The sequence below is a fragment of the Marmota monax genome, unplaced genomic scaffold (assembly GCF_021218885.2).
Source record: "Marmota monax isolate L192 unplaced genomic scaffold, Marmota_monax_Labrador192_F-V1.1 WCK01_AAM20220418_F8-fsc00041, whole genome shotgun sequence".
Lineage (NCBI taxonomy): Eukaryota > Metazoa > Chordata > Mammalia > Rodentia > Sciuridae > Marmota > Marmota monax.
Window position 1 is genome coordinate 6,614,110 of NW_026695238.1, and position 288,358 is coordinate 6,902,467.

The following is a 288,358-nucleotide window of genomic DNA, read 5'->3' on the forward strand; positions in this document are numbered from 1 at the left end:
TAAAAACAGAAACTGAAAAGACAGGATGTAATTTTAGGGTTTTTCCGAGAGCATAAAGTGAAAAAAAACAAGTTTACCCCCTAGGTGACCCAGTGGCTGGATTCAGAGGAACCAATAGAAAGGCTGTTGCTGTGCTAAGCTAAGAACTAACCCGCTTGTTTCCTATAAAAAAAATCTGTACCCCAAAGCCCGGTGTGCCAGTTCACCGAAGCTCCGGCTGAGGTTTTTCTGTGCACCCGCAGGCACCTGTGTGAGAATAAACGCCTCCTGCTTTTTGCAGCCAGTGTCTCGTGTGGTTCATTCCGGGTTTGGGATCTGTGGATCTTTCAATATAATGTCTCTCTACTAAGTCACCTTAGATGAACTCTTCAGAATTATTTGGGGGTTTCTTTTAGGATTATGACTATGTCTAAGACTATTTCTAAGATCTATGTTTTTTCTTTAAACATTAAATTAAAGATGACAAAAATTGATTGCATTTATCTTATACAACCTGTGGTATTGAAATATGTGTACACTATGTGCTATGTTAGAGTCTGTAAACAAGTCTGGATGGCGCCTGGCATTTTGCCAGAGGGAGTGGTTTGTGAAGTAATGCCAGCAAGCCATTAAGTGTGGAGATTCCTTATTGGTTGACTGCTGTATCAAGTTTATGCTAATTAAGATAAGCTGTGTAAAATGTATAAATACCTCTGTTGTCCTACAATAAACGGCTCCCACTCCTGCTGTATCAATCTACACAAGTTGTTCGTCATCCCCCGGTTATTTTGCCCAGCCAGCCGGGCTGCGGCAGTGCTATGTATGGTTTGAAGGTTTGCTTTCCTTTAAATTCATATTGAAAATTCACAGTGCCATGGTATTAAGAAGTGGGGTCTTCAGGAGGTAATTGTGTCATGAGGGATCTGCTTCATAAATGGGATGAGTGCCTTTATAAAAGGACTCAAGGAAACTAGCAAGTCCTTTCTGTCCCTTCCATCTTAGAAGCAGAGAGCAAGCCCTCCTCAGACACTGACTCTGCCAGTGCCTTGATCCCAGACTTTGAAGCCCCCAGAAATGTGAGAAATTTCTATAATTTATACATCACTCATTCTGTAGTATTTTGTTATACAGCAAGAACGGACTAAGACATTGTGAAATGGTTAAACCAAGCTGGTAAACATATGTCTGCTGACTGAGTGAGATGAGGGCCATTTGGCTTGAAGGAGGACCCTCAAACGCATCTCAGAGTTCCCCACAGGGTTGGCTGAGTTTTACCTAGGCTCCAGCACATTTGACTTCTCCCTTTGCCTAATTCTGCATTCTCCCTGATCCTTTACAGACTCCTCAAACACTCCTAAAACCACAAACTCCATCTCAATATCTGCTTCTGGACTACGCAACCTATTAAGTTCCTTGAAAAAAATTTGCTAGAATTTTCATTGCAAATTTATGAACAGTAAGGAATAACTTAGAAGTGAAATGTTTTTATGAGTTTTTCTATTTATTAATACAACATTTGTTTAGGTCTTTAATGTCTTTAAGATTTAAAATTTCTCATTAAAAGTATTGCACATATTTTGTTAGTGGTTTTTTTTTTTTCTTGGAAGCTTATCTTTCACTGTATTTGCATATATATATACACACAAATATTTAAAAATATGTTTTCTAAATGTTTGTTGAAAGTGTGTATTTCTGCAACAAGTTTTGTGTATTGATGATACCTCCTTTCTTATTCACATATGGGGAGAAAGCAATTTTCATACACTGACCACCAAAGAAAAGAATGAAGCTTTACTCTAATTGGACCCACTTTGATCACATACTTAAGTGAATCACTGAAGCCAGGAAAATGCCACATGTTGACTGGCTGGATCTGAATTATATGATACATCACACCAAATCACATGACCAGGAAATCCAGGGTCTGATTAGGAAGGATGAGCGGAGGATTTATTCAGGAGAAGACCCACTGGGTCCACTATTCTGGAGAATGCTTCTGTTGCTGTCAGGGCCAGAGATACCAGATCTACTACAAAGCCTCGAGGATTAATTACAGCAACAGCAGCAGCAGCAATCTCAAAAGCATTTCAAAATATCACCAAGGTTACAATACCCAAGACATCTGATGGGTTGCAAAAAAAGATTTCTCTTAATCCCTATTTTATTTTGGAATAAGGAAAATAATGTAATGTGTCTGTCAGTTCAGTTTATTCTTAACTCAATTTAGATTCCAAAGAAAAAGATGTCCACAGTTTCTGACGCTCTGTTTCATATTAATCCACATTCACAGCATCCAGAGTCTTTATTAATTCCATTTTGTGGATGCAAAAGCTAGGTTCCAGAATAATGATGTGGTAATACACCATGCCCCAGGTAATATATCTACTAACATATTGTCATTGAAAATTGAGTGTCCAGTGATACTAAGTCACAGTCAGGTGAATCTGGTCTTCCTGTATCAAAATACATGGCCCCTGCTACAGTGAGCTATTTTGAGGACAGAAATACTCCACACAGTCATCTGCATTTCCTGATCCTCAGGTCTCACATTTTCATGAGCATTTTCTTCCATTGCCACATTGATGATTTTGTGTTTATTCTTCTGATGTTCCTGGTAAATGAAAAAGCCATACATGATATTTTAGCTTTGTCAAGCAGGGGTCTGACAGCCAAGAAACAGTGGTCTATTATTGACTGTGTCCCAGTGCATCTTGCTGCAGCTATTCTGCAAGGTATTCTTAGCCTCATGCATATGCTCCTGGGTCAGCCCATTTGCTAAGAGCCAAACACTGATGTATATTTTTAGCACCATCATTAGGCTTCTTCCTTCCTCTGCAGAAGCCAGTCTCTGCCAATTACAGGACCCATTAGTCCACCAGCTGCCATATGAGCTCTGCTCTTGTCATTAGACACATTTTTCTTCCTTAGGATCATTTTTGGAGCAAATATCCTCTCTCCAAGCTACACAAGTTCTGTGAACTAATATACCTGAGATAAAGATTTATTTAGCTAAGCTTTGATAATCTAATTGAAGTTGTTTGTTGAAGCTTATTTCTTTTATACTTTGATATAAACATATTTAGATTCAAACCACCTGAGAAGAAAATGGACCTTAATCCATTTTGAAAATGTCATACAAACCAAGCACATAATCATTTTGTTAAAAATTTCTTGTTTATGTGATCAGTAACCAGTGTTACTGGCCCTTGACTGGGGCCAATATAAGGCAATTTTAAAGATATTTCATTAGTACAGGGAACCTACTCTAGTTCTGAAGGGAATAACTGGTTTTAACTTTCATGTTTTTGAAAGCGATACATGTAGTTTAGTGTCTATGCTAGTGTTGAATAATGTTTTTTTTTATAAATTCATACTTAATAAAATGCTATCAGAGTCCTATTTCATAAATTTGCTAATTAGAAAAATATTTGGACCAGTGACTAGAATAAAATGATTCTATATTCAATTCTGTCCTCATACAACCTGAAGGTAGCCATCATTTACTGAGTGCCTGCTGTTTGCCAGGTACTATTTTAAGTTGGCCTTTTATAGACATTATCATCATAGCAACTGACAAGTTAGGAAAAGCTACTATTACCCAATTTGATAAATGAAAAAAACTGAGATTTTTTCAAGAGTTAAACCACCTACTAAAAATAGAATTTCAATCCATTATCAATAATTATCAACTAATTATCAATAGTTAGAGTGGTCTAACTATTGAGGAACAGTCATGTACTATAGAACAAAAATAGCTTTTCTTCCATTAAGTGAGGCCCACCTGACAAGCTGCTAGACTGCTTCACGCCCAGCTAACTGCTTGGACGCCCAGCCTCAGCCCCGCCTGCCTGATGGGTCACTTCACGGCCAGGCCCACCTGCCTCAGCCAGCGGCTTTGCCACCCAGTCCACAGCCTGGCCTGCCCTCACCAATCTCCTAAGAAGAAAAGTTGGGAAGTCCTAAACCCCAACCTTCAACTCAGTGAGCAACACAATAAAAAGAAAGAACTCGACAGCCCATGTCCCATACTCCCAAGCTTAAGAAGAAACAAAAAGAAAACCAGCTGGGCACAGACAGCCAACACACATGCTCACTGACTGTTTAGTCCACCATAGTGGAAACCACTCCTTATTTTTTAACTTTTCACCAAGATATTTTTTTCTTTCTTTCTTTTTTTTGCTTTTGCTAATGTTGTTTTGTTTTGCTTTGGTCTTTGGTTTTGGTTTTCTGTATTTAGTTTTTGTTTTATTTGAATGTGTATTGATTGATTCAAAGACTCCTACACATATATATATTTGCTTCTCTTGCCTCATTTCTAGCCTTTTTATAAGGCATTATTTTCCCATTCTCTGATTTTTGAGAGTTAGGGTGTTTATCTGCAAGTTTTGGGGTTTTTTACTATAGTCTTTGTCACTACTCTATCTCCCTTTCTGTTTTTCTATTGTTGACAGCCAAATTCCATTCTCTGTCTCTCTTCCCTTATATTGTTCTATTTTCCTCCCCTTTCTCATTAAGAACACATCCTAAGTTATCACTGTCTTTTCCATTTTCTACCCTCCTACCCTTCTTATCTCCTCTTCCTTCCTCATAATCAACTCCATCCTTAACACTTCTTAGTACTACAGATAGTAGTATAGCTGTAGTATATAATGTGTATAATGTCTGTCCCTACCACCAATGCCACAGCAATAATTTATATGGTGGAAATCATAGACAACAACTATTGTTTGGTTTTATTACAGACATAATTCAAGATTATTTACTGTTTTTACTGATGGAAATTGCTAATCCTAGTATTTCTGCACATTGTACCAATTCACACTGTAGATATCAAAAAGGAACTAAGTACCTAGTCTACTTCTATATATTGTTTGCCTAGATTATTGCTATCACTAGGTTCCCCCACAATCTCTAAGGTATTAGTAATAGAGAGGGACACTATAATTTTTTTTAAAGAGAGAGAGAGAGAGAATTTTTTTAATATTTATTTTTTTAGTTTTTGGTGGACACAACATCTTTATTTTATTTTTATGTGGTGCTGAGGATCAAACCCAGCGCCCTGTGCATGCCAGGCGAGCGCGCTACTGCTTGAGCCATATCCCCAGCCCGGGACACTATAATCTTGTAATGTAGAAACTCTACAGCTTCAGATCCATACAGATAGATGTATAGACACACAAACAATACGAAAGAGAAAGGGAAAAAAACATCCCAAACAACGCAGAATACCTCAAAAACAGACTCTTTTGATACTACAGGGGAGGAAATGTTAGAGATGGAATTCAGAAAGTTCATGGTTAAACTGATTTATAAGATAAACAATGACATAAGAAATGAAATTAAAGAGAAAATACAAGAAATTAAAGATCATTTTAATAAGAAGATAGAGATCCTAAAGAAGAATCATTAGGAAATCCTCAAAATGAAGGAAGGAATAAACAAAATTAAAAATTCATTGAAAAACCTCACCAGTAGACTAGACCAGAAGACAGAGTTTCAGGTGATGAAGACAAAATATATAATCTTGAAAATAAAGTTGACCACATAGAAAAGATGTCAAGAGACCATGAACAGAACTTCCAAGAAATATGGGATATTGTGAAAAGACCAAACTTAAGATTTATCAACATAAATAGTATAGATCTGTAAGTTTTGGGTTTTTTTCTATAGTCTTTATCACTACTCTATCTCCCTTGTTTCCCTCTCTCTTTTTCTATTGCTGACAGCCAAATTCCATTCTCTCTCTCTCCTCCCTTATGTTGTTCCTTCTATTTTTCTAGACTAAACCAGAAGACAGAGTTTCAGGTGATGAAGACAAAATATCTGAAATAAAATAATATCTGAAAATTTCCAAAGCTTTAAGAAGGAAACAGAGAAACAAATACAGGCTTACAGCATTCAAATATGCAAAATTACAATAGACCCATGTTATATAAAAATGCCTGACATATAGAATAAGGACAGAATTTTTAAAGGCTACCAGAGAAAAATGACCAGTCACATTTAGAGGGAAAAAAATCTGGATATCAGCTGATTTCTCAACTCAGACCCTCAAAACTAGGAGATCTTGGAATAATATATACCAAGTTCTGAAAAAAATGGATGCCAACCAAGAATACTATCCCCAGTAAAATTAAGCTTTTAATGAAATAAAAATCTTCCATGATAACCAAAAGTTAAAAGAATTCACAACTAAAAAGCTGACTCTACAAAACATACTCAATCAAATATTTCATGAAGAAGAAATGAAAAACAAAAGTGAAAACCAGCAAAGGGAGGAATTACCCTAGAAGAGTAGTCAATCAAAGGAGAAACTAATCAAATTAAAACCCAGAAATAACTCAAAATGACAGGGAATAAAAATCTTATCTCAATAACATTGAAAGTAAATGACCTAAACTCATCAATCAAAAGACATAGACTGGAAGATTGGATTTTAAAACAAGACCCATCAATATGCTGTCTCCAAGATATTCACCTTATAGGCAAAGACATCCACAGACTGAAGGTAAAAGATGGGGAAAAACATATCATTCACAAGGATCTCATATTCTTACATCAGATAAAGTGGACTTCAAGCCAAAGTTAATCAAAAGAGACAAATAAGGACATTTTATACTGCTTAAGAAAATTATACATCAGGGGCTGGGGATGTGGCTCAAGCAGTAACGCACTTGCCTGGCATGCGTGCGGCCCGGGTTCGATCCTCAGCACCACATACAAAGATGTTGTGTCGAGAGAGGATAAAAGATGGCGGCGAGGGGAGTGCATTGCCCCCGTGTGCCGCGTAACTGTGTGGGAGTATGATGAGTCAGGACGGCTAAAGGCTATCTCGTTAGGAATTTCCAGCAATAGTGGGGTGCTCCGGAACCTGGAGGAAGGATTTCCATCGCACGAGGATCGGCTACGGGGACTCAAAAGCGAGAGATTTGTCGCACAGAGGGTAACACTGCTTATTCAGCAAATCGCCCCGCGGCTAGAGTCTGCAGCGTGCGCTGGGAAACGAGGAGATAGCGACGCAGGGATACAGCGCTGCAATTTCTGCCAGCCGTGCAAGCACCGTACTCAGTGCTGAATTCTGGGTTCGAGATGGGGGAAGGCAGGGGTCCAATTTGGTTCTCCACACCGGTCAGACCACAGAGGAGGCCAGCGGCCACCATCTTGGAGAGATGATGTCACCATCCCTGTTTTCGACTGACCGCAGCTCATTCAGCCATAGAACAGGTAATTTCAGGCTGCCATTCGCCTGCGGCTTGCAGACAGATTACTCCGGCTCAGTGCTAAATAACCCGTGGAAACTGCTTCTTGGAGCCTGCTCTTATCAGAGCATATACCGAGCACGGAGTGGCTGAGTTCCGGCTCCCAGAACTGCTCTGGCCCAGGGCTAAGGAGCCCGCGGAAACTGCTTCTCAGTCCGGGTCCTGCTGAGTACTGTGGAGGTAAATACCAACCGAGCCTTCGTGGGCAGTGGCAACAGGACTGAGACGGGGCCTGTGAGGGCCGGTCAGGACTTACCCGTTGCTTTGGTTACCCGGCAAAGGGAACGAAATGCTGCCATTCGCATAGGATACCAACATGGCAGAGATCTGATGTCATCAGAAAGCGGCGGAGGAGAGAACTTCATCAATACCAGCGGCGACAGAAACAGTTGGTCTCCTGGTAGGGAGGGTGAGTCACAGACACCCGAGTCTCTCTCGCTTTGTCGTCGAGCCAGAGGGGAGGAGCCGGGCCGCCGCCCGCGCCCAGAGCAGGCCTCTCCGGAGTGGTGGTCACATGACCCCAATTGGAGTGGGGGCGGAGCGGAACTGCCACCCGTGCCCGCAGGGTGGGCAGACCTGCGACCAACCTGCAGATCAGGCCCAGTGGTCCGCGGGCATGGTAGGAAGGGAAGGGCAGAGCCGCCGTCCGCGCCTGCAAGGTAGGCAGACCTGCGACAGACCGGCGGATCAGGCCCAGGAGCCTGCCGGCGTGGTACACACGTCACCCCAATTGGAGTAGGGGCAGAGCAGAGTCGCCACCCGTGCCAGGAACAGGCCCAGTGACCTGCCGGCATGGTAGTCACGACACCACAATTGGAGTAGGGGCAGAGCAGAGCCACCACCCGTGCCCAAAAGGTGGGCAGACCTGCGACCAACCAGCGGGACAGGCCCAGTGGCCTGGCGGTGCGACAGACACGTCACCCCATTTGGAGTAGGGGCAGAGCAGAGCCGGCACCCGTGCCCGCAAGATAGGCAGACCTGCGACCGACCGGTGGAACAGGCCCAGCGGCCGGCCCGGGTGGTAGGCACGTCACCCCAATTGGAGTAGGAGCAGAACAGAGCCTTCGCCCGCGCCCGGAACAGGCACAGCGGTCCGCGGGTGTGGTAGACAAGTCACACCAATTGGAGGGGGGGCAGAGCAGAGCCGCCGCCCACGCCTGCAAGGTAGGCAGACCGCCGCCCAACCCTGCAAGGGAGAATTTTCAACTATACAAGAGCAATATAAATATATAGGGGAAAAAAACATTTCAAAAACACAACAGTTTCACCAAGCAGAAAGAAACACAAGCAGTATGAAAAGACAGGAAAGAAAGGACCACAAGCAATGCAGGTCAACTCAACTTTAGAAGAGGTAACAGCTGCAGCAGATGGAATGTCAGATAAAGAATTCAGGATATACATGCTTCAGATGATCTAGAGTATCAAGGAAGACATTAGACAGCAAAATCAGACAATGAAAGATCACTTCGACAATGAATTACACAAACAAATCCAGGAAGCAAAGGATCAAGTATACAGGGAGATAGAGGTTATAAAAAACAAACAAACAGAAATCCTAGAAATGCAGGAAGCAATAAACCAACTAAAAAACTCAATGGAGAATACTACCAGCAGAGTAGAACACTTAGAAGATAGAACATCAGACAATGAAGACAAAGTATTTCAACTGGAAAAGAACATAGACAGCTCAGCAAGACTGTTAAGAAATCATGAGCAGAACATCCAAGAAATATGGGATAACATTAAGAGACCAAACTTAAGAGTCATTGGGATACAGGAAGGTACAGAGCTCCAAATCAAAGGAATGAGCAGTCTATTCAATGAAATAATACGAGAAAACTTCCCAGACTTGAAGAATGAGACAGAATCCCAAATCCTAGAAGCCTACAGGACGCAGAATGTGCAAAATCATAAGAGATCCACACCTAGACACATTATAATGAAGATGCCCAACATACAGAATAAGGAGAGAATTTTAAAAGCTACAAGAGAAAGGAAGCAGATTACATTTAGGGGTAAGCCAATCAGGATAACAGCTGATCTTTCAACATAGACTCTGAAAGCTAGAAGATCCTGGAATAACATATTTCAAACGCTGAAAGAAAATGGGTTCCAACCAAGAATTGTGTATCCAGTGAAATTAAGCTTCAGGATGGAAGATGAAATTAAAACCTTCCACGATAAACAAAAGTTTAAAGAATTCGCAGCTAGAAAACCATCTCTTCAAAACATCCTCGCCAAAGCATTACAGGAAGAGGAAATGGAAAATAACAATGAAAACCAACAGTGGGAGGTAGGACAGTAAAGGGGGGGAAAATAATCAAAGAGGAAAACAAACCATGTTTAGTAACAGAAATAAACAAATATGGCTGGAAGAACAACCCATATCTCAATAATAACCCTAAATGTTAATGGCTTAAACTCACCAATTAAGAGACACAGGCTAGTAGAATGGATCACAAAACAAGACCCAACAATATGCTGCCTACAGGAGACGCATTTGATAGGAAAAGACATACATAGGCTGAAGGTGAAAGGTTGGGAAAAATCATATCACTCATATGGACTTCGGAAACAAGCAGGAGTGTCCATACTCATATCAAATAAAATAGATTTCAAGCCAAAGTTAATCAAAAGGGATAAAGAGGGACACTACATACTGCTCAAGGGAACCATACACCAACAAGACATAACAATCATAAATATATATGCCCCAAACAATGGTGCAGCTATGTTCGTCAAACAAACTCTTCTCAAGTTCAAGAGTCTAATAGACCACCATACCATAATCATGGGAGACTTCAACACACCTCTCTCGCCACTGGACAGATCTTCCAAACAAAAGTTGAATAAGGAAACTATAGAACTCAATAACACAATTAATAACCTAGACTTAATTGACTTATATAGAATATACCACCCAACATCAAGCAGTTACACTTTTTTCTCAGCAGCACATTGATCCTTCTCAAAAATAGCTCATATATTATGTCACAGGGCAACTCTTAGACAATATAAAGGAGTAGAGATAATACCATGCATCTTATCTGATCATAATGGAATGAAACTGAAAATCAATGATAAAAGAAGGAAGGAAAAAGCATACATCACTTGGAGAATGAACAATAGGTTACTGAATGATCAATGGGTTATAGAAGACATCAAGGAGGAAATTAAAAAATTCTTAGAGATAAATGAAAACACAGACACAACATATCGGAATCTATGGGACACATTGAAAGCAGTTCTAAGAGGAAAATTCATTGCTTGGAGTTCATTCCTTAAAAAAAGAAAAAAAAACAACAAATAAATGATCTCATACTTCATCTCAAAATCCTGGAAAAAGAAGAGCAAAACAACAGCAAAAGAAGTAGAAGGCAAGAAATAATTAAAATCAGAGCTGAAATTAAAGAAATCAAAACAAAAGAAACAATTGAAAAAATTGACAAAACTAAAAGTTGGTTCTTTGAAAAAATAAACAAAATCGACAGACCCTTAGCCATGCTAGCGAAGAGAAGAAGAGAGAGAACTCAAATTACTAGCATACGGGATGAAAAAGGCAATATCACAACAGACACTTCAGAAATACAGAAGATAATCAAAAACTATTTTGAATCCTTATACTCCAATAAATTAGAAGATAGTGAAGGCATAGATAAATTTCTTAAGTCATATGATCTGCCCAGATTGAGTCAGGAGGATATAGAAAACCTAAACAGACCAATATCAATTGAGGAAATAGAAGAAACCATAAAAAGACTACCAACTAAGAAAAGCCCAGGACCGGATGGGTATACAGCAGAGTTTTACAAAACCTTTAAAGAGGAACTAATACCAATATTTTCAAGCTACTTCAGGAAATAGAAAAAGAGGGAGAACTTCCAAATTCATTCTATGAGGCCAACATCACCCTGATACCTAAACCAGACAAAGACACTTCAAAGAAAGAAAACTACAGACCAATATCTCTAATGAACCTAGATGCAAAAATCCTCAATAAAATTCTGGCGAATCGGATACAAAAACATATCAAAAAAATTGTGCACCATGATCAAGTAGGATTCATCCCTGGGATGCAAGGCTGGTTCAATATATGGAAATCAATAAATGTTATTCACCACATCAATAGACTTAAAAATAAGAACCATATGATCATCTCGATAGATGCGGAAAAAGCATTCGACAAAGTACAGCATCCCTTTATGTTCAAAACTCTAGAAAAACTAGGGATAACAGGAACATACCTCAATATCGTAAAAGCAATCTATGCTAAGCCTCAGGCTAGCATCATTCTGAATGGAGAAAAATTGAAGGCATTCCCTCTAAAATCTGGAACAAGACAGGGATGCCCTCTCTCTCCACTTCTCTTCAACATAGTTCTCGAAACACTGGCCAGAGCAATTAGACAGACGAAAGAAATTAAAGGCATAAAAATAGGAAAAGAAGAACTTAAATTATCACTATTTGCAGATGATATGATTCTATACCTAGCAGACCCAAAAGGGTCTACAAAGAAACTATTAGAGCTAATAAATGAATTCAGCAAAGTGGCAGGATATAAAATCAACACGCATAAATCAAAGGCATTCCTGTATATCAGCAACAAATCCTCTGAAATGGAAATGAGGACAACCACTCCATTCAAAATATCTTCAAAAAAAATAAAATACTTAGGAATCAACCTAACAAAAGAGGTGAAAGACTTATACAATGAAAACTACAGAACCCTAAAGAGAGAAATAGAAGAAGATCTTAGAAGATGGAAAAATATACCCTGTTCATGGATAGGCAGAACTAACATCATCAAAATGGCGATATTACCAAAAGTTCTCTATAGGTTTAACGCAATGCCAATCAAAATCCCAACGGCATTTCTTGTAGAAATAGAGAAAGCAATCATGAAATTCATATGGAAAAATAAAAGACCCAGAATAGCAAAAACAATGCTAAGCAGGAAGTGTGAATCAGGCGGTATAGCGATACCAGACTTCAAACTATACTACAGAGCAATAGTAACAAAAACAGCATGGTACTGGTACCAAAACAGGCGGGTGGACCAACGGTACAGAATAGAGGACACAGAAACCAATCCACAAAACTACAACTATCTTATATTTGATAAAGGGGCTAAAAGCATGCAATGGAGGAAGGATAGCATCTTCAAGAAATGATGCTGGGAAAACTGGAAATCCATATGCAACAAAATGAAACTGAATCCCTTTCTCTCGCCATGCACAAAAGTTAATTCAAAATGGATCAAGGAGCTTGATATCAAATCAGAGACACGCCGTCTGATAGAAGAAAAAGTTGGTTACGATCTACATACGGTGGGGTCGGGCTTCAAATTCCTCAATAGGACACCCATAGCACAAAAGTTAATAACTAGAATCAACAAATGGGACTTACTCAAACTAAAAAGTTTTTTTTCTCAGCAAAAGAAACAATAAGAGAGGTAAATAGGGAGCCTACATCCTGGGAACAAATCTTTACTCCTCACACTTCAGATAGAGCCCTAATATCCAGAGTATACAAAGAACTCAAAAAATTAGACAATAAGATAACAAACAACCCAATCAACAAATGGGCCAAGGACCTGAACAGACACTTCTCAGAGGAGGACATACAGTCAATCAACAAGTACATGAAAAAATGCTCACCATCTCTAGCAGTCAGAGAAATGCAAATCAAAACCACCCTAAGATACCATCTCACTCCAGTAAGATTGGCAGCCATTAGGAAGTCAAACAACAATAAGTGCAGGCGAGGATGTGGGGAAAAGGGTACACTTGTACATTGCTGGTGGGACTGCAAATTGGTGCAGCCAATTTGGAAAGCAGTATGGAGATTTCTTGGAAAGCTGGGAATGGAGCCACCATTTGACCCAGCTATTCCCCTTCTAGGTCTATTCCCTAAAGACCTAAAAAGAGCATGCTACAGGGACACTGCTACATCGATGTTCATAGCAGCACAATTCACAATAGCAAGACTGTGGAACCAACCTAGATGCCCTTCAATAGACGAATGGATAAAAAAAATGTGGCATTTATACACAATGGAGTATTACAATGGGGCAAACAATGGGGCAAACTTTTGGTAATATCGCCATTTTGATGATGTTAGTTCTGCCTATCCATGACAAAATCATAGAATTTGCAGGGAAATGGATGGCATTAGAGCAGATTATGCTAAGTGAAGCTAGCCAATCCCTAAAAAACAAATGCCAAATGTCTTCTTTGATATAAGCAGAGTAACTAAGAACAGAGTAGGGATGAAGAGCAGGAGAAGAAGATTAACATTAAATAGGGATGAGAGGTGGGAGGGAAAGGGAGAGAGAAGGGAAATTGCATGGAAATGGAAGGAGACCCTCAGGGTTATACAAAAGTACATACAAGAGGAAGTGAGTGGAAAGGGAAAAATAATACAAGGGGGAGAAATGAATGACAGTAGAGGGGGTAGAGAGAGAAGAGGGGAGGGGAGGGGGAGGGGAGGGGGGATAGTAGAGGATAGGAAAGGCAGTAGAACACAACAGACACTAGTATGGCAATATGTAAATCAATGGATGTGTAACTGATGTGATTCTGCAATCTGTATATGGGGTAAAAATGGGAGTTCATAACCCACTTGAATCAAAGTGTGAAATATGATATATCAAGAAATTTGTAATGTTTTTTGAACAACCAACAATAAAAAAATTTTAAAAAAATGTTGTGTCCGCTGAAAACTAAAAAATAAATATTAAAAAATTCTCTCTCTCTCTCTCTTTTAAAAAAAGAAAATTATACATCAATAAGATATAACAATCATAAATATTTATGCCCCAAACAATGGAGCATGTACATAAATTAAATAAACCCTTCTCAATGTCAAGAATCAAATAGACCAATAAAAAACAATAATAGACCAAAAAACGATAATACTGGGTGACTTTATCACATCTCTCTCATCACTGAATAGGTCTTCCAAACAAAAATTAAATAAATAAGCTGTAGAACTAAAAAATACAACTAATAATTTAGACTTAACAGACATATATAGAATATTTCATCCATCAACAACTGAGTATATTTTCTTTTCAGCAGCACATGGATTCTTCTCTAAAATAGAGGATACCTTAGGCCACAAAGCAACTCTTAGCAAATACAAAAACATAGAGATGATACCTTGCATCCTATCAGATCATAATGGAATAAAATTAGAAATCAATGATAAAATAAAAAATAGAAGCTACTTTAACACTTGGAGACTAAATAATATGCTACTGAATGACCAGTGGATAGCAGAATAAATCAGGAAAGAAACAAAAAAAAATACTTACAGATAAACAACAATAGTGACACAATATATCAAAATTTCTGATAGGGAGTTCTAAGAGGAATGCTTATTGCATCGAGTTCATTCATTAAAAGAATAGAAAGTCACCAAATAAATAACCTAACATTATATTCAAAGTCCTAGAAAAATAAAAATGAATCAACACCAAAAACAGTAGAACACAGGAAATAATTAAAATCAGAGCCAAAATCAATGAAATTGAAAAAAAAATCATAAAATCAATGAAACAAAAAGTTGGTTCTGTGAAAAAATAAATAAAATTGGTAAACCCTTAGCCAAGATAACAAAAAAAGAGAAAAAACTCAAATTACTAAAATTCATAAGAAAGGAAATATCTCCAGTAACACTACAAATGTGGATGATAATTTTAAAATCTATACTAGAATAAAATAGGAAAATCAAGAAGACATCAACAAATTTCTAGAGATATATGACCTACCCAAATTTAATCAGGAGGACATAGAAAATTTAAAGAGATGAATTTTAAGCAATGAAATTGAAGCCTACCAACAAAAAAAGCCTAGGACCAGAAAGATTCTCAGCAGAGTTCTACCAGACCATAAAAGAATAACTAACACCAACCCTCCTCAAATTATTCCATGAAATAGAGAAGGAAAGAATTCTCCCAAACTCATTCTATGAAGCTAGTATCATCCTGATAATGAAACCAGACAAAGATACATCAAGGAAAGAAAAATTCAGACCATATCTCTGATGAAAATAGATGCAAACATTCTTAATAAAATACTGGCAAATCACATACAAAAAAAAAACATATTTAAAAGATAGTGCACCTTAATTAAATTGTTTCATCCCAAGGATGAATGGTTGGTTAAATATAAGGAAATTAGTAAACATAATTTATCACATCAATAGGCTTACTGACAAGAATGACATGATTATCTCAATAGATACAGAAAAAGTACTTGACAAAATTCAGCATACATTCATGCTCAAAACACTGGGAAAACTAGAGATAGTAGGAATAACATAAAAGCCATGTATGCTAAACCCAATGCCAACATCATTCTAAATGGAGAAAAATTGAAAGCATTCCCTCTAAAAACTGGAACAAGACAGTGATGCCCTCTTTTATCACTCCTATTCAACATAGTCCTTGAAACTCTAGCCAGAGAAACAAGATAAAAGAAAAAAATAAAACGATACAAATAGGAAGAGATCAAAGTATCCCTATTTGCCAACAACATGATGCTATATTTAGAAGACCCAGAAACTTCACCATAAATATTTGTGAACAGGGTATATTTGTACTTCCAATATGCTCCCCATTTGACCTTGATTAAATTTCAGCTATTAAAAAAAAAAAACTCCACCAGAAAGTTTCTTGAATTCATTAACAAATTCAACAAAGTATCAGGACATCAAATTAACACCCATCAATCAGTGTTTCTATATACCAATAATTAATCAGCATAAAAGAGAAATTTGGAAAACTATCCCATTCACAATAGCCTCTAAACAAATAAAATATTTGAGAATCAATCTAACAAAAGAAGTGAGAGACCTCTAAAATGAAAACTACAGAAAACTAAAGAAAGAAATTGAAGTAGACCTTAGAAGACAGAAAAATCTCCCCCATTCTTGGATAGGCAGAATTAATATTGTCTAAATGGCCATACTACCAAAAGCACTATACAGATTTTAATGCAACTTCTATTAAAATTCCAATGACATTCTTCTTAGAAATAGAAGTATTCATGAAATTCATTTGGAAAAATAAGAGGCCCAGAATAGCCAAAGCAAACCTTAGCAATAAAAGTGAAGCAAGAGGCATCACAATACCAGCCCTTAAATTATACTACAGAACTACAGTAACAAAAATGGCATGGTTTCGGCACAAAAACAGACAAGAAGACCAATGGATCAGAATAGAAGATAACGAGACAAACTCACATAAATACAGATATCTCCTACTAGACAAAGGTGCCATAAACATACATTGGAGAAAAGGTAGCCTCTTCAACAAATGGTGCTGAAAAAACTGGAAATCTATAGGCTGCAGGATGATATTTAACCCCTATCTTTGACCCTGCATAAAACTCAACTCAAAGTGGATCAAGGACTGAGGCATTAGACCAGAGACCTTGCACCTACTAGAAGAAAATGTTAGCTCAACTCTATGTCATGTCAGCTTAGGACTTCCTCAACAAGACTCCTAAAGCACAAGAAGTAAAGTTAAGAATCAATAAATGGGATGGTGTCAAACTAAAAAGCTTCTTTACAGCAAAGAAAAAAATCAAGAACATGAAGAGAGAGCCTACAGAATGGGAGAAAATCTTGCCACCTGCACCTCAGATTGAGCATAAATCTCTAGGATATACAAAGAACTAAAAAAAACTTAATATTAAAAAAAAACTACAAATACCCAATCAATAAATGGACAAAGGAACTGAACAGGCACTTCGCAGAAGAAGAAATACAATGGGTCAACAAATAAATGAAAAAATGTTCAACATCTCTAGCAACTAGAAAATTGTAAATTAAAACTACACTGAGATTCCATCTCACTCCCGTCAGAGTAGCCATTATCAAGAACACAAGTAACAATAAATGTTGGCAAGGATGAGGGGGGAAAGTTTCATTTGTATATTGCTGGTGGGACTGCAAATTGGTCAATCACTCTGGAAGGCAGTATGGAGATTTTATCCCACTCTTTGGTGTATACCCAAAGGACTTAAAATCAGCACACTACAGAGACGCAGCCACATCAATGTTTACAGCAGCTCAATTCACAAGAGCTATGCTATGGAGCCAACCTAGGAGCCCTTCAATAGATGAATGGATACAGAAAATGTGGTATATTGCCACAGTCCAGCTGCAGCAAAATAACCGGGGGGTGACGAACAACTTGTGTAGATTGATACAGCAGGAGTGGGAGCCGTTTATTGCAGGACAGGAGCAGTATTTATACATTCCACACAGCTTATCTAATTAGCATAAACTAGATACATCAATCAACCAATAAGGAATCTCTACACTTAATGGCTCTCTTTTGTTACTTCTCAAACCACTCCTTCTGGCATTTTGCCAGGCACCATCCAGACTTGTTTACGAACTCTAACATTCCCCTGGCAAAATGCCAGGTGTTATTTTGACTTGTTTACAGACTCTAACATTTCCCCCTTTTGTTTAATTTAAATAACGATCATAGTGGTTTTTACAGAAACACCATAAATAACCTGCTACAAACAGAAAGGGAGGATACAAAATGCCACAATACCAAGCCACTTGATGGCTCCATGCAAGAAGCCCTTGGAAAAATTATACCAGCAATGACACTGTTAGCAAAGATATAGATTACAGTTTGTTGTCTCAGTCCAGGTAAAGCAGTGTCTCAATAGATTAACTCACAGTCCAGGTAAATCACAGTCCAGGTAAGTTCTGCAGGCAGCTAGCTTAAATCACAGTCCAGGTAAGTTCTGCAGGCAGCTAGCTTGATTCGAAGTCTCCTCCATTTCTCAGCCGAAGTCTCATCTGGTTTTCAGCAACACTGGAAATTCTTTACCGGCACTGGGACGAAGGCAGGAACTCTGGATGGCTAAAGAAAATCCTGTAGCATTCTACTAAGAAAACAACCTTCTGAACAATTTAGTACATTATCTCAAGGTTTTTTTACATTTGAAATAGGCCTTAATAGTGCTCATTACTCATTAGCTTCCAGGTGTGGGAGAACCATTGTAGTTTAGTTATTGGCATTGAAAATGTCCAAACATCAGGGACACCAGTAGCGTCTTCTGCTGGCTGTAGTGCCTGGGCAGCCCCAGATGGCCCTGGGGAGTGTCCCGGTCTCAAACTGCTACTGGGCACAGGGAACAAGAGCCTGCGAGACTGTGCCTCCAGGTCAGGTCTAGATTTGGGCTTGCGGCAGTGGAAGAGCCAGCTCCCCGGCCAGGAGGCAGAGAAGGGCCAGTCGCCGCCGCCTCTTGGAAAATCCTTGCTGCGCTGTGACCGGCTTGCACACTCGGCAGCCGCCTCGCCGCTTCACGCACCCTCCGGTAACGAAAAGTATTTAGTAATAGCCTTTTGCTGCAACTTTTTTCCTGATAATCCTTCTTCTTCTGAACTTTCTTTTTCTTTCTGACCAGAGTTCCTGGGCTTCTATCAACACATGCCCTAACTATTCTTGGTTCCACTGGGGTGCCTCCTTCCCTTAGTAATTTAGTTCTCACCCCTTCCATATTTTCATCACAAAGACAATACAACATTTCAAGACAAAACAAGACACAAAATACTGTATCAATCTTCTCCATTTTCTAGAAATGGCCATTTTTCCTTTCGCCCTATCTGCCTAGGGACGAGCAGATTTGCTCCCGTCCTATCTATGGAGGGGCACCTTTTTTTGTTTTCCGTCACTTACCCCCGAGTGTCCCGGGGCTCCCCGTACGGGCCACCATCTGCCGCAGTCCAGCTGCAGCAAAATAACCGGGGGGTGACGAACAACTTGTGTAGATTGATACAGCAGGAGTGGGAGCCGTTTATTGCAGGACAGGAGCAGTATTTATACATTCCACACAGCTTATCTAATTAGCATAAACTAGATACATCAATCAACCAATAAGGAATCTCTACACTTAATGGCTCGCTTTTGGTACTTCTCAAACCACTCCCTCTGGCATTTTGCCAGGCACCATCCAGACTTGTTTACGAACTCTAACATTCCCCTGGCAAAATGCCAGGTGTTATTTTGACTTGTTTACAGACTCTAACAGTATATATACACAATGGAATATTACTCAGCCACAGAGAAGAAAAAAATTATGGCACTTGCCGGTAAATAGATGGAACTGGAGACTATCATGTTAAGTGAAATAAGCCAATCCCTAAACACCAAAGACTGAATCTTTTCCTGATATGTATATGCTAACACACAATAACAGGGGTGGAGGGAATAATAAAAGTTCATTGGATTAGATAACAAGGAATGAATGGAAGGGAAGGGGATAGGAATGGAAAAGACAGAACAAGTGGGACATACTTTCCTATGTTCATAGATGCATACCCAACCAGTGAAACTCCACATCACGTACAGCCACAGGAATGGGATCCTAATGAGAGTAAGTTATCCTGCATATAGAAATATGCCCAAATACACTCTACCATCATGTATAACTAAAAAAAAGTGATAATAGAAACACTACATTAAGTGATTATAGCCTATGGACAAGTGAAATAAATGACAGTAATATTACAAGGGAAGAATTGGGGCTACTCCGTTATAAGGTTCTGGCACTACACTGGCACAGTGCAGTGTCACTGGAGTGGAGAAACTATGATGCTATCTGGTGGACAATGCTGCTCCAACTTCTCAGACCCAGGCTCCCGCTGACCGTGGATGTGCCAGATGTCTCCTTGGGTTATGAGATCCGCTCTGTGCGCCACTGAGCAGGCATGCACCTCTGACTGAAGTTGAGAGGAACAGTGAGGAAAAGGAGATAAGTATGAGGAATGTTTTTTAACAAATTCATATGGTCCTTTAGGGGGAAAAGAGGAAAAAAGTTCTCTATTCACTAGAGTGTACCTTTTCTTCAGGGCATTCATTTCTCATCCCCTACGTGGGACCAACTGTAAAAGTTCATCAAGAATAAAATGTAGGTTAAAAAATAAAAAAAGATGGTTCTAGATAGGAGAAGCATTCATATGAATGTATCCATCACAGGTTGGCCAAAACCAAAATCTTTGTGTGATGGTTACTTTTATGTGCCAATCTGACTATGCCACAGAGTCCCCAGATATTTGGTCAAAAATTATTGTGGGTGTTTCTGCATGGGTATTTGTGGGATGAGGCTAGCACGTAAATTATAGACTGAATAAAGGGACTATACTTTATCACTGGATGCTATTAAAGATCTTTACAGAACAAAATGGCTGCTCCTCTCCCAAGTAAGAGAGAAAGCATTCTCTCCACCTGTCTGCCTTTAAACTGAGATATCAGCTTTTTCTTTTCTTCAAAATATCGACCCTCCCTGGATCTCAAGCCTGCCAGCCTTCTCACTGGAACTGCGACACTGACTGTCCTGATTTCCAGAGGGCACTACACCATTGGCTCTCCTGGATCTCTGACGAGCCAGCTCACCCTGCAGACCTTGGGACTGCCAGCCTCCATAACCACACAAGCCAATTTCTTATGATAAACATCTTTCTATAAACAGTCTGTTGGTTCTGTTTCTCTAGCACACTCGTCTAGATATTTGAAGTAGAAAGAGGCTTCACACAGGAACTCATTACCTGTTGGAATGACTAGGAGAACCTAAATTACAGAATCTAGTGCTGAAATTTAGGTAATCAGAAAATAAAGGAATCATAAGATACGGGTAACTCACAGCAAGATGCTGGAAGCCGCTGGCCAAGCCTCATGTCCACCGTCTGCTGAAGTCTCCACTCGAGGCTTCCGGGGCCACAGTGACAAAATGGCTTAGGCTTTCCTCTAACATCAGTGGTGAGTCTGGTGGGAAGAATCAGAACCGGAACTCTGCCAGGGAGGGTGAGTTTGGGAAGTGTAGTTTTTAGCCCACCAACCCCTGTGACGAAAGAGAACATTTAGAAGGATCATTAAAAATAAATAAATAAATAATAAATAAATAAATGGCATGAAATCCCTCGGGCCTGAATAACAAGAACAAGAAGGTGTGCTCCTCCCCATACACAGCAGAGACGCACAGTGACGACTCCAGCAGGTGGTAGGGGACCTGTTGACTCTGTGAAGGGTCATTGTGATCCAGGAGCCCAGAGCTTTGGTTTCGTGGCAACATGGCTTTCTTTGGAAAGTCTGTACCACGCCATCAGCTTTCCTGTTTCTCAGGCCCTTTACTGAGTCATGTTTACCATTGATAGTGACATTTGAATAGATTTTACTATGCTATTTCCCTAGCACTAACCACCAAAGGCAAGGGTGAACCCAGCAGGGAAAAAGATGGAAAAGTTAAGCCAGGTTAGCGAGATTTTGCAATCACTGAAAAGTGGGTCAATTTCCTGGTTCTTATGAATTCCTAGCTCATTTCTGGGAAAGCAGTAGAAAAAAAACAACTAGGACTCTCCAGCATTCAGTCTGACATGTAGCAAATCCAAATACTGATTACCACATGTAGGCAAATGGTATTTACCGTGGCTAATAAACTCAGTTCATGACGAGAATGTGAGTTTATAAGGCTCTGTAAGTATTTATTAACCAAGTATTTATTTATGGTCATATTTTAATGGAGCATAATGTCCACCATAAAACACATTGTAAAAGCTGTAAGCATTTAAGACTCTAGAACCTGGAGGTAATATATGTAGGTAAGAAATCAGAGCGTGTGTGATTGCTCTGTTCGTCTCCTGTTAACGCTTCAACTGGTCATCACGACAGTGCTCCTTGGTTCCACACGGACCACACATGTCAGTGATGAGCAGTTTTGTGGCATGCAAACAAAGCTTTTTATCTCACCCAACAAAGTGGCTTCAACTACAAATTAACCTAATGATGTGGGTTAAACTGTGTATGATGATGCAGAAAGAAAAGAAGTTGGGGGACCTGGGGAAAATTCTAGTACAGTTAAAGTAAGGAAGAGGGCTGGGGATGTAGCTCAGTGGGAGAGCACTTGCCCTGACCCCAGCACAGGAGGAGGAGGAGCAGGAGGGAAGGGGAGGGGAGGGGAGGAGCAGGAGGAGGGAAGGGGAGGGGAAGGGAGGAGCAGGAGGAGGGAAGGGGAGGGGAGGGGAGGAGCAGAAAGAAGGATCACATTAATCACCTTCAGGAATAGCAGGGTAGGGGATGATAGTCTCCCAGTCTTACAGATGGCTAAATAGGAGCACAGAGAAGAGGAGAGAGTTGCCCAAGGACTGAGGCCTGCCTTTGAACCTGGGTGTGCCTGACTGAAACCTACTCTTCCAGATCATGCTGCCTCTCAGCACTATTGGTAATAAGGCCTTGTTCCCAATAAAGAAGGCTGTGACAGGCAGCGAGAAAGAACCAAATGCAAGGTTATAAAGTAGCATTTAGTTAATTATTTGTCACACAACATCCCTTATTAAAATAGCCAGTAAACACACTGACTCCTTTTGACAGATCCACTGCAAACGACAGGATGTTACCAGTAAAATTCAAACCCACTTAAAACCCAGTAAATCACAAACTTTCAATGCTTCAAGTATTTCAATGAAATTGACACAGGGAATTAAAATAAGCTGCAAATCATACTCTAGACTGGAACCAGGCGTGGGAGAACATTCTCATGGGGGCTGCTTGCTCACCTTGTCTGATTGTCCTGAATGCCCACATTAATATTAACCAATATCACTATATTATAATTATTTTATATAGGTCTATGACACATTACATATTATTTTTAAGTTTTTGTAGGTATTCCAAATCTGGGATGATAGGACAAAATGTGTTTTATCAAGGAAATGAAAATGTAAGATTATTTACTAGCAGATATTAACTATGCTAAAGAGGACAGCAAGATTTGGGGGCCACACCTATGGCTAGACTGAATGAGGTAGATGCTACCCTGGGTTCTCCAGTGCTTCCTAGATTCCTTAAGGAGAGGGATATGATTTCTTTTTGGATCAAACATTTGAAGAGGGATTCCAAATGAATAGTCTTGTTAGTACTAGGCTTGGTGGTGGTAAATGCCAATGCTTCAGGGCCAAGAAGGCTAAGAGATGAGTGAGGGGGCAGCATGTACAATATAGAGAGGAGAGAACCAGGAAAATCCAGAGAAATGCCCCAGGAGAGGAGTAGTTGTTCCCTTGGGGGTTATTCACCATGAATGTTGGCCTGGTGATGTCAGAGCTCCAGCTTCTTAAGAGAAGGTAAAGATCTATATCTTAAGCAAACTCATCTGATTATTTTATAAGTTGACACAAATTTTACATAGTTACAGTATACAGCATGCTTTGAAATATCTAAATCAAGCAATTAACATGCACATTACCTTATTTTTTTAAGTAAGAGCTCTTAAAATCTACTCTCCTAGCAATTTTCAAGTATGTGATACATCATTGTTAACTACAGTGACCTTGAGCTTATTCCTTCTGTCTGTATGAAATTTTGAATGACATCTTCCAATCCTGTCCCAGGCCCCAGCCCCTGGTAGCCATTATTCTGTTCTCTGCTTTTAGGATCTGACTTTATCAATTTCCACATATAAGTAAAATCATGTATTTGTCTTTCTGCGTCCAGGTTATTTCACTTCATGTGAGTCCTACGGGTTCACTCATGCTGTTGTAAGTGCTATTTAAAAGGCCCCAGGCCTTAAAAGTGGTATTTAAAAGAAGGGTTTCTTTCTTTTTAAAAGCTGAATAGTATTCCACTTGTGTATATAGATCCCATATGTGAAGTGGCTGGATTTCCAGCAAGGCTTAGGAAGCAATCTGATGAATCATGAAGTGAAGCAGTACCATAGACTGAGCTCCAGAATCTCTGTGGATCCTGCAGCTACTACAATCCCACAAGGAGCTGCGGTGGGTAGCAGTTATCCATTTCCATGGCAACAAGAAGATGGCATACAGCAAGAAGTGAGTGGGACTTTGGTGAGCCAGTAACTATGACAAGAAGGTGGGAGGTGGCTGGGGTTTGTTTCATAGAGTCTCATTTTCCAGGTTCTGATGATTCCCTGGCTGTCTGAGTTAGGCTCTTTTGATCACAAAGAAAGGAAATAGGGAATTTTTTCTTTTCCTTTTCTTTCTCCAGGGGCCCTTTACCACTGAGCTATATTCCTAGCTCCCCCTCTTTTGTTTTTTGGACATGGTGTCCCTAAGATGCCAAGGCTCACCTCAAACTTGTGATCCTCCTACCTCAGTCTCCCAAACATCTGGGAATGCAAGTATGCTCCACCATGCCCAGCAAGAAATAGCGAAATTTTTTAAACAAGGACTCAGAAGTAGCTCAGGGAACCCAGGGGCAAGAAGAAGTTCCTGATGACTGGAACCAGGCGTGGGAGAACATTCTCATGGGAGCTGCTTGCTCACCTTGTCTGACTGTCCTGAATGCCCACTTTATTCCTACCTGGTAGCACATGGCAGAGTTGTATGCCTCACAATATATAAGATCCAGTGTTTAAGTTTTTCTTATTTTTATTTAGTTCAACAGATATTTGACTAGGATCTCTGAATCTAAGTCCCCAAAGAGAGAGCTTTTGATAAGCCCAAATTAAGTTAAGTGTCTGGTCCAGGACCAATAAGCTCTGGCCAGGAGACTGGGTCATATGGCACAACATGGTGGCCAGTCTTTCCTCACATTGCTGTCCCCTCCCATGGGTAAATGCTATCTCATGGGGCTGCTGGAGAGACAAAACATGACTGAATAAGTTTCAGCATTAAAATTCTGGGCATAGACCTATCTCAGAGTAAGCTTGTACCAGTTGGTTAATGTCCCTAAAATTTTATGTCCACCAAAAACCTATGAACATGACCTTATCTGGAAATAGAGTTTTTGCAAATGTAATCACATTAAAACCAGGTCACACCAGATTACAGCAGACACAAATCCACTGACAAGTCTCTCTATAAAAAGAGGGTCCTTTGGACAGAGTGTCACACAGGGAGAATGCTATGTGATGGCAGGGGAAGGCATTGATGTGATGCTGCCACAGCCATACAATGCCACTAGTTGCTGGCTGGCAATCACCAGAGGCTCAGAGAGGAGCGAGCAACAGCCCTGTCAACATCTGGACTTCGCCTCCCAAACTGTGAGAATTCTGTTAATAAATTGCTGTTGTAAACCACTCATCTTATGGTAATTTTTACTAAAATACTTGATCAGTCAAAGGAGGTTCTCATTATTGCTATTAATGATTTGACTCTTATTGCAATAACCTAATGTCCAGTGGGGAATGAGGGAAGTAGTGGCACACAGCTACCTGCACTGGGGGCTCTCTATGGCTTTAGCACCAGACCCACTCGGTCAACCCAGAGTTGGAGCAGGTGTTCCAGACCAGGTTTGGCCTCTATTCCAATCCCCATGGTGGTCTTGTGGCTTCCAAAAATGCTCCACGACCAGCACCAACTCTGGTACCTCAGTAAGCACTGGATATGAGCGTCCTGGCATGGTAGGGTTGACGTGACACTTGAGTCTGGAATGTTTTCCCTACCATTGACTAGGATAAGTCCGTGTTCTTATCCAGATCTATGATCCAGAGACAAGAACAGACCCGAATAGACATTTTTATCCAACTCCATGAAGGAAGATGGACAATCTCATTCAAGACAAGAGATGTACAAATTAAACCTTCCACACAAGATACCATGTTTGTTCTCGCACATTGGCAAAGATCGAGAAGTTAGGTAATACTGTGTAGCCAAGGGTGTAGAAGGTTACTTACTAGAATGAATTGGTACATCACTTCCTAGAGGCCAATTTAGCAATGTCTAACAATCACAAAACACACAGACACTTTTCCACCCAGCAATCCCATCTCTAGCAGTCCATTGTACTAGAAACATAGGCGTGGACAAAGCTTACTTATTGCAGTATTCTTTACTGTATTGTTGGACAACCTAAATGTTCATGGGCAAAAGACTGCTAAAATAAGTTACAGCACACAATGGAATACTGTCCAGCGGGAAAAAAATAATCTTAGACTGTTATGAAGCAGTCTATAAGTATATCATTAATGTGAAACGCAAAGCAGAAAATGTTGTGTGAAGAAGGCTACCGTGGTAATCTACATCTCCAGCTTATCCTGGCTTCCAGACACCATTCATCTAATAGCAAACTTCCCGGTTAATTTTCTTGGAGCATTCCTCTCCTTGTGTCCATTATTTGCTTTTCAATGACTTCTAATTGCTTCAAACATATAGTACACTACAAATTTTGTAGCCTGACATTCAGGGCCCTTTGCTTTGAAGACAAAAATTAATTTTTCCTCATTATCCAAATGGGAGCTAATGTGGGAAAGATATTGCCACTCTGCACTCCCAGCAAAAATGGTTGCCCATTGACCTCAGATACACCAAACCATTCCTATTTCACTAAGGAGTTTTGACATAAATTGAGTGCTAAAATTTGCCAAATGACTTTTACATCTCTCAAAAACATCACGTATTTGTTTCCTAAGACTGTTGTAAGGAAGTGCCATGAATTGGATGACTTAAAGAAAAAAAAAAATTATTGTCTCACGATTCTGGAACCTAGAAGGAGGCTGGGTATGATTCCTCTGCCCCGTTCAGAAGAAGCATGGCACTGGCTTCCGAGGTTTGCTGGCAATTCTTGGCACTGTCTCCCTGAAATCTTTGCCTCCGTCTCACAGCACTTCCCTGTGCATCTGTCTTCATCTGGCCACATAAGATACGAGTCATAATAGATTAGGAGGTTCGCCCTAATCCCTGTGACCTCATCTTAACTAATCACATCTGCAACGACCCTATTTCCAAACAAGGCGTCATTCCAAGATATTGGTCTTAGGATTTCAACATATCTTTCTTGGGGAACACAATTAAATCCATAACACAGCATATGATAGTCTCCTTAGCTCGGCTAGTCTGATTGACAATGTTGGTGGATTTTATAACAGGTAACCCTCTTGTATTACTAGAATGAATCTCACTTAGTCATGAAGTATTATTTGGTAAAGGAGCTGCTGGGATCTGACTGCTGATGTTTTAAGATTTTTGAACCATATTCACACGCAGGAATATTCTGTTTTCCTTTTGGAATTATTTCAAGTTTTGACATCAATGGCTTCATAAGTGAAAATTTGAATTTTTTTTTTATAATCTGGAATAGGTTAAGTAGCATTGAGATCATCCATACTTTATGGGTTAGGTAGAATGTTCCTGAGAAACCATTTCAGCCAGGTGCTTTTTAGAGAGGAGTGTTTTAACCCACTTTCTAACTCTTCTATGATAATTATTCTGGTTAGACTTTCTTCACTGAGGTTCATTTTGGTAAGCTGTCTTTTCCTTTTTAAAAAAGGTTATGTCAAGTACCTCCATGGTTAAAAAATTTCCTCTGCTTTTAATGATTATTTTCCCCACAGTATTTTTGGTTTGGGGCTATTGAGTTTTCCCCTTTTATTCTTCCTTCTCTTGATTAGCTAAGATTTGTCTATTTTGTTGATTTTTTTTTCACGGAACCATTTTTTGATTTATTGTTTTTCTTTATAATTCAACAGCTTATGCTTTTATTTATTTTAAAGTATCTGTAATTTAGGCAGATTTGTAAGGTGATTTTGATCCCAGATTTCTGAATTACAACTGTGGAACTTGTGGATTTTTATGGAAAATTTGTCATGTGGTGCACTATATTTTCCATTACACCATTGTATTTATATTATTATTATATTATTACCTATTTGTTTGGTATGTAAACATCTTATTTCTGCAACAGATGGTAGCTCTCTGAGGGCAAGTTCATGTATCATATTTCTTTGGGACAATAACTACTGATATTGTGGCTAAGTCAGAGAACTGATGTAAATGTATAATAGGTAGTTTCCGAAATGGCTCCCTACAGTCCCTCCCACCTAAGATATATGTTCTTGTCTCATCCCCTTTGCCTTTGATTGTGGGCTGGACCTGGAGATTTGCATCTAAGAAGTAGAAAATGACAAAAGTATTAGGATATTGCCTCCAAGGGTTTGTTATAAAAATCTGCTACTCTGTCTTGTTTATTTTCCTTCTGTATCTCCAGATTTTCTTGTTTGCTTGCTTCAATAGAAGAAAGGGTCATTTAATGAGCTGTTCTATGGTGGCACCCTCGTAGCAAAGCAGGGAGGGCAACTTCTGACCAATAACCCATAAGGAACTGAAATATAACAATACACATGAGTGATCTTCATGGCTAATCCATCTCCAGTTGAGCCTTGAGGTGACTGCAGCTTCAGACAACACCTTAATTGATATCTTGTGAGAAACCCAGAGTCATAGGACCCAGCTAAAATTCACCTGGATTCCTGACCTACAGAAACTGCAAGATAATATTTCTGCTTTAAGCCACTATTTGTGTAGTTCTTTGTTATGCAGCAGTAGATAACTATTACAAAGCCCAGATCCTGTGTATCTGCCTCACTAATGGTAATTTGGAAGGAACCTGTTTTGTTGAAAGACAACTCTAACTCAGAATTTAAAATGCAATAATTAATTAATTCCAAAAATGTTCACTTTGAGTGAATGCATTTTAACATCATTGTCTGTCAGCTCTCTCATTTTAATATCTTAATGGCGGGGCTGGGGCTGTAGCCCAGTGTTAGAGTGCTTGCCTAGCACATATATGTGAGGCACTCGGTTTGATCCTCAGCACCACAGAAAAATAAATAAATAAAGGTATTATGCCTATCTACAATGAAAAAAATTTTAAATATATTAAAAGCATGCCAGTTGTTCCTTGAAATAGGTTATTTTTAGTGCTTCCTTTACTGCACATGAGTAGAATGTGCCACATTAGAGACAGACCGCATAGATAAAATTAGGCAGATCAAAAGTGAAATTATAATTTGGATTTATATTTTTACAACATTTAACCAACAATGCTTTATTTTCATACCATGATGAAGACTGTTGGTAGTTAAAAAATGGAAATCAGTTCTTCCCTTCTTCCACAGTTATATAGATTAAGCTGAAAAGGGTCTGCCTTGCTAGAGGTGACATTTCCAAGCCTTTTTGAGACCAGGAGACTACCTTCTCACTGATAGGCTGTCCGCAGAAATGATATGTAAACTTCTGCTTCATGCTTAATATAAAATTGCTGTTCAGTACATTCACTCTTTTCTCCTTTTCAGGAGATACTTCATGAGTCACTGGAAGCTGAAGTCAGAGATAAAATGCTCTGTCTGAAAATGCAATTTGTTGGTATACTTATGCTGAATGTGCCATGTTTTGCTTTTTTTTTTTTTTTAATGAAACACTGAAGCACTGAATTTGGGAGATATATGATGCAGGAATCTTCATGGGAGAACAAATTTCTTTAACACATGAACAAAACAGGTTCTGAACAACTACAACTCCAGCTTTTAAAATTAAACCACAGGGTTTGGTCCTGGTGCCTATAAATGATAGCAAACAGCACAGGGGAGAGAGGCCACTGCTTCCTGAGCCAGACATGTCTAGGTGTGACACAGCTGGGTGTGACAGTAGCCTGGTGCTTTTGTAAGAGGAAAATGGTATCTCCCCAGAGTTCCATTGTCCTCTTAGCCACCTTGACTTTGCTTTCCAGATAAGACTGAGAAGCAAGGAAAGCGGAAACTAGGGCATGAGGAAGACTAAATTATCTTTGGACATTACATCCCAGAGGTTTCCAGGCCTAAAAGGACAAGTGGTTAAACAAGGTGGCTCAGGTATCCATTTCTGATCATTTGTGCTACCAAATACTTAGTAGGCTTTACATGGGCAGTCAGCAAATAGGTAGCCTTCTGTTGTAACCTGAAGACAAGTAAATTGTGCTTTTGTTGCAGGATGATCACCTGGGCCCTCACACTCCATGTGAGGAGGTGCAGCGGCTGGGATCTCAGACCCCAGAGGGAGATTTAGGAGGGGTGAGGGAAAACCACTCCAAACTGTAGGAGGGTTCCTCTTCTGCTCTCCAGCTGAGAGCCCTAACCCAGGCGCGGGTGCAGTGAGATGCCCAACTATCCTCCCAGCCCTTCAGCAACTGATTCTATGGGTCTGAAGTCCCGCAACGTCTGGTTGCGTCTTCCCAGCGTCGTTTCTTAACCAGAGGCACAGCAGAAGGGATAAGGGAGCTAGTAGGACTCTTTATGCTCAGCGCAGAAAATCAAGAGGGAAGCAGGTTTCCTCCCCACCCACCTTAAAGTGTTCCCCGATTGCCACATCACATCTTCACGCTGTGGATGACTCAGGGCCCACTTTGTGTTCCTGGATTCTTGAGCAAGGTCGAGGGTGTACGGGCTTCGGAGGAAACGTTGCATGAAGCAGAGTTTGGAAAGAACCTGGGAATTTCCCCCGGGGGCCCTCGCTGTACTTGCTGATTCTTGCAGGGTGCGACAAAGGTCCGAGTGGGGAGCTGGCGCGCCCGCCGGGAAATTGAATTTACCTTGAGCTTGGGAGTTAAAAGGAAGGTCACTACGGGATCAGCTGTCTTTTAATGTCAGGTCTGGGCTAGCCAGGAGGGAGTGGATACAAGTCGCCCTCAAATAAAAGCGAGAGTCCAAGCACCTGTGCTTCTCTGCCCAGTCGCTAGCTAGCCCTGGAGAAGGAAAGCTAGACTGTGCTGTCGCCCTAAATGCAGGGACTGTAAGGAAAAGAGGGGCGTGTCTTGCGCAAGGTGAAGGCGGACACCTGGGCTCAGGAGCGCCAAGGGCGGGCGCTAGGACCCGGGCGGCGCACCTGTTGGGTGGCGGGGGCCCCGCCCGCCCTGCGCCGGGGTCGGGGTGTGAGCGACCGGAGCGCGGAAGACGGTGACGGCCCGGCGAGGCTGCGGCGGCTGCCGGGCGGCGAGGGCGGCCCGGTGCACGATGGCAGAGCTGCTGTGGAGCCTGCAGGATTCCCAGATAGTCGCCCGCTTCCAGCGCCGCTGCGGGCTCTTTCCGGCGCTGGATGAAGGCCCCCAGGAGAACGGCGCGGGTGTCCCGCAGGATGCGACGCGCGGCTCCGAGATCGGGCATCGCCCGGCGGCCAACGTCAAGGGCGGCGCGGAGCCGCCCAATGGGCTGCGGAGAGCGGCGACGCCGCAGGTAACCGCGGGCAGGTGCTCGCCCGGGAGGGAGGAGGGGACAGCCGCTCCGCAGCCTGCGGACGTGCAGGTCCAGGCGACTCGGCGACGTGGGGGACAGGCGTGCCCCAAACCAGCCCGGTGGAGAGAGCGCCGTCCCGGAGGCTCCTGGGGGTCCGGCGGTCGTGTGTGGAGGGGGTGGCCTTGGGGGTCCAGCCTCCGGGATGCCATCCTCTAACCCTGCCAGGTGGCCACCAAGTCTTTTCAGACTTAAATCGCTCAGAGCCTTTAAAGGCGGTCTACTTAGAGGCTTTCCATTTTAATGAATACATTCACCTTCATGTATGTTCTACCGAATCTGTCGGAGTTACGTAACTGAAGGAGTGGGGATGTCCTTGGCACTTCCCCTCCCGGGAACTCTTAGTTGCCGCCCATCCCCCTCCCCTGTCCGCGCAAATGCGGGTGTTGTGGGGCTCAGTTGTCCTACGGTGCGCTCTGCCGACTCTCGGGATAGAGCTTGGGTTTCCATACTGCTCCTAACGAGATTTATGTCCTCTGACAACACCTCCCTCTCGCCCCCTTCTGCCTGGTGGGTCTTTTATTAACCGGCACCGATGGCTTTTCACAGATGCTTTGGAGAGAGACGCTCACCGCGCTCTCCTCTAGGCGTCCTGAGTGTGGTTATACAACCACTGCAGCTTTGGGGAAACCAGCCTGTGTCGTCGTCGCAGTGCACAGAGACTCCAGGCAGAGGGACAGACAGGCTGCAGACAGCTGCAGGGGGTGCCTGTCTACCCTGGCACCTGCAGAAGTCTGGCGGGGGGGTGCTGTCTACCCTGGTACCTGCAGCCACTGACCTTTTGCTAGGCAAAATAACAAGTGTGGCAAGTAAGAACAGTAATTCCTTTTTCGTTTTTCTTTTTAAAAAGTCACATTTTCTTTTCTTCCTAGAAGTTTCTGGTGACAAGAAAGCAGCGCATCTTCATGTATAGATGTCTAGATTTAGTAAGTGAGGAATTATGAAGAACCTTGATATGAACCTGAATATGAATAGGCTTTGAATTATAGAATTCATTTGGGAGGGTGGAGGTGGATTGTGTGTTCCATTACAGAAAAATCCACCTCTGTAATATTTTATCTCCTTTTATAGTCCTTTCTTTGTCCTATGTGAAGTTCCAGGAACTTTTAGTTGAGTTTGCTGACCCCTCCTTTCTTCTTGTGGTGTCTTAAAGGGGGAATAGCCAGAAGAAGTGTTTTTCATTGACATTTTCTGTGCACACACACATTCACACTCACACCCACAGGTGGATGTGTAGGCTGCTTTCTATTGCTCTCTTCTCACACTTCTACCCTGTTTCTTGAATTCAGGAAGCTGAAAAGAGTGCATTTTTTCACTAGTGTTTTTCAAACTGTTTTCCACATTACCCTTGGTAAGGTAACCTGAAATTCTGGAGATGCGCTGTCTTCCCCTTTAAAAGCAAGCCAAGTGGACTTCTTGCCTCTTTGCTGCTAGTGCCTTAGGTGGTTGGTAAGCCCAGGGGTAGGCTTGCCCTTCCGGGCCAACACAGCACCTCACTCACACAGCAGGTTGTGAAGAAGCAAGACAGAACCCAAAATCAAGATAAGAAATCCCTGTACTTGGTGATAGTGGGGAGGGGGAATTAACTCAAGAGCATTTGATAAGGGAGAGGTTAATAAATGTTCTTAAAGGTGGATCAGCTTCAAGTGACTTGAGAAGATTAATACTTTACTAGGGACACACAGGAAGTTCCCAAAAGGAAATGATTATGTGCCTGTTCCTGGATACATAATAGGATTTTTTAAAGGGCAGTTGAGAAAACTCTTTCCTATCAACCATGACTCCCCCTCTGCCTTGGGCCTTTGCCCACTTGCCTCAGTTACAGGTGCCTTCTCCAGATACCCTCCACCCACCCTTGAGCATCAAGGTCAGTTCCTCCCGAGGTACCTTCACCGACCTTGCAGGCTAGCTCCCCCTTTATGGACTCTCTTTGCCTCTTGTATATTTTTTCCCTGCAGTATAATCACATTGTGTAAATGTGCCTTTGTGTGGATATCTGATTATTCCAGTCTCCTCCTGTAGAGGATAGGCTCTAAGAATGCAGGAAATTCTTCTGTTCTCATTGTTTTCTTCCCCTGGTTATGCAGAGTGAATTTTATGAATATTTGAATACAGATTACAATAAGAAATCAATAGATTTTTAAAAATTAAATAATGATTACTGAAAAATCAAATGAAAAAAAAAAACAAACAAATGGTTGTCCCAGAATCTAGAAGGCAACCCAAAGACATCCATTTAATACCCTGCAAACAAAAGTAAACTTTCCTTCACTTCAATAATTTTAGACCTCCATGAATCTAATTTACCTTCCACATTTTCTGTTTTTATTTAAGTCCTTAACACTGCACAAATATGGAATGATTAAAGACTTCCTCTATAAATTCTTGTAACACCACACACTGCTAGTTTAAAAATTAACTATGTCTCTTACAAACTAGGGCTGGGCTGGGCTCGCACAGACCTGTTGTTGAATATTGAACTGGGATTTAGGGATTGCCCCAGTAAATATGAGTTCTGAAAGGTTAGGTGACTTGGGACTTCCCAGTTTTCAGCACAGTCAGGGAAAGCCAGATCTTTTGACTTCCAAGTCTGAGCTTCTTCCTACTGTGCAGCTTCTAACACAGCACCTCACTGTGACTGATGTACTGAGGAGGTATGAGCTCTGAGTCCTGGCTGGGGCAGGGTAGAGATCAGGTAGAATGAGAAGGTATTGTTTGCAGTTTGCAAAGGTAGCCAACTTGCAAGATTAACCATCTGAGGGCATTCTTGGTAGTCACCTTGAGAAGCAGGGTCCTGAGTAAGAGACACAGAACCTAGAACCTGCTGGGGAAGGCAAAGACCCTTAAGAGATTGTGTTGATTTGTTCTGGGGTCACGTCAACCTTGGATGCAATGTCATTTTGATTTCTAATGTCTTTGCTTACCCAAAGCAGTTGTATTTAGTGAGACTCTCCTGGGTTTCCCACCATCATTATATTAGATGAAATATGATCTTTCCAAGTCTCACTCTACTCAATAAATACTTGTTTGCTAACTGCTCAGCCATAGTTCTAAAATTGGGTTGGGGAGGGAATCAAGTGTAGGTTGCCTTTTCAAAGTCTTTGCCTTCTCATTTCTCTTCTGAAATATTTGGGCCCCTCCAAGTCTGTTGATCTACAAAAATCCCTCCCTTGAATTTACTGACTTGCTAAAGAGCAAAGAATACATTCTGCAAAGGAAGAGACTGTGATCTGCCTCTGCTTCTGCCTCTGTATCATTTGTATGTCTCTGGGCCTCAGTTGTAGCATCTGCAAAATGAACAGTGAAAGAGAATCATAGTAATATGGCTATATTGTCACGTAGAGGAGCTTTAAAAGCAAAACAAACAAGCACTGTGGAGTGTCCAGGTTAGAAGTGGTACCCAGAAAAGCCAGCAAACAGGTAAGAAGCTCTGAATTCTCTTATCCTGGGACCCACCCACTTCAGTATGAGGGGGAAGTGGCTGGAGGCAATTGTCACAGCAGCTGTGATGTTTTGGCTTCACTGTAACTAAACTTGCCAAAAGATCAAACTACAAATTGTGATTGCCTATGATCTGATGTTTGAAATGGTAAATGAGCCACTCTGAAAATGTGCATTTGATCTTTTTTTTTCTCTAGTCACAGATACCATCATTATTTAGAGGAGAAAACTTGGGGAAACACAAATAAAAAGCTTAATTTATGCCCATGTGCCACTGCCCAGAGACAGTCACCTGGGAAACATTCAACCTGATTTGTGATGGCTTAGTATTACTCCATTACCTGGACATCCTATATAATTTAATTGGCCTATTGCTGGGACTTTAGATTGTTTCCAATCTAAATAAATTGTTTCCAATTTTTTTCACTAAAAATAATAACATCTTTATAAAAGATGTTATTTTATAACATGTCTTTCCACCTCTCTTTGGTTATTTCCCAATTTAAATTTCCAGACAGGGAATTGCTGAATGAAGAATATGCATATGTTTTGTCTTCTAATAAACATTGCCACATTTTCCCAAAGGAAGAGTGTACCAGGATAAAAAGCTATAAGCAGATTGTTACAGGTTTTCCACAGTCTTCCCAGTCTTCAGTTATTAATACGTTCTCTAATCTTTGGAGAAATAGGCCACTTTTACTTGTATCTCATTTTTGCTTCCTTCATTTACAACCAACATTTATTGTTCCACTATTATGTTTCTGGCATAGTTGTTAGTCTCAGAGATACAAAGATAAAGAAAATGTAGTTCCTGCCTTAGAGCACCCCAAATAAAATGTTACAACACACAAAATACTAGAAGCTGAGTGTGGTGGTGTGGCCTGTAATCACATCTACTGGGAAGGCTAAGGCGGGAGGATCATAAGTTCAAAGTTAACCTCAGCCACTTAGTGAGACTATCTCAAAATCCAGACTGGGGTTTTAATTCAGTAGTAAAGTACCCCCAGGGTTCAATCCCCAGTTCCAAAATAAATACATAAGTAAATAAAATATAAAAAATAAATTAAAAAAGAAACATACATTGTATTCTACCTATGGGGAGGCCACACATGCCTCCCTATTTCTTAAATGTGGACTGAACATAGTGCCTTCCAAAGAATACAATATGAAAAGGGGAGGGGCAAATAATTTCATGATGTATACACTTGATAGATATCACCCTGGTGATCAAGGTTGACATCAATAGTGAAAGTCATGTTGATAGTATGTACTCTTGATGCAAATTGAAATGATATGCTCCTGATTCATACTGAGAGGCATTCTACAGAATTCTGCCAGTACTCCTCAAAGCTGACAAGGTCATCAGAAATAAGAAAAGTGAGAAATTGTCACAGCCAAGAGGAGCTTCAGGAGACGTGATGGCTGAATGTCATCTGGACAGACTGGGAACACAACAAAATGCTCATGAGGTCAAAACTAGGGATGTTTGTATAAAGTGTGGGCTTTAGTTAACAATAATGTATCAGTTTTGAAACAAATATACCATATTAATGTAAGATGCTAATAATAGGGGTAACTGCAGAATATATGGGAAGAATGTGGGTCGCGTGGAAATTTGACACCATCTTCTAAATTTTTCTGTAAATTTAAATCTGTTCTGAAAAGCACACTCTATTGAAAGTCATATAAAAGAGGAACTAATCAAAGGCAGTCCAAATAGTGGATCACTTACAAATATGCAAAAAGGGTGGGAGAAATCATCATGGGAGGAAGGTACATCCGGGAGAAAGCAACTTCAGCCTCCATGTTCAAGGAGAGGGAAGAGGGTCCTGGTAACCCCAGACCTCAAGAGAACTGAGGTCAGAGAGGTGCCCCTGACAGGAGCCAAGACCTAGAGTAGAAAAAGATGGACCTGGGATATCCCTTCAAGGTAGAGTGCTTGCCTAGCATGTGCACAACTCTGGGTTTAATCTCCATCACCACTGCCTCCCCCCACATAAAAGACGTGGAGAAAGGTAACCATCAAGAGCAATGGGGGACGTACATCTCAAACTCCTGCCATGTGCCCTCTTTCTCACCTCCTGCCAGTGCCCCCCTTTAGCCAAATTCTATCCGAAGACAGGGAGCTTGGGCATTGGGGTGATGCTGTTCATAAAGGTGAACCCTCCCCCGGGAAACGTACCGGTAGACCTGGGAAGGTAAATAGAGACACCCCAGCACAGGCTGCATAGAGAACCCCTGTGGTAAGCTGGCTGTCATGCTGGGCGAGAGCCAGAGTTTTAGGCTGAAGCCTTAAGGTGGATCTCTGCAGAGTTTGGACTTCATCCCATGGACAGGGTATGACAAGACAGTTTCATCCCTCCAGCCAATCAGAATTGGCAACTTAGACCTCTGTGTTAAGAAGGGATCTTGTGTGTCTCTGTGGGGAAGAGGGTGGGATTGGGGGGATGCCTGTGTGGGGGTTTACAGGGCTTTGAGTGAATCCTTTAAGACAGTGATGTTAGAAACAGCAGCAAAGACACAAAATCAAACTTTAGTGTCAGTTTTGGGTTCTTCATGATACTTTGAGTGTCTCTCTCATGCAGCGAGCCCTTAGGAGGAAAGATACCACAACTGTCAGTTGCCATCTTTTGAATCATGGAACTTCATTTTTATGGGTACAGGCTGATTTGATTAGGGGTCAGTCCTTGAGTCAAAGCATCCAGGTGGGAAAACATCCTGCACAATGGCCTGGCATGAGATCATCCATCTGGGATCTGCAGGTTGGATAGTGACTAAGACAATTGCATTGTTCCTACAGGGAGTCAGAAAGCAAGATCCAGACAAAGGGATATAAAAGGTAGATGCTGATGAACCTCAGAGAAAAAAAGTGGGAGGCCACTGAACAGAAGGCTTGAGCCAGAAAAAACAACAGGAACACGGAAACCAGGGGCAGAGAGGAAAGTAGAGAGTACACAGCATGGCACAGGCAGATGGGAAAATTCCCAGTGCAGAGAGGTGCTGAGACTTGAGTATGGTGGATTCCAGTTCTGAGCATGAGTTGCTAGAGGAACAGTTGAGTGCCACAGTCCGGCTGCAGCAAAATAACCGGCGGGGGGGGGGGGGGGGGGTGACGAAGAACTTGTGTACGTTGATACAGCAGGAGTGGAAGCCGTTTATTGCAGGACAGGAGCAGTATTTATACATTCCACACAGCTTATCTAATTAGCATAAACTAGATACATCAGTCAACCAATCAGGAATCTCTACACTTAATGGCTCGGTTTTGTTACTTCTCAAACCACTCCCTCTGACATTTTGCCAGGCACCATCCAGACTTGTTTACCAACTCTAACATTCCCCTGGCAAAATGCCAGGTGTTATTTTGACTTGTTTACAGACTCTAACAGTTGAGTTTTGAAATAGAATGGCTCAGGGGGAGCCTGGCATGGGCACAATAGCATGCCTCTGTAATCTCAGCTAGTTGGGAGGCTGAGAAAGGAGGACCACAAGTTGGAGGCTAGCCTGGGCAATGTAGTCAATCTCTGTCTCAAATCAACAACAACAAAAATATCAATGCTTAGGGGGACCTTGGGAAAGGTAACTGGCCATGTGGCATCTGGCACTGTGCCTTACTTTTTGAGGACTTACCTAACAACCACCCTCCCACCCCCACACTGAAAGTAACCTTTGAAGGTCTCCACCTGAAACCAGAATATGCTGATTTCTACTACTTTGAAGGATTTGCACATATTTTCAATTAGATCATTATTTCTATGACCTCTATTGAGCTGGGAAATGGTGGGAGGTTCAAAATGGTAGAATAATGTGGAGAGTGGGCGGGTCCCTCTGCTCACCTGTGTAGCTACAGGGCCTACTGTGTGCTTGGAACGGGGCAGGTACATAATACTACCTATTGAACGGAAGAGCAAGAGCTATGTGAAACTTTCCCTTTCCCTGCTTGGCATAAATGTCACCTGCTCCTCTGATGATGGGGTTCTGGGAGCTGATTTTTATCCCTGAACACTTTACCTGGCCGGGTCTTCTTTTAGCTTGATAACTGTTTTCAGTGTTGACTCCTTTTAATCCGGCAACAATAAAAGGTTTTGATTAATGAATAACTTTTTCATTGCTCTGCTTTCTTCTTTTGAACATTACGAAGGAAAGTACAGGCATTGTAAAAAGTCACTTGATGGTGAAACATCTGTTGAGTTAAAAATGTGGCTAAATCACCATGTTTTAGCTGGCTATTGACAGCAAGCCTAGGCTAACATTAACTCTCTTGACTTGGAATTAAGATGTCAAGCTGGGGAGTGATATTGGCCACATTATATGGTTATGTAGTGCGTATATATATGAATATGTAACAATAAATCCTATCAGCATGTACAACTATAATGCGCCAATTTAAAAAAATGGGGAAAAACACAAAGATGTTAAGACCTTCACTTTTTCAAATCTATAGCACTTCTGTTGCTATAGATTTTATTAATGATTAAATCCTGTGTTGCCCTGATAAGGAGGACATCCTGAGAAAGGCATCCCTGCATTTTATGTAGCACAAAGCTCACCATGTTTTTTTGCATCTTCTTGAACTCATGGAGTTAGATAGGATACGTAGCAGTAGTTGTTTGACAATTATGAAGTCTATATATTTTTTTCTTGGTGCCAGGGATTGAACCCAGAGGCACTTAACCCCTGAGCCACATCCACAGCCTTTTTTATTTTTTATTTTAAGAGAGGGTCTCACTAAGTTGGTTAGGGCCTCACTAAGTTGCTGAGGCTGGCTTTGAACTTATAATCCTCCTGCCTTAGCCTTCCAAGCCTCTGGGATTATAGGTGTATGCCACCATGCCTGGCGTAAGTATCCCTTTTGCTTCGAATAATATTTGTGTAATTATGAATAAAAAGCAACACCAAGTAGTATCACCTTTAAATTTTTGTAATTTTCACTTTCTTTTGAAATAACTTTAGGTTTTTTAAATTTTGCAAATATAGTCAAAAATTCCTGACCTAGTGTTAAAAATTCTTCTAATGTTCGCATCATATAAAACCATAGTATACCATGTGTGGTGGCCCACACTATAATCCCAGCTACTTGGGAGGCTAAGATAGAAAATCTTCAGTTCAAGGCCAACCTCAATAGCATAGTGAGATCCTGTAAGATAATAATAGTGAGATCCTGTAAGATAACTATCTCATTAAAAAATAAAACCATGTAGTACAATAATCAAAAAAGGCAATATTATCTAATCTAAGGACTTTATTCATACTTGTCCACTTGCCTCCCAGTATTATTTGGCTATTCTGAGTCCTAGGTTAGAATCATAAATTACATTTAGTTGACATGTTCCTCTAGTCCAGTGTGGATCAACTCTTTAGTTATTCTCTGCCTTCCCTGACTGACACTTGCAAAGTCCAGGCAAGTTATTTGCATAGAGTCCCTCAGCTTGGGTTTGCCTGTTGTTTCCTCTAAATTGTAGGCAGGTTCTGTATAGTTGGAGATTCACAGGAAGACACTGCATCCTTATTAGTGCATCCTATCAGGAGGCACATAGTGTTGATTTAGTCTATTGTCAGTGATTTAAAAAAAAATTTTTAGTTGTTGATGGACACAATACCTTTCTTTTTTTAATTCATTTTTTTGTTCATTTTTATGCGGTGCTGAGGATCTAACCCAGTGCTTCACATGTGCTAAGCAAGTGCTCTAACACTGAGCCACAACCCTATCCCTTACCAGTGATTTTTACATACCTTTGAAAGAGTGTTTTCCAGATTACTGTCTTTCTCTTTGTAATCAATACCTATCTTACATGCTCGCATTCTGAAACATTATAAATATCTTTTATTTTCTCTCCATATTTCTACCCAGTAATTTTAGCATCCATTAGTGAAGAGTTCTTTGAAAAAGTAATCTGCCACCTGGGCACGATGGTGCATGCCTGTAATCCCAGCTACTCAGGAGTCTGAGGCAGCAGGAGTGCAAGTTCAGGGACAGCCTCATCAACTTACAGGGACACTGTCCCAAAAGAAAATTAAAAGGCCGAGCATGTAGCATAGAGGTAGAATATTCCTGAGCTCAACCCCAAGTACAAAAAAAAAAAAAGCAAAAAGTAATCACCAATTTGATACCTACATGAAAGTATTCCATTATTTTAGTTTTGTGGGGTTTTTATCTCTAACAAGGTGATATGTCTTTCTTGTTTAGCAGACACTCATATTACTCTTTTTGTGAATGACCCAGGCATGTACTTTGCCCACGTTTTCCGCTGTGATTTTAGTAAAGTTTTTTGTTGTTTTTATTAGTTTCTATGTTTTTAATTTGTTCATTTACACATCAGAATCCTTCACTGCGTCTCACTTAGCAAAAGCTTACAACCTTCATATATTTCTTATCTTTCAAGTGGAAAATATTTGGATTCTGAGGGCAAGAAGGGAAAAACAGGCATGGGCACCTCCCTTGCAGCTATCTCTGGATTTAGATAAGCCACACCTGGTGCCCTGTCCTTTCCCCTGTACCTTCAGGTAAGGGTTCTCATTTGTGTCCTGTGATATGCGTAACCTTGGGCAGGGTTTGGGGCTTCTGATAGGGTTGGAGAAAGCATGCATTCCCTGTACCCCAAGCCAGAAAGGAGTATATGTCTAGAGGGTATGAATATATGTCACAGAGTATGATTGTATGATATTGAAACAAGAAAAGAATTAGTTTTGTGGTCCTGCAAAAGGTGGCCAGCAGCTCCTGAGTCCTCACTTGAGTTCTAAGCTTGTTCTAGTCCTCTGGCCTCCTCCATAGGCCCCAGGACTGCCATGTCATCTCTTCTTGTCATGCTTACATGCATGATGTCACACGCAACCTCAAATGGACAGAATGAGATGCCTGTCCTCAAAGGTTATTCAGAGTGAATTTCTCAATAACTCTTACTTCTGGAGAGGGGGTGGACTGAGATCCATTGGTCACTTAATCTTGCCTCCATCTAAGCCCATCTGACTCCACATGTCATATTTTATTGTTCCCAAATTTTGCCCCTTAAGGAATCGTGTGAATTTTTTCCAACATAAGGGGTTATAAATGATCCAGCCTTGATTTCTTTCTCTTACCCCTGAATACCACTGTGGGAAGAGAAGCAGGACTTCCCACTCTGATTCTGAGTACACCCTGGTTCAGGCAGGTACACCTGCATAGATTATAGTGCCTGTAAGAAGTTACAGTTAGGCCCATCAATACAGCACAGTCTCTTAGATTTAGAATTATTTGGTAATCAATGCTTTCTCTCCTCCACCCCAATTGATGCTGGGCTTAATTGACTCACCAGGTAAATCAATAATCAATCATGGAAAAATGTTACTTTTGAAAAGATAAATTTGTTTATTAAATACTCCGCAGTTACACTCCTGGACATTGACCTCAGAGATATGAAAATTTATTCACATAAAGATCTGTACCTGGTCATCCAGGCAGCTTTATTTGCAATAGCCAAACACTGGAAAGAACCAGAATATCCCTCACTATATGATTAAATAAACTGTGATGCATCCAAACCATGGGATACTACTCAGCTGTAAAACTGTAGTTATGATCCACCCAATAACCTGGGTGGATCTCAAGGGCATTATGCTGAGTAAAAAAAAGAAGAAGAAGAAGAAAAAGACTGATTTTAATCCATCCGAGTTATTGGTACCAAGAAGGTCCATGCGGTGATGGGGTAGTTTATATCTTATATGCAGTGCTGGTACAATGTCAGATTCCTTGTTTTGATATTGTGCTACAGTTTGTAAGATGTAGTCATTTGGAGAAAATGGATGGACAGAATACAGGACATTTAGTACTTGCAACAGCTTATAAATCTATCATTACTTCAAATGATTTTTTAAAATCAATACTGCCTTTCAAGAGTTGGTCCTGCTCTTTCCCATAGCGACTGCTGCAGGCTGTCTTTGCACACTGTGCAGGAAACACAGAAGAGCATCTGGGAGCTTTTCCTCTGATCTGCCTCTCCCAGGGTCATTCTGTCACAGGAGCCTTGGGGCCTAGTTTTGAACGTCCTGCTCACAGGCCTCTGTTATCTGCCCAGGTAGAACACAGAAGGGTTTGAATGTACAAGAATAAAACATGTACATTTGTCATTAGCTTTATTTTGACAATCTTGTTTCATAGCTGGAGGGGGTTTATTTATTTATTTTTAAAATTATTTGGCATTTCATTTTGTCAAACTGCTTTAATCTGGTATTGCAAATAGGTCAAAGTCTCACATTGCATCTTCGGTCTCCTTTCTGCTTATTTTCTTCCTTTGTAGAAAGATGTTCAACGTCATTAACCTTCTTCTTCACCAGCCACAGAATGTCTTTGTGCAGCCCAACCGTCCCTGGGAGCTAATGCACGCCCCTTCTTTAGCCACCAAATCTCTAAAAAATCATCCACAGTCTACACTGTCTTCTGCTCTTCCACCTGTGTTAGTTCCCGCTGCTTGGTTAGCTGGAGTGGGATGAACTGAGATGAAATAAAACTAGGAGAAAGTGTTTAGCATGAGATAAAAATTTTACAGCTTTCTTTACCCATGTGTAATTTCATTGAGAATAGCTCATTTTTTAAGTTAGAAATTGTGAAAGAATTCTCTTCTGTTAAACATAAAACTCAGATTGTTCTTTAAACTGTACTCCAAGTTGCAAGGGCAGGCAAGGGCAGGGGAACTGACTTGAGGTCAACAGTGTCCATTCCCCAAGTGGTGGAATTTGTTAGATTTATGTTCTCCCACACATAGTTCTTATTGCCATATATATTATCAATATATAATCAAAAAAGGTCTTTTCAGCTATATTATAAACAGGGAAAAAATTAATCACAAAATTCAAAAGATGTCAGGAAAGGAGTTAAAATTTCTTGAATTTCTGGACATGGAAACATATACAATGTATCTTGTTCAACCAAAAAAAAAAATGTTAAAAATGAAGTTTATAATGTGACCCAAATTTTAAAACTGTATTTAGTATATATTAAAATGTATATTTTTAAAAGAGCCCTAAGGAGTTGAACTAAATATTGCCAGTGGTTCTCACTGGGTTTAAAATCTGTTATTTTCCTATTCATGCATATCTGCATTTCCTGCATTTTCAAAAACAATAACAAAAATAACAAGATTGTTTTATGTTCAGAGAAAAACTAAAACATTTTTATTCTATAAAAATACTCCTGTGAGCTGGTCATGGTGGCACATGCCTATAATCCCAGCAACTCAGGAGGCTGAGGCAGGGTGATCACGAGTTCAAGAACAGCCTTAGCAGTTTACTGAGGACTTGTCTCAAAATGAAAAAATAAAATGACTGGAGATACGACTGAGTGGTTTAGTGCCCTGGGTTAAATCTCCAGTACAGGGAAAAAAAGGCTCCTATGAGGACATTTTTTATTTAATTTTGAAGACTATTAGGTAGTCACCAAGATTACTAACATATTAGAACTTAAAAAATTACCATTGATGTCTTTGTAACAAAGTCCCCCAACTGTACTGTTTGTGATCCTTACCTTGAGGGAATATTTACTAAGCCACATGAAGTATTCCAGTAGCTTCCTTAAATGAAACAAAATGGTACCCCAGGTCTTTGCACAAAGACCCCATGAGAAATTATAATACATCATTTCGTACTTTGTCCAAACCAACACAGAAAATGCCAAAAGCTTGAAATGCATAAAGTTCTTCTGTACTCATGGGAATTTCCTAATGCATTGAAAAATTTTGGCTTTGAAAAGATCTCTTATTTTCTTGGCCCAAAACGTATTCTTCGAGAGTTCAAAAACATCTTAAGAAAAGCAGATGTCGAGTATTTTACCATCCCTCCTCCTACTAGTAAATTTGGGGCATTTATTTTTACTTATTTCTTTAAAAGTTGCCTTAGAATATCTCTTTTTTAATTTTATATGTGATATTTTTATTTTATTTTTTATTAGTTTATTTTAGCTGTACATAACACCAGGGTTCATTTTGACACAATTATACAGACATGGAAGATAATTTGCTCCAGTTCAGTCCCCAGTACTGCCCTTTTCCCTCCTCTTCTCCCTTCCCTCTTTCCTCTCCTCTATTCTGCTGCTCTTTCTTCTATTTATTTAAATACCCGTTTTAATTAGTGCCTTGTAGATATACATAAATATGAGATTCACTGTGGTATGTTCATATATATACATAGGAGAGTTTGCTTAGATTCATTCCACCATTCTTCCCTTTTCCTGGCCCTTCTCCCTTCCCCTCAATCCCCTTCCTGTACTCCGGTAATCCCTTTTTTATTTTCTTGCAATCCCCACTCCACCTCCACCACTGTTTTTCCCTTATTTTGAACTAGCTTCCACCTGTCAGGTAAAACATGCAAACTTTAACTTTCTGGGTTTGGCTTATTTCACTTAGCATGATGGTCTCCAGTGCCATTCATTTATGGGCAAATGCCATAATTTCATTCTTCTTTATGCCTGAATAATATTCAATAACTAAATAGATGCTTCTGAAAAGAAGAAATGCAAATGTCCAATAAATATATGGAAAAACGGTTTAACATCTCTAGCAATCAAGGAAATGCAAACTGCAAATCAAAACTACAGTGAGATTTCACCTCATTCAAGTTAAAAATGGCAATTATAAAGAATACAAATCATAATGAATGTTGGTGAGAATGTGGAGGGAAAGGTACACTCATACATTATTGGTAGGACTGCAACCACTCTGGAAAGCAGTATGGAGGGAGATTCCTCAAAGAACTAGGAATGGAAACACCATATGACCCAGCTATCCCATCCTTTAGTTTATTTCCAAAAGATCTAAAATAAGCAGCACAATTCACAGTAACCAAGCTGTGGAACCAACCCAGGTGCCCATCAACAGATGAATATTTCTTTTGGGTTGTTATAGGTCATGGTTTTAGCTATTTGTTACCGGCAGGCCATGTCTTGGGCTTGTTTGAAATAGGATCTTGGTTCCCCTTCATCTGGTATCAGTGATTAAAGTCAAGTGAAATTCAGTTTGGGTACATCATAACTATCATTTTCACATACTCAATTGGCTCTCGAACGGATGGTATAGGAATTTATCAATATTATTGATTAATTAATTAATAAAACAATTACTGCAAGGTAAGATGGGACATGCCTATAATCCCAGCTACTTGGGAGGCTGAGGCAGGGGGTAATACATTGGAGGCCAGGCTAACACATTAGAGAGACCCTACCCCCAAAATAAAATTTAAAAGGGCTGGTAAAGTATCCCCAGGTTCAATCCCCAGTACTGAAAAAATAAAATCTGATTCAAAAACTAAAATAAAAGGATTCTCTCTCTCTCTCTCTCTCTCTCTCTCTCTCTCTCTCTCTCTCAACTGAAAATTCCCACACTATAATCTTTTTTTCATATTACTAAAGAAATTTTAAATAATTTGTAGATGATGATTTTTTATATAATTTTAATTGGAGCTGCATTAAAACTGTAGATTAATTTTGGTATAATTGATCTCTTTATGTTCTGGAGTCTTATCTCTGAACATGGTGTGTCTTTTCACTCACCTAAGTTGGAGTTTTGTTTGTTTGTTTATTTTCTCAGTGCCAGGAGCGTAATCAGGTCCTTACATATGATAGGCAAGTGCTCATAGAGCTGGACCCCAACACTCCATTTACCTTGTGTGTGTGCTTTATCATTATACATAAGAGTGGAATCCCCTATGCTATATTTGCGTCTGCACTTAGCATACTTTGTTCAATCTCATTCCCCAGCACCTTCCTCTTTCTTCTCTTCTCCCTGCTGTTGATCCACTTGTTCTACTCTACTGATCTCCCTTCTACTATTAATGTCATTATCATCATTATTACTTTATTTTAATTAGTGCATTATAATTATATATCAGTTTTACAATTTTCTCCATAAAATCTTGCTAGATTTATTCCTAAGATACTCTGTTTTCTGTTACTATTAAAATAATATTTTGAAATCACATTTTATGTTTTCTACTGTTGTGTAGGTATGCAACTGAATTTTGTGTATTGACTTGACAACCTTGTTAAACCTTTATTCTAACAAGTTGCCTCTTATTTCTTTTGGATTGCTATGAAAGCAATCAAAAAAACAAGTTTTGTTACTTCCTTTCCAATTCCTATATCTTTCTTATCTCCCATCTTACTCCACAGACAAGGACCTCTGTATAGTGTTGTGTAGAAGTGGTTTTGGTGAACATTCTTGTTTTTTATTTTAAGGAAATAATTTTCAAATTTCACCATAGAATATTGCATTTGACATAGATTGTTTCCTTTTACAGCTTGTTTACTGAGAGATATTTTTACAGATTATTATCAAATTTTACTGAATTGTTTTTTTGTTTTGTTTTGATACCTAGAATTGAACTCAGGGGCACTCAACCACATCCCCAGCTCTATTTTTTGTATTTCATTTAGAGACAGCATCTCACTGAGTAGCTAAGTACCTCACTGTTGTTGAGGCTGGCTTTGAACTCAAGATCCTTCTGACTTAGTCTCCCGAGCGGCTGGGATTACAGGTGAGCACCACTGTGCCTGGCCTGAATTCTTTTTTATCTGGTGAAAGAATCATACTTTTTTTTTCTCCTTTAATTTTATAAAAGGGTGAGTTAATAGAGGTTTTCTGTTATTGGGCCTACCTTCTACTTTGGGTTTACAGTTTTTGTCTTTATATAGTCAATAGCAATATTTAGTGCTTATAACAGAGGTAAAAATATTACCTAATAGGTTTTTTGGCCCTAGCACATTTTTAAAAGATCTATTTTCCCTCTTCTTACCCTATTTGGCTCTGTTGGTTGTGTTTTTCATAAGCACAGAAAAAAATCAGACAACTTAACCCTGTAATTCATTTTCATGTATTCATGAACATTGGCCACCAGTATTGTAAACTTTGCTTAATGATACAAATATCCTTGAACATATATAATACCCTGTTCCTAACTTAATAACTAAACGAGCTTCTTTTGCCTAAGAATCCAAAATGTTAAAAAAATAACGTGGTAAAAAAAATAAATAACGTGGTTTCTTTTTGCAGTGTGTTTCAGTACTGATATTTGAACTTCAGGTTATCTTGCAGTGTTTGGATTCACTCTAATGTAATGGAGTAACATTGGAGGATATGACTCAGAGTACTCCTAGCTACATCCCTCGTCAGCAGCCACTGTTTTATAGTGCTCAGTATTTAGAAGATTGGCACGACAGCACAGCAAGAGTCAATAGCTCATTCAGAGTGGAGCTTGGCCAAACAAAACCTGAAATTTGAACGATCACATATTGAATAATAGTATTACACTAAGGAACACCTCAAAAGTAATTGTCACAGTTGCATGTGGTGACCTTTATGAATCACACTTGAAGATGACATTTTTAGTTGTTCTCCCCTTAAAAATTGTCACAATTTTAAAATTGAAAAAATACTACCAATGGTAATTGTCTTGTGAAGTAGAAGTCCTGCACCATGCAGTGAAGGTATACTTGGCTTTGCCTTATGAGTTCTTTTTTTTCTTTTTTTTTTTAAATTTCAGCTTATTGTATTGCTGAAGGAAAGGATTTATGGGAGATCAGCATAGAGAGAAGGAATAACAGTGACTTTCTTTCCCACTTTTTTTCCTTGCTATTTTTTCTTTCTAATAGTTCCTTTGGAGATCTGTATTATGGCAGGAGCAAGTATTGCTATGGTTTGTTTTCCCTTTCTTCTGTTTGTAGACCCTCTGTTCTGGTGTTGTTGGCTGGCTTGTCTGCTGACAAGATGTTGGTGAGCCTTTCATGGCTGCTGTTGCCCCTGGCAGCGCACCGTGCCCTGAGCTGTGCTCTGAGCTGTGCTGTGCTCTTGGGGAGGCAGTGGCATGGGCCAAGAGGGTCTTGGCTTCTTAACACTTTGAGCCATGGCACATTCGACATATCACATGACCTCTACCACAGTGGTTTTCTTATCTGCAAAACTGGAGAAAACAATACACCTCCTAGAGTTCTGAGGTGGAAATAAGATCACCAGTGGGATGCCAGCACATAGTGCCAGGCATCAGGTAGGTCCTCAGAGGCTATTTCCATGGTCAACTCTTCCATCCTCCCTCCACCAATACTGTTGCTTCCATCACACATCCCTTACCCGAAATGCTTGGAACAAGAAGTGTTTCAGATTTGTTTGTTTTTTTTCCAAATTTTGTAATATTTGCATGTCTATAATGAGATACATTGGAGACCCAAGTATAAACACAAAATTCATTTATGTTTCATATACACCTTGTACATAGAGGCTGAAGTTCATTTTATGCAATATTTTTGGTGTGCAGGTGGTTGGACTGGGACCCATCACATGAGGCCAAATGTGGAATTTTCCACCTGTGGCATGATATCAGTGCTTAAAAATTTTCAAATTTTGGAGGATTTCAAATTTCAGATTTCAGTTAGGGATGCTTGACCTGAACTTACAACAACAACTGCTACTACTTATGCTGCTATTGTTACATTTATCCAATGGTCTTTTCTGGAATGAATTTCATCTCTTTTGTGGGGCGTGGGTGGTGGAAGTGAGAGGGCTTGGCTCAGATAGGCAGTGCAAATCTAGTTTCTTATGCCACTTCAAAATGCTAATCTCTAACATTTGGGTCAATCGTATGTTTTTAAAGGCAGCATACTGAAGCGTTTTGCCAAATTGCTTTCCAGGATTTCTATAGCAGGGACTTTGGAGGTCTTTCTTCCAATGGTCTGTGGCACCCAATCATTTGCCATAAAAATATCTTTCCAGTTTCTGCTTCCCCTCATCTGGACTTACTGTGTGCTGGACAGTGTCTTAGAATATTTCTTGTCCTAAGATAACAACGTTAATATTCAGCTAATATCCACTAAGTACCTATGATGTTCCAGACCCTGGATTAGAACTTGAGCCCCGCCGGGGGCATACATGCCTCTGTTCCCTGCTCATGAAGAGCCCTCAGTCCATCCAGGGAGGGAGGTGAACAGTTGAGCTTAGCATATGAACAAAAAGGACTATTTCTCTCAGTTCATCAAAACTCAGCTGAACAGGAGCCTCCTTTCTCCAATTCCATAATGCCCCAGAAGAAAACACTAAACCAACATTTTGAAAGAACTTGCTGCTAAGACTTCTGATGGAAATTAGAGGAATTGAAACTAAGCAAACAGAATTCGGTACAGCCGAAGGTTTCAGGGCTCAAAAAGGCCCAAGAAAATAATAAATGTGGACTTCATAAGAGGCAGAAATCCTCAGAGATTTTTTTATTACAATATATGACATATGGATTTCATGCTTAACATTAGAATATTATAAGTTAAGAGAATTTTAAAACGGGAAGAGAAACTCTGAGCGTGGGTAATAGGATCAAGTCTCAAGGATGTGGTCTCCCAGACTCCTGTTAGGCTCCGGCCAAGTTCCTCCCCCAGGAGAGGGTTAACTGTTCAGTAACCAGGAGCCTTTACTGGTCCTAGACTACGTGCAGAGTTAGGAGAACAGGGCCGCTCCCTGGAGCCCCACGTGGTCACTCTGTGAGGATGAAGATGCTAACTGACTACTGCTGCTGGGACCTGTCTCTCTGAAGTCACTGGCCCTCCGTGAAGCTCAGAGCAGGGGCCACAAACCAGGGCCTGGGGACTGAAGGTTGACCATGTCAACCTTTGCTTTTTTCATATCTGGTTTTAATAATGGGATCTTTCTAACTTTTTCTGGCTTCTGTTTTTTAAGAAAATAGAAGTAAGTCAGGCATGGTGGCGCACGCTTATAATCCTCGAGACTTAGGAGGCTGAGGCAGGAAGATTGCAAGTTCAAGGCCAGCCTTAGCAACTTAGTGAGGCCCTGTCTTTAAATAAATAAATAAAGGCTAGGGATGTGGCTCAGTGATAAAGCACCCCTGGATTCAATTCCTGGCACCTAAATAAATGAATAAATAAAAGCTGTTCTGGTTTGCATTCCTACAAAACCATAGAGGCTGGCTTAGAGTGGCAGGTGCTTTCTTCTGAGGTAGCAGGCTCACTGGGTCCTCACACACCCCCGTGTCTTATATCTGCAATTGCTTCCAGGATTTGCATCACTGGCTTGACGCATGGAGACATCTGAATTTGTTCTTTTTGGCCTAGAAAATTCCAGAGAGAGGGAGAATTTTCAGGGCTCCTAAGGTAGATGCCCTGTGTTACTTTGGAGTGAGGATGCCCCATCTGATGCTCCTGTGGTGGTCCCCAGAGGAGAGACTTGGAATCCCTTGGGGGGGATTAAGCCACAAAGCCACTGCTGCTGATGACATATTGTGGAAAAGGCTAACGCTTGCTGACTTGCTGTGAGATTTTTTGTTGTTGTTCTGTGCCTGCCCTGTAGGTACAGGAGGCTTCAACTTCGTCCTTTACTCAAATCTTAGATGGACCTACTGTCTGCCTGGTGCATGCACCAGCCAGAAGCTCCATTCTGGACGAGGCTCATGAGAAAAGATACAGTGGGTTTTGCAGAAGGTTAAAGGTTTGGATTATCAGACGAGACGGAGCAAATGCTCCAGAAGCAGACCGCCACAGAGTAAGGACCCGCGGTGGGACTAAGCATGCCACGTGGAAGAAGCCTTTAAGAAACCAGACTAAAGAGCAGGGGATGGAAAGGCGTCTGGTCAAAGCTGAGTGCCTTACACCCATCTGTATCAAAAATACTGCATCTAGCCAGATTTTCTAATTTAGGGTTTATCTTGCCATTTTCTGCTAATGTAGATACTATAATAAATATTTATGTGTGTATCTTTGTTGATTTGGTTGGGAGAATCCAGTAGATGGACAGGACTTGGAAATGGATTTCTTCTTTGTTCCTCATATCCAAACAAAGCTCAATATTTTGGGACTAAGAATTTGGGATGATGTTATTGGCATAGATGAGAAAATATGGGGAAAGGGAGAATCATGATGTGAAGGAAGACGATGAACTCACTCGGTAAAGAAATCTTGCTAGTAACAGTAAGCTTTGTGAAGGGTTGCTTGACTTTTTTTTTCTTTTTCTCATGTAACTGGAGTCTAGAAGTTGGCAAGTGTTGAAATCGGCTCCATAATGGCAAGTACTCACACTGTTTTGGCTTGTTGGCTTGTTGCTTCATGATGCTAAGAAAGCTGCTGTTGTGCCAGGTGCAGTGGTGCACGCCTGTAATCCCAGTGGCTCGGGAAGTGGAGGCAGGGAGGATTGCGAGTTCAAAGCCAGCCTCAGCAACTTAGTGAGGTCCTAAGCAATTCAGTGAGACCCTGTCTCCAGATAAAATACACAAAAGGGCTGGGGATGCAACTCAGTGGTTAAGCACCTCTGGGTTCAATCCCCAGTACAAAAAAAAAAAAAAACCTGCTGTTGCTTCTGTTATCAGAATCGTGTTCAAGTTAGGAAGAAGGTCGAAGTAGTGTGACAGTGGCTATATCCTTTCTAAATAAAGAAAACAAAAGCAGGACAAGAGGACACCACACACACACACACACACACACACACACACACACACCTCACTGACACAGCTAGGTAAGATAGCCTCCCTTGATTGCAAGGGAATGTGGGAAAGGAAGAGGATTGTCCAGACTGACTCCGCTAATTGCCTGAGGTTTTGTTTGAGTGTGTGTCTTGATAGCAAGTCAAAACGGGATGGGTGGTGTTCAGTAAGTGATTCAGAGAGTCTGTGCTGGACCCTGAGCAATCCAGCTGCAGGGGACATTCAAGAGGTATTGCTCTGTGCAGCTAGGAAACCTTACACCAGGACCAGGCTCCATGTAAGAGAGGTGGGAGTGACCCTTGCCCAGCCATGAAGGGAATCAAAGCTGATGAATCAGACAAGCAAGACAAAGGTAAGTAGGAGACCACCCAGTTTCCAGGAGAAAACGCCGTGAGAAGTGGGCACCACTGACCTTGACTACGCGTTACACGGTGCTTCCTATTTAATCCTCCTAATGATGCCGTTCCACAAATATCTTTCAAGTGCCCACCAAGTGTAGGGCACTGAGCTGGGGATACAGCGATGAGAGAGACAGGCAAGGCCCCTTCCTTGTAGAGCTTACAGATTAATGAAGGAGGTAAATAAATAACCAGGGATGTAAATAAAAAATAAGCCATGTGCTATAGAATTACATTTTGGGCAATGATGAATGGACAGATACAACAGTGGTCCCAGAAGATTAAAATGGAGTTGAAAGTTCCTATCATCAAGTGACATCAGAGCAGGATTGACCTCCTACTGTGACGTGTCACTGATGTTTGTAGCGATGCTGTGTGAACAAATCTACTGAGCTGACAGTCACACAAAAGTCTAGCATAAATGATTGTGTAAAATACATGAGGCTTGATAATAACAATAAATGATTATGTTACCCATAGTGTATTTACTGAACGGTATTTTTTTATCATTATTTTAGAGTGTGCTCCTTCTACTTGTAAGAGTTCACTGTGAAGCCCTGTGCTGTCTTTCATCAGCAGCAGCCCCAAGCATCCCAAGTTCCCCTGGCTCTTGGTTGCTCAAGGGATTGGCCTGTACCATCTCGGTTTGTGTAAATGCCCTCTGTGATGTTTGCACCTAACAGTGCATTGCTCAGACATATCCCCACTGACAAGTGATGCGTGATGGCGTAAGCTCAGGTAGGAGGAAGTTCAGGTGGTGAGGAGGTGTATAGCTGGACAGGGTCGAGGGAAGGGGATCGACTTCTGCGGACACTATTTTACTGCCAAGGACACTGAGGCAGTCCAGCCAGCATCTAAAGTGACCAGGGAAGTTCTTCAGAACCTGATGCAGGTTGGACTCGGAAGTGCATGCTTGGGAACAGGCATATAGCTGGGAATCAGGAGAACCATTAGTCTGCAGCTAACTGAGACCCAGGGTCTCTTGTGGGGATGTTGTAGGTAAAAAAATAAAATAAAATAAATCCTAGTGATGCCATTCTCTTTTAAATCTTATCTTTGCTCCATGTCAGGAGTACAATGTTTGATTTTTTGCCGTGACTTCTTGGTCTCTGCTGGCCAAGCGTGGTTGACGGAGCAGAAGGACCCTGTTCCACAGAGCTGCGTGGAGTTGACCAGCATCTGGTTTCTGTGCAGGATGCAGGGATGGTCCAGAGAGCATAGGTCTGGGGTCTGGTGCCTGGCTTAGGACGCTTACTCTTCCACTCACTGGCATATAAACATGGGCAAGTTAGCCTCCACGGGACTTTCTTCTCCCTGCAAAGTGGAACTCATCCTAATCCCTTTTGTGTGGTCATGAGCTGATGCAGCTGGAAGAAACACAGCGCTTCATACACACTGACTCCTTGCATTGTTTCTGTTGGTGGCATTTAAAGACGCTGCATTATCCGATGTTAGGTACACATTATGGAGGAGACCTCGGAAAAACATGTTGGTTTACGTTGCAGAAACCTCATGCTCACATTGAGCACAGGGGTGTGTGACTTCAATCCCAGTGATTCAGGAGGCTGAGACAGGAGGATTACAAGTTGGAGGCCAGCTTCAAGAACTTAGCAAGGTCCTGTCTCAAAAAAAAAAAAAAAAAATTAAAAGGGCTGAGGCTGTAGGTCAGTGGTTACAGCACCCCTGGGCTCAATCTCCAGTACCAAAAGAAAAAAAGAAACCTCACACTCACAAGTTTATAGACCGTGAACAGCCTGGTGACATGATGAGGGACCAGCCTCCTCTGACGGCATGTTCTTGGAGCTCAGCATGCTCAAAATTTTATCTCCCCATTTTACATGCTTGTGCAGACAGCAGAACATGGAACCAGTCAGACTTCTCATTGCAACAGTGGTTCAGCGCCAGGATCCAATCATCCAGTTGACAAAGAGCTTGGTGCACAGCGTGGTAACCAGCTGTTCCCCATCTCCAGTGAGCAGAAAGCCGGAGGAAATGGGTTTAAGCTGCATGAAGGATTGGGGTTATTTACGGCAGAACTTCCTGTTGGTGAAGGTCGCTCCACATTAGGACTGGATTACAGAGAGAGACTGTAGAATTCCCATCTGGGGGGATTTTGAAAACATGTTCTTTTCTGTGAGATTATTACAGACACTGTTGTCCAACCGGGCTCTGCCTTCTCTCTCTCCCTTTCTACACAGATGGTCCTTGTAGCCATATGAACCTTCTCTAAAGGACGAGGGAGACGGGTGAGCGTCCCATTGAGCTTGTGTGCTTTCTGACTCTCAGATGGTAGGCTTTGGTATTTGGAAGGGGGAGCACACAAAACAAATCCAATTAGCTAACCCTGAAGATGGGAAGCCCAGCTTTTTTTTTTTTTTTTTTTTTTTTTTTACCTGGGTCAGGTGAAAAGCAACACTGGCCAAGTTTAGGTCTTCGATGAACATGGCTTTCACATGCCCCCTTTTTTGCTCTTGTCTTTTTGTCTACAGTGCTGGGGATCAACTCCAAAACTCCCTCATGCGAGGCACATACTCTGCCACTGAGTTACAACTTCAAGCCCACACGTTCCACATTCAGAAAGACATAGTCTTACATGCATCTGCACATTCTTTTCAAAAGTCCTATGGAAATGTGTGCTGCTACCGCCTGAATGTGATTTTCAAGGGAAAGTATAGTTTTAAATTTGGGCAACTGTTTTTTAAAAGCCACTTATAGCCAGACATGGTGGCATATGCCTATAATCCTACCTACTCAGGAGGCTGAGGTGGGGGGATTGCAAGTTCAAGGCCAGCTTGAGCGACTTAGCAAGATCCTATCTCAAAATACAATTTTTAAAAGGGCTGAGGAGGTAGCTCAGTGGTAGAGTGCTTGCCTAGCATGCTCAAGGCCCTAGGTTCAATCCTTAGTGCTGAGGGAAGAAAAAGTCAGTCATATGTGCACCAAAGTAAGCATAGATCTGTGGGTCCTGATTCTGTGTGCAGGGAAGAAAAAGTCAGTCGTATGTGCACCAAAGTAAGCATAGATCTGTGGGTCCTGATTCTGTGTGCGTAGTGCTCATCTGTTATCTCTGCCCTGTGAGGTCACCTTGGCACATTGGCCCTATTGACAAGCAGGGGCAGAGCATCTGCCCAAGTTCAACACAGATGTGAGCAGCAGAATTCCTCTTTTCAAAGGAGAACCTTTTCTATTTGTGGATTGAACCATAACAAATTTCCATTTGAAGATCAAAAATAACCAAATCTTATCGATTTTCATATGCTTCAACCTAAAAATAACCAGCGATTTAAGAAAATCAGAACATAAAATATAAACTGGGTTCTCTGGTGCATTACTGACACTATCTGAGTCCCTGAGATGAGAAAAGCTCTCCCTATCATTCAGGCACCCTTGGGTATTTCCCAGCAAGCCGTGCCTGGCAGATGGAGTTGACGTCAGCCACCGCCTGAATGGCATCCATCATCTCATTTGCACCAGGTGATGGGAGAGTCTTATCCGAGGCAGAGCCCTGAGCTTGCTGCACTTTTCCATCGTCGGCCTCTGCTAGCAGCACCGTGCCTCCACTTCCAGATTGATGGCATTACCAGGCAACAAACCAGAGGAAGCCAACACCCAGCCTGAAAGTGGATGCGAGGAAGAAGAGGGAGACCCTGGGGGCAAGTTTAAGGACACACGTTCAGGATTGAGGAGGCAGGGAGGCTGGGAAACCTCCTCATCCACGGCTTACATTTACTTGGCACATCCTGAGTCAGGCACTTCTAAATGTTCCTGGGCCTTGACACATTTAATTTTCACCACTCTATAAAGCTGATGAGATAGATAGATAGATAGACAGACAGAGTGGGGAGGCACCAGAGGCACACTACCACTGAGTTATACCCCCAACCACTTATTTTTCTATTGATTCATTTATTTATGTCACTGAGGATTGAGCTAAGGAGCACTAGCTTTATTTTGAGACAGAGTCTTGTCGAGTTGCTGAGGGTCCCGCTAAGTTGCACAGGTTGGCCTCAAACTTGCAGTCCTCTGGCCTCAGCCTTCTGAATCCCTGGGATTACAGGTGTGCACCACTGTGTCCAGCTCAGAATAGATTGTGCTTAGTGGGAACCACAGGGATTTCACAGGCAGGGTGTAACAGAGGCTAAGAGCTGAGCTTCTTAGGTTTGACAGCCAGGCTTCTGCGGGACTAGCTGAAGGCTCAGAAATCTGGGCTTCGTTGCTTCCTCTAAAAATGAGGCAATTGACTAAACAGTGGAGGATTTTTTTTTCCCAAATCTAGTAAATCAAATTCTAGCAATGGGGTTGAGGCATGTGTATCTTCCAGAGCTCCTGGGGTGGTCCTGAGGATCCCTCCATGACCATCTACCTGCCAGAGTGGGCTGCTGGTGGGCTCTCCCTCATCTCTGAATTCATTCAACAGCATTCATTGGCCAAGCTGCTGGATCCAAGGATCCTATAGGAATAAGGTGGTCAAGGTCCCGCCTTCAAGGATCTTGCCGTCCAATTCAGACAGACAAACGTAGAGACAGCAGCCTAAGAGGATTTCAGGTGGGGTGTAAGTGGTGAAAAGAAGGCAGGATCATGCTGCGGAGCCATGGAGGAGGTGACCAGAGGAGGCCTATGGGAGGAAGGAAGGAGCAGCCAGCCAGTGAGCATGCTCAGGACGGCCCCTGAGGCAGGGACAGGCTCATCAGAGTCAGGGTGACTGAGCACAAAGAGGGAGGTTGGAGCCAAGAGTGGAGGTCGGACCTCAGGCCTTGACTGTGGTTGTGCGATTGGACCTTGTTCTGGGTGCCACTGGATGCCACTGGTGAGTGGCCGTGTTTCGTTCTGTTGGCTTTTAGAAATGAATTGATTTACACTTCTGTAAGTTCATTTTGGCAGCTCTGTGTGATACTTATGAAATAACATCAAATGCAATTTGATATTTGACCAATTAGGCTTTATATTTTTAAATTCAGGTGTAATTCACATACCACAAAATTTACCCCCATTTTTTTAAGTATATTCAAACGGCAGTGCAACTCCTTTTAGGGCTTAAGAGTAAGTGGCTTTAAGTTGCAAAAAAATATAATGCTATAAGAAATTGTGGTGAAATATCAGAGTGAGTCAAGAAGGCTTGACTGGAACTGTAAAGAAAACTTTAAAAGTCTCACATGCAGCACATCTGGTGGGACTTTTCTGCGGTGATGGACGCATTCTTCATTCTGCTGTCCATATTGGTAGCCACTAGCCACATGTGACTGTTGAGCGCTTGAAGTGTAACTGAGGAACTGGATTGTTTTTGATGACATTTAAATTTAAATAGTCACACATGGCTACCACATTGGACAGCTCAGCTCTGTGGCAATTTACAAATCCTCACTCTTATCTGAAATCACTTTCCTCTATGTCCCCCTAAGTCCCCAGTTTCAAAAATGATTAAAATTTTGAAACATATGCTCTACAAATTGTTGTATTTAAATTTAATCCTCCCTACCAAGAAAAAAAAAAAAAAACTCGAGAGTTCCCACAAGGACTCCAGATGACAAGGGGCAGGAGACGAAGTGGCCTGTTCTATAAATATATGCGAGTGGGAGTCACCCTCATTAGCACTGGGCATGAGTGACATCTGGATGCTCACGAGAGGACAGAGGAAAATGGTGAGCGTGGCCACAGCTTCACAACTCACAAAGTGAAAATGGCTCGGAAAGCAGAATATTTTGAAAGGACGTAACAGTAAGGTCGTTTCTCTTGCTCAAGTTGTGGGTTGCATGTGACAAGAACAAAATTGCCCTTCTGGGTTCTGTCACCAAACTATTACCTAAGAAGAATCAAAGCGCCACAAAAGACTCTTTAGGTTCTCATGGGGAAACTTTCCCTCCTCCCCAAAGTTCCACTGAAGCTGCTTCTGTTATTAAAAAAACAGTCGCAAGAGATAGGCATTTTTTTCTAGAAGGTTTTTCTGTCATCCTTCAGAGGAATAAAAGTAACTTGGGAGGAACCTTAAACTTTATTAATGTTGTAAAAGGCTCATTGTTTTTTTTAGTCATTGTTCTTCACTTCCCGTTTTGTTTTTTCAACCACCACGTTTAGCATACATGAGGCAAACATGGAGGCAAGCACATTTTAAATCCTTCTTGTCCTAAAACTTCCTATACTGTTTTGGAGCAAAAATAAAGCCTTGGTATTTATTATGTATGAAGTTATGAAAAAAAGTGAGATGTCCTTTAATGAATAATTAATATTTGCCTATAAAATATGGCATGTGGAGGAGAAGGCAAAAATTACTCATTAGTCAAACTTAGAAGAAAAGGCAGCCAGGCTGCCTTTAAAATCGCGGGGTTTTAGGCTAATGCACAAGTGTAGACTAAGACTGCAGAGGTCAAGATATTTAGTTATTCAGTTGACTAACGATTGGATAGAATGTACTTGGACTTCTTGCCTTGACATCTATTTCTTCATGTGACCTGGAAAACTAGATTCAAATTTCTAAATTTGAATTCTCATTCTTAGACTACCCAGAGTTCCATGTAGGAATGTGGCCAAGTAAGGGAGCAGCCTGGTGTCCATCTAGGACGGTGCAAGGGATTCCCCAGCTATGTGTCCAGGCTGTGGGTGTCCCTAAGAGCAGCCATCCCTCAGCCAGTCCTCAGGTCTCGGGGACTATTCACTGGAGCCAGTACAGTCCCACCCTAGGGAGGACCAACTTAGGACAGACACCTGGGCAGGCCTGGGATGCAGGCTTGGACATCTGAGCAGGGAATGATGGGGTCCCAGATGTTTGGGGAAAGATCTTGAAGATGGGATCTTCCTGTGCTCTGTGGGAAGGTCACAGAAGGACTTGTTCTAGGAGCAGGTACAGAGTGGGACATCTAAGGCTAGTTGTGTAGCTCAGTGGCACAGCATTTGTGTAGCATGTGCAAGACCTTGGGTTCCACCACCAGCATTAAAAACAAACAAACAACAACAACAACAAAAATTGAGCAGGTTATCTAAACCATGGAGATCAGGACATGGACCCTGGTTGCTGGTTAAGATCAGGTCTACCCTGAATCTCTCCTGTTTTAGGCTCCAATACCCATACCATTGCTCTTTGTGGAAAGAAACTCTGCTCCTAACATTTTCTATAAATGTCCCCAGGCTGGGACAACAGAGAAGTCATTGGTCAGAGTTACCCTCTAAAATCTGATGCTAGAGGTGGTCACTTTTGCAATCAGAAGTTTTCAATTTGTTGAGACAGTGTTCTTTTATCATGGAATTTGCAAAGTTGTGCAACCATCACCACAATCAATCTAGAGCATTTTCATCTCCGCTAAAAGAAACTGAACCCATTAGCAGTCACCCTCTTTCTCACTCCCAGCACTAGGCATCCACCATCTCCTTTGTCTCTAGAGGTTTGTCCCTTCTCCACTGAGTGCTTCTGTACTTTTAAAGTGCCCTGTGCACATCCGTAGATGGAATAGTCAAGTCTCACTATATTCAGATATTCTTGTTGTATTCTCAATGGATGTAGATGAGTGCTTCTCACACATTAATCTTCTCAGACTTTAATGTGCAGGAAAACCACCCGGGGAACCTAGCAAAAGTTCCCAGTGATTCTGCAGATCTGGGTTGGGCCTAAGAGTCTGAATATCTATGTGTGTGTGTGTGTGTGTGTGTGTGTGTGTTTATGTGTGTGCACATGTGTCCGTACTACTGGGGATTAGACCCAGGGGTGCTCTACCACTGAGCGGCATTCAGCCTTTTTAAATATTTTATTTGAGATAGGGTCTCATCACGTTATGTAGGGCCTTACTAAGTTGAGGAGGATGGCCTTGAACTTGTGAAGCTCCTGACTCAGCCTCCTGAGTTGTTGGGATTACAGATGTGCACCATCACACCCAGGGAGACTGTGAATTTTTAAGCGACACCGATGCTCCTGGTCTGGAGACCACACTTCAAAGGACAAGCACAGAAATGATGCTCAGTCGTTGTTTTAACTAGAGAAGCTTCATTTCAGAGAGATTGTCAAGGAGACTTAGAACTGGCTTAGTCTGGCAGCCCCACCCCCACCCCGCCCCATGGTCTGGCGAGCAGTGTCGTGAGCATGTGTGTGTGCATGTGGGTGGGGAGACTCGGGCAGTTCCAGGGCTCTGGTCCTTGGACCTCTATCTACCATTCTGAAATGAGGACCATGAGGACTTCTAAAGGTCTTTGCTCCCTCCTACTCTCTAAATCCATGACCTTCCTGGTACATTGTCACCTCGTATGAGCAGAGACACTGCAGATTGTTCTAACTTGACGTGGTTCCTTCCTGGTTCCAACAAGACTGCAAAATCATATATCTCTGAGCATCTCTGACACATCAGGGTCATCAGCTCTAGTCACTTAGTGCTCTCTGGAGATTGCCTTGTGAGAAGAAACGAGAACCCCATCTTCCACACTGGGATCCTGGTGACGAGTTCCACTTCCTTAGGTATAGGGATGGTGTCCCCAGTTATGCAGGAGGAGTAACTGGGTGCCGCAGTTAGCCACAGTCCAGAGCCTCAGGGTCCATGTGGGTGGGTCGCTGTGCAGCCGGTGACATTCTCTTAGCTTCCACACAAGAAAGATTTCCTTTCCCTGGGTTTCATCAAATTGCTTTTGTCCCTGTGGTTTTGCTCGATCATTGTGTCATCAGATCCCACGTGGCAAAGCCAGGGCCAGACACAGAAGCCAAGCTTGAGTCAGCTTCCAGATGGTCCCCGAGGCTCCCAGTCTTCCCTCTTCTATGTCAGATGTGAAGTGGGAGCACAGGGAGGCTCATGGCTCTGCTGGACCTGGACGGCACGGGCCAGGTTGTGTGGCATGCCCTCTGAGAACCGCCCAAGACGTGCAGGAGCTTCCTGGATGTGGAGCAGCATACTGCAACTTCTCCCTGTGACCCATTGGAATCTGAAAAAGGTGAAAAATCAACACGAGCAGACCAGAATTCGAGTAGAGTGTGGCCATTTGGAGCAGCACATCTCTGATTGTGCCACTTCCCGACTCAAGCACCTTCAGTGGCTCCCCGTTAGCCATTTGTTACATCCAACCTTTTTATCAGGGCCACCGAGACTTCTCTTCCTGGCTCTGTGTCCTCTTCCAGCCTTGCTGCCTGGACTCACCATGTGAGTACCCTCCAGCCACACCATACCGTAGCACGCACTGGGCCAGGAACACTGTGCCATGACGCCTTGTGCCTCTCCTTACGCGGTTCCCTTCAGTTGAACGTCCCTCTTCCGTTTCTATGTCAAAACTTGAGTCATCTTTCCAGGATGAATTGCCTGCCTCCTCCTCCTCCATGGTATTTTATCTTTATTATTAATTTTCTTACCTTCTTCCTCTCCTCTGCATTTTATTATAACTAAATGTTCTTCGCTATTCTCTTACTTTTATGCTGTTAATGAAAACAGTGCCAATACAGCTACCATTTATTGAGCACATCTTATGTGTCTGATATGATGTGGCTCACATAAGTGGCTTCATTTCATCTCCCAATGCCTTTGTAAGGAAGCTGGCATTGTAAATCCACTGCCCAGGTGAAGAAGTTCAAACTTCCTTAGGTTGCCCAGGAGGTCTGACATTGGGTCCAAATCTGGTGACAATGCCCAGATCTCGGAGGTCCCATTTATATCCATTTATTTCAGCTAGAGGCTGGAGCTGAGAAAGTCGGCCACTGGCTTATGTAGGAACCTGCAGGACGTCCAAGCCAGAGAGGACTTGGGTTTCCCTGCTGTGAAATGGATCAGGGGACTGTCCCTCTGCCCCAGCACAATGAATGTCACGGGCCATGCCCATCGCCTGGTTGTTCTTTATTCTTCAGCAACGCCTCTGAGCTGTGTTCTCAGGAAGCTTCAGAATGTAACCTTGGAGCTTTTGCCAAGTATAGAAGGGAGGCTTTAGGTACGTGGGAAAGCAAAACAAGCAAATGGCAAGAAGATGACCCCAGGGACCACTGTCAGTGTGGACGTGGAACTAGTGAGGAAGAGAGAGGTCTGCCCGAGTGGGGCCTCCACGTGCAGGCAGGGAGCGGTCGGAGAGAGCGAGGCTCTTGGGGGATAAGATAGCTGCTCTCATCAACACTGCTCATGCAGGGGACTTGTTCGCCGTCTCTGTCAGCAAAAAGGATGAGTGAGAAAGTGGAACACAGCAAAAACAGAGCCACAGAATTGAAAAGTCAAGTTTAACCAAAATCATGATCTAAGGTAATGTTTAAGGACTCAGGGAGGGGCTCACAGTGCAATAGATAATACTACAAAATTTAACATTCAGTGCAATCGCAATTTTGTTAAAATTTGTACCCCCACTCACACTCCTGTTTATGCAGAGGAAATACGAAAAGGGGTTGAGAATGAGGGGTGGGATTTTGTTTATATGTAGCTTTTGAACTTTCAGAGGGTCTCAAGTGAAATGTATTAATCAGAAAAAAAAAACAAGCGGGAATCAAATATTGGGGGAAAATATGATGTAAAAGAGCCCAAAACTTTAACTCAAAAAATAAAGTTAAAAAAATTCATAGGGCACAAATAAGCCACAGGGTCAGCTAGGGACTGGGTGGAGAGTGCATTGTTCTGACCCAGCACGTCCTTCGCCCTGATGTTCTTTCATGTATGAACACAGCATTTCAAAGCTTTTCCTGAGTTTATTTTTATGAAGAGTGACTTTAAACTTTCTTAGAGCCAGCCTTCCAGTGGGGGGCTATGGTTGGAAAATGCAACAGAAATTCATGGATATGGCCCAAGAATTCTTCATGTAGAAAACTTAGGAGGAGAGTGGAAAGAGTGAGGCCCCCCAGGCAAAATGTCCTCTCATGTGCATGATGTCGTTCTGGGACTGTCCCGTCCCCACCTGGTCACGGATGTCCATCCCAGGGAGTGGCAAGGATCAGGAGGGAAAACCGTTCCTGGGTTGGCCATCTTGGATTCCTCTGGAGCTCTGGAAAGTGGAGGACAGGGTTTTAAAAAGGAGGAGGTCACAGCCGGGGGCCTTTCGCTCTGTCCTTCTCTCCATGCATACATGGATGATAGTCTGGCTAGAGAATTCCAAGCTAAGAAGTCTGTCTGCATTTAGCCCAAATAAACAGGAAAGAAGGCCACAGGACCACCCCACCCCATAATAGCTTCCTTTGATTTCAATAGCAAATTAGTTGGACTTCAGGTGTGTTTTTATTGGTTTAAATGTTTGCTTTTTTTTTTTTTTTTGTACTGGGGATTGAACTCCAGGGGCACTTAACCACTGAGTCACATCTCTGCCCACCTCCCGTCTTTTTTTCTGCTAAGTTGCTCAGGTTGGCTTTGAATTTGTGATCCTCTTGCCTCAGCCTCCCAAGCCACAGGGAATACCAGCATGTGCTACTGCGCCCAGCTTGCTTTCAGAATCTTTGTATGTGAAAGATTATCAAGGAGGAAACCTTATCCATGCCCAAATAACTTTCTTACATTCTGATGGTGTCTTTTAAAGTTTTAGAAAATGTTTTTTTAGGCTACAAATGAAGCTCAGTGGGATAGCACTTGTCTAATATGTGCAAGGCCCTGGGTTCAATCCCCTGGACTGCAAAAAACAAATACAAATTTTTTTCTGATACTAGGGATCAACCCAGGGGTACTTTACCACTGAGTTACATTTTCCAATTTATTTTTTTATTTTGAGACAGGGTCTCACTAAATTATTTAGGGCCCAAATTGCTAAGGCTGACCTTAAACTTGCCATCCTCCTGCCCCAGTCTCCTGAGTCACTGGGAATACAGGCATGTACCACCCCACCAGACAAAAAACTGAAAAGTTTTACAAAAGGAATCAGGGATGGGTGGGGACATGCTGCCAGGTTAGAAGAGACTGAACCAAACCTTCCCAGTTCTGCATTCTGTCTTGTGTGTTGAGGCTGGGTTGGGGGGGGGGGGGTGAGGTGGAATTCCTGGGTTAGAGCTAATGAACTCCAATTTATAAGACTCCTTCTTGAACATCATATAGCTCTTCCAAATGTCATTTTGATAAGTTAATATAAACAAATCTGAAACATCTGCAGCACAAATCCCTCTGAACACACAAGGGCTTCACAATTAAATGGAAGAATGTTTAGCACAATGTGTTTCGGGTTTTAGCGGATCCACAATGTTTTGAAAAACAGTTCAGTTCTTAAGACATCTTGAGTATTTGAAAGGCAGCTGGCTCTCCCTCTCCCTTTAAAAATGGCAATGTTATTTCTGTTCTCCTGTTGCTCCTCTCGTCTGAGGAGGGAATTCTCTAGCAGAGGGAGACCCACAGTTCTGTCGCCTGCAGTGAAGCTAGAGATGGCTCTTCTCCAACAACAGGCTCCCTTCAAACTCTCTCCCAGTCCGATTCCCAGATTCGCTTCCTAAGCAAATATTGGGTGTTTCAGGCAGAGCTCTGAAGTGCTGATTCTGCAGTAGTGTTTCCAACGGTTGCAAGACTCGTTTCTAGGTTCAGGTGGAACACTGGGGCTGTGGCCCACCATGCCACCAGGTTGAGAATTTCCCCATCGGTAGAACCGGTTTACCCTTCTGAATGATGCCCTACATAATCGCAGCCCAGAGGAAAAGGAGAGTCATCAGCTGTTCAGAGGACTAGCTGAACTGGGATAAGTCAGCAAGAGGAAGCTACAACTGCCACCCCACTGTCCACAGAAGCCACGTGGGGCTTGATCCCCGCAGCCTCCCTCTTGTTTTGGACGTAGACTAAGGAATCCTGCAAATGCCAGCAAAGCAGATGAAAGTGATTAACAGGCAGTTTCCTCTCTAGCTCGTATTTGTCTTTCCATTTTATCGACTTTCGGTCTCACCATCCTGAAATTTTAATCGCCTGAGCTCAGAGCAGACATCAGTTAGATCACCCAACGTGTAATTCTATCTGAACTTGAAGATGAAAGAAGAAACCCTCACGCTTTCTTGCTCTTTGTTTTTCCCTTCAAGGGACATTGTCAGTCTTTCTTAGGCTCCTTAAGGAATCCGCATTCAATTTTTTCCATTCGACAGAAAGGCTTGATTCCTTAATCTTAAAAAAAATTAATAATAAGAGTAATTAAAAGTGTTGGGAACATATTAGTCCATAGATTTGTGAATTTGGGGTGTCACTTCATGGTGGAATTGAAATTCTTCACCCCCCCCTGGCTTTGGAATTTGGCACTACCAGTGATATTTATCCATGACATTTATTTTTCTTTATTTATCTACTTTTTTAGTCCTTGGGGTTAAACTCAGAGCCTCATGCATGTTAAGCATGCTCTCTACCTTTGAACTGTATATCCAACCTGCTCCATTAGTCAGGGCTTCATTCCACTTTTTCTGAGCCAAAATTTGTTTTAGTCTAATCACAATAGGTTGAGTCACACTCCTATTTAAAACCTTCTAGTGACATATTATTTCTCCAAGCCTCAGTCTTAAACCTTGGCTCTACCTAGCCTCTGCTTTAGACTCGTCTCCTGCCTCTCTTCCACATGCCCTGTGTCCCAGCACAGTGTTCTCTCTCTGACCCAGAGACCCCAATAGAACCAGCTTCTCTCCTCATCCGGGGCTCAGCTCACCCGGCTCCTTGGGCAGCCTCCCTTGAACACCTGCATTGCTCTGTAGCACCTTACCCAGCTTTAATGTCATCATAGCATTTATAGCTAAATGATGTCACCTGCTCATTGTCAACCTTCCACAACTAAAGTGTAATGAATGGTCTATATGCATATGGCCTGTTGGGAAGACTCACTGTTTTCATTTATTTTTAAAATGTTGAGTATTGCTGGGTTTGTACCTGGTGTATTAATGTGCTAGTTGGAGTTTCTAATAGCTTGGAGAGACTGTTTGTTTTACAAATATTCCATCTCTGCAGTGTATAAGGATATGTGTCTCCATAAGTGTCTGTCAATCCGATCCCCTCTCCTTCCACAACCCCAAGCACCTGAAGAGTTACAGCCCAAAGAATGATCTTGGGAGAGCAACCCTCAGGAGCTGATGAGAATGAGTGTGTCGATCTGGGTAGGTTGGATTGTATGATTGCAGATGTGGCTAGAAATGGCAAAGAGTCTTCCAGCCTGGCTGGGTTAAAATGGAGCCCAGGGGTGGGGGATGAGGGAGGGTTGACTTCTGAAAACTATTGATGTTAATGTGATACTATTCTCTTAGCTTTTATTTTTCCTTTTAAAAATATCTTTTAAAAAAAAGTTAATGTAAGAGTTAATGCTTCCTCCTTGCTAGTAGACCCCGCAACAGATGTCTCTCCCTACAAAGATCTAAGAACTCTGTTTCTAAGCCAGGATTCTGATCATGATACAAAAGCCCCTTTTAAGGAAAGAGGCTTATTTCTCTGTATCAATGGTGGTGTGAGAGGTTGGAAGTACTTTTCAAGCTTCATGACTTCTTTTTAACTCATGTTGGACTTGTCATCCATGAATTTATGTAGACCTGTCCTCAATCAAGGCCGGGAGCCCCAGCTTGGCTTATGCTGTTCTGCCGACCAGTAGTCCTGGGTCCACCTGCGGGTCCAGGGGGTGGGCCTTGCTGTGCTCCTCCCTTTCCACCTTCTGTGGTCCAGCGCTTGTCTGCACTCAGTCCTGCACTCTGGCTCCTGCAGGATCCTTCATGGGTGACACCAACTGTCCCTCCCTGGTTTGTCACCAGCATTTTACCTGTCACTTTGATCACCCTATTTTACTCTCTCAATTCCAGTTGTGGCTTCCTCTAACACTGCACCTTAAATCTGAGAGCATTACTTGTGTATTTGAAAACCCTGCACTGGGGCATTCTTGATTCTTACCCCTCAAAGTGTGGCTCATGGGCTGCCAACATGGCAACCTGGGCCTCACTTGGGAGCTCCTTAGAATTCTCAGCCCCAGGTCAAGGGCATTAAAATCTGCACTTTAGCGAGATCCCAGTTGATTTGTATGCACATTAGAACTGAGAAATCCTCCCCAAAATTCCTCACTGCCTCCAGGGGCTGCCACTGCCACCACCATCACCATCAACACCACTGTCATCTTTACTATTATCATATCATCGTCATCACAACCAACAGCTAGGTCTTATCGAGAATTCCTGTGCAGAGTTTGGTCCGAGTGCCTCACTCATATCATCAACACTGTCTCACTTGGTGCTCCCAGTGTCCTTATGTGGCATGTTCTAGTACTATTTCCATTTGCAGATGGGGAAACTGAGGCTTGGGGAGATCATGTAGTTGATGTGAAATGACTCTCCCCGGGCTCTTTGCTGTTCCCCAAGTCAATCCATTCTGTATTCATTTGATTCCTTCTTGTTAGTTTGTCATACTAGACTAAAGCAAGGCCTGTTAAATGAAAATTACAAGAGCCCATTGTTTTAAACAAAGCTCCTGCACTGAACTCCAACAGACCAGGCTAAAACTGACAATGGAGTCATTCACACTGAGACTAAGCTATTTACCTGACATTCTGAGAAATCGATATTAGAAAGGTAACTGCAAAATTCCCCAAACAGCCCAGTGTCCATTGGCATGACAATGACGTCCCCTTTACCTAATCCTTACACACACACACAAAAAAAAAATAGTAACCAAAAGCAAATCCATGTTAACTAATCATTTGTCTTCCTAGTGTTCTGCCTCCCAGCCTTCCAAGAAAAGAAATTTTCAATGACCAGTCTGCTCCCATTTTTGTTTCTGCTTTTCTTTAATCCATTTTCTTTCTATAAAATCAACTTTGTCAGGTATGGTGGCTCATGCCTATAATGCCAGCTACTTAGAATCAGGAGGACCACAAGTTCAAGGCTAGCCTGGGCAATTTAGCAGACCCTGTCTCAAAATAAGATATAAAAAAAAGGGCTGGGGCCAGAGGTGGTAGTCATGCCTGTAATCCTAGTGACTCGGGAGGTTGAGGCAGGAGGCTTGGCAACTTACAAATCCTGCCTCAAAAAATAAAAGCGCTGGGGATGTAGCTCAGAGGTAGAGCATTTGCCTAGCATGCATGAGGCTCTGGGCCCAACAGACTCTCAACCTATCTTATGGAATGAAGTGATGCCCAATTCTAGAATAAAATTTAAAGCCAATTAAGATCTTTAAACTAAATTGTCATATTGTATCCTTTGACAAGCTATTGTGAAACCCAGGCTGTTGGTATGTTCTGTGAAAGAGCTTTAGGTTTTGAAGTCATTTTAAAGTAATACTGAGTCTATGCCGGGTATAGATTAGATCTCTCTCAGCCCCAGAGAATGAGCTCTTTCTGCTGCTTCTAATTAAAGTGGACTGCTTAGAGTTGCAGTTTACCCTCCTCCAGGACATGAACTCCTTCCGGCTCAGTTGAGATAGTGGAGTATCTTGGCCTTGACCTTTAGAAGAAAACTTACACTTGTAACTATAATGTGAAAAAAAAGTGGGGAAGAGTAATATGACCTTGCAATGACATTGATCCAGAATTTATCAAACCCCTTAAAGACCTCAAGGTTGAAATAACTGTGGCCCACGTCCTCAAGGCCAAAGTTAATTACAGGAAGGTGATATCCATATCGGGGGTCTGGAAGAGATTAAGGTCAGTGGTTGTGAAGCTCTTGAGTGAACTGCTCTTAGAGATGCTGCAGAGAACACTGTTGCAAGGATGGGGGGCCCAGCCCGAGTGCTCCTCCTGCCTACTCACTTTCAACCCGTTAGGACAGACTTGCAATCTTATTATATCACAGACACTGGGGCAACATGTTCTTTGATAAGATTTCTCCTGTTACATTTTTCCCCCCTTAAATCATACAGTAAAAATCAATTGAGGGAGCCGGACACAGTGGCACATGCCTATAATCCCGGCAATTTGGGAGGCTGAGGTCGGTGGTTCACAAGTTCAAGGTCAGCCTCTGCAACTTGGAGATATCTTGGCTCAAAACAAAACAAAAAATTAAAAGGGCTGTGGATATAGCTCAGTGGTAAAAGTGGTAAAAGTGCCCCTGGGTTCAATCCCCAGTGCCTCAAGAAAAAACAGGTGACTGAGAGTTGGGGGCATTAATGGTAGAGCCCCCCCCCCCCCAAAAAAAAGAAAGCAACTGAACAAAAGTGAGGTAATCCCACTGTATCCTTTGTGTTCTTTGCAGTTGAGTCCCTTGAGGTTCAGAAAGGCGAATTGACTTCCCCAAGGTCACACATTGTTTTGACTAAAAGCTGTTTCTTGTATTCACCCTTTGAAAGCTCAAAAGCTGGGCCAGCAGCCAAGTCTACCCAGCTTTGCTCCTCTGCTGCCTGCCCCTGTTATGTCCAGGTTGCTGCCCTGGGTGTGTGTCCTCCCCTTTGCATTCCGGACACCTTGGTGTGTTTAGAAAACAAAGCACTTTCAGGTGTTCCTGGCAGGGCTGGTCAAGACCTCATAGCTCCTCTGTGGTCACCTCTTACACCACTCAGGCAACTTTCCTTGTCATTTATACATCGAAGGCAGCCTTGAAGAGAACACCCAGCACCCTGCTAGCTGCAAACTACAACCCGGGAAAAGCCATGCAGGCCTGTCACCCCAGAGACTCAGGAGGGAGGAGATGGAGTTCAGTGCCCCTGGTTTTGATCCCAGTAACTAACACACACACACACACACACACACACACACACACACCAGCAGCAGCTTTCTTCCTTCTGAATAAATTACAGAAAACCCCAACTTAGAAGAATGTGCATTTGAAGAATCTATGACCAAAATGGAAAGATGGATTCCAGGGATTTCTGAGGGCACAAAAAACTCTGTGAAAACACTTTTATTTATTTAGGAAAAGAAACTAATAAATCAGATCCACTAAAGACATTATCAGTGACATTTTGTAGTCAGTAATGATGGATGGGTGGGTAATTTTCATTTTATTATCCCTTGATTACCAGACACTTCTTCATCTGGCTGTGTGACAGATGATATGCATACTAAGATGCATTTCTTGTAACAGCAGGAAAAGGCGTTATAAATTTATTAAAGTGTGGGAGGGGAAATCACAGCACAGAAGTCATACACAAAGGATGAGCCTCTGAATCGTGTGCACGTGTGTGTGTGCGTGTTCCTTAGTATTAATCTGGGGGTGCTCTACAAATGAGCTACATACCCAACACTTTTTTTGTGGAGGGGGTAGGACAAGGTAGCCAAGTTACCCAGGCTGGCCTCAAACTTGTGAACCTCCTGCCTCAGCCTCCTGGGTAGCTGGGACTACAAGTGTGTCCCACTGCACCCAGCTCAAAGCATTTTCTTTCTAAGAGGGGATTCTCTCTTCCCCCGCCCACTAAATGATGTTGTTTTTCTATTTTGCTGTCTAAAAGATTAGCTGCTAGTCCTTATCTCCTGAGCCTCTGTTTTAGAAACATACCTCAGAACCTCAGCCATCAACCTCTTGTGCGTGGCCAGCTGGGATTCCTTTCTCTCCACCGTTACCCTTCTCCTCTCCACCACTCCATTTCACCCATCATTTCCACTTCTGACCCCTGTGGGTTGGTCAGTTTCAATCACTGTGACAAAATACCTGAAGAAATCAACTTAAACGAGGAAAGATTTATTTTGGCTCATGGTTTCAGAGGCTTCAATCCATGGTCAGCTGGTTCCTGTGATGAAGCACAACATCATGACAATAGTGGATAGCTGATCAAAGCTGCTTACCCCATGCAGCCAGAAAAGACAGAGAGAGAAACAGAGACAGAGGAAGGGACCAGGGACAAGATACACCCTTCCAGAATACACCCCCAGTAACCTGCTCCTTCTAACTAGCTTCCATCTTCTGAAGTTTCCACCACCTTCCAAAGACCATTAAATTATGAACCTTTCGATAGAAAATCCATTGATGGGGTCACATCCCTCATGACCCATCACCTCCTGAAGGCCCCACCTCTGGACAGCAATGGGGAGCAAACCTTCACATATGAGCCTTGGGGAACATTCCAGGTCCAAATCATAACACCAAACAACATTCTTCTTTCTCTAATTATTTTCAACAAGACCAACACATACTCCATAAATGAAATTCCTATTATTTCCGAAGCTACACTGAAGTTCTATAAAATGAGATTTCCTACAAAGAAAACTCAGCATTCTTTGTCTGAAAAGGCAAGTACTTGCTTTACTCAGGTACATAACCCCTAAGAATTTGGTGGTAAATTTTGGCTCTCAAGCTATTTAATAACTTATAGAGAGAAATTATTAAGAAATCTTTTGAGTGCCCTGTATACAAGCTCATATTGTTTAATTTTTTTTTTATTTTTTCAGTACCAGGGACTAATCCAATTCAGCCACATCCTTTGGTTTTTTGTTTTGAGATAGGACCTCACTAAGTTGCTGAGGCTGATCTTGAACTTGGGATCCTACTGTCTCATTCTCCTGAGTCGCTGGGATTACAGGCATGCACTACCACATTGGGCACATGCCCTATTTTAAATTTCACCTTGGCTCCTCTGTCCCTAAGAAGATTTAGAGAATATTTAAGTCTTAAAAATACTAATTCCCTGTGAAGACAGAACCCATGGAATAGAAGAAAGTCTACGCTAGCTACTCATGTAACAGAGGATTAATATTCAGAATACAAAAAGAACACAAAACGTTTAACATCAAATGACCCAATTAATAAATGAATAAATGAACTAAACACACAATTCTCAAAAGAAGAGATACAAATGGCCAGCAAATACATGAAAAAAATGTTCATTATGTTTAGCAATTAAGGAAATACAAATCAAAAGTCCACAGAGATTTCATCTCTCTCTGGTTAGAATGGAGCCAACAAAAATACAAACAATAATAAATTTGGGAGGATGTAGAGAAAAAGGAAGACTTTCACATTGTTGGTGGGATTGTAAATTAGTACAACCACTGTGGAAATCAGTATGTAGGTTCCTAAAAGACTAGGAATGGAACCACCAGATGACCCAGCTATACCACTCCCTCAGTGTTTACCCTAAAGAGTTGGTCATCATACTCCAGTGATGCATGCATCATGATTATAGCAGCACAATTCACCATAGCCAAACTATAAAATCAGTGTAGGTGTCTGTCAATGGATGAATGGATACAGAAAAGGGTGTGTGTGTACAATAGAGTTTTATTCAGCCATAAAGAAGAATAAAATTATGTCATTTGCAGGAAAATAGTTGGAAGTTGAGAAACTTACATTAAGTGAAATAAGCCAAACTCAGAAAATCAGGAGTCATATGTTTTCTGTCATATAAGGAAGACAGAGAAGAAAAGGGAAAAGAAAGGTGTGGGGTACAGGGGTCTCATGAAAATTGAAGAGAGATCAGTAGAGGAGAGGAAAGTAACCAGTGGGAGGGTCGGGGTTGGGAAAGGTAAATACTGGGAAACATTATTGACTAAATTATATGGTTGTATTATGTACATGCACAAATACAGAACAGTGAGTTCCTCCACTGTGTGCAATTATAATGCCTCAATAAAATATGAGAATCAATAAATTTGAACCAACCCCTGGACTAGAATATAAGTATGTACATTCTCTCTCTCTATAGATACACATATACATATATATGTATGTGTATACACACACACGCACACACACACATATATATATATATATATATATATATATATATATATACCAACGGCCAACAAATACATGAAAAAAGTTCAACATCTTTAGCAATTAAGGAAATACAAATTAAATATATATATATATATATATATATATATATATATATATATATATATATAAACACACACACACACACATATATTTAAATCTCTGAAAGAGAATCCCTGAGAGATTATAAAAAAAATCATGTCTAAAGATACTAATTAGTAATATGAGAGAGTAAAGCAGCTGCTGAACTTGGTCTCAATCATTTCTAGAGGAGGGAAATGATTGTCATTGAGTTTTTATGATGTCATATAACACTCAGATACCATGAAATGACACTGAGGAAGGATTTGACTCTTGTTAGAATTTGGCAAAATTTTTCCTTGTAAATCTTCAAAGCAGTTCAGATTACCAGGTGTATTTGGTAGCTGGGGGATAAAATATGTAACCTCTATGTAAAAGGGGCTCTTGGCAGGGTTTTGTCAAGGTCAGGCCAGTTGGGTGTATGTTTATAAAACAGAACCCTCTAGAGGGAGGGAGGCATTTGTCACTATGTATTTGTTACAATCCCTGGTTCTTGTTTTGCAATTCCAGCCGTATCTTAGCACTCCTTTGTTGGATTCAATTTGTGCATTACTGTCCCTACTTAGGGTTGATCTATTGCTATTATCTCTAATCTGAACTCATTTCAAAGTACATTTTGTTCCCAATGAGAGACACACACCCCTGCCCCCTTATAACTTGTGCTCACCCTGACCGGTAACTGTTGGGGGGCGTCGGGGGAGCATGCTGCTTGGCTTGAGGCTGAAATTCTCAAAGGCACCATGACAGGTTTAGAGGAATCCAGATCCATTTCTGGAGCACAGGGCAGTGTCGACCTTCCCCTGCACCACAGGGCTCTCTGTAGGGGAGACAGAGAAGCTGGAATACAGTCAGGAACCTCTTAGGGAGAAAAAGGAGAGGAATGCAGACTTGGTAGGCAGCCAGTAGGATTGAGAACAGTCATCTCCAGGCAATTTCCAGGGGCATTTTTTTTTTTTTCCCAGCACTGGGATTGAACTTGGATTCTCTCTACCACTCAACTACTTCCCCAGCCTCTTTTTATTTAAGGCAGGGTTACTAAGTTTCCCAGGCTGACCTGGAATTTGTAATCCTCCTGCCTCAGCCTCCAGAGTACCTGGGATTCCAGGTGTGTACCACCATGCCTAGCCAAGGTCATCTTTTTTCATCTCTCAAATATAAAAGTACTGTTGGCATTTTTCAAGGGCTCAAACACAATATTGGTCTCCTCAATTTTTATTGCCTCATAGTATAGATGCCCCACACCAGATAAGAACTTGGATTGCCCCTGTCCGTTATGAATATTCTTAGCACCCAGCACAGGTGCTAAAAATCCAGACCCACAAGGTCTTTCCCAAGTCGCCTGCCGCAGCGCTATTTCTTTCCCTCTCCCCACTTCCAGTGTTGGATTTCACTTTGATTTGGTTTTTATGAAGTACCTGGCTATGTATGTTGGCTCTCAGTAGCACTAAAATTCTACTCTTCGGATTCGTTCAACAGGGTCGCGATGTTTTTGTTTTTAACTTATTTAACATAACTTTCTTATAAAAGTCTTCACCAGTTTTAAATAGATTGCTTATTCCTGTTTTAACTCCAAGTCTTCTCATCCACCCCAACCCCTTAACAGGGCAAGAGGGAAGGAAGATAAATAGAAATGAGTGTGTGTCAACAGACCCCGTGTGTTGCTGTGTTTCTCACAACATTGCTGGGCTGGGTTGTCTCTTTTAGTCCCATTTAAAAGGTGAACTAAAGTTCAGAAGCAAGTGATTTTTCTCCAGTCTGTATATTAGATATGTATTACTGCTGTGACAAGTTGCCACCAATGTAGTGAATAAAACAACATGAATTTATTCTCTTTAAAGTTCTGGAAGTCAGAAGCATAAAAAGGATTTATTTGGCTAAAATCGAGGTGAAATCAGGGCTGCTTTCCTTGGTAAGACCCAAGGGGAAAGGCTGTTTCTTTGCTTTTTGAAGCTTTGAGGGACCACTTGCACTCCTTGACCCAGGATCCCTTCCTCCATCGTTAACACCAGCAGTGTTGTATCTTCAAATGGCTCTTGACTCTGTCATTTCTGCCTCCTTCTTCCACCTTATTAAGGATCTTTGTGATTTCATTGAGCCCCAAGATATTCATGATCTCTGAATCTCAAAGTTAGCAATTTAATGATATTTGCAAAGTCCCTTTTCCTGGGTCAGGGGTGGTACATTCGCAGGTTCTCAGGGTTAGGGTATGCACGTGTTTGCATTCTGCCCACCACAGTCAGGAACCCATCTGGTACCCAAACACAGATGACTACCCCCAAGCTTCAGGCCGTCTGTATACACACAAAAAAGGCCAGGCTTTTCTGAGTCTTCTCCTAGTATTTCTGTCTTTGATGTCACTCATGTAGGTTGATGAAGAACTAATGTCTTGAATGTTTGTGTGGACAAACTGGGATCCACAGGTGTTTAATGGCAATGCAGACACCAAGGACACCACAATGACATGACCAGAGAGGAGCAGCACCTTGGAGATCAAGGCCTGCTGTTGGTGACATGAACTCACACTCTTCCAACTTTTCTCTTCTAGGCTTATGTACAGAAGTACATCGTGAAGAACTACTTCTACTATTACCTCTTCCGATTTTCAGCTGCTTTGGGTCAAGAAGTGTTCTACATCACGTTTCTTCCATTCACACACTGGAATATTGATCCTTACTTATCCAGAAGACTGGTCATGATATGGGTTGTAAGTACTATTCGTGGTAGTATTCTGGGGATGGAACCCAGGGTCTCATGCTTGCTGGGCAACCACTCTACTACTGAGCTATATCCCTCACCCATAAGTAGTATTATTACTTACTAATCACTGTTACTTCTAAGATAACCGTCTGCTTTCGTATTCAAGTACTTTGCGTATATGACCTTTATCCCCTCCCCCCAGTACTGAAGACCAAACCCAGAGACACTCACCACTGAACTACATCTCGAGCCCCTTTTATTTTTTGAGACAGCATCTTTCTAAGTTGTTCCAGCTGGCCTTGAACGTGCGCTCCTCCTACCCCAGCCTCCCGAACAGCTGGTATTACAGGTGTGCACCACTGCACCTAGCTTGCCCATATGTTCTTTTTTTTTTTTTTTTTTAATATTTATTTATTTTTTTTTTTAGTTTTCGGCGGACACAACATCTTTGTTTGTATGTGGTGCTGAGGATCGAACCTGGGCCGCACGCATGCCAGGCGAGCGTGCTACCGCTTGAGCCACATCCCCAGCCCCCATATGTTCTTTATATTTTTTTATTTCTTCCTGACCCCTTAGAGTAGAATTTTGTTGTCTAATTTGGAGAAAGCAAATCTAAGAGCAACTTGTTTTGTTTGTAGAAACAAAACCAACCAAGTGATTTCATGCACTTTGATGTCTACCTCCCCACAGTTAAATAAAACTAGAAGGGAAAAGTGATGAGTCCAGAATAAAGGACCTTTCTAAGAACTCACAGTGGGTACGGAATGCACCCTCCTAAGAGGCATTTTAAAAAATAAAAATGAACACACATTGCAAGAACTAAAAAACAAACAACAAAAAAAGAGGCACTTTAGTAAAATTTGATCAAACTCTAGAATCAGAAGCTGTTGACTGACAACTCCAGGCAGTAGTCCACTGCTAGCCTCCAATGCAGAGGCCAAACAGACAAGGCAGGTGTCTTCCTAGAGGGAACTCCTAGTGCAATGGGGCTGCTGCCATGCACAAACCCCACGGCACGTCCAGGAAAGGGGTGGACCTGTCATTTAAGTTTGTTCAGAACCCATTGAGTTCTGATGTTTTTGTAGGAGGATGGAACCCAGGGTCTCTTGTATGTAGGTAGGTACTCTGTCACTGAGCCACATCCCCAATTCCTTTTATTTTCCTTTTGAGACTGGGTCTTACTAGGTTGCCCAGGCTGGCCTCAAACTTGCCATGCTTCTGCTCAGCCTCCTGAGTGGCTGGGATTGCAGGTGATGCCACCCGCCTGTCTGAGTTCTGGTTGCTGTTTAACTGGGGGATTGTGGGTAGTGATGAGACAACAAGGCACACTACAGACACACAGGCTTTGGAGTCCGGCAGGTCTGCCATCAGATGCAGTTAGGTCATATCTGTGTCCCCTTGTCCTGAGCCTTACCATCCTGCTCTGTCAAAGGGAGTTAGTAATGTGCCTTGTGAAGGTGCCGGAGAGCACTGAGCTCAGGCCTGCCATGCGGGAGTAGTTACAGCTGCTATTTGTGCAGGAAAACACAGTGACTAGTCCCAGAAGGCAAAGGAGTAACCATCAACTAATTCTAGGGTCCAAGTTTGCTCAGCTGGCAGGGGAAGCTTTAGTGGGTTCCCTGACTCAAGATTATGCCCCCAGAAGAAGAGTGGAAGTGCTTAACTGGGTGTAAAGGAGATGCTGTGTGAACTACAAATGACTTCCCACCCTGGGCTTTTTCTCCTTTGTAGAGCAAGTAGAGTGGACTTGATCAAGGACATAAATTAAAGTGCTCTGGGGACAAGAGAAGAAAAACTGTCCTCCTGGGGGCAGGGGTGAGGGTTGTGGAGGGTGGTCCTCTGTGTGAGTCATTCACCCCATGGCCACCTGGGGGCACTAGGGAGCAGTAGCTCCTGGGCTCCACCTGTGGCTGCCAGGAGACATGAGCCCAGGGTTGCTGGGTCCTTCTGTTTTTCCTCAACTGTCTCCCATTCTCAGTGCAGGCTTACATCTTTAAAGCATATGCCAACTAAACAAAGAATTCTCAAAGACCAAATGCAGAAACCCTGTTGTGAAGCCTCTCCATCTACGGGACCACTCAGTTGGACACTTCTGATCATTTGTGCCCACATTCTTCCTCTTTTATCCTTTTCTCTCTAAAACTACAGGCCACTCCTTCCATCCCTCATCCCTGCTTCTTGCCTGGCCACGAGCTATAGCTTTTGAATTCTAAAAGTATGACCAAAGAATCTGTGACAGCCATGCATCTTACCTGGTCATGGGGGGGACATTGGTCCAAAGCTCCTCACCCCTTCTGAAGCCCCCTTCTGGGTCTACACACACACACACACTTTTTTTTTTCTCCAAAATTTCATAGTGTTGAAGTGGGGCAAATGCTATAGAGTACCTTTAATAACCCAGCAACATCTTGTCAAGTGTGTGGTCAGTTCACTGGCGTCTATTTCTCCCACTGAGGGTGGAAACACTTCCCCAAAGGGGCTGGGAGGCCTTCAGACTTGATGGGAGGCTGTGGATGGGGCTCGTCATTGCTAGTGGATATTTTACGCTTTGGACTCCTCATGTCAAAGTGGTCAGTGTGTCTTTTGAGACAGAATGACTCAGTTATCTGTCAGAAAGGAGGAATCAAAATCTTTGTCAGAGAAAGGTAGGTGCAACCTTTGAGTCAGCACATTGTCCTGAGGCCGACCACCTGTTACCTGATGTTTTAAGTGGGTGTGTGACCTAGACCACGGACATCCGTGGTGAAAGTTCTATCATGACTCTGTGTGGTCAGCTAGATGTCACAGCAAAGTGGAGAAAGGAAGGGGAATCTCTGTTATTGGGGGTTGGGGGAGTGGGGTGGAGCCAGGTCAGCTTCCTGCTGTAGCATCCTTTTTCATGTAAGGGACTTTCATTCCTAAATTAGTGACAGCCTCTTCAAGGAGTGGAGGGATGTCAATTCCTTAGGGGAGAACTTCATGTTTTGTAACATCTCATCCAAAATTCACTGGAAGGCAGCTGCTCATTCAGGAGCGCCAAACCTCTTGTCAAACTGTATGTTAATTCAGTAGCTGTCTCCTGCTTTTAAAAATCATTTGTTCCATTAGAGGTGACTCATACTGTCTGAAGTAGCTTAGCATAATTTATGGTTGTGTTAACTGCTGTCTTCACAGTCATAATTGTTCTGGCCTTCTATTATGCATTCTTTATTTTCAGCATCATTTGTCTTATTTGAATTTCATTCAATAAGTAAGTATCATTTTATAGATTGGGACACTAATACTTCAAATAACAGAAAATCATATATAAATATATAATATATGTAAGAATATGAAGATGATATATATATTTGAATTTATATATGTAAGTATATATAAAGGTGATATTTTATATATATATGTACATATTTATATATATGTGTGTATATATATTATAGCTCTCTCACTGTAATAGTGCTTTACATATTTTACCTCACTTAATCCTACCAGCAATCCTGAGAAATCGTTCTTAACAGCCCATTTTATAGGTCATGAAATTGAAATAGAATAAGGATAAGTTACTTGCCCAGGATTGAACTGGTTTAAATGGCAAAGTGGGTTTGATCCTGCCCTGGGCCTCCTCAGCCTCGTAGGGACCCCATTTTTCCCCCCTAACACAAGTAAGTGTTCAAAGTGAAGAACATTCACTATCTTTTCTTTTTTAAGATGTTAACGCTGTGGGGCTTGATGTGTTAAACGACTCCTCTCTCCCTTGCTTTGGTTGTGTTTATGGCACAACCCTGGGTTCCACTCAGGTGTCTTTTATGTGCCTTTCTTGATAAGCCAGATGCATTTCAGCCCAGGACATTTGGACAAGCTTTTGTTCAATTAGCTGAAAGACATCAATCAAGTCATTCTGAGTCCTGTCTGGACTCAAAAGAATCTTAGACATCAGGACAGGAAAAGCCCTTGAGTGAGTCACCTGGTGAGAATTCCCAGAAGGAGAAGTAGATGGGGCTTCAGAAGATGAGTCTTGACTGAGCTCTTGACTTCTATTTTGGCTAGGCAACAGTCCCATCACAAAAGGAAAAGGAAAAAGAAAGGGCTTACAGCTAAACTGATGCACCCTAAAAAGGTCAGAGGTGATTCCCTTGAAACTGGATGGTTCCCAACTTTGTAACACGAAGCAGTATTACTCGCCGTTTGCCAAATACAGTTATTCTCTATTTTGTAAAATATTGATGCCACAATTGATCTTTGAGGTTTGGGAGTCTTCTTTTCTCTGTTCTTATCTATTTTACTTATATTTATATTTTTTATTAATATTCTTTATTTATATTCTGCCTCTTTTCACAGACATTTCATAGCATTTGTGATGAGATATAAGGAAAAAAATGGGATAAGTAGATTAAAATCAAAATACAGTTATTTAATAAAAGATTAAACCCCAGACTCACATTAAATAGAGCATGCTGAGGGTGATGCATGCCTGTAATCCTAGAGACTTGGGAGGCTGCAGCAGGAGGATCACAAGTTTAAGGCCAGCCTGGGCAACTTCAGTGACTTAGTGAGACCCCTTCTCAAAATTTAAAAAAAAAAAGACTGGGGATACAGCTCAGTAGTAAAACACCTCTGGGCTCAATCCCTAGTACTAAAAAGAAAAAAAAAACTGGATGCTGGTACAAGGGTGAGCCACATATTAGTCTTTGAACTTTGTCTTGACCAGACCAAAGTGAAGTTACATTATCTATTAGGAAATGATAAGCCAATTCCTAAGAGATTGACCACGGATAGGATTGATATAATTGTTAAGGCTGGTGATACATATTGCTTGGTTATTTTCTTAGGAAAATTATTTAGCATCAGTACCCCCTGGTCATCTGTGTGAGAGTACGCATTTTGACTCCTTCTTCTGAGCTTTCTATATTCTCATTTTATTTTTGGTACTAGAGATTGAACCCAGGGGTGCTCTGTCACTGAGCTATGCCCCCAGCTCTTTTTTATTTTGCTTTAAGACAGGTCTTGCTAAGTTGCCCAGGCTGGCCTCAAACTTGTGATCCTCCTGCCTCAGCCTCATGAGTTGCTGCATATTTTTTTCTGATTATGTTGAAGGTTCTGGTTGTTTCTGAGAGTTTCTAGGCAGTGCAAATCTCTTTTCTAATAATTCATGGCCTTGGATTATCTCCCTGATGGGAAGCAAGGAGTGTCTGTGATGGAGTGGTGTTTTAGTCAGCTTTTTTGCTGCTGTGACTAAAACCCCTGACAAGAACAATTTTAGGAGAGGAAAAGTTTATTTAGGGGCTCATGGTTTCAGAGGTCTCAGTCCATAGACAGCCAGCTCCTAGGGACTTGAGGTGAGGCGGAACATCGTGGCGGAGGAGTGTGGCAGAGGGAAGTGGCTCACATGATGATCACAAAGCAGAGAGACTCTCCACTGATCAGATACAAAAATATACCCGAAAGCCACACACCTCCGATGCCCACCTCCTCCAGCCACACCCTACCTGCCTTCAGTCACCACTCAGTTAATTCCTGACAGGGGATTAATTCACTGATTGGCTGAAAGGTCCCATGGCCCAATCATTTCTCCTCTGAAACTTCTTGCATTAACTAACACCTGGGCTTATGGTGGAAACCTCACATCCAAACTATAACAGATAGACATGGGGTTGCTCCCACCTCCATCAGGAACTTTGAGGTTGTGGTCCAAAAAGATGCCCTGTGCTGATGTAGTGTGATGTAGTTTCCAGAAATATAAGCCACCCAAACTTATTCAAGATTGGGAGAGGGGGAACGATTCATCCTAAGTTTATGGGGGATCCAAGAAGCAGAACCTCACAGGAACAGATACCAGTGAATGATTTGGATGGTTCGATGTTCCAACAACAACTCCTCAGGTCTTTTTGTCTCCTGTGATCAGCTGGTAACTTCTGCCTTTTAATTCGGACTTTCCAGACAGTCTGACACAGTGTGTTATGTAGCAAGGTCTCACAATCCTTCCATCTCTGCCCAGTCGTAACTTGGCTCTACTCGGTGCAAACAGGGGTGCTGGGGATGGGGATAGGTGACAAACCAGGGCCATATCACCGTGGTCCAGGTTCTGGAACATCAGGAGACCTGAGTGATGATCCTAGCAGTGGAACCTCGTTCAAGGCACTTCATGATTCTTTCCAGCAGTTTCCTCAGCTTTAAGATGAAAGGACCCGGCTAGAGATCCCAGGAGACTGGTAACACGGTCATGAGTGTTCACCATAAGTGCTACACGACACTTCAAAGAGTGTGGAGGAAGAATGAAAAGAGCCAAAATTGGGAAGGATGACATTTTAAAAGAAAAAAAAAAGAGAGAGAGAGATTTCATCTCTTATGTAGACCAAGTACTAATGTGGCCTGTCTTATTGTCTCTTGCGTTGTGAATCTCCTCAATATCAGACGGTGTGTTTGAATATCAAACAATAGCATATCAAACCTATTGCTAAATAATTGTTAGATCAGTTGCTATTTATATTCAACACAAATGAAAAAAATAATTTTATTTATTTATTTATTTTGGGTCCTAGTGATTAAACCCAGGAGCACTTTACTGCAGAACTACATACCCAGCCCTTTTTATTTATTATTTTGAGACAGGGTCTCACTAAGTCATTTAAGACCTCACAAAGTTGCTGAGGCTGACCTCAAACTTGTAATCCTTCTGCCTCAGTCTCCGGAGTCACTGGGATTCAGTGGGATTCAGGCATGACCTCACCATGTCTGGTTCTCGAAAAAGTACTTTTAAAAGAAAACGCTTCATTGTTTGGTAAATATAAATTCAATTTCTTTTTTCTTTCTTTTTCTTTTTTTTTTTTTTTTTTGTAGCTGAAAGGTCCTGGTGATAAAGAGGCCCTTCCGGTCCTGTTCATCCAAGATGAATTAATTTAGATTGGAGAACTCCAGTTTAAATGATGGGTTCCCCCACCCTTTATTTATTTATTTTTGTACCTGTAGTACAAAGCAGACCTAAAATTGTCATTCATTGGATCATTCAATCATTCATTAATTCATTTGGTTGAACCCAGGGTCACTCTATCACTTAGCTACATCCTCAGCCCTTTTATTTTCTATTTTGAGATAAAGTCTCTCTAAGTTGCCCAGGCTGGCCTCGGGCTTGCCATCTCTTGCCTCAGCCTCTGGAGCCTCTGGGGTTACAAGCACCATCCTGCTTGGCTAAAATTCACGTTTAAATTTGTGCCTATGAGCTAGATAGTGTCTAACTGCTGTAGTTTGGGGTATCATTTTATAGAAAGTCCCATAAATTGGTTAAGAAGTAAACTTTGTGGTTACATGTCTAGATGGAGCATGCCCTTTGGATGTGGGCAGGCTGCCACCAGGTTGTCTCACAGGGGAGTTTGTCACTTGGTTAGGGAGGAGAGGGGGAAAGTCTGCCCTGTGCCTGTAGTCCACACCCCGTAGACGGGGGTCAATTTCAGTGCCAAAAGATAGCTTTAAATATGATTAGCTCTTAATTCTCTGTTTAAACCATTACCACCAGTCACTTCAAAAGATTGCCCTGCTCGTTAAGTTGGTTCTTGCTTGAGATTAATGAGTCTTTAAGCATAGGGACAATGGCCAGATTGTAACCCTCTCTAGCATGCAGTGAATGGAATGGAATTAGGTGTCAGAGACTCTGCCTAGTCCCTCTGAAGTAGAATCTGTAATTTAGCCTTAGTTAAAGATTAAGCAAATGTCTCCATAGGGCTGTCACGCTAGCTGTACTGGGTTGGTTTTGAAACACAATAAGCAAAAATGTATTGGTTTTAGTGTAGATTTTTAAAAGCCTAAAAACTGGACACATAAACGAATACATTTGGACCTCTCATCATCGTCATTATCTGAAAAATGATTCCTATGTTTCTCTTTTAATGATGGTGGCCGGGAAATGTGCCACCTCTTCCCTCCTGCTCCCCCTCCTCACGCTGTCCCTTCCCAGCACTTCTAAGACTGGGACGCTGTGATCAAGCAGAGCTGCCGTCACCCAGAAAGGGGCCATTGCCCAACACAATCTTAATCTTCAGGTCTTGGAGGCATTTCTTTCAGGTGACATTTTCAAATAACATCTTAACAACTCTCTCTCTTTAAAGAAACAACCAATTCCATTGTGATGCCGCACTCCTGGGGGGCAGGGGGCGCTGTGGTTCTCACAGCAGCTGTTTTACGGAGCTACATGCCAAGCACCCCATTTCACAGATGAGAAAACCGACACCCAAAGAGATTAAATGACTTTCCCAAGTAGGCACAACCAGTGAGGATGGCAGGTAGGGTCAGGCCTGACTCAGTTCCTTTCCACCACACTGTGATGCCTCCAATGGCTGAACTTGACTTTTTCCATCACAAGTATCATAGTCTCGTGGCAAGGGCCCTTAGGTATGGCCGCCACATGTCACAGACTTCCTCCTCCCAGCTCTCTGTTCTGAGTTCCCTGTGAGTCTTGTTGGACAGCGCGTCCCAAGTTTCTGGTGCTTAGTGGGAAAACCAGAGCACCCCAGGGACCTAGTAGGACGGCCAAGGGCTGAAGAGGCCAAGGGCTGCCTGCTGACCCCAGGGTTTCTCCTTCCTGGCCCCAAGCTCCACTTCTTGTCCTAATTTGCAAAGCAGCCAAGTGAAAGAGGAGGAGAGAGGAAAAGAGTGGGCCTTTTGTCCCTAGAGGGGTCCTAGAGGGAGGACAGGGCATTCTTGTCAGCGTACCTCTGACCTCTGGGCTTCTGGCCTCCGGGTGCCCTCGGCTTCCCTGCCTGCACCCTGTCCAGTCTCAGTGTGAGTAACGAGGGCCCTCAGGTTCTGGGAAGGGAGGGACAGGCTTCCTGGTTAAGGGCTCTGAGAGGTCACAATGTACTGTGGCCTCTGGAAGTTTCTGAGAACTACAAGGCGAACCTGGCCTCACCTACCTGAGGGCGGTCACCTTGCCTCTTCCTCCCCTCTCACCCACCCAGGCAGGACTTCCCAGGGGAACCTCTTGTAGGAGAGCTGGGAGACAGCGGGGATGCCCTCTTTAGCCAGTGGGCAGAAACCTTGATTCCTGTCCTTAGAGCCCAGCGCCACCACTCGCCAGCCAGGCCCTTCCGTCTATGGGTATACACAGTGGTAGGGAGGTGCTGTGATGCACCAGCTGAGGGCGAATCCGGGAAACTGAGGCTTCCTGACTCTGGCTCAGGGGCACTGGCCCTCCCTTCCCAGACTTCCTCCTGCTGTCTGAGGCTCGATCTCCCAGCTCTTTCTTCTCTAGGCTGAGGCTAGCTCAGGTTCATTCTTCCTTCTTCTTCTCCTTTCTTTGCAGTGCTGGGGAATGAACCAGGGCCCCACTCATCTAGGCAAGCACTCTACCACTGAGCTACACTCCCATCCCCTCCCACACACTCCCCTCCCCACCCAGTCTTGTTTAAATGTTGCTTTTTGAGACAGTGTCTCACTCAGGTTAGCCTCAGTCTTGCAGTCCTCCTGCCTCAGCCTCCCGAGTAGCTGGGATTACAGGCATTTGGCCAGTTTGCATGCTCCATGAGGCAGAGTAAAGGGTCTTGAATAAATAGTTTGCAAGGAGTCACTGCATCGCTGCTTGTGAATAAACAGCCTTCTAAAATCCGTACTTGTAGGCCACATGCTGCTGTGCTGCTCTGTTTGATTACTTGCTGACATGAGCTTGGACCATAGGCCAGATTTCAAGACAGTAAACCTCTGAGCGCCACAGATTCTGACCGTGTGCTGGCCACAAGGCTGTGGCCTCTATAAGCGTCATGGAGTATAAGGCACTATTATTCTTCTCAAAAGGTAATAGCATGAGACTAGCCACGTTAGGCAGAAGGTTAGGGTCAGATTCAATCCCATAACTACCTAGTTCCAGAATCCTCCTACCTTTGTTCTCTGCAGAGCCTCTGCCCTTAAATGTGTTAAATATATTCTGGCTTCTTCATGTGTGTATGGAACATGTTCAATTAATTTTATTTTTCATTTCTCAAGGAGTAAACCATGTTCACATAAACTGAAAAAATAAGCAAGTTCCCTAAATCCTAAATCAAATCACTTGTTGATTTGAGGGTCATTTCCTTTTCTCTCTAGCCGTATCTGTCTTCACATTGTTTGATCACAGTATCCTGCTTTGTGAAGAATGGTTTGATATTAAGTAAGACATGACTTATTGTTCATGATATGCAAGAAACAGGAATGGAATTAGGAAGACACAAGAATCTTTTAACCTAAAAAGTAATAATTGAATCAAAACTTGATATATTTCCCCTTAAGAGTTGGGGACTAGAGATGTCCTCGTCTGGACACAAATGGAGCACACAAGCCTTGCTCTTAGCTTCACAGAGAGAGAGAGAGAATGTGTGTACACACGCATGCATATGAATTCATTGTTTGCATTGCATGTGCTCAGATTTAACTAGAAAAATATGTTATGTTTTTTGTTCCTTTAAAATTAAATTTCTTCTGGCATTCGCAGGCACTACAAAATCAGAAGGGAAAAAATGTTTTGTTCAATTTGAAAATGTTTTTCGAACACACAGTGATTTGACTCTGGGGGTTGGGGAATGATGTTCTGAAGGTTTTCCAAAACACTCTCACTTGGAATTAGCACGCTGTGAGCAGCAGAAGGCTTGCTTCCTTTTAAACTCACACTGGTAAACAAAGACTAAATGAGTAAAAGAAGAGAGACGAATTCTTTTATTAGTCCATAATAGAAGATCCAGGCAAAAGAGAACATGAGACTCTGCTCTTAATACTAACTCTGCAATTGACTGTACACCTGTGATGTGGCTGCCAGCTGTCAGGGCTGCTTAGACAGGTGCTGTGTGAAAGAAAGACAGATTGAGCAATTTTCAGTGTTTGTCTACATGACTGGGGAAAATATTCAGCTACAAAAGATAGACACAATGACATGGACTGAAAGTCTTCATTTTTCTGTAACCAACAAGAACCGTATCTTGGGTGTTTAGTTAGAATTTATTTAAAAAAAAAAAAAAAGAAAGAAATCAAGGGTAGGAACTCATTCACTTGGATAAGTTTTCCAAATAAGGCAAATCTTTTTTTGAGGGCTTTTCCATTTTGGAAGCTGGATTCAGAAATTTAAACCTAGATTTATACTGTGGAAAGCTCCTAGAATATGTGTTAAAGACTGGGTTTTATGTTTTCTTTAAAAGTCTTCTAATCTACAAAGAACGTTTGACTACTCATCCTGCAAAGATATTTTATGTGAGAGATATGAAACCACTTAGAGCTTTTTTTTCTTTTTTTTTTTTTTTTTTTTGGTACCAGGGATTGAACCCAGGGGCACTCAACCACTGAGCCACATCCCCAGCCCTGTTTTTATTTAGAGACAGGGTCTCACTGAGTGGCTTAGCACCTTGTTTTTTGCTGAGGCTGGCTTTGAACTGGCAATCCTCCTGCCCCTGCCTCCTGAGGCGCTGGGATTACAGGCGTGTGCCACCACGCCCAGCACTTAGATATTTTTTAGAGCATCTCCTTTAAGATTAAAATATAAATATCATGCATGGGATGGATCTTGGTTCAGAAAATGTTATTCAGTGGAAGAGAGGAATTGCAATCAAAACTATTCTAAAAGCTGAGGTGAACAGACCCCCCAAATAAAAAATGTGAGTGACATTAAAGACTCTTTTGGGGGGGGTCACTTGAACATTTATAATCTGAAATTGATTTTGTTTTTTGGTGCTGTCTATTGAACCCAGGGCCTAGTGTGTGCTGAATACATTATGGACCCTCAACCCTGAAATGGACATCAATGACATTTGAACAGTAGGACTGGATACAAGTAAGAATAGTAAATAGTGATATTTGAAAGCACTTCATAAAACATCTTTTGAATCTTGTATTCTCACAGATCCATGAAGCTTAGGTCTCTACTTATAGGTTTTGGATTGCGGCGGCAGGGGTGAGGGGGTTTAAACCATGAGCAGAATGTGTTAGTTATATATAGTAACACTTTGTTCCTAAACTAGGTCTGGGTGCATCTCCACTAAGTCTGAAAAAAAATATAAAGGATGATTAAAATGTCCTTGCCCCTTAAGAGGATGTGATAGTGGTGTAATTGTCTCATCCTGGTGCCTCACCTCTACCTTAAAACCGGCTGCCATAAGCAAATTAGAAATAGGACTAATAGGTGTTTCTTTCTTTTTATTTTTATTTGTTTTTTTCAATTTCTGCAATATAATTATACATAATAGCTGGATTCATTATTAGGTATTCGTTCATGCTCACAATAGAACAATATAATTTGGTCAATTTCATACCCCAGTAGGTACTGTAGCACTTCCATATCCAAAAATAGGACTTCAGGAGCATGTAAATAAGAAAGAAGAATACAGGAGCCATGAGTCAGCCATGGTTTCTAAAAATAATGTTTTAGAAAAGCATACAACTCCGCAGAGGCGTAGCACTTCCAGATGTATCCTTACCTGAATCGAACATTAATGTGTAAGTTTTAATACTTGAATTACATATGATGAGACTGAAAACAGGACATTGGAAACCTGCTCTCTGTTTATGTCATCCTACTGCATCAGGACTGAAAGACAGGGTCCTTGGGGAGGAGATGAAGAGTTTGGGAAAGGGTCCAGTAAGGCTGGACTGTAGGATGGCTGTAAAGAGAATATGATGCACAGGGAATCAACCGCTTGTGAAAGTTTAGAAAAGGAGGGGATGAGATGAGGCCGACTCAGAAGAGGAAAGCTGCCAGGCAACAGCAGGGGCTCCAAGGTCGTCCACCAGCAGGAGCCTGCTGTCCTGGTTTGCATATGTGCCTTCCCTCCATAAATGGTTGCTCTTACATAAACCAAAGCAATTGTACAACTAGTCATTATGAGATTATGGGCATATCTGAGCAGGATTGAAAGACATTGAGATGCTTGCTTAAGATTGGACCTCTCTTTCTCTCTCTTTCTCTCTCCTTTGGTGCTGATGTTGAAACTCCGGGCTTTGCATATCCTAGGCAAGTGCTCTGGGACTAACCAAGCTGCATCCCAAGCCAGCCCCTTTTATTTTAAGGGAGAGTTTGCCCCTTTTCCCGGTGCCAGGAGCTCTGGCTTTGCCAGTGTCAGTCTTCCAGGAAGCTCAGCACAGTTCTCTCGCTCTCCCTCAACCTCGGGGCTGCTGATGGTTCGAGAGCCTGAAGGAGTTTGCTAAGAGCTTATCTTGAATCACCAAAACTGCTTTCAGGTCTACCCTTTCTCCTGCAAATGAAGAACTGATCAGACAATTCATTCAAGACCTCTTGGCTTAAAAAAAAAAGAGAGAGGAAGAAAAGTGACCTCTGTGGCCTGGCCTGTGCCCCATGCTTCTAGAAAACAGAAGGCATGAAGATGCTCCTCCCCAAATTCTGTGTGTTCTGGGGAAGGATTTACTGCAGGCAACCATCTTTTTCCCATGCAGCTGGCTTAGATGAGACTTACAGATGCCCTTGTTGTTTACCCAGGACAGATCCAGACACACCCACTCCAAATTCCCATTCTTTGTCTCCTACGCAATTACCTGCATTCTGCCCCTACTGGCCAACTGTGGCAAAACACCTGTTACCTGGCCTCCTCCAAACTTAGTGAAGTCTGGCCCATCCTCACCGGCCTGCAACCCTTCCTTGGGACCCCTGCTGAGAATAGAGGAGCCTTTATCCCAACCCACACCTTCCCAAGTAACAGCAAAGCCCTTCTGCTTCATCTTTGAGGCCTCTGAAGGCCTCAGGGTCTCTTCTGTGCAGTAGATCTCCTTCCCTTCTTCAATTGTTTGTCCACATAGGGTGTCTCAGTTCCTAAATCCTGACTTGCTTTCTGTCTCACAGAGATCATGGGTCAAGCAGCACAGAGTGCTGGGCCCTGGGGGACCTCTGCATGGCTGTGCTATGGTTTACATCATCATGAACCATTCTGTGGCCAAATTCGCTTGTGTTCAATCTCCTTAGGTAACGTGCCAAGGTTTTGCATCGTAGAACACCTTTGCGCAAGGCATTGAACTCTTTCTCTAATAAAGCAGCACATAAATAACAAAGAGAATTAGGAGGAGCCACTCCTTTGGGCTGGGAGTTAGCATACCGCATGGAGAAACTCTTGCAAGCAGAGTGGCACCCTCACTATACCTCTGAATTCACCAGCCAGCGAGCTTTGGCTGTAACTCTCTTCAAAGGGAACTACAAAAGCACATTCCACAGCCAAATATTCTGTCATGTCTTGCATGTTCTCTGGGAGTTGGCTTTTCCAGCATTCAGGGGAGCACTGAGGATCAGCTCCATGGCATCTCCTGCTCGTGGGTCCACTGCCCCCCCCCACTTCATTTTATTGTTTCTAATGAATAGATCACCGGCAGCAATAGTTTTGAGGAGTGTTTCATCATTTAAAATAAGTAGAAAATCACTTTGAATTCTATTAGACACTCAGGCTATTGATTAATTGCATCAAACATGTGTTGTCCTATGCAGGTGGTTTCTTTTCGGTCGTTATTGTAGTGCTGGGGATCAAACCCAGGGCTTCCCTGAGCCACACTCTCAGCCACATTCACATTCATCTTTTCTCTTTTTTTTTGGGGGGGGGCATTTACCGGGGATTGAACTCAGGGGCACTTGACCACTGAGTCATATTCCCAGCCCTATTTTGTATTTTATTTAGAGACAGGGTCTCACTGAGTTGCTTAGTGCCTTGCCATTGCTGAGGCTGGCTTTGAACTTGCGATCCTCCTGCCTCAGTCTCCCAAGCCACTGGGATTACAGGTGTGCCCCACTGAACCCAGCTCACATTCATCTTCTAATTATGCTCCCTCCAGCCCCCCACCCCACCTCCTGCAGATGAAACCCAGGATGTCCTGTGCTAGTCTAGCACTTCACCACTGAGCAATGAGCTACATCCCAAGCTCAGCACTTTTTTCTCTCTGTCTCCGTTTCTTTTCATACTGGGGATTGAATACAGGGCTCTCACCACTAAGCTACATTGCCAGTTCTTTTATTTATTTATTTAGATACAGGTTCTTGCTAAGTTGTGGCATCTGGCCTCAAACTTGCCATCCTGCCTCAGCCTCCTGAGCAGTCCAGATTACAGGCAAGCGCCGCCACACTTGGCTGGCTCCTTTAGCTATTTGTGCACCCTTCAAATCCATGCTCCTCACAGTATTTACAGTGCTCTACCTCAAATGCAAATAGGAATGTTTAAACGCATTTGAATGTCCAAGCACCTTAAAATCACCTCTAAGGCCTTTTGCAGTCAAACTCCTGCCCCAATCTCCCCCTCCAGCCCCTTCCCATAAGAATGGTGTCTCTGGAACCACGGAGCTGCTGCTGAGCCACCCCCAAGCCCCACCGCAGTCCCTAATCTTGGACATGTACAGATTTAACCTTGTGCGTCTCTCCAAAGGGTCCCTGCCCTGCAGACCCTCACCTCTCCTGCCTGGCTCAGTCTCCACTGAGGTGGCATTTCCTGAAAAGCCACCTGGACACCTGCATCTGCATTCCCTTCCTTATTGTCCCATTAACCTGGTACTTGGCAGTACCAAAAAAAGGGGGGGGGGGATAATGAAAAGTAAATACACATTCTCTAAATGCAGACAGGTAAAGTTCTGTGAAGAATCCAAGAAGGGCCTGGGGAGACAAAGTGGCCAGAGGCACGCTGTTGTAAAGTGTCCAGGGAACTCCCTTCCCAGCAGGTGGCATCTGGGTACAGGGCTGGCTTGTCCTTATCATTTACTTGTAACTCATGTTTAAATTGCTTATGGCAAGTCTAGAATGTTTGAAATTTATCAGCAACCTTTCTGATTGATTTCTCTATTTATTCATTTGAAAACCCGTGTCCCAAGAAGTCTAAATAGCCCAGCAAGCAAGCCTTCTGAGAAGATAGCTAAATTTTACAAAGTAGAAGCCATCTTTAGTTCATCTTCCCCGTCTCTAAAATAAAACATGTGAGCCAGGCGCAGTGTCACACACCTGTAATCCCAGCGGCTCAGGAGGCTGAGGCAGGAGGATTGCCAGTTCAAAGCCAGCCTCAGCAAAACTGAGGCACTAAGCAACTCAGTGAGACCCTGTCTCTAAAGAAAATACAAAATTGGGCTGGGGATGTGGTTCAGTGGTCAAGTGCCTCTGAGTTCAATCCTCAGTACCAAAAAATAAAAAAGTAAAATAAAATAAAAGGTGAGCTGGGTGTGATGCACAGCCCTGTAATCTCAGCCACTCTGGAGGCTGAGGTAGAAGATTGGAAGTTCGGGGCCAGCCTCAGAATCTTAAAAAGACCCAGACGAACTTAATGAGACCCTGTCTCAAAATTTAAAAAATAAGGACTGGTATGTGGCTCAGTGGTAAAGCATCCCTAGATTCAATCTCAGTACCAAAACTAAAAGTTTAAAAATAACAATAAAATATGTGCTGTAACTCAAATCTGGTGAGAGACAGCATCAAACAGTAGTTCTGCAAAAATACTTTCCTGGTCACTGTCACACAAACCTGGAATGTGGGAAATTGCAGAGGGAAGGGTAGGGCCTGAAGGCAGATTCTGGCAGGCTCAGGTCAAACCTTTCTCATTAAAAAGGGTCATGGGGAGGTTATGGCCCTGGTTATAGTCCTGTTTGGGAGGTGCTGCCGGTGTGATCCCCAGTCCCTCCTAATAACATGGAGTTAATCACTCACTGGTCAACTGGAAATCAATGGCGCCCTGCCCTCTCCCCTCCTTTGGCCTCAGCTCCTGCAGCCTCCTTCCTTTGACCCCTGCAGTGAGCAGGCGTCAGGCAGGACTCTCTGGGACTTCTGTCCCTTCCTGCTCTTCAGGAGGGGAGTCTGGCAAGCCCAGGGAAGGGAGCCCTTTCTTCTCTCCCTGGTGGAAACCCTACAACACCAAAGAGCAGAAGGAAACAGAAAGAAGGGAGAGAAGGAAAAAAAAAAAAAAAGAGGGTCTTTCTGCGGAAAGACATTGCAACCAAAGTGAAAAGGAAGGGCTAGAGAACATGTTCATGTTTACGATGCCTTTGGAATTCACTACAATCTTAGTTTTTAGAATCTTTTCATTCAGGGAGATGGTGAGTTAGATTCCCCCCCCCACCCCGCCCCTTGGTTAAGCTCTACAAGTTGATGACTTTTTATTTACTCCAAATAAGCTCTTTCACAGGACTTACTAGACCAGAGTTCCCTGAGCAGAGATTCTAGAGAATCAGTCAGCACATCAGTGCTCAGATTCTAGAACTTCAAGGTGAAGTTCTTTTCTCGGGTCTCACTAGAAGGACATCTGAACCCTTTGATTGGTGGAAGGGTGTGGCCAGCAGGCAGAATTAAATTCAGGGTCATGGATTAAATCCCAGGTCATAGTCTCCCCATTTCAGCTGAGAGGCATTCAGCGCTGAGGTAGGAGCCTCCACTTGACCTTCGGGGCTAGGTCCTCTCTAGTGTGGGGAAGACACTATCAGGAGGTTTAGAGTCTTCCTAGGGAGACTGAATTTAGACCAGGAGCCAGCTCACTTCCACAAGCACCAGGTGAAGCCGTGATTCCTGGCGTTGTGGTGGCGGTGGAGGACAGGGACCGGCTTGGAAGCTTGGAGACCAGCAGGGAAGTGATGACAGATCTTGGATTGTCTCCTGGCGGGTCCTGAATTGTCTCCATTTGCAGTTTAGAAAGAAGAGAAGAGAGCCAGACAAGGGGAGGACGGCGGTGAGGAGCAAATGAGGACGTTGATAAATAAGTGGCTGACTTGAGGGTGTCTGAGAAGATCATGGGCTCATTTCCACTGACTTCAGGAGATTTTGCCAACACAGTTGGTAGCACTCCTGACCATGGTCGTCATCTTGACAGTTATTTGAATCAAGTATGAAATTGACTTCTCCCAGTACCGATCGCGTAGCCCATGACATCAAACTGAGGATGGGAATATATGGTGTGTATGGAAGAGGAAGAGTCCACTTGGCTGCGTCCCCAGATTGGCTGTGGAGATATGTGCTCAGGGTGCCCTCACTGAACTGCAGCATCATCTGCTTTAAGTGAATTTTCTTCCCTGCCTCCTGCGATTATGGCCCTCCTAACTTTGTTAGACTGCATATTGAGTTTTTAATCTTATGCATTTCCTTAGCTTTCCATTTCCTCTAACGTCTTAACTGGTAATTCAGTTTGTTCATGGGCTGCTGCCAGCAAATCACCTCCTCGTGCCACAGTCCTTCCCCCACGCATGTGCAGTTGTCCTAGCATGAGGCCGCAGAGCTGGCAGAATCCACCTCTGCAGAAAAAGATCATGCACACCTGAGACTTTGGGGACAATCATCTACTGTTCTTATCACCAAAAGGTTCGTCGTTAAATTACTTGTCTCTTACATGAGGGAAGACTCTGGCATTGGTGAAGGGAACCAAACCCAGACAAACAGCAAGCATTGTGATTTCTCAAACAGGACCCCTAGGACCAGTGCTCCTTTAACACTGTGCTCACTCTTGGAAGTGGGTGATCCCTTGGGGTTACAGCAGGCGTCACCTGAGTCACAATCCATCCAGATTTCTTTCTGTGTAATACAGTTTGATGATATGGGAAAGACCAGCCACGGGGACTCCGCTGACTTTAACTCAGAACCTGAAGGGTGAGGTTGGCTTTGCTTGACTCCTCATTATCTACTGCCTCCAGAAATAAACCTTTTGAAAAACTTCTTTTGAGTGACCATTTCTCAAATCTTTTCTGAATCCTGGTAGGATTCTGGACCTGTGACAGACACACCGAGGTGACCTCCAGTTCAAATAGCTCACAACAGGGAGAGAGCCTGAAACATCAAAGCCATCTCTTTACAGGAGGCCAATATAAATGAACCAACTCCAACCACATGTGTAAGGAGAGCTGATGATCAGTGTTAGTGACCTTGAGCCTAAAATCAGGTTATTGATTAGTGAGGTCAGCAATAGCTGACCCAGCGCCCCCCCCCCCCACACACACACACATTGGGGGACTTCCTGATAAGCAGATGCTGTCTCAGTGGACTTCAATACTAGATACCCTCCAAGGCTAGATCTATTCCAAAATATACTGAGCCTGGATCCCATTTAATGATATCTGTGCTTTTTCTTTTGAGGTGGGGTCTCCTCTGTTGCTCTGGTTGGCCTCAAACTCACAGTCCTCCTGTCTCTGCTTCTGAAGAGCTAGGACTACAGGTGTGCACCAGTGTGCCTGGTGCGTTCTGTCTTTTGACACTTCTTTGATAGAGAGTTGTATTGCCTTTTAAAAAATATTGAACGAAGCCAGACTTGATGGCACTTGGCCGAGTTGGGAGGTTGGATTAGGAGAATTTCAAGATTGAGACCAACCTGGGCAATTTAGACCCTGTCTCAAAATGAAATTTTTTAAAAGGCCAGGAATGTAGCTTGGTGGTAGAGTACTTGCCTAGCATACCCAGGGACCTGGGTTGAATCTCCATCTCTACCTCCAGAGGAAAGAAGGAAGAAGAGAAGATTAAAATATTCTATGCCTTACTTTTTAAATTTTTAGTACTGGAACTGAACCCAGGGACACTCTAACACTGAACCACATCCCCAGTCGTATTTATTTTTTATTGTGAAGTAGGGTCTTGCTAAATTGCCTAGGCTGTCCTCAAACGTGCAATCCCCCTACTGAGTTGCTGGGATTACAGGTGTGTACCATCCCACCTGCAGCTTACTTTTAAGCTTTGTCATTAACTGAGATATAGCTAGTTTTTTTTTCTAGGTGAAGGAAAGCTATTTATTCTAAGGGTATCCCTAGAACACCCCTATGCTCTAAACCCCTGCTATGGAGTGTTCTGCTTTGCGAGACCTAGGGAAATATTGAAACTGTATGGTCCTGGTAAACAGAATCTCTGTTCAGATTATGTTACCCATTCAGCAAAAATGACCAAGAAATAGACCATCAAAGGAGGAGAACATCATTGCTACGTAAGTACAGTGAGAGGTGGACAGAGTCCAGTGAGAGTAAAAGCTATTTACTGAAATGAGGATGATTCAGAAATTCAATTAGATATATTATGAAATATTTCAAACCCATTAGGGTTGAAATAATATAAAAAGAGGGGAAAGAACATGGCGAATTTTTGCTGTTTTATTTTAAATGTTAAGAGCATACATTTATTCATATCAGTTCACTTACCTTCAGTATTCAAGTCTACATTCAAGGGAAGGTGTGAGGTCCAGCTGTTGTAGGGCTGTCCCTCTTAGAGATGACAAAGGTCCTAAGTCCTTGGCATAATTGCTTTAGATCAGTGTATAAATCACCAACCGTCAGGGTCTTTTTCAGTGTAACATGGCTGATTATAATGTCAGTGAGGGTAGTGCCTATTCGATGCGTCTCCAGGGGTTTTATTTCCTTGCCTGCACAATGTACATGACAAGAAGTTTCTAAGCCCTTCCTTCCTGTGCATCCTGAGTGGATCCCCTACAAAGAGGATGAAAGATGCCCCGTGCTTGGAGCAAGGATTCCCTAGTAGCTCAGGGTCGCTCTCTTCCTCTCATACTTTTGCTTGGGGAGGGGTCCAGGACTCATTCCAGGAGATTCTCTTTGAAGATGTGATAGCCAGATTCATGATCTAGAAATAAGTGGGATGATGTAGTCATTAAGAGCAATACCCAACCCAGATCAAGAGGGGGATAGTGGTTGTCACAAAGGTAACCAGTTGGTCTTATGTATATCCCAGGGCCCTCAACATTTGCTTCATTATTTTTTTCTCTCTCTCTCTCTAGGGATTGAATGCAAGGACAGTTTAACACTGAGCTACATCCCCAGTCCTTTTCATTTTTTATTTTGATACAGGAACTCACTAAATTGCTGAGACTGGCCTCGATCCTCCTGCCTCAGCAGGAGATTATGTCACCAAGTCACTGGGATTACAGGCATGTGCCACTGGGCCCGGCTCACTTCATTATCTTCTTGATATCATTATATTAGACACCATTCTACAGATGACAAATTAAACCTGTGATAAACCAAATCCACAACTTTTCCACCCTTGGGGTGGGGACTCGATAGACCAAAGCCGTGAACTCTAAATTTATTCAGCTCAAGGACACCCTGTACACAGCCTTGGCAGGGTCAAGGATTCAGAATGATGACCATCGCTGGCATTGCCCTGTAGCTTGCAGGAGGAGTCATCCTTCATAATTTCTGGGAGGCAGTGAGGCAGTCTTAGATTCCCCCGCATTTTCTGGTTGTCATGGATGACTTCAACCAGGAGGCCAACCACTTGGTGTGTAGGTGACGTTGCTGGCGATCCTGAAGGAGTTGTCATCCTCCCAGTTCTCTGCCAATCCAAACATATTGGCGTGGACCCAGGCGGTAGGAATGACAGTCTTTTGACTCCATCTTCCAGCGGGCTCTATGACATGTTCAGCACCAAATCCTGCCTTTCATGATGGAGGGCTTTTGCTCCTGGAAAGTGGCGTTTGGATTCCTACTGACCATATTGTCTCTTGTCAGCCATGATGGTCCCATTGAACTTGCCATGTGCCGAATCATTTTTGAACACATGGTCTATTATTGAAGTCAAGGAAGGCGTCATTAAATGCTATAGTACCCACTTTGGAAGCAGCTTAGTAACTAGGTACTCTATCCATTCTGCACCTTTAGTGTTTGTCTTAACATTTTCAGAAGCAGATCTGAACTTGATAAAATTAAGCCTTGGAAAGAAAAGGAAAATATTGTGACTTAATTATTTTATTTTACTCACCAGCCATTTCTGCTCTAGTTATTTTGCCTATTTTTATAGAATGTGCATATATAAAGGTTAGTCTTCTGATAGTCTTCAGTGATGTAAAGGGTTTGCTGTATAATTTCTTAACTTTGGTGCCTCGGGCAAGAGTAAAGGTGTATTAGTTTGAAATGACAATCAAGTTGGGCGCCGTGGCGCACTCCTGTAATCCCAGCAACTCAGGAAGGTGAGGCAGAAGGATCACAACTTAATGAGATCCTGTCTCAAATTAAAAAATAAAATGACTGGGGACATAATTTGGTGTTCAAGCACTCCTGGGCTCAATCCCCAGTACCAAAAAACAAAACAAAACAAAAATAACGACGACTACAAAAAAATGACTCCCTTCTCCCAGGGATTCACAAATACACAAACCCACACCCATCCATACAAACCCACATCACACACACACACACACACACACAGCAAAGGGGCTTTGAATTTGAAAAAGTAAAAGTAAAATAATGCCAGAGGTATGACTGGACATTCACCTTTAGAGGATAATAACTTTCCACAGTAGGTGGCAACCTGTACTCTCAAGAATGATCCCAAATAACCATCACAAAGAACTGCTTTACATTCATTCCCTAAGGCCAAATAGGAGAGCACAGAGCAGTGTAAATTCCTGGGAGTATAAAGGACTGGACACTGAGTAACTAGAAGCAGCAGCAAGTCCAGCAGGTCTGCAAAGTCTCTGTGGCGACAAGTCCTCTTCAAATGACGCCACACTCCATCATGGTTCTGGTAGGCGGATCTCCAGCACTCCCTGTGCCCTGCAAGCTCTCCTCCTCCATGTCCTGCAGGCCTGGGGTACACGGGAAGAGTCAGACAGCACTGCAAAGAAATGAACACTGATACTCCCACCAATTTGCTTCCATTGGAGTCCGTATTTTCAGGCATTGCCAATAACATTTCAGAACACCCTTTAAGAATATGGAAGAGGTACATCAGGACCCACCTTTTTAAAAAACAAATTTAATAGTGCATGATAATTACGCAGAGTCGTGGGCTTTGTGGCATATTTGCACAAGCACATGATTTAACCAGTTTCATTGCTCAGCACCCCCCCCTCCTCCTCTTCCTTCACCTGCTGGTCCACCTTCCCTGTTCATGAGACCCTCCAGCTTCCACATATGAGAGAGGACGCTTGGCTTTCTCAATCTGGCTTAATTTGCTTAACATGATGTTCTCCAGTTCCATCCATTTTTCCCACAAATGGCATCATTTCATTCTTTTTTATGACTGAATAAAACCCCTTTGTTTATAGATACCATATTTCCTGTATCCATCCATCTGTTGACAGACACCTAGGCTGATTCCCAAATCGGGCTCTAGTGAATTGTGCTGCTGTAAACACAGGTATGCATGTGTTACTGTAGTATGCTGACCTCAGTTCTTTAGGACAAATACCAAAGAGTGGTCCAGCTGGTCATAGGGTGGCTCCATTCCTAGTTTTTTTAAGAGTCTCCATACTGGCCGTACTAATTTATATTTCTACCAATAGTGTACAGAGTTCCTTTTTTCAAGCGTCCCTGACAGCATTTATTGTTATTTGTATTCCTAATGATGGCCATTTTTACTGGAATGGGATGAAATCTCAGTGTAGTTCTGATTTGCATTTCCCTGATGGCTAAAGATGGTGAACGTCTTTTCATATATTTGTTGACCATCTGCACTTCTTTTGAGTAGTGTGGGACCCATCTTAGTGTCTGTTTTCTCTTCTTCTCATTGAGATATCATTCACCTACAATGACTGCCACCCTTTTAAAGTATGTGATTGAGTCTATTTTTGAAGCTGGACTTTTTAACTCTAGACCATTTTCTTCACCCTCACAAGAAACTCCCGTATACATTAGTACTCGTTTCTCCTCCCCCCCATGTTAAGCACCCACCCATTCACTTTCTGTTCCTCTGGATTTGCCTATTCTGCACACATCTTGTTGATGGAATTATATTATATGGGTCCTTTGGTATCTAACTTCTTTCACTTAGGATATTATCTTCAAGGTTTATCTGTGTTATAACATGCACAAGTACATCATTGCTCTTTATGGTCAAATAATATTCTGTTGTAAGTATAGACCACATTTTGTTGATCCAGTCATTGGTTGATGGCTATTGGGGTTGTTGTTTTTTTTTTTTTTTTTTTTTTTTTTGCTACAGAGAAGAATGATTCTAAGAACTTCTGTGTACAATTTCTGTAAGAACATGTTTTCTGTTCTCTTGAGTGTATTATTCCCAGCAATGGAAGGGTTGCTGATCTGGTGTCTCCTTAACCAAATCACTGTATTAGCATCCTGGGAAGGAGACTGAGCTTAATTTGGGTAGATTAAGAAACAGGACAGGGAAAACTAACACAGAAGCTGTGGTCTTCAGGTTAAATGTCATTGTCTTCTAGTCTCCAATGGGTAAAGAATGATATAACTAGTTTCTGATTTTTTAAAAATAAACACAAGGAAGACTACAAATTCCAGTGGTTCACATTTCTCCACCAATAAGGGATGAGGGATTTCATACACCCCTGTTAGTTAACAGTGTGGATCTCAGACTCTGATTCCTCCATGATGGAGAGGCGGTGGGTGTACTCAGAAGAAGGAAGGGTGATTTCAGAGTTTGTCAACATTGGTTAGGGAATGGATGTAATTTGAAAGGAGTCTCTTGGTGCTTTCTCCAATCCTGCAGAGGTTTTAGTGTCACTCCGTGGGGGAGGGGAACTCTGTGGGGGAGGGAAGACAGACAGACATCCAGCAATCTTCAGCATACACAAAAATGAATGTGCGGCTTTACTTTTTTAAAAAATCCTGCGGTGGCTTTACTAGCAATAATGTTTTTTCAAGGATCTTCTGTTTTCTAAACTTTGTAGATTTTATTTATACCAGTGTGAAAAGCAAAGTCCTGCTACTTGGAGATGTGTTAGACGTGGTACAGTTGTCACTGTAGATCGTAATAACTAGAAAAAGGCCACCACGCTGAGAGATGTGCTATTTCTCTGCCAGCTCCTTGGGAGCCCCACCATCCAGGACAGCCCTCAGCTGGAAACTCCTCTATGACATGAAGATGTGTTTCCTAGTGACAGAGCTGGTTCCCTGGGGAGCCTTTTGTCTGCTTGGGACCAGCGCAGACTATGAAGAGGACCAGATTTTTGTCCACCTATGCATTTCATTTATCCTGCAATCAGGGTAGAAGTAAGAAAGCAGGTGACCGCCTTTTCACAGTGACCTACCAGGCCCCTGTGCCATCCCTCGGCACCACGCAGGGGGACCCAGTCAGTTGGCCGAAGGCATTAATGATCTATAATTACTTCCTGTGTTGCCCCTCGTGGGTTTCTGCTTTTATGGCCAGGCCTTTGGGACCTGAGCCCACAGGAGCATGATGGATGATGGAACTTAATTGGATCCCTCTAGGTAGGAGGGCCCGTCCACAATGTGGGGCGAAGTCCTCCGCCTAGGGCACGCCACCCTGAGTTAATCATTATACTCTTGAACTGAGAACTAAATGGAGAAATAGTTCTCTTCTGTCACAGCAATTTTTTTAAATAGACTTTTTTTTTTATAGAACAGTTTTAGGTTCCTTCCCATATCCCCCTGCCCCCCACCCCCCCCCTCCATCCACATCCCACACCACAGGGCTACATTTGTTATGATCGACGACCCTACATGACACCTGGTCACCCAAGTCCATGGTTTTCACTGTGGTTCACACTCGCTGTTATATATCCCGTGGGTTTTGTCAAATGTGTGATGACACTTGTCCATCATCCCAGCCCCATACAAAATAGCTTCGTATTCACCCCCCACCGGACCCCTGCCAACTACTGATGCTCCTACGGCCTCCATAGTTTTGCCTGTCCCAGAAGGTCGCTGGAGTAGGACTCATACAGCATGTAGCCTTCAGACTGGCTTCTTTCACTTAGTTATAGGCATTTAAGTTTCATGCCTGTTCTTGGCTTTCCCACTCATTTCATTTTAGCCCAAATAACGGTTCCATTGCTTAAATGTGCCACAGTGTCCGCTCCTTCCCCTGGATGAAGAACTTGGTTGCTTCCATGAATAGAACCGCTATAGACATTCACATGCAGTCTGTTCTCTCTCTCTCCTTCTCCCTCTCTCTTTTCATTTCTTTCTTTCTCACATAAATTTTCAACTCATTTGGATAAATACCGAGAAGCGTAATTGCTGGGATATGTGGCGAGCATATGTTTGGTTTTGTAAAACGCTGCCAAATCTTCTTCCAAAGTGTCTTTACCGTTTTGCTTCCAACCAAAGTGAGGCTTCCTTTGCTTTGCATCCTCACCAGCAGTTGGTGGTGCCCGTGTTACGAATTTTGAACTTTCTAATAAGTATGTGGCAGTATCTAACTATCATTTTAATTTGCAATTTCCTAATGACATATGGGGTTGAACAACTATAGTAAGGTTTTTAATCTCTTAGGCCAAACTTTTCAATTCTATCAGAACCAGCATCTCCTTTTTTTTTTTTTTTAGTATGATGATGCTCTTTTCTTGAATCAACAAAATTTGAAGAAACCAACTTACCTTTAGCTCATGTTTTAATTCATAGACTCTGTGAGAACAAAATTCTAATGTATCTTGTCCTTCATGGTGTGGTCGAGTGGAGTGAGTAGAGACCTTCAAAAGGATCTGTCCTCATTCTAATTTTTTGAAATGGTCCTTGAAGATATAATGAAAGATCTTGAGATACGGAAATCATCCCGGATGATCTAGATGGGTCAAAACCAAAGACAGGCATCCTTATAGAGAAAGGCAGAGGGAAGTTGAGACAGGAGAGGCAGAGACAGATGTGAGGTAGCCACATGCCCCCAGAACCTGGAAGAGGCCACGAACGAGGTCTCCGGAACGAGTGTGGCCCTGCTGACCCCTTGATTCAGACTTCTGGCCTCCAGCCCTGGGCAAGCACTCACCTACCTTTCTTCTCCATGGAGTCACCTGCTCTGGGCATTTATATAAACGCAGTCATACAATGTGTGATCATTTGCGTCTGGATTTCTAAACTGAGAACAAGGAAGAGGAGTATTTATTACGAAGGAATTCCCCGTACATTCTAAATATATTGCAAAGTTCTTTTTCCTTTCTTGAAATCAACATCATAGGTAACGTGGTCTCACTACATATATAATTTTTAGAAAACAATGTGTCTTATAATAAAAGTCACTTTTAAAGTAAGTAATTTGGGGACTTGTCTACACTGGGACATTTCCCAGCTTGAGAACCCTTGAGCCTTCCTGCCAGTCTGTATCACCATGAGCATGCCACCTGCAAGAGCAGGGGCACACAGCAGCAGTGTTTGCACTGATGATCTGATTATCTCTAATGGTGAACAACTCCTGATAAAGTCCCAAATAAGCCAAAGTTGAATCTTCCCTCAGTTTGCACAAGCGGCGACAGTCTCGGAAATTCCAGCGTGTGTTCAAACCGTGTTCAAAGCACGGCACTCTGTTTCAATCATCAACAGAATTAGGCTCTCACCTCAGGTGGCTTTTCACCTCTGTGAGTGTCTGGCCACTCAAAAGTCACACAAAAACCAGTTTTCATAGAGCAGCACTGTCCTGTCATCAAAAGGCAGGTAGCACCGCCGTCGCCTCCCCTCTCCATGCCAGTGCAGCTTGTGGTTCCTGTGCCCAGGAGGAACCAAAATCTCTCTGGGTGTATGCATACTGTGTTATCTTTGTGTTATTATAACCAAAAAAAAACTAAGATAGTCAACTTAACAATACAAAAGGTTTATTTTGGCTTATGCCTGTCCTTATGCAGGACCAGTGGCTCAGCTCTTCTCAATCTAAAAGGCACTTTTACACCCCTGACCACCTCAGTTTCTTTTTTTCTCTTATTTGTGTAATTTCTTCCTGATTAACATTCTCCCTATACTTATAACGCTGTTCAACGTTCTTCCTTCTTTTTTATTTTTGGGTACTGGGAATTGAACCCAGAACTCCGGGCATTCTACTACTGAGGTACATCCCCAAACCTTTTTAAATTTTTAATTTTGAGAGTGGGTCTTGCTAAGTGGCAGAGGCTGGCCTCAGACTTACAATCCTCTTGCCTCAGCCTCCCAAGTGGCTGAGATTACAGGTGTGAACCACTGTAGTCGGCTTCAACCTTCTTCCATCTTCAAACAAAAAGGAAAATGCGTTTCAAATCTCTTTTCAGCTGACCTGGGTTGCACTTGGATTTTGCAATATTTTCTTATCTGACTCCCTCCCAACTCTCCCATGGGCATCGAGGGGATCTATTAGACACCCAGGGCACGGCAGGCCAGGCCAGGCCTCTGCCAGAGTCCCCTTTCCACAACATGGTGCCTTATCACCAGGCCCTGTCCAGAAATGTGTTCCTCTCATTTCAGGAAATCTTTGAGCCACTTCTTGAGATGTGATTGGGACATAATGAATTGCACATACTTCCCAGCTTTAGTGAGGTGTGATTCACACACTGTATAATTCAACATTTAAAGCATATGATTCCGTCATTCTCAATGTATTCACAAGGTTTGCTCATATTTAAAATGTCCAATTGGGCCCATTTTGGTTTGTGGGTCTACCCTGAGATCCTTTTCATAATCAAGCTATGTCACCCCCCACAGTCTCCTCAGGCTGGTTTGTACTTTCTTCTCCTCTCCATAGTAACAATTATTCCTATTTCTGTGACTAGAAAGTAGTTTGCATTTTCTAGATTTTTATAGAAATGGAATTAGTTAGTCTGTACTGTTTGTTGTTTTGTTTTAGTCTGGCTTCTTCCTTCAGTATAATTATTTTGAAAATGCATTTATGTTGTAAACACATGTCAATCGCCCATTATTTTCTTGTTGCCAAGTAGCATTCAATTGTATGATTACACCATAATTTATCTACTCCCCCATCAATGGAAGTTGGGTTGTTTCCAGTTTGGGACTTTTACAGAAAAGCTGCCAGGAAGATTCACGTGCAAGTCTTTATGGGACGTGTGTTTTCATTGCTCGTGGGTAAATGTCTAGCAACAGCTCACCTAGATCACATGATGAGTGTGTGCTTGACTTTTTAAGAAACTGCCCAGCTCTTCTCCAGCATGGGTGTACCAGTCTGCATTTCCTCCAATGGCGTAAGAGAGGTGGTGCTCCACATCCTCAGCACCTTCTGATATGGCCAGTCTTGCTCAGTTCAGTCATCCCAGGAGATGTGTGGTGATATGCCCCCCATTCCACTTTCAGTACTTCTAACCTCCTGATAGTTCCCACTACATGGCCCTCACCATTACATCTCTCGTGCTGTTCTTGCAATCCAGATACCTTGCTATTTGTCCTTCATCTTAACACTCAACCCCAGAGCCCCTGGCCCTCCTGGCTGAACCAAAATCTCTCTCAGTATATGCATACTGTATTATCTTTGTGTTGCTATAACAAAAAAAAACTAAGATAGTCACCTGAAAAAGACAAAAGGTTTTTTTTTGGCTTGTGCTTCTGGAGGTTTCAATCTGTGGTCAATTGGCTCCATTACTTCTGGGCCAGTGGTGAGGTAGTACATCATAGGGAGTGTACATGGTAGAGGAAGCTGCTCACCTCCTGGTGACCAAGAAAGAAGAAGGGGCCCAGGGTCCCAATATCCCTTTCTAGGGCGTGCCCCCAGGGACCTACTTTGCTCTCACCAGGCCCTACCTCACAAAGGTTCCCTCACCCCCCAGTAGTGCCACAGGTTGAGGACCAAGCCTTCAACACATGGCCTTTGGGGGACATTCCAGATCCAAGTATAGCTTGTACCCAGAAAATTCTGCGGATAATTTTTTTCACAGCTGTTTTGCATTTTGATGAAATGCTCTGTGCAGCTGTTTTCCCCACCCAAGGGTAACACAGGGTTCGACACCTGACAGGTTCACTGTCATCAGCGGCAATGGCAGAGACTGACTGAGCATCTCAGGAGTGGAGCTATTTCCCCGAAACTTAAAAAATGTCACTCCGTTTTTTTCTTATTCAAAGAGAGCTAGCCATGCCTGGTGGTACATGCCTGTAATCCCAGCCACTCGAGAGGCTGAGGCAGGAGGATTGCATGTTTGAGGCCAGCCTGGGCAATTTAGTGAGACCCTGTCTCAAAAAAAAAAAAAAAGATTTTTAGAAAGGGGCTGAAGATTTAGTCAGAGGTAGAACACCCCTGGATTCCATCCCCAATAGTGCTAAATAAATACATAAATAAACAAAATGAAGAGAGCTGTTGTTACAGTCATTGTTATTTGAAATTTACCAATCAGAAACAGTATGAAAGTCCTAGCAATGTTTTGAAATGAACTATTATCCTATTTTTTTAAAAACAACCTTCAAACATAGAAGGCAAACTATAAATGACATCAAAGGAACTCATGAACCTTAAAGAAATTAAAGTGGGTCTGAATAAGGGTTACCCAATCATTCTTCCCTTTTGGTTTTAAGTTTCCCTGCGTCTAAAGGTTTTATTTTCTATATTTAACTAGACTTAGGCTCTACGCCTACAATGCTCTTCTAAATTGGTGGTAAGGAAGGGAAAGAGTTGAGACACACATTTCAGGCAGCTTTTGAGAATTTCTTGGACGTCAGAAATACGTGCACGATTTTCCACTCCGCAGAAGACAGGCCGTTGGAGGTGGCTGTACAGGCTCCCAGGAGGGAGGTGGAAACACAGAGTGAGCTGGTCTCCAGGACAGTCCTGCCTGGTAATGAGGGGTAGCAAAAAGGGTAAGTTTCCAAGTCCGGCTGGAAACCAGAGCTGTGGAATGCAGAGTAATGGTCCCTGTGGCTGGAAAGCCGCCCACCTGGCCTGCGGCGCACAGCAGTGGCTGGGGTTTGGTCACCAGGGACCCAGAGGCAGGAGCACGGACACACAGCAGCGCCCCCTAGCGGGATCCTGCACCGCTAGGGTAATGCTCGGAATGAACAGACCATCTGAGATCAGCAGAGAGCAGCAGTGTGGGACTCCTTCCTAGAGCAATCTGGGCGAGCAGTCCCAGCTATTGTGAAATGGTCCTTCCTAGTGGTTTTGATAGCAAGGTAACTCCATCCATCACGTCTTCGTGGGATCAATGCAGTCACGGTCAGATGAGAAGGGTTATGATGTGGCCTGAGCCAGAGCACCAGGCAGAGCGCTGGAGCTCACCCTCGCTGGTGCACCCAAATCCCCTGGGGGCCCTGAGAGTCTGCATTTAAGACAGACCCCCCCCCCCCAGGTATCGGTGCCCTCAGGCCACGCACGGAATTCCTTAACCGAGTTGCTCTTCTCTCTCCAAGGGGAAATTGTGCTGAAAATGCTTACATCAAGTAAGCGAGACTGTTGTTATAATAATCTTATGCATTTTTGGAAGGGTGAACATGAAATCTAGATTTTTATCTTCTGCTCACTTTATGTATTTATTATTTTTCCAGGACGGGTGATGGAATCCAGGGACACTCTACCATTGAGCTACATGACCAGGAAAAAAAAAAAAAATATATATATATATATATATATATATATATATATATATATATATATACACACACACACACACACACACATATATATATATATATATATATATATATATATATATTTTTTTTTTTTTTTTAAATTTCAAGATAGGGTCTCCCTAAGTTGCCCAGGCTGGCCTCAAACTTGCAGTCCTTCTGTCTTGGCCTCCCATATGTATCACAGTGCCTAGCTCTCTTCCACTTAAAAAAAAAAAAAAAAAGTTCAGGAAGGCAGAGTTCTTCCTTAATGGCCTCATGTAAAAATCATTTGAACAAACTCCAGATTGACTTGTCTTTACTCTAGGTTTGAAAATTCCCATGCCACTTATTTTACTGGTATTTCTGATTTCTGAATGAAGTTAAGTTCAATCCAGTATGTCAGCTACATTCACTAGGATGAACAGTGGCAATCAAAAAAATGTTTAACTAGATGTTCCATAAGATCTATCACTTTTGTTGCTAAAGCTTGAAAACATGGTGCCTGATTTAAGCATTAGACTGTCTTTAACCAAGGACCACCCTCAAGTTGGAGGTACCATCTTGTGGTAATTTAAAGCATACTCTGAAGCCCAACTTCTGGATTGAGATTCCAGTTCCTGCAGAGTTCATTTGTGCCTGTGAACAGTCATGCAATAGTTTATTCATCTGTAATATGGAGCTACATTCTACAGGTATTATTGGAATAAGTTAGCTAACACGGTTAAAATTCTTAAAACAGTGCTAGACATATATCCAAGCTATGAAAGTATTTTTTTGATATGTGGTTAAAATAAATAATCTTTGCATTAATGTCCTATTTGGGTTGCTCAGTGGTCCTATGGAATCTAGAAGGCCTATCTCTTTTTAGCAGCTAAAATGTTATTCTACAAGACTTTCCCAATAAGGCTGATCAGAGAGAAGGGAGACTTCAGCCAACCAACTGGGAACCTCCAATAAAACTATGCCATTAAGAAATTAATTTATTTTCTATATTTGATTGGACTCACCTCAGTCCTTTGGTTTTACAGTTGGTGATGTATGTTGGTCAAGTGACCAAGGATATATTGAAGTGGCCCCGTCCCTCCTCCCCTCCCGTTGTGAAACTGGAGAAGAGAGTGATTGCCGAATTTGGAATGCCATCTACCCATGCCATGGCGGCCACTGCTATCTCCTTCACGCTCCTTATCTCTACCATGGACAGATACCAGGTAAGGTGGCCTGATTCTCCTTCCCACCCCCTACCCAGGCCAGTGACACTGTACAATGAGGCAGCTAACAGAGGTACACTTCAGAATTTTCTCTTAAGTTTGCTTTGAAGAACTTTAAAGTTTGTGGGGTAAAGACTAATGGGAACTGAAACCTATTGGATGACAGCTTCCTCATAAATAAAGTGACCATATAATTTAGCATCCATTTTGTGCCCAAGAGTGCAAGTGGGCACCATTAATAACCACACCAGGACAACTGGCAAAACACAGCCATCCAGGCAGCGAGCATGCTTTGTCTTCTCCCAGGAACCATTTTCCGCGACTTGCCTGCCTGGGCAGACTTGAATCAGTGCTCTCATTCTCTGTTCACCAGACACAAAGAGTTTATGATCCTGTAAATGATCCTCCAGGGCAGAAATGATTCCACCAAATCCCTCTGCCAGACTCCCCAGGGCCTGGGGCTGAAAAGAGTCTGTGCTCAAATTACCCTCTGAGGATGCTTCTGCCTCTGCTTAGGGCGCAGCCATTAGAAGGAATGACTCCGATTATTTTAGAACTGTCTAAATGACAGGAGATTGATTAATCATGAAAACAGGAGAATGTCCCTTAATGTCTGTTTAGATCCCAATTAGAGTAAGACCTTTTAACAGTTATATTAAAACTCTAATGAAGGTTTATTTTTTTTGTCTTCTCCTACGTGAGATATATTGCTTTAATTTGTGTTTCATAAATGTTACCTTTTATCTATTGGAAATTTTATATTTCATGAAATCTAGCTGCCTTATAGATAAACGGCAGTATTGTTTCACCTTGCCCCCTTTACCTCTGAGAATCAGGGATCTTCCATACTGGGGGTTATGCAGAAATGGGAGTAACAGGATCCCCACTGACCCTGCAGCCTTCTCCACCAGGCCACCTGGGTTTAGAACTCTGTTCCTGAAGGGGAAAGGGACAATTGCATGTCTATTTAACTAGATATAATCATTTGTCATAACTTCCTCCAAGTGGGCAAGTGGGCATGACCTCCTCCAAGGTCATGCCAGGATCAAAAGATGTCTGAATTAACTGAGTACAGACTTCTGATCTATGTTGTACCCAATGCCAGCTGCCCCAGGAGGATGTGGTGGGCACCAGCCTCCCTGGGGCTGCTCGGAATCCAGAGAAGTCTGTGAGCACACTAATGTTACTTAGGGAAAAAAGAAGCCAGGAGAGGCTGGCTGCAGGGATGGAACAAGGACAAAACAGTAAGAATTGGCCGCTTATACACTCATTTTTAAAGCCACTTAGTCCTTCTGAAAAGTTCTTTTCAGCTCACGTGATATACTGGTTTTCATAAGGCCTGAAAACCCATGTATTGTGAATTTCCTTTCTATTTCTGGGGCGGGGGATGGGGGGTATACTGGGGGATTGAACTCAGGGGCACTCAATCACTGAGTCACATCCCCAGCCCTATTTTGTATTTTATTTAGAGACAGGGTCTCACCAAGAGCCACTGGGATTACAGGTGTGTACCACTGTGCCTGGCTTCTATTTAATTTTTAAAGATTAATATGCTATGAGAGTCTGTGTATCCCCCATATGACCCGGTGTTAGCCAGATTCCTCTGGCTGTTCTGACTGAGGTTTAGCAAGGTCTGGACTACTGCCTGCCTGAATATCTGGACGCCTGTTGCTGGTTGGGCCTTTCAGACTATTTGCCTTGCTTCATGGTAAAATTGTGTAGTGCTCAAACTTTCACTTCAGAGTAGTTAAAAAATAAAAGTTATTCACTCCAGCCTGGCATGGTGGCTCACGCCTCTAATCCCAGTGACTCAGGAGACTAAGGCAGGAAGATCAGGCCAGCCTCAGCAAATTAGCAAGGCTCTAAGCAACTTAGTGAGATATTGCCTCAAAATAAAAAATAAAAAGGGCTGGGGATGTGGTTCAGAAAACACATAGATAGATAGATAGATCGATAGATAAATTTATTCTCTCCAGTTAAAATGCCAGCACAGTAGTTGTGACCATGAGTCTTAAAACCAAGTTCTACTCTGCATTATCCGAATGTTTATATGTAGAGAAACTTCCTAACCCTCTCTCCCTTCTGTTTCCCTGTGTTTAAAATGTCTTCAGATGGTTGGTTGCTGGTCTAGGCAATATGTGATTCACACCAGCAGTTGTGGCGTAATGAATCCTGTTGCCACCTACAACATCAAATCACACATGTCCGAGCGTGATCTAATTTCCTTGTTTTCTGCTCCATTCCCCACAGTACCCTTTTGCTTTGGGAATGACGATGGCCGTGGTGTTCTCCGGCTTGGTGTGCCTCAGCAGGCTCTACACTGGGATGCACACGGTCCTGGTAAGGCGGCGTGGTCAGGTCTTGCCCTGATGGTTTCAGTGTGTTAGGGTGTTCCAGACACTGTTTAGGTATACAAGCATTTGCTACGTAATGATGTTTTTCATCAGATCAATGACTTGATAATTATGTTAAGGTGCAAGTCTAGTAATATTAATGACATATGAAGATGACATCATTGAGGCAGAGGTGGATTGGATCCTCAAGACTTTGAAGACCAGCTAGGATGGCTAGGATGGCTAGGAAGGCAAGGGGGACCCTGGTCATTTTTCCACATTGGTTTACTCCTGATGCAGCCAACAACACAGAACAAACATCCAGAGTCAAGGATGCAGTCAAGGAGCAGTACAGTTCCCACTTAGGTCCTCATGAGATGGGCCTGAAATCCAGGAGCCTCCACAGCTCTTTGCAGGGTGAGCCCCCACTAGGTAGGACCTCTCTTCTTTCCATACTGTCCTAGGCTGGAAGTGGGGGGTGGGAACAGGGAGACACATCTGCACTGGGAAGATGGCCCATCCTTTCACTCTATTAGGAATTTTTCCAGGGCTGCTCCCATCAGCACAGTTAAATTAACTTGAGAATTCAAATGTCTAGTGCAGCAGCCAGTCGCCTGGAAGTTCCAGAGCACAATGCTGGTCATGGTTTATCTCGGGGGCACTGTTTTGTCAACATCCTCAGTACAGGAAAACCTAAAAGAAATGGGCCCTTGCTTGTCATGTGTATCTCAATGAAAAGCTTCAAGATGACATTAGCAAAAGATCTGGGAGGGGAAGGCCACCCCTGCCCAACTTCCCTGCGTCTCTCCCCCGGCCCAGGTGTGGGTTACCACAGGAAACACGGAAGAGGGGGTGAGCATGGGCAGCTGCAGGGGGAGGCAGTGGCAGCAGCTAGAGTCAGGGCCAGGCTGGGAGAGAGTGGGGAAGGAAGGTTAATGGGTGCCAACAACTCGGTAATCAACACAAATGACTTTAATGTAGTATTTTTTAAAAATCAAGTGGAATACCAAATATATGCATGAGCAAAGTATTTAAACCAGGAGTAAAGACAAGATCTGCAAGATCTGACCTGTATTCTCACACTCCAGCCTCCCTAGCCTCCCCGATGAGGGGAGGGCCCCTGCTAGTTTGCCACTTGGGTGAAAGGGGAGCTCGGCTCCTGGAAACTCAGGAAGCAACCAAGGACGAGTCTTATGGTTCTTCTCACCAAGGCCTGCCCTTGCTGTCCCCATCCCATTGCATATGGTGGCTTCTGAGGCAAGGGGAGGAGGGGGCAGATCATTCTTAATCTGCTACACTCCTGCTCTGCATGACATAGAGGTTCTCTCCAAACACGTTGGTGGACTTGCATATGGAATTAAGTAGAACTCTCCAGGTGGTTGGCGTTTAGCTGGGTCTGCTTTTGAATTTCCATAGGTTTCCATAAAATATGATCTCGGGCACTCGGTTTAAAATGAAAACCAAGGTCAACACAAGCATGTGGAGCCACAAAAGGGAATAAAAAGCACACAAATCCACCGCCATAGAAATGCTGCTCCTTTGTTTTTCTTTTTAAAGCGGGTTGTGGAGATGGAGAAGCAGATATTTGTGGGGTGACAGATGCGCAGGAATGGGTACAGCCACTCTCTTTGGGGGAGGAGACTGAAACAGGGGCCGTGGCACTCCACCCCTGTCCTGTCCCTCTGTCGGGGCCCATGGCTTCTTTTACACTCATAATTTTGTTTCATAAAGATTTGGATCCTGACTGAACCTTGGGCCAGGATTCAGGCTACAGGACAAGAGTGTGGCTTGGGGACCAGTGGGACATGATGCCCAGCAGAGGAAGGGAATATTTGGTTGTAATAGTGGGATAGAGGTGGATTATAGGCTGCTTTATTCAGTAGCAACTTAATAACCTCCTGTGGGCCACAGGAGGCATTGGGCTATATCCAAGAGATGCTGAGGTCAACAAAGGCACCCCACCCTCCTGGGTCTCCAAGTCTATTTTGGGTGAAGGCAGATGTGTGAAGTGCTGCTAGCTTGATGTGAGGAGGTCTGTCCTAAGCACAGAGCAACCGGATTGAGTCAGCTAAGGTAACGCGCCTCTTCCCTGGACTCCTTAATTTCCAGGTATTGCCATATATAATGCCCTCCACCCTTGCTGCCTGTTCAAGATCCCATGGAAAGCTCTCCAAAATACCTCTGGTGACACCTGATTGTCTTTTTCCTGGCTTCCTGACTCATTGTCTCTGGTGCTATTTGTAAAACCCACATTCACAGCAATATTATTTACAATAGCCCCAAAGTGGAAGAAACCCAAGAAACAAAATGTGACTCCTAAGTCCAGTGGGATATTATTCGGTCTTAACAAAGGAAGGAAATTCTGACATGAGCTACGATACGGATAAACCTTGGAGCGATCTTCTAAGTGAGGTCAACCAATCACAAAGGAGAGATGTGGTCTGGTTCACTGATAGGAAGAACCTAGAGCAGTCACGTCAGGAAGGAGAAGGGGGGGTGGCGGGCTCCAGGGACTGAGGAAAGAGGGAATGGGAGTAACTATTTAGTGCACACAAGGTGTCCGATCTGCCAAAGGAGAAGCTCTCTGGAGATGGACAGTGAGGTTTGCTCAGCAATGTGATGCCATTAACGCCATCCACTGTATACTTTGAAACTAATAAAATGTGTACTTTTATTTAGAGTAAAGTGTGTCTTCTTCACTTGAAACTTAGGCTCAGGAGGTAGGTCCTGAAGTGTGGTGTTTTTTCACATCTTGATGCACAGTTGGAATTGACAGCCATCCATCAGACTCATGATGAGAATCCTGCAGCACTGAGCCTGGGTGCACACCTGAGCAAAACTGAGTTGGAAGGTGGAAACAGCTGTGTGGCACCTACGTCAGGAACCCCACTGACCTCTGATCACACCCGCTCTGATGCTCGGCCTCTGAAGCTCAGCACTGAAGTGTCATAAAGTGGCTGCCTGCGTTTTCTACATGGTCCTCTGTGCGTAAGCACAAACTGCCATTCGTTGAGAGAAACAATTGGCTTATCTCACCTGGTACGATTACTCCTTGTCGGACACGAACACTTTGCTGTCAACCTCAAGGCTTCGCCGAAGGCTCCAACTGGACTCCTGGGCAGACCTAGGTGAAGCACATGGAGGCGTCAAATCTGCAGAGCGGTGTCACTGTCCTTCTCAGACCAGCTCAGCCTAAGGAAAGGGCATCTCTGTCAACATAGGTGCCCATGCCAGAAAGATGGGCAAGCTGGGTGCAGTGACACATGCCTGTAATCCCAGGGACTAGGGAGCCTGAGGCAGGACCATCACAAGTTCAAGTAGCCTTAAGTTCAGCAACTCAGCAAGACCCTGCCTCAAAATTAAAAAAAAAAAAAAAAAAAAAAAAAAGATAAAAAGGCTAGGGATGTGGCTCAGTGGCAAAGCATCCCTGGGTTCAATTCCCAGTACCAAAACAAAACAAGAAAACAAAAGAATGTGAGAAAAAAGAAGGAAGGCAGGCAGGCAAGACAAGACCCCCTCCCTCCCCACACCTCTGCAGCCCTGTAGCCACCAAGCTGCCAATTCTGACTCCCAAATACACCTCAAAACTGTTCTCACACAGCTGCCAGGATATTGCTTCCAAATCTGACTGAGGAGCAGAAGCGTCTCTATCTCCTGCTGGCCGTGTGTGATGACACAGCTCACTATGACTGGCAGCCATTTAGGGCCCCAGGGAAATAGGCCTTTGAAAGCAGTCAGCCTTAAAATATGGAGCATAAGGCACACGGCCTGACCACAGGTGACCACATCCCCCAGGTGCTGACTGGGTCACACCTGGGCCACCCCACCTCTGGGCTCACCGTGCAAGGTGGAAACAACAGTATCCTGATTACTCAGGTCCGTTTATAGCGAGGCCTCACATTCCCCACAGGGGAACGCATTGAAGTGACGGTCTAGTTTGCAGGGTCACTTTTTGGGTGTACAGGTTCCTGTTCTCTTGGAGAGCTCACGGAATTCAAGAAAGCTAGATCAAATCACTCCGCCTCAGGAAGGAGAAGAAGCAGGGTGGCTCTGAGGACTGTCCTTGTCTTCCCTTTGGAGTGCCACCAGTCACACGTCCTGGCTCCCATCTCCTCTCTCTAAGGTACGGAGGTGAAACTTTGGATGTGCCTGTCACTACCCTTTGGACCAGGTAGCCTTGTCAGACCCACAGGGTCACAGAGCAGAAAAGGGACCCTGGGAACCACCTTGGGGGTGCAAAGACAGTGAGTGTCCTGAGAACAGGAATGGCAGAGAGCCCCATCAATGCAGGAACATCAGGTGATCACATCTGCATGAATCAGGGCCGTTTGAATGCAAATAGCAGACACCAACTCAAACCATTTTAAGCTGAAAAGAAAATTTATTGTCTTTGTAACCACAATGTAAGAAGGTCAAAGGTTCAGGTGGTCATTGGGAGAGTGGTCCCTGGGTCCCACTGGACCCACCACTCCCTCTTTGACAAAGCTTGTCTCTGCATCTCCACAGGTGGTTTATGCTCTGGTGCTCCTCTTCTCCCTGAGGCTAGACCCAGGGAGCCCCAGGCTTAAATCCTTTCTGTTTCACTTCTGAAAAGATTCCAGGGAAGGGAGCTTTGGGAAAGATCTCTAATTGCATAAGGACTCTATTGCTGCACAATGGCTGACCCGGGGCTGCCAGGACTAATTAGGCCACTGGGTCAGGAGCCAGCATGTTGGGTCAGGGACTGTGATTGGCAGCAAAGGTTAGGGTTGGGGCTGGCATACAGTATGGGCAGTTCTGAAAAATGAAGTGCCTCCAGTTATCAGAAGAAGAGGGCGGACAAAGCCCCAGAGATATTCTTTCTGCATCTGTGTCAGGGCATTTTTCTTACTCTGAAAAGGCTCAGAAACTGGGCATGATATTGTTTTTGTGTTTCTGGGAGAAGAAGGATGACAGGAACTCAAGAAGGTTGTTTACACTATAACTGCAATGCCCTGAACTATTCAACCACACAGAACAACTTCAAATCCTGCAACTGATAAAGCAATCTTTCCAAATATCTTTTTTTGCATTATTCTTTTTTTTAATTGCTTTTATTTTTTAAATATATGACAGCAGAATGCATCAGAATTCTTATTTCACATATAGAACAGTTTTTCATATCTCTGTTTGTATAGGAAGTATGTTGACACCCAATTCCTGTCTTCATACCTGTACTTTGGATAATAATGTCCATCACGTTCCACCATCATTGCTAACCCCCTGCCCCCTCTCTTCCCCTCCCACCCCTCTGCCCTATCTAGAGTTTATTCCTCCCATGCTCCTCCTTCCTACCCCACTATGAGTCAGTCACCTTATATCAGAGAAAACATTCGCCATTTGTTTTTTTGGGGATTAGCTAACTTCACTTAGCATTATCTTCTCCAACGGTATCCATTTACCTGCAAATTGCTGAGTAATATTCTCTTTTATTGCTGAGTAATATTCCATTGTGTATAAATGCCACATTTTCTTTATTCATTCATCTACTGAAGGGCATCTAGGTTGACTTCACAGTTTAGCTATTGTGAATTGTGCTGCTATAAACATTGATGTGGCTGTGTCCCTGTAGTATGCTGTTTTTAAGTCCTTTGGTATAGACCGAGGAGAGAGAAAGCTGGGTCAAATGGTGATTCCATTCCTAGTTTTCCAAGGAACCAAATATCTTAATAGGAAGATTAAACAGAGTTTCTATTGTTAGGTCAGTGGATCTGAGAAATATGAACAAATGGTATTTGTTTTGACTTGAATCAGCAGCAATGCTGCTGTTTCATCGTCCCTATGTTGTTTGATCTGTGGATAATTATGTAGATATTAGGTTTTATTTGCTTACTCATTTGTATTTTCCCCTAAGTATTCCTTTAGTTTTGGTTGGAGTTGGAGGATGTTGAAAAAGCTTCTTAAATATTAAATTATCTGCAGACCATACAAAACTCCCTTCTGGCTTTGGACAACCGTGTTTTTCAAGTTGTTTGAAAACCACTTTAAAACACACACACAAGAATTTACTTTCAAGTGCCTTCCTTAATACGAGGAAAGAGGCTTTGTCAAATAAATCACACCCTATGAAGTTGGACTTTCTGCTATATCCTGTTGGACGAGTTCCTCACCGAGATTAAAAAGGGACTTGGGAACATCAGTCACCATGTTATTATGATGCCCATTGTCTTCTCTTTACCCTGGAGAGTCATATTTTTACCCTTTTGTAAAAATAGAGAATTATTTCTGGTTTCAAAAATAATAAGTACTAGTTCGTGGTAAAGCATTCAACCTCTCTTGTTTTTAAAGTTTTTTTTTTTAAAGACAAAATATCATTATTAGTCAGCCATCACAGGAGAAGTAGAGATGGCCATTGTCAGGGATGATGTGAAGGGAAGTTGAAGGCATTTTATGCTTCCATACTAATTGAATAAAAATTAGGGCTCAGTACAATTTCCCACAAAAACTGCCAGTGGTATGTATTCCCAGCCTCAAACAAATTATTTTATTTATTTATTTTTTAGAGTACTGGGGATTGAACTCAGGGGCACTCCACCACTGAGCCGCATCCCCAGCCCTGTTATGAATTTCATTTAGAGACAGGGTCTCACTGAGTTGCTTAGTGCCTCTTTCTGCCCAGCGACCAGCGCTGGCTTCATTAAAGAAGGTTGGAACCATGAGCAAAACGCTAGGGAGTTTTAAATTAAAGAGACAAGACTCTAATTAGTTTTATTTTTATTTTTTTTTAATTTTTATTGTTGGTTGTTCAAAACATTACATAGTTCTTGATATATCATATTTCACACTTTGATTCAGGTGGGTTATGAACTCCCATTTTTACCCCGTATACAGATTGCAGAATCACGTCAGTTACACATCCATTGATTTACATATTGCCATACTAGTGTCTGTTGTATTCTGCTGCCTTTCCTATCCTCTACTATCCCCCCTCCCCTCCCCTCCCCTCCCCTCTTCTTTCTCTACCCAATCTACTGTAATTCATTTCTCCCCCTTGTATTATTTTTCCCTTTCCCCTCACTTCCTCTTGTATGTAATTTTGTATAACCCTGAGGGTCTCCTTCCATTTCCATGCAATTTCCCTTCTCTCTCCCTTTCCTTCCCACCTCTCATCCCTGTTTAATGTTAATCTTCTTCTTAGCCAAAATGTAATATTTACATCATTTCTAAAAAGATTCACTTCTTTGGCTCCTTGCAAAACTATATACACACATTTCTGCCCTAGTGCTCAATTCAGGAAAATATTGGTGTGTACTGTGGTTATTTGGGTTTTTTTTTGTTTTGTTTTTGGTGCTGGGGATGGAACTGAAGACCTTGCACATGCCAGGTCAGTATTCTCCTACTGAGCCACATCCCCAGCCTTTTAACGGTTTTTGTTTGTTTGTTTGCTTGCTTGCTTTGCTTTGTTTTGTTGTTTAAGGTTTGTTTTGCTTTGTTTTGTGTTTGAGACAGGGCATTGCTAAGTTGCTGAGACTGGCCTTGAACTTGTGATCCTCCTGCCTCGGCCTCCAGAGTTGCTGGGATTGCAGGTGTGCACTACTTTGCCTAGCTGGTCTTTGTTTCTTTTAATGTTAAACACAAATATTTCTATTTCAGTCAGTACATTAAGAAGCACTTAAGAGATTTACAAAGTCCCTTAAGTCATATTGCATTTTAGTGTATCCATCTCACTTATTAGGAATAAGCACAAGCTATGACATAGGTATATGACTGGTTATATTTATGTCTGTTTGTCCCAGGAGACTGTGTGTCATTTGAAAGCAAGCATCTTATTTTATTTTTTTTAACCTCTCTATACCCACCTGGCCTCCGTGGTTCCCAGCAGGTTGCCCGGCTGTAAGAGCACAATAAATGTTGAGTGGATTGCAATCAATATTATCTGCCATCTGTTGATAAATCTATTTTTCCCTCTCATTTCTCTGCACTTTATTGAGTGAGTTTTGACAACATTTAGCCACTAGTCTGAATATCACATTCGCCATGGGATACCAAGGAAGATCATATGTCTAATATTTTTTTCAACACTATTTTGTTTCTCCTGTGAGAAGAAATTTTAACTTGTGAAACATGGAATGGGAAGTGTCATCTAACAGCAGAGAATGTGCAAGAATGAAACTCAATCGTGCTGATAAGACCCCCAGAATAGAGTGTGGCAGCTACTGTTAGATAAGAAGTGATCTTGGAACTGGGGGTCAGCCGCAGGGGACTTTGGAGTTCCTAGGAGAGAGGGGACTCCTGGTGAGAGTTTCCCAAGACACACTGCTCCATGCTTTCCCTTTAAAAAATAGGATCCTGATGTGGCCAGGGATGGAGAAGGAAGTTCCACAGTCCCCTGTGGACTTAAAAATGTCACAAACACAGGCCCTGCCACCTGGTTCTTGGATCTGGGTGTGTAAGAGAATATATTTTACTAGAGGATGCTGTATTTTTTTTATTAGAGGACAAGAAATGTGGGGTTCAATCCTAGGGTCCCTGACTTTTGGTTCAAAATAAGAAATCTTCTAAAACTTTAGAAAATTTATGTTGATGTATAGCACATGTTGAAAAAGCATACAAATTATAAATGTGCTGTTCCATTAATTTTCAAGAAAGTGAATGCACACAGTCAGCAGAACCCACGTTAGGAAACAGAGCATCTTCACACCTTGGCAGCCCTCTCGTGCCCTCTACCCTGCATCTCCTTGAAGGTACCCACTCCCCAGATCTCTGGCCCCAGTGATAAGTTGGATTTCAGGTAAATAGAATCCTATAGTGGGCTTTCTTCTGCACTGGGCTTCTTTGAGTTCCTGTTATGTTTATGAAATTCACCCTGATTGGTAGATGCAACATATTTAACCTTTATTGTATAATATGCAATTATGTGACTACCCCAGCCTTTGTTCCTTCTGTGCATAGTTTGGGTCATTTCCAGTTTGAGGATATGATAAGCAGCAATGCTCTGCACTCTGTTTTTTATGCTTTTTAGAGCAAAGGTGTATGTTGTACTCTTGAGTGTGAACGTAGAATGCGTCATAGGCTTATAGATGTTCAGCTTTTGTGTCTCCCACTGCGTTTTTCCAAGAACGGTGCCACTTTACACTCTCACCCATAAGGTGAGGGATTGCCAGGTCTCCACATTCCTGTCTTCACTTCTTAACAACGCTCATCTTAGTCATTCCAGTGGGTGTCTCAGTATTGCATTCGGTTTTGATCTCTGAAAAATGACATTCAGTCCCTTTTTATGTGTTTATTGGCCATTTAGATGTCCTCTTTTTGGAGTCCTTATTTGTCTTTTATGAATTTTTTTTACTGAGTCCTTGGTGAGTCGTATTGTGAGTTTCTTTTCCCACTCTGTGGCTTTCCTCTTCATTCCTTTGGTAGTATCTTTTTTTTTTTTCTTTTTGGTGGTACTATTCGACTAAGGGGTGCTCAGTAACTGAGCTACCTCCCCAGATCTTTTTATTTTTTAATTTTGAGACAGGTTCTCACTAAGTTGCTAAGGCTGACCTCAAACTTGTGATCCTCCTTGCCTCGGCCTCCCGAGTGTCACTGGGTTTCAGACATGGACCACCAAACCTGGCTTTTGGTAGTGTATTTCGGTGAACACGTATTTTTTACTTTAATGTAATCTAATTTATCAATCTTCACCTTATGGTTACAACTTTTTGTGTCCTATTTAAGATATTTTTTCTTACTACAAGTTCATGAAGATTCTTTTGTTTTATATTTGAGAATTTTTAATACTTTTCTTACTTATATCTATAATCTCCGTGGAATTGATTTTGTGATTTATTTTTGTTCGGTATGAATACACAATTTACAAGGCACCATCATTGAAAGGATCATCCTTTATCCACTTAGTGAAGCATCAACATGGTCACGAGTCAAATGTCTGTTTATTCTCTCTCTAGACCTTCTGTACCTATTCATGCTATTAGTACTGTCCTCCTTACTGGAATCTCATAATAAATATTGATGTCAGGCAGAGAAGATATCTTCAACTTTGCTCTTCAAAATTACCTTTGCTATTCTTGGCTCTTTGTACTTCCACATAAATTTTGGACTCATCTTGTCATTTTCCCTAATGTCAGATTGTTATGGATTAAATTGAATCTGCAGACCAGGATGGGAGAATTGGCAGCTTTTGCAATACTGAGTATTCTAGCACATGGGTGTAGGACATTCCTTTATGGATATCTTTGGATTTTCTCAGTCTGCTGAGTAGAGGTCTTGCATTCCATGTGCCATTGAACTTATTTGGTCTACTAGGTTCCTTTCTAAGTTAACAACAACACCATGAGGAAGGTCCTATTTTTACTCCATCTGTAAAAGGCATAGAAAGGTGAAGCAGACTGCCCAAGGTTATGTCTTTGATGAGAGTGTTTCAACTCAGACTCGAAACAAAGCCTCTGACTTCAGAATCCAGGCCTGGTTTTGTTTTGTTTGAAATGGGGTCTCAGTACATTGCCAGCTGGTCTTGAACTCCTGGGCTCAAGTGATCCTCCTGCCTCAGCCTCCCAAGTAACTGGACTGCAGGGACCTACCACTATGCCTCACTTTCTCCCTGCCTCTCCTGACCATTCACACTATGCCTCCATCATGTTCAGACGCTTTCAGTAGCAAACAGTGAACACACACTCAATGTCCATCAATCAGATCTAGTTAAAGGAAGTTTTGTATTTCCATACAGTAGCATAATATTATAAAACCCTTACAAAATTCTCTGCAGCTGGGGATGCAGCTCAGTTGAAAGAACACTTGCCTGGCATGTGTGAGGGCCTTAATTCAATCCCTAGAACTGTGGGACAAATCAACATAGATGAAAATGTATATGTATACACATAGATACATACATGTGTACATATATGTATATATCATGAAAAGACGTCTATGATATGTCGTTAATGAAAAGAAGCCAGTTCCAGAAGACCTAGTACAGTGTGGTACCACTGGTGCACAGGGTGGGAGCCTAGCTACAGACAAAGGGCTTGGAGGTACATTTTTTTCTAATATGATATTTATTTTCCTCATTGACATAGTGGGTGTTTTCTTAATTTAAATTAAATTTATTTCTAAATTGATACTGAAATGCATTTTAAAAGTGAACCTGACATTAAAATAAGGAAGCTATTTTTGTTCAATAGACTATGTTTTATTCTTCCTCTACCCAAGTATATTCTTGATAAGTAACAGGCAACTGAAGATAAAAGCATGAGAGCTATTGAGTGTGTGGATCCTTATTTGAACTCTATTATTATTTCCAGGTATGTGGATTCTTATTTGAACTCTATTATTATTATTTATCATGGTTTCCTAGAAGAAAAGGAAGAGTTTAGACTTTGATGAAAAATAACTCTTCTCGCATTTCTTAGATTATTTCCTTGTTCTGTGTCTCTCTCCTTCCTTCCTTCCTTTCTTTCACATCACATAATACTTTTTGTCAATCAAACAAATACATAAGTTCCAAAGAGCTTATCTCTTTGTCCTTTTATGGTTTTAGATCAATTTTAAAACTTGCAAACCCTTGATTTAAAAATTCCCCTAGTTATTGTAACTCTCTGTGTCAAATTCAATTGAAAAAGGCAACCAAGTTTTCAACAGAATTAATATCCAACCCACCCTTCTCTGTGGTGCTGTTTCAAGATGAACAATTTATCTTAAATGTGTGGAGAAGCTGATCTGGGTCAAGTCACCTGTGGAGAAAAATCACAGTATTCAGCCAGTCACCAAAGGGCAAATGTGTGGTTTACCCATCACACCATCAAATGCCTGAGAAATGGCCTCGTTACCAAAATACGTCCTGTTGTTGATCTGAGGAATGCAAATTGGGGTAGAGTAGACACGTCGAGAAGGAAGGAGCTGGCTTGTATCTATGCTCTGGAAATCAGCTCAAGGTCTAGAACTTCATTTTAATAGCAAAACACTACCGAGATCTAGATCTACATCTCTGTGGGAATGCTCCTTAAACCTGCTCACTTGGGCAAGGAATAAACGCTTCACATACCACATGTTTAAATGCATATTGGATTTCCTGTGAGTGCAGTGACTTGATGTTTTTAAAACCTTAACACCTGCATAAAATCATTTCACGTGCACAGGCCTGTGGCGTTGTTTGGTTTCCACACCACACACCTGAGCTCTCTCCACATTTGTGAAAACACCCAAGCACCTGCTGCATGGTGGATTTGCTTCTCCACTATCACAAAGCTCAATGCCTTCACCTTCTTGGCCCTTGATGCATGCTTCATGACAGGGCAGTGACAATCTCTGTAACTGAGATGGCCCGGCCTCATCAGAAAACTTCCATGTTTGACTTCTCAGAATAGCCTTCAAAGCAAGACCAGTATCTTAAAAATCTCCAGTTCCTAGGATGGAGAAAGGCTGTGCATGTTCCTCAGGGAAGTCTGTTTCACCCAGGGAGCCAGGCTGCCAAGGTGCCAGCCAGCATTTCCCAGGAGCAGCCACAAAGGACAGATAGATTTGCTTCTCCTCTAAATGTGAGCACCCGAGTCATGGGTCTACAAAGCCTCTCCAGATATTCCTTTTGCACCTCTCTGTGCACAGATATTTTTATGTAAGGATATCAGTCTAGGCCTTTCAAAGACTTCAATATCACTGTCAAGTGCAGCATTAATATAACTTATGGGCTTGCATTCATTTATATGTATCACAAAAAGCACACTGGCAGCTCAGATATATCACTTAGCATGAAGACCCCATGCTAGCCTCTATGATTTAGCTGCTCACAAATGTGTGTGACCATGACAGGCGACCTCAGAGTCACTTGAGAACTTGTTAGAAATTCAGACTCTCAGGCCCCACCCAGACCTACCAAATCAGAGCTCTCATTCTCAAATGCTTCCTGGTGGATTTGAATGCAAGATAGCAGTTTGAAAAGCACTGAAATAGTCTATGCCCATCTCCCAGCAAATACAGCAATGCTGCCAATTAAATTTCAACCTGCATGGGCCTGTTTAAAATTATATTACATTGAACATGACTGTCTTCTGTTCTCTGGTTGCTCTGAGGCCCCTCTGCCCACCCAGACTTGAGAAAAATCACTTGGATGTTTGACAGGGTCTTTTGTGTCTGCTAGCCATCGCCCCTTCCCCATCCTGATCGTTCTGCTTAGCACTTGTCAAAAACGATGTTATAACTTGCCTGCGAGCTTGTTTGATCTAACCTCATAATCCTGCTGACCTGCCAAACCCTGTGACTCACCCTCACTACCGCTGTTCGTTTTAATGTGAATTATGGGTGGGGAAATTTTATTTGTTTCATAAAGATCTGCTGTTTGGACTTGTTAGATTCTGGGAAGGCAAGACAAACAAGCGATCATTTCCTAAATCATGCTGTATATGGGGGAAAGTCTAGAAATACACAATATACCCAAATATCTTTCTAGTTAATATTGATATTATGAAAAGCATACAGTAATACCTTATAATATTGTTATGCTCAAATTTGGGACCCCCAAAATACCACCAGAGACCCAAGATCGATGTAAGCAGCAAAGAGGTGTTTATTGTGAGCTAGCTCGGTCCTCCGCATGCACACAGCAACTGGTGACGCTGAGAGGCCCTGATCCCAGGGCTTGCAGCAGTTTTGTACATTCTTTGGAGAAGGCAGGGACCCCCACATACATCATAGCATCTCTTAGCAAATCATCACACACCGCAGGAAAATCAAATAACAACTCTAAAACATGATTAGCACATTCACTGCCGGGAACAAGTTGGGTAGGGGTGATTGGTTACTACAAGAGGGGGATTCATTAGAACTGATTGGTTTAAGCCAAGAGGGGTGTTCCTGCTGAACTACAGGGTTTCCCAACACCATAAACTACTGGGAGGGTCATCTGGCATCCCAGGTATTTCCCTGTCTCATGCTGATTGGTGGCTGCTAGGGTATGGATCCCCACCTAGCCTGACTGAGTCAGGGACACCTAGTGCAGCAGATCTCTCCTGTTATTTGTAGATAAACCACTTGGCAGAGTGGGAATGTGCCTAGGAGTGCTCTGTGGGTCTTTCCAAGGACAAAGGTCATGTCCCTTCCTTGGACAGGCTTTGCTCTGAGGTAGAGGTTGGTTTTTCAATATCATCACCTTAAACATAATATCTGTTGCCTGCCCTACACTTTTTTAGCACACCAATGTCTTACAAAAAAAAAAAAAAAAGATTAAAATTGAAATTGTTTTTACATGGGATATGCACATTTAATCATCCAAGAGAATTTTCTTTCCTTTACAAACATTTAGTCATCTGAATAAACATTAAATGGTTATGTACTTCCAGAAGTATTATTATTATTATTTTAATGTTTTTGCAGTTCTAGGGATCAACTGAACTCAGGATCTCACACATGCCAGGCAAGTACTTTACTGCTGAGCTCCATTCCCACCCCTTTTTATTTTGTCTTGAAAACAGGAGTCACTAAGTTGCCTACTGTGGCCTTCAACTAGCCATCCTCCTGCCTCAGCCTCCTGAGTAGCCATGATTCTAGGCTGGAGCCACCAGACCTAGCTTAGTGTGTAATTTTTGAATGGTCAAATTACAAGTCTCTTCCAAATGTAAAATAAATATGTGTCCAAAGTTTCATTTAACCTGGGTGTGGTGGTGCAAGCCTGTAATCCTGGCTACTCGGGAGGCTGAGGCAGGAGCATCACAAGTTCAAGCTCCACCTGGGCAACTTAGCAAGACCTTGCCTCAAAACAAAAAGTAAAAAGTTCTGTGGATATAGTTCAATAGCAGAGAGCTTGTCTGGCGTGTGCAAGGCTCTGGGTTTCATCCCTAATGCTGCAAAAACAAAACAAACAAAACCGTTTATTTGGCTCATTAATTATTGAAGATGCCAATGAGATTTAATGAAGGAACAAGTAAATCTTTATAAACAAAATATATATGTTTTTTTTAGTAGTGAGGATTGAACCCAGAACCCAGAGATGCTTTACTACTGAGCTACATCCCCAGTCCTTTTTTTTTTTTTTTTTTGAGATAGGGTCTTGCTAAGTTGCTGTAGCTGGCCTTGAACTTCTGATCTTCTGGCCTCTGCCTCCAGACATGTGTGTGCCAGGGCCTGGCTTGTATGGACACTTTAATAAAGAAATATTACATTAAGTTTGCTGGCTTATATACTAAATGAGCTCTATGCCCAAGGGTTACTATTCTATAGAACACAAAATGTACTTTGGAAGCATCATTATGACAATGGCAAGTACTAGCCTCTCAATCGGACAAAACCCAACTGGTGAACCTATCACTTCACCAAGTCTGAGAACTTGAAACAATAGTAAACAGTGAGTGGAGTCAAGTTCTCTCCCTTCTATAATCCTTAGGGGGCCTTTGCTCCCATATGACATTGAAATGACTTTTTTTCCCTTATGTCCTTGTTTTATATAATTTTTTCTTAACACACTTTTAAAAATCTTTTTTTTTTTTGCCCAAAATATCAACATAATTTCTCCTAAAGCTTTACATACACTCACTTTCCAGGTGGGCATTTATTCTATAACTGCAGAAAGTAAAAGCTGGTTTACTTTTTATACCTTGTATAGTTACTCCAATTTTTAAAAGTTTTTTTTTTCCAAAGTCCTCTGTCTTAGCACCATAAATTTGCATGCCTAGTGATCCTTAGTCTTTTGAGTTTGCAACAATCTTGGGACATCATAGGTGCCTTTGAGGACAGTCATGACATTCAAAGCAAGAGCTTCAGTGACAGTGTCCACTCAAAGACCCATTAACATCATCAGAATCTGTTGCTTGCCCTCATACCATGTGTCCTGGACTTGGCTACCTGCTTTTGACTGATTTCTATGGACATCAATGCGCTTCAATAGGAAATTAATATTTCTGAACTTATGCATTCACTTTTTATTCCCTATACAAATGCTAATTGCATAACTTGTAGGTTTCTCCCTGTAATCATTCATATTCATGTTCATGAACAACGTTGCCCTTCGCCTGCTATTTGGCTTCTGTTGAATATCATCAGCACTATTCTCAGAAATCAACATAGAAAAGAATAAATATTCTGAGTCTGTTAACTAGGAAACATTGATGGATCTATAACTGAAATGATTTTTTTGAATAACAGCAGGGTTTGGGTTTGGGTTTGCATTAGCTTCTTTCAATGTCAGCGTCTGCCTGCATTCAAAGCGTTCACGGTATCTGCAAAGAAGTGGGTCTTGGCTTTTACTGGGCTCCTGGCTTCAGCTTGCTCTGTGAGCAGCCAAGGGCAGAGAAGGCCCTTCACATTCGCAGCAGGGGACCGGGCCAAGGGGAAGATGCCAGAATCATAGAGTTCTCAGCATAAATAGTTCTAAGATCTGAATGCATTCTTTCCTAACAATTGAATGAAAGGGTTTGTTCTGTCCCCTTCTTTCTCGCCCGCTAACCTTGCCTGTGTTGGCCTGCTCAATAGCATTCTTCAGTGAAGATGTTTGGAGATAGAATGTAAATTTGTCGCAGTAAACTGCATATGGGAATGTGACATTGGATCAGAATTCGCAAATGTAGAGAGTTCTCAGGGCCGGGGCTTCCATTTGAAATTTCTAGAGACATTTACCAAAAGGAGGAATGTTTTATTTGGCTAGGGATAAAAACATTCTATTTGATATGTTTTTATAAGCATTCACTAAGATGTGTTCTGCCACTGGTTTCGCTCTCAGCCTTCTCTTCTGAACACTTTAGATTGCCTCTCCCTATTATTATCATCTATAGTGAAATATGATAAAGCTCAAGTTTTCATCTAAATGCCAAGTTTTATAACTGAAAGTGAGAATAGGTACAACAATCAAATGGATTTAAATTCGTTCACATTTTAATTTTGGGAAATGTTGGTTACATGTAATGATTTTTTTTTTGTCTCAAAGATTTTAATAGGCTGCTTTTAAACTTTGGATGGTAGATTGAATCAGAAGTTGATTGTATTTCAAACCACGAGATCTGCCTTTATTTTTAATGTTACTTAGATCAGGAGTATGTTGATTTTCATTTAGATTCTCGGACACATTTCTTTTTCTTTTTTGGCATGATGTGAAAGTTGTAAGCATGAGTTAACTATTTCTACTTTAGTCTATTTTGAAATATTCTAATTTCAACATCCTGATTTTTTTCTCCTTGACTATATTTTTTACTGTAATAAAAATAGCAGGCATTGACTATAGGAAATATGAAGAATGTTGCACATAGAGCCTAGAGAAGATGATGGTCACCTGTGACATTCCCATGGAGCAAAAACTATTAACATTTTTTTTCATTTCCTTCTGACATTTTATCTATGCATGCAGGTATTTATTTATATGAAATTGGGATCAGTCTTTGTGTTCTGCTTGATACATCTCACCTAGGATTACTTTGAAGCCATTAAAAAATGAGGTTGCAGAAATATATATTTTCATATGGAAAATGTTCCTGCTACATTATTCAATAGGAAAGCAGTATGCATTTTTATCTTGCTTTTAGTGTAAGCAGCATAATGTGTTTGATTTATTTCTTTTCACATTTGTCTTATTATTACATATGCTCCATTCTTTCCCCTGTTTTTGCTTGCTTTATGTTTTCTGATTTTTCTGTAATGGAGCACGTGTTACTTTTTGGATTTAATTGTCATGAGTTAAAATAATCCAGCAAGAATCATCCCTATACATAGAACTTTGTGAGTAGTTTTATTATCTTCTTGAATTATTTTCATAGAATAAATTCCTGAGACCGAAACTACTGGATCTAATGTTTGAATACTTTGTATACTTTGTAGTTTAATTATCTTCCTCCATGGAAAGGAATTTAAAGTTTTTTTATTTTTTTTAAGTAAAGAATATTTATTTTGCCTCTCTTGCCTGCATGTCTTCTTGTTATCAAGCTTTTTGCATCATTATCTTTTTTTCTCACTTAAATTTTTTTTGTTCTTTTTAGTTCTATATGACAGTAGAGTATATTTTGACATATCATACACACACGGGGTATAATGTCCCATTTTTGTGGTTGTACATGACGTAAAGTTACGCTGGTTGCACATTCATATGTGAACATAGGAAAGTAACGTCCAATTCATTCTACTGTCTTTCCCATTCGCACCATTATCTTTTACCTTTTTGCTTTTTATATTTTCTTCTGGATATTTTATTTCTCCCTCTAAATGATGTGCACTGGCCTTTCTCTTGATCCACCCCTGGATCCACCTGTTGGTACACGCTGGCTGGCTTCCCCCCATTTGTCCTTTGTTCTCTGTCCCCTGTCATCTGCCCTCCCGCTTGCCTTTGCTGGTCTTCAGAACTATAAGCTGCTTTTCCCTGTGGCTCCACATACTGTGCCAAATATGGTGCAGTTCCAGAGAAATCACCTCCTGATTTTTGAGTTTGTAAAAATCAAAATAGCAGACCCAATTTAGAGATGGACATCTTGGGAGTTTTTTTAGTTTCTGTGAATTTAGTAAAACAACAACAATAAAAAAAAAAAAACTAATGTGAAAAGTTGTTTTTAATTTTTTGACCCATTTGCAGTCTATATTTAGAAGTGGTTTAGAATAATTTTATTTAATAAATTTAGAACCTCCTAGTTAGAAATCTCATTCATATGGTTCAAGTATTTTCCTTACAAAAATACCTAAATATCTTTATTACAAATCACCTTTTATGGCTGAAAACCCGAGCATATAGTTAGAAGAAAGACTTTAGAAATCTACTCTAGCAGCCATGTTCACTAAAATTATTTTTGCCTCCAGTGCTGGGCTGTAGACCAAAATAGTCCAGCCTCCTGATGGATTGAAGATGAACAGAATTAGTTCACAAAGAATATTCCAACCAGATGTCAGGGAATTTGGTAACCACAATTACAAAGGCAGACCAAGGAAAGAAGGGCAAAATTATTTTTATATGTTAAAAAAATGGGTACCAAATATCATAGATATTCAGTATAAGAGAAGGGAATTACATTCTCCCAGTCACTACAACCGAATGTCTGCTATACATTTGAGGAATGACGTGGAGATGTAAGGGACCCTGGCCTGCATACTGGACTGGATTTATCATCAACTCGGAGGAGAGTGTGGGAACCCATAACTGCTGCAAGGGGCAAGATGAAGGCACCTTGGCAAGTGATATTAAGCAGGTCTGTCCAGGTGCAGTTCAGGGAAAGGGAGGGAGAGGGGGGATCCCAACAGTGAGGATTCTGAAGATATCTTAGAAAGAACTAGCTTTTGAGCTGAGCCTTAGAGGAACCGATGAGGTAGAGACAGAGGAAGAGTGTTATACCTGAAAAGAATGTGAAGCTCTGATGGTAACTATGTACCAGGCACGTTCCAGAAAAGCAAGTAGACCTATCTGGATGGAGCAGAAAGTTCAAATGGAAAAGCAATGAGAGAAAATCCCGTGATGACAGGTTAACTAAACCCTTATCCTCAGGATTCTATCAACCTCTGGACTCTAATTTTGTTTTGTTTTTTGGTTTGTTTGTTTTTGTTTTTTTATACTTAGACTCACTGTATCTGAATTACCTTGTACCTTGGCGTGTTAAATCGCAGAGGCTGGGTCACACATTGGGTCAGAATTGGCAGCAGTATACTGACTGCATTTCAGTGATTCAGGACAGCTGAGAACATCGGCTATGGAGACAGGCATGAGGGCTCTGACCAGGGAATTGGCAGACAGAGCAGAGATGAAGGGCCCAGACTCTGGGGAGCAAAAGTGGGCACTCAGGGGTGAGGGCAGATTGGGGGAGCTTCAGCACAAAGGAGGGACCTGTGGAACACAGTGACCAGTGGTTGAGGGCTAAGAGGCAGGAGTGACCTGATAGCACGCTGAGGTCTGAGCCTCTGCCATCAGTCAGACTGGGGACATCATCAGATGAGGGGGTGGAGCTGTGGCCCAGTGGGAGAGAGCTTGGCTAAAATGCCCAAGGCCCCAGGTGCCATCTCTAACTCCCCCACTCCCTCCAAAAAAGGTACAATGAATTCTCTGAGCAACCACAGAATCACCCTGAGCTCTGGAGATCTTCAGAAATTCTACACACAATATTTCTGGAGTTTTCCATGCAAGTCTCACATGTGTTCATGACTTAGCTGGTCCCACCTGCCCTCTGATGTCATGGCATTGGGGTGGTTTGCTGGATCCCTTGCTCTCTGGTGAGGTTGTGACCTCCAGCACCTTGATGTTGCCCACTGTCCTCTAGGTGCCTTTGAAACAACTTGATATGAGCAAAACGGACCCACCAGAGGCTGTAGGGGATCCTGCCGCTGCTCTGCATCTGGGCCCCTACCAGGCACCTGAGCCTGAGCCCTTCCCTGCTGGTCCCCATGATACCATCATGGCTTCAGCTGCCCATCAAGCGAAGCAGTTGTGTCCCATGACTGACTCAGCTTCAAGGGCATCTCGAGGGATACAGATGTTCTGGCTTTCCACTGCCAGGAGGTTCCATAATGTCTGGCGTTGTCACTGTGCACACATGGGGCACGGTGGCCTAGAGGTACGAGGAAGGATGGATTCTTCCATTTGGAGGTCCCTCTACCAGAGGAGTCTCGAAACAGCATTCTTCAGTTCTGTGTTTTATAGATCAATCAAAATAACTCTTTCACCCTCTCTGAATTCCTCGGGTCTCAGACCTGAGTTGAGTGCATGGAGACATCTGAGTAGCAGAATCTTCTCTCCCCTGCGGGAGGAGAGAGGCTTGTTTGCTGTGTTGAGTTCATTATGGCTGGCTCTGCCTCCTTTGAAATCAGTGCCCCCTTCAAACATACGCAAAGTGCTCTCAGTCCCCAGCTGGTGACATTTTATCAGGCCCTGCTATGCAGAGGATGCACCTAGGCTCCCGAGATCCCTTCTCCTGCAGGGTTTAAAAGGAAAGTCCTGTTTGGAGAAGGAGAGGTAGAATTTTATTTCACTTATGTTTTATTTTCTTCAGTCTTTTTGGTACTAGGGATTGAAACCAGGGCCTTTGAAACAACATGATATGAGCAAAATTGACCCGCCAGAGGCTGTAGGGGATTCTGCCACTGCTCAGCATCCGGGCCCCTGGATTTTGACTGATCTATAAAACACAGAACTGAGGGGTACCGAGCTGTACCCATCACCCCTTTTTATTGTGAGACAGGGTCTCAATAAGTTACCAAGATTGGCCTTGAACTTGCAATCCTCCTGCATTAGCTTCCTGAGAAGCTGGGATTACTAGTGTATACCACCTCACCCACTGATTTTATTTTTATAAAGTTTATGACTGCTACTTCAGTAGCATTAAAATTCTGTTCTTTAGATTCATTTCACAGGGTGACAAGGCTTTTGTTTTTTAATTTATTACTAATATCATAATGTTAAAGTGTTTACATAGCTTTTTTTTTTTCTTTTGGTACTGGGAATTGAACCCAGGGGTGCGCTACCACTGACCTTCATCCCCAGCCTGTTTTTATTTATTTGGAGACAGCTTATGTTTCCAGGCTGTTCTTGAACTTGCCTCAGCCTCCTGAGTCTCTGGGAGGTCAGATGTGCACCTCTGCACCTGGCTTCACCTATGTTTTTAAAGAAGGTAACACAACCACTTGATAAAAAATTCAAAAAGGTTAGCCCAGTATCTTGTGAAAAGCCTCCTTCCCAGCCATCCAAGGATACCCCTTTGTGTATTCAAGTGCAAATGCGTCTATAACTTCCCTCAGCTTTTTTCAATGAAAATGATAATGTACTATCCACACTTCCTGCATCTTGCCTTTTAAAAAGCATCTGAGTCGGTAGCGCGCTCACCTGGCATGCGTGCGGCCCGGGTTCGATCCTCAGCACCACATACAAACAAAGATGTTGTGTCCGCCGAAAACTAAAAAATAAACACTAAAAATAAAAAAAAATAAAAAAAAAAACCTGAACATTTTTAAAAAAAAAAAAAAAAAAAAAAAAGCATCTGAGTGTCCTTTTTCTTTTTATAGCATAGTATTCCATGCTGTGAATACACCACCATTAAATTTAACCGTCCTTCTATAGATGGAACGTGTTACTACAAACAGTATTGCTATGATACTTGTTATATACACACAGTATCTTCTTATTACAAACAGTATTTAGTATTACAATGGATAACTGGAAAATGTCCCATTTCAGCCATGGGCAGTTGTATCACTAAGATCGAGACCCAGAATAAGGTTGAGGGTCAGAGGATAAACGGATGAGTAATTTTTAAAGCTATCAACAAGTTCATCCTCATAAAGCACGCACCATTTTATAGACAAGTGATTAATGAACATACAGTTTCATTAACAGAATGCTAGCCTCCTGGATTCTGTTCAGCAGGGATAGGTGTTCCCAGCATAGTTTGTGTGGAAGAGGGAAATGGGACACGGGCATGCTGGGAGCTCCAGGTGTCCAGAGCTGCTTGACCAAACACAGCAGTGGGGACTCCATTGTGTCATTCAGTGCAACAGAAGAGCCCACCTGCTTTGTAATTTTCATTTATTTGTTTGAAATGGGATTTTAAATTTTAGAATAAAATTTTTAACATGTGTATTTTAAAATTGACTTTTGGCATAGAGGTCTATGAATTTTAACACATGTATATTATTGCTATCACCACCACAGTACAGAACAGTTGCATCACCCCAAAGCTGCTGCATATCACCCCTTTGAAGCCACATCTAAGACCATCTAGACCCCCTGGGAAACCCCTGATCCATTCTCTATCATTATGGTTTTGTCTTTTAGAGATGATATATAAATAGAACTGCTCAGTATGTGACCCCTGGGTCTTGGCTTTTTCTGCTCATCATAACTTGCTTGAAGCTTCACCAGAGCTGTCACACACATTAGTAGTTTGATGTTTTTCATTGCTCAGAAGTATTCCACTGTATGCATATACCACAGCTTAGCTACCCACTCACCCATAGAATGGCATGGGTTGTTTCTATTTGGGAGTGATTATTAATAGAACTGCTATAAACATGCATTTACCAACTTTTGTGGGAACATAAACTTTAATTTACCCTCAGTGTAGTTCAATTTTCATGTGTTTTATGAGTAAGTGTGGGGATATTTTTAAATATTTGAGAGACATTTACATTTCCTTTTTCATAAACTGCTCCTTTCTGTCACCATTTTTTGCAGGAAGAGGACTTAGGTAATTTTTATATTCGACAAGTTGGTTTGGGGAGCTGACAGGTCATCCATGTGGACTTATTTAGCATTTAAGTTTAAAATGCAGGTCTAAACTGGGCACTGCAGTGGCCGCCAGTAATCCCAGCAACGAGAGGCTGAGGCAGGAGGATCTCAAATTCAAGCCAGCCTTAGCAATCGAGTGAGGTCCTAAGCAGTTTAGTGAGACCCTGTTTCAAAATAAAAAAATAAAAAAGAGCTGGGGATGTGGCTTAGTGGGTTCAATCCCTGGTACCAAAAAGAAGAAAAAAAAGAAAAAAACAAGGTAGGATTAGAATTAGAGACACCCAAAGATAGACTTGAGAGTCGCGGTGATAAAGAATGGAGAGGTGAGAGCATGGACCTGCATAAGCTCTTCAAGAGAGAAAACATACGAGGCTTGAAGATAGAATCTGGGGAAATGCCCACATTCAGGATGTGGAAAGAAGAAGAGCTGAAAGAGGAAGCCAATAGTGAGACTGCAGGGGTCAGAGAGAGCCAGGAGAGCAGAGTGAAATAAATGTCTAAGTCAAGGATCGTAATCCACAGGACACAGTGTTCAGAGGTTGAGAGAACATCGCTGTCCAAGAATCCCAGCTGAAAGCCCCGACGTCACTCTGACTGGACTGGGAGGCCCTGTGACCACCCTGCCCACTGCTCTGTGATTGGTGGTGTGGAGCACCAGGTGGCCTCCCAGGTCACCATGCTCCAATTCCGTGGTTTCCCAGAACCTCCTGGATCCCCACAGAGAAATCCAAAGCTGTTGGGAGGAAGATGTAGGTGCCCAAGAAACAACCAACAAATAAGTAGAAGGTGGCCTTTGAGAGGCGGCATCATCTCATGCTAGAAGCTTAGACAGCAGCCATGTGCCGTTGGAAAACTGGAGGCAACGTGTAGATGGATGGTGTGAGACTCCCCCTACCACCACCCCAGGAGGTGGCCTTCCCATCTGTCCTCCCTGCAGCCAAGACAGTCTTTTGAAAGTGAAAATCTAGTCCTGATGTCACCCAGCAAGCGCTGCACATGGCTAGCAAGGTGTTGTCCTTGTGAAGTACATAGGACTGTAGGCTCCTGCCGGCGCTTACTCTCCTGTCCTTCCCCGAGAGACCATCAGGATCCACAGGCTGTCCCGTTGGTTGCCCACCTAGGTAACAGTGACTGGTTGTGCACCAGTCTGCAAGCTGTGTGGGTGGGGATTGTATTTACTTAGTTCACTCAGCATTCTCTAGTGTACTGTCTAGCATACAGTAGGCACTCATATGTGGCTTTGACAGAATGGATGGATGCTCACTAATCTGTGAAATGTGCTGCAGTCTCAGTGTTTATTTCTAAGACCCAATTCTCTCCCAGGGTTTACCCACATCAGGTGGCGTTTTATAGGCAATACGCAAAAATAAAATAATGTGAGGCTTATTTTTTTGCTCTCCCTCACTTTGATCTTTGAGGACATAGTGTTCGCCTTCTTTTCTCTGCCCTCCCATCCATTCTACCTTGTGAGGGCACAGCTGTGAGATCCTCACCAGGCACTAAATGCCAGCACTTTAACTTCAGGCTTCCCAGACATCAGAAGTGCAAGAAATAAAATGTTAAGCCAGGCAAGATGGTGCCCACCTGTAATCCAACTCGGGAGGCTGAGGCAAGTTCCAGGTCCACCTGGGCAACCTAGCAAGACCATGTCTCAAATAAAAAGTAAAAAAGGATTAGGATGTAACTCAGTGGTAGAGTTATTCCTGGGTTCAATCCCCAATAATACACACACACACACATACACACACACACACAGAATGAAGTTACTAGAAAAAAACGAGCCTGCCGTTTCAAAGCATCTCTGGGCTTACAGAGTAGACAACATGAGCCAAGCTCACCCTCTCAAGCTGAAAGAATTATGGACAAGAAGTTATCATTGAAATTAAGTGGTAGCATGGGCTGGGGATGTGGCTCAAGCGGTAGCGCGCTCGCCTGGCATGCGTGCGGCCCGGGTTCGATCCTCAGCACCACATACAAACAAAGATGTTGTATCTGCCGAGAACTAAAAAAAAATAAACATTAAAAATTTCTCTCTTTAAAAAAAAAAGAAAGAAATTAAGTGATAGCAGACATGTCCATGGAACATTGCAGGGATTTCACCCCTTTATGAATCTCCTGATAGATGAGCATGTGGAGATGGCAACTCGTGGGCAACAGAACAATACTGGAATGGTGGTCATGCAGGGAAATGGTGTGATCATGTTTGAAGCCTTGGAATGAGTAAAAATAATGGTTATCCAGCAGAGAAATCTATGTCCCCTCTCCTGAGGGCCTGTTTAACTATGACATAAAAATCAGACCATGTACATTTTCATATTAAACTTTTTGTTAAATAAACTTTTTAGTAGTAAAATTAAAAAAGCAATGCTTAGGATACTAATACCAATATATCTACGTCTATCCATCTAACCCATATCTATGAAAATAAAGTTGGAGGAAATATGCCAAAGCATAGACAGTGCTTAATTTCAGTGGCACAACCACAGATCTATTTTTCTTATGGTTTTCAAAGATTTCCAGATTTTCTACAATGCATGTGTATTGCTTTTTGGTGTTTTCCAGATTTTCCAGTGTGTTAGGAAACATGTTTTAAATGTTTCAGTTGTAAACTTCCAAAATAATCCACATGAAATCTGAGACAAAACCATAGCAAGATGTCAGTTCTCTGACTTAACTGTGTTGGTCTATTGATTCCATGAAGACTTCATCTTCTAATAAATTTTGCAGTGAGAAAACTAAAGGAAGAAGAAAAGGTGTGACATCAAGGAATTCATGATATTTTAAGCGGGGAAGGAAGGGAGGAGGAAAGGAAAGAAAGAAATGTTCTTCAATCTAAAATGTCCTAAAGAATGGGATCAGGGAGAACATGGTACAGCAGCTCAATGAAATTGTATGCAGCTGTTTGAAACTGGGTCTCTGAAGACAGAGCAGTGGTCCAAGTCCAGCAAGGTGAGCTTGGACTCCACCATTTCCAAAGAGTCTTCTCAATCCACCTGCACATATGACATGCCACCCCTGCTGCTTGAAGATGCTATGCTCTGCTTGCTGTCAGTGTGGCTCCCCCAGAAGCTACCTGCCCCCTCCAGCCAGCCTGCAGCCCAACCCTGCCTGCCCCCAAGGATGGCAGCCTCTTGAAGACCATGACAATATTTATGATATAAGTTTTGGAATACTTTTAAGATTTAAGTAACAAACAAGACTAAAAGAACCATGAGATTATAGGCATTTATGAAGGAAGACAAAATTAGTTCTAAAATGCAGGAAAAAAAATGGAAGAAAATATGTAACATGAATAACATGGTTATGTGCACTTCTTCCTATTTTTGTTCTTCGAGCATGTACTGTGAAAGGTAACAGTGCAGAAATTGTATTTTCAATATCAAATCGATCATCTTTGGCTCAAAATTAGAGCTGTACCCCAAGGAAGCACTCACTGTTGTTCTCTCTCCTCACAGGATGTGCTGGGTGGCGTCCTGATCACCGTGTTCCTCATTGTCCTTACCTACCCTGCCTGGACCCTCATCGACTGCCTGGACTCAGCCAGCCCCCTTTTCCCCGTGTGCGTCCTCGTCGTGCCGTTCTTCTTGTGCTACAATTACCCTGTGTCTGATTACTACAGCCCGACCCGGGCGGACACCACCACCATTCTGGCTGCAGGGGCCGGGGTGGCCATAGGGTTCTGGATCAATCATTTCTTTCAGCTCGTGTCCAAGCCCGCGGAATCGCTCCCTGTCATTCAGAACATTCCACCGCTCACCACTGACATGTTAGTTTTGGGTCTGACCAAATTTATTGTGGGAATTGTGTTGATCCTCTTGGTGCGTCAACTTGTACAAAATCTCTCCCTGCAAGTATTGTACTCGTGGTTCAAGGTGGTCACCAGGAACAAGGAGGCCAGACGGAGACTGGAGATTGAAGTGCCTTACAAGTTTGTCACCTACACGTCAGTTGGCATCTGTGCTACCACCTTTGTGCCAATGCTGCACAGGTTTTTGGGATTGCTCTGAGCCTCAAACAGTTGAAAACTAGCCCACTGGACATGAGAGCCAAGACTCAGGAAAGTTGTTGGGTGGGCAATCTTGACCACTTGTTTTTCTCTGATACAGTTTAAGTCACACATCTGTGCTGCTGATACCAGATAGATGCTGCTGCCGTGGAACTGATGCTCCCATTAGTCTGTAAGGATTGTGCTACAGCCAACCCAAGCGGAAAACCATAACTGAATTCTTCAAGAACATCCCTCCCCTTTCTGTTACATGGACTTTGGACCTGGTCCTGGGTGGGCAGGAGTTGTGGCCTTGCTGAAGAATGTGTACAAATCTCAGTGGGCTCTGGAGAGCCAACAGAGTTGGAGGATGTGGAGGTAGAACATGTCTTTTTAGCTATGACCTTGCCCAGCACTGAATCTCATTTCCAAATTTGGAGTTTTGGTCTTGGAGAAAGGATGGCGCCATGCACAACCACATTCCTTGGAGAAGACAACTTCCTTGTGTGATGGTCAAGTTAGATTACGACCATGGGAATAAAGCTTCCTGGGAGGAGATGAAGGGTGCCCGCAGAGCTATGAGGCCATGGGAAGAGCCTGCTTTCCTCACGAGGCCTAGTCTCCTCCAGGTTCATGTGGAAATGAGGATCTGCTCTTCCTTGACCATACAATTTGCAGGGTCCCAGCTTCCAGTACTATACTCTTGTGACCCACAGAATTACTGGCTGCTGCCACCTCATCACATGTTGACATGACTGGGACATGCTGAGGTTATGCTCTCTCCTGCCTCAGTCTTTGATGTCGTTAGCAGTGTGGGCTTTCATGTAAACTTGGAAGTTACTGGCATCTGCCTGTGAAAGTGGATCAACAGAAGAATGGATGAACCTTAATCCTTTGGGGCCCTGACTCCAAGGGGATAGGCTTCTGTGATACTGCCTGATGGTGACAGGGCTTCCTGACATTTTTCCTCCATTTCGCACTTACTTTCTGTAATTCTGCTTTCTCATCCACTAGATAGAATCTATCTTCCCACTTCTTAACTCTTGGCAATTTTAAGGTCACTAATGGCAAGAACAACTTCAGCTTCTCTTCAGAAAACAAGCAAATCAAAGAGAACATCCATTAAACCTAGGGTGAGCTCTGCTTAGCCTCAGGAAGGTGATCATATGCATACACCAGAGTTCCCTCTTCAGTTCTTAAGCATAAAGAATAGGTACCAACAACTTTCTCAAATGTTACTATAAATATGTAGTTAACAAACTCTCTTTTGGGGAATAGTCCCTAATCCACAGAAGCCAATGTTTTATGCTCCTAAGATATCATTACTATGTACGCATTTTGGGAAAAAAAAATATCTTCCTTAAAATTTGCAGAGGTTCAGACCCCTGTATCCTGGGTTAAAACTGAAACCCACGTTTCTCCTGACTTCAAATATGTTCCATGGCCTTAATGTTGGGATGATCTTAGACTTAGTACTTCAATTTCTCAAGGACAATTTTTAGCAAAACATACCATTTTTACTGAAAATTCTTTTCACACTTATCACAGTTAGAAGGCAGGGATCAAAAGGGATCTATCACTTGTAGCACATGATTGGGGGGGACCCCTAGCTTGCAGGCCCTCCTGCCTAGGGCTGCTTCTTTAGTACAGTGGCTGTTGGTTTGATAAGGCCCTTTCCCATACTTCTGTCCCTACCAAAAGCTAAACCAGTTTGCAATACTAGATCTTATTTACAGAAAATGATTTTATTTGGTGTGTCTGAAGTCAGGTGACAAAAGGATCAGCTTTGCCCACTTGTAATTTTGGAGAAGAGAGGCTGTAACTAGTGTCATAGCAGTAGGTGTGAACATTCACATATAAATTTTTTTTACAGTTCTCCCTTTTAAGTCCCAACAATAGGAAGGTTAAGCCATTATATGGATGTATTCAAAGCTATATTTACAGAATTTGAGTGGAAGATGAATGTATTAGCCACGGAACATTAAAGAAGGATGTCATGATTGGTCATTTTTAAAAATATCTGATCACAGCAACTGGAGAATAAGGGTATGTTGGTGAGGCCAAGCATACATAGTTTGAGGGACTTCTGGTCTATGGCCTAGAATCAGGCAGAAAACGATTGAAAAAATGTCATTTCTTGATTCAAATGCTACCTTGCTGTCCCTCTTCCATGCATCTCTCATACAGAACTTCCCGCTACTTACACCACCACCACCACCACACCTCCCACAAAGTGTTCTTCAGGGAGCTGGGCCGGGGTCTCCTTTGATGAAGTGTGCATTTCCTCTCTGGGGGAAGACTGCCCCCTGCTGGTTTGGCTTTAGTCTTGGTCCAAAGCCCCTCTCTTGATCTGGAATTTCAGAGATTAAGACTGTAAATCCAGCTTCCCACAATGTGTCCAATGTAAACCTACGTGGCCCAGCCAACCTTGATGCCAAGCCTCCAGGGAGATAGACAGAACGACTCACCCTTTTCCTGATTGTCCCCATGCCACCCCCAGCTCACTGTCACTATGGTCTGTGGTGTTCATCCTTTAACCTTCATTCCGAGTAGCTGTCGTTTCATGACAGTTTTGCTCAAATCTGCATCATAACAATACATTGGGGGGGGGGCATAGAAGAGACCTCTGGACTAAAGGGGACTTCAATGGCAGAGGAGGAAATTGCTCCAGCACATGCTCAATTGTTCACTGAAACATGGGATTTTCTTGCCCAAATAGACAACTCATGCTCCCCAAGTGTAATCAAAGCATGTGGTGTTTAAGGACCATGTGTTCCAGGTTTCTATTTTGGAAGCCTTCAGCTGTCTTGCTTATGTACGGTATGTAAATTTATTCTTTTTAAAATAAATCATTTTTGTTTGATTCTGACTTCTTATTAAATGCTTCAAAAGCCAATGTTCTGTTCCTTTGGATTTTTTCCCCCTTACCCTGGATCGTTTTTCTGAGTTCACTGGACCTGAGTTGGAAAAAGGGGATAAAGGTAAGTAGCAAGTTGCATGATTCTGTTATCATGATTCAATCACATGCAAATACCAGTAAGCCCCATAGTGGTCACGCACGATTAGTGGAAATATTACACTGGCATGCTTAAGTGCCCACCTCTATGTCCTTTTACTGTAAATGAGATAAATTTCACTCTGTGTTGGAAGGCGTATTAGAGCTGCTGCTGGTAAGGTGAGTGCACTATCTGCTAAGCCAAAGTAACAATTGCAACGTGCTCTGCCTCCAAGTACCCCAGTTTGCTATTTGAAATGGTATGAGAAGTTGACACTTACATTTGCAAGAGCAGTCTAGGAGTCTCTTTGTACTGTGAGCAGGATGCATTTATTACCTATGATGCCAGGCATCATTGGAATGGGCAACTTCAACCTGTCCTGTGGAGTTCTCCAAGGAGAGAGAAGACACAGGCTCAGAGAATTACAATTCAAGATCTGAAGTGTTAAGACTGTAGGGAAAACATACCGTGTCATGGGATTTGAGAGGAGGGGGAGATTAATTCCAGGTGGAGGACTGCAGCAACACAAGCAATGTATGAGCCAGGCTTAAAGAACATGTGGGATCAGCTCTGACCAGAGGTGCTTCCCCAGATACCTTCAGTGCTTACAAGGAAAAACCAAAGTAAACTCGCATGGATATTGTATTAAAAATGAGGTGACATCTACAGGTGACTTCAGACTCCTTCCTCTTCTACACCTCTGAATTGCTTACTCACAACCTTGTTCCCAGAGAGCCCTGGGTGGAGATGACCAGCATCTGTGTCCTTTGTGCCCATTGTGTTCCTCAGTCTTGTCTTTGCCCAGTTCCCTGAACTAGTTCTGTGAAATGAAACTTGTAGAATATTTCCATGATCCTGCCTCCTGCGGGGAACTCAGTGCCCCCGGCTCTCTCTCTGATGATTACTAGTGAAGCCCTGGTTCTCTAGTAAGGGGCAGAACCAAGTGAAATAGTGGTATCCGCTTGCCTTATTTTACACAATAGATGTTTTCCTCAAAGCTGCTTTTATTTTTCAGACTTTAAGTTCACTGAAGGGTTTGCTGTTTAAAACTCATATGGCTATCCTTCGTTTCTCTAAACATAAGGCTTTAATAAATTACTTGGGGTGCACCATGAATCCTTTGTTTTCTTAAAGTGGGGCACACCTGTAGGACACATTTAAATATTTACAGATGCATATTAAGAATGAGAGTTGAATGTGGGCCATGAATAGAATGTTAAATTCTTAAAACTGCAGCCACATGAGACAAGGGAGCTACACGAAGCCAAAAATTCTTCTTCCTTTTTCACGCCTGTCTATATGGCATGCAAAAACAAACAAGAAAAGCAAAGGGTGTAGCTGGAGTTCGGTGGGAATGCAGCCTTAACGCATCTGCCGGCCTTGCTTTCTCTCTTGCTGTGACATACAGGTCCCCTTGGTCAGAGTCTTCCTAATGCGGGTGTTCAAAGAATGTCAATACCTCTTTAATATACACAGCACTGGCCCGAGGTCCTTGATGAGGCAGCAGGGTGGCTCTGAGGGCTGTTGCACAAGTCATTTCTTCTACCTGTATGCATGAGCCTGGAGGACTGAGGTCTCCTGGGCTTCCAGGCTGCCGCGTCCCTCAGTCACACAGGACAAATTATACAGAGTACACGAAACGCAAGCCATTTTAGACATCTTAATTAAGTACTGATAAAAAGATGTTGAAGTTTCTCGAAGATCAAAAAGGGATTTCCATTATGCCCCCTATACAAACCCCAGCCCAGGCCCTCTGTGTGACAGCTGGGCCCAGTGCTTTCCACAAGTCATCCCGCCTAAATGATCTTCCTACAGCACGGTTTGTTTATGAGACGCCTCTCTGTCTGGCTCATCTTGCCCCACCTGCCTCAAAGCCACCCCAAGTGCTTCTTGCTTAAATGTTCTGACCAAGACTCACAGTCAGGAGATCTCTGATTAACCCCGCCCATCTCTAGCTGGGATGTGACATGGTATCTACCCAGCACCAAAAAAGGGTGATTACACAAGCTTACTTCCACCCAAGGCTTCCTGTCAGCCCTTAGGAGATGCTTATTTAGGGACGGGCATATTTTCATTGTTCATTACAGAAAGTGGAGGCTTGTGGGAAGTAGAAAATTTCTTTGGCTATAGAAAAGTCACATTTCCCCCACATCTTCATGCTGTCTTAATGGCCTGATTTACTTGGCACTCACAAATCCTCCAATCCCAGTGCTGCAGTTGCTCTCAGCCTTGCCACAGCCTCCTGACACTGATGGGCTGTTTCAAAATGTTTTCTAATGCAGAATCATGCCATGTTCCTGGCCTCCTGAATCAACAATGAAGTTTGAACCTTATGAATGAGATGTGAAAAACTCAGTGTTGTCCTTGAACTTTTTTTTTTTTTGGTTTTAGGGATTGAACCCAGGGGTGCTTAACCACAGAGCCACATTCCCCAGCCCTTTTTATTTTTTTTGAGACAGGGTCTCACTAAGTGGTTAAGGCTGACTTTGAACTTGAGATCTTCCTGGCTCAGCCTCCTGAGTTGCTAGGATTACAGGCATGTGACACCGTCCCAAAGACTGAACATGTTCTAACACTGCATTCATCATATGGGGGTGGAAAAAACTCAAGGCTTTTGGCCAGACACAATTTCATGAACCCTTTGCTGGAGATATTTTTTCAATCCACAGTCTGGCTATAACATTTGGTTGTTCTGTAAAGGAGACTAAGACTGCTTTGCATGGACTTTGCCCTTCTTGGCAAGCAAGGTCATTTGACTCCCCTACTTTTGTCCAAAGAGGTCACGTTCCCCACACTGACTCTGGTCAAGGGTCTTAGGGAGCTGCTCACAGGCACCCAGAGGTGCACTGCTGCCTTTAGTTTTATTATACATGCGAGTATTTACTTTTTTAAAAAATTATTTTTTAGTTGTAGTTGGACACAATATGTTTATTTAATTTATATGTGGTGCTGAGGATGGAACCCAGGGCCTCACATGTGCTAGGCGAATGCTCTACCACTCAGCCACAATCCCAGCCCCAGTCTTTGGTTTTCTTAAATGTAATGTTCAGTTTGTCTTTGCTCGGGCTGCCATAACAAAATACCATGGGCTGGGTGGCTTAAACAACAGAAATTTATTTTCACAGTCCTGAAGTCTGGAAGTTCAAGATAAAGATGCCAGCAAGGTAGATCTCATTCTTTGGGCCACAATGAATAGCCACTGTCTCACTGTGTGCTCATGGGAACCTTTTTTCTGTGTTCAGAGTGAGGGGAGATGAGAGCCAGCGCTATAGTGTCATTTCCAAGGGCACTAATCCCATCGCAAGTTCCCCCTCATGACCTCACCTAGCCCTCATTACCTTCAAAAGCCTCATCTCTAAATACCAGCACATTGTGGGGTTAGGGCTTCAACAGATGGATTGGGGGAAGACACATTCAGTCCATTACAATATACATTAAGGTCCTAATAACATAGGAAACCAAAACTTGGGAGATATCAGATGGGGTCAAATGCTTCAGTCCCTAAGAGGGCATATTTTATTAAGACCATCTGTCTGCTTTTGGATAAAATGGAGAGAAGAGCCCAAGCCAACATCCAAGTGTTGTTATTGATGTTTTCACAAAATACCAAGCACAGAGGCTAAGATTAAGAAGCAAAATTTTGAGTAATGTTCTTTCTTACTAATCCAATGAGCTGAGAGCAGGAACAGCAGTTTGGCTGGTTTCTACTTAGGCTCCTGTTTAAAATGTAAAAATAGTCATTCAATATGTTTTAAATTCAAAATGCATCCTTTGACCTGGCAACATTTACATGTAGGAATGTAAGCTAAGGGAATATTATGTTGTTCAAGTGTTAATAGTCACATCTAAGAAATATCTAATTAACCCCATGCATCTTTAAGTGTGCCTATCACATGCCAAATGTGAATGTTTATACAGTTGTATCCATAAAGACTGGTTTTTCTTGGGCCCTAAGCCAGTGCTAGTTTTCATTGGAACATTGTTTATAATTGCAAAGGGTTGGAAATAACTGAATGACCATCAACAGAGAAATAGCTGAACCAATTCACGGACATCCATACAAGAGAATATTGCGTCAACTGAAAGAATGAGGTAACCTGGAAAAATAAGCCATATTAAATGAAACATGAGATACAATAAAACTTGTGGCAAACCAGTAAGTAGAGCATGACCCAAAAGAATTTGAGTTTGTGACGCTGACTGTTAAACACAGGAAGATGTCAGAAACAGTGGAGGCCAAAATTGTTAACAGTGAAGTTAATTTAGGAAATTAGGGGGGAAAGTAAAGGTTAGTTTGGGAAGGCCTTACTTTGTACTTTTGTTTTTGGCATTAGGATTGACTTGGGGATCACTGAGCCACATTCTCAGACCATTTTATTTTTTATGTAGAGACAGGGTCTCACTAAGTTGCTGAGGCTGGCCTTGAACTTGTGATCCTCCTGCCTCAGCCTCCCAAACAGCTGGGATTACAGGCATATGCCACTGTGCCCAACTGTACAACTTTTTAAAGTAGAAGTCTTACCTTTTTGTTTTTCAGGATTTGTTATATTTAGAAGAAACTTGTGAAGTCTCAACAGTTGGCTAAAAAGGTAAATGATGCAAAACCACTGACTCATGGACTCCAAGTTGTTATTAGGTGTCTCGATCACATCTACTGCTATTTGCCCTTTGAGCAAGTCATTACTCTCTCCAAGACTCAACTGTTTCCAGCCAAGAGAATTTCATTCTACTTCCTATGACTGTTAACCGCCCTCCTCCCCCCCCCACACGCACGTGAAACCAGATCAGATGTGGGAAGACTATAAACAGAAGAGTGATGCAGGACTGTCAGGCCATAGAAGTGGAGTCATCTGTAAACTAGAACAAAAATCAATTATATTTAATTTTCCTTATAATACCTGAGCTGCCAGCTTCTACTAAGATGTGTCTCCTCTAATAAAGGCTTTTGGCAAGCTACCTTGGCTCCAATTCAAATGCTTTATCCAGGACAAGTTTAAGATGGTCTCGCTGTGGAGCCTCCACTCATAAGCTAGGTTTGCCTCTTCTATTGTGGCCAATTCGGTTTTTCTTCTCAGTTTCCTGCTTCAGAGGGCAGAGACATCTATAAAATGCATGGAGTTGATCTTTCCCCTTTCATGCTGAATAATCAATACAAGTAGTTTCTGGCCATTCAAAAATTATCTAGGGGGCTGGATAAATCTTCATTACCCAAAGTGTCCTCTAAACTCTTTACAGTCAATTCCACTTGGAGATCCTACCAACTAATTTGCTTTTGACTTTTCTAGAATTTCATATAAATGGAATTACCTGTACATAGTTTTCTGCATCTGGCTTCTTTCACTTAACATAATGCTTTGAGATTCATTTGTGTTGTTTGAGCACCAGCAGTTCCTGTGTATTGCTGAGATGTACTCCACAGAATGAATATACTGCAATTTATAACTACTATAACACTACACATCTGCACAAAAATTGTTGTGTGGATGGCCTTACAGGTAAACCTAGAAGTAATGGCTGGGTAGTAGGTGTTTCACATTTTAAGAAACTGCCAACTATTTTCTTACATGGTTTATCATTTTATACTCTCAACAGCAGTGCATGATAATTCCACTTGTCTAACACCTGATCAGTCTTTTAAAATCTAGACATTTTGATGGTATGCAGTATTTTATTAATGTGGTTTTCATTTGCATTTTTCCAATGACTAATGCGGTTGTGTGTCTTTGCACAGATTCATATTTCTTTTAGGAAATGTTTTTTTTCTATTCTTTTATTCATTTTTTGAAAACAGGATTGCTTGATAAATAAGTTGTAAAAATTCTTTATGTATGCTGGATACAAGCCCTCTGACTTGTATCTCACTTAATTTTTACAATGTAAATAAAGGTCTACTCACAAAAGAACTGGGAAGTTAAGGTGGAAGTCTTACATGCAAAATTTTACTATGTTAAACAATGCTCCCTACTGAGGCAAAGCATATTCCCTGTAATATGGTGAGGGTTTTTCTTAGTAGGCTGAGCAGAAGCTCCATAAACATAATTCTTGTTCCATTATCTTTTCAGTTATTTTACTGCTACCCAAACTTTTACATTTTATTATCATGTCTCTTTTCTTCTTCTTTTTTTTTTTTACGGTGCTGGTTATTGAACCCAGGGCCTCACACATGCTAGTCAAACACTAACTACCACTGGGCTACACCCCCAAGCTTCTATCATCTCAATAGTCACTGGGAAATTCTACCAAACATTAGATCCAGATTCTGTTTTCAAGAGATAGCACTTAGTACTTGAGCTGGATTCTAGATTAAAGCAGGAAAGGAAAATAAGATGTAAGACAAGGAGAACTGGCAGGGGTTTAGCTTCAGAGGACAGCAATTATACTTCCCTATAAAATAAGCAGAAACTAGTAGCTCAATTAAGTATTTAAAACCATAATTTGATAACTGACTTATTACATAAGGATTAATGCAAAAATTAGTTTTTCATTGTCCTAATGTTCACACTGCACTGGATCAACACTTGCCCATTTTAACTCTTGTAAGCAGAACAGATCTATGGTGCATGTACTCAGGATTATCACAGAGTAGAAAAACACCTTCATGTTCTCGTGTTTTAAATATTTGTGTTTCAGGTTTTTCTTTCACTTTAAAAAGGCTTCAAAAATGATAATTGCTCGACTGTAGTTATCTTAGAAGTTTTCTAAAAATATTGTTATTTTGTTGTTCCCAATGGAAAACACATGCCAAATGAAGAAAATAAAAGCTGAAACTCTTACTATCTCACATTTGTGAGATGTGTGTTCTAATTATCCTGTTTCACCCATAAGGGGTAAAAAAAAGTGGGATCCTATTATGCAGGAGCTACGGGTGACAAGGAGAAACCTGCTGTCTGAGGAGCACTTCTGCTTCCAGACGGACCTGCACCCCCAGTGCACTCCTCTGGTGCTCATCCAAGAAAGCACACAGACACGTTCCACACTGCACACGCCAGCCCAATGCAAGCTACCCAGGGAGGCAGGCGGAGCTTTTTACTTTATTAAACATTAAAACACAAATGGATGCACCCTGTGGAGGAGGAGAGGACACCAGAGGAGGAGAAAGGGACACTAGGGGACAGAACCATACAACAGAGATCCATCCTCACAAAAAAGGCTCAATATTGATTTCCAGGGAGGAGCAGGGCATGGTGAGCTCAAATTTGGTGATAACATCAGGATGAAGGACTCCGAGCTTCCCAATGCTTTGACCCCTGGCAAAGATCTCAGCACATCGCCCAGGGAAGAAAGCAGGGCCTGAAAAAGAGAGAAAAATCAATGTTTCTTCTGGCAAAATGTCAATAGACATTTAACACTAAAAGCCCACAAGTCAACTTTAAAAATAACTATTCTTTAAAGCACAGGCTAAGAAAGCAGTCCTCATACTCTCTAGTGTTAACAAGAAGTTATCACATTAAGGAACTCCTAGGAGGAAAAGTTAGGGATGAATAGGAAAATAAGGGCCCTGTGTGTTCATCACAGGGGTCCGAGCAGGAAGTATGAAATAAAGGAGGCTGAGGACACAGTCAGGAGAGCCTGAGTACCTGGAACTGTCCTTCAAAGGACAAAGGGGAAAAATGAAATGCAGATAGGATGCCGAGTGGGAGGAAGGAGCTGTGGAACACCTGACACCATGTCCACAATGGATTACTTCACTCCAGTGACATCACTCCTTTCTACCTGATTACATGGAGAAACCCAAGCTGCAGTGTCCTCACAAGCTACAGGGAACCGCATTGGCTAATTACAGGCTGCGTTGCCAGAAGGCGACCCATATTCCTGTCTGAAAAGAGCTTCCTAAGCAGTTCTGGAGCATCTTCTGCAAAACCAGAGCAAAGGCCAGACCCAACAAGTCCAAGCTGATCCCTGCTTTACTTTAAGCCTGGCAGAAAGTTCTCTCTTCATCTGAGAGCCAATGCACTGACACAATTCGCCAATCAGTAACGGTTCTCAAGATTTAACTGACTACAAACCAAACGTATAGGCCCATTTCACTAGTGGCTAAATTACCAGTGCCACAGGAGCGTATTCATGCCCTGGACTCTACTGAAGTTTAAAATAATGCCGACTCATTTCTCTAGCCACCCACTTGAAAAGGGTCAGGCCCACAGCTCCTGGCTGATTCAAGCCACGTTTACTGGCATGAACTATAAATACCCAGTAGAGCCGGGCCACAAGCCTCCGGCCTGCCACTCGGAGTGAGTGCATTATTTATGGAAGAGCAAGCTGCTGAGTCTCCAAATGGCTTCAAGGTCAGCATAATTAGGAACTACAAAATAGGGTTGGAAGGGAGGGAAAATCTGCTACTGTCAAGTTAATACCACAGATGCACAGAATTGTACATATTTTTCAATCAGTATCGAAAGATGTTTTTTATATTTCTGGGAAAGACCTGAAAAATATTTTTAATTGTCCTTAACCCTAAGAATCTGGACAAAATGTAAGGTGGTCTGTTTCTCATGTCTGCCAAGCTAAACAATTCTGTTTCATGGTCAAAGCAAGAGTTCCAGTGAATTGCATTTAAGTACTTAATCCACACTTAGGAAAAGGGGTGAAGAAGGGAATCAAATGAAATAATTCAGAAACCAAACTGGATAGATAATACAAAATCCTGGTGAGACATGAATTATTGCTTAGTCTGATAAAGATGGTATATTTTAATTCTATTAAAATGAAAATCTAATGATTATCTCCCCAACCAGAAAGCAAAAGAAATTTTCAAATGATAAACCAAGGAATTTGTATAAAGTGTCAATGGTCAGCATTATGACTGACAAACCCAAGCTGATAAAACTATAAACCTCAGAGATTGTTGGGGCTCCCTTCTCCCATCACCCAGCACCCCTTCATACAACAGAGCTGAACACACACACCCTCTGAGAAAGACACTGGCCTAGGTTAAAAGGCCCCTCAGAAAGGAAATATTGAAGACCTTCCCTGATAACCTTGCTGTACCAGAATCTTTCCTTTTGTCTATCTTCAATTTCAATTTGATTGGATTCATTTTTACTGAAGCATAAAACCAAACTATTTTCGAATCTAAGCCAGATGTGCTCATTCTGGCAAATGTTAGCAAAATAAAGCCTGAGAGATAAGAACTCAGAATTTTTACTTCATATAACCTTTGGATCAGTACTTTCTAGCAAAATTCAGATACCTTCTTTAGTTGCCAGCTTGCATTCTCTCTCTCTAGAGACAGTTGGATCAAACTTTGCTTAAGCTCATTAACTAGGCAGGTATATGGTCAAACAAAATATTTATGTCACCAAATACAATTTTCTCTTTTTCTAAAGACAAGCAAAGAGAAGTAAAATTTGCATGATGCCTTAAGATATCGCCAAGTATGACAGTATTCTAAATGGCAAATGCCAAAAGTTTTCACCCTAGAGCTGGGCATGGTGGCACACACCTGTAATCCTGGCAACTGGGGTGGCTGATGCAGGAGATTGCAAGTTCAAAGCCAGCCACTCACAACTTAGTGAGGCCTTAAACAACTTACCAAGACCCTGTCTCAAAATAAAAAATAAAAACGCCTGAGGGGATGTGACTCAGTGGTTAAGTGCCCCTGGGTTCAATCCTCAGTACCAAAATGAAAAAAAAAAAAAAAAAAAAAAAAGGTTTTCACCATAGCACATGAACCCATCTGAGTCATAAGGGCATCCAGAAGGTCTTCACTGAATCCCAGTGGAGCAGGCATTAAAGAGGCTGCTGTCCTTTCTCTCAATAAACAGTCTCCACCACCCACTTACAATGTAAACATTAAACCCAACACTGGGATTTCTGTATGAACTTCACTCTGCTGAAAACTGCACACTTAAAGCTGTGATGGCAACTTTAACTTCTCTTGTCCTTTTTTCAATTCTACAAGGTCAGATTATGATACAAATACTTAGCATTTCTGCATTTTGCCTCAATTAGAGCAAGGCTGAGGTTGTCCTAGATCTATACAAACTGAGCAGCATACAAAAGGATTCAAGTTATCAAGGGCAACAGACGGATCCTAAAAGATGTGCTACTTGACTGACATTATAGGTGAACTAGAAATGCTGAAAAAAAAATTAAAATTACTAAAACATAAGCATTTCTTAGCGTTTTCAAAACCTTTATGGTTTTTAATTTGGGTTTTCTAATTTACAGGCAGAATTGCTTCACTAACAAAGGGGAAACACCCCACTAAACATTAATCAGTCTTGAAAGTTCAAAGGTGAGAAAGTCCCCAATGTTAACAGAAGGAGGGCAGTTTAGCTCAGTAACTTAGGTGGATTAATGTGATCATCGCGTGCTAGGTAGGACTGATGCATCTTAAACAGCAATCTGTCCAGAAATAAAAGCAGTTATATCAGAATGGAACTAAATATGGGTCCAGGCTTAGGAAAACTCAGACCTGGATGGTAGCCAACTTCCAAAGGCTACTTTTATCTCACTGACAAACAAAAACATTTTTGGAAAGAGCACATCCTGTGTCTAGAGACACATAGTTGCCAATTCAAAGAGAATCATATTGTCTTGTGAAGAGGAATTCTAAAATTCAAATTCTGAAGAATACATTAATCAGTTTTCTTTTATTTGAGTATTTAAGTCCAAATAGAGATCATGACTTCCTGGTATATCAAAATGTATAAACAAACAGTACAGTGTCCCACCTATGTCCTAAGCACCCCACCCAGGCGAAAGGCCTCTCCAGCCTACCCCTGCACCAAGGTCCCTGTGCTGATTAAACTCTCAGCTTGCTGATAGCCACCATGGAAAAATGGCTTCCAGCACAAAACAGATCTGGGGGAAATTGTGCTCTTGTTGAAATACATGTGGAAGCCCAGACAACCCCCTCCCCCCAAAAAATTCAGTTAAGCACAAATAAGAGTTTAATTTCCCAAACTTAGTGGGGTGTGAGTAAGCCCCTTAATTAAAGCCTTTGTGGCATCTTTTCAAGGTCTATAATCGTCTCTGCTCTAACGGCAGGGCCACTCAGGACCTCAGGGTCATTCCTGGACCCATAATCCAGCACAGCACCCAGTCTTTAGCACATTTTCTGGCTAATTGACCATCAAAGAGTCTGTGAGCACCTCTCCTGCTCGTTGCCAAACACCTTTCACAGTTTCTTTTTGCCTCATCTTTTTTTTTTTTTTTTTTTTTTAGAGTAATAGTACAGGCCTAAAGTTGGGATAAGCTTTACACATCGAGCCATTCCTTTAATTTTATGAGCATCAGAAGTAGAAGCTTAAGGTGGTAATGGGGCGCACTTCTCATCTGGAAGCATGGAGGAAGTTACCCGGCACTAGGTCCCTACTCCTTACTTCAAGGCCTACTGGCTACGACAACCCACTGATCTGGCACTTCACTTGGCCCATCTCTAAAAATCATCTATTCATATAACTTAACTCTTCCCTGTCTTTGGATCACCAGTACATGTTTTGAGGTTCAAATTCTCATATGACTGACTGCCTGCAATCTGGTACTTTACCACCCAAATTTTCTGAAAGAAAAAGAACAAAATAAAAAAGAGGACAGGAAATACTGGAAAAGGAATGTCCATAAATCATTTGTCACAGCTAATAACAGAAACAGTCTTTGTGAGCTTTCCCCAGATGTCAAGTCCCCAATTCAGGAATGAAGTAGAAAATACAGAATTATATAGATACAGTAAGTCACTGGGCCACCTGAACGTAGTTTAAGAGTTTAAGTCTGATCTAAATGACTGATTAATGTAATATGATGAAGAAAGGAATAATCATTTAATAGGCCGAACTGTCTAGAACTGGCACCTACCCAAACCCTTCTCTCCCCACAAAGACAAAAAAAAAAAAAAAAAATCCCCCGTATTCCATTCTGGAGTGAAACCAACAAAATGGGTGACAGGGCAAGGAGCAGAAGAGAGCTGAAAGCTGAAGCTATGCCTTCCTATGCAGGGCTTTCTCCTACTTTCTCACCAGTTTTCAGAGAATGTAAACTGTCTAACTCTGCTGCCAGTATGTCAGCCTCACCCTCCTTTTCTAAATAATGTATAGGACTTAAAAACTGCACATATCCCTACATAGGAGCATGCCATAATTCTTATGGGTAGTTGTTCTCAAAATTTTAGAACCAGCAGATTTTTGAGAACCAGTGGAATTACAGAAAGAAGGGGAGAACACAAGGAGGGAAAGGGTACAAGGTAGGCAAGACATTAACTTAAAAAAAAAGAAAGAAAAAGGGTTAGGAATACGAGGAGCCATAAGATCACCACTGAGATATAAACACAAAACATTTTTTCAGATCCCAGTACACTCAGGAGAAATGTCTCTGTAAAGACCATTTAATTTGTAAGTGAAGACTAAATAATTTCCAACTGGTAATATAAAACACCCATGTTCCCCCAGATGTATACAATTCTCACTTTGCATTTGAAGTGAAATATTTATGGTACCTAAAGTCTGTGAAGAAAGGGGACCTAATCCTTTGAGTTTAATGGCCATCTTTCATCCCCTTCTGAAGATCAAAAGAAAGAAAACCCCTTACACAACTTTCCAGTGCTAATCCCAACACACCTGCAGACATCGTTAACTCTTAAAGTGAAGGCAACTGGATGAGAGAGAAGAACTAGCGCCTACTTAACCCCATAGCAGGGAACTCAGAGGAAACCCTTGTTACAGCAGCATTCTACCAAGAGGGCGCCTGGTGAAACCCATTACAAATGAGGCTAGGGGACCTTATTCTTTAACAGCAATTAGCAAAGCACCTAACTACCTTTGTCTTCAACAAAGAACAACCTTTTATAAGTCACTACAATCTCCTTAAAACTAAGTAAGAATTTAGAATTAGAATTCCAAAATTTCCCAGTTTTAGTGTAGAGAAATTTATCATTTTTTTTAAAAATATTTTTTTAGTTGTCAACAGTCCTTTATTTATAAGTGGTGCTGAGAATCGAACCCAGTGCCTTACACATGCTAAGCAAGCACTCTACCACTGAGCTATAACCCCAGCCCAGAAATTCATCATTTTTGTTTGCTCATTTTGCTTGTTGTGCATATCAGAAAGGAACTCTACCAGTGAGCCACATCTCCAGCCCAATGCTATCACTTTCTAAAATTTCTTTAGTTAACTAGCAGGGCAAACACTAAATGATTAAAAAGAAAATGCTAGGGGAACATAGACCTAATTTTAAAGTCCAATTTTATACTAGTGTGTGTCACATACACATAAATAGTCATATTTCAAAACCTGAAGGAGGGGGACTGGGGTTGTGGCTCAGCAGTAGAGTGCTCACCTCAAACGTGTGGGCCCTGGGTTCAATCCTCAGCACCCACATAAAAATTCATTCATTATTTGTTCACGGCAGTGGGGATTGAACCTAGGGTTGTTTTATCACTGAGCTCCATTCGCAGCCTTTTTTATTTGGAGACAGGTCTCATCAGTTAAGTGCTCGGGCTGGTCTTGAACCTGCGATTCTCCTGGCTTAGCCTCCCAAAAAGCTGCGATATCAGGCATGTGTCACCATACCTGACCCCCTACTTGCAATTTTAAATCAGAATCAAATTAACTTGTGTAAAACCAAAGGACTTAACTCTAGGTTAAAAATTCCTCTCAAACTGTCAGTTTTTGAAAACTCCTACATTTGCCTGACACTCATTTTCTGTTTCTTAAGTATGCCCAGAGATATTTAGAATAACAGCTTCAAATATAAAAGGTACAAACTGTCCTGCCTTCCCAAGCCAACAAATAGGTCTATGACCTGACAAAAAATTTTAAGGGTACTGTTTCTCAAATCAAATTTAACAATGTACTAATTCCTCCATAATTAAAGTGAAATAATAATGGTAATAAAAATGTAGTAGGGGGCCTGGGGTTGTAGCTCAGTGGTAGAGCACTTGCCTGGCACGTGTGAGGCCCTGGGTTTGATACTCAGCACCACATAAACATAAATAAATAAAATAAAGGCATTGTATCCATCTACAACTACAAAAAAAATTAATAAAAAAGAATGCAGTAGGGCTAATTAGGAAAGAATGAAAATGTTGATCATGAGATTGTGTCCATAATTTCACAATTAGTAAATTCAATGGAAACCTTTGATTAACTTGTAGCAAACATAACTTCAAACATGCAATTATAATAGATGTATTTTAGTTTAGAATTAGATTCAGTTGACAAGTAAGGCATGTAAGAGAAAAAGAATTGAACAGTAATGCAATTATAAAAACATGGTAGCCTGTTTCTATTCATCTTCCATCACCAGTAAAAGCAGTGGAGCAGTCCCAGGGCAGCCCTGGCCAAATCCTTTGTGGAACAGGCAAGTTACAGATGGGAAAAGTGAAGCACCCGGAGATTAGAAGTCTTGCCCAAGGCAAGCAATAATATAGGCAGGAGAGGAGGCTAAAGGTGAAGGAGGGCCACTAAACCAGCCCTCCTCCTGTGGCCTCCAGGCATAGAAGGCCTATAGCATATTGCTTTTAAGCTTTTGGTCAAGCTGTCCATTTGATGTTTGCAAACTTCTTCTGGCCTAAAATTAAATAAATAAACACAACTTAAGAGAGGGGGGAAAAAAGACTGATAGGTCCTTACCTCTAAACTTAGGACATCCCCAGGTATGTGCTGCAATATTACTAATATAACATAATACTAATGATACTACAGTCTTCTAGTAGTTTTGTACAACTACATTGGTGGTGGTGGTGGGGGGGGATTGAACTCAGAGGCACTCAACCACTGAGCCACATCCCCAGCCCTATTTCGTATTTTATTTAGAGACAGTGTCTCACTGAGTTGCTAAGTGTCTCACTTTTGCTGAGGCTGACTTTGATCTCGTGATCCTCCTGTCTCAGCCTCCAGAGCCGCTGGGATTACAGGCAGGCGTATGCCACCTGTAGGCCCAGAAATACATTTTTAAAGACTCCCATATAACAGTGGCCTTAATGAATAAATTCTGGATTTCTAAAACAAGGCTAGAATTATTTTTGCATACAAATAAACACCAAGGTGACACTATCTAGAAAGGCAGAAAGCTGCGTGTGGGAGTACATGCCTATAATCCCAGGGATTTGGGAGGCTGAGGCAGAAGGATCACAAGCTTGAGAGGCCAGTCTGAGCAATTTAGCAAGATGCTGTCTCAAAATAAAAAAAATAATAGTAATAATAAAAAGGACTGGGGATGTAGCTCAGTGGTAAAGCATCCCTGAGTTCAATCCCCAGTACCAAAAGTAAATAAACAAACAGGCAAAGAAAAAGAGTGGACATGTTAGAATCTGTGACAAAATCTGCTTCTGAATTTAAACACTTGCAGCATAAGTAGAAAGGACCTTGTAGGCAATACTGTCCATTCCCTTTTTTGACAAAGGAGAAAACAGAGACAAACCAGGTTAAAGAAAAATACACAGCCAGGTTACAGGACAGTTAAGAATCCAAGTCTTCTTGAATTCAGTTTACAATTCTTCTGCCCAATGCTGCTTTTCTAAAGTCAAACTCAACATTACTAAGTTTCCTCTGAGGAGTGATTTACCAGTTCCAAAATGCTTCCCCAAATTCTTGTCTCTGCCTCTCCCAACAACTCAATGGTCCACACAGACAGATATTCATTTCCATTTTACAGCTGAAGAAACAGGCATGAAGAAATCACGTCCTCAATCACATGGTTAAAATGAAAGAGGATTTGCAGCACACCTGACTTAGCAACAGCTGACCTAGCGTATGTTCTAGGTTTGACAGTGTATTCTTTCCTATCATTACAACTAGTATCTATGACACCTTGGGATCTGTTTTTTCAACTTATATTTACATATTTAAAGACTTTTCATTATATTTATACATCATAGTTTGCCAAATTACTCTTTAAGTATTTTATCTTAGAGTTGTTTTCAATTATTCACAACTCAAGTAAAGTTTCTATAAACATAAGCTACTTTTTGCTCTTCCTTGGATTACTTCCCTTTTCCACAAATAGTACTACACAAAAAGACAAAACCAAAATGAACCACTGTGCCACTCATTATTTATCAAAATGTTAAGCAATAGACTTCTAGCTGTGGTAGGAGTGACAAACCACAGACTATACTTATCTCATCTTGTACAATGTAGATAAAAAGCTTTCTCCCACAGAGTACCAACTACTACTTTCAAAAAAATCCCATGAGGGAGAAAATGACTCAAAACAACCTTGGGACATAATCCCAAGAAGAATTTTTGTTTAGAGAATGCAATTCAGACCAACCAGGAGCCTTTAAGGATAAAGAAGTGTGACTAGAAACCCTTTTCTTCTGGAAAGTGAACACCAAAGTACAGTGACACAGAAGGGAAAAAATTAGGGTCCCAGGGAGGGAGGAGTGTAAGAAAATTCAATGAAGACACAGGAAGTCACGAGAGAAGACAACTAGGGGATCCAAAGTCAAGCTGCCAACCCCACAATTGGCCTAAATCCCCCTGGGCAGAAAGATCCATTCCTTACCGAAAGCCCACATGGGCTGGCAGGTGCTCAGAAATATTTCTGAGAGGGGTGAGAGGCTGCTCAAGTCACCTGAGCACCTAATGAACAACAGTATTCACTTCTCAAACAGATCAAGTCAGGCCACAGATATTCAACATCAGTGCAAAAATAATTCATCAAAATCAGAACTGGGACTTCCAAGAAGTCTTTTTTTTTTTTTTTCTTGGTACTGGGGATTGAACTTAGGTGCTTTACCACTGAACGACATCCTCGGTCCTTTTTATTTATTTATTCGTTTTAATTTGGGTCTCACTAAATTGCTTAGGGCCTTCCTAAATTGCTGAGGCTGATCCTCCTGCCTCAGTCTCCCTAGCTGCTGGGATTAAATGTGTGCGCCACCATGCCCAGCTTGCCTATCATATGTAAAGTGGTATGGGAAATACTGTGCATGTCAACCTGTTAGATTCCTGGAATGATGTAACATAGACCGATTTAAGCTAGAAAGAAAACACACACACACACAGAGAGAGAGAGAGAGAGAGAGAGAGAGAGAGAGAGAGAGAGAGAGAAAGGAGTCTCTCCAAAAAAGAATATATGGGGAGAAGAGAAGAAACATGCTGTATATAAAAGCAACTCTGGAGAAGACAGACACCTAATGAATGTTTAATTTTCTGCAGACTCACCACCCCAAAAGTCCACATACATACATTTTAATATTTTAATTTTTAAGCAAAGTAGATTACATATCAATATATTATTAAAAAATCAGAGTAAGCATTAGTTATTACAGGCTTCTAGAATCTAGTTCATTAAAAAGAAATACCATAAAATATTAAAAAATGATTTTTAACAACCTTCTGATTTCCTAGATAAAAGTCTGAACTAAAAATGAGCTATTAGCTTATAAGTAGCAGGAATCACTAAACCAAACCAGACCTTCTTTAATTAAGCAAGAAGGGAACAAACAAAACAGAGGCTGTGAAAAAAGTGTTAAGATCCAGGGGAATGACTTCATGATTCTATGGGAATAAATGACAGAGGCAAAGAAGACCAAAAGAAAATGAGAAGAAAAAAAAAAAATCATTCTTAACAAAGCCTTTGGATGGGAAATGTGGTCACTTAGCAAAGTGCTCTGAAAAGGAGATGGACACTGACACTTTTTCCAGCCCTGGTTTAAATCAGATCTTAAGAACCAGACAGGGGCTCTGAAGATAAGCTGCCACTTTGGTACGTAATGTATTTTTAAAGTTTTATAAATATTCCAAGTAATAGAGTATCAGCTAAATGTTTTTTACACCCCCTAAGTATAGCATGCACCCTTTCAGAATCTCTCCAAAATCTTATACATGGTACATAACACTGCATATATGATAATTTAAGACCCAGAAATCACAAGTTAACAACCATTTAATTTTCAAAATTGAGGTCTTATTTTACTTACAGATAAATGTAATGCTGGGAAAAAATGAATGTAAATGGACCAAAAGCGTGATTAAGGAGACCATGAAGGTGTACTTTTATAACTCTGAGGATCTGTGAACTTCACTCTGATATGAATCATATTTTTATTCCAAATCTCAACTGAGTTTCAAACGGTCACATTTCCTTAAGGACCTGTTCAATTCGACTGAAGGGCTTTACCTTTTAAATATATCAAAGATCACGGGATTTTAGATTTCCTCCATTCCTTCATGGCTTCAAGAAGAACTTAACAGAAAATAAGGTGAGTTTAGGAAGTTAATCAGTACCATTAGCAAAAACTCAGAGTAATAATTCAAAAGCAACATGTATTAAAAAAATCTACAAAGTATATGGGAAAAGATAAAATTGGACCTACTGTTCATACTGTAATCAGGACAAATTACAAATAGATAAGAGGTAAGAAAATGAAACATTTAACAAAAAAAAACAAAAACAAAAAAACCACTAATCTCAGAGCAGGAAAAACTTTCCTAAAAATGACTCAAAATTCAACATCAATAAGGAAAAAGATTAATAAATTTGACAATATAATTTAATAAAATCTGCATGGCAAAAAAATGAAGTAAAAAAAAATAGTTTACAAACTGACCAAAAAATTAGCTGGATATATGTCATAAGGGAACGTTCATATAACATACAAGGTCTCTAAAAATGAAAAAGACCAACGAACCCAAAGGGAAAATATAAGCAAGACAAGAGATTCCAAGAAAAGGAAATAAAAATTTCTGATAAACATGAAATACCTTTACTCCTGCTTCTAAGAAAGGAGATTTAATGAATACTTGTGAGATACTATTTCGTACCTGAAAATTGGGGGAAAATAAAAAATTTCGTGACTCTAACAACAAAGCAGAGAAACAGGTCTTCTTATCTGCTGCTGCTGAGTTTGCAAAACATTCAAACAAGATGTTTGAAGGAGAGGTGTTTGGCACTACCAGGCAAAAATATGAATTCTCCCTTTGTCCCAGTGATCCCAAACTTCTAGGAATCTGTCCCAAAAATACACTGTCAAAAATTCCAAACAGCATAAGCACAAAGCTATTCATGGTAGCTCCATTTGTAACAACAAAAGAGTGGAAACACCCAATATTCATCAACAGGCAATTAGGTGAATAAACCATGAGAAGACAGCAATAGAGCACTCGGCAGAAGACAAGGGAACAAGGTGGACCTCCACTTGCTGCTTGCTGTCTGTAGGATGCTCCCCACCACAGCCTGACAAACAGATAGAAGCAAACTTCAGAACAGTGCCACGTCCAGCCCCTCTGTCCATAAGTGAAGAATGTGATACACAACGACGCTTATATTGAAAAAACAAAAGGAAACACTACAAAACAATAGACTAAAAATTAATAAAAATCATAACCTGTAGAGGCAGGGAGAAAAAGTTAGAAGCCAGAATGCTCTAAATGTACCTTATTTTGTAGGTAATATCCTAAATTCAAAAAGAACTGAAAATAAATTTTATACTGTTTTCAGTAATCTTTATGTTAGTAATAGTATCAGTATTTTTATTTTAAAACTATAATAATAGTGCAAGGAAATAAGTAATCATATAAATGTGTTAGGAACCAAGATTTTCAATGTAAAGAAAAAGAGCTAGAAGTCAAATATATTATGTAAAATTCTTAAATCCTGAATATAAATGGAAAATGACAATGTGAATACAGTGCTTTTTCTTGGGAGGGGGGAGCCTTTGTGCTGCTCTGCATACTAAAATGTATGCACACAGAACAACCTCTAGATCAGTGCAATGTGCAATCTTAACCCTCATTTCATGATCTAAATTTGATTTCTAAGAGAAATAAGGGCCATTTTAAAATATGACTGTTTCTAGGTCTGAGGCAGAAAAACTATATAAGAAACACATTTTCTACATTACCACCCCCTTCTAAGAAAGTCCCACTACATACAACCATTTTCTCCCTTCATTTTAATAAGACCCTCACTACCAAAGACTTTGTAAGAATTGAAATTAAAAAAGACTTTCACCCTCCTCTTCCAGAACAATTCAGCCCTACAGGTGATGAAGAAGGCAGAAATCTCCAACTGGGAGTGGGAGAATAGGAGTGTATGCGTCTCAGATCAGGAATAGAAAGCCAGCATGGGTTGTCAGAGTCCAAGAGAGAGTAGAGGGCATCCAAAAGTGTCCAAGAACAGCCCTGCAGGGGCAGCCAGCATCTCACAAAGAAAAGTAGGGCAGATGTGTAAGGGAGAAGACAGCAATGAAAAAGAGTTTAGTTACCCAGGGGCATGGATTAAGGAGTCAACAGGCTAAGATAATGGAAGCCAAGTCTCCCACTATTGGAAAAGAGAGGTACAAATGTGGATCAGGGAAAAACTGGCAGTGTTAGGTTTATGTTGGAGGTATTGTTGTGGACTTATGGTCTTCAAAAATATATACAGTTGACCCTCTCCATCCACGGGTTCTACATTCACAGATTCAACCAACTACAGACAGAAAATATATATTTTAAATGTTTTATCTGTATTAAACACGTACAAAATTTTTGCTGTCATTTTTCCCCAAATAATACAATATATCAACTATTTTCACAGCACTGTATTAGACATTGTAAGCAACCTATATTCAAATACTACAAATGCCATTTTATATAAGAGTGGGGGTAGATCCTGGAACCAATCCCTCTCAGATATTGAGGGATGCCCGTGTGTGTATGTATGTGTGTGTGTGTGTGTTTGTGTGTGTGTACCATGACACATTCCCTAGCTCAATCCTGAGAGGAGGCTTTAGAACAACCACCTCCCCACACACTGAGCAACAGCATTGGCTGAATGGCCATATGTTCAGCAGGCTACTCTACATTGATCAAACCTATGGAGGTTTTATTTATTTTTTTATGAATATTTTATTATTTTTCACCTATCCATCCATCTATCCCATTAGCCCTTTTGGAGTAAAGCTACACATTCTACTTAGAAGGTTCACATTTAGATTACCAAAACACAGCATTCTATAGGAATTCATGGGATAATGGTTTTTAACTAACATGCTGCCAAAATATAACAAATGTGTCAAAATCAGGTGCTGCTAAATTTTGACCCAAGTGTAAAATTGCTGCTACCTAAAAATAAAACTGTCTTATATGTATAAAATAAAAACTAAGTAGTCAAAACCACCCTAAAAATCCTTTAAGCTTTCAGGACATGAACCACTGAAAGATTACAAACTAAAAAAAACTTATTTTATTTCTCTTTGTGTTAAGGCTATAGCATTCTGTTCTCTAGAATAGTGGAGGCCAAGGTCTAGTTTAATGGCAGGGAAAAGAAAGGGAGTACAAAGTGGTAAATAAAATATCTTTTGTCACCCAGTACACATAGTTGAATTTAAATAAATTCAAAGTGTATATATTCTCAACAAAAGTTAAAACTGGTTTTTGGAGAAGTGGGTATGAACAAATCTTACACATTATGATGATTGGCGCCTCCAAAGCTGAGCCAAATGTGGCAATAATCACACACTCCTGTGGCTGCTCTCCTGATACCACATGAACAGCACTGACACAGAAGACAAGGCAAACGTGGTAAAGATGCTGTAAACTACAGCAATGAACAGCTGTGATGGAATTCCAGCGACTGCCCAGTCACAAGCCAGGTGTGGTGGTACACACTTGTGTCTCCAGATGCTCAGAAGGCTGGGGGGCAAGAATCACCTGAGCTCATGAATTCCAAGGGCAGTTGGGGGCAGCTTAGTGAGACCCTGCCTCAAAACAAATATCTCAAAAGTCACCTTGAAAGGTATCTTTGGAGCCACTGGCTGTCTTAGAGATATTGTGTATGTATGCTCCCGAGAGCTTTAGTAAGTGGCTTAGGTTTTGAGAATTACCTAAATATAGTTTATCATTTAACTTAAGAAGTTATTGAACACATCATTAATTGCCAAGTGCTAAATATTAAAAATGTTGACAATATCTGATTACCATAAATTACTTGTAAATTATTTTCTCATACCACAGAAAGTTAAAAGTTAAATTCAGGAAAAATTTTTGACCAATTAAATTTTTTTTCATTATTTTGTTGAAAAAACAAGTTTTGAATGATTTTTAAAACTTTTGATTATTTCATTACATATTTCATAAACTGCTAATTGGTGTATGTAATTTCATACAATTTACATGAGTAAATAAGTAATCTTAAAACTTTTATATTAATTTTTAGATCAAAATTTTTGCTTAGTCATTGTTAACACTACACTAATGAAAAAATGTTAAGCTTTGCATTTATTTTTCTTATATATACAGCACTATACATACAGCCCATAGTAGATAGTGTTACCTGTATATTAAAATTTCACGGAGGGGCAATTAAAAATAAAAGGTTTGAAAAAGATCCTTAGGGGAGAGAACACGTAAAAAAATCTGAAAAATGCTATATTAAAATAATTACCTATCAGAGGGAATACTGAGCTAAGACATCTCCAGTCCACTTGGTGTTGAGCACTCCAATTTGTTATGAGTACTGCCATGTCAGGTAAACACCAAAACACACCAAAAATAGGAACTAAGTGAACCAGAGAGGCAGAACTTACCTTATGCATATCTGAAGGTGACAAAAACAATAAATAAGCTCAAAACCACGACAGGGCCAGGGAATCTGTGATCAGTGCTGAGCTGCTGTAAAAACCCTGTGGCCCCTAAGACACCACTGATCCCGCTGTGCGGCAGTTACCCCTTGTTCATTTAATACTGCTTTGAGTCTTTTATTCTTGCAAGAAAGCCAATGGAAATGGTAGTACTAGAAAAACTTGTCTCAAACACAACAAAGTAGACAGTCAGAGGAGTAAAAACTATTTTTACACAGGGTAATAAGGTTAGAAGTTTAAAAGCTTCCAAACTTCTTTTTTTAACCTGATGCCTTGACAGAACAACACCTTTGTTGATTGTAACTAAATTCAGACATGCTATACAGTTCCCCCTTTATTACAGCCCAGAAAATTTTGTGTAAATCAAACCATAATCTGAATACCTTTACTTCAACAAATTGTTCAACAGATATTTTCTCATCTATTTCTAAGCTCCTATTACATGAGAACCAGTGTGACTGACGACCAGGGAAACATCACAATTTCACCCATTTTTTTTTTTTAGCATCAGAAATCTTTCACAGGTGTTCTGAAAGGCAAATAAGGTCTTGACCTACAGGTCAAGCCAATCATTAGGTGTGATGTAACAGAAGGTTCCTAAATAGCCACAGTATGTACATATGGTGTAGGATTAAATGTGCATATTACTTACAAAGTTATTTTTCACTTCATAAAATGAATTATGAGCAGCATGAAAACTAAAATTGTCAAAACTAAAGTTCTAAGACTTTTGTCTGTCCATCTGGGACCCTGTCTCAAGTTAAATTGAAGTTTTCTGTAGAACTGTAAATAATCAAAACTGAAATAGGTAGCATGCTAATGGGGGGTGAGGGGACTCTCTCAAGTCAATGCAGCCAATCACAAGCAAAGCCTGCTACATTCTACAAGAAATAATTTTCGCCACTGATCTGCCCAGCAACCACAGAATTGTTCTAAACACAAAAATGTTGAGAATTTTTCTTGCCCAGAAGTGGTTTTTGAAAAGGATAAATGCATCTAAACATACATAATTTAGTTTGCAACAAACCACAAAAACAGAGGAAAAAGCCTAGAAAAAAAGCATATACATATGCTATAATAATCTGATCAAATGCCACTAAAACATTCTTGAGTTGAACCCTTTTGAAACCTTTAAAATTCTCTGTAGTCTGCTAACTAGTTAAAAGTTGCTCTTTTTTATTTATTTATTTTTTAACTCAACATTGACCTTATTCTATCATCATATCAGCTTGATATTCTAGCTCACTTTAGGGTCTTAAACTGCAAAGGTGCTCAGCAAATGAAAAATACGTAAGATTAAGCAATCAGGCTTTTCAGTCTGATGACAGTCACAGGCTTTCTGAGTGCTTCTGCAGATACTCCACACGCTGCAGAGGGCTGCTGGCTGCATAATAAGCAAGGTTACAATTCAATGTCAACACAACTCCTTGGAATTGATGTGATGATCAATGAAATGAATTTCCAGATTTCTCTTACAAAGGACAGGGCCAAGTTTCTCAAAGGGAATTAAGTTCTATTCCACTTATCCCTACCATCAAACAAAGCAGCACAAAGGGAAGCTTGGAAGCATACATTACAAAGGACAGAAAAAAATTAGGTATAACTGTCAGTGTAACTGACATTAGCAGGAATCTCTGGTGTACAGGCTTAGCTCAATTATAATTGCAAAGCCACTAAGGATTTTTAATTATTAAAAAGTAAACCATATGCCAGAGTAATAGAATACAGCTCAATAATCAAGAATGGCATGAAACAGTAGTTCTTAATTTGTTTCTACTCTTCTTTTTGATACTCTGAAGACCTTTTGTTAGCAGAAAAAGCTATATGTAAAAACAAGAGGCCTGAGGAAATGATGTAGCTAAATAAGCCCCTACAACCAATTCCTGTGTTTAATGATTTACTTAGGAGTATGGAAACAAATTTTTGTTTCTTAGTTGTGGTATGTATGTATGCATATATATTAGACAAAGAACTAATACCAGCTTTACCACTGACTTATTTTGACAAGCATTTCTTTAGGCCTTGATTTCTTTGACCATAAAAAAAGAAAAAAGGGTAATCATATTTGTCATTAGATAATCAAAACAGACTTAGAAATCCCTATGAAAAATGAGGAATCATTATTTATAATGACCTTAATTCTCTTTGGCTTGATGGTTCTTAAAGAAAGCATCCTGAGAAAAAAGCACCCAGGACTAGCATATGCCCATGAATCCAGGGCAACTGATGTGGCCAATGATGGTGATGGGCAGTGAAAGTAAACATCCTACCCCTTTTCAGGGAAAGCAAGTTAGAAATATTGAATACCACTTATCCAGGGCACCCAAATGTATAAAGAAGTGATACCAAAGCTGCCCAAATTAAAAAATCTTAGATATTTCATAGATGTAAAAACTTTTTTTAAACATCATGAAATTTCATTATGAGAACCAATGAAGATTCATAGAAGAAACATAAGTATGAGTCCATAAATTCTCATAATTAAAAACCAAAGTAACAACTTGGTCTAACAAAATCGAACCTAAAGAGCTACAACCAGGCTGGGGATGTAGCTAAGTGGTGGAGTGTCTGCCTGCCTTTGGTGAGGACTTATGTTCTGTACCTGCACCATAAAAACAAAAGAGTTATAACCACATCAGAAGAAGTCATCGTTTATGTATATATTTACTAATTTTAAAAATACATTTTGAACCAAAGCAGCAGATAATGGTATATTAGTGAAATTAAGTTCCAAGCATCATATTCTGTTTCAGTGCTAATTTAGATAGAATTCAAATTATACCACAAATTTAGAATTATAAAAATCCAATTTTTAAAGGGAGATCAGCACATATTAACTGTATCATAAAAAGTTCCAAGTGGCATGTATCATGACATTTTCCAAAAGCTAAATTCTATAGCTTCTACCTTCTAAAGATTTCTAATTTTTGTTTTTGTTTTGCATTACTGGGGATTGAACTCAGGGCTTTTCAGAGGCAAGACAAGTCTTCTATCACTGAGCTATATCCCCAGCTCCAAAAGGTTTTTTAATCAAGTTTTCCTTGAAAGCAAACTGCACTGAATCAAAGTGTGAAATATGATTTGTCAAGAACTATGTAATGTTTTGAACAATAAAAATTAAAGAGAAAAAAAAAAAAGAAAGAAAGCAAACTGCAGCTTGTTGCTCTACAAACCAGCCTGTTTCCCACCTTTAGCTTTGCTCACAGGGGTTGCCTGTTTCCCTGGGTCCATCTACTCCTTCAAAGATCCACCTTACTTCCAGAAACTCACTAATATTTTTCTGGTAGCTTCAAGAAGCAGCACTCTCTTCCTCTTTGAACCTTGAGGTACTTATCTTTGCAGCTTGGTTTAAGAGATGAGATATAGCGGCCTTTTCTTCTGCAAGTTCCTCCAAGCAGGGCCCAGGTCCTACCCATCCTTGTCTTCTTCTTTTTTTTTTTAATTAAAATTTATTATTATTATTATGCTTATCTTCTTAACTGGGACCTCAGATTCTTCTGAGAAATGAATGTCTAAGGAACTTATACAGGAGATTCACAATATAAAGATAATGATTTATATAAAAGTTATAAAAAGCATCATACCAATACCAAAGTATGTTTGAATCTACCAGTTCAGCTCTTTGCAACTTTCCAAATAACAGGACCTCACTTAAGTGGCACAATCTGCTTTAGGGAACTGATTTTTAATTTCAGTTAACCTGTTTGTTAAATAAGATTTCTGAAAAAGATTTTCTTTACAAGGAAAAGAAATATTTCACATCTATTTACAGATTACCATTAGCCTGGACCTCCAGATCTTAGGGCAGAATTCAAGAAGAGAAAGCAGGTGAGTGAGTACAAAATGGCTGACAGTGAGGCCTTACGGGAAGAACATGGGAGGTGAGTCCTGGTTCTACGCGGGTGACCCAGCTCAACACACTTCACTTGCCTCACCTTAGTTCCCTTCTTAGAAAAACAGGATATTGGACTATATGAACACTGGATTCTTCAAATGCTGAATGCTACAGCTTCTATTTTCTGAAGATTTCTGACAGTAGTATTTTTGTTTTATTTTGTTTTGTGGCACTGGAGATAAATTCAGTGTTGTTCACTTTCTAACACTAGAATTCTATGAGCATAACACGTCTTTCTTGCATTATTTCTATGCTATTGAATATTTCAATTTTATTGAAAAAAGAAAGAGAACCCTACTCATCTTTAAAAAGATCCATACATTTCATGTAATTTTTAAAGAAATTTCAAAATGAAAAAGAAAACACACATTAAAACAAAAATCTCCGAGGACTAAGAAAAATAAATATAAGCAAAATTCAAAAATATCTTCCAACCAAACCTCAAGCCAGTACAAATAACCCTTCCCATACCCTCTAAATCAAAAGCAAAAAAAAAAAGAAAAAGAAAAATAGGACTTATTTAGCTTCTTTATTACATTATCACTAACTCTGGATTCAGCAAGCCCACCTTACCTTCTGACGCTTTGATCATGTAGCCTCCCTTATCTTTACTAGGAGGTACATCAAGCAGCTGCATAATTCTGTCCAGTAGCCCATGGATTATCTCAAACCCAGGATTCTTGTTGTAATAAACAGCACAGAGATGCCTGTAGTTTTTTGCACCTACATCTGGAAAAAAAAAAAAAGAACTGGTCACAAGGACACATTAACCATTAGTAAAGAAACTGACTCAACACACACACACACACACACACACACACAGAAAAGAAAACCTATTATGTGACATAAAAAGAAGCACCTGACCTCAGGAATGCAAGTCCTTTTCAATCACTGAATTTCCAAAGGTATTTAATGGGGAGGAGGGGAGAAGAACCCTCAATACGAGTCCAGTAAGGTTTTATTACAATATAAAGCACAAAACTTCTTTGCACAACACTTTAGCAGAGCCTTATAACTCATACTCTTTATTCATGATACTACCTACAGGAAATAATCTTAAATACAAACAAAATAAAGGCTTCATGTAGAAAGACATTTACTGGATCATTATTTTCAATAGTGAAAATCAGAAACAACCTAAATAGGGAAATAACTATATAAAATACAGTATGGTTACTCATCAGAATACTATGGTGGCTAGCAGGGCGCAGTGGCGCACACCTGTAATCTCAGCGGCTCAGGAGGTTAAGCCAGGAGGATTGCAGATACTGAGACAGGAGGATTGCAAATACTGAGACAGGAGGATTGCAAGTTCAGAGCCAGCCTCAGTAAGAGCAAGGCCTGAAGCAACTCAGTGAGACCCCGTCTCTAAATAAAACACAAAATAGGACTGGGGACGTGGCTCAGTGCTCAAGTGCCTCTGAGTTCAATCCTCTTGTACCGAAAAACAAAAAAATATTATGGTGGCTGATAGAAAGCAGCTTTATGATAGTTTATCATAACAGAACCAAAGTACATAAGAAAAAAAAAGGCAGTCATAAAGTTCAAAAGTAAATAATATTGTTTAAAGAACACATGAAGCAAAGTGAGAAAATGACTACCAAAGTTAGGCTGACAAATGCCCCAGGTAAAGCCAAGGTACTAAGAAGGGAGGTGGCATACAAGAAGCTTAGGACACTGGCAGTATTCATTTCTTAATTTGGGTGATGATTATAGTAGTGTTTGTTTTATAATCCATTTGAAACTACACACACACACACACACACACACACACACTCATACATTCTTCACAATTAAAACATGAAAAAAGCAGAATTCAAAAGTATTACCACAATAATAATTTTTTAACATGCATATAGAACCAAAACTATGTAAATATGGCCATAATTCAAAACTCCATGCACAGGAGGAGGGGGAAAAGACTAAAAAGAAATGTACCTAAATAACAGGTTATATGTGGGCAATGATAATTGTTTTTACCTATTTCTCAATTTTCTATGATTTGTAATATATTATACTTAAAAATGAAAACAAACATAACTTGATGTTTTAAAAAAAGAATTACAAACATAACTTGACATTTTAAAAAGGAATTACAACAATCCAAATGAACCCTGATGTATAACCGGATTAAACAAACTGGTATATCCATACAATCGAGTATTACTCAGCGATATAATGAAACAAACTATTGGTGGACTTGACAACTTGGATTGCTCTCAAAGGCATTGTACTGAATGAAAGCAGCCAGTCTCAAAAAGTTTCTGACGGTATGAGTCAGTCCACTCATATGACATTCTGGAAAAGGCAAAACTATAGCAATGGAAAACAGTGGCGGTCTGCAATAGGTGTGGGGAAAAATGAAACCAATACTAAACAGCACGTGGATTTTCAGGGTGATGGAACCGTTTTAGATCACATGGTGGTAATTTTTTAAAAAAGTGCACAGCATATAAAGGAAGATTCAAAGACAACAGTATCATTAACTTAATAATAGGTATATAGACTTATAGCCCTGTAATAAATTCTAGAGATGACTGCTTTAATACAAACACTAAATGAATGTTGGTTCCATTTTGTTTTTCGTATTAGGAAAGAGAACCAACTAATGTCTACAAAATAATGTCTATCTGGGAGCATAGACTGAAAAGAGAATGCGGCCTCATTTTAGCATATACTAAGCAAAAGCTCTTCAACAGTATTATCACAATAGGTAAGAGCTACTAGTCAGAATTGACATAAAGTATATAAGACTTTCATCTGAATATCCAAAAGGACCTAGGTACTTTAAGACACTGTACTCTACTATTAAAGTAGTATAAAAGTGAACACACAAATGGGGTAAAAGGAAAACTAATATTAACTGACAATCTACCATGTGTCAGGTATTTAGTACTTACTTGTCAATCTATCTATAATTTTACTGACGTCACAAGGCAACTATATAAGGTAGGTATTATTATCCTTATGAAACAGGAGAAACAATAACTTGGAATGACTAAGAACTTGCCCTAAATCAAACTAACTGGCTATAACTAACTATGATTAATTACATAGTTAATAAATTACAAAATCAGGATATGATCAAGATTGTCTAACACTAAAACCCATGTTCCTTCCAGTACTACATAGTACACAGATAAAGAATTTAAATTTAGATGGAGACAATATGGGTAAAGAGCCAAGTTATGTATGGCTATAAATATATCTACTTAATATAATTAAAGGTGTGCATTCTTTTTTGCAGTCCTAGATATTGATTGACCCTAGGGGCACTATATCACTGAGCTACCTCCCCACCCTACCCCTGTCTCTACCCCGCTTTCAAAATATTGAGTCAGTCTGCTAAATTGCCCAGGCCGGCCTTTGAATTTGTGATCCTCCTGCCTCAACCTACCAAATTGCTGGGATTACAGGCATGTGCCACTGCACTGGGCAAAGATGTGAATTCTTGAAATGTTTTTGATACACATGCTTATTTTCATGATTTTTAAGAATTCTACGTAAGCAAATGGAATAAATTATTTTTAAAAATCAGTGAAGTCACCAATGGTATTGTAACTTATGGAAAGCATATTCTGAATTAAAGTTCTGACTAAACAGACAAGAAGAAATAACTCCTCTTGCCATGTAACATCTTAGAGCATATTATGTTCAACATACTCAACTATTGATATCCCTAGATGGTAGAGGTCAGCGGCAGCATAGGGCTTGAGTGTACTAATCTCTCAATAATTATTTTCTGATAAATGACTAAAGCCTGGAAAAGGAATTAAGCACACCCAAACAACTAACAAGGCCAGGAATGGTAGGCCATATTCTAAGGCAACACAGAAGCCATCTGCTGAGGTAAGAAAGTGAGCACCATATTATCACTCTCCATCCTTTCCATTTTCAAGGATAAAGTATTCTGGTATCTAAAAGTTATAATCAAAGGTGTGAGAAAGAATAAAGATCAATATTAAAATCAGGCAGGAACAAAACCCCACAAAACCAACTATGTGTATAAACTTAAATGAGGGGCCTAATTCTACGGTAGGAACACAAACATACACAAACTCTTTCTCCTCCTAAAGGGAAAAAAATGAAATGAAACAGAACTAAATTATCCCTTTCATACTACTGACTTGCTTCTGGGTATTTCTACCATGTGGTACCCATTTGTTGGTGTCACATGCTTCCACTTTAACACACAGGCATGTATTCAAACTACTTTGTAGTTCCATTTTTATTGTGAGAGAATGGCCCAAGAGTAATGCCACCATTCAGAGAGCTTAGCAACATAAACTGGAAGCCTTATTTTGGTAACCTTTGCCTTGGAATAGTTCTTTCTTCATCGCACAATTATATAAAACTTACCTTTCTGGTAAAAGTAGCACATCTAAGTCAAAAACTTAGAATTTTTAAAAAGCTGATTGATTACAGTGATCAGAATGAAATTACAATAAACATATAGAACTTTAAAAAATTAAATTCTACTTTGTTTAAGCAAGGTTTGAGGACATTCATAACATACACACAGACAATGAACTACATATCTTTAGATTTAATTTTGTAATATTTTTAAGAAAGGCCACTGACTTTTGGGCTATGTACTAAATTCACCATAATAATTAGATTAACCTCATTATTTTGGTGCCCCCTCCCAACTCCACCACCAATTGACTAGTTTTTCACATTTCCCAAGGGCTACCAATCCTTCTAGACTGGTTTCCTCACATCTTGCTATCATAGTCTCTCTTCTTTAGCTGAAATTAATTAAAAGAGAAAATAACCACAGTTTCAATTCCATCCATTCCTCCTTGGAGAAACAGCTAGGTACAGTAAAACTTCCATTTCCTAATATTTTGTACTGAAAGACCATATTATATCACAGGAAGTTCACTGACTGCACACTACGAAATAAGAACTATTTAAATTTCATGCCAAAGCTAGGATTTGTTGGAAATGCCTCAGTTCTTTATAACTCAGTTAACAGACCTCTTGTGTCATGCCATCAAACAATTCTGCTTTTTAAATGGGCCTGCCAAGTATGTCAGCCTAAATTATCCATGTATTTCACAGACTTCAAAGTACAGCCTGGAGAGGGCTGATCTAAACCACCAAAAGGAGGGGCAGCTAGCTACAGTTCTGTAAGCTGAAAGAATATGCCAAATGATTTTCTTTGAAAAAAAGAAAGGTACTTGATATCCCTACTATATAACGATTGCATATAATTCAAAATTTTAGAATAGGCTACCACCTGGTATAGATCCTCTTTCACCAAAGTACCAATGATTTTAAGTAAATTATTGGTATTTAGTTATTTTTAGCACAAATGGCACAGACTGGAAATGGGCAGAATCTTCAAGAGACTCTTTCCATACCTATTCTCATCTTCACCTAGAAGCCCTAAAGGTGCTAGAAGACCAAAAGGCTTCAGGGACAATCAGGGGCTGATGTAGCATCTGAAATTAATAGTCTGGCCAATCTCAGAAAATAAAACACATCACCTTGTTTTAAAATCTATTCAATACTGGCACCCACAAGACTTATAATTTATATTGCAAGTTTTACTTCTCTCCTAAAACATTCCAATGCAACCTAAATGATTTATAAAAGCTACAAGCACCCTGTGATCACATCTAATATAGAGAAAAAGGAAACTTGATATACTCTTGGTAGGAACAGATACATAAATAACAACTTTAAGTTCTTCTTTGGAAGAGATTCTGACAAGTTATTAAACACTTAAGTGTATATACCAATGAAGTGATCAATTCTATTCATAAATTATGTCTTTAATAGGGGAACAAAGACATTTACTGCAACAGACATTTTAGTAAAATTCTGGTAATTATATATTCATCATAACAGTTTGCATAAATAAATTATATGCTTCCATATGAAATATTATATAGCCTTTAAAATGAAATGAGGTGAATAAAATGTGTTCAGAGAGAAAACCAATGTACAGAACAGTACAGGTGAAATAAAATCCCATTTGTATAACACTAAAACGTATTTATCCATATCTACAAGTACATATATAATGTCAAATACATGGCTGCACACACACAGACAAAGTCTAAAAACCAATTCCAAGTATAGGATTGGGGAAGAGTTGGGTACTTTACTTTTTAAGTAGGAAAAGAACAAAATTAGTCTGAATTAAAAATATACATTCATGAGAGCTTTTATGGACAGTACAAATAAATTTTCAATTTTTAAAACACAAGAAATCTTAGAAATAATTTGCCTTAAAATGCTTCTATATTGTACTATATTATAGTATAAAAGTACAGACTTTTCTTTTTTAACTAATGCTGAAAAGCCAAGAAACAAATGTGAGGAAAAAAATCTATGACCTTTTCAATGCATGAGGGAAAAAGTTATGTCCTTGTGGGTTGGCTTTTATTTAGTTAGCATAAACCTGGAATGGATTTTTATCTATTAAAAAAATACAATATTCAATGCATGACAGAGTACATTATACTCACGTTAGCAGATCTTAACTATGTGGAACCAAACATACTAAAATAACTTTCTATATTAAAAATGATATATTTACACAGTTAAAATGCCATCACATATGTGAATGATGCTACTTCAAAAATTGTTAATGTCAATGCTCCTTACACCCATATTTTTTGAATTATTAATTGGAAATTCTACATGCCAAAAATATGAAATAGTGAAATTAAATTAATCCAGACTGATGACATAAGCCCTTTTCAGAAAACCACATTCCACATGTGGATGCTAGATAATCTTCCATTATTTGAGGGTTCCAGAATAAATGGACAATTTCTCAGAGAGGTAGTTCACAAGCCCATAGTGAAATGCTTTTGCTGAGGTCTTTATCAAGCTTACAGTTAAACCAAAAAAAAAAAAAAAAAAAAAATATATATATATATATATATATATATATATATATATATGAGAGAGAGAGAGAGAGAGAGAGAGAGAGAGATCTGGTTCATCTACCTACCAACCTACCTTTTTTTTACCTACCTATCTCTTCTTATTTTTGTGACACTGGGTATTGAACCCACGGCCTTACATGTGCCCCTATATTTTAATAGCTTAGAATACAAGACAAACACTGACGTACATATGTGGTACAAACTGATGGCAAATGAAAAGATCAAACCCAATCATAAATGCCAAGAGAGTTTATTATGTTCTACAACAGACGTGGTGGTCAAAGGAGGAGAAAGAAACAGAACCTTAAATATATATTGCAATTAAAAAAGTTTTTTAAAAATTCTGAATTTCCATCTTCATACTAAGTAGGGTATGGAGAAGTAGATCAACCTCTCATTTAGAAAGACTTCAGAAAGAAATGTGTGATTTTAGAAACTAGACAGTGATGGGTGGGAAAGCACAGTTTAAACCAGGACTGCTAAAATGCTCTGGAGAATATAGAAGTGTTCTGAGCAAGAAGTGAAGGCACAGAGTAAGCCTACTTCATTACTACAGCCCTATCAGTGGTCAAAGGCCTTTCAATCTATTCCATTTACTATAACATCTACTAAAATCCAAAGAATTTTAAATGCAGTTGAAATGCATGGCAATATGATGATGAAGGTTCTCTATAGGGACATAACACAGGAAAAAAAAGGGCTGGGGACGTGACTCAGTGGTCAGGCGCCCTGGGTTCAATCCCCAGGACAAAGAAAAAGACAACTGGATATTTGTATCCTGCTTATCTAAATTACCCTCCTCTACACTTTACAAAGCCAAAATAATTCATCTTAGGTTCTTTCTCCTTTTCAACTAAAACTCCCTCAACCCAGTGATATGTCATCTCTTGCAATTTCAGTGAGATTGTAGGCATACTGGCAGCTTCAGAGATCACTGAGGAATAAATTGTGATTACAGAATTCAGTCTATGTTAAAGCCAGAATATTGGATTGTACAAAATATATTTGCTTTGCTGTTTGTCTGAGCAAAAAGATCAGCAATTCACATTTAGGTTCTTTGCCCCCCTACAGTTAATTCTTACTATTCAGTGCATAGTTTAGTTATTCTTGACACTGAACAAAAAGAACAAAAGTATCATCTACTGAAACCAACCATTAACTCACACAGCAGCCTGATATGGCAGCTTCAATGCTCCTCTGCTGAATTCCCTGTAATAAAGCTGAAAAATTTACCCCAGGCAGAATCAACATTCAACCTCTAGTTCCCAAATCACATACCACTTTGCCCAACCACAGGGATAAATCAGCTTACTCCCTTGAGTCATGACTATTTTTTAAAAATGTTGCAGCAACTTCAGATCTTGAAACTCAAAAAATGCAGTAACTGGCTCACCCTCAAAGAACCTGAACCTATCTGGTTTAGAGAAGATTTACTGAGTGTAAAGTATGCCTGAATCAGCCTCTAAATTGGCAGACTGAGAGTCTCACTCAACATGGATGGTCAGTCAAGAGAGTCCACACTAGAATAAGAAATGTCCAGTTATGTCAAACATGAAAATTAGGAGCTAGTAGCTGTTCCTACAGAAATGCAGGTCAGATAGAATGGTGTGAGTCATGTTGAAATCCAGAAGATTCCATTTTCATTCTATTTTGGAAGATATGCTTGCTGACCTGAAATTGATATGAGGCTGGAAGTGTTGGTTTTTCTTAACATTTTGAAAAAAGTCAATAACCATTATCACTCCCTTCTCTGCATTCCCAGGGCACTTTGGACATTCTCTCTGATTATGATCTCAAAGAATCTACTCACAAATCTGTCTCCTTCAAGACTGGAAACTTTCTCTTATCCTCTAAAGCAACCCCTAAAAATGAAAAAGAACTCAAAAATACTTTCTACTAATGTGCTGGATGAGAGTAGCTCATAATTGCCAAACATCTCCAACCCCTTTGAACCTGTAGTTTAGGGAACTACTTCCATCATTAAGATTTTGGGGACATTTTTGTGTTAATTGGAAAACTCCTCTTTTAACTTTTGATTAATTAGAACATTTTCTTCAAAAAATTTAATTATTTAGGATGAGATGGCTAAGGTAAACTCAACAGATAAGAGGTTACTGATTTGATAGGCAGTAAAAACGTGCGTGTCAATTCATTGAAAAATAGGAGGTAACAAATTCCTTCAAAAATAACATTCCTGTTTTCTTAAGTAAATTCCTACATTAGTATGTCTTTGTTTCTCATCCTACAAAGAAAAGAACATGACAGAAGAAAAACCAATTAAGTCTAAGGTTAAGATAAAAATCTGCCCCCAATGCCTCAGCTAGGCAACATTAACCTTTTGGAGATAGCTGAGGCTTTTTTACCCATTCTAGAAAATTCCCAAAGATCAGGAAGCTGGTTATTTGGCCATCAGGACTATTAAAACCCCAATTAGAGCAACATTAAATATTGCATACTTTGTAGCTGGAACTTTCCAAATGTTAATTTCACTTAATCCTTTTTAACAAAGTAAGTGTTATCATTATCCCCATTGTACAGGTGAAGAAACTGAGCCACAGGAGATTAAATAAACTGCCTAAAGAGAAGCGGCTGGTAAATGAGAACCATGACTGAAATGCCAGGCACTGTGGCTATAGTGTCTGCAGAACCGTGATGCCGTGTTGCCTCTCCTACAGAGTCCTCTATGTACACCATATGACAGGCAGGAACCCACATGTACATATTTAGAATATTCCATCAGAAAGGCTTCTTTTGTTATGAAATAAAATCCAGGCCCACCTAAACACAAAACATACTCCAAATACATTAAACCAATGTTTTCAAGATGGTAGATTTACTGAGTGCATTTACCTCCCTTCATTTTTCAAATCCTATCGATAAGATAGAAAATATTAAAGAAAAAGAATAAACCAGTGTGAGACAATGGGCAAAACTAGAATCAGAAATTAAATCAATGTGGAAAATAGAACAGAATAATTTCAACTAAAAAAAGGTACAAACAAGACAAGAACTATTCTCCAGGTGGAACAGATTACAACAAATAAAAAAAGTGCAAATCTTTCAAATAAAAATAATAAGAACTGGGTTTTGGGGGTAATCACTAGGTGAATTGTTTAAAAAAAAAAAAAAAAAAATGAGAGACAGCTCTAGCACTTGTGACCAATGTCTCTTCAGGGGAGTTTCTCAAAATTTGGGCACTGAAGCCAGAATGAGAAGCAGAGAGGTCTATACCTGTGTATTTCCAACACAGAGATTAAAAGAAAAACAACTAAGGCATTTCTACACAGAATGGCAACACAGTGAAGCTTACACCCAAACCTTCTTCAAAGCAACTGTGGGACCCCAGCTTGCTCCTTGCCCTCATCTTCACTCTGAGCTTCCTGGTTGTGAACATGCCCAGCCCTGCAGAGCCCTTAGGGAGCCTGGCAATTAGGGAAGGACCATTGCTAAAAGAGTATTACAAAGCTTATGAGGAAATCTGGTGTAATTAACCTAATTTTACATTTATAAACAAAAAGATCATCAAAGAACAAGACAACATAAAACTCAAAGAACTAAGTTGGAAAAAAAAAAAGCCAAAGTAAACAGATAAATGTGACATTGCAATTTTATTAACAAATTTCCAGCTATCTGTACTAATGGAGAATTTAAGTCACAAGAATCCTCAAAACTTTCTTCAGCTGGCACTAAAAATGTTTTCCAAATCTATTTATTACCCAAAGAAAATTTTACATAAGCTGATATTAAAACGAACATTTATTCTCTAAGGATATGTCCACTAAGACCTAAATTCTGGCCCCATCTCGAAGTTCAATATTTTATAAAGCCCTGGGCAAATTACCAGTTTTCTTGTTTGAATTTTCCAATTTGTTAAATGGAACAATATTGGAAAACAGACAGAATTGAATCTTGGATGGATGAAAAAAGTTTTTTAGGGAGAGTCTCCATGTGAAAATCAAGGTGTTTATACCTCCAGAACATCAGTTTCCAAGATGAACTTGATAGTTAAGAATGATGCCTACTAGAATCTTAAAAAAAAAATGAGAAAAAGGTTTTTGCTTCTGTCAACTAATTCAAAAGAAAACACTCCGAGTCTTGCAGAGTTTGGAGTAAGAACCACTGAATAAATGCTGCTAGAATTTGATGTATAAAATTCAGGGAACCCAGGAATTTGCCAACAATGCAGTCATTTGAGACACTACTCACCAAGGGACCACTGCACAGTGCTCCAGTCAGACTTGCATCAGAGACTGGAGACATGGATTTTGAGACAGACTTCTTTGTCAATCAAGTTTAGATACTTAGTAAATTTATGATATGTGTATTAAATAACCACTGTTACTCCAAGTGATAGATCAAGAAACTTGCTATACTCAAAGTCTAAACCATACTCAAAAAGGACAAATATGATAAACATGCTAAAAAAATCACTGGTACAACTGAGCAATTACTGCTAAACTAAAATGATATCAAGCACATTAAAATGATATGTATGTAAATTATGTGATATAACAAAAAATATTTCAGTGTTTTTCTTTTTCATTTTTTACATTTATTTATTGCAGTGCTAGGGATTAAACCCAGGGGGTCTCACACATGTAAGAATGTGCTTAGCACCTCTACCACTGAGCCTTCATGGTGTTTCTCAAGTTGAGGTTTTAATAGGGCTCTTCATAGACATTATTAAAATGTGTTTTCCATTCAAACAAATAAGAGACATAGTAACTAAATATTTGGACACTGACAGGATTCTGATTCAAAAATAAATCTATGGAACAATTGGGAAAATTTAAACACTAGGAAATTTGACCGTAAAGTGTGATAGTATTGTTGGGTTATTAAAAAACAAACAAAAGTGATGGTCCTTATCTTTCAGAAATATGAATTAAAGTATTTGATGATGAAATTATTCACATTAAAATAATGTGGAAGCCAGGTGCAGTGGCACACTCCTGTTATTAACTTAGGAGGTTAGGCGAGAGGACCACAAATTTAAGGCCAGTCTCAGCAACTTAGCCAAGATCCTGTGACACACACACACAAAAGGTGAGGGATAGCTGGGGCTATAGCTCAGTGGTAGAGTGCTTGTCTAGAAGCACAAGGCTCTGGGTTTATCCTCAGCATTGCAACTAAAAAAAAAAAAAAAAAAAAATATATATATATATATATATATATATATATATATTTTTTTTTATATATATATACACACACACACATTATATATGGTGATTGGCAAGGATATGGATGAAAGATGGGTTGTTAACTGTTACAAGATATATGATAGATTCACAGGGATAATTATACCATATTCTCTACTTTTACACAGAACTGAAATTTTCATAATAAAAAAATGCTTTAAAAGTAACAAGTCAAAGTGACTCATTCCTACCTTTGGTAGAATCTTTTACTACAATGTCAGAGATTTCAAACAGTTTCAGAGGAAGAGGCATCTTCCGATTTGCTGCTATGGTCTTTAAGAGGCCAGGAAGAAGGGTAGTGCGTGCCACCTACAGGAAAAGACGCGAAATTGCACTAACCAAATAGAACCCAAACAGGCAGAAAAGACAAAGCACTGAATGCATGGCTTCTGAGGACCATACTTCTGAAAAATGCAATGCCTAAAATTTTAAGTTAATTTTAAATCCCAGAACTGAACTAAAAGAACTGAAAATATTCTCAATTCCAAACTTATACAACAAAAAATAATAAATTGATTAAAAAAATAAGTGACACACAAGACTAACTAAAAATATGACTGCTCTCATCTAAGCATTGGTTATTTTATTCCATTATCACTTTTAAAATGAAAGCTGGCTTTCAAGATTTCAAATATGTAAATTTTCATATCCTGCCCCATTTCAGAAGTAAATGAAGTAGATGACAAGAAATACCAATAATTAAGTGAATTAAACATGAATTAATCAAAGTTTTAAAAACCAGGACCAGGGAAAACGTACATGCAATTAAAATACCAGGACAAGAAGGAAAATAGAATATAAATATGTAGTCATTAAAAAATTATATAGCTGCCAATGGGCAGGCTGTGATGTAGTTCTCGTTTTTTATTCACTAAAGCAAATAAGAAAATATTTATAGTCATTTCATTCTTACCAGTCAAAGAAATGCATATCCCAGTTCTTTAAAAAAAAAAAAAAAAAAAAGCAAAACTTCACTCCTTTTGTCTGAGATAAATTTCTCACTTTATTTCAACATATGTTAATAGATGGGTTTTATAAGCAGTGATATGACATTATTGCTATACTCTACAGCAGCCTCTAAGCAACATTATTTTTTTTCTTCCCTTTTTATTATTGTAGTATACTATATGTAACAGTAAGATTTGTTGTTACATATTCCTACTAAGCACAACTGGTTTTTGGGGGGTAGGGGACAGAGTACTGGGGATTGAACCCCAGGGCACTTTACCACCAAACCACATCCCCAACCCTTTTAATTTTTTTATTTTGAGACTGGGTCTCACTAAGCTTCTCAGGGTCTTGCTAAGTTGCTGAGGCTCACCTTGAACTTGCAATGCCTCAGCATTCCTGAATCACTGGGATTATAGGCGAGTACCACTGCATATGGCAAGCACCACTGTTTTGCCCAAAACTATGTCATGAGTTTCTAAGGCTATTTCTGTCCATCTTACGATCCAATCTTCACAGTCCTTCGATACGTAATTCAATCATATAACTCCCCCCTCAAAAACTATCAACAGTTTTCCATTAAATTTTGAAAAAAAAAAAAAATACATGTCCTACATGGGGCCCTATAGGATTTGGCCTTGGCTCCCTCCCTAACCTCAACTGCTTCTGCTCTTCCTAGCTTACTGCACTCCAGCCACACTGGGTACTGCACAGGTCAGCAAGCTGGTCTCCCATTGTGGGGCTTCAGCCCTTGCTCTTTCCTCTGCTTCATGTGGTCTTCCTCCAGATTGACAAATGGCTACCTCACTTCCTTCACATCTCTGCTCAAACGTTCTCTCCTACAGAGGTTTCCTCTGATATCCCAGCTAAAACTGTAGGCTTGTTAGATTCTACACAAGTTACAGAAAGCCCTAAGGGGATTTGCTGGATCCTGTGCTGAAGGAAGAAAAGAACACCTTTCTAATCATTCTACCAGTAAACTGTGATTAGCCTTCAGCTTGGTCTTTTATAAGTACTATACACCTTAACAATGAGGAAAAAGTGTCCAAACCACTCACAGAAATAAAACTATAGTATGCCTCTTTATTCTAAGTTTCATTTTCCATAGTTTCAGTTTACTGTGGTCAACTATGGTTTGACAATAGTACGCAAGTTTTAAACTGAGTATCATTCTGAGCAGCATAATGAGGGCTCCCAATCAGCTCCCTGTCCAGTGTACCCACTGTAAGTACCCTCTGCCCAACAGGCACTGGGAGGTTAGCTCAGTTATCAGGTTACCTATGGCAGTATGCATGTTAAGTAAACCTTCATTTTATTTAATAGTGGCCCCAAAAGGCAAGAACAGTGATGCTGGCAATTCAGATATTGTAAAGAACAGCTGTGAAGTATTTCCTTTAAATGAAAAGATTAAAGTTCTAATTTAAGAAAAAAAATACAGTATGGTGAGATGCCTATGATCTACAGTAAAATTAGGTATTTGGGAGAAACAAAATACATTCACACATAACCTTCATTTTCAGTACACTATTACAATTGCTCCACTTTATTATTAGCTATTGTTAATCTCTTACAGTACCTAATTTGTAAAGGGGGGGGGGAACTACGATGTGAAGGAAAAAGAAATTTAATTTATTGGAATGTAAACAAACTTTTTTTTTTCTTTTTGTGGAACGGGGATCAAACCTAGTGCCTTCCACATGCTAGGCAAGCACTATAACACTGAGCTACATCCCTGGCCATTTTTATTTTTCATTTTATTTTGAGACAGGGTTTAAGTTGCCTAGGCTGGCCTTGAACCTATGATCTTCCTACCTCAGCCTCCCAAACATCTGGGATTACAGATACTTGCCACCATGCCCAGCTAGACAAGCAACTTTTGAGACAGCTTTCCTTAATTTTTTTAGTTTACTTCATAGTAGACCTATGTGCTTAGTTAAAAACAGCAATACAAAAAAAAATTAAGCTGGGGCTGGGGCTCAAGCACCAGCGCGCTCGCCTGGCATGCATGCGGCCCAGGTTCGATCCTCAGCACCACATACAAACAAAGATGTTGTGTCCACCGAAAACTAAAAAATAAATATTAAAAAAAAATTCTCTCTCTCTCTCTTTCTCTTTAAAAAAAAAAAAAAATTAAGCTGAATCGAATCAAGCTTCCAGAGTTAACTACCAGTTTACAGAAAATACAGGAACCACTAGAATATATTCAGCAAAATCCTAAATGTGGGAATTCTACAAGCCAAATGACCCAGTTTCTTCAACAAATTGAAAGGGCGGGCTTCAGGAAGAAAAAAAAAGTGGATGAGCAACCTGCAGAATAAGACTTGAGAAGCACATCAATCTATCTTGATGCATAAACCTCATTTGAATACCAACTCAAACTAAAAAAAAAAAAAAGATGAAATGGACATTTAAGGATACAAATTAATTTGGGGGGAAGAGAAATAATATTTTATAATTTTGTTTACAATGATTAGAATGAAATTTTACATATTTTACCTAAATAATATTTTTCTTGTCTTGTCCATTTTTTTAACAACATCTATTATGAGAAATAATCCAAGGTTTAGAATAATGCAGGAAAATTCTGTATAAGACCATGAATAATTTTCCATTTAATTTAACCATAAATAAATGTAAACCTATTAGCCATACTAGAAGTGGTAGAATATAAAAACAGAGGTAAAATATAGGTATCTGTCAAATCTAAAAGATAATCTCTCATCTCTAATCATCTCTAATGTATTCTATACCAAAATGGTGCCTCTTAAGCTAAACCACAACTATTTGTAGTGAGACAGTACACTGATGATTAGTTTCCCTCCACTTACATAAAATAGATAAGCCAGGATATAAATCCTAAAAACCATAGCAGTTACCACATCTCAAGAAATCTACCATGCCTGACAAATGAAAAGTGTGTGTGTGTGTGTGTGTAGCAGGGGGGTTCACATTTGAAATTAGCGAATAATAATAAAAATGTACTTAAGATTTACTGAAAAATCATTCTATGCAAATATTAGTCTAATTTGCCACATTAGTATGTAGTTGTATACATAAAACGGGGAATTTTTTTTTTTTTTTTTTGTGGTGCTGGGGATTAAACCAAAGGCCTTGTGCATGCAAGGTAGGTACTCTACCAACTGAGCTATATTCTTAGTCCCAAAATGTGGAATTTTTAAACTAACCCAATGCCCTATTTTTACATAAATGTAAACTAAAGCCTGAGACTCAGGTTGTGGCTCAGTGGTAGAGTGCTTGTCTAGCACATGGGGTACTGGGTTCAATCCTCAGCATCACATAAAAAAATGAAATAAAGGCATTGTGTTCATCTACAACTGTAAGTATTTTTAAAAAAAGGAAAAGAAAATCAAGGTCCAAAGAAACTAACTAAAAATCAAAGAGTTCATATATTATTTATGATAGCATTAACTTTCTTAAAAGCAGATCCTTCTTGTTCTAACATTCCGCTTAATTCTAGAAGCCTGGGTTAAAAAAATATAAAAGAAAAATGAGGTGAGAGTGCCTTGATATGAAAGAGATAGGGACTATTGAAAGTTAATAAGCAAAGACATTATAACCTTGAAATTCCCTTTTAATAGTTAATATCCCAAACTGTAATATAAATCACTTAACATTCTCTATTAAAGTATTTAAATATTCTTAAACTCTAAATGAAACTGCCAATAAGGCAACTATAATGAAAAACAAAGCAGCACAGTCAAGAACTGATTTAATAGCTAATTTCAAAGTGAATGACTTATGGAGGTATTAGATAACTGGTGTTGATTCATTTATCACAGATATATGGAAAAGAGATGAAAATCTGACAAGAGTATACAATTATAAAATGGAAATTTCAGTTAAGAGAGACTGAACCAGATCTGTAAAAAAAAAAAAAAAAAATGCAACAACTATAATCAAAAGATAGGGTTAGGGATGTAGCTCAGTGGTAAAGGACTTGCTTGACTTACATAAGGCCCCAGAACCTTAATAAAAAAAAAAAAATACATATATATTCTAGCCAGGATATGCAGCTAAAGTAAAAATATAAAGAGAGAGAAAGAAATTTAGGTACTGGTAGCTCTGTGGTAGAGCATCTATTTAGTATGTGTAAATACCTGGGTTTGATCCCACCACATACACATATGTTAAGAATTTTGATCCGCAAAGCATATAAGAATCAACTATAAACTTATCTAAGAAGAGACTATTAAAAAATTCTGATTTCACCACCAGAGGCATAATAACCAAGGAATTTTTCTAAATAATGTACTAATTCTCAGTTCTTACACAAATTCTTACATACTTAAAATTTTACCTGAAACTCAGCTGTTTTAGGGTTACTTATGTGGACTGCCTTTGTTGCAGAGATATCCAAACCAAGTTTATCAGCAATATCTTCTTGGGAGCACTAAAAAGCACACACAAAATACATTAATATGGAAAATGCATAAATGTAATTTAAAAAGGAATGCTATCAGTCAACCTGCAATGGTCTCAGCAATTTATATTCTCTATATGTAAGTTTTAGTAATTAATTCATCAATTTCAGGACCAAAGAAGATATAATTTAACATTAATAATTCTGTTATGATGAGTTCTAGCCAGGATATGCAGCTAAAGTAAATTTTTCAAGTGGAGATGGTAGTAAAACCTATACCCAGGTCCTTGCTAAGCTAGCCTCCCATTTATCTTTCTAATCTCCTAATTCCCTGGTCCATACCCTCCTGAACCTTATACTTTTCCCTGCCTTTACTTGAAATGCCTCCCACTCCCACATGCAGCCATTCCCTGAAGCTCTATTTAAATGACCTCTTTTCCACTTCTTCCACAAAAATGTCCCTAATGATTCCAATCAGAAATTCTCTCTGCCTCCTTGGAATTTCCGATGACTTTCTGTTTTGACTAGCAATGAATGAAAACCTTGCTGAATCCACTCTGTGTGCAGAATGGTAGAACTGGAGAGAATTCAAGTGGCCTGAATTCTGACCAAAGTTTTTCTATCATTTAATTTCCCTGCACCTGCTTGATAAAGCTCATGGTAGCAAACTGCTAAGTACCCTTGCATCCAAAAAAAAAAAAAAAAAGAAAGAAAGAAAGAAAGAAAGAAAAGAAAATGCTTGTCCACCTCAGAAACCAGGACAGCAGGCAAAAGTTATGAAAATAAAACCAACTATTAAGATACATCAAGCCCAATAATAAATCAGATAAGAAGATAATGCATTCTAACTGCCTGGCAGAGAGTAAATGATCGCCCATTGTACTGCTCTACAAAACAATTTTCAAGGAATAATTGGCATGTATATCACTCAAAAAAAGGGGGGGAGGTAGAAAAACTGACATGGTAAAAAGAATTCATTTAATGCCAAAGCCAGCTCTAGTGATTCCTATCATGCTCTCTTGGGAAAGATCCCAAAGCCATGTCCAAGCCTAGCAAAGAAGAATTCCCTGATCTGCTTAGGCTGCAGAGGTAGAAAATGGTAAGTGGATATTTAGTTTTAAAACTGAGCCAATCTTAAATGAAAAACATTACTACAAGTATGCAGATATAGCAAAAATCATAATGATGGGATATGAATTGCTTACTATACTTGGGTAGTCAAGGAATAGAACAATGGTCATGGGCCAGGTGCAGTGATGCACACCTGTAATCCCAGTGGCTCAGGAGGCTGAGGAAGGAAGATCATGTGTTCAAAGCCAGCCTCAGCAAAAAGTGAGGCAATAAGCAATTTGGTGAGACCCTGTCTCTAAATAAAATACAAAATAGGGCTGGGAATGTGGCTCAGTGGTCAAATGTTCCCGAGTTCAATCCCTGGTATTCCCCTCCCTCGCAAAAAAAAAAGAATGACTGTCACTCTTGTATTAAACCGTATGTAACAATACAGGCCATCTTAACTCAGTGATGTTTAGGTTTCCTTATAAAATGTGTAACTTTTCAAACACTGAATTCCAATGGTGAAAATCCTACAGGAAAACTGTTATTTGAAATCTGAAACACTCTAGCACCTCTCTTTTCCTCCCGTGACAAACAACAAATGTATTAAAAAGTGACTCTGGACAACCAAACAGGCTAATATGACAAACATCTCTAGTATGACAATTCAGTCACTAGATTTGGATGAAAAAACAGGCCTGGGCTGGAATCTGGTCCACAGTCAACTGACAACAGGGAGTGGGATGAGTGACTCTCAAATTAAGTACTGTGGAAGACAGAAAGGCCTACTACACAAGGCTGAGAGAAAAGAAACGGACTTTTGTACATAGAGCCTTAGCATAGGGTAAACATTCCCTGCAGTTATTTGTGGAACTCAGCTTATGTGTTCTTCCAAAGATACTCCAAGCTACATAATTACATCAGAATGTACCACTAACATAGAAGGGCAGGGAAAACTAATGCCAGAATTCTAACAGCAATTAGATCTGGGAAGGAAAACAGGATTAAAAGTAGGGAGGAGAACTGTCATGGTTTACTCAATGGGATCTGTGAAGTTCAAATCCATCAAAAAGAGAATTTGTTGATTCCTATGCCACTTACATATTTAAAAAATGGGGAGAAGGGAAGAATAAAAGTTCACTGAATTAGACAAAGGGGAATGAAAGGAAGGGAAGGGGATGGGAACAGGAAAGACAGGAGAATGAATCAGACATAACTTTCCTATGTTCATATATGAGCACATGACCAATGTTACTCCATATCATGTACAACCACAAGAATGGGAAGTTATACTCCATGTATATATATCAAAATATATTTTACTGTCATGTATAACTAAAAAGAACAAATTAAAAATTTTTTTTAAATATGGGGTTGTGGCTCAGCGGTAGAGCGCTTGCCTCGAACACACGAGGCCCTGGGTTTGATCCTCAGCACTACATAAAACTAAATAAGTGAAATAAAGGTATTGTGTCCAACTATAACTAAAAAATAAATATTTAAAAAACTTTAAAAAAAATAAAAAGTACATTTCTCAGTGTTATATTTTATATTTCCCTTTACATAAAATTGTAGATGCTCATGACTAGAACATGTGTGTGCGAATGGCATGGTGCCTGCTATAAAAGTAGTGTACACAGAAGGAGAAAATGGTAATGGCTCTAGGAATCCAAAGGCTAGGACTATAGTCACGGTGGTGCTGTTGTAGAAAATGTGTTAGGTACTTAGGTCCTCTTTCAGTTTCAGGCTTCCTTGCTGGCATAATGCCTAGCACATGACACATGCTCAACAACTATTGAAGGAGTGACTACTGACTCAGAAAAATCAAGGCCTAAACTAGAATATCTAGACAGTCTCTGAAATACAAATCTAAATCTAAACTAGAAAATCTAAACTAAAATCTAAAATCTAAACTAGAAAATCTAGACAGTCTCTGAGAATTTCAGGGCTGGGACTAAGTTGGGGAGCAAGAAGTAGCTCCTCCCTAAGGTTAAACTGAAACTTGAATGCTCAAAAACTCCACCACAGGTACCACAGAAATACTCAGCAACAGAAAAAAAGCCTACAAATTGCATACATATTTTATTCTTTTAAATGGTCAATCTTGTAAGGGAGGGAGATTTCCTTCTGATTTTGTAATAAAATTCATTTCCTGATTTAGGCCTTTTATGTCAGCTTTTCAACTCAAAGCAAATGTTTGTGAACATGTTCAAAGACAAAGAAATAGGTTTAATGTGGAACAGTCCACAAGCTCTTAACCAGGGCGGCATCTAGTGGGCACAGCCACAACCAAATTAAGACCAAATATTCTAACTTCATAAATTTGGTTATACAATTCATTATGAACCCTCAACACTTACATGAAACTATAAAATATTTTGTCATCTATCACTTAAGGCAATATTTCTAGACTTTTATGTTTTTCCTATGATTATATACAGAAACCTCTCAACATTCTTTTAACTGTACAATCTCTAGTAACAAAGGTATTCTTTTATAGTCTGGAAATTTTAGCAGTCTAGATTTAAAAACTCATTTACAGAATCACAGAACAAATAATTTAGTCAAAATAAAAAAAAATCAGCTGAACAGAAAAGGCACGTTTTAAGACATACCAGAGCAAAGGTAAGTGCTTCAGTGAATCCAGCTGCTGCCATGTCATGTCTGAGAAGTTCAGTGAGCTTATTAAGAGGAAACTAGAAAAAAATTCACTTTATTTCACCTCAATAATATCTCCATTTTTAAAATAATACATTTATATTGAACATGTCATTAAAAGCATACAACCCTCACCCTATCCCCACACAATTAATACCCCACTATCTATATAGATTACACCCTGTCCCCACCCCCACCCACATCTCCCCCACACAATTCTGCCTTCAGGCCCACATTGAGAAAATGAATCTCCTAGTCTGATTCAACAAGGGCTGTATTCTCAAAACCTGTCTTTCTTCAAAGAACTAGTCATCACAGGTTTTCAACTTACTCTAATCATTTGGGCATCTGTTTTGTATCCTTTCCATAGCAAATGCTTCTCATAGCAAAGCATGTCCAAATACTGCTTAATTCTTATGTTCTGTTTTTCTCAAAGCCTTCCTGGCATTCAATAATCAGTTTCTAACAATAAGGAGTGTTTATTTAAGGGTGCAATCTTACTTGATTAGCTATGGTGTATGTTTTCGGGAGAGTCATCTGAATGTTGTTATATCCATAAGCAATAGCTGCATCTTCTACAATATCACACGCATGGATAATGTCAGCTCTGGTTGGAGGGATTTCAATCTCAATCTGATTCCCATCACCTATGACTTCTGACTTTAAATACATCCTGGTCAGGAGCTTGGCAAGATTTTCTGGAGTTTCTCTGAAAAAGGAATGTACAAACCATAAACTTTTCTGGATTATGTAAAACATGTTTACATTTTGACTTAAGATAACACTACTACCTGAAACCATAACTTTCTTTTTGAATCCTATTAGACATTAGACATCCTAACTGATGCCATCTCATTTTTTAACTTACTCTGAACAATATCAAAATCCTCTCCAAGCATTCTTTCAGAAAAATTAAATAGCCTTGTATGAAGTTTGTACATGTTACACATGAAGTAACAAAGGAATAAATTAATGACTTGATAAACACACTGAGAGAGCCTAATTCCAAAGCTTTCTCCAACAATAAATAAATGAAGTTTTTAAAACATACCTGATTCCAACTTTCTTGTTAATAAGATCAGCTCTAACTATCTCCTTTCGGTAAGCCAGTTCCTTAAAGAGAAAAGAGTTTGAAAGCTTAAATCATTTCCCACTGGATATAGTTTTAGACTCTTTCTAATTCAATTAGTTGTTGTTGCAGCTTTATTACCTTGCCAAGAAAGTATCTTTAGAGTCACATATTGAAAATAAACTTGATGTTTTAAAAATTATTACAGAAAAACAAATTGCTACATTACATTCTTATATGAACATTCTACTTGCTAGATGATTTGTACTACTTATGCCAAACATTTTTCTCTTTAGATGCTTATTCCACATTCCCTACAGTAAAACATAGCTGCATTACATCATTTCCAAGATGTTTATAAATCCTGATAAAGATTTTCAGTCTCATCTTCGCAAGCAGGTGTGTGTGACCAAAAAAGAATAATTCAAGTGTCACAATGTACCATCCATCATACTGAGTCTAAGAATGTTAAGACATTTCTCTATTACTATGTCCCACATGGGAAAAATCAATGATGCCCCAAGTCTTGGCTATCAATCTGCTTGAGGAGATAAAAGGGGTGGGAACATCTCATAAATTGATACTTAATATACTTCAAATGGAACATAATTTACCATCCAGGGATTTCCACACTTTGGAAACAAATATTTCTTAGCACCAAATTACTCTAAAAGTATAAACGTCACTATCAAAAAGGCTGTATATTTAAAACCTATTTTGATCCAAGCAAGGGCCATGCACCAGAGCCTTGCTACTCAAAATACAGTCTTCAAAGCGAGAGTATCAGCATTACCTGAGTGCTTGTGAGAAAGGCAGACTTACATTCTTCACAGGTCAAGCTAGCATCAATGACACTACACATACTAAACTTGATAGCCCACACTGCAGGCTATCAAGATTCCCAGGTGAATTGAATGCACAGTAGAATTGGGGTGGCACAGACTGGTCAAGATACTCAGATGACAACAGTAATAACAAACCTTTACTGAATAGTTACTGTGAGCTTAACAGTTCAAGATATACTTTTGATAATCTCTTAGCCCCCTCAATGTTAGTATCCTTATTTTACAGATAGGAATGTGAGTTTTAGAGAAAAACTAGTACTGGGTCCCAAGTACTAAGCTGCTGAGTCTAATTGCTGCTATATTCCCAGAGCTTAGAAAAATTCCTATAAGATAATAAGCATTTGGTATATATTTAATGAATAAATGTATGTATAAAGTAATTAAAAAATAAACTTGACTTGATAAACAAATTAAGAAATCCTAATTCCAAAGCTCTCACCATTAGCCATTAACCATTTCTCTCTACCACTTATCTTATTTCAAATTTTATTCTTTTCTAAAAATTTAAAAGCCTAGCAAAGAACTTTCAAAGTATTTGTGAAATTTTGCTACTTCATGTGAAGAGGCAGTGAACCTCTAGAGGACCCTTCCCCTCTGAGAAGACAACCTGAGAGCTATTCTAACCAAAGTTTAGGAGAAAATAAATTAACAAATGCCAAACACCAGTGTAGTACTCCTTTTCAGAAAGACGTCGAATTTATGAAAGCTCTCTTAACATAAATAAATGATCCAAATGAGAAAAGTAAACCAAATTTTAAAACACATTTCTCCCCTTTCACAAAAGTATATACTTAGTTTTAGTAACACTTGACAATTCCTCATATTAAAGAGAAACTTTCCTCAAATCAGACATTTTAAAAAACAATCTAAAAAGCTATCTGTGGTTAATTCCAACTACTAGTGAGGTAAATAATCACAAATTCTTAATCTCTCTACATCCATAGTTTTGCAACATGACACTACAGATCCTACAGTTAGGAGATGGCATCTATTTCTCCACCACATCAGTGATGGCCAATAGGACATCATGATTGAAAGCATGATGGGCTTGCTCTCTTGTTGCTGGGAACCCTGGAACCCACCATCATATTAAGAAGCCCAAGTGTGGGTAGAGGGTGTGTGTAGCTCAGAGCTTGCTAGCACACACAAGGCCCTGGTTTCCATCAGCAGCAGCATGTGAACATGAAAAAAACAAGCTAGCAAGCTGGATGATGATTAGGGACAGTTGACACCCTGACCCCACAACAAGAAACAGATATATGAGTGAGGCCATTTCAGATCATCCTGCCATCAGTTAACCAGCCACATGGCTACCCATATGAGCAAGCTCAGCAGAGATCAGCTAAGTTGGCCCAGAAACGAAGAACCATTGAAGTGACCAAGAGAATCAGGAGATAAGTAAATGGCTGTTATTTTAAGCCACTAAGTCTTAGCGTAGTTTGTTATACAACAAAAGCTAACTGATAATAACTACTAAATTCCAGATCAATTAAAAATTTAAAAAACCTTGATATTGACCAAGTAATTTCAGTTATGCCTTCTATGATTATACAGTTATTTTGACTAATAATAAATGTTCTAGAATAAAATGCATTGTTAAACCTAATGTTTTGGGGAGGGAGATGTTTTGGTCATGGCAAGTTTAATTTACTTTAAAAGCTATTTAACTATTTAGGCTCTGATTCACTTCATAAATGACAAAGGAACTAAAAAAAATCCAAAGAGAAAAAAGCTCATCAAAGAATGGTCTCGCTGAGTCAGAACCACAACTAATTTACTGTGATACTGTCATGTTTCAGAATAGCCATCTTTATATGTAGCCATCTTGGGGGGAAGTAAGTCCAGTCAATTAAGAATAATACTAGTTTAGGAGCTGAGGGTATAAGCTCAGCAGCAGAGCATTTGCCTGGCATGCATAAGACCCTGGGATGAATCCCCAGTATCATCAGAAAGAAGTATAAAAATAAAACTAATTTAAATTTTTTACTAATATTCTATGTTCTGACAATAGCTGTACTTGCTACTGAATTAGTCTCATTAACACAATTGGAATTATGTATTAGTTACAGGGATGGCCTTCAGCAACTGTTAATTCAAGTGTGAACAGACTAATTAGATTTGCAGGGCTTAGTAATCTTAAAGGGGTGAGACTATAAATTACCCAGTTAGCTAGTTAATAAGATCACAAAAATTATGGCCTTATAATGTGATTGTATAACCCAGCATGTTGGCATCTGATGTCACACTGTCTGATCTTAAGTCCTAGCTCCACCACTGTATTAATAGGCAACCTATTTAAAATCTCAAGATCTCAGAATCTTCTTCTAGAAAAGGCATACATAATCGCACTCTCCAATTAGACTAGTTATTTGAAGTCAAAAAACATCCTCACAGGGTCATTGTGAAGTGTCTGGCATGAAGGAGGGTGGGTGAATGGATGGATGGGTAAATCAACAGAACACAAGCACTCTGGAGCCATCATACTGTGGTCACCATCAGTTCTTAAATACTTACTGGAAAAGTATTTGACTTCCCATTAGGAAAAACTACCTCAGCTGCTTCAACCCTAAAAAACAAATGTCAGAAATAAAATGCTTAAGAAGAAAAAAATGTGTCAGAATTCCAGCAATGTACATGGTTAATCAATCTTTAATTTGAGCTACAACTCCAATCTCAATACACTCAATCTATCATACTCCAACACTGTGTGAACTAATCTTCCTATATATTATTCTACCATTTCATTTCGTAAGGCTCCCATGTCCCTGTAGGCAGTGTCCACTTGCAAAATTTATTTCCTGGTAGTGCAAAGCATGCATCCTATATGGACTTTCTGCTAATCTGGTATCCCAGGTTTCATCAGGGTAGTGTTACGTGACAAAAGTTAACTGATAAAACCACTGAAATGCAAAATGAGTTAAAGAAAATAACAAACACAACTAATACAGCCCATGTAATTTCAGTCATGCATTTTATAATTATACATGTACTGTGAATCATAATCAATACAGTACACAGTAAAGGCCATATAGGTTTAATTTTTTTTAATTAAAAATATGCTTTGAGCTAGGTACATGCCTGTAATTCCAGTGACTCAGGAGGCTGAAGCAGGAGGATCACAAGTTCCAGACCCACCTCGGCAACTTAGGGAGTTCCTAAGCAACCTAGCAAGATCCTGTCTCAAAATCAAAAAATAAAAAGGGCCAGGGATCTAGAGATGTAGCTCAGTGGTAAAGCATCCCTGGGTTTAATTCCCTGTACAAAAATACATACACACACACACACACTTTGGAAAAAAGTAATTTTACTGATAAATATATGGCATATATATTTTGCTCTCATATATTTCTCTTTGTTTAGTTGTGCCTCTTGCTGTTCCTCCTAGACATTCTCAGACTCAGTAATCCCTAAATACAGTCTAAATTTCAATGCCTCCAAGACACCACCCCAGATTGCTTCAGCCAATAGTAACTTGACCTTACAAATACCAGAACATCGCCAAAACGTCTCAAGTATTTATCACCTTTTGCTTTCTACATTACTTAGCCATATTTCTTATTTCTTTTAACATATTCTATATTCTAGTTACAGGAACCATATTTTTCATCATTATATTTAGCACAAGGCCCAATGACTCAACTTCAAAACAGAAGACATCAATAAAGATGCTGAATGAACTTACATGAATTGATTTTCACAATATTCACTGAACATGGTGACAATAATATCAAGAACTATTTTTGCCTGCAAAAGAAAAAGAGTATTATGGTAATTTATATATTCTCCATTCAGGGGGTAATGAATATTTAAAATAATTAGTCCCCAATCACATAAAAATGGACCTTTACATTTACATTCCAAGAAAGAAAATGGAATAAAAACTTATGAGTAGGGTATTCTTATCTTCAGGTGCTCTGCATTTATGCAGCTCTTTGAGAGTTACAATCCATGACCGAGACAAATCATTTAGTTCCCCACTCCCAACCTTGGTTCACCAGGTTCAAGAGAGATAAATGGCCAATTGCTGGATTAAATGTTTTCAATTTCATAAGTCTCTCAAACCAGACTGCTGGAATACTGGCTCAACCACTGACTGACAGTGTGACTTCAGACAAGCTACTTTATCCTCACTTCATCTCACTTTTCTTATCTGTTAAGTGGACACAATAAAAATTCCTATCTCATTTGTCACTGTGAGCGTCAGATGCATTAATACACATAAGATGGTGCTCAGTAAGAACCACAAGCTTGTTAAATAATTTTTAATTGAAAGTAAGTAGGAAAAAATATGCTAACCTAATTGGAATGTATGCACTGCTCTTATGTACATTTAATTATTATATAAGTTTCAGAAAAAATACCTAAGGTCTGTCAATGCATAACTTAAAGGCTTAAAAATGTTTTAACAGTTAAATCTTATATTATCCTGACAATATTTCTGAAGGCAAATATGACAGGTAAATGTTACAAATGAAATACCTTAAAATGTCCACAATCCTATAAGACCCACACAAATACCAGGTATCTCCCCTACCTTTATACTCCAGCCGCCTTCTGTTATTCTAGTTTATCTTTCGGAATTTGCTCAACTGCCAACTCACCCTATGCTGATATATATGTCACCCAAATAATGGTGACACACGCCTATAATCCCAGCTACTTGGAAGGCTGAAGAAAGAAAATTGCAAGTTTGAGGGCATCTTGGGCAACTTAATGAGAACCTGTTTCAAAAATAAAAAGGTCTAGGGATGTAGCTCAATGGTAGAGCACTTGCCTAACATTTGTGATGACTTGGGTTTAATTCCCAGTTTTGGGGGGTGGGAAGCTTTCATAGTAATCCATTCCAACATAATCCAAAGTAGGTAGCAAATAAAAGTGAGTGAACAACTGGTAAACTACATCTTCTAGATATTTTTATATGCATAAACCCTTTATTAATTTAAAACTTCTTTACAGAAAACTTTCAAGTACACAAAGATAGGAAATCATTCAGCATTTAAATGAAACCAACTAAGATAAATGGTTTTTACTGGTCTTGTTATGGTACTTATTCTAGTCTCTTTTTTATTGTCATGTATGTGGCAGATTCCCCCATTAGACAAGTTATTTGAAGTCAAAAAACATGTAACCATTCTTAAATCCCTGGCACTGAGAAGACATTAAGCGTTCATTAAACGTTGTCAGCCAGGCAGTGTGGCATACACCTGCAATCCCAGCAGCTGGGAAGGCTGAGGCAATAGCTCAGGGGTGGAACAATTTCCTAGCATGTGTGAGGCATGGGTTCGATCCTCAGCACCCATAAAAATAAATAAATGAAAATAAAGATATTGTGTCCATCTACAACTAAAAAAAAAAATTTTTAAAGAAATTTTTAAAATTTTAAAAGACAAAACAAAGCCAGCCTCAGCAACTTATCAAGGCCCTAAGCAACTCGTCCAGATCCTGTCTCTAAATAAAATATAAAAAAGGGCTCAGGATGTAGCTCAGTGGTTAAGCACCCCTAAGTTCAATTCCTGGTACCAAAAAAAAGCAAAAAAAATTTGTCAAATGAAAACACCATAAACAACATACAGAATTTACACTGATTTAATATTCTACTTTTCTAAACATGAAATAAATATGTCTTAAAATATCTTAATTTCTACCATACAACTTGATTTAAAACGTAAAATCTATTCTGTTTGATGGTATAAAATTAGAAATTTTAGCTGCGTGTGGTGGGGCACACCTGTAAGCCCAGAAACTTAGGAGGCTCAGGTTAGTGGATCAAAAATTCAAGGCCAGACATGGCAACTTAGCAAGACTGTCTCAAAATAAAAACTAAAATAGGCTGGGAATGCAGCTCAGTGGTCAAGTGTTCCTGATTCAATGCTCAGTATTGGGAAAAAAAAAAAAAAAATTAGAAGTTTTATTTACCTTAGTAAAGTCAGTTCCTGTGCATTCAATAAATACATTTCTAGTATTTACTGTTATTTTGGAATGATTCCCTGCAATGAACATAAAACAATAACAAAACAACCATTTTAAAAAACATAACTGTATTACAAAGCTCATCAAAATAGAAGCTACATTTTAAATTTAGAAAAAAATATAAATTAACACCTTAGAGATAAGGGGATATACAACTTTTATTTTAAACTTTCATGGCAAGTTGGAGAATACAATAAAAGAATAACAAACCTTTATTGAGACTGTTATCTAATCTTTACCACAACCTATGACCTAACTTCAGACAAGACAACTAAAATTTAGAGAGATTAAGCAACTTGCCATGATCATTAGCTAGCAAATAGCAAAGCTAAGCTCTGGGTGGTTAACTCTGAGGCCCATGTAACCATTGTAACTGCTAAAGTTCAAGATCTCAAGAAGAGGATTTTCCTTCTCATGGTGAATTAGCTAAACCTCTTTCTCACCTCCAAAAAGTCAAACATCCATGGCTTAGACATTAAATTCTGCAAACACATTCAAACTGCCTCATAAAAAAAGCCTTCAAAAAGAAATTGAGTGTAGAACTTAGATTAAAAGTTGTAGTTTAACTAAAAAACTGTAGGCAAGACAGAGTGTGACTTCTGAGTTTAACCAAGTGAATGACTACTAAAACTAAAATATCAACATCCTTCAGAAGAATATAACAAAATCCAGAAACTGTTATCAGTAAATATTTATGAGTGTATAAATAATTATAAGTGTATGAATGTTTACAAGTACTCATACATTTATAAATATTTACAAATTTATAAATTATATAAAAATCATTAGTAAAATATTATTGAATAATGAAAAGAACTATTAGAATAAAATCAACAAAAGACCTGAGACTACCAGATTGAGTCATTTGATTTGATCAGCCAAGTTACTGAGAATCTACAAAAATGCTAAAGAATAAGAAGAAACAGCAATAATTCATGATGCTCATGAAGGAACTCACCATTGATGATTGGAGGCATTGAAAGGACGACACCATTGCTATCATAGATAACTGGGTACAGAGGTTTATTTTCAATGATATGCAAGTAATGTTTAAGGTGGCTGTCAGTCTGAAAAAAAAATCAAGTCAAACAAAGTTAATTTTAAAAATTTCTATTATTATAATTAATGCATACACTGATATTTTATAAGTGGGGGGGGGAGTCAGAAAAACATTAAAACATTCCAAATCACAAAAAGCTCTTCACTGATATGCACTATTTTTATTTATTAGCAATTGAAAGTGTTAGTAGAATTCACGTTCATTGTCAGACTCTAAAATGTTAGTAATGAGAGGCAGACACTTTATAACAGTATCCCTCCCAGTTGCCTACCAAATATTATTTTCCTTATATTTGCATGAGTTTTAATTTTATACAAATATGAAGATTAAAATATGGTAGTCAATTTAAGTGGTTCTTAATTCTACAAATACATTAAAATCATCCCACAGATTAAAAAAGTAATTAAAAAAAGTAAACAAACAAAATTATGATCTAGGCCCCACTTTAAATCAGAGGAAATCAGTCAGTATCTCTGGATTAGAGCCCAAAACTGTTGCTTTTTTACCAAGCATTTATTACATTTCCCTAACTTCAAGACAACTTTGAATGCATCCGATGATTTATTCAAAGCTACTGCAAAATAAAAAAGAATATTTACCTTGTATATGTTCATTAATTCACAGGCTGTATACTCCTTAGTCTTATTCAGAGGCTTGAATTTGATATCTGAAGGACGCTTTGCAGTGTAGGTGAAAGGGCCTGATAAAGTGTCCAAATCATGAGTACCAATGGCAACCAGTGCTCTTTTCCTAAATGTTGAGAGGAAGAAGGAAAGGAAATGAAAAAAAAAAAGGAAAGAGATTTGAATATTCAAAGCAGAAATTCTAAAAATAACACTATGTATTTTAAAAACTTATTTTAAACATTTCCCTAAAACAGCACTTTCTATTATATGGTATCTTTAGTAGATTATAATAAATTCTTACACCTTTTCAAGTACTAAGAAATTACAAAGCTACTTAAAACACACTTCAGTATATGAAGCAAATTCCATGTCACTGTGATTTCCCAAGTGCTATGTTACTAGGACAGCTTCAAAGTCAGCATTCCCTTTACCTTCCTTTAACTGATTTCTTCTTGGTGTCCTCCAGTAAACATAAATTATATATTGGATTAAAATAAGCTACTTAGTTATTGTGGGTTTTTCTTTTCTTTTCTTTTTTAACTTTCTCTATTTTCCTAAATTTTCTGTCACAGAGCTGTATTACTTGATTTTAAAGCTATGAATTACATTTCAAGTTAAATGTGTAACAAAGTTCAAAAGCTATTAATATCAATTATCTTGTAATTTATCCACAAAGAATTTAAGGTAATTTTAGGTATTTATAGTAAGCTACAAAATATAAAAGAAAAAAACAGAAATAGGGATATAAAACAAAGCTAGGAAATGTAAAACTAAATTAGAATCTAAAGGCCTAAATCTTACAGGGAGGGTCACAAATTTAAGTCTAAGTTTTTTAATAGTCAATTAATTCAAAAAGAGAAATTTGGCCAGAACTTGTGTTAAGATTTCTTTAAATTAGTTTAACACATATGTGCACACATATTTGAGTATTTATGAATTATTACAAATATAACTACAACAGAAAATGTATAATATTAAATTTTGATCAAGAGTGGTGAACTACAACTTTATAAACTATGGTTAAATAGAACTGCAGGCAAGCAAAAAGAAAGTGTTACTTTACTCAATGAATTACGTGCTTATGGAAGACGATAAACAGAACTACCATATGATAAAATACACATGATTCAGAAAGTTTAGATAAATTAACAATTGCTAAATCCAAAGGTAAGAAGGTAGAGACTTGTCAGTCATAGAAAAAAGCACTGCTTGATCAATTAAAAACAGGAAAAGAGGCAAAAAATAATGAAAAAAAAAAAAAAAAAAAACAATGAAACCAAAAGTTTGTTCTTTAAAAGATCAATAAAATTGCTAAACTTCTAGCCACACTGACAAAGTAGGGGAAAAAAGAAGAAGAGGTGAGATCACTACAGATACTAAAAGGATAGTAAGAAAACATTATGAACAACTTTATGGCAATACACTGAAATGGATATATTCCTTGGAAAACACAAATTTCTAAAACTAAGAGGTTAATTAGGATTTACTGAAAGGAAATGACTCGAGCACACCGGACTATTAGGATGTGTTCTCTTCTTTCCTTAAGGAATGCTGATGGCTTCGAGAAATACTATATAGAACAGAGGTTGAGTTTCACTTCACAAGGTGGCAGATTAAGAGCACCCAGCATTTGCCTGCTTCTCCATGAGATAGAAATGAAACGACTGGGATGCAGCTGCTTTTTGAGGTAAATGATCATGGGGAAAACACTGGAGTTCAATAGTGGACAGACAGACTTGGAGAAACCTAGAGACTGTGGATAGCAAAATAGAGAATGTCCCAGTACCAACTACACTGTAGAGGAAAAGGGAAGCCCTGCTTGGTGGGAGTGGAAATGAAAGAGGGAGAGTTCCAGTGACCATCAATGGCACAGTTTTCAGCAACTTGCAGAAATATAGTCTAAACAGACAACAGTCCTAAGATTTCCATGGCGAATGGGTTCTAGAGTTCTCTGCACTTCCAAGCATATTCTCACAGTGTTGCAACTGGAAACCATGTTGAGAAGAGCCCTATTGTCTGAGCTTACTACTACTTTAGGAGTGAAAGGCCCCTGCACTTTCCTGTCTCTGAGACCCCTGAGTACTATCATGGCACTGCTGAGTGAGCAGCAGTCAGTTTAGTCAGAGACTGACACAAACTTGACAAGAGTTCTATCACTGACTGCAGCACGTGGGAATACAGGAAGCATCTGCTTTTGGAATTTGTGGCTTGATAACCCAACTGCCAGAGTCTGGGGAAGTGAGCAGGCATGTGTGATGGCACACAGGACACAGAAGAGGCAACACTGGAATCATGGGCAGATCAGATGGAACCTGCTGCCATACTTGCTCCAACTCCAGCCCCCTGCAGATGTTTTCAGACTCCATGGCCTCTCTCCACCTTTGGGGACATACAGCCTCACGCCACAGAGTTGGTGTTACCCCATTCTGTGCACAAACACCTCTGGAGACAATCTTGAAGGAGTTTCATATGCTGTGCTACTTCCTTGACACACCATGGGAATGACATCTACCCTGATCTCAACCAAAACAGGCCCAGAGAGAATCTTCACCTGGGAGCTCTATGATCTGCTCTTCCTCACTGTACCATGCAAAGCAGCTGAGAGACATTCAACAAACTCCTGTAATCAACTGAGAAGCACCAAAAAAGAAAGAAGAGGAGGAGTGAACAACCCCCAGCCTTTACTCTGTCCAAGAGGCATAGAGCCCAAGAAGACACAGAAAGAAACCTCAATCATCACAGACTACAAATACTCACTCTTTCCTGCTCATTCAAGCACCCTGGCAGAGGAAAAAAAAAAATTTTATTTTTTAAATTTTTGTTGTTGTTGCTATTTTTTTGTGTTTTTTATGTCTTTTCTCCTTTTAAAAATATTCTTTTTCTATCCTTTGTCCTCCTTTTCTCATTTTTTATTTCTGCCATTTTTTCTTTTATTATTTTTCTAAAATATTATCTTATGGCTATATTATTTTTCCCCATCTATCCCCTTGTTCATGGTGTTATTGTTGCTTCCACTTTATTTCTTTGTCTGTTTTTCTTCTTTTCCTTTTTTTTATGGTGCTAAAGATTGGGCCTGGGAATCAAATCCCCCTGGGTGGGGTCTAGGCTGCTGAGCTATATACCCAGCCCAGTTAAAAATATTAACTAGCCCCATTCAAACCTTCTAAGATACTTCAATGTAAATAACAGGAGAATAAAAGTCCCCAGACAATATCCCCCAAGCATGCATGACAAGAGGAGGGTGTCTGAAGTCCTGCTACTAGACGCTCGCCCCATAGCAACAGCAGGGAGAAACAGCACAACTGTTCTGGGCACTATCTACAAGGAACTGCATCCATCACTCCCACACCCTACTGTTGACAAGACTAGAGGTGAGTGCCACAGTGGGGAGCTTTGACCCTGGCCCCTGACTCTCCCTGAGAAACAAATGGGATTATACCAATGTCTGCACAGAGTATAAAATCCCAGGCCTATCACTGTAATTGGAATAGCCAGTAGTAGAACTGCTTTCAAGAAACAGCCAATATCAACAGAGCCCAAGGAAAACCCCAACACCTGAGAGAGGTGTCCATTCCCATGGAATAACCAGAATGTACACCCTACATACTCTGCTGTTTACACCACACCCATCTTAAGTACCAGAGCGTCCCATCTCATAAGACCTACACAGAAAGCACGTTCTCAGGCTCCAACAAAATACATCGTACAGAAATCCCAAGGAATTCCCAGTTGGAATTAAACTCTACACTACACAACAAAAAGATATCCCAGGATACTTATTCAGAAAAAAGCTCTCACATAAAAGTAGAAAATATACCCATCCTAACAGAGGCATAAATCTCCACATAGAAACACAAAAATGCAAAAAAGAAACAAATTATGTGACACCTCCTGAAGATCAAAACTACCTAATAACAGATGCCAAAGATATCAAAGTGATCCAGGCACAGTGGCCCATGACTGTGATCCCAGTGACTTGAGAGGTTGAGGCAAGATGACAATTTGGAGGTCAGCGTCAGCAACTTAGCAAGGCCCTATGCAATTCAGCAAGACCCTATCTCTAAAAATAAAAGCTAGGGAGGTAGCTCAGTGGTAAAGCACCCCTGGGCTCAATCCCCACCCACAAAAGAGGTCATCAAAGTGAATGGAAAGTTAAACAAAGAGTTCAAAAAGAATTCAAACAAATGGTTTTCTTAAAGTTCAATGCAATCCAAAAGAATAAAAATAATCAGCTGAATTAAAGAAAACAAGGCAGGGCATAAATAAGCACATTAATAAGGGGACACAGACTTTGAAAAGGAATCAAACAAATCTTGAAAATGAAAGTTCAGTAAGTTAGATTAAAAAAATTTCAGTAAAAACCTCAATAGACTAGATGAAGTAGACGAAAGACTATCAGAGCTTGAACGCAACTCTGCCCAAATAATACACTGAAACAGGAAGAAAGGAAGAGAGGAGGGAGGGAGGGGTAGAGGAGGGAGGGAGGGGTGAAGGAGGGAGGGAGGGAAAAGAAAAGAAGGAAGAGAACACATGGGATCTCTGGGATACCATTAAAAGATCAAATATCTGGGGCTGGAATTGTGGCTCAATGGTGGAGCACTTGCCTGATATGTGTGAGGCCTGGGTTCGATCCTCAGCACCACATATAAATAAATAAAATAAATGATTCATTGACAAATTTAAAAAATTTCTTTAAAAAAAAAAAAGACCAAATATCTGAATGATCACATACTAGAGGGAGAACAGCCACATGCTGAGAACTGAGGAAACCTATTTATTGATACAATAGTAAAAATTAATCATAAATTTAGGAAAGACAAAGACTTCCAGATACTAGACACATTTAGAACCCCTAATAGACCTGACCAGAAGAGAACTTCTCGGTGACAATATAGTTAAACTGCCAAAAGTACAGAACAAAGACAGAATATTAAAAGCTGCAAGACAGAAACACAAGGTCACATTTAAAGGTAAACCCATTAGAACAGCAGCAGACCTGGCAGCAGAAACTCTAAAGGCCAGGAGGGAATACAGTGATGAATAAGAGGAGAAAAAGACCTTCCAAGATAAGTTAAAACTGCTAGAGCAGCATGACCATGAGACCAGCATTACAGAAGATACTCAAGGGCATCCTAGATCCTAGAGAAGAACGATTAACACAGTCACTAGGGCACAGGAAAAAATAAGTCTCACTAGAAAATTAGACATACAAAAGAAAAACAGGAAAAAAATCAAACATTATCAAAGGAGCAAACCATCAAACCTCAAAGATAAAACAGGAAGAAAATCAAACCTGAAGAACATCAACAAAATGAGAGAGACAACTACATACCTTTCAATAATAACCCTAAATGTAAATGGTCTTAATTCTCCAATTAAAAAACACAGACTGGCTGATTAGACAAACAAGACCCAGCAATAAGCTGCCTGTAAGACATTCATCTCACCTATAAAGACATAATCTAAAAGCATATGTAACTGTCAACACATCTTTAGATCAACATGATATAACTTATTCAGGACTAACACAAATAGACTTCATATGTTAGCTCAAGTCTGGGGCTTCTCATCATCAGTAAATATACAGTTTTCATTAGGATTTTTGAAATACTGACATTACTTCAAATACTCCCATTCTTATTTTCCTAGACCTAATGGGTTTAAATATCACTGAATCAAAGAAAGTTGTGCAGGAAATGATGTATACTAATGTAGAGATAGAAAAAGTAAAATTAAGTCATTTATACAAGTTTTTTAATCATTTAATTAATTGAACCCAGGGTCTTGCACATGCTAGGCACACATTATACAACTGAGTTATACCCTGAGTCCTAAACTCAAATTTTATCTGTTAATTCATGATTATATATATTCAAAAAGTGAGATCAAGTAAAATTCTTTTTTTTCCATTTTTAAAATGCTACACCAAATAAAAAAGTGGAATGAATTGAACACAATTTTTCTATGTTCATATATGAATACAATACCAGTGAAACTCCACATCTGAACAACCACAAGAACAGGAAGCTAATTAGAATAAGTTATACTGAGTGTATGTCAAAATACACTCTACTGTCATATATATCTAAAAAGAACAAATTAACAAAGAGAAAAAAAAAATCACCTCATTTAAAAAACAAAAAAAGCTAGCCCATAGTTTACCACAGCTAATACTTAGCAGTATAATCCATTAATGATTTCAATGACAAAACAAGAAAATGTCCATGACTAGATAATTCTTCTCAAAATTTACTATTTCTCCATGCATGTATCATTTACAAACAGTAACAAATATCTATCTTGGAAAGCAAAGGTAAGCTCTCATATACCATTAGTTTAAAAATGCAAGAGGAAGAAAAGGAAATGGACAGAGGGAGGAAAGGTAAAAGGAACAATAGGAAAAAGGGAGACAGAAAGGAATGGGAAGGAGAGGAGCAGAACAGAGGAAAAAGCAAGGAGGAAATAAGACAAAACAAGAAACCTGCAAATATTCTGATGTAATTTCTCTTGAAGTTCAATGAAGCTGTCATATCGATCTTTAGTAAACTTAATATTCCGGAGAACTGCTGCGACTGCAAAAGGGCGTATTTTAGCTGTCTGCAATTAAAAATACCAAGAGATAGTAAATACTCAGGCTTTTCTTTGTAATAATCTTATAATAGAAAGGTAACTGCATACTCCTAACAGTGCCAGGTAACTGCATACTCCAATAAGTATATTCATTTACCAATTAATAGGAGCAAAATAAAGTGGTAAGCAAGAGACAAAATCACTAACCTCACAGAATTTACATTTTAGTGAGATTTTAAAAACTTACTAAATAATTGAGAAAAAACTAATTTTTAAAAATAATTTGCTCAGCTAGGCATGGTGACACATGTCTAAAATTCCAGGAACTCAGGAGGCTGAGGCAGGAAGATCACAAGTTCAAGGTCAACCTCAGCAACTAAGCAAAGAGGCCCTAAGCAACTTGGCAAGACCCTGACTCAAAATAAAAAGGGCTGAAGACATGATTCAGTGGTTAGGCATTCCTGGATTCAACACCCAGTAACAAAATAAATAAACAAACAAATAAATAGAAAATAAAAATAAACTGCTCAAAGTTTATATTTTTATCAAGATAAACCTCCCACATTTTATCTTTAAAATTTTTGTAACACATCATAATTTAAATATATCTCAAATGTTTATTGATTGATTGCAGTGCTGGGCATCAAACCCTGAGCCTTGTGCATGCTAATAAGCAAGCACTCTACCACTGAACAGCAACACTAGCCCTCAAATGTGTTTCATATAAGCATTTGGACATTTTCCAAAACCATTTATGGGAAACAGGTACTTTGTTTTCTTTTGTTTCTTGGTAATAAGTTGATTATTTTTTTTAAAGAGCTATAGGCTAAAAACATATGATCACATAAAATCACATTTGACAGAAGGATCAGATTTGTTTCTTTGTCTTCCCCACCTTATACACACAGAAGAGATTCTTTTGAAAGGGAAAATATTAATTTCTTCTTATTACCTCTTCTGTGACAACCAGTTTTTGAATTTCTCCATTAGGCATTACCCGTTTATATACTGGAGCTTTTATCCTAAAATTAATAATAAAACAAAGTTATTCGTAATTAGTGAAAACATCTGATGAATTGATTACATTCTTTGCTTTAAGTAAAAAGAATGTTTACAAAAATCAAAAGAATTAAGGCAATGAGGAGATGAATTATAGCAGTTAAATATTAAAAATAGGAAAGCAAAAACTAAAAAAGGAAAAAAAGAAAACAAAAACTAACAAACTTTCTAACACTTTAGGTTATTCAAAAAGGTCTCTGGATGCCTAATAGTAACAAGTTTCTATCACTAGAGTTCCAGCAAAGGCTATAAAACCATTAACAGAGCAACTGTTAAAGGGACTAGTTATTTTTTTACCACAATCATGAGATTCTAAGCCTCAAAGGAAAAAAAACAGAGCTTATTAAAAATACAGAGTCCCTGGGTCTATTTAGACCTACTGAATCAGAACAGTCAAAACAAAGTTTGGGTAACTGGTGCATTTTGAAAGCATTTCTAGATAATTTTTCCCATTGGAGATTACAAACTACTGTTTTAAGGCAGTGCTTCTCAACCTTCAACGTGTATATAGTCAACTGAAGAGTATGTTAAACCTCAGAACTTGATTCAGTGGATCTTGGATAGAAGCTAAGAATCTGCATTTCTAACAAGCTCCCAATGATGCAGATGCTGCTGGTCCATGGACCATACTTTAAGTTGCAAAGGTCTTAAGTTGTTCCTAATTTTGTCTCATAAAAAAAGCATAAGAGCCAGGCACCCAATGGCTCAGGGGCAGAGGCAGGAGGCTTGGGAGTTCAAAGCCAACCTCAACAACAGCAAGGTGCTAAGCAACTTGGTGAGACCCTGTCTCTAAATAAAATACAAAATAGGGTTGGGGATGTGGCTCAATGGCCAAGTGCCCCTGAGTTCAATCCCCAGTATCCCCCACCAAAAAAACAAAACAAAATAAAAGCACACGAGTTGCCTAGTAAAAATGCAGACTCTGATCAATGTGTTGGGAAACACTCTGAAAGGTTATCCTTTATCCTTATATCCTAAAATGTAAGCATATGATTGTCATGCATGGAACCAATTTATTCAACCCCAAAAATGTAACCACCTTAATCAAATGACCAATCATTATCATTTCACAAAAAGCCATTGTTCACCCAATGATAATTTCAGAATCTAGCCCAACAGCTAGCTCTTATTCTTTTGTTACTCATGGATTATGTATAAGTAATCAAAACCAAAAATAATTACTTTTGAGAGCTACTTCTTCTACCCTTTTCACTTTATATGTTCATTACACTCAATTAAGTGTTACATGCAGAATTAGAAAGGGCCTTAAAAGTCTTCTTCAGCAAGATGTGATGGTTCACACCTGTAATCCCAGCATCTTGGGAGGTTGAGGCAGGAAGATAGTGAGTTCAAAGCCAGCCTCCGCAATTTAGTGAGGCCCTAAGCAATTTAGTGAGACCATGTCTCAAAATAAAATCTAGAAAGGGCGAGGTAAATATATAAATATACTGTAAAGGCAGCAGAATGAAGGCAATCAAGGTGTGGCTCAGTGGTTGAGCACCCCTGGGTTCAATCCATGGTATAAATAAATAAGTCCTATTCATTATAGATTAGGAGATTGAAACTCGAGATACCAATCATATACATATCATAAACCATCAAGGTTTTCCAGTTAGGATGTTCTACTCCTGAGCTTCCTAAGAATTCTTAAGGCAAAAGGATACATAATGAACAGCCATCTCTACTTTTCCTCCCAAATGTTAGCAAATCCAAGGAACTACCCCTTCCAAAAAGATTATTTAGTAGGGTATACCACACAAACCTATGGAGTTTTTTAAGAAGCTATAGTCATTAGCCCCAATTTTCAAATGCATTTCCAAAATGAGTATTCAATGACTCAGGTAAATTTTAAAATGGCTACAATCTCCATGAATCTGATCCTTCAATCTTCCTTTTATGCTGACCTACAGCTAAGTATTCAGACATTGTTTCTTGAGATTTAAACACAACTGCTGACAATAATTTGGGAATAAAAGGGAGAAGAGGCACTGAACCCTAACGAATATATTTCTTTACCTTTCTTTGAAGACCTGAAGCCCTCGAACCAATCCTTCCAGACACAGGAGATCATATCTATTGGCAGGAACGTCGATTTTGTAAAGAACAACATCAGAGGCCCCCTCTGCCTTCACATTACCTTGTTCCTTACTTATTATTTCCTTTTCAGACGTCTAAAACAAGCCAAATTAAAGTGAAAAGGTTAATAAAACTACATTATGCACATTCCTCTCTTCAACAATAGGTTTATTACATCTACAACAAAAACGACATTAAAATATTAAATGCTATAATTGGAGCTGACAGAAAAATACTCAAATTCCTATTCAGTTCAGACATGTAGGATCCTCAGTGATTCCAGAACAGCACAAATCCACCTAAAGAAAATGTCAACAAATACCCACTAGTCAACTCCTGCCTAGCACCTGCTTTTCCAAATAAAATTTTACTGGAAGACAGACCCATTCATTTATATATTATCTGTTATCACACAGTACAATAGCTGAATTATAACTGAGATAATAACCTCCAAAGCCTAACTTATTTATTATCTGTACCTTTACAGAAAAAGTTTGCCATCTCCATCTAAAAGAACAGGCACCACCAAGAGCAATAATGGAAGTGTCAAAGAAAGAAACACAGAGCAATAACCAAAATGTCAAAGAAAGAAAGATAAATCATCAAATAAAAGAATGTATTTCTAGCTGGGTGCAGTAGGGCACAACTGTAGTCCCAGCAACTCTAGAGACTGAAGCAGGGAGATCGCAAGTTCTAGGCCAGTCTGAGCAACTTAGCTGAGGGCTAGGGATGTGGCTCATAGCACAACTGGGTTCAATACCCTGTACTGAGAAGGAAAAAAAAAAAAGAATACAACTTGTTATACAATAAAACTTCCATTCCAAATCTAAATCCTGAGCTGAGGGTATAGTTTAGTGGTCAAGCATTTGCCTAGCATGCATGAAGCCCTGGGTTTGATCCCCAGCACTGCAAAAAATCAAAACAAAAACCCCAAATCGAAATCTTCTGGGCACCCAAGCCCAGCAGAAATGTGAGAATGACTGATAATATAAAAGCAAACAAAAACATCTCCAGGGGAGGAAAGTGATCATCAGAAGGTATGAATGAGAATTAGCATAATAGGTACAATCTAGTGACAGTAAAAATACACCGTAAAGACAGCAGAATGAAGGCAACCAAGAGAAGGAGGAGGAACATCACAGGATGGCAATTTTAATGCAGTGGCAAAGCTTAGAGTACCTTATTCACCACATTACAGTAGAGAATATATTTCTATTTGCTGTGTCTACAACAGAGAATTTCAAATATAAATTTTTCAATCAAAATAATTATGTTACATCCAACTGTTATTGTTACCCTTTATTTAGAAATCCCACTTAACAAGAATTCACAAAATTTCCGCCACTAATAACTTGTTTAAAAATAAACATTGGCTTTCTATTAACATAAAAACTTTTGTTTTATGTGATGCCCTCCCACAGCCACCACATGACTAGTTCAAACCACCATAATATAGGAACCAGATAAACGAAGGTATCTGAATATAAAATGGCCTAATTCTTTTGCAGTATGCGGCCACACGGGCACATACGTGCAAACAGCTTAAATCTTTCAATTTTCAGTATCTTTTTTTTTTTTAAATACATGACAGCAGAATGTATTACAATTCTTATTACATGTATAGAGCACAGTTTTTCATATCTTTGTATAAAGTATGTTCACGCCAATTCATGTCTTTATACATGTACTTTTTTTTGCATTACAATTCTTATTACACATATATACCACAATTTTCCATATCTCTATTTGTATATAAAGTAGGTTGGCACCAGATTCATGTCTTCATACATGTACTTTGGATAATGATGTCAATTTTCAGTATCTTATTTTATCAAAAGATCATACGTAACTTTGTGCTAGGCAATATGATAAATTCTGCACAAACAAAATTAATTAATTCATTTTTTTAAAAAGACCATATGTGAAGACTGAGTTAAATTTGAGAGCAAGAGGGATGTATCAAGATGATATAATCTAAACTCCTTACTTCACAATTGAACAGAGTCTAAAATATGAGAACTAGAGAGGCAAAGTAATTTTCTCTGAACATCAAAAACACCACAGTCCACAGATGAATCATCATAGTCTAACTATAAGGTAACAAAGATAAGCAACCTCAGAAAAATGAGCTCATATCAGAATATCTGAAAAATAAGTATCTAATACATACAATTTCATCAAGTTCCAGACCAAATTCAAAACATAGTTCATCAAATTCTTCGTCAGCTGAGAAGAAAAAAAGAGACCATTAATTTTAATTTGTTCAGCACAATAAAAATTGTCTATGAATTGTATTTTCTTATTAATAACTACCTTTTACACTCAGCATACTAAATATCAAACATCAGACATCATCATTCAACAACAATCAAAAGTTTTGCTTAAAAAAAAAACTATTGTAGGACTAATTGCTCAGGTACAGGATTAGATTACCAGTGTTGGGAAGTTTACAAAGATACAAGGAAAAAAACAACAACCTACTAAATAGAGATCAAATATAAGGTAGGCTCCAAGCCACCAATCCTACACAATAGAACATCACATAAGCCCAGTTATCCTTTAAAATTCTCTGAGGCCATCAGACACTTGACTTCACAGCCAAGCCAATCAGGGTTTAGAATTCTGATTATCCCACTTATTAGCTGTGGGAGCTTTGTATCTTTTATAAATATTCCTGGCACCTATTATAAACTTTACCAATATCTCATCCATAAAGTGACCTTTTACAGTTATTTTTAACATGGAACTGTTACAAAGATTTAAATGACATCAGGCAGATAATGGAGTGGGCATATATCCTGAAACACAGTGTGTCTACACTAATATTTTCCTTCCTTATTCCACTTTCTTTGATACCTAATACAGCATTTTCAGAGTTTTCACATGATCAAAAACTGAACACAAGCTGGGCACAGTGTCACACAACTGTAATCCCAGTTGCTCGGGAGACTGAGACAGGAGGATTGTGTGTCCAAAGCCAGCCTCAGCAAGAAGTGAGGCACTAAACAACTCAGTGAGACCCTGTCTCTAAATAAAATACAAAAGAGGGCTGAGGATGTGGCTCAGTGGTCAAGTGCCCCTGAGCTCAATCCCTGGTCCCAAAAAACAAACAAAAAAATGGAAAACAAACTATCTACCAGTACGTTCTAGTGAAAAGCTGTCTTAAGATTTCTGACTATGGAACAGATGTAAAGCTCAGTGGAAGAGTGTATTCTTAGCATGTGCCATGCCCTAAATTCAATTGCCAGCATCAGGAGGTGAAAAAAAAGATTAATCTAATCCAGACACTGAACTTCAACTTAATAAATATTTATTGAGCAACTACTATATGGCAGGCACTTAAATGCAGAGCTACAAAGATAAATACTTCACTACTTTTTAGTCTAGCGAAGAAATCAAAAGTGTACTGGGTCAGCATATGCATGAAAAAAGGAGGATGAGCTCTGGGCCAGCTTCCTCAATGACACCAGACCAAAATTAGAACTGCCCTGTACAGTTAAGACGGCAGAGGAAACTGAAGAAATGGGATCAGGTAAACTGCTGATCAAAGCAGAAGAACTAGAGAGACCTAAAGAACTGAAAAAGTTAAAAATCACCCACGTGTTTGATTTGGCTAAAGAAGTAAGGTGACTAAGAAAGTGGATACTCATCTAAAGAAGCCAAATCTTTCCCAAAATTTCCACCACCAATAACTTGCTAAAAATAAACAATGTCTTTCTACTAACATAAAGACTTTTGTTTTGCTTCTTCAAGCAAAACGAGAAAGAAAAAGAAAGATCAATGTCCCTTCACTGTGCTGTCACTCCCTCTGGGTCAGGGCCATGTTTCCAGAACACTGAGAATAGAAGGAAGCCAGCACAGATAGCAAAGAAGTAACAAAAGTTCTGAGAACAAAAACCAGGAAACCAGTGGAACTAAAGAAGAAAAGACAAGGAGAATTTCCAAAAGAAACCAGATAAGTGGAGAACACGTTCATGTGTTCAGAGTTATTTTCTACAGTATATTTATGGAAGGTACAGGTGCCACGGCAGTTTTATTGTGTATTATAAAAAACAAATATTTTTCATTCCCTGAGCTTCTCAAAAGAAGTTTCTGTACCTGACCTAATTTTCTGTTTTAAAATCAGAGTTACAGAGGTGTCAAAAACATACATTAGAAAAAAGAGACTCTTCAACAAATGGTGCTGGGAGAACTGGAAATCCATATGCAGCAAAATGAAATTAAACTTCTATCTCCACCATGCACAAAACTCAACTCACAGTGGATCAAGGACCTAGGAATTAGTCCAGAGAATCTTCTCCTAACAGAAGAAAAAGTAGGCAAAATCTTCATCATGTCAGCCTAAGACCTAACTTCCTAAACAAGACTCCTAAAGCACAAGAAGTAAATCAAGAATCAATAAGTGAGATGGATTCAAACTAAAAAGCTTCTTTACAGCAAAAGAAACAATAATGTGAAGAGAGAGCCAATGAAAATGGAGAAAATCTTTACCACACACACATCTGATACAGCACTAATCTCCAGGATATATAAAGAACTAAAAAAAAAAAAAAAAAAAAAAAAAACAAACTTAACACCAAAGAAATAAAGAACCCAAACAAAAAATGGGCTAAGGAACTGGGAAGACACTTCACAGAAGATTACAATCGATCAACAAATATATGAAAAAATGTTCAACATCTCCGGCAATTAGAGAAATGCAAATCAAAACTACCCTAAGATTTCATCTCATTCCAGTTAGAATGGCAATTATCAAGAATTCAAGGGACTGGGGTTATGGTTCAGTGGTAGAGAGCTTCCCTACACATGTGAGGCACTGGGTTGGATCCTCAGCACCACATAAAACTGAAATAAAGATATTATGTCCACCTACAAGTAAAAAATAAATAAAAAAGAATTCAAGCAACAATGAGTGCTGGCAAGGATGTGGGAAAAAAGAAACACTGATTCATTGCTGGTGGGACTACAAATTGGTGCAGTCACTATGGAAAGCAGTATGGGGATTCCTTAGAAAACTTGGAATGGAACCAGCATTTGACCCAGCTCTCCTACTCCTCAGTCTACACCCAAAGGAAAATCTACAGTGTACTACAGTGATGTACTACAGTGATGCAGTCATATCAATGTTTATAGCAGCTCAATTCACAATAGCTAAACTGTGGAACCAATCTAGATGCCCCTTATAGATGAATGTATAAAGAAACTGGTATATATACACAACGGAATATTACTCAGCCTTAAAGAAGAATGAAATTATGGCATTTGCAGGTAAATGGATGGAGTTGGAGAATATCATGCTAAACGAAGTAAACTGATCCCAAAAAAACAAAGGCCAAATGTTTTCTTTGATGAATGCTGATCCATAATGGGGGTGGAGGGGCAAGGAAAGAATGGAGGAATTTAGGATTGGCCAGAGGAGAGAGAGGGGATGAGAGGGTGTATGTGTAGTGGGGGAAGATGTTGGAATAAGATAGACATTATGTACAACCAGAGAAATGAAACACTGGGCTCCATTTGTGTAAAAAATTAAATTAAATTTTAAAAAATCAGAGTTATAGTTCTTTCAGGACATTTTGTCCCAAAGCAACAAAATCTGTGATACTGCTAGCAGTCTAATTCTGTTATTAGTATCTAAGACACATTTATAAAGACCTGAATCTATGGCTTAAATCCAGCATTTCACCTCTGAAAGTCTGCACTATAGGCAGGTGTCAGGTGTTGTAAATGTGTGCAGGGTTATGTTTAAATAATGAAGCCATAAGCTCCAAGTCAGTGGGAACCCAGTCTACTTTGTTCAGCTCTAATCGGCAAACCAAAAACAGTCTATGTTGAAAATATGCACTCAATATAATACGTCTATTAATGAATGGATTTACAGGAAAATTGGGGAATGGATGGGTGTGTCTGAAAGGATAACCAAAAATGCATCTTAATATGCAAGAATTTGGATAATACTTCTTTCTAGAGAACATGTGGACAGTTAACCACTACTTTTTAACTATGGCTTTTTAAAAAAAAGTCTTGTATGCATCTTCTTAACATCTTACCTGTAACATTTTTATATTTGCTTAATGGCTAGTTACTTTGTATACTGGAAATTAATGATGTTTAACTATTAAATGTGAACTGATATTTAAAGAAGAAATAGAAAAAAGAGAAAGAGTGTAATTCATGACATACCACGAGATTTGCCCCCTGTCCTACCTACAAGCAATGGCATTACAATGAAGGAGTTTTTAGCTGGGCAAAAACATAATTGGATCTGCTTTTGTTTTCTTTCTCCAGTGAGGACGGAACTCTGAGTCTCTCAGACGCTGGGCAAGCATCCTACCACTGAGGTACATCCCCAGCCCTCGATCTGCATTTTAAAAACAGGTGGAAGGGTAGAGGATGATTGTAGCAGGGAGTCTTCCCAGCAGCATGAGTATGAAGGAGAAGGAATGAACATGAGAAATGTTAATGAGGCAAAATGTGTAAGGCTTAATGGTTGACTGAAGGAAGGTGGAACAGCCAGGATGTCCAGGATGACTCCCAAATCTCTGGTTTTAGGGGAAAAAAGGCCTCATTAACTAGTGTAGGTAGTAAGAGAGGTAACCAGCCCCCAAGATGGCACCCGATGATTCAGCCTCCTAGTATCAAGCCCCTGTGTGAACTTAGGTCAGATGCAATGTAAGTGAGCATGGAAGCAGATTCTCTGGTTCTGCTAAACCTTGAGAAGAATGCAGCTCCATTTGACAGCGTGACTGCAACCTGGTGAGATTTACAGCCAGAAGCACCCAGCTAAGCCACTCTGATTCTTGCTTCTCAGAAACTGTGTGAAGTAATAATGGTACACTGTCTCACACTCACAGTGCTGGCGTAAATTATTATGTACCAATAGATCATTAACACACACCTCCCTAGAGGTGCAGTGCTGCTGTAACAAAAACCAAACTCTGGAGGGCTTTGGAACCAGACAGCAGGCTTTGAGTACTGTAATGAAAACCTAAGGGCCTTCAAGATGCTACTGATCAAAAGGCAGGTGAGGATGCAAAAGAGAGTGCTACTAGAAAGCAGAAGAAGGGAAATCTTGTTATGTAGAAGCATAAAGTTTAAAAACACCAGCCTGCAATTAATGTAGACCATTTACTAAGTGACTTAAGATTTTCAATGAGTGCTTAAAGTGCAGTCTGATATTTTTTTTTTTCTTGCTGCTCATGTGAGAGAAGGGATAAACTAAAGGAAGGAATGTTAAACAAAACGGAGTCAGGATGTTGATGATTTTTAAAATGTATGATCCCAGCTACTTGGGAGGCTGGGGCAGGAGGGTTGCATGTTAGACATCGTTAGAGTTAGCTTTTGTCCCCCAAAAGCTAACTTGTTAGAAAATGCAAGAATTTTCAAAGTTGGAATGATTAAATTACAAAAGCTTTACCTTTGGATTAACCGAGTGATAACTATAGGCAGGTAGGGTGTGGCTGGAGGAAGTAGGTCACTAGGGGCATGTCTTTAGGCTTTGTATTTTTGTCTTTGGTGAGCAGAGCTCTCCCTCTGCTTCCTAGTACCATGTCCTGAGCTGCTCTGCCACAACCTTCCACCATGATGCTCGCTTCACCTCAGGCCTAGAGCAATGCAGTCAACATATGGACTGAACCGATGAAATCATGAACCAAAATAGACATTTCCTCCTCTAAGTTATCCTTGTAGAGTATTTTGGTCACAGTGACACAAAGGTGACTAAAACAGACATCTTGTCTCAAAATTTTTAAAAATTATTTTAAAAACGGCTAGACATGTAGCTCAGCGGTAAAGTATCCTGAGTGCAATCCTTAGTACCCACCCCCCCACCAAAAAAGTTCAACCTCTCAGATGTAAAACAATGCTACAATTAAGAAATATCTTCTGCCAAGTGCAGAGGCACCTGCCCATAATCCCAGCAACTTGGGAGGCTGAGGAAAGATGATCACAAATTTGAGGCCAGCCAGGGCAACTTAATGTGACCCTATTTCAAAATACAAAATAAAAAGGGCTGAGGATGTAGTTCAGCAACAGAATGCCCCTGGATTTAATACCCAGTGTGAAAAAGAAAAAAAAGATTTAAAAATTTCTAAGCAAAGAGCAAACCTAAGGCATAAGATAGAATTAAGAGCATGACTCAAAAATTTTAAAGAGTTAGAAAAATCAAAGGCACAATTCATTCAAACAAAAGGTGCTTTAAAGAAATTAAGGGTGTGCCTCAGAAATCCAATTAATCACACAATAGATCTTAATTAAGAACATTGTATGAAGCAAAGTCCAAAGTACAGAGATTTGCAGATGGTAAAGCTTTTGACTAATGAAATGGAAGCCAGGAAAATTCACTAAAGATCCACAAAGTTTTTAGAAGAAATGTACAAACAGAAACATTGCCAGCTTAAACTGAAAGAGGCATACATGACACAAAATAGAAGTATCTGACCCTCAAAATTCTATTAGAGGATGTAGACTGAGAAAATTAATCAGCTGTGAAGCAAATGCTTTCTGGGAATCAATGGGTAGAACCAAGAGCCAAGAGCACAGAGTCATGGAGAGAATTATCCCAAGTCCTGAGACCTAATCAAGAACATTGAACATTTGTCATTTGATTTCAGAATTACCATAGACTAGAGACTTTGGCTCTTCTATTTTTTTCCCCTTTTGAAGAGGAATGGCTATAGTAGCTATCCTTCACCTGTCCCACTATTGTATGTCAGATAACTTGGCTGTTGAGTCTCTCAGGCCAGAATAAACTGAACTTCAGGAGCTATACTCAGATGATGATACTTTGGATTTTTGAGCAGCTGCTGAAATTAGATGACACTTGTGGTACTAACTCTTCTGCATGTAGGAGAACATTAATTACTGTGGGCCAGGCGGAAGACTATAGTCATCAGCTATCAAGAAGGCCACCAATGATACCCACCTCCTTAAATACTCCCACACAGGGTCAGGATTAGTCTGTGTGACCAAGTGAATATGAAAAGGGACAGTATATCACTTCCAAGCCATTATTAAAAACTGAGGTTTCTGCTTAAGCACTCTCCCATTTATCTGCTCTCTCAGACCTCTCACTCTGGGATGAACAAACTAACATGTTATAAGCAGTCCTATAGAAAAGTCAAAGTGAAAGGAAATAAAGTCTCTAGCCAAACATCAGCAAGGAATTAAGAGCTACCAACAAGCAGTTAGGCAAACTTGGAAGCAGAATCTCCAGCCCCAGTGAGGCCTTGAGATGACTACAGATCTGGCCAATACCTTGACCACAACCTGGTGAGATCCAGAGCCAGAACCACCACTCCCCAGTTCTTGACCGTAAGAAACCACACAAAATAACAAATGATTATTGTTCTAAGATGCTAAGTTTTTGAGGTATTTATTATATAGTAATGGACAACTAAATGGTTATTAACCAAATTGCATATAACTACTAAAATTATTCAGCTGTATTTCATGGGTTTAAATACAAAAGAAAATAAAACAATAAAATCACTTCTAATAATTTCTTCCAACAAAATGACATCTAAGTAACACACAGATGGTTCTGGCAATATTGCCAACCATTACTCCAAGCCAAAATAGGGCCAGAATTGAAGACCAGTGATAACAAATCAGTTAACAGGCATGTATGTGACACAGGAAACTATTTGAGCAATAAAAAGGCAGACTAAGAAGATAAAACTGCTCCAAAGTAGACAGAGGAACCAAGGACCAGATTAACAAAACAGCCAAGAGAGAAGCATTCTTGACTAGAAAACATACCCGGAAGGGGATGTTTGCAACTGGAAGAAACTACAGAATTCAGATAGAAGATAGTCTTGGGAGGAACTGAAAAAAAAAGAGAAGAATGTAGGAAAAGTGTGAAGAAGACATTATCCAAGAAAACATGTAAAAGAGGAAAACGCAAGAAAAAAAAAAAAAAAAGAAGAAGAAGAAGAAACAAGATGGGCCTACGTTATTTGGAAACCAGATGCTTTGCTAAACATGTTTTCAAACTCTGACCTCAACCCAATTGATACTTAAAGTTTCAAGAAAGAACACAATATAAATTAATGATGGATATTATTCCTAACTCATTTGAAGTACATCTCAAAAACACCAATATTTATTGTCAATTTTTTTTAAAGACCCAGTAGCTAATAAATATTCTCTGTGGAACCAAAAAAAAAAAAAAAAAAAATCAAGCTTACCTGATCATTCACAATATGAGAAAAGAGTGGGGAGGGGTAGAGAATATGGCAAAAAAACTGGATGGTAGTAAATAGGTTATAAAAAAAAAAATTACTTTCCCAAGATGGAGATCTGGCTGGGAACTGATTATAGATGTTTAAAACAAATATTTGCCACCTACCATCTTGTGCCATTCATTCAGATATATCACACACTACTAGTGAAACTGTGGATTAGAAATATACAATATATAAAAAAGAATTTTATATTATAAAAAGTGGTTAAAGAATTAAGAGTCGAGTTCAAAGTGTGAGGGTATTACCTCTACTTTCCAGGACTTGGAACAGAACCTATGGAGAATAACACTTCCAGAGTAGGTAATATCTAAAGGTACTCCTTCAGCCTAGCAAGATGGCACAGGGCTGTAATTTCAGCAATTCAGGAGGCTGAGGCAGGATCACAAGGCTAGCCTTGGCACTTTAAAGAGACCCAGTCTCAAAATTAAATAAATAAATAAGGCTGGAGATGTAGTTCAGTGGTGGAGCAGCCCTGAGTTCAATTCCCGGTATCACACACACACACACACACAACAACACCAACAATAATAAAAGTACCCCTTCAGAAAGTTTTTGTTTTGTTAAAGATAGGGTCTTGCTACATTGCTTAGGGCCTCACTAAATTGCAATGTTTATCAAACTTGCAATCCTCCTGTGTCAGCCTCCAGACTCACTGAGATTGCAGGCATGTACCACACCTGGCTTATTCAGAAGTTTTTTTTAAAAGCTAACTCTATTTTCACAGTAATGGTAATCTCTTATTCTAAGAAACTGCACCTGACTGGAGCTTTGTTATCATCTTGACATTTAATACCAAACAAACAAAAAACAGGTCTCACAAATTGCTTGCTGTGGCCTCTACACACACTGATAACTACGGGGTGAGGAAAATATCATTTTGACTCATACAGCTGTGTGGCAACTGATAACTTACTTAACATTTCCCCTCTGTGTGTTTAATGGTGGTGTTTTGGGAACTGAGGAAAGGATGAAGTACAGCGTGAAGAATAAATCCATCCCACATATTCATCATCCAGGCCCCAACTCAGTGCTACCAACCTTTTCAAATGCTGTTCCCAGCACATCACCTACTTTTCTTTCCCTGATAGCACTTAACATTATCCAGAACCATTTTATTAGAGTGCTGGTTAGTTGCTGTCCGCCCTGTTCATCAGAGCAAGAACGTGGACCTTCAGTGCCATGGGCACAACTGTACTCCCCCAATCTTAGAACACTGCCTGACACTAAGAGCCATTCTGGAAGCATCTAACAAAACGGAGCCCGATGGCCGTGCCGTCCCCTTTCTTCTGCTCAAACTCCTCCCGCCCCTTCACAAGCCGAGTCAAACAGCGCACTACCGTGCCCACGCTCGGGGCGAATCCAGGGGATCCTCTTATTCTGTACGGGGGCACCAAAGTCGGGGCTAGGCACGCAGAAGGCACTTGATGCCGATAGTGACCGAATGACACTGAGAGCTGGGCACGTGCGGGTGACACACGCGCGGTGAAGCCGCTCGCGACAAGCTCCCTCCGAGCAGCCGAGCCGCTTGCTATGCAGCCTTCCCTGTGGACCCTGACCGTCCTCAAGGCCAAAAGGTGAAGGGCACCTTCAGTGCTGCCACAACGCCCTTTTGGAGGGCGTCCCAGCCCCCGAGGAAAGGCGCGGAGCCCACTCACTGTAGGTCCGTCCCAAAGCTTTGAAGAGCAGATCGCGCTTCACGCTGACAGTCGGCATGGCGAGTCGGGCCCACTGCGCCTGCGCGCGGAGCGGACTAGGCCTGGGCGTCCCAGGAGCGTAGGACCCGGGACTTCTCATGCAGGCTGTCATAAATATAGCCAATCTACAGACGACAATTTTTTCTCCGTTTTTTTGTACATGAGTACAATAAGATTGCCACCATTAGGATGATTAACTCTATCTATTTTTTTCAATGACTTAAACGCTTGGTAAGGAGACATAATTGAATAGAGTTGGCTAGGATTTGATAGGCAATAGAATGGACAGACCTCAAGGTCCCGGATCTAACGTGCTAGAACGAGGGTCGCCAAATTCAGTGGGCGGGGCGAGAGAGGGGCGGTTGCCTAGAAAGGCTGGGCGAGAAGGGGCGGAAGTCGAGACGAGCAGGCTCTGCGGTTGCAGAAACTTCTCCTGAAGGTTGGAAAAGAAGGAGCGCAGGGTCTGACTTCCTGGATGGAAGGATGTGTAAATACAAGGTTTTGTTTTATTATTTACTTATTTTTTTTTTTTTGCGGAAGGGGTGTTGTAAACACGCCTTAATTTTATTTTTTAAGCCCTTATAAATGCAGTACCTTATAAGGGCTTAATATCTGGCAGCGGCCACTTCTGGTGGAAAAGTATTGTCAGAGACCTCTTTTTAGAAGAGGAAATATGCTGTTTATTAATGCTGTCTGCTGTCGGGTGCTGTGCTCATCCCTCGGCCAGCAATAGAAGATTTCCTCTTTAAAACAACCCCGAGTGTAATTGAAAGATTACAAAAATATCGGGCCCTAATCCCTGGAGCCTGTAAATGTTACTTTATATGGAATCGGGCCTTGGTAGATTAAGAATTTTGAGATGGAGAGATTATCCTAGATTATCAAGATGGGCTATCAGTGTAATCACATGTGTTCTTATAAGTGGGAGGCAGACAGAGGTCGGAGTGTGGCAGCCCCAAACCGAGGATGCCAGCAGCCGCCAGAAATAGGAAGAGGCAAGAAGAGAGTCTCCCCTAGCCCTTGGAGCAGCCCTATGCACACTTGGATTGTGAGCCAGTGAAACTGCTTTTGGGTTTGGAGCCTCCAGGACAATGAATGAATATATTTTTGTCTTAGATACACATGTTAGTGGTAATTTGTTTCAGAAGCCCTGAGAAACTAACACACTCAGGCAGATTCCATTATTGTCCCCATTTTATAGATGATGACAATAAGACAAACTGTCCCACTCACCCAACTTGCAAGGCTCCCGGTTCCTCAGGGGAGCCCTGCCCTTATCCTCTGGGTGAAGTACAATGAAGGCACTTCACTTGAGATAGAAGCTGGGCAGGACTCAGGCCACCCTGTTAATCAAGCAGTCATTGACTACGTTAGTTTTTCTTCATGGCCACAGGAAGTCCCCAGGGAACAACATAATAGACATGCAAGCATCACGTGAATGGCAAAACCCTAATGCCATATACAACTTTCTATCCCAAATTGGTGCTTAGAACTCAATTAAGGAATAAAAGACTTCCAGAATTAGTGTGTCCTCTGGGTACTCCAGAGTGTTCTATGGCATCTGAACTTCAGTTTCCTCATCTATAAAATAGAGATAATCACACTTTTATAAGATTTAGAAATAATTCTCATAAATAACTTGTCTGGGGTCTGGGGTGTAGCCCAGTGGTAGAATGTCTGGCTGGCATGCTTGAGGCCCTGGGTTCCATCCCCAGTATCACAAATAACAAAAAGCAGACTAGTATAGTTCTTATCAAGTCATTGGTCCTGGAAATAGGTCTGCTGTCCTGTCCTTGTAGTCAGTTTCCTACTAGTCTCAGACCATCTGGGGACACTATGTTCCCATCTCTCGCATCCCCCAATGCATCTATTCTGGTTTTTATCATTGCATACATTGCAGGTACTCTGCACCTTCTCTATGTCTAGCTGAACTGTTAGAAGATTCTAATAGAAAAGATAAAAGTAGGCCATGAGTGCTCATCACACGTAACATTAGCTGACTAATAGACAAATCATTGTAGCATTATAATATATTTTTATCTGGAATAGTTTATTTATCTTTGATACTTTCTCTTTCAAAAGTTTTGTGACTACTGGCTCGTGTTATTTTTTTAAGATGGAATTCTGAATTTTTTCAAGTTCTAAAAAACATTCTTTTCATTTATTAGGAATCAAACATAATTCATGGATTATGGAATCTTTAATCCATAATTCATGGATTATGGATTAGGAATCTTTCTATCCAAGAACCATAACTCCATGCAAGTTCTTTCGTTGTTATTTCTTTTTCTCATGCAAGGTGTTGAACATCTTAGGTCTTTGAACCAGCAGTTTCCTCCACTTAAAATCTACTGCATCCAGACTCCATAGAGCTACATTCCTCAGCTCCTTCAAGTATTCTCAAGAGTCTTATCCTTGCCCCTGCGATTTGTTATGGTTATTATGTATAAACATCTCTCCCTACTAAAACATACATTCTGTAAGAACAAAGGTTCTTACTTGGCACACAGCAATCCCTTCCTTCAATATTTGAAGTTTTCTTTTAATGATAGGAATACTAGTAGAGGAGATTGCTATCCAGGCTGCTCTGGGACATGAAACCAAGAAAGCAGGTAGGCAGCTTCTCAGTAAGGTGGCTGGAAAAAAAATAGGAGTTTGGGGGAATTAATACTGAACATTCAACATCCTTCTGAGTCCCTGAGCTGCTTTGAATGTTCAATATTAATATACTTGTAAATATATATTTCAATAGAAAAAAAATAGGTAAAGGAAGTGAAAAGCAATTTGTTAACTACAAACAAAATGGGAGGGGGGAATGCAACTTAAAACCACAATGAAAGCAGAGATATTTTCTCCAAAGGAGATTATCAAAAATTAAATAAACCATCACACCCCATGCTGGCAAATATTTAGTAAGTCAGCACTCTTAGACACTCCTGTAAGGAATACAAAAGCAGTTTGATAATGTGAATTAACACTTAAGCTTATTCTCCTTGATCCTGAAATACCACTCTTGGAATTATTCTAAGTAAATAGACAGGTAAATATCCTTTTCAATACAGAAAATTTTGAAATAATCTAAACATTGAACAATTTGTTTTGAATAAAGTATGATACCTCTATGCAATGGAATGTTATGCAAACATTAAACATAATGTAGGATTAGAGGTGTAGTATGTGCAAGGTTCTGGGCTCCATCCCCATGCAGCAGAAATAACAATGACAACAACAATAATAATAATATTGATTGTTTTGTGTACATATACATTTCTTCTTTTGTGTACTTTATTTTTTGTTTATTTACTTACTTTTGTGGTTCTGGGGATCAAACCAGAAACTTTTTCTATTTCTAATGAGGAATGTCATTGGGATTTTAATTGGAATTGCCTCAAATCTGTATAACACTTGGTAGTGTGGCCATTTTGACAATATTAATTCTGCCTATCCAAGAACATTGGGAGATCTCTCCAGCTTATGGTCATCTTTAATTTCTTTCTTTAGTCTTCTATAGTTTTCATTATAGAGGTCTTTCACCTCTTTTGTTAGATTGATTCCCAAGTATTTTTTTTTTCGAGGCTATTGTAAATGGAGTAGTTTTCCTAATTTCTCTTTCAGAGTATTCATCACTGATGTATAGAAATGCATTTGATTTATGTGTGTTTATTTATTTTATATCCTGTTACTGTGCTGAATTAATTTATTAGTTCTAGAAGTTAGAAAATCTTTACCACGTGCACATCAGATAGAGCACTAATCTCCAGGATATATAAAGAACTAAAAAAGCTACCAAAAAAACAAATGACCCAATCAATAAAAGGGCTAAGGAACTAAGCAGACACTTCACAGAGAAAGATATACACTCAATCAACAAATATATGAAAAAATGTTCAACATCTCTAGCACTTAGAGAAACGCAAATCAAAACTGCTCTAAGATTTCATCTCACTCCAGTCAGAATGGCAATTATTAAGATATAAGCAGGCACATTGGCCTACATCTGTAATTCCAGCAGCTCAGGAGGCTGAGGCAGGAAGATCTGGAGTTTAAACACAGCCTCAGCAATGGCAAGACATTAAGCAACTCAGTGAGACTCTGGTCTCTAAATGAAATACAAAATACAGCTGGGAATACAGCTTAGTGGTCTTTTAATGCCCCTGAGTTCAATACCCACCGCCAAAAAAAATACAAGAAACCATAAGTGTTGGTGAGGATGTGGGGGGAAAAGTACACTCATACATTGCTGGTAGGACTGCAAGTTGGTGCAATCACTCTGGAAAGCAGTATGGAGATTCCTTAGAAAACTTGCAATGGGACCAGCATTTGACCCAGCTATCCCACTCCTCAGTCTATACCCAAAGGACTTAAAATCAGAATACTACAGTGCCGCAACCACATCAATATTTACAGCAGCTCAATTCACAATAACTAAACTGTGGAACCAACCTAGATGCCCTTCAATATCTGAATGGATAAAGAAACTATGATATATATACACAATGGAATATTACTCAGTCTTAAAGAAGAATGAAATTATGGCATTTGCAGGTAAATGGATGGAGTTGGAGAATATCATGCTAAGCAAAGAAAACCAATACCCAGAACCCAAAGGCCAAATGTTTTCTCTGATAAGTGGATGCTGATCCATAATGGAAATGAAGGGTAGGGGGAGGGCACAAGCAAGAGAAGAACAGAGGAACTTAGGACTGGGCAAAGGGGAGAAAGGGGAGGGGAAGGGGTATGTGGGTGGGAAGCATGGAAGAATGAGACAAACATGATTACCCTGTGTACATTGTGATTGCACAAATGGTGTGACTGCGCATGAAGTACAACCAGAGAAATGAGGAGTTGTGCTCTATTTGTGTACAATTAGTCGAAATGCATTCTGCTGTCATGTATAACTAATTAAACATAAGACAACTGCCGCAGTCCGGCTGCAGTAAAATAACGGGGGGGGGGGGGGGGGGGGGGGACACGAGCAACTTGTGTACATTGATACAGCAGGAGTGGGAGCCGTTTATTGTAGGACAACAGAGGTATTTATACATTCCACACAGCTTATCTAATTAACATAAACTAGATACAGCAGTCAACCAATAAGGAATCTCCACACTTAATGGCTCACTGGCATTACTTCACAAACCACTCCCTCTGGCAAAATGCCAGGAGCCATCCAGACTTGTTTATAGACTCTAACATTTGCCAGGCGCCATCCTGACTTGTTTACAGACTCTAACAGACAACTTAGACTGTGACTCAAAAAATAAAAAGAGTTGGGGATGTGGCTCAATGGTAAAACTTCAGTGGATTAAATCCACAGTACCATAACAAATAAATAAATAGGCTTAAATGAGTGTGACTATAAACAAAAATAAAACAGCTGGGGCTGAGGATGTAGCTCAGTGGTAGACCATTTGCCCAGCATGTGCAAAGCTCTTGGTTCAATCTCTACTACTATAAAAAGAAAAAAGAAAAACTAGCTGGCATGATATATATCAAAATATTATTAATGGCTATCTTTGGGTCCTGAAACTATTTTTGTCTTTGTGTCTTTTATAGTCTACAGCATTGCAATTAATAGTTATTGCTTTTATTATAAGGAAAAAGTAAGGTTATAAAACACAATCACATTCACATCTTTCCCATACCTGATCAGGCATCAATAGTTGATCTAGTTCTCTCATTACCACATAGGATCAGAGCCTGGATAAGCTGATTAGTTTTTGCCTATAAAATATATTGATGTTTACAAAGAAAGTTGTTGGGATGGTTGTGTCACTTTACTGCTTGTGGTTTGGGCAGTAATTGGGAAAGAGATGCTGTCAGGTATAAAATTCTTTCTACATAGGACTTAAAATGCAGCACAGTTTTAAGTGATAGTTTATTTATTTTTGATACTGGGGATTAAACTCAGGAGCACTGTACAACTGAACTACATCCCTAGTCCGTTTTATTTGTATTTTGAGACAGCATTTCTCTAAATTGCTGGGGGTCTCCCTAAATTGCTGAGGTTAGCCTCTAATTTGGGATTCTTCTATCTCAGCCTCCAGTATGGCTTGGATGTGCCTGTGGATGACATTTTAAGGTAAAGCAGCAGGTTCTTTAAAGTGACCCACTGCTACTGTTCAGTGCTTTCCTTTGCAAAAACATTGTCTACTCCCAGCCTCAGACTCCTCATCTATAAAATGGAGATAGCACTTCCTTAGATAGTTATGAGGATAAAGCATGTAGAAACAATCTAAAACACACAAAAGTGTATTTGAGTATTAAATATTTACACTGAAGTTAATAACCCAAGTGATCCAAGACTACAAACTCTCCAGTATTAATCTTAGTAAAACTGGTTATCTCCCAGAGGCAGGTCGATCAATTCAGGTGAGAGATCATAAAATTTACTTTAATGGACATTGTTTTTACTTACTGTGTATCCCAAACTGGTTCTGTTCTAACCAAAGCCTTACATGCTTTTCCTATAAATTTTCAGGGACACTCTAATCTCTGTAGATTATCATGAGACTTTTAGAACAGGACCAACATCTGTCTTCTTGAGTTTCCATTGATAGACCCATCTGAAGCGAAGAAGTTCTGCCAGAGCTACCAGGAATCAGGTGGATCAGTACTACTTCCTAGTTGTCAAAACAATGGTGGATTTCAAATTGTATTTTAAAAGTAAGCTCATTCAGCCTTATCTATTGTTGGTCATTCTCTCATTCTTGAGATTCTCCGTTTTCCTGACTCCAGACTCCTTGGATTATCCTACTATCGTTACCTGAAAGGCAAGTCAATATAGTGTTGAGTTCAATAAGTTTGTCAGCAATTAGAATCCTGGTTCTACTATTTCTAACTGAGACTTTGGATCCATTCCTAACTACTGACCAGCCTTAGATCCTTGTGTGTAAGATGATGATAAAAATACCTTCCTCATAGGTATACTATAGGATGATTGTATGAAGTTTAAGAGAAATGAATTGTGCTAGGGTTTGGCACATCATGAACACTTGATAAACACTAACTTTCTCACTGCCTCTTCTCCCTCCTCCACTATACTTTCCACTATCCTTTCCTCAGTGCGAGGTGCTCTCCAGAGCTATATGCTTAGTGATATTCTCCTTGAATGTTATTCTCAGCTTCTATTACCACTTAAACATGGACATGTCCCATTATAATTTTCAGCCTATACTTCTCTTTTGTCACTATTCCTTACCAGCTTCTGGCCATCTACACCTGAATGTCATATTCAGCATGTCAAAAACAGAACTTCCCCCCCTATCCCTGAGACTTGTTCCTCCCCATGTATTCTTAGCCTGTTCAATGTCACTTTCATTCACTGAGTTACGTAAGTTAGAAGTACTGAAGCTATTAACCTAACTCCTCTTCCCTCATTTTTCTCTTCTAATTTTTTTTTTAAATTTCTGGTTATAAATGGACATAATGCCTTTATTTTATTGATTTATTTTTATATGCTGAGGATTGAACCCAGTGCATCACCTGTGTTAGGCGAGTGCTCTACCACTGAGCCACAACCCCAGTCCCTCTAGTTAGTTTTTTATCACAGAAACTTGACAAAATCTACTTAGCATTTTTCTCTCAGCCACAGGGTAAACTTAGAGCAGTGGAATCTTCTATCTCACTCCAGTGATGCGGGGCAGGAGTGAAAAACTAATCCAAACTGGATTTTGGACTTGGAAACTAAGTCCATTGTATTTAACATAATGGTAGAAGCTGTGAGATGCAGGTGAAGAGTCATTGGCAGCCATGGGGGCCAAGCCACGAAGCAAACTAACTTTTGAGCTGGGGAGTAGCTCAATACTCGATCTCATGTTTAGCCTATGCAAGGCCCTGGGTCCTGTTATAAAGCTTTGTCCCAGGGTTTCATAAACTGACTTCCAGACCACTCACTTATAATCGAATCAAGCCTTTATTGAAGCACACCGGTGGCAGCTGACCAGAACATAAAGCTGTTCCCCTGATCATCCCTGAACAATTGCAAGGGCACTCCTTATAAGCCTGAAAACCACAAAAGGGATGTTCTGGAGGTCTAGCCAATGCAAACAAGCCAGGTTACATAAGCAGGACAGTGCAATCAAGCGGAGGGAAGCCTAACCAATCACAGTTAGCCCAGTCACCCCAGTTACAGAAACAATACCCCATTAGGTAATTCCATGTTTTTAAAGTTTTCTATAGCAAAAGGAAAAGAACATCTTGCCCCAGTCATGACTTTTCTACTTGGCATGGTTGTTTTACAGGATGAAATCATAAAACAAAATGGAGTCACATTTGTTCCTACTATCACAGTCCAAACTTTATTGCAGCCAAAAATAAAACACACCCAAAGCAACAACAGCAACAAAAACAACAACTAATTTGCAGCTGGAGGAAATGACTCGTAGAGCAAGGGCGAAAATCATGGAAAAACCTGAAAGTATTTAAATTCCTGGTTGTTTTTGAGAACAAGATATCTTTCTCCTCTTCCTGAAACTTGTTTTTTCAACAGAAAAAAAAAAAAGCTCTATATATGACTATAATGTGGGGTCCATACCATATTTAAAAGTTCATATTTATCTTGAGAGCAATGGGAAGAAATTCAAGGATTTCAATAAATGACATAATTAATTTGGTATTTTGAAAAGAATGGTGTTGAGTGTTGTATTAGCTTTCTGACGCTCTAAAGAAATACTTGACATCGGTTACTTATGAAATAAAGACTGCTTTATGTTGGCTAATGGTTCTGGAGGTTCAAGTCCAGGTTTGAGCAGTCCCATTTATTTGGTTCTCTGGTGAGGGTGGGAAAAGTGTATGTCAAGGTGACAGGTCACATATTGAGCCAGGAAGCAGAGGAAAAAAAGGGGAGGATGGGCAGAGTCCCCTAATCCCCTTGGAGGACATGCCCCCAGTACTTAAGGAACTCCCACTAGATAGCACCTTTTAAATGTCCATGGACACCTTTCAATAACATAACCCTGGCCACCAAGCCTTTAATACAGGGGTCTTTGCTGATCCAAACCACAGCAGGTATATTGTGGAAAAGGAATTAAAGGTGTTTAGAGGGCAAAATTCATGGCAGGAAGATCAGTTAGAAAGTTGCAATAATATAGGGGAGAAATAACAGGAAAATGGCATGTGTCAAAACTATGACAACAACAACTAATAATAATAATGGGCCAAGGGACTCCACAGGTCATATACCAAGTAGATAAACAACCAGAAACATACACACATGATTTCAAGTTCATCCACCATATTGGACTGTCTTAGTCCATTTGAATAGCTATAACAATATGCCATAGGCTGAGTAGCTTATAAACAGCAAAAGTTTCTCACAATTTTAGAAGGGGAGAAGCAGAATATCAGTGTACCAGCATTGTTGGGTTCTTGTGAGGGCCCTCTTCTCTACTGCATATGGTCAACATGGCAGAAGGGGCAAATGAGCTCCCTTGGGGGTCTCTCTCTCTCTCTCTCTCTCTCTCTCTCTCTCTCTTAATTTTGAAACAGGTTCTCTCTAGGTTGCTTAGGTCCTCACTAAGTAACCGACGCTGGCCTCAAACTTGTCATCTTCCTAACCTCAATCTCCTAAGTCACCTTGAGTCTCTTTATAAGGGCACTAATCCCATTCATAAGGACTCTGCCCCTGTGATCTAGTCACCTCCCAAACATCTCACCCTTTAACACTGTGACATGGTGGCTTGAATTTCTATATGTGAATTTTGAGGGGTCACAAATGTTCAGGCAATAGTGTAGATCTTCTTAGACGCTAGAATATATGCTGGAAGCTGCTTTGCTACCTGGCCAGGGACACTGCTGATTGAGTTGCTGACTGCCTCTTAAAAGCCTGCCCTGGACTAAGGTGAGTTGCACCAAACCACATCTCTCTTCTTGTTTCTGCTTTGATTGAGGTGCTGGTGCCCCAAGTAGGTTCCCAGGCCAAATGAAAATGAAGGTGGGTGGGGTCATGAGAAAAGAATGATTACCATTATAACTTTTAAGAGTAATCATCATAGTGTCATACAATTTAAAAGAGCAGTTTGAGAAGCGCATATTTGTACAGCAAACATCATATGTTAACATTAATATATTAATGGAAACATAACTGTAAGCAAAAATAACCAAAATGGTTTTCGGCACCATAAAGAAAACACAAATAACGAGGATGGGAGCAGAGTTTGTGTATCAGCTATGCCTTTATTCAGCAGCAGGGTCAGATGTTGGACGGGCTCACTTTCTGGGTGGAAGATGACCCCTGGTTACAGAAGGGGTCTAGGTTTTTATATGTTACACTGAGATATGACTTAATCTCTTTAACAGAATGTGTCAGTTTGATAATTCAGGACACAGGTTGTGAGAATTTGAAACTTGTTTTTACTGGGCAAGGATGGAGGGTCCAGCATTCAGTGTTCCTCTCTCTCCCTCCAGGGCCTATTATACTGTCACTGGGAAAGGATGTTTTGGGGAAAGGATCAATGCTTGTCCTCTTCCCAGGGACTGCCATTTTAGAATTGATGGATATCTCATTCCCAGGGATTGTCTTGTCACTGGGAAAGGATCAATGTTTTGCCTTCTTCCTGGAGATTGTCGTTTCCCTTTCTTGGGATTTCATTTCCCATATCCTTCAATAACAACTGAAGCTAGATTTATGGAGTGTGCAAAGGAGAATGAGAGGAAGGAGGGTCAGATAGTGCATAGGATGTGAGACCTTGTGAGTATCCAAAGACAAGAAGAAAGTATGGAGGGGAGGGCAGCTTGAACCATGATCATGGAGACTACAAAGCCTATCTCAAGACTCCTGCAAATCTACCCAGAACAAACATGCCTGAGCCCTGTCAGGTTGATGAATACTTTTAAAGAAAAACAATAAGAAAACAGAGGGGTCAGAACAAATTTCTTGAGCCTTGTCTAAATTTCCTGAAAACAGAACTTCTTGTAGGACATTCTGCTGAAACTACCGAGGTAAGGTCTTTCTAGCTGACTTGAACAAGAGCTGGTCATTCTCAATAAGTTATGGTTGGTGTCTCTCTCTCTCTGAGAAAAAGAATATTACTTTCATGATTAATGCATTTTGTGAAACTCAGAACAGTGACTTATGTCTTAAACTATTCCTCCTAAAACCTCTCAGTCTAGAAAGATACAGTTTCCTTTTTTACGTAACAGTAGGAACATCTTAACTTACAGTGGAATGTCGTGGTTTAGAAAAACACATCAACACCTTCTTGGTACAATGCACAGGAAAAAAAAAAAATAAACAAGGAGTAACCTTCATGTATTTGCAAGAGAAGGCTTTCATAATCTGTGACACAATTTGAACTGTCCCCTTCTTATTTCTTAAGTCAAGAGTGGGCAAGTAGAAAGAGGAAACCATATTTAGTCAGTGAAATCTCAGAATCTTTTTCTTTCTTCCTTTTTTCAGTACTGGCAATTGACCTCAGGGACACTCTACCATTTAGCTACATCTCCAGCCCATAGCAACAAGTTCTGGCTAAATTGCTGAGAGCCTCACTAAGTTGCTGAGGCTGGCGAGGAACTTGCAATCCTTCTGTCTCAGTCTCCTAGGTCACTGGAAAAAATATTACTTTCACAATTAATGCATTTCATGAAACTCAGAACAGTGACTTATGTCTTAAACTATCCCTCCTAAAACCTTTCAGTCTAGAAAGAATACTGTTTCCTTTTTAACATAGCAGTAGGAACATCTTAACTCACAGTGGAATATCATGTTTTAGAAACATGTTCTGGGTACATTTGCAGGATTCTTGAGATAGGCTTTGTTACCTCCATGATCATGGTCCAAGCTGCCCTCCCCTCCATACTTTCTTATTGCTTTTGGTTACTCACAAGGTCTCAGGCATGCATGTAATCAGGCATGCACCACTGTACCCTGCAATCTCGGAATCTTTAAACAGGATGGTGTTGGTTTTCAGTACCCTCTTTCCCTCTCCAGGATTCATCAGAGCATTGTGGCTTGATACTTTGTTTTTTTTTTTTTTTTGTTTGTTTGTTTGTTTGTTTGTTTTTGTACTAGAAATTGGACCAAGAAGGCACTTTCCACTGAGCTATATCCACAGCCCTTTGTGTTTTTAGTTTTGGAACAGGGCCTTGCTAAATTGTTCAGGGCCTCACAAGTGGCTGAGGCTGGCGTTAAATGTGTGATCCTCTTGCTTCTGCCTCCTCAGTGCCTGGGATTCCAGGTGTGCACCACCACATCAAGTTTGATACTCTTTTATTGAATTATTGTAAATGTATGTACATATTCTTCATGCATACCTAGTCAGTGCCAAGCACATGGGAACAAAGCTAACCTTTGTGCCATGTGTAATTTTCTTTGATCATTTGCTAAAATGATCTGATTGAATGAATCACTAGTCCCAAGCCAAACTCACAAGTTTAGTCTTTGGCATTCTTCTACCCAGAGTCATTAAACAATGATTCTGTTTAACAACACCCACTTTCTTCCTTGTATTATTTGAGAAAAACCTTAGTATTACAGCTACCTGCTTTGGTTTTAGGAACAGACAAACTGATTAAAAGAAAAGAAAGAAACTCAATTCTACTACTACTTACTATGTGAATAATTTGACTCAATTTCTTCAATGATGAAAGGAATAATAGTACCTACCCTGCAGAGTTCTTGTGGGGTTTGAATCACCATAGCACACAAGGCATATAACAGAACCTGGAAGTGGTAAACTCTCAATAATATTGGTATATGTAACTTCTACCTGAAACCCTGCTTTGGACTTTGTATTTCTCCAAATATTAGACTGCCCCCCCAAAAAACAAGACCAAAAGCAAAATAAACAGTGTTTTTCTAAGCTGGGTTTTGCTGCGCCTCAGAGGTGCTAGATATGTCTTTGACTATTTGATGTCAATTTCATTTTGTTAAAGAAACAGTCAACTTGGGAAGGAGGAAGATGTGGAGTTAGGCTGGAAAAGTCAGGGTCCCTGTCACTTTTCAAGTAGAGCTGCTTTGGTTTGGTTTGCTGTTTCATACACTGGAGGTTTTTGAAGATTAAAAAAAGAATTCCTCTGAAAAAAAATTAAAACCATATCTTAAACCACATTGCTTTTTCTTATCTGTTTTGTTTCTTAATGTGAAAAGTTGGTTGTTTGTCTACAAAGAGATCAATATTTACTCCTTAACAATAATTGGCTTGGTTGTTTTGGGAAAAATCACCCAACTCTGTGCTCTCAGTTTCCTAGTCCATGAAATGTGTAGTTTGGAGAGATAGTGTCTAAGATTCCTGCTTTCCTATTATTTTTACTTCTACAGGTAAGTGACATTCGTATAGAAGAGTTGTTTTGAATAGCTTAAAGTGTTGAAGGCTTCTCATTATGTCAATCCAATAACATGGTACATGATGTGTGCACAAATAAATACATGTTGAATGTCAAAAGAATGTGTAAATTATTTAATTGTTCATGTAAATAATGATGGATTTTTGTGCACAGACTGGACCCTTGTGGGTCCATGTTTTGCTTTCATGGGTTGTGGAGATATGATGGTTCTTTTCTACCAGCTGAGTGTTCTGGGAAAGTGACAAAAGCATTATTAAGTACACCCTAGGAGATTAAGATAAAGAGTTCTGGGTGTTTTGCTCTTCTTATTTGCCAATATATTATGCATCTAGTTGATCAATCAGTTCTACCATTTATCTCTCTAATGCACATCCTGGATCCATGTCTGTTCTCCTAGCTTTCACAGGAGGTCAGGCCACTATCCTCTACACTCATCCTACAGTACATCCCTAGGACTCATTCTGCTTCATTCTAGTTACCTCCAGTCTGTTCTAACTAGCTGCCCATGTTCTCTACAATGGAGCCCACACGTTTCTTTTAAAACAATATTTTACACACACACACACACACACACACACACACTTACTTTCTTTTCCTCCCACTATACCCTGAGCCCAGGAGGATAGAGACGTCTCTTATTTTCCATTCCCACTCCCTACTCAGAGCCTAATACATATGAGTAGTCAATAAGTGCATGTAAATTCTCAAAAACACAGAGGCCACATCTTGGTTTACCTTTATGTCATCAGCACTAGGGACCATGCCCAATGCAAGCAGGTACCCAAACCCATGTTTGCTCCATGTTTGATTCCATTGATGAAGAGATGACTCATCTTTCCAGGTTTTAGAGAAAACTGCATTTGAAACTTCTCTACTCTGCCTCTTGTCAGCTGTGTGACTTTTGAATCTAGCTTTCTTTCGATGAAAAATTGAAGCTAATTCTCATTTTGTAGAGTTGCTACAGAATGAGGACATGCTTAGGAAGGAGGGATCCACACAGTGTCTGACGTAGTACCCCAACCTAACACTGGTGGAAGATTCAGAGAGGAAATCTGAGCAGGAAATGACTCTTAAAAGAAAAAAAAAATCCCCAAACAAACTTAAAATTTGTATACAAAAAGTTATAAACAACACCCCCATCCCGGCTTTTGGAGGACCTTTACACAAGTGCTTCCCTTTGCCTTTGACCGCCTCAGTGTGTTAGGTAGTAGTCAGTAACGAGCAGTGAAATGTGAACCAATAACATAGCGGGGTCACGGAGTTGCTTTGAATTGCTTTTAATGAACAATGAAGTAACTTGTAGGACAACAGCAAGTGCACCAACCTGAGAATAAACAGGTGGAAACAAAGGGCATCAATCAAGAAAGAGAAACCGATGGGGCCAACTCCTGGCAGGGTTTACTGAAGTGATTGTGAAGTTAGGACTCATGGCCAAAGATTTCTCAATGTATTCCGGAAGGGAAATTTCATCAACAGTGTAGGTACACTCAGCTGAAATCCCCATGGTCATTGATCTCAGCACCCACATCCATATAGAATGGATTTGTAGATGAAGCCCCCTCTCCCCAATAGGAGGATGCCATGACAGTTCTGGAGAGGAACAATTTTTGGAGTTAAAAATTCCCCTCGCCAGATGTGAAGGAGGAGATAGACATCTGATTGGTGGAGATGGCAGAAGGTGGACCCCAGTTTTCTTGGTGAACATCAAACAACATTAACTTTGGAAGCAGCATTGTTTCCTTTTTCGTTCTCTGCTTGAGAGTGCTTTTGCTTGAAACTTACCTTACTTTCACTTACAGTAGAGTTCTCTTGCTTGGTTTTTCATGTCTAACTTTAAATTTTCTTTCATTGGAACACAAGAACTGAGATTTGGAGCTTCAGTTCTCCACTTTCCCATGACAAATTAACACAATATGTTGTTAAACCTCAGGTTAAGGGAGCTTCTTCAGATACATCTCTAACCCTCCAATCTAGGCTCCTACAATCTTCTAGTTATCCACAGTAGGGTCATGCTTACAATTATACATCCAGTTGTACAGTTACTTTACTTATATCTGTCTTTGCTCCATGAGACATACTCTGAGAAAAAGACAATGAATGACATGTGAGAACTGAAGTTCTTTGTTAAAAACAGTACTGTTTGACCTGGCTGACCCTGTACATGGGAATTGTAGAGAGATGGAAGGTTTTAGGTCCAAAGCCAAAATTATCTTGGGCTATTTTAGACCCTTTAGTGCCCATTTACCTTAACCTCTGTATCTGACCTAATATTCCTGTAACTAATTGATCAACTTCCAGATAAACTTCTCAGAACATATCAGGAAGTTTAGCAGACCTCTAGGCCACCAACCCTAAAGCCAAGAATTTTAGAAGGTAACATTTGGAACCTACAGGAAAGCCTTCTCTGCTTTGCCGAAGCCTGCTGTCTCTTTGATTATGGTCAATGTATTGACTTAAGACTTTCTTTGGTTCTATGACTCTAAAAGTTCATGTAACCCCTTCCACTATGGGACAGGTCACTCGGGTAACTTGAATCCTTGTGTTCCAAGGCCATGATCATTCATATTTGGCCCAGGAAAAAAAAAACTATTTTATTTCCCTAAAGCAGAGTTGTTATTTTACACCGACACTTGGTTATCCAGTGTATCCCCAACACCCGGAGTGGCTCCTGGCAAGTGGTAGGTTCACACTAAATGCGTATTGAGTGAATGAACAAATGAAAGGAGTCCAGGATTTTTGCAGGGATCTGAGGACACAAAACTGAGAAAGCAGCTCCTATTCTTCCCCACAGAGTTTGGGAATACTGTGGGGGCACAAATCAACAGACTTAAGACCCACGACTTTCCCCAGCTGAACTGAGATTCCTTGAACTATACCATTCATTCATTCCAGAGAAAGGAGAGGGGTGAGTTTAAGGGCGGCTGATGAAGCAATTGCTGGCGGTCCATCAGCTTAACAACGGTCAGATCCGGGTGGAGCCGCTAGGTCCTAGACAAGTCAGCGAGAGCCCGCGCTGCTGAGTTCGGGCCGCCAGCATCTGTCCCTTGTGCGCGCCAGCCAGTGCGCGGGGTGGGCGGCTGCTGCTCTGGGCCAGCGCCAGAGCCGGGCGCCAGTGATTGGCAGCCCCCAGCCTCAGCCCTGGTGCGTCCCCCAACCCTAGGCGAAATTCTGTCCCCGCCTGCTCCTCCCCGCCCAGCGGGTGCCTGGCTTGAGGCGGGATCCCGTCCCACACTTCCCGCCGGCGCCGAGGAAGGTACAAGTGGCTGCGACAGGCGCGGTTCTCCCTGAGAGCGATCATGAAGATCGAGTTTGCGCCGCTCAACATCCCGCTGGCGCGGCGGCTGCAGACCGCGGCAGTGCTGCAGTGGGTGGTGACCCTCTTACTGCTGGGTAAGAACGACCCGGCGCTCTGCACCGCGGAAGACCAGGCAAACGCCGCGGTGCCCGGGCGCGCCACCTCGCCCCGACAGTCCCTATCCGACCGCTGGCTTTGAACCTTCCAACTCTGCAGGCCTGTCCTCTCAGAGCAAGCGGGTCAAAGGAGGGCGTTGGGAGCTATTGTGGGACTCTCCTTTGGCTTCTTTCTCCCAGGAGAACCTCATAGCAAATAACTTATTTACCAACTGTATTTTCTTTTATGCTGTTTTTTTTTTTTTTTTTTTTTTGAGGTAAGGCATATCTTACCCACAATAAAGTCATAGACTATAAATATAAATATATAGTCATAGGCTATAAATATACATATTGGTGAATTTTTGCTAAAGGTAACCATGACCAATCAAGCAATAGAACTTTGCACTTCAGTCCCTCAAAAGTTGGTAAACTCGTTTCTGGAGCTGTTGATTCAAATGCCTAGACTTTTGAAACTGTTCTCCACACTTTTAGGGCAGATAGCCTCCTTAACTTTTCCGTGTTTATTATCTTCTGGGGGTAGAAAGGCACCTACAAAGAACTCAACAGACATTGGGTTGAGTTGAGTGTTATATCTGAAAATCATCTGGCCCAGGAGTGTGTTCCAGGTGTGTCCAAGTTAAGCCCACAAATGCTGTTAAAGTGCACAAGCCAAACCCCCAGGTGGCCCAGGAAGGCTTACCTGAGGCTCCTTAATGTTTATTGTGCTCTTGGAATAAAAGGAGGTGGGGGAAGGCAAAAGGAATTATTATTTTTTTTAAACTAGTACATACTGTTCACATTTATATTTCAAGTTTGGAAGTGCATATTTGCAAGCAGCAATACAAAAGCCAAAGGAATTAGTGGGAAGCCCTTCTATGGGAACTTAAACTCTTCTGAAAGCAGAAAATCATCTGTGTGGTCTAAGATCATGACTTGTACACTGTTGGGACTGAATAATAAGCTCATTTCATTATAAAGAGTTTTACACTTTTGAAATGGTATTTACATGTTGAATGTCTGGATCAGTTTTTTCAACCCTGGCTGCATGTGAGAATCACCGAAGGAGCTTCTGAAAAATAGGGACACTCAAGCTCCATTCCTAGCATTTCTAATTCATTCACTTCAGAACAGAGCTTTTGCATCAGGGCTTTATAAAGGAATTCTCTAAGTGGTTGTAGTGTGGGCCTAAGAAAAAGGTAGTTTAAAATATTAACTCATTAGGCCCTTAAAGGCCAAACTATGAGGCCGGGCTGGTAGCATTATACTCCTTTTAGCTCTGTATCAAAGGACCAATAATAAGATAATAAGAGATACTAAGACAACCTCATTTAAGACAACCTTATTTAGTGCATGGTGTATGCTAGTTGCTGTTCTAAGCACCTTCCACTATTATCCCTGTCATCCTCATCAACAACCCTATGAGGTAAGGACTATTCTTGCACTATTGTACTGATGAGGGAATTAAGAGGTCAAGTAAATTGTTCGAGGTTACATAGCTGGAAGAGCTGGATGTAAGTCCAAGTATTCTTCCCAAAGTCTCTATTTCAACCACTGTGTGCCTGCTTCAATGCATTGACACTGGAGCCTGACTTCCTAACTGATCATGCAGCAAATCTCTCACAACTCACTGTCCTTTTCTTTCATAGTGCTTATCATTGATTGTGTTTTTATGTTATTGATTGTATTTGTATGCCATTGATTGTATTTGTCTATGCTTGTGGCTATTTGAGAAAGGCCTTTCTGGCTATTTGACAAGCTCAGTGAAGGAGTACCCAGCAGCAGAAGATATGCAAGATGTTCTTGTTATGACTGTTTCCACTCTATGGCCCAGAATAGCAGCTAACTACCCATAATCCCCGTTGTGACCTTGTGAGGTAGGGACTATCTTTTCCTCATGTTACAAGGAAGAATCTGGAAGGTGAAGTAGATTGCACAAAGTCACATGGCTCAGTAGTAGGTGGTTCAGCCACATGTGCCGCATGTTACTGGCTTAGTGACTGGAATGTGACAGGAGCTCAGGAAGCCAGGCCAAATTTGAATCAAACAACAGTGACTCTGCAGACAATTAGTTTAAACGTTTTTCTATCATACATTTGACATTTGTGGTACTAGAAACATGTTATTTTTGGCAATTGTATTATGGAATTCATCAGAAATGGAGAGACAGCGCATGAGTTCTCATAGACCCATTACCTTGTTTATAGTGATTTAATAATTTGCTGTATTGTTTTATCTGTTGTTTCACAAAAATATTTAAGAATGTATTAAATTATGATGTTCTTAAAGTCATAAATACTTTAGTATGTATTTTTTAAAAGTGTTTTATATATAGCCATTGGTACTGTTGTCACATATAGTGTAGTTAACAAATCCTGCTTAAAATCATCTAAGACAAGTTCATATTCAGATATCATATGTTGTGTAAGAAATTCATCTTTACTGGCAATTTGAACCTGGATCCAAACAAGACCCATGTGTTGCATTTGGTTTTATATCTTTCATGTAGAACCGCGCTAACAAATTTGCTTTCTTGTCAGCAATGCATTGAAGGCTCACTTTGTGGACTTATTTGATTGCTTCTATGTAGTGTTAACTTGTTCCCTTATGCCCTGTATTTCTTTTAAAATGGAAGATAGAGCTAAAGGTTTGATTAGATTTAGATGAAACCTTTTTGGCAGGACTTCTTCCAAGATGCTGCTGTGTGTTTCACATTCCATCTCATCAGGATGCACGTGGCGTCTGGGTGACCCATGTTAGTGTCTGAGATTGATCAATGGGCCCAAGAAGGAATTAATTTGAGGGGTGACAGTGTTGTGAAGGAACACTCCCCCTGGCTGTTGGTTGGCCTTTCCCTTAGTGGTTTAAGCCATGATCCTTGCCTGAATTGTTTTGATACTACAAATGGCAATTTGCTTATTCTATTATTCTTTCTTCATATATTAGCTAGAATTTCTGCAAGGATAATTTTTTTTCCTCATCTTATGGGGCTGTTTAACTACTCTACATTTCAGTACTTACAGGAAAGATAAATGTAACTCCTTTCCATTTAATTGTGAATTTCCAAGTAAGGAGTTGACATGTAGTTACTTCCAGTCACAAGAAGAAGTTTTTTATTAACTATATATTTTAAGATGTCTAATTCAAATGCTGGAATGTGCTTTTCTTGCCACCACCAGAAAAAAAAATAGTTTAAACTTGGGATATATTTTAAAAGAGCAAAATGTTTCATTTAATTATGAAATCAGATACTGTTGCATTGAGTTAAATGTTAAATACCTGTTATCCAATCTTAATATCCAAGAAATTGAAACATGCTTATTAGCTGGTATACCATTAAACTGTAAATTACGAAGTGGAAAACTGAAATATTTATTGACCATCTTCTACCCACAACCCCATGGCAAGTATTATTATATTTTTAATTTTAATTTTTTAGGAAAAACTAAAGCTCAAGAAGTTTAAGCCCACATATAAGTAAGTGGTGAAACCAAGATCTTTTACTGAATGGGTTTGCTTGCTTATTTAAGCAGCTTTCTTGAGATATCATTAAAATACACATTGCACATATTTAAAGCATACAATTTGGTAGGTAATCATTACCACAATTAAGATGTCAATATCACCATCATTCCCCCAAAGATTTTTCATACCCTTCCTTCCTGGGCCCCCATCCCAGGCAACCACTGATCTGCTTTCTTTCACTATGGGTTAGTTTGCATTTATGGAGTTTTATGTAAATAGAATCTCATGTGTTCCTTTTTTATTGGACTTCTTTCAACTCAGCATGATGATTTTGACACTCATTTTCATTGCTGTGTATTTCAATAGCTTATTGCTTTTTGTTTCTAAATAGTATTATGTTGAAGGGATATATTGGGAATTGTCTCTTCATCTATTGAATATTTAAATTGTAGCTTTCACAAATGATACTGCTGTGAATTGAACTACCATTGCCCAGCCCCTGGATCTTTAGTCTGCACCAAAGATTTATTTATCTGGATGCCAGTAGCATGCTATTGTGTTTATTATAGCTTTGTAATTTCTGAAGTCAGGTAGTGTTAGTCCTCAAACTTCTATGCTTTTTTCCAGAGTTGATTTGATTAGTCTAGATCCTTACAATTTTCATATGCATTTTAATATCATCTCAATTTTCACATACATACACACAGACACAAAGCCTGCTGGGACTTTGATTGAAATTACATTTTTGTTTGAGATCAGTCTATAGATTAATTTGGAAAGAACTGACATCTAACAATGTGACTTTTCTACTGAATGGGTTTATCATGTTTTCAAATTTCAGAGCCCATTTCAGTATCACCTAGGGATTTTTGTCAAAGTGCACATTCCCAGAGGTTTTGATTCCGTGGATCTCCAGGAGAGCCATTAATTTTTTTCAACCCTTTAGTTTTTTATTTTTTTTAAAAATAATTTTGGAAACAATAACTACAGAAAATAAAAATTATATAAGTTACAAAAATTCCCATATTCCTTAATCCAGATTCCCTAAACGTTCACAGGTTGCCATGTTCCCCCTCCTCTGCTCTTGCCCTCTGTTCCTGTCTCTTACTTCTTCTTTCTTCCACTCCCCATATTCTTATTTTCTGAATGCTTTTGGAATAAGTTGCAGACCTGGTTTCCCTTTGTCCCTAAATACTTCAGAATGTATTTCCTAAAACCAAGGACTTCCCTTACATGGCCACAATACAAATAGCCAGATCAGGAAGATGACCCAGATGCAGCATTGGGGGGGGGGGGCATGTTAACATTCCCTTGATTTATTCGAGAGTCCTAGACTTTGATGCACACTCATGTGCCCCCTGTATTATGGACTATTTCCATGGCTTTCAGGTGGTGGCTATACTTATTCTGCCTTTAAGCTTGGAAACTTTCTGAAATATTCAGACCATGGGACAGTTTTAACGTATCCTTGTTAGGATTTGTGTGCCTTTTTTTTTTTTTTTTTTTTTTTTTTGGTGGAACCAGGGATCAAACTCAGGGGCACTCAACCATTGAGCCACATCCCCAGCCCTATTTTTTGTATTTTATTTAGAGACAGGGTCTCATTAGTTGCTCTTCATCTTGCTTTTGCTGAGGCTGGTTTTGACCTAGCAATCCTCCTGCCTCAGCCTCCTAAGCCGCTGGGATTACAGGCATGAGCCACCACAGCGCACAGCGATGCACACAACTGTAATCCTGGCTATGCAGGAGGCTGAAGCAGGAGGCTTATAAATTTGAGTCCAGTCTGGGCAACTTAGTGAGAACTATCTCAAAAAGGGGTTGTGATGGTGCTGGATATAGTTCAGTGGTGAAGAGCCCCTGAGTTCAATCCCCCATACCACTTCCTCATACACACATACAAACAAAAAAAAGAAAAGAAAGAAAAGAAAAAAGAAAGAAGGAAGGAAAAAACAAAAAAAAAAAAAAACAACTCCAGAAGATAAATTCTCTTAAAAATAAGAATTTTTAAAATCAGAAGGATGTTACATTTTTATATTCAACATATGGCATTAATTAGTGTTTAGAAGTATAATGCCTCTAGGAATAAGAATTACTTGCTTCTGCATTCCATTTACTTTCTATGTTTTATAGTAAATGGTTAAAGTAACTGTAGAAACAATCATAATGGGAAAAAAAACAAAAACTTCTTGGATGAAAATGGGAAAGGTACATATATGAATTAAATATTTTATTATTATTATTGTTGTTGTTGGTACTGGGGCTTGAATCTAGGGTTGCTTTGCTACTGAGCTACATCCCTAGTTCTTTTAATTTTTTTATTGAGACAAGGTCTTGCTAAATTGCTGAGGTTGACTTCTAACTTGAGATTCGCCTACCTTAGCCTTCTGAGTCTCTGGGATGAAAGGTGTGAGCCACTATGCCCAGCACCAAATAAATATTTTAAATTATTTCTTAATGTTGGTCATTATTTAATGAAAGTAAATTAACTTTCAGTGTTTTTCGTAATGTTTTTCTGATGCAGCATTGTGACCTAATCCAACGACCTTATTCGTATTCCAGAAATTGCCCCACTAATAGGCTGCTCAATGGAATTTAATGGAATCATTTTAAAGATGTGAATATTCTTACATAAGTAGACTTGTTCTGTAAGCTTGGTTTTATCTTTTACTCTCTTCAGTAGAATCATTTTATTTCTTTAAAAATAATTTTATATGATAATTCATGCTATCTGTTAAAAAATTTTGGAAAATGTGTAAGTTTTTAAAAGAAACTATTACAGGGCTGGGGCCTTCCAGGAAACTGAGGCAGCGTGAAGGCCCACCTTCAAGCCCTAATTCTTGAGATCAAGTCAGAAAGATTTCAGACATGACGCTCAAAGTAACAGGCATGAGTTTATTGAAGGGCTAGGGAAAGGGAAAGGGGACACTCTCAAGGGAGAAAGTGGGGCCTCTCAGAGAGGAGAGAGACCATGTGCCTCTTCTGCACTCCAGTTTTATTAGGGATTCCAGAGAAGTTTCCAGAGAGTTGTACCCAGGTCCTCCTCTTGACTTCCGACTGACAGCAGGATGACATCAGACTTTCAAGTCCCTACCGTCATGACCACTCTAGGTCACTTTGGTCCATGCTGAGTGGTTCTGATTGGATTCTTAGCCACAAATTCTTACAGATTTTATGATTAGGAGGAATTATCCTTATCTGCATGAGTTCCAGGATCTGGATTGTGGAAAAGTTCACAAAAGTTCCCCCTTCAGGCTAGCTTGGGTTCTCTTATTAACATTATTTGGGCCTGATTTTCTCTTGCGGATAACAGGTGTTTTGCTGAGGAATGCGAAATATCCTGTCACTTTCGCCAGTCAGGGCTGCAGGTAAATTGCTTCTTGGGAAAGAAAGCATGTGGGGGACAGAACTGTGGGCCTAGTTTATAGAATTATTCCCTGGACCTCTTGTTCCCACCACTCACATCTGTCTGTCTCCTATCAAGACTAGAAAAATTCCATACTGCTGTCTAGAGATAACCATTGTTAAAATTGTGGTATAATCCTTTTCTCCTGTTTGCCTATTTTAAAAATTTTATTTTTATCCATATAATGTATGTACCTGAGAAGAAATCAGGTAACACATTGGGTTGAACTCTAAGAAGCTGGTGTTCAAGTAGTCACTGGCAGCTAACTAATAACTAACACTTATTGAGTCCTTTCAACAAGTCATAATTATTCTAAAGGCTTTCTGGGTATTTCTTTTGTGCTCCACTAACCAACTATTTTTCCACGTTATAAATACCATTGGCTAAAAATGCTTTTAAGACTTAACCTTTTTAGAGCAGTTTGAAGTGCTCAGGAAAAAAAAAAAAAAAAAAAAACGGTACGGAGATTCCCACCCGTCCCCCACATGGCTGGCTTCCCTCATTGTCACCATCTTCAGTTAGAGAGGTACATTTGTTACAGTTGCTAAACCCACGATGACCCGCCATTATCACCCCAGCTCCATACTTTACATTAGAGTTTGTCACCAGCGGAGCTTCTGGAGGGGGGGACCTGAGTCAGGACCAATGGTACATTTGATGAAAATGAGTTTCAGCAGGGATCAGTTACAGGCACAGATTTACTTAGGAAAGCAGATGCACATCCAAGGGACAATGTGGACTCTTTCAAGGGAGGGATGTGTTTTGGGATAAAGTAGGAAATTACACATCGGGGCGGGGTGGAGAATGCCTACCATTTTGAGAATGTGAAGGAGCATGTTGGCGACCTGCAGATTAAGAAGCCTTTGGGATTAAAGCAAGAAATATACATTCAAGGGGGGATTGCTAGCCATCTGCAGAGGGAGAGCTGATAACCTCATGGTGTGGGGTGTATTTAAGGAAGGACCATTGCCAGAGGCTGGATAGAGGTGTAATAAGGCGGAGTTACACAATTTCCTGCCAGTTTTCCCTGTACTTGTTTGCTCTTGTTACCTTTTGCAGGAAGAACAGGGGTCAAGGGCTTGGGTCAAGAGCAGGGGCTAAGGGTTTGGGCTGGGTTGCTCACTGATGCTTGTCTTGCATTTCAAAAATTCAGGGCCATCTCCTGCATTCCATGGCTCATGGGTGCTTCTCTCTCTCTCTCTCTCTTTTAAAATTAAATTATTTATTTATTCTAATTTCTTACACACGATGGCAGGATGCAATTCGTTTCATATTACACATATAGACCACAATTTTTAAAGTCACTGATTGTACACAAAGTATTTTCACACCATTTGTGTCTTCATATATGTACTTAGGGTAATGATGTCTAACTCATTCCACCATCTTTTTTACCTTTTTCCCCCTTCCTTCCCCTACCTCCTTTTTTTAAAAGTTCCTCCATTCCTCCCATGCTTCCCCCATCGCCATTATGAGTCAGTATCCTCATATCAAAGAAAACATTTGGCCTTTGGTTTTGGGGATTGGCTTACTTCACTTAGCGTTACATTCTCCAACTACATCCATTTACCTGCAAATGCCATGATTTATGGGTGTTTTTCTCTCGAGACCCAGTCTGTCTTTCTTTTTCTGTTCCCCTAGGTTTCTATCTCAGGATCACTCTTGGTTTTTTACATTCTATGAGTCTGAATAACTTAGAATGACAAATACCCTCCCTGTAGCACAATCCACTGTAGTTCCACTGCTCTAAAAATCCTCTGTGCTTCACCTATTTATCCCTCCCTCTTCCCTAACCTCTGGCAACCACTTACCTTTCTAATGCCTCCATAGTTTCACCTTTCCAGAATGTCATGGAATTGGAGTCCTACGGTATGTAGGCTCTTCAGCTTGGCTTCTTTTACTTTGTAATATGCCCTTAAGTTTCCTTTAGGTCCTTTCATGGTTTGATAGCTCATTTGTTTTCATGGTGAAAAATATTCCAATGTCTGATCTACCAATTTATTTATCTACTCACCTACTTTTGCAGAGCAATTATTTTCAATTTTTGATCAAATCCAGCTTCTTATTAGTTCTTTCATTCATGGATTATGCCTTTGGTGTCATATCTAAATACTCATTGCCAAAATCAAGGTCACCTAGATTTTTTGTCCTATGTTATCTTCTAGGAGTTTGATAGTATTGCATTTTATATTAGATTTGTCTTCCATTTTGAGCTAATTTTGAGAGCGGTGCAAGGCTGTCTCTCCCACCCCACCTTTCTTCAGTTCTCCACATGCCGACATCTGGACATCTACAGTTCAACTCAGGCACTTTCTCCCTGGAGTTTGTGATAGATCCTACAAGCTGAGAGCTCAGTCCACTAGGTTGCACTTGCTTCCTTTGTCAGTCTCAAGTTCAGGTTGTGACCTCTGCTTCTGATTGGCTACAGATTGAGGCTTCCCACAACCCTCTCCCTGAACTCAGTCATCTGGTGAGCAGAAGGAAGGGAAACATTCAGCTTTTGCCAGTTTATTACAGTGGATGTGGAGCTGGGCTGTGCCATCATCTCAGCCTGTGTGTTGGATGTGTTCACCAACCTGGAGGCTCTCTAAACCCAGTATTTGGGGAATTTTCTGGAGACTTTGTCATGTAGGCATGATTGGTTATTAACTCCATTTTCAATCCCTCTCCCCTTACTTGAGGGTAGGAGTAGCGCTGAAGGTCCTAAGCTTTTAACCATGGCTGACCAACCCGAACCAGCAATCCACCAACTGTTGCCTCCTTAGAATAAAGACATTGCAGTCACTCAGAAATTCCAGGGCATTAGGAGCTCTGTGTCAGGAACCCAGGTCAAAGTCCAAATATTAGAAGAAAAGATACACTTCACACCCCTCTTAATCAGGAAATTGCAATAGTTTAAGGAGTTCTATGGTAGGAGCTGGACACAAGACCAAATATGTATATATTTTTTATTATGTCACAAACATCGTACCTATTGTTACCAATAGAGAATTGTACACTTAGAAATTTGTCAAAAGGTAGATCTTATGTTGAGTCCTCTTACAACAATAAAATAAAAAATTAAAAAACATTCTTGTTGCCGGGCACCGTGGCTCACACTTGTAATCCCAGTGGCTTGGCAAGCTGAGAAGGAGGATTGCGAATTCAAAGCTAACCTCAGCAATTTAGCAAGGCCCTAAGCAATTTAGCAAGACCCTGTATCTAAATAAAAATTAAAAGGGCTGGGGATATAGCTCAGTGGTTAAGTGCCCTTGGGTTCAATCCCCGGTACCAAAACAAACAAACAAACAAACAAACAAGAAAACATTCTTGTTGAACATTTTAGCATTTCATCATTTACTTTCCTTGTCTCTCTCTCTCCTCTCTCCTTCTCCCTCTCTCCCTCCTTTCTCTTTCTCTCCACACATACAAGACATCCAGACCAGACATGCAATGCTGACAAAACATTTGAAAGTAAGAAATTAAATTGTTAATTGCCAGACACAGTGGCGCACACCTGTAATCCCAGAGGCTTGGAAGACTGAGGCAGGAGGATGGTGGTTCAAAGCCAGCCTCAGCAATTTAGAGAGGCCCTAAGCAACTCGGCGAGGCCCGATCACTAAATAAAAATAGAAAAAGGGCTGTGGATGTGGCTCAGTGCTCCGTAGTTAAGTGCCCCTGGGTTCAATCCCTGGTACCAAAAAAAAAAAAAAAAAAAAAAAAAAGAAATAAAGTTGTAATCATCATGGCATTTCATCTCTAAATTCTGTAATATGTCCTTGAACACAAGAATTTTTCTATATAAATCAAAATCATTTGGGCTGGGGATGTAGCTTGGTGGTAGAGCATGTACTTAGTATGTGCAAAGCCCTCAGTTTGATCCCCAGCAACACAACACACACCTCTATTATCATGCCCAGGAAATATATCAGTGATACAATTGTCTCATTCAACCTTTACTTTATAACTAGATCAGGCTCTACACACTATATTTTTTGTTTTTAATTTTTTACAAAGCTGCTTTCCTTTTTTTTTTTTTTTGGTAGTGGAAATTGAACCCAGGGACACTTAATCACTGAGCTACATCCCAGCCCTTTTTATTTTCTATTTTGAGACAAGCTCTTGCTAAGTTGCTGAGGGCCTCACTAATTTGCAGAGGTTGGTGTTAAACAGAAATTCTGATCCTCCCGCCTCAGACTCTGGAGCCACTAGGATTACAGGCCTATACCGCCATGTTTGGCAAGGTTGCTTTCTTTAAACAGCATAAGCCAATTATCTTGTAGAAAGACCCATAATCTGAGTCAGGCAGTAAACCCAGCTCTCAGGAGGCTGAAGAAGGAGAATGGAAGATTCAAAGCCAGACTAGGCAACTTGGCAAGATCCTGTCTCAAAATAAAAAATAAAAAGGACTGGGGAAGTAGCTCAGTGGCAGAGTGTTGCCTAGCATGTGGAAAGCCCCAGATATGATCCCTAGTATGACCAAAAAAAAAAAAAAAAAAAAAACCCATTCTTGTTTAGATGATTGGGTATATTTCAGCATTACAGCAAATCAAGAGGCATATAATTTTGTCTCTTCATTGGTGATACTAAATTTAATGATGACACATAGACTTTGGCTGAGCCTTATTTGTTTGGGACTTTTTGCACTGTTAAAGTGATTGGGACATTGTGGCACTATTCACAATAGCCCAAAGGTAGGAACAACCCAAATGTCCAACAACAACAGATAAATGAATAAGCAAACTGTTAACGCTCACACACAGGAACATTGTTCAGCCATATAAGGGAAAAAGGTGCTGATACTCACTACCACCTGGATGAGCTTCAAAAATTTATGTAAAGTGAAAATTTTAAAAGCTCACCTTATAATACTGTTCCATTTATATGAAATATCTGAAATAGGTGAATCCATTGGATTGTTTTTCTTTAAAGTGGTTAATTTCATGCTATGTGAGTTACACCTCAAGAGAAATTAAGTGAAGCAGAATCTATGGGAGTTAAGTAGCATGTAAGTGATTAAGAGGCTGCTTTATGATTTTTCATCCAGAATATATCACGTCAATCCAGCTAAAATACAAGGGTTCATTTCTACTTGGTTTGTGAATTTGGATGATTTAGAATGGTATCAACTGGAGGGTTCATAAGTGAAATAAACCAGACTCAGAAAATCAAGGGTTGAATGTTTTGCTCTGTGGAAGCTAAACATAAAGATCAGGGAAGATCAGTGGAGTAAAAGAAGGAGGTAGAGAGGAAGAGAAGAGGGAAGGGAAAGTGGGGGCACCTGGGGCTGAAATGGAGACGATCAAATTCCATGCATGTATGATTGTGTCGAAATAAACCCAACTATTACATATAACTATGATACACTAATCAAAAAATGGTATCAACCTATGTTTTTAAATTTTGTTATTGATGTATTATACTAATAGTAGGATTCCTTGTTACATATTTATACATGCACGTAACCTAATTTGGTCTATTTTATTCTCCAGTGCCTACCCTTTCCCACCTGCTTCCCTTACCAGACCTCCTCCTCTACCCTATCGCTCTCTCTTCTGGTTTCATGAGTTCACTCCTCATTTTTTTCTTTTTCTTTTTTTCTTTATAGCTTCCATATATGAGATAAAATTTATGACTCTTGACTTTCTAAGTCTGGTTTTCGTCTTACTTAACATATTGCTCTCAAGTCCAATTCACATTCCTTCAAATGACAATTTTGTTCTTTATGGATGAATAAAATTCCATTATACATTATAAATTTGTCTACATTATAGATGTATACCACGTTTAAAAATCCATTTATCCATTAATGGACACCTCAGCTGGTTCCATAACTTGGCTATTGTAAATTGTGCTGCTATAGACAAAGGCAAGCATGTGTCTCTGTAGTGTGATGACTGTAACTCTTTTTTTTTTTTTAATTTTTAAGTTGTTAATGGATCTTTATTTATTTATATGTGGTGCTGAGAATCGAACCCTGTGCCTCACATATTCTAGGCAAGTGCTCCACCACTGAGCTGCAACCCCAGCCCAACTGTAACTCTTTAGGATAAATCCAGAGGAGTCGATAGCTGGGTCAGATGGTGTTTCCATGCCTAGTCTTTTGAGGAACTTCCATACTGACTTCTACAATGTATTGGAGTTGACCTCTTCACCTTCTCTTTGACTTCCAATTTAGAAGAATCTTTTTACCTTGGATTGCTTAATGAGATAAAAATAGGAAATAGAGGTTACCAAATCATCTAGTTTTTATAGCATTTTCTTCTTTCAATCCAATTTAGAATCAAGGAATTTCAAAACCTATGTTGGTTCTGTTTCTGATATGAACTATAAAGGAATGAAGCAATATGTGGAACAGGAATTTATTAGGACAATTCTAGATACCAGAGTGTCAAAGCATATCAAGTGACAACGAATTTTCTGCTTACCGACCCAGTATTTACTTTTTATCTCATAAAGTATATTAAACTGTGAGGAAACTTTATTTGGGATGACATTTATAGAGATAATTTGTTAGAAGCTCAGATGTTCAAAACTAAGAGAATGTTGATTAGTCATTAAAATAACATTTAAGGGCTGGGACTAGGGCTCAGTGCTAGAGCACTTGCTTAGCATGTGTGAGACACTGGGTTCCATTCTTAGCACCAATATAAATAAATAAATAAATAAAATCAAGGTCTATCAACAACTAAAAATTTGTTTAAAAATTTAAGAAGAGATTATAATACCAAATTTATAATACCAAACAGCTAATGCTACGAGATCACAATAATTGATAAAATGCAGAATGAAAAATAATGTTTGATCTGCTGTGTTAAAAAAACATAATTCGTTCATATGGGGAAAAAAAGACAAAAAGGGAAAAATTTAACAGGAATATAGCTGTTAGTCTGTCTGCTTCTAATTTTGTGCATTTTTCAAATGTGCAATAGTAAACAAGATTTTTGTAACAATGGCTCCAATCTCCAGAGTACTAGCTGTGTGCTAGGCACTGTGCCTTGTCATTTATTCTCTCAGCAGCTTTGGAGACAGATGCTGTCATTAGGTAAAGGAATGAAAGTGGAGAGCTAAGAAAAGTTGCTCCAGCCAAATTCTATCAAAGGCAGTTATTATGGTCTCCGTGTGAGGTGTTCCCCCAGAGCCCATATGTGGACAATGCAGGAAAGCTTATAGGTGAAAGGACTGGGTTATAAGGACTTTAATCTAATTAGTGTTATTAATTCATGTATAGGGGTTAACTGGTGGTAACTGTGGGTAGGTAGGATGTGGCTGGAGGAGATGGGTCACTGAGGTAAGATTCCCCAGGTAAAATGGCAGGAGATGGTCCTCACTCAATGGCTGACCTTTCCCTCCTCTGCTCCACCTTGGCTCACCTGATCTAGCTTTAAGTACAGAAGACTGTATATGTTTCTTGTAAATTCTTGGCACACCTTCCTAAAGTAAACAGAAGATGAACCAACACTGGTGAATCATCTGCACTCAGACCTGGGCAGAGAGAAGCCAATGGAATGATCCTCCTAGGAATGGGGCCAAGGGCACTCTTTTGGCCTTGATTCTGGACTCATGGAAACTTTCTTGGAAGTCCCAAAATGCAATAAAACACCCCACAGAGGTATGGAGGACACATACTTCCTCGATCTTCTACTCACTCTCTTTAAGACATGGTGGAAAGAGTAGCAGAGGGTAGCAAGTCAGTCTCCTGAGATTCACTTACATATGTTGTTAAATCCATACTGGAAAATGTACTGACTTCTATGTATTGAGACATATAAATACATGTCCTGCTTTGGACCCATATATATATATATATATACCCATATGTATATACATATATATATATATATATATATATATACACACACACACACACACATATATATATATATAACTTATTATAAAAATTACTTATATATAGAATCTCAATATGTATTTATATCCAGTAGTTCCTTCTTATCCACAGTTTTTGCTTTCCTTGGTTTCAATTACTTCTGGTCAACTGCAGTTCAAAAATATTAAATGGAAAATTCCAGAAAGAAACAATATGTTTTAAAGAACTATTACAATATTTGATCTAATTGTTCTATTTTATTATAATCTTTGATAATCTCTTACTGTGCCTAATGTATATATTAAACCTTATCGTGCGTGTATATATATAGGAAAAAGCATTTATATCTAGGGTCAGTATTAGCTGCGGTTTCGAGGTGCTGTTACTCAGCTACTCGATGGGTCATTTGACGACAGAAGGGACAGGGAGTGGGTAGGAGTTGGGGACAGAAACAGCATTAGATTGGAGACTGTAGCTCCTAATAGAAGAAACAATCAAAATGGCACTCTTTAAAGTTGCAGTTGTTTAATGAGCACTTGCAGTATACCTAGCTTTGTGTCTCCATGTATTCTCTCTCACACTGTTGTATTTCCTTTTATAAATATTTTCAATTGCAATACATAACACAGACATTTTAAGAAGGTGTAACTTAAGCCTAGTGGATTACTTTAAGTGAACATTCTTGTCACTACTACCCAGGTCAAGTTTTGTCAGTTTTTGCCCCATTTATTTTTATTGTCATTGCTGTTGTGCTGGAGATCATACCCGGGGGCACTTTACCACTGGGCTGCATCACCAGCCCTTTTTTCATTTTTTTTTTTTTTGAGACAGAGTCTCCCTAAGTTGCTTAGAGCCTTGGTAAGAGGCTAAGGCTACCCTGGAGCTTGTGATCCTCAGCATTGCGAGTTGCTGGGATTACAGGTCTGCGCCATGATGCTGGGTGCCCATGTAGTTTGAAGCTGTAATATTAAGTGGGAAATAAAATTTGAATTGCTCTTTCATTATAAAAGTGGCAAGAAGTCACATGCACTGATATATAAAGAGTTCCTCATATGCTATTTTTGTCTGTGAGAATAAAATTCCTGAAAATGAAGTTTGTTACTAAAATGTGCCCTCTTTGAGGACATATGAATGAAGGTGGCTCAATCAAAGTAGTATGACAGGATTTTTTTTTTTTTTGGTACCAGGGATTGAACCCAGAGGTGCTCAACCACTGAGCCAATCCCCAGCCCTCTTTTTCTAAAAATTTTTTAGTTGTAGATGAACACAATATACCTTTTATTTATTTATTTATTTTCATGAGGTGCTGAATATTGAACCCAGTGCCTCACATGAGCTAGGCAAGCGCTCTACCACTGATCCACATCCCCAGCACCCCCTTTTTTGTTGTTGTTGTTATTGTCCATGGACCTTTATTTTATTTATTTATATGTGGTGCTGAGAATCGAACCCAGTGCCTCACACATGCCAGGCAGTGCTGTACCACTGAGCCATAACCACAGCCCAACCCAGTCCTGTTCATATTCTATTTTGAGACAGATTCTCACTAAATTGCTCAGGGCCTTGCTAAGCTGCTGAGGCTGGCTTTGAACTTGAGATTCTCCTGCCTCAGCCTCCCAAGCCATTGGGATTACAGGTGTGTACCACCGTGCCGAGCTGAGCAGCAGGACTTCTTATGTAGGAAATCTCTGCACCCCTCCAGTTTTCATGTTGGAGAGGTGGTGACACAGGGCCATGGCTGGGGGTGTGGACCTTGAATTCAAACAGATCAACCTGGTGTACACTGTGTGACCTGGGAAACCTTCACCTCTATTAGCCTTGATTTCCCTTTCTGTAGAAAGACCAGTAAGAGTATAATGACCAGGGTCAGTGATACACACCTGTAATCCCAGCAACTTGGAAGCTGTGGCAGGAGGATTCCAAGTTCGAGGCCAGCCTCAGTAACATAGGAAGACCCTGTCTCAATAAAAAAGAAATGGGGTGTGGCTCAGTGGTAAAGCATCCTTGGGTTTGATCCCCAGGACCAAAAATATTAAAAAAGTACTATGATCACCGTGTTGGTGTCGTGACTTCATAAGGATTAAATGAAAATACCCAGGCAGAGTTCCTGTTTGGTGTATAGTAAACATTAAACAACACTGTATTATTTCTGTCTTGTTGTATTAGCTCACCTGAACTAAGGCTCAGTGTGAGGTACCTGATTGCAGTACAGGGAACAGGCACTAACTGATCCTGATTCTATGAGCCTTTTCTCTTTCTCACAGTTCAGGTGTGTGTTGGCATCTTTGTGATACTGATTATATACAACTATTGGTTCCTTTACATCCCTTATTTGACATGGCTTTACTTTGACTGGCGGACCCCAGAGCAAGGAGGCAGGAGATCCAACTGGATCAGAAACTGGCCTGTTTGGAAGTACTTTAAGGACTATTTTCCAATTCATGTGAGTAGAATTGTTTTTATAAACTATTATATTGAGTTTGGAAGGTGGACATTTGTTTTCATCACCTGTATCAGGCTCTTTTCTTTTCAGCGGGAGTGCCTTAATTCACTTTGTGCTCCTATCATGGAATACCAGAGACTGGGAATTTTATAGAAGAAATGTATTTCTCACAGCTCTGGGTGCTGGGATATCCATTTCAAGGGGTCAGCATCTGGTGAGGGCCTTCTTGCTACATCATTCTGTGGCAGATGCCGAAGGTCAAGAGGGAAAAAAAGAGCAAGAGGGGGTCACACTTATTCTTTCAGAAGGAGCCCACTGCAGCAATGATAGTGTGAATCTCCTCACCCAACCCCTTGGCCCTGCCTCCCAGTGCTGTTGCCCTGAGGACTAAGTTTCCCACACATGTGCTTTTGTGGAGGACACATTCAAACCTAAGCAGGGAGAAAGTCTGCTGTTGGGCTCAAGTTGCTAAATGAACTTTAAGATGAATTGACACAAACTTGAAGGCTGTATATGAAGGGACCTAGGCTCAGAGGATATTTTAGAAAATTCGAAACAATTCCAAGCCAGGGAACAAAAATGAACCATGTTCTCCATTTTTCTCTTGACACAAAAACTTATCATGTGGTCTTTTCTCAATTATTGCTTTATTGTTTTATTGCTTTATCTCTGTGTGAATGTGCTATAGCTCATGAAAACTTGGGATTTGGATCCCAGTCACAACTACCTCTTTGGGTTTCACCCCCATGGAATATTTACGGCTGGAGCCTTTGGAAATTTTTGTTCCGCCTACTCGGACTTCAAGGACCTGTTTCCTGGCTTCACTGTGTATCTTCATGTGCTCCAGTGTTGGTTCTACTGTCCTCTCTTCCGAGAATATCTTATGAGTAATGGTAAGTGGTGCCAGGTCACCATTTCTCCAGCGCACTAGGGTGGCAGGAACACACAGGACATTCACTTGGGTTTTACTTGTTCTTAGAGTGAAATCCTGTGTCCTTGTCCCCATCTGGCACCTCACAGGCTGCCTGCACATCCCTCACCTCTGCTGGACTGCAGGGACACAAAGCCTATTATCTGTTCTGTCGCAAGTGTCTATCATGGTGACAGAAACATAGGAATGTTTGATATATTTTAATCCAAGGAAAGAATAAATTAAAGAATGCATTCTGTATATCCAGATGTGGGGGAAGGAACCATAGGGCAGATAAGCGGTAAATCATACCCTTGGAGAGGTACTTGGCATACTTTAATGAATATTAGAAATGGAAATCATCCTCCACCATGTCTTGAAGTAATGGCAGTGATACAGATCAACATACTCAACTTGCTTCTTTGTCTTCCCAGATTAACTGTTACTTGGTTCAGAAATAGCAGCCCTTGGGCTGGGGGTACAGCTCAGTGGTGGAGCATTTGCCCAGCATACTCAGGGTCCAGGGTTATATCTCCAGCACTGTGGGAAAAGAAAGAAAGGAAGGAAGGAAGCGAGAGAGAAAGGAAACGAGTCCATTCTACTCTGCTACTTTGAACCAGTAGAAGGTTCAATTCTGAGAATAAAATTAATCTGAAGTATCATAAAGATACTATATATGTCTATGTAAAAGTCAAAGCTTGTGTCACTAAATCTCATTTCAACTTAAGAGGTTCAACTTCTTTGTTTTTCCAACTTTATAAATCTTGAACTACAGCCATGAACTACAGTAACTAACAAAATGTTTTATATTTGTGGACATGGTATAGGATAATTATTCTTGTCTTGGTAGTTCCTGGATCCAAAGAAAAATGGATAATTTTTTTGAGAAATTATTTCAGGATCAAGAAGGGACATATTTAAGGATATAATTTTCCATGACTTTCCAGAATTTTACTACTTTCTATTATTTTTTGAGGTTACTGTTGTCGTTATATATCTTGTAGCAAATTAGTTCAAGTTGTTTCTCTTTATGAGTCCCTAAGAAGAAAGGTGTCCAGTGTGGGCTACTGAGCACACTAGAGGGCACACTAAACTCCCAAATTACCGGGTGATCTGACCTTTGGTCTCTAGGGGGCGCACTAACCCCTTCCAAACACCAAAGGAGTGGGGTGGCCTTCTCTGCTTGTTTGGCAAACATTTCCCTAGAGTTTTATAACAGGAAGAAAATTAAAAAGGAATTTTTAAACTAAAAAAAAAGCACAGAAACGTATTTACAGTACACTGTTAGCTGATTAAAAGTATAACCACAGGTGAATTTGAGTAGTGTAGTTAAGAGCAGGTTTGGCAAATTCCTGGCACTGGAGAGGCAGGCGCACCCTCACCCCACCCCATTATGGCAGTGTCAGACACAAATAATCAATCTCAGAGTCTCTCCATGAAGTGACCCACAGCCTGGCTGTTTCTATAGTTGATGGATGAAGGGAAATCTTTCTGCTGTACTGGTTTATATCATGACATCTTCATTTTTGCTATAACCTTCAATCTCTTAAGCCAGTGGAGGTTTAGGCTTGTCTCTGAGTAGATAGTCCCCAGTACATCCTCCCAGAACCTGCTTCTTAGGTCAGCACAGGGCTAAGAAGAGTTCCCTTCTCTCAACCTGCTTGGTGACTGCCCTGTAAGGTTGTGAAAGACAGCCAGACATGTACCCCAGATCTCATGTTATAAGGAACCAATGGGGCTTCAAAGGTCCTTTGCTACAGGTATCTTACTCAAGAGGTCTCTGTGGCTACAAGTCCTTTTCAGTTCCACCTCCAACCCTTTCCTCTTGGCCCATCTTGGTGTGCCTATACTCACTTCTGAATTTCAAAGCTCATGTCCTTTTGGGCTAACCATTAAGTCTGGGCAGGTAGCTAAGATCTGATCACAACAGCCACATATGTCATGGAGAGGACTTTAGATTTTACCTTGTAGGTAAGCCACCAGGAACTTGTCAGGGATTTTGAGCAAAAGAGGGACCTGATTGAATTTTGTGTTACAAAATTCACCTGATCATTCAGGTGGTAGCTGGGAGATAGGTTGGAGGGTATGAGGCTGCAGACTGTAATGAGGAGAGAGGCCTACTGCAGTGACAGAGCGGAACTGATAAGGGCTAAGCAGGGACTGTGACAGAGGAAATGCAGGAGAGGAAGTCAATGTGAAAAATAGTTGATAGTTGACAAGGATAGATGATCAACTTACCCTGACGAAGGCAACTCTATTTTGCTGTTATTATCAGCATCTGGCACAGCACCTGGCCTGAAGCACCTGTTTGATAAATGCTTTTGAATGAATGAATGAGCCACCACTTAAAGTGGTGGCAAACAGAGGGGAACACATCTGGGAGGAGTTGCATTTCTGGCCTGGGCTCTGGATAGACAAGTCCCATTCACCTTGATTGATGATGTTGGAATTGGAACCACATGGGAGGTTTAATTTAATGGCTTTTGTGTGAAGACTTGAAGTTGGAGGAGTCTTGCAGCTGATAAGGTAGAGATATCCATTGGAGATGCGGGCCTAGAGGCTAAGCAGGAAGATCTCCCAAAAGATAGATTTGGGAGAACTCAGCACATACAGTAATAGTTGAGTCCATGGGTGCAAATGAGGTTAGAAGACAAGAGAGACAATGAGAGAGCTGTCATAAAGCAACCTTGAAGGATGCAAGGTAGGAGCCACATGTCTGGGACTCTAGAGGCCCTCTTTGCAGTGGAAGAGATACCTCTGTTGTCACTCAGGCCACCCTGAGCAGATGGGGACACCTTGAACTCACTGAGAATTCACTCCATCAAGGCGGGTTGGCTTGTTTCCTCCAACTCAACATCCTCTGCCTCTGACATCATTTTACATGGACCAAAAGGAACCCTAGTAAAATTAGCATATCATTTTCTTTAAGAGATGAAGTGTACTATGTCTTAATAAAGCTTGTCTGACACATTTTGTTTTGTCTAAATGGATAAAACCTGCAAGGAGAGGAATCTTAAAGCATTAAAAAACAATTATCTCTGCAATGTGAGTCATGACTGGTTTGTGTTTTCATCTCTATTCCTTTCTGTGTTTTCCTCCAAGAGCCCATAGGACATTTAAAATCTGAAAAGAAATCTTTAGTTTTTAAAAATTACTCGATATGTAGACTGAACAGCTATCTGTCTTAAATGAACTATGTATATTTGAAGACTGACTTTACATTTAGAGTCAAATCTATATATTTTAAAATTATTTCGAGATCTGGCAAGTAATCTAGGTTACTAATCTAATGTCTGAATTTTTAAAGTGATTTGCTATGAATTCAGGTTTGGAAAATAAGAATCCATACAGAATATCTGAAAACAGCCCATTGTGTGTTCTGAAGGTCCAGTCAACCTCTTGGAAGAGTTCTGTGCAAGGACCTGCTAGGGCAATGATCAAGGCCACCACATGTAGCTCTGCAGCTTGTACATTGAACAACACCCCCGGCAAGGAGAACTGTAGAGTTTAGAAGTTAGTGCACAATCAATTCAAACAAGTGGTAGCCTTCCTAATGATCGGTGACATTTTGAAGAGCAAACCCATCACCTGCCTAAAGGTAGATCTCATTAATGGAATGAATACATTATCAAGGATTTGGCTATGAAAAAACTTACAAACTTTCAAAGTGCCCCCGAAATAAACAGCATAGGAAATGTTGTTAAATGTTCAGTTACCCTACAATATCATAGAATTTTTTTAATTTTTAAGAAGAGACAACTAATTACATATTTCCTTTTATTCATTAAGGGGCTGTTTCGGTGTCGAAGGAAAGTCTGTCTTATGTGTTGAGTCAGGAGGGAGGTGGAAACATTTCAGTCATTGTCCTTGGGGGTGCCAAAGAAGCACTGGATGCCCATCCAGGAAAATTGACTCTGGTCATCCGCCCAAGGAAAGGATTTATTAAAATTGCTTTGACTCATGGGTAAGTGGCTTTTTGTTGAAGGTAACTGGGTCAAGAAGGTTAAGACTTTATGAACACAAAGAAGGAAAGTCATTTTTCTAGCCCTTAAGGACTTCCTCCAAGTTGATCTTAGAATAAAAGCAGGTGTGGATGTTCTTGGGGACCATAACACAACCTTTCTATGCAGGTTGCTTGGTGCCATGGCGTCCAGGAACTAACAAAAAAACAAAATGTGCACACAGCGTAAATTTCCCACCAAAGGAACAAAATCCAATGAAAAGGAAGCTTCCCGAAACCCTGAGTAGCTTGCCGAATCACTCTCCTTCAAGTGTAATGCAGTTTCAGTCCTTTGAATAGGAAGTTACCTATATAGTACAAGGAGGCCTGGGCACATTCAAGAATTTCTAGGTTTTTTCATTGCAAATGTCAGCTGGACCAAAGAAATTATCTAAATCTTTCATCTCAAATTCTTATCCTTCCCCTTTGTTATTTGCAGTGCTCATTTGGTCCCAGTGTTTTCTTTTGGTGAAAATGATCTGTTTAAACAAATTAACAACCCTGAGGGCTCATGGCTTCGGACTGTTCAAGAAAAGCTGCAGAAGATCATGGGGTTTTCTTTGCCACTGTTTCATGCCAGAGGAATTTTTCAGTACAGTTTTGGCTTCATTCCCTATCGGAAACCTATCCACACTGTTGGTATGTACAGAAAATGAAACAAATTGTTATCTCGCTTTTAAGCAATATTAATGTTATTAAGGTGCCCATGTAAGACAAGTGGATTTGGATAAAATTTCCTAACATAAAAATTTGTAGGTGTTATTTGAGCTTTAATTATCATATGCATTTTATTTATGAAATGGCTGTTTTCCAGTTGAATGGGGATTGCTTTCAAGAACACCATTATTGAACTACAGGTAGAACCCAGTTTTACGCCACTGAGTCACACAGAAATAAAGTTGCTAATACTCTGTAATGAATCATTTTCTCTGTACCAGCTGATGGCATGACAGTTCTTGAACAAGTTCCATCAGCATCTATTAAACAGAAGAAAATTTCTATGTAGAAGATATTTTCATCACATTTCACTTAAGCATCAATTTCTATAGCAAAAGCATTTTTTTGTGTATGTGCAATTGGCTAAATTTATATGTATTCTGGTATTGACTGATTTTATTTTTAAAAGTTACACATTTTGGAGAATTGAGTTGTTAAGAGGAGGGTAAAGATCTAAAAGGACAGAAGCAGAGCCAGGTCCTTGTATCTGGAAGGCTGAGGCAGGAGGATGGCTTAAGCATAGGGATTTGAGACCAGCCTGGGCAACACAGCATGACCCTGCTTTAAATAAATAAGTAAATAAATAAGAGCATAATGAGTGAGCTCCTCGAGTTGGGGGGAGACTGGTGAGTAAAAGGGAAAATGAGCCATAGCAGAATTAACCAAAACTAGATATTTTATATGAAACTGGAATAATATTTGCACCATGGATTAAATGAAATTGAAATATAGTGACTTTTTTTTTTTTTAAAGATCTATTCCACTAGAATAAGATTTTCCAGTAACTGTTTACATAGCTTTGGGGTTTCCATGTTGTCACATAATGCCATCTTTAACTCAGATGTAACATTTACAGCCTGTTGGATAGTTGGTGTTTTAGGAGCACTGAAATAAGTTTAAGGTTACAACTGTATCCTTCAAGATCAGATGGCTACATTTCTTTGGTATAATATTAATTGATCATTTTTGATCCCTATGTACAAAGTCCTATTACTGGTTTTGGGGTGGGGGACTATAAAGGAAATTTTAAGGCATGCCCATATGTTCACATGAAGTTGTAATTGCTGGAAGCAAAGGGTATTCTGTTGAATTAAGTGATCATGATTGGGTTAAGCTTTTTTTAAGTAAAGTGGTTTATTGTTTGATTTAAGCAGATTACGCCTTTATTGACAAATAAAGGATTGATCAATTGGTCAAACGGAATTACTGAATCAGAGCTAATTGTCAAGACTGGAAAGCTATAGCTCTTGCATTCATTCATGTTTTTCCAGTGTACATCTTTTAAAGCTTCAGAATAAGGAACAATTCCTTTGATATGTCTCTCTACTTACCCTAAAACAATTACTAGGCTGTAGCATCCCCAGTATCCTATTATAATTTGGAGCCTTTTGAAAATCAAGTTAAGAATATGGGGGCTGGGAATGTGGCTCAAGAGGTAGCGCGCTCGCCTGGCATGCGTGCGGCCCGGGTTCGATCCTCAGCACCACATACAAACAAAGATGTTGTGTCTGCCGAAAACTGAAAAAAAATAAATATTAAAAAAAAGATTCTCTCTCTCTCTCTTAAAAAAAAAAAAAGAATATGAACATTTCATGAAAACTCAGCTGCCATGGTCTTAGAGTCTGAGAGTGAGATGATTGACAGCAGCCAGCTGATGAGAAGCCAACCCTCCCCACCATGTGCACCTAAAGGATTTTGTTTACTCAAAAAATAGCAGAAGTTGAGGATAGGCTATTTAGAATCACAAGCTATATACCAAATACCACCGAGAATAAAACACAATATGAAAACAATGTTTTGAATTGTGTGCATTTCCGTTTTATATCAATGCACTTAACTCAGAGGTCTTTTTGTGCTGACTCCATGAAAGAGCTCTCTCTGTCCCACCCCTTGGGGATTCAGGCAGCAGCCAGAATGCCAAGTTATTTTGTGGTCCCTTCTCCTTCCAGTGGGTTAAGAGTTCATTAACTTAGGTAATCTCTGCCACACATCGTAAGAAATATTATTTGGATTTCATGTTTCCAGGAGTGTGCTGATGTTAATTGCTTTTAAATTTTATGCTAAAACTAGAAAGGTTTCATGAGTAGTGAAATCCCTGCCTGTGTTCCTTTCTCCTGAACTTCACCAGTTGTTAACATTTTACTACGTTTTGATTTCTCTCTCATGGTGTAATAAATAGCTTTTTTACTGTTACCACTATTTGAGCAAATGCAGACCTCACGCCCATTTGCTCCTAATTACTTTCATGTGTATCTCTTAAGAACAAGAGTATGTTCTTCCATGACATCAGGACAGCTCAGGAAACCTAGCATTGCTGAAGTGCTACTAAATAGTCTACAGTCCATGTTCAGATTCCACCAAATGGCCCAATAATTTTCTTCCAAACAATGGCTTTTTTTTTTTTTTTGATTGGTGAGGTACAATATTTTTTTTCCCTGAGAAGATTAAGCATGCCACTTAATTTTCATCTCTTTAAGCTTTTAAACTAGACTTAATTTTTTTTTTTTTTTTATCCTTATCACATGAACAGTTTGGACAATTCCAGCCATTTGTGCTATAGAATCCTCCACTGGGGAATGTGCTTTCATTTTGTCTCATTCTTGATTGTATTTTTTTTGTATCAAGGTTGAAACCCAGAGCCACATCCCCACCCCACCCCCTTTATATATATATATATATATATATATATATATATATATATATATATATTATTAGAGACAGAGTCTTGTTGAGTTGTCTAGGGTCTTGCTAATTTGCTGAGGCTGGGCTTGAACTCACGATCCTCCTGCCTCAGCCTCCCACATTACTGAGATTACAGGCATGCGCCACCATGCCTGGCTTCAGTTGAATTTGTTTTGATCACTAGGCAAAGTGTTTCTCTGATTTCTTTAATGGAAAGAGAATATTCTTTTTTACTTTCTTATTAACAAAGACCCCAAGAGGGGTGTTCCTCAGAGATATGTAGTTATCCTGCCCCTCACCCAGTTTAACTTGGTGGCTTTAATATCCATTGATAATTCGTGCTTGGGTCAGTCATTATAGCCACGGCTACAGACTGATGATTTTCAAACTTGAGTCTTCCTTCTGTATTTATTTGTTGGCATTTTACCACAGAGAAGAGCTTGCCCTCCTCGCAGGGCCCCCCTCCCCTCAGCCAGGCTTCTCTGCTGTGTTAGCGTGTGCCACAGAAAGGGCTCCGGACCCTTCCCCAGCCTCCACGTCCTGGCTTCTAAGAGCTCCTGGCCTGTCTTCTGAGTATGGATGTGATAGAAGTGTTTATTTTATTTTTATTCTGATAGCAACGTTGGAAAAATATAAACGGTGCCATTAAGAAATTGGTTCTTTCCATCGGAGGGCATGCCCTGACTGTTTGCGTTGAACACAGACCCCTGCTGCTCACAGATTGACAGTGACTTTAGGAAGGCATTTATTATGCACCACCGAGACATACAGAGGAAGTGGTGTGGACTTGAGGCCTAACTCCAAGTGACTTTGAATGTTTCCTTTATCTTCTCCGAGCCTTGGATTTTTCAAATACAAAAGAGGAGATAAGTATAATTGCCCTGTCTTCTTTCAGGGCTCTTCTGGGGATTATATGTCATGATGCGTGGGAAAGTGCTGCCTAACTCCAGTGCCCGCAGGTGTAGGTTGGTGCCCAGAGCAGGAAGCTTCCTGACCAGCTTGTCTAGAGCTTTCAGATGTGTCTGGCTTTCCCTGTGGAAGTGTTCTTGCCAAAATGTTAATCCGAATCAAATCATGAGGAAATAATCAGACTAATCCAGATTGTGGGACATCGTATAAAACATCTGGCCTGAACTCTTTAAAAATATCAATGTAATGAAAGACAAAGAGGAGGGGATGCTCCAGACACACAACAGCTGTTGTGGATGGGGGGGGGGGGGAACAACCAAAAAAGATGTTGAGACTGTTGAGAAAGTTTGAATGTGGACTAAGTGCATGATAATTTGCGAGGAGGTTCATATTCTTGGGCATAATAATGGTGCTGTTATCTAGGACACTGTTCTTTTAGGTAAGGCAGCCTGAAATATCTAGGGATGATTCACATGATTGAATCATTGATGCCCACAACTTACTTTCCAACACTTGGACAAAAATAAAAATAATCATATATATATATATATTTAACATGTATATGTGCTCATATGCAGAAAATGCTAGAAATTGTTGGGTCTAGATGGAGTACGCAAGTGCTTATTATAGTGTTCTTTCCACAAGTATGAATTTTTTTTAAAATAAAAATGACAGGGATGTGTTATGGTTTGGATATGAGGTGTCCCCTACAAAGCTTCTATAGATGCAGGAATGTTCAGAGGTGAAATGGTTGGACTGTGAGAGCTGTAACCTCATCAGTCTGTCCTCATGTGATGGACTAACTGGGTGGTCATTGCAGGCAGGTGGCATGGCTGGAGGAGGTGGGTCACTGGGAGTGTGCATCTGTCCTGTGGCCTCTTCCCCTCTGTGTCCTGGCACCGCCATGAGCCCTTCCCGCATGAAATGCTGCCTCATCTGGGGCCCCAATTTTGGGGTCTGCCATCTATGGACTGAGACCTCTGAAACTAAGAGACCCCCATTAACTTTTCCTCCCCTAAGTTCTTGTCAGGTGTTTTGGTCACTGTGATGCCAAAGCTGATTAAAACAGGATGGGAATGTACTTCGTTTATATAAAACTGACTTGGAACCACGTGAGGACAATCATCGCTCAAGTTCATTATCGCTCAAGTCATCATATTCTGATGGGAAAAAGTAGGGTAAGGGATTTTCTGAACCGAAGGAAAAGAAGGGGAACTTAATTTAAGTTTAATGATAAAATGAAAGGGATAAAAGGAGATAATATATGTGAAAGGGACTTATTAGAGGAGGCAAGACTTTACCTCCACCTTCTTAGCATCTCCAGCTGGGCCTGAGAATTCCCTTGAGATGAGTCAGATAACAGAAAAACATTCAGATTTTCACATGTACCTGGGAGTGCCTGTGGAGGCCCACCGAGTGGCTAGGCCCGCATGCCTGTGTGCAGCTTGAACAAAGACAGGCGATTGTGGGAACTAGCTAAAACAGATGCAGAGACTAAAGGAAGGTAAGAGTTGTGTTCATAAGGCCTGAACAGATTTCTCCTGGCCCGACTCCCACTCTGGTGATAAGAATATTTCTTCTTGATATAAGGAGCGCATCCTTTACGTAGCAGTTTTATTTCCTGCTTTGGGGAAGGAAAGGAGAAGTTGGAATGCCCTTTTTATAACGCAAAAACACCTTCTGTAGTGTTTTTAAGTGTTTCTAGTGCAAGATAATCCATATGCCACAGTGACATGTTCAGGATGCCCAGTACAATATAGAAGTGTTCAGGGAACGTACTGTGGATGTGTACCGTACTGACACACATTGGGCACACATTGGGCTGACTTCAGGCATCTTTTGAGCCTCTACCATGAGCCAGAGGTTGGATTTGAACTCAGGTCTCATCTGGCTCCCAAACTTGTACACGGCGGGCCCTGCCCATTCTGTCTGCAGCCACGCAGCATCTTAAGAAAGAGCAGTCCCTACGTAAGACAGAGTCAGAAACTCTACAGAATCTTTTAACTACAGAAAAGTCAGACAGGATTTTTTTTTTTTCTAATTGTGGAAGACTTACTCTTTGCCTCCATGGGAACAAACTCATCCCCATTGCCAAGCTCTTGGCCAGCTGTGGACACTGAGGCCCACCAAGTTTCTCATTCTCCATCTTAGGTAAATACAGAGCAGCACCGTGGACCCGGGAGCAAGACTGTTGGGTAAGGCTGCAAACTCAGACTAGTCTTGAGGTGTTGGATGGAGTTGGAAATGGAGGAGGTGAGCATGCGAGCTGTACAGAGCAATGAAACAGCAACAGCTCTGCTTCCTGGCTCTCCCACAGTAGGCATTGGCTGGGTTTTCCAAGGCAAGGAGGTCCCACTTCCAGGAGCAGCCTGGTGCAGCTGTTTTTTCCTTTGTGTTGCGAGGAGAGATTTTGCAGCAGTTTGCAAATAACTTAAGTCTGTGTTGAAAGGTTTTTTTTTTTTCTCCCTTCTCCATAGTAGTAAACAGTCTACTTTTTGCAAAGAGAGAGAATTCTGGTCTTTTTTTAAAAATATTTTTAATTATAGTTGGATATAATAACTTTATTTTATTTATTTTCTTTTTTATGTGGCACGGAGGATCACACCCCATGCCTCACCCATGACAGGCAAGCACTCTACCACGGAGCCACAACTCCAGCCCAGGATTTTGGTCTTTCAAGGGCTTCAGGGACCTTTCTTGGAATATCCCAATATGTGATAATTCAGTTCAGAACAGTTTCAGATTAATCTTTTCATTTGACCTTCAGCACTAGAATTAGTAAGAACGGAACTACGATGAAACTTAGAACACACCAGCTTCTCAAGATGCTGAGGCCCCAAGACATTCGGTGTTGGTCCTAAAAGCTTAGGGCTAAGTCACAGAAGAGTTGGATTTGAAGCACAATAGGGGCCTCAGAGCCAAAGCTTTGATCAGCTATTCCCTCCATCTGCCCTCCTTTCTGCAGAAGGCAGAGTGACTCTGCTGAGGCCTATGGCAGGAAGGGACACGAGTGTCCCAGCTCATTGCCTTTTGGCCATAGCCAATCTCTCAAGTTTTACATTTCTGACACTGCTATTTGGGTTCATGATATTTTTCTTTGGACTCGCTAACAGCTTCATTGTTCTCTTTTGTGCAACAGGGACAGAAGTGGCAGCTCATCAGTTGTTCATGGATTCAGTTTAATGATATCTAGTGGACCCACCATAAATAATAGCTCTATGTCCAGTAAAAGTGCAATTTAGCTTCAGAGCAGCAAGAGTGGTACTGAACTTAGAAAATAAGTTATTCCCACTGCTCAGAGTTTGGTGGTTCCCAACCTCTTTTCTGCATGATAGGCTGCCTTGGGTTCATCAGTCAACATGTGATCATGATGAGCAAATTTTTGTTTTGTTACCTCTGGTCTTATCCTTAAAAAGCAATTGGAATGCAAATAATAATAATAATAATAATAATAATAATAATAGAGCTTATGTATAATGGCATAATTTGGAGTGAACATACTTTATATACAGTTACGAAAAATGGTGTTGTGAATGGATAATTATGATTGTAATGCATTCCACTATTGTCATGTATGTAAGAAATAAGAAAGTTAAAAAAAATAAAATAAAGACATCATAATGAAAAAAAAAGCAATTGAAAAAGAGTTCTTACTCTATAATCCCAGTTTAGGGTTAGTTTAGTAATAAGAGGCAGGAGTGCTAATGTTAATATTTTTTTATTATATTGATTTTTAAAATTTGTTCTACTTAGTTGTACATGATAGTGGAATGCACTTCAATTAATTGTACACAAATGGAGTGCAACATTTCAATTCTCTGGTTGTACAAAATATAGAGATGCACCATTTGTGCAATCATACATATACCTAGGGTAATGATGTCCATCTCATTTCACTATCTTACCTACCCTCATAACCCCTCCTTATCCTCCCTTTTGCCCAATAGAAAGACCCTCCATTCTTCCCATGACCCCCTCCCCCATCATAGATCAGCATCTATTAATCAGAGAAAACATTCAGCCTTTAGTTTTTTGGGATTGGCTTACTGTGCTTAGCATAATATCCTCCAACTTCATCCATTTACCTGCAGATGCCACAATTTTATTCTCTTTTAATGCTGAATAATATTTCATTGTGTATATATACCACAGTTTCTTTATCCATTCTTCTATTGATGGACATCTAAGTTGGTTCCACAATTTAGCTATTGTGAATTCAGCTGCTATAAACATTGTGTGACATAGTATACTATGTGATATGGTATACTGATTTTAAGTCATTTGGGTATAAATCGAGGAGTGGTACCTGGGTCAAATGGTGGTTCCTTTCCAAGTTTTCTGAGGAATCTCCACACTGCTTTCCAAAGTGGTTTCACCAATTTGCAATCTCACTAGCAATGTATGAGTGTACCTTTTTCCCCATATCCTCTCCAATACTTATTATTGCTTGTACTCTTGATAACTGCCATTCTGACTGGAATGAGATGAAATCTTAGTAGTTTTGATTTGCATTTCTCTAGTTACTAGAGATGTTAAATACTTTTTCATATATTTGTTGATCGCATGTATATCTTCTTCTGAGAAGTGTCTGTTCAGTTCCTTAGCCCATTTATTGATAGGGTTTTCTTTTTTTTTTTGCTCAAAGTTTGGCTCAAAGTGTGGCTAAGGGTTTATCAATGTTTGTAGAGTTCTTTATATATCCTGGAGATTAGTGCTCTGATGTGTTGTAAAAATTTGCTCTCTATACTGTACGCTCTCTCTCAATGATTGTTTCTTTTGCTGAGGAGAAGCTTTTTAGTTTGAATCCATCCCATTTATTGATTCTTGATTTTATTTCTTGTGCTCTAGGAGTCTTGTTAAGGAAGTCGGGGCCTAATCTGACATGATGAAGATTTGGAACTACTGTTACTTCTGTTAGGTGCAGGGTCTCTGGTCTAATTCCTAGGTCCTTGATCCACTTTGAGTTGAGTTTTGTGCATGATGAGAGATAGAAATTTAATTTCATTTTGCTACATTAGGATTTCCAGTTTTCCCAGTACCATTTGTTGAAGAGGCTGTCCTTTCTCCAATGTATGTTTTTGGCACTTTTGTCTAGTATGAGATAACTATATTTATGTGGGTTGGTCTTTGTGTCTTCTATTATGTACCATTGGTCTACATGTCTATTTTGGTGACAATACCATGCTGTTTTTGTTACTATTTCTCTGTAGTATAGTTTGGTATTGTGATGCCTCCTGCTTCACTTTCCTTGCTAAGGATTGCTTTAGCTATTCTGGGTCTCTTATTTTTCCAAATTAATTTCATGGTTGCTTTTTATAGTTCTATGAAGAATTTCATTGGGATTTTAATAGGAATTGCATTAAATCTGTATAACAGTTTTGGTAGTATGGGCATTTTGACAATATTAACTCTTCCTATCTCCAAGAGCATGGGAGACCTTTCCATCTTCTAAGGTCTTCTTCAATTTCCTTCTTTAGTGTTCCGTAGTTTTCATTGTAGAAGTCTTTCACCTCTTTTGTTAGATTGATTCCCTAGTATTTTATATTTTTTGAGGCTATTTTGAATGGGATATTTTTCCTGATTTCTCTTTCACTGGATTCAACCCCTTATGCATAGAAATGCATTTGATTTATGGGTGTTTATTTTATATCCTGCTACCTTGCTGAATTCATTTATTAATTCTAGAAGTTTTCTGGTGGGATTTTTTTGATCTTCAAAATATAGAATCATATCATCAGTAAATAGTGATAGTTTGAATTCTTTTTTTCCCTATGTGTATCCCTTTAATTTCTTTTGTTTGTCTGATTGCACTGGCTAGAATTTCAAGGACTTGCATTGAATAGAAGTGATGAAAGAGGGCATCCCTGTCTTGTTCCAGTTTTTACAGGGATTGCTTCCAATTATTCTCTGTTTAGAGTGATGTTGGCCTTGGACTTAGCATAGATAGTTTTTACAATATTGAGGTATGATCCTACTATTCCTAGTTTTTCCAGTGTTTTGGACATAAAGAGGTGATGTATTTTATTGAATGCCTTTTCAGTATCTATTGAGATAATCATAGGATTCTTGTCTTTTAAGTCTATTGATGTGCTGTATTACATTTATTAATTTCTGTATGTTGAGCCAACTTTGCATCCCTGGGATGAACACCACTTAATTGTGGAGCACTATTTTTTAATATGTTTTTGTATGCAATTGGACAAGATTTTATTGAGAATTTTTGCATCTATGTTCATCAGGGATATTGTTCTGAAGTTTTCTTTCCTTGATGTGACTTTATCTAGTTTGGGTATCAGGTGATGCTAGCCTCATAGAATGAGTTTGGAAGTGTTCCCTCCTTTTTCTATTTCATGGAAAATTTTGAGGAGTATTGGGATTAGTTCTTCTTTGAAGGTCTTATAGAACTTGGCTGAGAATCCATCTGGTCCTGGGCTTTTCTTGGTTGGTAGGCTTTTGATGGCTTCTTCTATTTCCTTGCTTGAAATTGATCTGTTTAGATTGTGTATGTCCTCCTGATTCAGTTTGGGTAGATCATATGTTTCTAGAAATTTGTCAATGTCATCGAGATTTTCTATTTTATCGAAGTATACATTTTCAAAATAGTTTCTAATTATCTTCTGCATTTCAATAGTGTCCGTCATGATTTCATCACTAATTTTAGTAATTTGAGTTTTCTTTCTCCTTCTCTTTGTTAGTGTGGCTAAGGGTTTATCAATTTTATTTATTTTTTCAAAGAACTAGCTTTTTGTTTTGTCAATTTTTAAAAATTATTTCTTTTGTTTCAATTTCATTGATTTCAGCTCTGATTTTAATTATTTCCTGTCTTCTACTACTTTTGATGTTGATTTGTTCTTCTTTCTTTAGGGCTTTGAGATGTAATGTTAGGTCATTTATTTGTTGACTTTTTATTCTTTTAATGAATGAGCTCAATGAAATGAACATTCCTCTTAGCACTGCCTTTATACTGTCCCAGAGATTTTGATATGTTGTATTGGTGTTCTCATTGACCTCTAAGAATTCTTTCATCTCCTATCCGATGTCTTCTGTTACCTACTGCTTATTCAACATCATATTACTTAGTCTCTAGGTGTTGGGGCAGCTACTATTTTTTATTGTATCATTGATTTCTAGTTTTATTCCATTATGATCTGATAGAATACAGGATAGTATCTCTATTTATTTATTTATTTATTTTGTATTTGCTGAGAGTTTCTTTGTGGCATAATATGGTCTATTTTAGAGAAGGATCCATGTGCTGCTGAGAAGAAGGTGTATTCACTCGATGATGGATGAAATACTCTATATATGTATGTTAAGTCTAAGTCATTAATTGTATTATTGAGTTCTGTAATTTGTTTAGTTTTTGTTTGGACTATCTATCCAGTGGTGAGAGAAGTGTGTTAAAGTCACTCAGTATTATTGTGTTGTGATCTATTTGCTTCTTGAAATTGTGAAGGGTTTGTTTGATATATGTAGAACCTCCATTGTTTGGGGCATAGATATTTATGATTGTTATGTCTTATTAATGTATGGTTTCCTTAAGCAGTATGAAATGTTCTTTTTTTTTTATCTCTTATGACTAACTTTGGTTTATCTGATATTAGGATGGAAATCCCTGCTTGTTTATGTGGCACATGTGATATGTTTTTTCCCATCCTTTCACCTTTCAGTCTATAGGTATCTTTTCCTATGAGATGAGTCTCTTAAAGGCAGCATATTGTTGGATTTTTTTAATCCAATCTGCCAGTCTATGCCTTTAAATTGATAGATTTAGGCCATTACATTCAGGGTTATTATTGAGACATGGTTTGTAGTCCCAGTCATTTTGGTTTCTTTTTGGTTTTTAACTTGACTTGGTTTCTCCTTTGATTGGATTTCCTTTAGTGTAGTTCTTCCCTTTGTTGCTTTTCATTGTTGTTTTTTATTTCCTCCTCATTGAATATTTTGCTGAGAACATTCTGTAGTACAGGCTTTCTCATGGTTAATTCTTTTAATTTTTGTTTATCATAGAAGGTTTTTATTTTTCAATCAAATATGAAGCTTAATTTTGCTGGATATAAGATTCTTGGTTGGCATCCATTTTCTTTCAGAGCCTGGTATATGTTGTTCCAGGATGTCCTAGGTTTGATGGTCTGGGTTGAGAAATCTACTGAGATCTGAATTGGTTTCCTTCTGTATGTAATCTGAAACTTTTATCTTATGGCTTTTAAAATTCTATCCTTATTCTGCATGCGAGGCATTTTTATTATAATATTCGTTGGTGTGGATCTGTTGTAATTTTTGTACATTTGGTGTCCTATAAACCTCTTTTATTTGATTTTCCAATTCATTCTTCATGTTTGGGAAATTTTCTGATATTATTTTATTGACTAGATTGTCCATTCCTTTTGTTTGTATCTCTGTGCCTTATTCTATGCAATAATTCTTAGATTTGGTCTTTTCTTATCATCCCATAATTCTTGGAGGTTCTTTTCCATGGTTTCTCACCATCTTCACTGTGTGGTCAACTTTATTTTCATGATTACATATTTTGTTTTCATTGCCTGAAGTTCTGTCTTCCAATGATCTAGTCTGTGGTTGATGCTTTCTATTGAATTTTTATTTGGTTTATTTTTCCTACATTTCAAGGATTTCTGTCTATCTCTTTCTTGAAGTAATATTTTGCTACCTGTATTCCCTCTTGTATCTCTTTGTTGGAGTGGTCAATTGTTGCCTGTATTTGTTCTCTTACTTCATTCTTTGCTTTGCAGATCATTTTAACCATGTACATTCTGAACTTCTTCTCTGACACTGCATCTACTGTGCTGTCAGTGGAATCTATTATTGTATCAGTTTTGGGCACTCTCCTCCCTTGTTTCTTCATGTTGTCCCTGTGCCTTCCTCTCTAGCAGTGTGGATTTGAGGTATTATAGTTTCTATCTCATAATCTTGTAGTGTCCTGCAGGTTACCAATACCTTGCCTGCAGGAACCTAGAAGATGGTCCTGGCTGTTGCCACTAGGTGGAAGCCAGTGGGTAAAGCCACCCCACGTGTTGGTAGATGAAGCCACAGAGCAGTTCCCATCCTCCTACCCCACAGCCGGCCGGAGTCGCTCTCCTCCTACCATGTGGTGGGCTGGGGTCGCGGTCATCTGCTCCTCCTCTAGTTTTAATATTAATTTTTTTGCATGTAGTTAGTAACTTTTAGCACCTTGGTTTCTCTACAAATAAATAAGAGAAAGGCAAGCAGACTCTGTCCATCTTACAGTTATAGGGAAAAGCCTTATGTTAAAGTCACTATATATGGCACACCACTTGAGCTTTTTGAAAATATCATCTGAGATACAATAAAAGTATTAATAAGAAAAGAACAGAACTGGAATTAACTGCAGGAAAGCTCCTAGGAAAGATGACTCACTAATTCAGAATGCACAGCTCCTAATTAAAGTAATCTGGGAGCAACACATTTCATCCTCTTAGACCACCTGTCTCTCTGTTAATCCCCACCCACCCTGAAGCCTTGCAAAGACCTCTCACTGGGATAGTTTCACTAAGAATAAACCCGCTATTTCTATAAAACCACAAATTTGCTAGTAGATTTACATGGATATTTCTCAAAATCTTTTCCTCAAAGTTCAGAGCTGGAAGGACGCTTCCAAATTAAGTTCTACTCTTTTATCCCAGACATGTGAAGATTTAAGAACAGAGAGAAAGTTAGTTGCTCAGCACACTTGCTGATGCACTAAGAATAAACCCAGACCCACCTGGTGCTTGTCGGACACCACCTCCCAATTCCACCCCCTCACCACACCAGCCTCTCCTAGTCCATATTTCCAGTCACCATCAACAGCACGATGGTTGTTTCCGGTTCCTTATGCTGAGTTAACCATTGAGTTCCAAGTTTTCAATTCTCGACTATTTCAATGAAATTGACACGGTTGCATTTAAATACTTTGGAAATCATAATCTAGACTTTACATATTATTATTATAACATAATATATAATATATTATATATTATTATAACATAATTATTATATGATATATTATTATAATATATTATAATTATATAATCATCATTATAGAATTGTATTATCTTTTAAAATATATATGTTTTTAGTTGTTGATGGACCTTTATTTATTTATTTATAGGTGATGCTGAGAATCGAACCCAGTGCCTCATGCATGCTAGGCAAGCGCTCTACCACTGAGCCACGACTCCAGCCCCCTAGAATTATATTGTATACTCTAAGTTTTTGAAGGTGTTCCACCTCTGGGATGATGAGTTCTAAAGGACTGATGACTACTATTATAAGTTTGACTTACAAACTATAAAAAAAATTGTTTATAAGCTTCTGGCGGCTGTCTCTGGTGAAATCTTTAGCAGTTTGAGATTATCGATGCTGCCATTAGGGTGTGTATATCATTCCTTTCTCCATGTCCATGCTAATGTCATTAATCACTTTCCTTCTGCTCTGTTACCTTTGCTCAGTGTTTATTAACTACCCACCTTCTATTACCAGCATAGATCTGAGCCCTGTATGTAGCAAGGCATGACTCAGGGTAACATAAAAGAACCCTCTCCAGTGTGTGTTAACTTCTTTGCTTACAGCTTCATGTATTGACTTCTTGCCCAAGTTAACCAAAGGTCAGAAATAGCAGTTTGCTGCTGGCCCTGCGGTTGACTCTCTTGCCATCTTCAACCCTTCACATCAGTAGCAGCATCAGACCAGTAGGGGGTGGAGTAAGTGCAAGCACCAAAGTCTTGTGCATTTTTATATTCTCTACAAGTGAGGTGTAAGTCACTTATTATATAAAATTCTTTTAAAATATGTATAGAAGCTACAAGATTTATTTTGGATTCATTACTATGTTTTTAACTAAACAGGCAAAACACAAATATTTTGTTACTTGTAATAAATTCATAAAATACAGGTAAAATGGAAGTTCCCCCATCCCTACCTCCTCACCTACAAGGAACTGTTAGCATCTTTCCATACTTTTCCCCCTATGCACTAAAGTCATTAATGCACTTAGAAATATGAATTGTTTTTCATAAATAGGATCATACTTTATCTTACAGCTTATTTTTTCCACTTAACACATTTTATGCTTTTGTGTTTGTACACATTTCATATTTATATTATTTTCCCTTTTAAGAAGTCGATGCCTAGGATTTCACTGAATGAATGTTGCATGGTTTACTTAAGAATTTTTATTTCTGTTGAAACTTTTAGTTGCTTTGTAGATTTCCACTATTACAAACAGCGGAGTCCTTATGACTCTGCGTTTCTCTAGCGCAGGACTTAACTGTGAGGTTAGGTACATTTTCATTATTTAGGAAGACATTAACAGGAGGCAGAATAGAGGGATGCTACATGACTTGAGGATTTCTTGCTCAGTAATAATGACAGCACTGTGGTCTGGCTGACAGCTGTGCCAGAGGGACAATGCTGGTGATGTGGACACACAGCTATGCACACTTACCTCACAGCTGCAGTCAGCACAGTAGCTCCTTTGACTCAAAGTCAAAACCACAAGGAGACTGACAACCCTGTGTCTGCTGGGAAGGAAAGTCCTGCATTTGTTAATGAGTGGGATGGTGTGACCGCTGTAGGCAGCCAGTAAAATGAAGGAAGGATTGGAGTGAGCCGTTGTGGGGCTTCTGATTGGCAGGTCTTCCCACAGCTGTCCATTAGAGGCAGGAGGCTGTGTGGAGTGCTTCTGGTTCCTCACGCATGATGTATTGTCTATTTTTGCAGTTGGCCGCCCCATTCCCGTTCAGCAGACTCTGCACCCAACGCCAGAGCAGATTGAAGAGCTGCATCAGACCTATATGGAGGAACTAAGGAAATTATTTGAGGAGCACAAGGGGAAGTATGGAATTCCAGAGCATGAAACTCTCATTTTTAAATGATTTTACTCTTGTAAGGCATTAAGGAGCACAAGAGAACAACCCTTGAAAGAATAAACACTTTAAATAAGTTTATTGGTTTGTTTTTTGTTTTTTTGTTTTTACCTTTGGACAATGGAATCAAATTTGCAACTGAAAAATATCATTTATGGTGACCCATGTTGATGTTTTATCTGGGGTAAATAAAAATGTGGTAGATGACTGTAGGAAAAGGTTAGAGATGACTAAAAGATGTAATAATCTTCCTCATTTAGGCAGTATAAATCATTTTACAGGTTATGAAAAGGTTTGGAATTATTCATGTATTCAAAAGAAAAAAAGTGACAGCTTCAAAATGTCATTAGCTCCTTTCACTAATGATTACAATTATCTAAGGTGGTGTTTTTACTAAGTCTAACAGCTGTGGTTTAGCACAGCTGGAGCATTTAGGATACAGTGCATAAAAAATTTGCCATATAAAGAGTTAGAGGAAATATTTTTTTTTCTGTTTGAACAGATCATTTGTTAGTGAATAATGTCACTTTAAATGCTTAGATAATTTGATCCTTTAGATCATTTTTATATAATAGTCCAACACTTTTTTGCCATTTTAGAAATAGGATGAGTATACCCCAAGGAAACCTATGTGGACATGAGCCTTATTTTCCCATTTCTATTCATGCTTAGAAACATGTTTACTTGCTATAAATAGGGACATTTGTTTGGGAGACATGATTTTATATATGTTTGAGGACACTGGAGATTCTAAGATGTTTTCATGGTAATAGAAATGCTTTTAATTTTCTTCCCAAATGGACTCTTCATTGTATACCAAGCTCTGGAAGAAGGCTCCCTCTCTGGTGAGAGGTATCCAGTTCATAGCAGATGGGGGCTTTATCTTCTCTGAATCAGATTGAGCAAGGACCTTGTCCTTCCTGCTTCCTGGTGTCTTCCTAGCGACACTTAGTAGACACAAAATAAATACTTGTTTAATGAAGGTATTTATAGTGGAACATGCAAACAAATTCTTTGCTATAATGTGAAGAAGCTCTAAAGCTATTCCATAGAATGAAACCTGCTATAAGAAGAAGATCATTTGCCCTCTGACTTTCCTGCACTAGTAATCGACGGTGCTATGGGCTGCTTAGAAGGGAGCAGGTCAGAGGAGGATTTTTGATAATTAGCCACTAAAGTGTTAAGGAACTGGGCAGCAAGGAGAATGCTTTATTTCCACATGATCTTCCTTCCTAGACCTTGCTTGTGTACCTTCTCTGTCCTGGGTGTTCGTAAGCAAGCTTGAGTTGCCTTCTGTCGGATTGGGAATGCATCTTCAGGTTCCTGATTGTTAAGACATTAAGCTCTGAGCTGGAACCTGAATGGGGCTGCCTTAAGCAGGAAAGCATTTCACATACAAGAAAGCAAACTTTTTCAGTTGTTCTGTTGGGACAACAACGGTATTTTGTCCTGAATTCCTTTGACTTCACACAAACTGAGCAAGCCAGGAATCCATTGACCCGTGGCCTTGAAACCAGTTCAGGTTTTTTGTTTTGTTTCGTTTTGTCAAAGCAGGACCTTTAAGTTAATTCAAACCCATGCATTTCATCCCTTTGAAGAAGTTTATTAAAAACCCATGACGCGTGATCACAGAGGTATGATTTTAATCTCACACTGAACATGGAGGAGGCACTGACCACCCTTCATAGATGGCTTATCTAGCAAGCAGTTGAAGCCCAGGCTTAGTCAGTCAAGAAGAGGCACTAAAAGTTCTCTCTTATGAATTTCTCTAGATTTTACCATTTAAAAAATCTAGATATGGGCAACTTTAATTTTGGCTTGCATAAAATGTTCTTTTTTGGTAAGTACATATAGCAGGGGGTGGGGTTATCGCTTCACTTCTTAGGGTGTCCAGAAGTCCTAGTCCAGCCAATGCCAGGAGTCATTTCATATACTCAGGGGGTAGGTGTAAGTTCCAGAAAGTCCCACAGATTGCAAGTGAATTTTTAATAGGAATTTTTGCTATTATATGACGGTGGGCCGTGTTTTATATTTGCTGGTCTGCTTTGATAGAGATCACGTCTGCTAAAAAGGTTCCCATCCACTGTGTATTGGCACATAAATTTTAAACAGCAAAGCAAAACAAACACAACAACGAAAATAGCCCCGGAGTACTGTCAGAGAATCTGGGCCTATTGCCTTGGGAAAATATGCATGTGTACTGTTTGATTTGGAATTTTCTTTCCCCTCTGTTGTCCTTGCACTCTGGGGGCAGGCTGAGTCATTTCCTTTGTCTTGCAGCTAGGAGTTTCTGAAAGTGTCTCTGGCCAGCTATGTCTGTTATGCTCACGAGGAAAGTTGCAGCTTCAGGGCTTCTGAAGGGCAGCCAGTTTTGCTCATGATAAAGGGGCACCCCTGCAGGGGTGCTAGATATTTTCATTGCACCTTTTGCCACCGCAGTGAAAACCAAGTGCTTATACATCAGGGACCAGGGTGAGCCTTTGTCACTTGTGGGGTTAACCACAACATCCCTCCTTTCAGCAGGAGGTTATGTCTCTGTCACTGAACCATGGAGGTGGAATCTGGTTGCAATATCCACACTTCTGGAACTTTCCATGTTTTCCAAAGGTTGTGATGACTATGAAAATGGTTTAGGGTGCATTTGCTCTACATTCCTTCCCTCTGACAAGATGTGCTATTGACGGGTTTTGTTAATTAGTGCTTTGTTTTGGTTTGTTTCCACTAGCCCCAAATGGCATATTGGGCTACTGGAATAGCCTGTATTCTCATATTTGCATTTTTAACCTAAGGCATGTAACATGTGCTTGTGGGCCTGGAGGAGTCGTTTCAAGTACAGTGGGAATATCATTATAAGGGAAAAAGCAGGGCAACTTCTAAAATAACCAACCAGCTGCTCTATCTTCCCTAGGATGGCAAATTCAGAAGCAGGTATTTAAAACAAAGAGGTATATTTAAAACAAAGAGGTATATTTAAAAAAAGAGGTTTCTTTAGTATCTTGTATTACGATTCTTGAAGTTAATCCTTCCCAAACACTTCCTGCTTCATGCCTTAATGTCTTACACTCAAAGAAGAAAGTCGATCTCAATCCATAGGTAAGTTACAGGACTATGAGTTTCTCAGTAGCCAAATTTGTGTCTGGTTTGCATTGTGATCCTGTCCCCAGCAGTGCAGGCCTTTAGCAGTCTCCTGGTGAACACTTGTGGCACCAACCCAGACACTGGGTGGGTTGTGCCAGTGCAGCCCAGTTTTAGGGCTAGAAGGCACTTCCTGGTCTAATTACTCTGTCTGCAGATGCAGCAGTTGAACCCCTGTGAGGTTTAATGCAGATTCACACTGACTCCGGGTTCCTATTATGGTATCCCGGATTAAACAGGAGGAACTGCTATGTTGTGGCCACTGCTTAATAAACCCAAGAATCCTCCTATTAAACCCAAGTGTCATCTAAAAGCAAGGGATTAAATGACTATAAAGAAAGCTCTGTCTTCTTGGTACTGAAAACATTTTTCACTTTTGAGGCCAGTATACCACACTGTTGACTTTTTGCTTTTGCAAGAGCTATTTTGGTGATGTGAACTGGGCAAAATCCCAAGTTTTCAGCTGCGTCTGTGGCCACTAGAGCCTGATGTATTGGAGCAGTGGGTAAGGCAAGGTGCCGCATGCCCGGGACCACTGAAGGACCCAGGAAAGGGTCCTCCCGTGTGGCGCTGTCATGGTTAGTGGGGGCCACAGCCATCCCATTATTCAGAGAGGAAGTAGAGCTTCTGTCATCTCATTGACAGCCCCAAGCCCCCGGGGTGAGTCTGGCTCCAGCCCTTATCCAGCTGGAAATCACAGCCGCCTTTGTATAGCTCTTAGATCCTGGTTGAGAATTATCTTGGGCTTTCTTGAGAATAGAGATAAACCTGACATTCCTAGTATTCTCTCCTATTCCAGTTCCAGACTAACTTGGAGCTGTTTCTCTTTCTGTTTGGATTACAAATCTTGCTGTGTGGGTGTTGGTGATGTGTGGGTGTTGGCAATATGTGGTGTTGGCAATATGTGGGTGTTGGTGATGTTGGGGTGTCCAGAGACTGTTTTCTACTCTCCAGGCATTAGTTGCAGGTGGTCCTTTAAACTCTGGTCTCTTACTACCTGGCTAGGGACCTGGGCTCTGTCCTTCCTATGTAAATAGGAGTGAATGATCTCAAGGTCTCTGTTGCCTCCGGCTCTGCGGTCTCTGCACGGCATTTTACTGACATGGTAATAACATCTGGTGGGGGATGCAGGCTTATCTGACCACTCTGCCTTTTCCATACCATTCCTGTTCTAGGGAAGCCAGTTCTTGTGTTGCCATTGAAATTTCTCCAGGATCACAGGAACCTTAAGTCATGTGTTTCTAAGAAATAATTTAATCCTCTAAATAAAAATAACAGAAATTTATCTAAGAGGATTCCTCATTTATATTACTTAAGACTACAGAATAACGGTTTATCGCTTGCTACATTTTTTTAATAGGAGATGGTGAACTTTAATACTTTCTATATGGTGTGTTTCTTTGTGCCATTATTAGCTCTCAGTTTCTAAGAGTTTTGACCCAAGCTATACATGTATGGATATGGTTTTTAGCCTGGATAGAATGGTTTTCATTTCCCACACCTTGGTAAGGCTGAATGAATTTAGGCTTGAGTATGAGTGTCAGGTTGCAAGAAAAAATATGAGCAATGCAAATTCTCACACTGAAGAGTCAATGCTTTCAAGTCTTTGGATGGAATAAAAGAAAACAGAAATGGGGGTGTAGAGCAACTGAAAACAGCAGGTGCACAGGAATGAAACAAGAACAGAGACGGCAAGAGGAAATATAGTCAGGAAATGCGGGTCTCGACTGTTGGCCATAAGAACAAAGCTTCTCTGATTCAGAATGTTCAAAAGCTTGTAGAACAAGTGATCAGTTACAAATCAAGTCAATCACTGCTAATAAGTATGGGCTTGCTTTCTTTTTCTTTTCTTTTGTACTGGGGATTGAACCCAGGGATGTTTAACCAATGAGCCGCACTCCCAGCCCCTTTTACATATTTTATTTAGAGACAGGATCTCGCTGAGTGGTTAAGTGCCTTGCTAAGTTGCTGAAGCTGGCTTTGAACTCTCTTGATCCTCCTGCCTCAGCCTCCCAAGCTGTTGGGATTACAGGCATGCACCATGGCACCCAGCTAGTGTGGGCTTTCTTTATGAGCAATGAAAAATATTCTAAAATTAGGCTGTGGTCATGGTTACATAATGCTGTTCAATACGTTGACTGTCTATAATATGCCAGATACAAGGCTACATGCTTTACATATGTTATAGTATTTAGCTCATAAGATAGTCCTTGAGGCCCTTGCTATTTTTTTCCTATAGGCAACTGGGGCTCAGAGGGGTTGAGAACTTTGCTTGAGGCAAGCCTGATGGTGGCTGGTGGAGCTCAGACACAAAGCCTGCTCCTGTAACCAGGTACTGCACTCCAGGTGCAGGACTCAGGTGGGTCTTACTAACTTGGTAATCACACAGTAACTTGGCAGTCACACCCTAAGATGGCAATTGCACACTAACTTGGTAATCACACACACTAATTGTGTGGTCCTGGGTAGGAAACCTCATACCTTTCACCTATAATGACAAGGTGAGACATGAATGTCAAGGTTCTTGATGGGTTCATCTATCTGGCTGTGACACTCTCCTAAAGCCATTTCTTTTCTTTATATTTTTTAAAAATTTCTGCATGATAGTTTCATAGCCAGTTTCAGAACAAGAAATAGAAATTAGTAATGATACATGTTGTTTCATGTTTCTAAATGATAGAAACGTCATTAATATTTCTCAAAAACAGTTCAACTTTGGAGATCAGCAGGCTTCTTGATTTTTCCTTCTCTCATAAAACAAGGAAACAAGAATATAATTTTAACCAGAAGAAAATGCTGTTGTTTTAGATTTATAAGTGTGTGGAATTCAGAGGTTGTTTCAAAACAGGAGGGTATCAAATGCCTTTGAAATTAAGCATATTATTCCCCAATGCCTGATTTTAATTTCCAATTATCTATTCCAAATATTTAGGAAAAAATGTATTGTTATGTAATAACATAGTGGTTGGCAGAGCTACACATGCGTGCCGATTATTTTTCTAGTGCCAAAAATGCTAGCTGTTGAGAAGTTCCCGCAACATAGGAATTCAATCCCAATATTTTAAATATTGTAAAAAGTAGTACCTGTTTCTTTATAACTATCAGTGTGTTAGTAGAATATATTATAATGCAAAGTTTGATCTACGGAGGAAAAAATATGCAAAATTTCTCCTTTTTCAGGAAGAGCTATTTTTAAAAAAAATAAATTTATTTTTAAGTTCTACATAAAAACATAAAAATTATACATATCAATGGGGGTGATGAGGTGCTTGGATACATGTATACATTGTGTAAACTTTAAATCAAGTTAAATATATATTTATCTCCTCAAACATTTAGCATTTTGTGTGTGGGGGGGACGGGTGGTAAGAACATTCAAACTCCTTACTTCCAGCTTCGTGAGATATACAGCACAAAATCGTTACCTACAGTCAGCCTGCTGTGCAATAATAGGACACCAACTCAGTACCCATGGATCAGCTGTTCCTCATCTCCTCTCCTGCTCTTTTCGCCACCATTTGACCCTCAACTTCTATGGGATCGACTTTTTAATATTCTGCCTAGGAGTGAGGTCACGGGTCCTTGTCTTTCTGTGCCTGGCTTGCTTCAATTAGCATCCTGATATCTGGTTCCATCCAGCCCATTGCAAATGACAGAATTTCATTCTTTTTTTTTTAAAGCTGTTTCTGAAAAACTCCCTGACCCCAAACCCAGTGGACACGGAGGCGATTTTCAGCACCAGGAACACTTGCTGTCTCTTTATTCAGTGGCAAAGTGTTTAAAGAACACAGCAAAAAATGTTTCATAATTGGACTAATTAGTTCATTGTCAAAATTAAGCATTTAAAAAGGGCACCAGTTAGATGAAAGTCTTGATTTTTCTGTTACTATAAACAGCATTAGCGGGGTTAAAAAAAATCTTAAAAACAACATATTATTATTGTCTTTTTTTTTTTTTTAATTTTATTGCTGTGCTGGGAGTCGAACCCAGAGCCTCATGCATGCCAGGCAAGCATCTTACACCGAGCCACATTCCCAGCCCCCAAACAGTATTTTAAAATTCATTTTATTTCTCATGTGTGTATTATATGTTTGCATTTCCGTGTTAGTCAACCTTTTGTCCCTGTGACCAAAATACCTGACAAGAACAAGTTAGAGGAGGAAAGATGTATTTCTGCTCACGGTTGAGAGGCTCAGTCCATGATCAGCAGACTCCACTGCTCTGAGCCTGAAGTGCAGCAGAGCATCGTGGCAGAAGGGTGTGGAGGGAGAAGGCTGCCAGCTCACAGCAGCTGGGAAGCAGAGAGGCACAGAGCAAAAAGCTGGGAAAATATAACCGCAGTGTGCACGCCTCCTTCGACCATGCCCCGCCTGCCTGCGGTCACCACCCAGAGGGCCACTCAATCATCAGTCCATCCATGGATTCACCCACAGAAGTGATGCACCTCTCTAACCTAGTCAGCCCACTTCTGCACATTCCTGCATCAGCGGGCAGGAGGGACACCTCTTATCAGAACAGTAACACTTTCCAAGTATCTCTTAACATTTTTCTGCATAAGTCAAATGCCACATGTTCTAAATTAAACAACAAAAACAAAAACAAACAAACAAAAAAAACTCCCCATTTGACATCTTTCCGCCTTCAGCTTTCCAACAGCTGCTGTAAAAATTCTGAATGGAAGGAAATTCAGTTGACCTGGCATGGACACGTTTTTGTGATGCTGAAAATCAAGAATGCTGTACTTTATCTTAGATGGGTGGATATGAGGATTATAGAATTGCTATAAGTTGAAATTGCTATAACTTTGAAATAATAATAATGAATCCACAGATGTAGAAGTTGTAGTCATCAGGATTTAAGCAAGATTTGCATAAAGAGTTTTTACATTAAATATTTGTTTATACATTATATAAACATATTACATATTTATACATTATGCATACTGTTATGTACTAGTATATACTATAATGTATACAAAATGATAAGGATACAGATGGAGATAGGTATGGATATAGGTAGATAAGAAATATATATGGAAAAATATACACATTTTGTATGCATTTTTGTTACTGTTTTCAAGATAATACCAAAGAGCCGGGTACAGTGGCACATGCCTGTAATCCCAGCGGCTCGGGAGGCTGAGGCAGGAGGATAGTGGGTTCAAAGCCAGCCTCAGCAAAAGCAAGGTGCTAAGCAACTCAGTGAGACTCTGTCTCTAAATAAAATACAATATAGGGCTGGGGATGTGGCTCAGTGGTCAAGTGGCCCTGAGTTCAATTCCTGGTACCAAAAAAAAAAAAAAAAAATCCAAGAAAAATTTAAATCACTGGGAATAAAAACAAATATGATTCATTTAGGAACCGACCGTACTTTCCGAGATGAATTTGACTCATGTTGTGATCACATATGGCCAATGCCCCAGTGACGCTCGACAGCGTTGCCATAGCAAGCAGCACCTTGCTCTTTCCACCAGGCCACCAGCACACACGCGCCCTGGCAGCTCTCCAGCTCTGGAGGGTGGTGGGTCCGCCTCCCAGCAGGGAGGACTGGGGGAGACCCCACCTACACTGCTCCTCTTTTTTCCTTTCTCCGTTGCTCATTTCTTTCTCTTTACGTGGCTTTCTGTTCTGTCCATAATCTTGATAAAGAGAAATTAAAAGGAAGAGAAGGGGAAAGGGGAGAGTCGAGTTGCAGAAGCATCTTAGGAACGCCTGTTTTCTGTCAGAGGAAGATGAAGGACAATGAGAGCAGGAAAGAGTAGAAAGGAAGAGATGGACTGCACTGAGAGGGGAGGACGGAAGACAAGAAGAGGTATCTGTCATGGCATATTTTATATTAAACATTGTACACGAGAGAACTTTCCCAGCCCATCACAGTTTATGTGTCCTGACTCCGGTGACAGGAACTTCTTTGGTGCTGCCTGAGTGGAACGTTATTTCAGAACTAATTCCCCTTTGGAGGAAGGCGTAGCCTCTCACTGCCCTTTCCTGGCAGTCTGAGGGAGTGACTTCTGCAATAGATATTGAAACTCCTCTGGCCCTCCCAGGCCACTGTGGTGAGCATCTGCTATTTACCTGATGTACTCGTCTGTTTTCTATAACTCTAAGGAAATACCTGATGCAGGGCAACTTTTTAAATAAAAGAGGTTGATTTAACTCACAGTTCTGGAGATTCAAGGGCATGATGGCAGCATCAGCTGGGCTCTAGTGAGGACCTCATGGAAGATGGCAGAAGCCTCACACAAGTGAGACAAGATCACATCTGGAAATAGGAAGTCAGAAAGTCTCTCTTTCCTGCACAGCTGAAAATTATGGGAGATCCTTAAAGTTCATTTTCACCTGGTATTATGCCAAGTTGACAGGTGACATTGTAACAATCAGTCCACGGGCTAAATAGTCAAGTGAAAGCAGATTAGTCAAATTATCTTTGTTCAAACCTGTGCAGGCAAGGTGACCTTGAGAACCATTGGTTGCCACTGTTATTACTGAGAGCTTGTGAAACAACCATCAGTTGAGATAATTATATGACAGAGCTCATGCAAAGCAATGTGTCCCAATTGTCATTTGTGGCCAGAGAAAACACTTCTCATAAAGAACTCTTGATACTGAACTTTGGAATGGCTCTGGAGCTCTTACCACATCCTTTTGGCCTGTCTTTATTCTAGGGTTATTTCCCTCTCCACATCTTGATAGGCTTAGGAACTTCCCCTGGGCCATTATTTCAAAGAAGAATTTTTCTTCTGTTTAGCCTGAGATTTCTCTTCGCTCTGGGCTCTCAATTTTTGTGAAACACGGGGACACAGTGACTTCAGACTGATCCTCTATCTGAGGTATGTAATGTGTTTTCTGATAATTCCCTGAGTTCCATCAGGGATGCTTCTCTGCCAGAATTATTTGGCAGGAATCCACCGAAGAATTACTTTCAGCTTTGTTTGTGGTTACTGGATTCAATTGGAATTTCCTGCATCTTTGGGCGATTCAGAGCTTCTCCTGGAGGGACTGAGTGCGAGGTGTGTTTCTGCCTGTAAATGCAGCAAGAAGTCTGGACATGGCGTGGAGAAGGTGCTGAGGGCCCTTCTGATCGCGTTCCCAGGGGCCTTGCAGTTTGTTATCAAGCGCTGACTCCATGAAAAGACCCAAGGCAAGGAGCGCATGTGCTGCCTTCTGGCTCCTATGTAGGGGAGCATCTTGCAGGAGAGGGATGCAAGGTCCTGTGAGCAGGACCAGCCCAGTGCTCCTGGCATGTGGAGAGACTCATTCTGGCTGGGCGTCTGGAAAGGAGCCCTGGCCTGGACTTGCAAGGATGAGGAAGACTTTAGGTGAGCAATGAGGGAAGCTCAGGCGAAGGAGTCGGGAGGGAGGGCCCCACCTGGGTTTAGCAGAGAGAACTCGTGTCCAGAGAACCCTCTCTCTCTCAAGCAGAGAGGATTGATTGGTCACTCTACGCATGAAGACATGGCCCTGGTATCCAGTGGCCAGCTGGCAGCCCTCCCTATAACTGGGAAGGCTGGCAAAGATGTAGGGTAGCTATTATTATTAATTATTATTATTATTATTTTAAATGAGTGATTCTAACTTAGCTCTCTATCCTGTGAGACCCCCAAATTTCCCAGTTACTGGGAGTTCAGTGTGAATGAGGGGCTTGCATCTCTGGAAGGGCCTCATACACTTGAGCAGGTTTGGTTGTGTTTCCCTGAGAGTAACACGTGGTCCAAGTGGCCCTCAAACTAATGCAGTGATGAGGAGTCAGAGAGCGTTCTTCTGTGGTTGTGACCATCTTTTCTGGGCTCTAGTCTCTCTTTTGATGTCTCCTCTGCTGGATTTCTAATGTTTTTTTAGAAATGTACGCAGACCTTGTGACTTTTGAAACTTAACATGTGCTTAGAGGAAATGTTAGGAGATGCCCTAGTCTTTACATAGCATTGACTCTAAGATATATTTTGTTTTGTTCTGACTTTTCCTTGTCATAAAAATGTATTTACATCTTAACTTATTTATATTTTTTTTCCCAAAGGACCAAAGATACTTGTCATTTATGAACCTTAGTGACAATGAGAATCGAATATAAGAATATCAAATTTCAATTGCGGATTCACTCAATAATGTTCAAAAAATTCTCCCTCCTATACCAAAGATCCTCTGAGAAGAAGGAGCTAGCCATCACTGATGCTTCTGAGTCTTTGCCACACTAAGCCAGCAGGCCTAATCCTGGAGCACAGCTCCTCAAACTTGTTCTCACCTCCCTCTCGCTCCAAGTACCTTGGCAGCTTCAGTGTGGGCTGAGGTTGAATTCCCCTCAGTTGCAATCTGAGGTTATGTAGCCACAGTCAAATTCCTAAAGAAACAGACAGTGTCCCATGAGAAGCATCTGTCCAAATTATTCTCTCTCCAGTGCCCATTGTTGAGACTAGGTTTAGAAAAACCATAGATTACTACTTCACATCAATTCCAGCTTCAGCTTCAGAAACAATGAAGCACTGGGCCTTTGACCAAAAAGGCCAGGCATGTACGGGATAGGATACTGCAAAAAAATGTCACCACAGCCCTGGACATCACCTCTGTGTTTAGGGCAGGGAGGAGAAGGGAGTTGACTGTCCCTTTGCACTTGATCAGGAAGCCCTGTCTTTCCCAGGTCACTCTGGCAGACCGTCCTTGACATCTCAATGGTTGGAACTGGGTCACATGGGTCATCCCAGGCTACCAATATGGCTGGGAAGGAATGTGGCTTTCCTCTATGGCAGCAAGCTTTTTCTGTAATGACTAAATAGTAGATATCCCAGGCTTTGCAGGTCATTCAGTCTCTTAGAACTACTCAACTCTGATATTATAGTGCAGTGCGTAAAAGATAGGTGAATGAATGTGGCTGTATTTAAATATAATTTTATTCTTGGGCAGTGAATTTTAAATTTCATATAATTTTCATGAAATATTATTATTATTATTATTTTGGTACCAGGGATTGAACCCAGGGGTGCTTAACCACTGAGCCACATCCCCAGCCCTTTTTACTTTTTATTTTGAGACAGCATCTCCCTAAGTTACTGAGGCTGGTTTTGAAATTGTGATCCTCCTACCTTAGCCTCCCGAGCCCCTGGGATTATAGGCATGTGCCACCATGCCTGGCTGAGACTCTCCTTCTTAACAAAAGTAATTTATTGAGATACATAATTGAGAAGCCTAGGGAAGCAGGCCTGGTCCAGATGCTTGGATGAAGCTGTTGGAATGCAGTATTGCTCCAGCCCTCCTCCCTTCTCTCCCCGTGTGGACTTCACTCTCAGCCTCCTTCATCGTGGTAAGAGCGTCCCCAGCAGCTCCAGGCACACGTGCTATCAGGTCAGTATTCCTGGAGGAAGAGTAACTTCTATTTTTTCCTGAGACTGTGTCTAACTGATCTGGATCGTGTATCTGCTCCAAACCTCAGTATGGTCAAGAGATTGGAATACACTGACTGGCCTGGCCTGGGCAGTGTGGTTGAGCGCACCCCGAGAGCTGGGGTATATGGGGCTTGTTGGTTTGTCTGAACCACGTGTACTGAGATCAGAGAAGTTGTTCCGGATGTACACAATTCTGGAAAGACAAAAACGGTCATCCTCCATGATTATATTTATATTTTATTTTAACAAAGGAATGAAGAATATGAAATTTAAAAAAAATGAATGAGGAATGAAAATAATGGAAATGTAAAGAAATTATTTTAAAGTCAAGTGGGAAAAGTCCATGGTTCATAATCTTGACAAAGTATCAGAAAAATCCAGAGGTTAAAAAAAAAAAACTTTTTTTTCTACCCATACCCCAGACTGAGTTGGATCTCTGAGAATGGGGTGTGTGATACTGTCACCCTGGGCAATATTCATAGACTCACTTTAAGAATGGTGGAATGGGCTCACACTGAAGCACAGGCTAAGCTGCAAAGAGACCTCAAATTCCAGAGGCCTCACCAAGCTTTTTTCTCCTAAGGGGAATGGTCCAGAGTGACAGGTGTCTGCTCTGTGTTTATTCCGAGAGCCAACTTCTTTCCATCTTGTTGCTCTACCATCCACAGGGCATTGTCCTTGTCTATGTGGTTGAAGGGGACTGCTACCACAGGCACCTTCCAGTCCAGGGGAAGCAGAGAGGGCCAGAGAGGCACCGAGCCTCAGGTTAAAGCTCAGAAGTGACAGGCACCAATTCACTTTAGTTATTTTGGTCTGAACTTTGTCACATGGCAAAGTGCTGTGGTTAGGACAGATAGTTGGAGTGTATACTTCAAAGATTTGTGTACTGGGAGCTTGGCCTTCAGGATAGCTGTGTAAAGAGGTAGGGGACTTTAAGAGGAGGAACCTAGTGGGTCATTTTTAGGTCATTGGGGGTGTGCCCTTGAAAGGGATTTGCATGCTTCTTTTGGGATCCCTAGTTAATTCTCATGAGAGTTCTTATAAAAGAATAAATCTGCCATGCCCTGGTCTTTTTGGTTTCCTGTCTGGCAATGTGATCTCTTCCTACTAAGCCACTCCTACTATGAAGCCATGGGGTCCCTTACCAGGGCGGGTATCATGCAGTTTGCTCTTTTAACTTTCACTTCTGTGCCAAAATAACCTCTTTTCTTTATATGTTCTCAGCTTTGAGTATTTTGGTATAGTAACAGAAATTGGACTAACACACACAGTGAGCTGTAAGGGAGGCTGGAAAGTATAGTCTTTCTCTCATCTAAGATATATTTTTTCTCTTGTCTCCAAACACACACCCGTAAACAGATGTGCAAATAGCAAAGGGGTTATATACAAACACCTAGATAATATTAAACCTCCATTACTTTCAGTTAATCACCATAAATTAAATGCTTGCATTAGTGTTTATGCTCTCTTGAAATTCCACCAAAATGATAATACAGGAATTAAAATAATAAAAATTCAAAGAGAATAGGAGAGGAGTAAAAGGAGAAAGGGATGTCAACATGATTTTGCAAAAGGGAAAACAGACGGACAAGAAGAAGCTGCCTTGGCAGAGCAGAGAAAGCAGACACTTAAAGAGCTGAGAGGAAAGTCCAGCCAGAAGCGAGCTGGACCTTGCAGAATGTCAGAAGGACTGA

General features: G+C 40.2%; 3 protein-coding genes across 4 annotated transcripts; 2 read left to right on the forward strand and 1 right to left on the reverse strand.

The window, feature by feature from the left end:
* The first annotated feature begins 30,888 nt into the window (after positions 1 to 30,888).
* Sgpp2 (sphingosine-1-phosphate phosphatase 2) lies at positions 30,889 to 140,402 on the forward strand. The gene is made up of 5 exons (XM_046439718.2): positions 30,889 to 31,201; positions 75,633 to 75,791; positions 107,890 to 108,069; positions 110,320 to 110,409; positions 136,977 to 140,402. The coding sequence occupies exons 1-5, from the start codon at positions 30,983 to 30,985 to the stop codon at positions 137,526 to 137,528; spliced, it is 1,200 nt and encodes a 399-aa protein (XP_046295674.1). The 5' UTR covers positions 30,889 to 30,982; the 3' UTR covers positions 137,529 to 140,402.
* Positions 140,403 to 147,513: 7,111 nt separating this feature from the next.
* On the reverse strand, positions 147,514 to 219,300 carry Farsb (phenylalanyl-tRNA synthetase subunit beta). Of its 2 annotated transcripts, none has more exons than XM_046439717.1 (17): positions 219,223 to 219,300; positions 209,497 to 209,552; positions 207,267 to 207,421; positions 205,144 to 205,213; positions 204,103 to 204,218; positions 197,595 to 197,745; positions 196,894 to 197,002; positions 195,882 to 195,952; positions 193,648 to 193,709; positions 192,480 to 192,531; positions 189,103 to 189,164; positions 188,553 to 188,760; positions 188,009 to 188,089; positions 184,278 to 184,370; positions 179,203 to 179,320; positions 167,482 to 167,637; positions 147,514 to 147,792 (listed from the first exon to the last, which is right to left on the reverse strand). In XM_046439717.1, exons 1-17 carry the CDS (start codon positions 219,278 to 219,280, stop codon positions 147,641 to 147,643), a joined length of 1,770 nt encoding a protein of 589 aa, XP_046295673.1. In that variant the 5' UTR covers positions 219,281 to 219,300; the 3' UTR covers positions 147,514 to 147,640. The 2 variants fall into 2 exon arrangements, with proteins under 2 accessions (XP_046295673.1, XP_058433535.1); XM_058577552.1 differs by lacking the exon at positions 219,223 to 219,300 and adding an exon at positions 218,905 to 219,114.
* Positions 219,301 to 235,563: 16,263 nt separating this feature from the next.
* Mogat1 (monoacylglycerol O-acyltransferase 1) lies at positions 235,564 to 274,237 on the forward strand. Its single transcript, XM_046439865.2, has 6 exons — positions 235,564 to 235,935; positions 252,875 to 253,053; positions 253,742 to 253,946; positions 257,753 to 257,927; positions 258,403 to 258,602; positions 274,011 to 274,237. Exons 1-6 carry the CDS (start codon positions 235,842 to 235,844, stop codon positions 274,163 to 274,165), a joined length of 1,008 nt encoding a protein of 335 aa, XP_046295821.1. The 5' UTR covers positions 235,564 to 235,841; the 3' UTR covers positions 274,166 to 274,237.
* Positions 274,238 to 288,358: the final 14,121 nt, after the last annotated feature.

Bases quoted from the DNA above. Each gene is read 5' to 3' on its own strand.
- Sgpp2 (XM_046439718.2), top strand. From the start codon at position 30,983: ATGGCAGAGCTGCTGTGGAGCCTGCAGGATTCCCAGATAGTCGCCCGC. The intron at 108,070-110,319 runs GTAAGGTGGCCT...CATTCCCCACAG, and splicing joins CTACCATGGACAGATACCAG to TACCCTTTTGCTTTGGGAAT. The intron at 110,410-136,976 runs GTAAGGCGGCGT...CTCTCCTCACAG, and splicing joins CTGGGATGCACACGGTCCTG to GATGTGCTGGGTGGCGTCCT.
- Farsb (XM_046439717.1), bottom strand. From the start codon at position 219,280: ATGCCGACTGTCAGCGTGAAGCGCGATCTGCTCTTCAAAGCTTTGGGA. The intron at 195,953-196,893 runs GTGAGTTCCTTC...TGTTCATTGCAG, and splicing joins AATGCCTCCAATCATCAATG to GGAATCATTCCAAAATAACA. The intron at 184,371-188,008 runs GTATGTCTTAAA...TGTGCTTTTTAG, and splicing joins AAGCACTTACCTTTGCTCTG to TGCTCCCAAGAAGATATTGC.
- Mogat1 (XM_046439865.2), top strand. From the start codon at position 235,842: ATGAAGATCGAGTTTGCGCCGCTCAACATCCCGCTGGCGCGGCGGCTG. The intron at 257,928-258,402 runs GTAAGTGGCTTT...TGTTATTTGCAG, and splicing joins AAAATTGCTTTGACTCATGG to TGCTCATTTGGTCCCAGTGT. The intron at 258,603-274,010 runs GTATGTACAGAA...CTATTTTTGCAG, and splicing joins GAAACCTATCCACACTGTTG to TTGGCCGCCCCATTCCCGTT.